General features: G+C 44.6%; 1 protein-coding gene across 2 annotated transcripts; it reads right to left on the reverse strand.

The window, feature by feature from the left end:
• Window positions 1–33,917: 33,917 nt before the first annotated feature.
• On the reverse strand, window positions 33,918–240,382 carry KCNK12 (potassium two pore domain channel subfamily K member 12). Of its 2 annotated transcripts, XM_040351585.1 has the most exons (3): window positions 238,792–240,381; window positions 68,638–69,529; window positions 33,918–34,001 (listed from the first exon to the last, which is right to left on the reverse strand). In XM_040351585.1, the coding sequence occupies exons 1-3, from the start codon at window positions 239,132–239,134 to the stop codon at window positions 33,950–33,952; spliced, it is 1,287 nt and encodes a 428-aa protein (XP_040207519.1). In that variant the 5' UTR covers window positions 239,135–240,381; the 3' UTR covers window positions 33,918–33,949. The 2 variants fall into 2 exon arrangements, with proteins under 2 accessions (XP_040207519.1, XP_040207520.1); XM_040351586.1 differs by lacking the exon at window positions 33,918–34,001 and having other exon boundaries at window positions 68,571–69,529; window positions 238,792–240,382.
• Window positions 240,383–255,812: the final 15,430 nt, after the last annotated feature.

Raw genomic sequence — 255,812 nt, forward strand, 5'->3', positions numbered from 1 at the left:
AGAAAGCCCAGCATTGTGTGCAAGGAAATGTTATGAAATTTGTAAATGTAGCATTTGTTACAAGCAAAGAAAAAGTGTATAAAATAGTTTTCAAAATTGTAAATGTTTAAATAAAATAAAAAAATAAAAAATTGAAGCCGCATTGTTACATTTTCCCGTTTGAATGTATATTTTGTCGCAAAAAAACAAAACCGACTCTTTTCTGTCAGTGGGCATTTAAGACATGATGAAGACATGAAGAGTCCTTCACAGCTGTCATCATTTTCCATTATATTTACAAGACCATCTTTCAGGCCTCAGACGTAACAGAACTTGTATAATAAAGACTTTCATTATCGTAGTCGATCAGCTGTGACTTACATGATCTCCCGTGTAACTGTTTAATAAAAATCCAGAAAAACCCATCGAAGCGTCTTCCCCATGACTCAGGAAATCACATTATATGGCTGAGGAGAGGTAATCCACAGAAGCTCCCTTTTCAGATTCATGATCTCCGAGCATAATAATTGATTAGCGATATTCTTCCCCATTTACCGGAGGTTCCTTTGGATTAGTCAGGCACAAGTATGAACGCAAGTTTCTGTGTTTTGTTAGTTGAAATATCGTTTTATCCATTGGCTCCTCGTTTATGTCTTGGAGGAAAGGATTACAGCGTTTAACTTATTCCAATTCAGTGGAACCTCGGTTTAAGAGTAACTTGGTTTGAGAGCGTTTTGATTTGCGAGCAACTTTTTTTAAACGCTGACTCGGTTTGCGAGTGTTGACTCGCAAGACGAGCAGAATTCGAGCTAAAAAGGCCTGCAGTACCTCATTTGGCCTGAGGTATGGGGGGAACAGGAGCCGAGAAAAGCCGAACATTGGCCCGCAGTACCTCATTTGGCCTGAGGTACAGTGGCGCAGGAGCCTGTGATGGATTAGGTTAAAATGCCTATTTTTGAATTAAGCTAATTCTTTTATTAGAACCACTAAAATGTTTTCTCTGCTTATATTCTTTTAACCACTTGACCACTGGGCACTTAAACCCCCTTCCTAACCAGACCAATTTTCAGCTTTCGGTGCTCTCACAATTTGAATGACAATTACTCAGTCATACAACATTGTGCCCATCTGAAATGTTTGTCCTTTTTCCCCCACAAATAGAGCTTTCTTTTGGTGGTATTTGATCACCTCTGGGTTTTTTATTTTTTGCGCTATAAAAGAAAAAACACTGAAAATTCGGTAAAAAAAAATAAAAAAATAATCTTGTTTCTGTCATATTAGCAGGTATTGCGGCGTATTGGGGGTATTGCAGAGTATTGGGGGGTATAGCAGAGTCTGGGGGGTATAGCAGAGTCTGGGGGGTATAGCAGAGTCTGGGTGGTATTGCAGAGTATGGGGGGTATTGCAGAGTATGGGGGGTATTGCAGAGTATGGGGGGTATTGCAGAGTATTGGTGGTATTGCAGAGTATTGGGGGTATTGCAGAGTATGGGGGGTATTGCAGAGTATGGGGGGTATTGCAGAGTATGGGTGGTATTGCAGAGTATTGGGGTATTGCAGAGTATTGGTGGTATTGCAGAGTATTGGTGGTATTGCAGAGTATTGGTGGTATTGCAGAGTATGGGTGGTATTGCAGAGTATGGGTGGTATTGCAGAGTATGGGTGGTATTGCAGAGTATGGGTGGTATTGCAGAGTATGGGTGGTATTGCAGAGTATGGGGGGTATTGCAGAGTATTGGTGTTATTGCAGAGTATTGGTGGGAGGGATGGCTGGATCTGTGACTGCATTTGTCACAGATCCAGCCCACAGCAGCTGCTGCTGCTTCCGCTCTCCCCCCTCTCCTCTCACACTGTACCGATCGGTACAGAGAGGAGAGGGAGGAACCGGCGTCATCACATGACGCCCTGTTTGTTTACAAGTGATCGCTCCGTCATTTGACAGAGCGATCACATGGTAAACGGCCGCTATCAGCGGCAATTTACCGAGATCTGTGATGCGCCGGGTCTTCTAGACCCGGCGCTCACGGATGATTCCGGGAGCGCGCCCCAGAGGGCGCGCGAGAGGAGGATTCTGGGAGGACGTCTCAGGGACGTCCTTCCAGAACAACTCGACCGCGCTGTAGACGTCTTTTGTCTATGGCGCGGTGGCAAAGAGGTTAATTTCTTTTATATTATTTTGATTTGTTTTTATATTCATTATATATATATGCATGTGTGAAAGATATATGTCACAATAGTGCTTATTTTCCTTGAAAAGATTTGTCAGATATGATATTAAGTTTTAAAAGTTATAAACTCAGCATTGGAAATGAAGGACAAAGGACTGAAGTCGAGAGCAGATGCCATTCTCCCCTCATGTTACAGATGTGTTCAACCTTCCCTCCCCCTTCTCCTCATTTCAATGAAAGAACTTTTTGACCAGAGAACTGTTTCCAAATATGGACTTCCACCCTTTGCTCATTGTCCTCCGGACCCTCCCTTCTACTGCACTCCCATAGCCCCCACCACCGAGTGAAGAAGATGGCCCCTGGACTTTGGAATGTGTGCCATGTGCTATAGTACAGACGTCACAGGGGGGCGGGTAAATGGGAGTGAATGTATAAGATAACCAATCTGAATGCATATGTTTTGTGATGTCATTTGGCAATAAAAGCAGTTGCCCAGACGGCAGCCATCTCTCTTTCACATTGGGAACGAAACAAGCAGGCTGTCTGTCCATTCTTGCTATACAATTTGAGCCAGTAAAGCAGTACAGGTTTCCCTGTCTTGAGTCAGGGCCCTATCCTTATCAAGCAGTGTCCAAGTGTCCTCTGGCCTTTTCGGACGTTTTCAGCCCTCTCTGGTGCCCCCCCCACACACACCTCTGGCCGCATTCCATCCCATTGAAGTCAATGCGGAACAAATTATTTTTGTTTCCATTGACTTCAATGGGAAAACTCGCTTTGAGATGCAAGTACTTTGGATTACGAGCATACTGCTGGAATGGATTATGCTCGTAATCCGAGCTTCAACTGTATATAGATATTCCTGAGCTACCTGAAGAAGAGGTAATAAAGGCTGACTGCTGCAATCACCAAAATGGTCAGTCCGTGGCCAAAAAAAGGAGTAAACAAAATGAATGGTGCTGCGCTGTTAGTAATAAGTGCAATGGTGATAAGTGAAAGGTAAAACTGCACGATTTTGGATAAAATGAGAATCACAATTTTTTTGCTTAGAATAAAGATCATGATTGTCGCGGTGTAACATCTTCTTTCCCATTATACCAAAAAATTGGGCTAACTTTGCTTTTTATAATTTTGTTTACTCATTAACCACTTCAGCCCCGGACCATTTTGCTGGTCAAAGCCCGGGCCACTTTTTACAATTCGGCACTGCGTCACTTTAACTGACAATTGCGCTGTCGTGCGACGTGGCTCCCAAACAAAATTGACTTCCTTTTTTTTCCCACAAATAGAGCTTTCTGTTGGTGCAGTTTTTTTTTTTTTCGCTATAAACAAAAAAAAGCAATAATTTTGAAAAAAAAATCTATATTTTTTACTTTTTGCTATAATAAATATCCCCCAAAAATATATAAAAAAAATAATTTCCTTCTCAGTTTAGGCCGATATGTATTCTCCTACATATTTTTGGTAAAAAAAAAATGCAATAAGCGTATATTGATTGGTTTGCGCAAAAGTTATAGTGTCTACAAAATAGGGGATAGTTTTATAACATTTTTATTAAAATGATCGACAAATTTTTTGCGTGACTGCGACATTATGGCGGACACATTGGACCATTTTTGACGCTATTTTGCGACCATTGTCATTTATACAGCGATCAGTGCTATAACAATTTACATAGGCATCTCCCTGTTCTGCCTCTCTGTGAGACGATCGAGAGCACCCGGCGGACATCGAGTCCGTGGGACCCGCGGGCATGCTCACAGAGCATGCGGCGGGCAGCCGTTCTATTCGCCCAACGTATATATCGGTGTGAGCCGGTCGGCAAGTGGTTAATGGAACTTCTTTGGAGCCAATGTGTATCCTGGGTATCCCCTGGGCATCATTTTAAAGAGTGGCATGCTTGGTATATATTTTTATTTGGTGTAACATAATTATTTAAATATTACCAAAAAAATGGGTTGTATATTGTGTTTTTTTGCATTAAAATGTAAAAAAGTATATTTATTTCCTAAAAATCACATTTGCAAAACCGCTGTGCAAATACCATGTGACATAACAAATTGCAAAACCCACCAAATATATTCTCTAGTGTCTCTGCTTTAAAATAAAGATATAATGTTTGGGGGTAGTTTTCTAACAAAAAAAAAAGCAAACAGATATATAAAAGTGCTAAAAAATGCCTGGCCTTCAAGTGGTTAAAAGTGAAGTACAAGATTAAAAAAATAAACAAACATTTGTACTCATCTAGGTGGATCCAGCTTAGATCCAATGCTCCCACTTGTGCCACACGAGAACTGAACAATCAAAATTCTTGAACACAGAGCAGTGACTGTCAGTCACCCACTGTCTGCTCTGCCCCTCCAGCGCTGAGAGCCTGAGCCAGCTGCCGGTCAGGGATCTGGGCAGAACCTTACTGTAACGCAATGGCCGTGATATCCAGAGATTTTGAAGGATGCAAGGTACTCCTGTGCCAGCTTCACTAATGACTCTTGGGTCGAAGGTCATCCTATGTTCATTAGGGGCATAGGATGACTGAGAACTGAAATCTCGGATTACATGAGATGGGACATTAATCATAATTCATGTATTGCAGGAGATCTTGCAATATTACAGGTTATTTATTCTGACCCCAACAGGTCAATAGGACAGTGATTCATTTAATGTGTAACATAGACTGTTGAGATGCTAATTAAGTCCACCTGGCTGTAGTGATGGGGCTTGCTGTGATTGCATTCTGTTGTCCATTGTGCTAATTACGTCTGCTCCTAAGATCTTTCATTGTGTATGCTAATGACACTGTTTTGTGTGAAAATACTATTAATAATATATGTGGAATGTGACTTGTCAGCTGTAGTAATTAACTCCTCTAGTTTCGGTGCCCGAATGTCTGTCTGGGATATGGATTGAGGGGGAACTCGTTAAGCACCCATTGTGTGATGTTTTGGGTGGAGAGTTTCATTGTCCCTGTGATTACTGTAGCATGCTTGTAACTGTATATAACAAGGCTGAGTTACCATTAAAGCATTCATTCGTTTGAACCAGAGAGAACAGAGCTTGTGTCTTGTCTATTCTGGGGAATGGAATGGGTCCTGCCTGCTGGATTGTGGAGTGTCGGATAAGCTGTCGTGGTTTGTGGAATGGAATATCATAAACGGTGTTAACCCCTGACCGTTACACTTACATTATTGTCAGGATCCCTGAAGAGCCTGGACCAACTCTACGATATCAGCTGACAGCTTTAGCCCGCTGTCAGCTGAATCTGGGTCACAGGAGAGCAGAAATAAGTGCCTTCCTGTGACCCACAAGAGTAGTATGGTCGAAAGAGCTTTGGTCATACTTCTCCTTTAATACAAAATGGATTTATATATTTTGTGGGTATTGCAAAATATATGTAAATTACATTTTCTGTGGTTGGATTCTACTTTAAATGTTATTTATTTTTTGCTTTGCAATTCATGCCTCCGAAAGATCTAGTCTGTACAGCTGACATCAGTGACATATGCTGCTGTTTGGTGCTTTTATTATTTTTATTGATCCTCTAGGTGTCTGTAGGGCTTAGCAAAGTGATTGCCTTTGACACTTAAATGCCAGTCAGATATCTATGGCTGCTGTAACGGGTCAGGGCATATTGACACTTTTTACAATGAAGAACAGGTCCTTTGTCTTTATTGCTGATGGCTTAAGCAGTTTTAGACCTAATTGGCTGCAGCCTGTGGCATCAATAGGTTATGAAGTGTCTCCATTCCAAATGAAAGCATAATATATAACCCCAGTCACTAACATCTCTAATAAGTTTTAACAAACTGGCTTTTTGAATGGGGATACCAAGCCGCAAAAAGGGGATCAACATTCGCAGTGTGTCCCCTTTTACTTGAATATGCCGCGTTTGGGGGGCAGTACCGCCGCTGAACGTGACCTATTCAACTGAATGCGGTTGTGCTCCAACGGCAAGCCAAACACTAGTCAGAGATCATTTTTGCTGCACCGTGAAGCAAAGTATCACATCCACGGCATATAACGTTTTTTTAGGTGTATAACATGCACTTTCTCCCTCTTAAAATAGGGGAAACATCATATGTTCGATATGGGGCTGCTTCGGAGGGGAAGGAGGGAACGAGCGCCCCTGAAATACAGAGCCGCGATCTCCTGTGTACTCGGCTCTCCTCGCAGTCACACCCAGTCCTGCTCCCTGGATGGCTTCTAGCATTGATGTCCCGACATTGGACCGGTGTTATGTCCATCATAGGAGTCAAGCCAAGGGACGGGACTGGGCGTGACTGCGAGCTGAGCCGAGTACACAGGTGATCCGGCTCTGTCTTTTCTGGCAATGACAAGGCTACAGATGGACATGGATTAGGCTGTAATGATGGGCAAGGCTGTAGATTGGCACTGATTAGGCTGCAATGATGGGCAAGGCTGCAGATGGGCACTGATCAGGTTGCAATGATGGGCACGGCTGCAATGATGGGCAAGGCTGCAGGTGGACACTGATCATGCTGAAATGATTGGCAAGGCTGTAGATTGGCACTGATCAGGCTGTAATGATGGGCAAGGCTAAAAATGGCCACTGATCAGGTTGCAATGATGGGCACGGCTGCAATGATGGTCAAGGCTGCAGGTGGACACTGATCAGGCTGTAATGATGGGCAAGGCTGCAAATGGGCACTGATTAGGCAGCAACGATTGGCAAGGCTGCATATGGACACTGATCAGGCTGCAATCATGGGCAAGGCTGTAGATTGCCATTGATTCGTTTAGCGCCACCCCCGCAGGAGCCGCTGATTTGTTTTTGGGATCGGCATATTGAGTTACCTTAATGTGGCGTATGGGTGCAGTTGGAGAACAAAGCAGTGAGCGAAGGTCCAGACAGTGAATAAAGGGTTTTCCAATGCTTTATTTCCTGGCCAACACGGCCAACATCAACTTCAAATAGGAAGAAAAGGTTGATGAGGAGAAAGGGAGAACCTTGCGATATCAGGCCTGGATATGAACAGAGCAGTCCTGCTCTCAGTAGTATCAACTTGCGATTCGTCGCCACTCTTTCTGAGTGGGTAGTGCCCCCGGACAGACCCCTCTCACAAGCCTGGCAGCCGAGGTGTCACTTTAGATTTGCTGGGAGGAACAGATCTCTCTCACAGACCCGGCTCTAGGGCCTCTGCCACAGGCCAATTACTTTAGGTGAGCTAGATGGATACAGTGAGGAAAATAAGTATTTGAACACCCCGCTATTTTGCAAGTTCTCCCACTTGGAAATCATGGAGGGGTCTGAAATTGTCATCGTAGGTGCATGTCCACTGTGAGAGACATAATCAAAAAAAAAAAATCCAGAAATCACAATGTATGATTTTTTTTAACTATTTATTTGTATGATACAGCTGCAAATAAGTATTTGAACACCTGAGAAAATCAATGTTAATATTTGGTACAGTAGCCTTTGTTTGCAATTACAGAGGTCAAACGTTTCTTGTAGTTTTTCACCAGGTTTGCACACACTGGAGGAGGGATTTTGGCCCACTCCTCCACACAGATCTTCTCTAGATCAGTCAGGTTTCTGGGCTGTCGCTGAGAAACACGGAGTTTGAGCTCCCTCCAAAGATTCTCTATTGGGTTTAGGTCTGGAGACTGGCTAGGCCACGCCAGAACCTTGATATGCTTCTTACAGAGCCACTCCTTGGTTATCCTGGCTGTGTGCTTCGGGTCATTGTCATGTTGGAAGACCCAGCCTCGACCCATCTTCAAAGCTCTAACTGAGGGAAGGAGGTTGTTGCCCAAAATCTCGCTATACATGGCCCCGGTCATCCTCTCCTTAATACAGTGCAGTCGCCCTATCCCATGTGCAGAAAAACACCCCCAAGGCATGATGCTACCACCCCCATGCTTCATAGTAGGGATGGTGTTCTTGGGATGGTACTCATCATTCTTCTTCCTCCAAACGCGGTTAGTAGAATTATGACCAAAAAGTTCTATTTTGGTCTCATCTGACCACATGACTTTCTCCCATGACTCCTCTGGATCATCCAAATGGTCATTGGCAAACTTAAGACGGGCCTTGACATGTGCTGGTTTAAGCAAGGGAACCTTCCGTGCCATGCTTGATTTCAAACCATGACGTCTTAGTGTATTACCAACAGTAACCTTGGAAACGGTGGTCCCAGCTCTTTTCAGGTCATTGACCAGCTCCTCCCGTGTAGTCCTGGGCTGATTTCTCACCTTTCTTAGGATCATTGAGACCCCACGAGGTGAGATTTTGCATGGAGCCCCAGTCCGAGGGAGATTGACAGTCATGTTTAGCTTCTTCCATTTTCTAATGATTGCTCCAACAGTGGACCTTTTTTCACCAAGCTGCTTGGCAATTTCCCCGTAGCCCTTTCCAGCCTTGTGGAGGTGTACAATTTTGTCTCTAGTGTCTTTGGACAGCTCTTTGGTCTTGGCCATGTTAGTAGTTGGATTCTTACTGATTGTATGGGGTGGACAGGTGTCTTTATGCAGCTAATGACCTCAAACAGGTGCATCTAATTTAGGATAATAAATGGAGTGGAGGTGGACATTTTAAAGGCAGACTAACAGGTCTTTGAGGGTCAGAATTCTAGCTGATAGACAGGTGTTCAAATACTTATTTGCAGCTGTATCATACAAATAAATAGTTAAAAAATCATAAATTGTGATTTCTGGAATTTTTTTTTTGATTATGTCTCTCACAGTGGACATGCACCTACGATGACAATTTCAGACCCCTCCATGATTTCCAAGTGGGAGAACTTGCAAAATAGCAGGGTGTTCAAATACTTATTTTCCTCACTGTAAATGGAGCGAATCCTCCCAGTAGGTTTTAGCATAGATCACCAGATGACAGCAAAGCGTACCTGTCAGCATTCCGGTCACCAGATCCCCGATTGGTTCGTTCAAGCCCTGTTGGACAACCTGCCTCCGGGTTCCCCTCAAGCCGACCCCCCAATCAAACGGCACCCAGCCTGGGATCCTTTCAATAGAACCGGGGACCCAGTAAGTCACTGGAGTCCCCTTTTACCTCCGGATGAGGTTTTGTGTAGCCTGCAATTCTGGCCTGGTGGGCCGCGCTGGCAGGGTCCATGGATGCGCGCACCCTGAAGGTGGATGCCGCACCTGGAACCAGGACCCTGCGAAAACTTGCCTAGCACAGGACACCTGTCACAGATATACCCTCCCCCAGCATGGCCCACGAGGGAAAAGCTCCTCTAATTGGCTGCTGGGGAAAGTTGCTGCGCCAGAACCCCTCTGGCGCCAACTGCTGGCCAGGGATGGTATTGCATCCCTGGAGCACAGACTGACCCAATGGACGTTTCTGGAGTGACAGAAGTCCCAATTTAGGAAATTGTGAATGGGAGCAAAATAGCTCTCCCATTCCCCACTAACTTTAGCGTAGTGCCCATACTGAAAGTAAGGGGGCGCTACATTAGCTTGCAATGATGGACAAGGCTACAGATGGGCACTGATTAGGCTGCAATGATGGGTACTGATCAGACTGCAGTGATGGGCAATGGCAAGGCTGCAGATGGGCACTGATCAGGCTGCAATGATGGGCACTGACCCTTATTTTGCTTCAAAATTCTTTATTTAAAATGTAAATTCATTTCCTGAAACGTCCCTCTTAATATTGGGCTGTGTGTCATACGCTGATAAATACGGTATATACATGCACTTCGGCTGCCTTTGCAGTGTAAGGTGTAATATGAGCCTAATGGCGCATAGTACCATATGCTTTTGGTAATTCCTCCTATTCTTAGAATGTTTCTGCATTGGCAACACCTATTTTATGTAGAAAAATCGACTTCAAATTGACAGTGAAATTACATCTGATTAAACGGATGAATAAACCGTTTCCTTGTATAAGAGAATGTTTCCATATGTGTACAGTACATAAAATCAGTCAAGAAGACAATTACAAGATAACGACATCAGTCCTGAAGTCATTTCTCCGCATCTGTATTAATTTGATTTGTAAAATGCGTTCATTAGCTGATCTGATTAGTTCAGTGATGTTAGTTCTGTTCTATGGCCCGCACATTTTGCTTTTATAAATGTATTGCCCAACAATGGAGACCAAGGGTAACAATGGACAGAAGCATTTTTATCTTGCTGGAAAACCTTTTGGGTTATTTTATTTTTAACCACTTAAGCCCCGGACCATTATGCAGGTTAAGGACCTTGTCCCTTTTTGCGATTCGGCACTGCGTCGCTTTAACTGACAATTGCGCGGTCGTGCGACGTGGCTCCCAAACAAAATTGGCGTCCTTTTCTTCCCACAAATAGAACTTTCTTTTGGTGGTATTTGATCACCTCTGCGGTTTTTATTTTTTGCACTATAAATTTTTTTTTGAAAAAAATGCAATATTTTTTACTTTTTGCTATAATAGATATCCCCCAAAAATATATAAACAAAAATTGTTTTTTTCCTCAGTTTAGGCCGTTACGTATTCTTCTACATATTTTTGGTAAAAAAAATCGCAATAAGCGTTTATCGGTTGGTTTGCACAAAATTTATAGCGTTTACAAAATAGGGGGTAGTTTTATTGCATTTTTATAATTTTTTTTTTTTTTTTACTACTAATGGCGGCGATCAGCGGTTTTTTTCGTGACTGCGACATTATTGCGGACACTTCGGACAATTTTGACACATTTTTGGGTCCATTGTCATTTTCACAGGAAAAAATGCATTTAAAATGCATTGTTTATTGTGGAAATGACAGTTGCAGTTTGGGAGTTAACCACAGGGGGCGCTGAAGGAGTTAGGGTTCACAACTGTAGGGGGGTGTGGCTGTAGGAGTGATGTCATCGATTGTGTCTCCCTCAGTGAAGCACGGGGAAGCCGTGTTTACACACGGCTCTCCCCGTTCTCCAGCTCCGGAGCCTCGGACCGGGTCGCGGGCGCGCGCCGCGGGCGCGCGCCCACGACCCATGGCTGTTTAGATGTAGAGGACGTACCGGTACGTAGATCTGCCCAGCCGTGCCATTCTGCTGAGGTATATTTGCAGGAGGCGGTCCTTAAAGCGGGAGTTCACCCATTTAAAAAAAAAAAAAAAATCTCCCCTTAGCTTCCTGCTCGTTCGGTCTAGGGGAATCGGCTATTTATATTAAAATAGGTGCAGTACTTACCCGTTTTCGAGCTGCATCTTCTTCCGTCGCTTCCGGGTATGGGTCTTCGGGAGCGGGCGTTCCTTCTTGAGTGACAGCCTTCCGAGAGGCTTCCGACGGTCGCATCCATCGCGTCACTCGTAGCCGAAAGAAGCCGAACGTCGGTGCGGCTCTATACTGCGCCTGCGCACCGACGTTCGGCTTCTTTCGGAAAATCGTGATGCGATGGATGCGACCGTCGGAAGCCTCTCGGAAACCTGTCAATCAAGAAGGACCGCCCATTCCCGAAGCCCATACCCGGAAGCGACGGAGAGGATGCGTCTCGTAAACGGGTAAGTACTGCACATATTTTAAAATAAATTGCCGATTCCCCTAGTAATAACGAGCAGGAATCTAAGGGGGAAAAGTGCCCTCTAAGGGTGAACCCCCGCTTTAAGTGGTTAATGCAGAAGACACAATTCGCAGAACTAGGCAAGGATTCTTATATTCAAAAAGTGAGTGTAGCTTTCAGTTGAGTCCAATGAGGCTTGCAAATGATGATCACATGACTAACCTTATGCTGCGTACACACGACCGGTTAAACCGATGAGAATGGTCTGATGGACCGTTTTCATCGGTCCAAACCGATCGTGTGTGGGCGCCTTTGGTTAAATAACCATCGGTTAAAAAAAAAGCCAACTTGTTTTAAATTTAACCGATGGATTCCTAACCGATGGGAAAAAAACGATCGTTAGTAGGCACGACCATCGGTTAAAAATCCACGCATGCTCAGAATCAAGTCGACGCATGCTTGGAAGCATTGAACTTAATTTTTTTCAGCACGTCGTTGTGTTTTACGTCCCCGCGTTCTGACACGATCGTTTTTTTTTAACCGATGGTGTGTAGGCGCGACGGACCATCAGTCAGCTTCATCGGTTAACCATCCATCGGTCTGTTCTCATCGGATATACCGATCGTGTGTACGCGGCATTAGAGTGTCAGATTCTTTACCTTTCATAACCTTAGAGGATTTAAAGTTTTGTGAATTGAGTCAGTTGAATAACTTTACTGCATCTTTAATGTGTAACATTAGCGCCCACTGTTCTGTAGGTTATGAGCCGTGCACTTGGGAAATTTTCCAAATTGAGTAGGAGTTTCTTTCTTTATTATAATTGCATGGTCAGACCAAATGTTCTAACAAGGAGGGCTGCAACCCTGGCCTCCCATTAAGTGTACATGTTCTTCATTAGTAATTGGACAGTATAATACTTGCAGCAGGCTATGTGTAGAGCGGCAATGACCCAACTGCAGGGAATAAGGACTGAAAATATCCTCTATACAAATTTTATACATTTGCAATGTTTTCAAGAAAATTGTATTCTTTTTTTATTTATTTTTTGCCTGACTGCAGGCAAATTGGCCAGATTAATTATACCATTATTTAAAACCTGCGACTGGTGCTACTAAATGTTATATCTACCAGGAATAAAAGGGGAAACTATGGAAATAAGTCAAAGCACAGTAATCCATATTCATCCAACCTTTTGTTTTGTGTTGTTATATTATTATGCAGCAATATCTTCTTTTTATCTGCACTGTTAGGCTCAGGGGCGTAACTAGAAATCACAGGGCCCCATAGCAAAATGTTGTATGGGGGCCCCCAGAGCCGCCCTAGTGTCAATGCAGCGTGACCTGTGCCCCATACAGCGTGACCGGTTCCCCATACAGCGTGACCTGTGCCCAATGCAGCATGACCTGTGCCCCATACAGCGTGACCTGTGCACCATACAGCGTGACCTGTGCCCCATACAGCGTGACCTGTGCCCCATGCAGCGTGACCTGTGCCCAATGCAGTGTGACCTGTGCCCCATACAGCGTTGCCCGTGCCCAATACAGCCTGGCCTGCCTGTGCCCAATACAGCCTGGCCTGCCTGTGCCCCATACAGCGTGACCTGTGCCCAATACAGCATTGCCTGTGCCCAATGCGGCATGACCTGTGCCCAATACAGCGTTGCTTGTGCCCAATACAGCCTGGCCTGCCTGTGCCCAATACAGTCTGAACTGCCTGTGCCCCATACAGCGTGACCTGTGCCCAATACAGCCTGGCCTGCCTGTGCCCAAAACAGCCTCACCTGTGCAGAGGAAGAGGCAAGCCGGCTGGATCAGCAGAGAGCGGGATTGCCCGCTGTAATAGCTTTCATTGAATTTCCCGTCTTCCGGGGCTCATCGTCACATAGCCCTACCTCTTAGCCCAGCGCCTTTGATGACGTCACATGTCCGACACTGGACCAGCGTTCTGTCGATCAAAGGTGGCGGACCAAGAGGTGGAGCTACTGTATGTGACATGAGCCCCGGGAACACTGGAAGTTCTAATGAAAGTTATTACAGCGGGCAATTCCGCTCTCTGCTGATACGGACAGCTCGCCTCTTCCTCTCCTCTCTCTTCCCCTGGCTGGGAGACCATGCCGGCGATGCTCTTATCCTCACCGGGCCCCCTGATCCTCACTCAGCTGCGGGTCCCATAGCGCCCGCGTGGTTAGGCTTCATTTCCATGGATGTTTTTGGACATTTTTACAGCCACTTTTCTGAGCGTTTTTTGCAGCTTAAAAACGGCTCTCCATGTTAGTCTATGGCCTCATGCCCACCAAGACGTTTTTGAGCTGTAGATGGCTGAGCCGTTTTTAAGCTGCAAAAAAAAAAAACAGGACCAGTGCGTTCTGAAGCTCCAGCCTTAGAGCTGTAAAAACGCCAGACGTTAAAAAACGCTCAAAAACGCTACCGCTGCGTTTTTGAGCTCCAGCTCAAAAAAAATAAAATAAAACATGGACAGGCGTTTTTAAGCTGTAAAAAAGGCTAAAAAGAAGTGGCTGTAAAAACGTCCATGGAAATGAAGCCTTAAAAGTGAAACTTCGGTTCTAAAACAATACATAAAAAAACAAGATTATTCTGAAGATACTAGAGGTAAGCAATGGAGTGATAGTTATTGCTTTTATAAACACATGATCAGGTCCCAACTGTCCCTGAATTCGAGGGACTGTCCCTGATTTCGAGCAATGTCCCTCTTTCCTCCTCATTTGTCCCTCATTTTCGTCGGATCCATATAGTTGCAACTTGTATATAAAATGCACTTTTTATCTTTCAAAACATGTTTCCCAGTGCTAAACCTTTCATCCAATTTCTAAATGGTTGCATTTGTACATTTTAAGAGCCAATATAAAGGAATAGTAGTGGTAAAAAAAAAGTCCTTGTGGATTTAATTAATATTTTTTTTGGTTAATTCTCCTTGGGTGTGTGGCAGGGGGTGTGTCCTATACCTACATACATTCCTATCTCAAAATGTTTGGATGTATGGGTCCAGGAGTCATAATATCACATTCCAAGCATCCCTTTGGATATTTTTATGTATTTTATGTATGTATTTTGTGTGCCAATATTCCATCAAACGATAAACCTTTTTAATATCTATCACTCATCACCGCAGATTAGACAAATCAGGATTATTTTTGGGTTTTCTTGAGACTGTGAGCCAGGCCTTCTCGCCCACATCAATGCCTGACCTCACAAATGTGCTTCTGGAAGAATGGTCAATCATTCCCATAGACACACTCCTAAACCTTGTGGACTGCCTTCCCAGAAGAGTTGAAGCTGTTATAGCTGCAAAGGGCGGGGCCAACTCAATATTGAACCCTACAGACTAAGACTGGGATGCCATTAAAGGGGTTGAAAAAGGCAATTTTTTTTAAAATAACAAACATGTTATACTTACCTCCATTGTGCAGCTCATTTTGCACAGAGTGGCCCTTAACCTGGTCTTCTGGGGTCCCTCGACGGCTGTCTCGGCTCCACCCCGCAAGAACTAACCACCCTTATACGAGCTCTCTCGTTTGGTGGTTAGTTCTTGCGGGCATGCTCCCGTGATACAGCCAGTGGATATAGCCACTCACTGTATCACTCTGCCCTGCCCCCCCTGGCGCTCCGCGTCATTGGATGTGATTGACAGCAGCGTGAGCCAATGGCTGCGCTGCTTTTAATCCATCCACTCTAGCCTATCAACGGCCAGGCTGAGCGGCGAAGAGGACGTTGGGGCGAGCGCAGCAGGTGAACAGGCTCAGGTAAGTAAAATGGGGGGGCCGGTATTGTCAGATGTTTTTTTCACCTTAATGCATAGGATGCATTAAGGTGAAAAACCATGAACCTTTACAATCCCTTTAACCACTTGCTTACTGGCAGTGGCATCTTAAGAGCATTATAGGCCCCCGGGCAATACAGTGCACTGGGGCCCTGTCTACACAATCGTACACGAGAATTTACTGACAAAAATCATGAAATTTACTGGCAGAACCACATTTTTTTTATTGGCACTGCAAAAAAAGTACCTAAAATTACAGTTTTACAAATTTCTTCATTGACATGAAGGTTAGGTTACTATAACCCAGCCTTCTCAGAGTTTACTCTTACATCAGAGTCTGCAGGATTCCCCCTTACAGTGAAAGGGAACTCTTATGTAAAGGGGAACGCTGCAGATCATAATGTAACGGGGGAACTCTGATGTGGAGGGGGACTCTGGTGACCAGAGACAACCTTATATCAGAATTCACCGCTTTCTCTTTATATCAGAGTTCCCACTTACATCAGGGTCCTTGCACTGTAAGGGGGAATCCTGCAGACTCGGATGTAAAGGGGAACACCAGAAACTCTGATGTGTGGGGCACTCTCGTGACCAAAGACCACCTTCCGTAGAGTATATACACTAAGGTAAGGGGGGGTCACTAATATTTTTGTATTCACTCCCCCCTTACATCAGCAACCACCCGCCCCTTAGACTGGCCTGGCGGCGCTATCACTGACCTCCTCTCAGGTGCAACATGCACGGCTCAGTCAGATGGCTCCAGCATGGCTGCTCTGGTTTTATCCTACCGTCTCCTCATGTCTGACTTCTCCCGTGACTCCCATCCCGGAGGCGCTCCCACTCTTGACTCCTCTTTAGACTCTTCCTCAGAGACTGTAGACACGATACAGTTCTACAGTTCTGACCCGCTGCTCTCCACCATTTTTTACTGGGGTTGCTGGCAGCCGATGGGGGGCCCCCCAGGCAAGTGGGGCCCCCGGGCAACTTCCCAGCGTGCCCAATGGAAAAGACAGCCCTGCTTACTGGGTTCATATACCCCCTCCCTGCCCAGGCGAAATTTCAACTTCCGGCACTGCGTCGCTTTAACTGACAATTGCGCGGTCGTGCGATATGGCTCCCAAACAAAATTGACGTCCTTTTTCCCCCCACAAATAGAGCTTTCTTTTGATGGTATTTGATCACCTCTGCGGTTTTTATTTTTTGTGCCATAAACAAAAAAAAAAACGAAAATTTTGAAAAAACACAATATTTTTTACTTTTTGCCATAATTTTTTTTTTCTCAGTTTAGGCCGATACGTATTCTTGTACGTATTTTAGGTAAAAAATAAAATAAAAAAATTGCAAAAAAGCGTATAGTGATTGGTTTGCGCAACAGTTATAGCGCCTACAATATAGGGGACGTAATTATGATTTTTTTTAATTATTTTTTTTTTACTAGTAATGGCGGCGATCTGCGATTTTTATTGGGACTGCGACATTATGGACACATCGGACACTTTTGACACATTTTTAGGACCATTCACATTTATACAGCGATCAGTGCTATAAATATGCACTGATTACTGTATAAATGTGACTGGCAGGGAAGGGGTTAACACTAGGGGGCGAGGAAGGGGTTAAATGTGTTCCCTACTTGTGATTCTAACTGTGGGGGAAGGGGACTGACTGGGGGAGGTGACCGATCTGTGTCCCTATGTACAAGGGACACAGCATCGGTCTCCTCTCCCTGACAAGTCGTGGATATCTGTGTTCACACACAGAGATCCACGGTCCTGCTCAGGTACTGGGCAATCGCGGGTGCCTGGCGGCCATCGTGGCCGCTGGGCAGTGCATCGGGTTCCCAGTAATGCGGCAGGTGCGCGCGCCCCTAGTGGCTCTGCAAGACAAGGACGTCATATGACGTCCTCTCAGAGCAACAGAGCTATCATGCAGCCGTCAATTGATGGTGGCCGGTAGTAAAGTGGTTAAAGTAGATGTGCGAGTAAAGACAGGCGCCCCAATACTTTTGGTAATATAGGGCTGGATTCACAAAGCGTTACGCCGGCGTATCAGTAGATACGCCGACGTAACTCGGAATCTAAGCCCGTCGTAAGTTTAAGTGTATGCTCAAACTGAGATACACTTAAACCTAGCTAAGATACGACGGCCTGCGCCGTCGTATCTTAGGGTGCAATTTTCCCGCTGGCCGCTAGGTGGCGCTTCCGTTGATTTCGGCGTAGAATATGTAAATGACTAGATACGCCGATTCACGAATGTACGCTTGCCCGTCGCAGTAAAGATACGCCGTTTCCGTAAGGCCTCGTACACACGACCGAACATGTCTGCTGAAACTGGTCCGCGGACCAGTTTCAGCGGACTGATCCGACCGTGTGTACAGCCTAGCAGACAGGTTTTTCCAGCAGACAAGTTTTAAAGCATGCTTTAAAACTTGTCGGCTGGAAACCCGTCTGTCCGACATGTCCGCTGGTTAGTACACCTAACCAGCGGACAGATATATCCCGCATGTGTCAAATGGATTCAACGCATGCGTGGAAGTATTTTACTTCCTGGTTTGGTGACGTGGCGGCGTCAACGTCACCGCCACGTCACCGCGCTGTCTGTCCGCGGGGATTTCGGTTTGATGGTGTGTACAGCCATCAAACCGAAATCTCTGGGCGGACATGTCCGATGAAAACGGTCCGGGGACCGTTTTCATCGGACATGTTCGATGGTGTGTACGGGGCCTCAGAGATTCGCAGCGTAAAGATAAAGCTGCCCCCTAGGTGGCGTAGCCAATATTAAGTATGGCCGTCGTTCCCGCGTCGAAATTTCACATCGAAACCAATACGTCCTTGCGGTGTACTTTGGAGCAATGCACACTGGGATATGTACTCGGACGGCGCATGCGTAAAAATACGTCAATCACGTAAGGTCACCAATCATTTACATAAAACACGCCCCCCTCATCCTCATTTGAATTAGGCGCTCTTACGCCGGCCCCATTTACGCTACACCGCCGTAAGTTAGGAGGCAAGTGCTTTGTGAATACAGCACTTGCCTCTCTGACTTAAGGCGGCGTAGCGTAAATACGATACGCTACGCCGCCGTAAAAATGCGCGGAACTACGTGAATCCAGCCCATAGTCTATCTATCTATCGTAAGTGTTTGTACTCGAAGAAGAAGTTGAATGAGGGGCCCAAAAAAGTATTGTAGCACAGGGGTTCTTTGGTGTCTATGACCTCCAGCCCTATGGGCGATGCATTGAAAGAGAAGGTAAACCAATTACATGAGCAGGGGAATGAGGATGTTGTGAAATCCTGACTACAGACCATAGTCTGCTGCCGTAATGCAGTTAGAAAAAAAAGAAATTAAATTTTGCTTCGGCAGCTATAACAAATCATCTACGGCTGTGGAATAAAAGGAATATGTAATTTTAGCGACATCAAATTACAAAGTGGCTTGTATTGCAATTATAGGTAATACCAGTTTTTAACAAAGAAGCCTCACACTTTAATGCTAGCGTTGTCATTGCTGCATGATAGGTATTTTTGAGCCCATCCTGCTGAGCTATAATTTAATACATTTCGGTATGTCTGAACAAAACAAACTTAGAACGTTAATCCCTTTACATACTGTACATCCACCTATAAATCTTCTTTAAAACCGGTAAGGCTGTAATTGTATTCATTCGCTTCCATAATTATTCCAGTGGTGAAGCATTCAGCCCCTGTTTATGCAACAGAGAGACGGAACAAAGGAGCGTCTTTTGGTGAAGTGCACTAATTTCCTGTGTAATGGTTTATCTCAGCATGTCATTTGCTGGCAAGATGTTTCATTACTATGATTATTTCATGAGTGTTTACAGATTTTCTTTCATTGACTTGCAATCCTGATTAGTGTTCGCTCTCTCTCCGAAGATTAGAATGACAACACAACAGGATCACAAAGGCTTTAGGGTGTAATTACATTAAAACTTATGTGGAAAGATCTTTTCCAATATTGCTTTTTGAAATAGTTGCGTTGGGAAAATGTAAAAACATTCTCGGGAGTTCCCTAAGGGTTGAGGGATAGATATGTGTTTCTCTCATCTGTGTCCTTTTTGGACCAGGTGGAGGCTGCAGATGGACTAGGGTGACCACGTGTCCCGGGTTGGCCGGGACAGTCCCGCATTTTGCAGGTCTGTCCCGGACACATTCATTCCAGGACAATACAGTGTCCCGGAATGAAACTGACACAGACACCCCCCCCCCCAGGTCAATCTGATGCCCCCAAAAAAGGCCGCCACATCACCGCTTTACTCACTGACAGTACTTGTCCTGGCCGGGAATGCCCGAAGGAGCACAGTCCCCAACCCCTGCTTGTGATTGGAGAAATCATAAATCCTGCCTCTTGTGTCCAATCACTGTGCTGTGATTGGTTACAGCACAAGCAGATTTTTGGGAAGGGAGGGTGTCCCTGAATGGTAGTTTGGAAATGTGGTCACCCTAAGATAGACATTGTAGTCTATACGCACCACAGAAAGGCTATTTTTAGGACTTGTTAAGTTTGGTCTAAAATTCCACTTTATTCATAGAGGCTTAGTGGTTAGCACTCCTTCCTAAAGTCCTTGGTTAGAATTCCAACCAGGACACTACCTGAATGGAGTTTGCATGTTCTCCCTGTGCTTACATGGGTTTCCTCCTACACTCCAATGACAATCTTGTAAGTTAATCGTCTCTGGTCTAAAATCGTCCCTAGTATGTGTAACCATATATGAAATGTATGTGATATAGGGGCCTTAGGCTGTAAGCACTTTGAGGACAGAGATGGCTGTGAATGCACAATATGTACAGTGCCTTGAAAAAGTATTCATACCCCTAAAATTTTCCAAATTTTGTCCGGTTAAAACCAAAAACATAAATGTATTTTATTGGGATTTTATGTGATAGACCGACACAAAGTGGAACATAATTGTGAAGTGGAAAGAAAATGATAAATGGTTTTCAAAATGTTTTACAAATAAATAGGTGAAAAATGTGATGTGCTTTTGTATTCAGCCCCCCCGGAGTCAATACTTTTCAGAACCATCTTTCATTGCAATTACAGCCCCAAGTCTTGTTGGGAATGTCTCTACCAGCTCTGCACACCTAGAGCGTGACATTGTTGGCCATTCTTCTTTGCAAAATAGCTTAAGTTCTGTCAGATTGGATGGAGAGCGCCTGTGAGCAGTAATTTTTAAGTCTTGCCACAGATTCTCAATTGGATTTAGGTCTGGACTTTGACTGGACCATTATAACACATGAATATGCTTTGATCTAAACCATTCCATTGTAGCTCTGGTTGTATGTTTAGAGTCGTTGTCCTGCTGGAAGGTGAACCTCCACCCAAGTCTCAAGTTTTTTGCAGACTCTAACAGGTTTTCTTCTAAGATTACCCTGTATTTGGCTCCATCCATCTTCCCATCAACTCTTACCAGCTTCCCTGTCCCTTTGAAGAAAAGCATCCCAACAACATTATGCTGCCCCCACCATGTTTCACGGTGTGTTCCGGGAGATGTGCAGTGTTAGTTTTCCGCCACACAGGGTTTTCAGTTGTGCCATACGCTTTCCATTTTCGGATGATGGATTGAACAGTGCTCAGTGAGATGTTCAAAGCTTGGCATATTATTTTATAACCTAACCCTGCTTTAAACTTCTCCACAACTTTATCCCTGACCATTTTGGTGTGTTCCTTGGCCTTAATGATGCTGTTTGTTCACTAAGGTTCTCTAACAAACCACTGAGGGCTTCACAGAATGGCTGTATATATACTAAGAATAAATTACACACAGGTGGACTCTATTTACTAATTAGGTGACTTCTGAAGGCAATTGGTCTCACTAGATTTTAGTTAGGGGTATCACAGTTAAGGGGGCTGAATACAAATGCACGCCATACTTTCCACATATTTATTTGTAAAAAAAAAATGAAAATCATTTATCATTTTCCTTTCCACTTCACAATTATGTGCCACTTTGTGTTGGTCTATCACAGGGGTGCCCAACCTTTTGAAGTGCGAGGGCCACATAAGCGACTTAGTAACCAGTCGTGGGCCACAATGAGCAGAGTGGGCAGATGACAGGTCCATGTCCACTCTGCATATGCAAAGCGGACACAGACACAGCCCACTCTATGGGCCCTCTGATCTGATCAAATGGAAGGGGACGGATTCTGTTTTTTTTAGCAGATCAAATTGTGGGTAAGCGATGTAAAATGGGCACTTGCCAACCCTCCATCCCAGAGCAGGAGGTCGCGGGCCACATCGGAGAGCTCCACGGGCCATATGTGGCCCCCGGGCCAGTGGTTGGGCACCCCTGGTCTATCACATAAAATTCCAATAAATTCCAATAAAATACATTTAAGTTTTTGATTGTAACATGACAAAATGTGAAAAATGTTCTAGGGGTTTGAATACTTTTTTAAGGCACTGTAAAATTTCTGTAAACATGTTCCAATATGCTCATGTTTTTGTGTATTGTTCCCGACTGTTTTGGGCAGTAGGTATTAAATCCTCTAGCACTTTGATGCTCTCAACCTTATTGAGCCACATCGAGATTGAAGGAGGGTTTGGCTCCTTCCAACGTAAATTGATAAAGGCCTTGTGACATGTGTATGTGACTGAGTTCTTATTTCTTATAGATCTTGACAGAGATTTTTGAGCAATGGAGCAGGACGAAGTCAGGATCACCTGGGACTGGAAAGTCCGTAAATTGTTGAGTGAGTCTTTGTACCTCTGTCCAGTAATGGTCTAGTTTGGGGCAAGACCAAAAAACATTCAGTAGCATCCCCTGTTCCTCTTGTCATCTCCAGCACTGATCCGAGGTCCCAGGACAATATTTACGCAGAATTGTCGGGGTGCGAGTCCATGGAGGGTTTCAGAGCAAAGTGTATGATATTTCGTTGCTGGTCGGGCACAAAGGTCCTATTAAGGTCTAGTTCACATTTATTGAGGCTAGGCAGAATAGAGACTCTCATGGGGGGGGGGGGGGATTAGTAGCGAGTACATATTACAGAGGGAACAAGGAAGGGGACCACTGTCCGTGCAGTAAGATTTGAATATCGTCAACGGACGTCCAAGCCCCACGGAAGGTCCTAAAATACAAAGAAAATGATAGAGCTGTAAAAATCTAACCTGTAACGTCCATTCGGCTGCATCAGTGTCTGAGGTCAGAAAATGGGAAGCTTTGAAGCAACCGCCCTTGATGAGGGCCTGCCTCCAGGCCCAGTGGAAAGCCTGGATTTCCCAGGATGGGAAATAACAGAGAGTGTCTAGAGGAAATTTCCAGTTTTTAGCCAGCCAGGGAGCAAAGTTGAGCGTGGGACCTATGGTTGGATGTGTTTTAAGAGTTACAGCCAAAGCTGCATATCACCATGGTGCCCTTTGAAGGGGAATGGCACTGTACTGCCTCTCAATGGATATCCAGAGCTTAAGATCTCCATGTCTGCACCAGCCGATCACCCTTCCCAGATAGGCAGCCTGTGCTGCTATCCCGCCATGTTGCTTGGTTAATGTTAGTAGGCGTCTACAAAGCCTTGGTGGTTTATGAGCCCAAGTGAACTTGGTAAACAGGGCGTTAATTTGGCAAAAAAAGGAAGAGGGGATGTGGATAGGTAGAGTCTGAAAGAGATACAGAAACTTTGGTAAAATACTCATCTTCATGATGTTACAACATCCAAACCATGAGTGTAAACCTTTGTGCCACTTATCCAATTGGTGTTCTCTTTTCAAATCTTTTTCTTACTTTTGTCTGTGTGTGTGTGGGGGGGGGGGGTTGTTGGGCAATTTTTGTGGCTGGGAATTGGGATTGGTTTTCCCTTTGGAGTTGTTTGCCTCCTGAGTTATAATAGTTCATCAGGACAATTTATTAGATTAGAAATGGACAAGTGTAGGGTCCTTCCTACGGTCTAAAGTACTACCATACTGATAGCTATACTCTGCAGTATTCTCCTACTATGGAAAGCATCAGTCCCTCATCAGGATTTGACTTGTTCAGCAGTGCAGGTTTCCCTCTTTTTAACAGTGACACTAGAAGTAACAAAGAAACCCGAAGAAGCTCCCAAACTATGGTGGTCAGTCACAATGGATCCTGTACCATAGCTGAGAAGACCGTATGATATCATTGATTTAATAAAGACAAATAGGCTGTTTTGCTTTGAAAGGGAATTTGCACTGGGGCATGTGATTGGGTATTCTTTGCAAAGTAAAACTTCACCACATTTTACTAAGTCACTGGGCCAGTTCAATTGCAAAGTGCAACTTCCCTTGCAAAGTGAACAACCTATTTGCTTTTAGTAAATCGAACCCTCATGACTTGGCAAAGCAGGAAAGAGTCTACATTGCATCTCCTTGTTGGAATCTGGTTTTACCAAGCATGCCTGTACATCCATGATAAACGAACATATTCGCCAGCACACCTTGGATCGTTGATTACGTCCAAAAATTTTATGCAAAACAAACATCACAATAGTGCAACATTTCAAAGGTCACACAGAACCTCTTGTTCAGGTGAATGATGTTTTGAATCACATTTTTGGACGTAATCGACGATCCAAGGTGTGCTCGCGAATATGTTCGTTTGTTTGATGGTTCCAGTGCCCAGCACCCACCTTTCTTCTATGAGCCGTTTTTCCAGGAACGTGTGCGATTGGAATATTGACTAGACTGTACATCCATGATGACCATTGTTCACTATAGGGGGTGTGTTCACTTGCTGATGCTTGTCAGATCAAAGGGATATACTTAGACTTCAAATGGTAGGGCTAAAAACAAGTCTTGTTAGCCCCAAATATTGTACCAAGTTATGAAAGCATCTCTTGTGCAAACTTTCTAATGCTACCATAATATATTTGCTTTATGCATTTTTAAAAACAGATTCGGATAGAGTAAAAAAGGATGAAACTGATGTCAGTTTTTTTTCCACATGTCCAGTTGAGAAAATTCACCTTCTCTCCCTTGTCTTGTAGGCCAAACGAAAAATCTCTCTCCTCTTCACTGGAACACGTGTCCCAATTCAAAGATTTTCCCTATATTCCTGTTCTGACGACGCTTAATAGTTATGGATTTTCCTCACTTTCATTCAATGGTCTTGGCAATTGGAAGGCAAGAGGGTCTCAAGCACCCCCATACCCTGAAGTTTCGGGCTTTGGCGGGTAAACAGGGTGGTGGGGAATTGGTTGGGAAGGTAGATAATCGCACTGAAGTGCACCTAAAAACTAGTGAACCTGCTCATTTAAAATGTATATACACATTAACGTTGATATAGCAATTCAATTGTACCCTAAAATCTTAATTTAAAAGTATGGTAATGGCTAACTTCTTTACTTGTCTCCTTTTCAGGCGCCCTTTAATTCACCCAACTTGTTCTATTTTGCTCTGTTTACCTTACCAGGCATCAATGGGTGCTTAATGTAGTGATGAATTAATTGCCATGTTGTGTCAGCAGTGGAAGCAGTTGTGCATGGCACATAAATGGTGAAAGGTTGTCACAGTCAGTGTAGAGAACTTTGCAAACATAACACTGCAGCATAACCTATTTTTAGTTGATTATAAATCTTTTGAGGCCGTCTATTCATGCAGAATTTTCCTGTTTCTTAATGAATATGCAATGTCCTTCTGGTTGAATGTGGATGAGTTTTTAGGACCAAGGCAACTTTTAAAAGGAACATTGAACAGATGGTTTCATTTATTCCCCATTTAATGTACTGGTTTATACATATGTTTCTGCATTCTATTAGCATTGGTTCTTGCCTACAAATTTAATGAGGCTTTGGTACGCTTACCATATGTACATATATACTGGGAGTCAACTGATGTTTATTTAGATACAAAAAGGGTTCTAAGCTGCATCTAAAGCTCCCTTTTTACCAGGCATTTCCCTTGTAATAACACAGGTCCTCACCCGTAACTGTGCTTTTGCAAATGTAGCAATATTCTCGTAGGAGACGCAAGAATATTGCCCAGTTCTTCCCTAGATGTTTTGGCTATAATAGGCGTCCTAATTAGAGACTCATGGGTAGATTCAGGTAGGGGCGCCTAAGAATAGGTCGGCGTAGCCTAGCGTGTTTACACTACGCCGCCTTAAGTAAGAGAGGAAAGTACATGATTCAGAAAGCACTTACCTCCTTACTTAGGGCGGCGTAGTGTAAACACGGCGGGCGTAAGGGCGCCTAATTCAAATGGGTTGGGGGGGGCGTGTTTAATGCTAATGAGGCTTGACCTCACGTTTTTTGACGTTTTTTCTTACTGCGAATGCGCCGGGCGCCTACATTTCCCAGGGCGCATTGCGGCTAAGTACGCCGTACGGGCCTATTGATTTCGACGCGGACGTAAACGACGTAACTCCAGATTCGCGGACGACTTACGCAAACGACGTAAAAAATTCGAACCTCGCGGCGGGAACAGAGGCCATACTTTAACATTGTTATTCCACCTCATAGGTGGAATAACTTTAGGCCGCCTAAGGCCTTACGGAAACGACGTTAATTGACTGCGGCGGGCTCGCGTACGTTCGGGAATCGGCGTAAAAGCTCATTTACATAATCTACGCCGGCCGCAATGGAAGCGCCACCTAGCGGCCATCCAAAAAATTGCAAGCTAAGATAGAATGGCGCAAGCTTTGTTTAAGCGTATCTCTGTTTGAGAATACGCTTAAACAAACGCCGGCGTAGATTCAGAGTTAGGCCGGCTTATCTACTGATAAGCTGGCCTAACTGTTTGTGAATCTACCTAATAGGCTCTAATAGGCTTCCAAAAGGGTAAACAGTGGGCGCAATGCTGTGCACTTGCTGTTTACTTAGTGTTGTGTCAAGGAAGCGAATACATCGCTTTCCTGACACTGACCCGCCTCTCAGCCAATCAGGTGCTCAGGTCTGGTTACCTGTCACCTGATTGGCTGAAGCGACAGGCGCTGTGATTGGACACCTATCCGGCGTCCAATCATATCAGAGGACGGGAGAAGACTTTGAGGACTCGGAGCGTGGAGGACAGCGCCGTGACACGAGAGAGGTAAGTGTCGGGCGGGGGATTCACACTGGGGCAACATTTGATGGGGCACAGTAGCGGCAATTGATGGGGCACAGTAGTGGCTGGCAACTGATGGGCACACTGGCCGCAATTGATGGGGCACAGTGGTAGCAATTAATGGGGCACTGTAGCGCCAATTGATGGGCACAGTTGCATCAATTGATGGGCTTAGTTGCAGCAATTCATGGGCACACTGACAGCAATTGATGGGTACAATAGCTGCGTTTGATGGCACAGTGGCGGAAATTTATGGGTACAGTGGCTGAGTTTGATGGCACAGTGGCTGCGTTTGATGGGCACAGTGGCTGCAATTGATGTTTTTTTTTTTCAGTTTGTTTGCGCCCTCCCAAAAATTTTGAGCACCAGCCGCCACTGGGACTTAGCTTTAAAGCAGTAGCAAACACAAACTCCTTCCTTAGAGCTACAAGAGAAGAGCCTCTTTATAGAGGGTTGGGTGGACTAAGCTCTTCAGGACACCAGCTGGTGTCCCCTTTACCCCAAGGACAGCGGGCTGCCTCCTCCCAACTTCCAAGCGATGCCGATCTCCAGTGATGCCAGACCAGACAGCCCCTCCCTCACTCAGTTCCCTGTGGTCTCAACTTCCAGGCCCTCAAGTTGCCCACCCGAGGCTTCTCCACAGCAAACATGTAGCAGCATTGCCCTGGAGGCCCTCCAGGCTGGACTGATCCTGTCCAGGAAAAGACCTCAAACTAATTTTGCTCAGATAATAAATACAGTTACCCAGTATGCCATCAGGGCCCAGCTCCCTGGGATTGGCCAGGGCTGTATAAATATCCATGCTGCTATCTGCATAGCTTAAGGTGACCAGATTTTTAAAATGAAATCCGGGGACATTTTTTTTTTTTTTTACTAGTAATGGCAACAATCAGCAACTCTCTGCCCCCCTGCCTCACCGAATGTCAATCCTTACTCTCGGAGTCCTGGCTATTACTAGGTAGGGAGTGAAGGAAGATCACTCCACCAATGAAGGCAAGGAGATAAGCAGGCAGGCGGCTGGCCGGGACTTGAGCCAAGGCAGAAGAACATGCGAGTGGAGCTGAATGGGCATGCACCCGAAACTGAAGAAATATTTCCTCCGCTCCGACCAGCACATGATCATCAAGGGGCACAGATAATGGAAAAAAATACACCCCCCTATGCTAGTAGGTGCGGTGGAACGGGGGGTTTGATTCAGATTTTTTTTTATTATTATTATTCTGCACTGACTGTCTTTGAAACTCCCCCAGCCCCTGTTCAAATCCAATCCGGGGACAAAACCGGGGACAGACTTGGTCCGGGGACAGTGTCCTCAATCTGGGGACTGTCCCCAGAAACCGGGGATGTCTGGTCACCCTAGCATAGCTCCACACCTATGATCCAGCTTTTCTGGACAGCAGAGGGAGTAAACAGGCTAGCAGCAGCTGCGAACACTGATCAGAACTAGCACAGGTGTGCGCAGCCAATTGCATTAGGGTGTGCACCCAAAAGCTCAAACACACACTACCGATCACTTACAATGTTCATTCAGAAAGGGAAGGAGGCAGTAAATTACATATTTACCAACTCCCTTCCCCAACTCATCCTAAAACATCCTCACAGCAACTGCCGGCGGGAGAGTAGAGGAGGGAAGCCGGTAGGGTTGTGGGGGGAAGGAGGGGGGAACCAGGACAGTAGGGGAAATCTGTGCTGCACAGGGTAATTAGGGTGTGCCTGGGAACTAGTAAATGAAAGCTGCACTAAATACAGTGAGAAACTACAGTGAGAAAGTTACCTAGCACAGCAATTGCAGCAACAATTAAAAACAAGTGTGACAAGCTAAATATACTTATCAAAACACAGTTAGGTAGATTCAAGTACCTATGCCTAAACTTGTGGCGGCGTAGCTTAGTGTGTTTAGGCTACGCCGCCGTAAGTTAGCGAGGCAAGTACATGATTCACAATGTACTTGCCTGCTAAGTTACGGCGGCGTAGCCTAAATCGGCGGGCGTAAGGGCGCCTAATTCAAAAGTGTTTGGGGGGGGGGGGCGTGTTATATGTTAATAGTGCTTGACCTTACGTTTTTTTATGTTTTTTGCGAACTGCGCATGCGCCGGGCGCCTACATTTCCCAGTGTGCATTGCGGCTAAGTACGCCGCACAGGCCTATTGATTTTGACGTGGACGTAAACGACGTAAATCCTGATTCACGGACGACTTACGCAAACGACGTAAAAAAATTGAATTTCGACGCGGGAACGGCGGCCATACTTGACATTACTATTCCAATAGGGCCTAGCTCTAACTTTACGCGGCCTATCTCTTACGTAAACGGCTTAAAAGTACTGCGTCGGCCGGGCGTACGTTCGTGAATCGGCGTATCTCCTCATTTACATATTCTACGCCGACCACAATGGAAGCGCCACCTAGCGGCCATCCAAAATATTGCAATCTAAGATAGGACAGCGCAAGCCGTCGTATCTTAGATGTGTTTAAGCGTATATCTGTTTGAGCATACGCTTAAACATAAGACGGCGTAGATTCTGAGTTAGGTCGGCTTATCTACTGATAAGCCGGCCTAACTCTTTCTGAATCTACCTAAGTGAGCCCACACTAAAACGTTCTATCTAATCCTAGCACCTATCTACAAAGGTGCTACACAAACATCAGGTTTAAGATTTTTTTGTTGTCTGCCTTGGAGAGAAGACTAACTTCTGACCATAAAAAAAAAAAAAAAATTCCATGATGAATCACTGTGTTCTGTGGACTTCTCAATACAAGGGGTGACTATTTAAATTTAGTTTTTCTGGGTGATAAACAGCCAAAGCTGATTTTTATTTCTGCATAAATTAGGTCACTGACAGAGTTGCTGTCAGTAGGTGTCAGTGGTAATTTTGCCAAAGGGGTGCGAGTACTCTTTTTGGCAATATTAGGTAATATTAGGTTATAAATGATCATGTTAGGTTATAAATGATCATGTTACTTCTGGCTATTATTAATAGTCGTGCATGCTTGGGTAGGACATAAAAATATGGGTACTAACCTTGTTGAGGCTCTCTCTCCACCTTGGCTTTGGCCCTGGGGAGGTGTATTGTCTGTAGTCTGAACAGATGGGCCTGTAGTTTGTATTGGAGCCTAACTTTGTGCTAAAGTCTTGAATGAAGCCAAAAGTGATCCATGGAAGCTTCCTGCCTCATAGATGGAGAAGCTGAAGCAAGAAGGAGAACTAGGAAGAAAGACCCTGCTGGTGAAAGTAGCTGGGAATTATCTGGACCCTCGCAGGGGCCTGGTGACTTTCTTGGCTTGATGCAAGGGGGAATCTGTTAGCCAGCTGAAGTTCTGCTATTTACAGTGCCCATTTCAGTTCAAATGCCCTTTACATTGTACAGGCTGTAAGTGCCCCTAACTCCCTCTCCCTGTGGGGATAAGAAAAAATCTTGAAAAACCCAAGAAAGTGTCTGGCAGCCAATGTTTTCTCAAATCCCCATAGACTTCACCTTGGGTTAAATGCTAGCCCACCTGGTACCGAATATGCCCCTGCAGGTCAGGATGGTGCTACACAATATAGACTCACTGAAAGTTCAGTTTTGAACAGAGGTAAGCACGCTTGCCACACTCTCCTGTATGACATGGTGATTGGCTACTGAGTTTCCATTAGTGGCATTATAAGGAGGCAGGGGGATTGTCATGCATTCATTCAAAACACAAGAATTCCTGGATTTCTCAGGGCTTTGGAGCAGGAGGGGGGATGTTGGGTGCAGAGTAGTTACGTTTAAGCACTTTATAGCATTTGCTTTAAAGCTAATCTGTTTCCTTGAATGCAGTTTAATAGTTCAGTGAGGGCTTGCTGATTTAATGCTTGTTAAGAATATGTAAACATTTGACTTGGCTCAGCCACAGGTTGAATGTAAGGCCTCTTTTTCCTGTTAGTATATGCAGCAGGGTATCCAGGGTATCTTTTCTTGGTGAATTGCCACCAGAAACATGATTGCCCTTAGGCTGTTCACAGATGAACAACAGGTATAGCGATATCTGCCCATCTATGCAGGACTCCACCACCCATGTCTCCACCATCTATGCATGACTCCACCCAGACTCAACCACCCATGACTCCACTATCTATGCATGACTCCACCCATGACTCCACCATCTATGCATGACTCCACCCAGACTCCACCACCCATGACTCCACCATCTATGCATGACTCCACCCAGACTCCACCATCTATGCATGACTCCACCATCTATGCATGACTCCACCCAGACTCCACCACCCATGACTCCACCATCTATGCATACCTCCACCCAGACTCCACCACTCATGACGCCACCATCTATGCATGACTCCACCCAGACTCCACCAACCATGACTCCACCATCTATGCATGACTCCACCACCCATGACTCCACCACCCATGACCCCATCATCTATTCATGAGCACCCAGGCACACTGCAAACCTTTCCCAGCTCTTCATGGCACCTTGGATCTCTTATTTTCCCCAAAGAGGAAAAAGATGATCATTTCATTCAAGTTGAGTAAGTCCCTTTGTTCCAGCAAGTTAAAACATCTCCCTGCTCTACAAAGGGACTGACATTTTATAACTGTGTGTATCTCTGCTTGGGGAAATTCACCTTCTCTAATTATATATACTACATATTAAATGTGGAGCTGGCTATCATGATATGTGAATAAATAAAATATATCTATTCGTGCTTAATCAATTCCTCTTATAAATAATACATCATCAATTAAACTTTTTTCTCTTTTCCTCTTTCAGAAAGTATCAATTCATATATTTACATATAATAATTTATATTTAATCAAATTCATACAATGATAAAGTGCAACATTTCAAATGCTCCCAGTAATTGTGCAATATAATTTATCTGACATTAAACTACAAATTAATTAAAACTAAAGTGCAAAAAGCCTCCACACATCTGTGACAATTTGCTAATAAATACTGGGAACACTTTATCATTGTATGAATTTGATGAAACATTATTACATGTACCGTATTTATCGGCTTATAACACACGCCGGTGTATAACACGCACCCCAATTTTAAGAGGGAATTTTCTGGAAAAACACATTTTTTTAATAAACAACTTTGAAGCAATCTAAGCCAGTCTCTGGGGTGTCCCTCAGGCCTCGTACACACGACCGAGTTTCTCGGCAAGAAACTTGCTGGGAGATATTTTTTTGCCAAGGAAACCGGTCGTGTGTACATTTTCGTCAAGGAAACTGTCGAGAAACTCGACGAGCCAAAAAGAGAGCAAGTTCTCTATTTCCTCGACGGGAATGGAGAAACTTGCCTTGTCGAGTTCCTCGACAGCCTGACAAGGAACTCGACGAGGAAAACGATGTGTTTCGCCCGTCGAGTTCCTCGGTCGTGTGTACGAGGCTTCAGACTTTCCTGACAGATATAACATTATAGACCTTAGCTGCCCACAGGGGATATTTGTCCTTCGTGCTGTGGAATACCTTGAGATATTTTTCATAGTTATATTCATAGCTCAACTGCAGCCATAATTAGCTTGTGGACAGTGTCATAGCTAACATAAATTCCTTGCTCTGGAACACTTTTCAAGACAGCCAGGTGGGCTGGTATTTTTTGCAAAGTTTGGGGAGTTTGTGTGTTTCACTGAGGGGACATGGAGCTCCTACAAAGAGAAAGGTTGCTGCTGATCCATTCAATATTATTCAGGAGGGAGTACAGTTCAGGGTCCATTTTTGTGACCTCTACACTTACCTCTAACACATACCTCGGAGGGGAAGGAGGGGGACGAGCGCCCGCCGGAAATCACCAAGCCGTCATCTCCTCTCCACTCGGCTCTCACGTCACACACGCACAGTCCCGCCTCCGCCATCGGCATTGGACCATCTCCTGTGATAGACAGAACACTGGTCCAATGCTGGTGGCGGAGGCGGGACTGTGCGTGTGTGACGTGACAGCAGAGTGAGAGCCGAGAGGAGATGACGGCTCGGTGATTTCCGGCGGGCGCTCGTCCCCTCCTTCACAGGAGATGGTCCAATGCCGATGGCGGAGGCGGGACTGTGCGAGTGTGACGTGAGAGCCGAGAGGAGATGGCGGCTCGGTGATTTCCGGCGGGCGCTCGTCCCCCTCCTTTACAGGAGATGGTCCAATGCCGATGGCGGAGGCGGGACTGTGCGTGTGTGACATGACAGTCGAGTGAGAGCTGAGAGGAGATGACGGCTCTGTGATTTTCGGCAGGCGCCCGTCCCCCTCCTTCCCCTCCGAGGTATGCTATCAGCGTATAACGCGCACCCACGATTTTCTCCTGATTTTATGGGGGAAAAAAGTGCGTGTTATACGCCGATAAATACGGTATATATATGAATTGATATTTTCTGGATGAGGAAAGGAGAAAAATGAGGATGTCCGGTGATAGTTCTTCTTTACATTTTTTCTGTAAAGGTGAGTTGACTCTGCAAGTGCAGTTACTCCAGAGCTTAGCAAAAGAGCAGAAGCTCTGCTGACGTCCATCATCCAATCATGTGCAAGCAAAAATGTTGTTGTTTTTTTTTTCTCCTTGGTTGGATATTCTTTGCAAAATGAAGCTTTACGACATTTATTAAAGGAGTTCTCTAAGCTAAAACGTTTAACCCCCGCTGTGCCCGGGCTGTAAAACTATACAAAATAAACTTTCACTTACCTGCCTACGATCCCCCGTTGTTCTGATATCGCCGTCCCGTTCTCCGGTCCCGGTCTGTTCCACTTCCTGCGGGTCGGTGACTCACAGTGCGCTCACCGACCCGCAGGAAGTGGAAGAGACCGGGACCGGAGAACGGGACGGCGATATCGGAACAACGGGGGATCGTAGGCAGGTAAGTGAAAGTTTATTTTGTATAGTTTTACAGCCCGGGCACAGCGGGGGTTAAACGTTTTAGCTTAGAGAACTCCTTTAAGTCCTGGAGCAACTACACTTTGAAAAATGCGCAGTCTATTTGCTTTTAGTAAATCAACCCCATAATGTCTCATGTTTTTCATGTGCAGTAAGAGAGCATCACAAATGGAACCAGTAAAACAAAAGACTTTTCTATTTTTCTTTTTTTTTTTTTTAGAAATATCATTTTATCTATTTTTTTTCCTTCTTAGCAATTAGCACTTTTACAGCAATATGTTGTAATCATGCATAAATTAATAATCAATAGCTTAAATATATCAGAAAAGCATTCTTTGAGTTGCATATTCATTCCATGAAGCACTTAGTGATCAAGAGACAGAAAAAAAACAATAGACAAATGAGATCTTGTACATAGGCAGTCATTATAAACTCTAATTGACAAAAAAATTAGTAGATGCTTTTAGGGAAAAAAAATGTTATGCAGAAGTTCCATTGATGTCCCATTAAAATTGTAATAATCCCCTTAAAAAAATATACAAAAAGAGCATTGCAGATCTTAAAAATGATATTTTGTGCTTTGACATGCCAGCAGTTAATGAAGGACCTGGAGAGAGAATGTTCATGTCTTCTGTACAGGACTGTAAAAGGTTTATTTTTTATTGTGTGACATCTTTAGTTATAGCAATTAAAAAAAGGAAAAAAAAAAAAAGAATAAAATGCATTCAGTTTCGAGTAGTAGGAAGTCCAAAACACTGGTTCTTGCTGCTTGAATACCTGTCACACACAAAAAAAAAACATGACTGGGATTTAATGGTCAATTTTTATTTAATGCACTGTACTAATTTATTATTTGTTGTGATGGTTTTTATTCTGCATGCATTGTGGAAATGTAATTTGCTGAATGTAGGTTGTTTAGCTCAGGTTAGTTCCTTTTTTATTTTTTACATTTATGATCAAGCTTGATCCTACATTTGATCTACCACCATCATCCACACACATGGGGTTGATACTTAGAAAATTAAATGTGAGTTTTTTATTTTTCAAATTTGGGAACGTGATCAAGATAGAAGACATGATAAAATACTGTATATGCATGAAAAAGTGAATGTGTGAGATGTGATAATGGTAGAATTACAAACATGCCATCCAAGGTAAAGAAGCAACGCTTTGCCTCCTGGGCCAATTCTGACACTTCTCTCATATATATAAAAATCTGTGTTTTTTTTTTTGCTAGAAAATTACTTAGAAATCCCAAACATTTTATATGTATATATATAAATATAAATATATATATATATATATATATATATATATATATATATATATATATATATATATATATATATTAGCAGAGGCCTTAGAGAACAAAATAGTCGTCGTTGCAATTTTTTATGTCATAGCAATTCTTCAAATTACACTTTAATGAAAAACAAAAACAAAACACTATATATAGCCAAATTTTGGTAAAATATGAACAATGATGTTACGCTGAGTAAATAGATACCCAACATGTAACGCTTTAAAATTTTGCATGCTCGCAGAATGGCGCCAAACTATGCCCCATCGGCGAAGCTTTAAAAATTTCTACAAGTTACCAGTTTAGAGTTACAGAGGAGATCTGGTGCTAAAATTATTGCTTTCACTCTGATGTTCGTGACGATACCTCACATGTGTGGTTTGAACACCGTTTACATATGTGGGTGTGGACCCCCAATTAGTAAATAGAGTCCACTTGTGTGTAATTTAATCTCAGTATAAATACAGCTGTTCTGTGAAGCCCTCAGAGGTTTGTTGGATAACCTTAGTGCTTGATTCGTTTGCAATGCCCTTTAGGCAATCAAATACCCGTAATAGCAATGGGCCACATCCCAAATAGTCTGAATTGTTAAGGAATATGAATAATGGGCTTTGAAGGCACGTATAAAAGTAATATATTTTAATAGTCTAGATTAAAAAATTCACAACATCGTACAAACACAATAACATTCTAAGAGATGAGTTGGACTCAATGTGGTTCTCCTGCAGGGTATAATAGGTAATACTTCCTGTGTGACAATAGTTGAAATATGCCCACACAATGTATGCTCCTCTCAGAATGGGTTCCATGTGTCCTCTTAAATATAAAACAATTCTGCTCTACATGTTTTGCGAACCTTGGTGAACAAACAGCATCATGAAGACCAAGAAACACACCAGACAATTTAGAGATAAAGTTGTGGAAAAATTGAAAGCAGGGTTAGGTTATATAAAAAATATTCCAAGCTTTGAACATCTCACAGAGCACTGTTCAATCCATCATCCAAAAATGGAAAGAGTATGGCACAACTGCAAGCCTACCAAGACATGGCCATCCACCTAAATAGACAGGCCGGGCAAGGAGGAGAACATTCATCAGAGAAGCAGCCAAGAGGCCCATGTTAACTCTGGAGGAGCTGCAGAGATCCACAGCTCAGGTGGGAGAATCTGTCCACAGGACAACTATTAGTCGTGCACTCCACAAATCTGACCTTTATAAAAGAGTGGCCAAAAGAAAGCCATTGTTGAAAGATAGACATAAGAAGTCCCACTTGCAGTTTGCGAGAAGCCATGTGGGGGACACAGCAAACATGTGGAAGAAGGTGCTCTGGTCAGATGAGACCAAATTCGAACATTTTAGCCTAAAAGCAAAACGCTATGTGTGGCAGAAACCTAACACCGCACATCACCCTGAACACACCATCCCCACCGTGAAACATGGTGGTGGCAGCATCATGTGGTGGGGATGCTTTTCTTCAGCAGGGACAGGAAAGCTGGTCAGAGTTTAATGCTTTTATTGGTAGCCGGCTTGACTACTGTAATGCGCTATACATGGGGTGTCCAAAAATCCTTCTGCATAAGCTTCAGCTGATCCAAAACGCTGCAGCTAGGTTATTAACTGGTGTGGGTCGTCGGGAGCATATTACACCGTCTCTGAAAGCCCTGCATTGGTTACCGGTTGCTGATCGGGTTTTGTTCAAAGTGGGTTGTATCTTCCACAAAGCTATCCACAAGATAGGCCCAGGGTATCTACAAGAAAAATTTAACTGTTATGTTCCCAACAGAGCGTTGAGATCTGCTAATCAGGTCAATTTGACTGTCCCCAGGTTTAGAAAGACTACATGTGGAGGGAGGACACTGGATGCGCAGGGATCAATATTCTGGAATTCTCTACCTCTATACATAAGATGTGAGACGGATTTATAAAAATTTAGGAAGTTTTTAAAAACTTTTTTATTTTCTCAAGTGTATGGTCCTAATTAGGGTAAGATATTAGAACTTCAGTTTTTAAATGGTTAGTATGTGGTTTTATATAATTATCGTACAGTAATAAGAGACTGTTTGTATTTGTATATGTCGGTTCTATGAGCGCATCGAGGCCTTTTGGGTAATGACTGCGCTCCCAATAAGCATTTTTATAAATAAATAAATAAATAAGAGTTGATGGGAAGATGGATGGAGCCAAACATAGGGCAATCTTAGAAGAAAACTTGTTAGAGTCTGCAAAAGACTTGAGACTGGGGCAGAGGTTCACCTTCCAGCAGGACAACAACCCTAAACATACAGTCAGAGCTACAATGGAATGGTTTAGAGCAAAGCATATTCATGTGTTAGAATGGCCCAGTCAAAGCCCAGACCTAAATCCAATTGAGAATCTGTGACAAGACTTGAAAATTGCTGTTCACAGACGCTCTCCAACCAATTAAATAGCTTGAGCTATTTTGCAAAAAAAAAAGGGCAAAAATGTCCCTCTCTAGATGTGCAAAGCTGGTAGAGACATCCCCAAAAAGACTTGTAGATGTAGTGAAAGGAGGTTCTACAAAGTTTTGACTCTGGGGGGCTGAATACAAATGCCCCCCACACTTTTCAGATTATCATTTTCCTTCCACTTCACAATGATGTGCCACTTTGTGTTGGTCTATCACATAAAATCCCAATACAATACATTTATGTTTTTGGTTGTAGCATGACAAAATGTGGAAAATTTCAAGAGGTATGAATACTTTTTCAAGGCACTGGAAAGGCTCGTACACACGATCCAATTTTATGGCCAAAATTGTCTGATGGAAGTGTTGTGTCAGATAATCCGACTGTGTGTATGCACCATCAGACAATTGTTGGAAGAATTAACGACAACAAATGTTGGCTGTTCACGCTCACCAACTCTCTGGCAATAAATCTGTTATCGTGTGTACGCAAGTCCATCCAACAAAAATCCAAAGTACAAACACACTTGCTCGAAACCAATTCTAAACATCAGACAATAGCAGAAGTTGCCCAAAAGGTGGTGGTAAAGAGCTGAAAAAACACGTGGTTTGGTCAATGTTGGCTGAAAATGTTGTGCCATGTGTATGCAGAACAAGTTCAGGGCCAACGCTCTTCGGACCAAAATCCACGGAAAATTCTGATGGAAGTCCGATCGTGTGTACGAGGCTTTAGTGCTTTCGATTGAGGCTAGTACACACTATAAAGGAATATGTTTTTTTTTTTTTATTTCAAAGGTTTACAACCACTTAAAAGCCTATGTTTTGTCATCAAATTTTAGTCCTCCTGCTCAGCCACATCACTCATTCATTCACAGAGATATATGAATGAATGAACTACGAGTCCTGTCTTCCACCGCAGCAGATGGACTTGTAGTTCTCAATGAATGCCAATACAATAGTGACCACATTTGCAGTTCTTCCTCCAGCTCTTCAACTGAAAGTCCATATCTCGGTACAGACATAGGGCCAGATTCACAGTTGAGATACGCCGGAGTATCTACTGATACTCCGGCGTATTTTCAAATTTGCCGCGTCGTATCTTAATTTGTGATTCACAAACAAGATACGACGGCTTTTGGCTAAGATCCGACAGGCTTACGGCTTCGTACGCCTTCGGATCTTAGGCTGCAATACTTCGGCCGCCGCTGGGTGGAGTTCGCGTCGTTTTCCTGCTTCGGGTATGCAAATGAGCTTTTACGGCGATCCATGACGGTTTTCGCGTTCGTTACGTCGTCGCTAGTAATTTTTTCCCGTCGCAAAGTTAAACCTGCTTTTACATGGCTTAACTTTAGACGAGCCATGTTAAAGTATGGCCGTCGTTCCCGCGTCGAATTAAATTTTTTTTGCGTAAGACGTCCGGGAATACGAAAGTACGTTACGCACGTCGCCGTTCAAAAAAACTGACGTCACTTCGCACAAAACACGGCGGGAATTTCAAAATGGAGCATGCGCAGTACGTCTGGCGCGGGAGCGCGCCTAATTTAAATGGTACACGCCCCATTTGAATTAGGCGGGCTTGCGCCGGACACCTTTACGTTACACCGCCGTAAGTTTACAGGCAAGTGCTTTGTGAATCAAGCACTTACGCTGAAAACTTGCGGAGGTGTAACGTAAACGGGATACGTTACGCCGCGGCGCAGGTACGTGAATCTGGCCTATAGAGCTTAACCACTTAACCCCCGGGCCATATTGCTGGTCAAAGACCAGAGCACTTTTTGCAATTCGGGACTGCGTCGCTTTAACTGACAATTGCGCTGTCAAGCGATGTGGCTCCCAAACAAAATTGGCGTCCTTTTTTCCCCACAAATAGAGCTTTATTTTGGTGGTATTTGATCACCTCTGTGGTTTTTAGTTTTTGCGCTATAAACAAAAATAGAGCGACAATTTGAAAAAAAAATAATATTTTTTACTTTTTGCTATAATAAATATCCCCCAAAAATATATATATAAAAAAAAGAATTTTCCTCAGTTTAGGCCGATACGTATTCTTCTACATATTTTTTGTAAAAAAAAAATCGCAATAAGCATTTATTGATTGGTTTGCGCAAAAGTTATAGCGTTTACAAAATAGGGGGTATTTTTATGGCATTTTTATTAATATTTTTTTTTTTTACTAGTAATGGTGGCGATCAGTGTTTTTTTTTCGGTACTGTGACATTATGGTGGACACTTTTGACACATTTTTGGGACTATTGGCATTTTTATAGCGATCAGTGCTATAAAAATGCATTGGATTACTATAAAAATGCCACTGGCAGTGAAGGGGTTAACACTAGGGGGCGGCAGGGATGGACTGGCCATAGGGACTACAGGGAGTTTCCCGGTGGGCCGATGGCTCAGTGGGCCATTTTTTAAAACAGAGATGCTGCTTGGAGGACTTTTTTTAACGCCCTGGCAGCGCCCCAGTGTGAAAGCACTCAGGCTTTTACACTGGGACTGCAGCGGAAGCATTTTTAAGTCGCTTTACAGGCGCTATTTTTAGCCCAAAAGCGCCTAAAAAACGCCTCAGTGTAAAAAGTGGTCCTACACTCACCCCCTCTCTTTTACACTCACCCCCCTCTCTCACCCCCTTTCCCTCAACCCTCCCTCTCTCTCTCACCCTCTCATGATATACAATAATGGATGTAGGGGCCTTTTGGTGGGCGTGATTTTTCGTTGGGGTGGGGGCAGCATTTTATTGAATTAAAGTGGGCCGGTCTGGATGAAGTCCAGGGCCAAATTTTTGTCCCAGTCCAGCCCTGGGGGGCGGGGAAAGGGTTAAGTATGTTCCCTGGGTGTGTTCTAACTGTAGGGGGGGTGGTCTCACTAGGGATAATAACTGATTGCTGTTCATACATTGTCCCCCTGACAGGACCGGGAACTGTGTGTTTACACACACAGCTTCCGGTGCCCGCTCTGTAACGAGCGATCACGTGTGCCTGGCGGCGATCGCGCCCGCCAGGCACGCGCACGGGAGTCGGGGGCGAGCAGGGGGCCTGCACGTGCCCCTAGTGGCCTGCGCGAGAGCCGACGTTATATTACGTGCTTACGTGCAGGGGAGCTGACCTGCCGCCGTAAAACTGCGGCGGCTGGTCGGCAAGAGGTTAAAGAAGGGTCTGCAGGAATTGCTCCTGGGGTCCACTGGTGGCGGTTGCAATGCTTTTTAGGCTCATTCGCAAAAAAATAATAAATGCAAATTTTTTTTTGTGGCAAATATGGGTGCATTTATTGTTTTTTTTTATGTAAAAGTGGACTAATGCCTTGTACACACAATTTTCACGACGAGAAAACTGCCATTTTTTATATTGGTCGCGAAAACCGGTCGTGTGTATGCTCCCTAGCAGTTTTCTCGACTAAACAACTGCCTGAAAAAAAAATTGAAACCAGCTCTCTTTTTTGCGAAAAACGGTTGTGTGTATGCTTTTCCAAAGGGAAAAAAATGTGAATGCTCAGAATCAAGTATGCTTCCCAAAAGCAGCCCAAAGGGTAGTGCCATTTGAAAGGAACTTCCCCTTTATCGCCCTATCGTACGTGTTGTACATAACCATGCTTTTGTCAGACATTTTTTTGCATGAACGTGTTAATGCAAGTCAGGCTGGAGAGAAATCACGTCGGGAAAAACTTCGCTTTTTTTCCTGACGAGAAAAATGGACATGTGTACAAGGCATTAGCCTTTAAATCTAAGGTTACAATAATAAGCAACACAATATTTTTTTCTTTGGGAAAGAAATTGCTTCTTTTAGTGGTGTAATTTTTTAGAAAGGAAGACCACCGTTTTATGTTTAATAAACCCGTGTGCCTTGAAGAATAAATCAAACAGGTATTCCAGACTGGCAAAATTATCAGAAGAAAGTAGACACCTTCTGCAGAGCAGATGACCTGATCCGCTTGTACTCGGATGGCCCACTGACTGTTAATGATTTTCTGCCGCTGACTTAATCAAAGAGCATTCAATGGAGGCCTCCGATTATAAATCTTTGTGACATGTCACAAGTAAAATTAATTTCCTCTTACATTAGCTGGATCTGAAGCCAGGCATCATTTTCCCTATGTCAACGTTTCTGCTGGCTCATATGCTTCAAATGAATATGTTAATGGAACGCTATGACAGATAAGCCATTTATATAAAAAGTTGACTTTATGGTATTGCTTTCATCCAACCTTTTTTTATATATATATTGAATTTTGAAGAACATAAATCTGTTAGGGGCTTTCAGTCCGTCAAAATAAATTTGGTGTTGTCACTTTCCCCTTCTGTGTATGTTATCGTATCTCTATTAATATTTCTCTATTTTTGAGGATTTCCTCTAGTCCAGGGGTCTCAAACTCAAATTACCTGAGGGCCACAAGACAAGTTTTCATATGCCATGGGGGGCCGCATGCAAACTTTCAAACTTCAAAAACAACAGTACTGGTGTCAGCGAACACATTATTAACCCCCAGCACTGGTGTCAGCGAGCGCATTATTACCACCAGCACTGGTGCAAGTCAGGGTTTGACAAATTTGCTTGGAATCTAGGAGCCAGCTAAAAAAGTTAGGAGCCAGAAAACGCACCCCGTCCCGACGAGCTTGCGCGCAGAAGCAAACACATACGCGAGCAGCGCCCGCATATGTAAACGGTGTTCAAACCACACATGTGAGGTATCGCCGCGATTGGTAGAGTGAGAGCAATAATTCTAGCACTAGACCTCCTCTGTAACTTAAAACATGCAACCTGTAGATTTTTTTAAACGTCGCCTATTAAGATTTTAAAGGGTAAAAAAGTTTGTCGGCATTCCACAAGCGGACGCATATTTGAAGCGTGACATGTTGGGTATGAATTTACTCGGCGTAACATTATCTTTCATAATATTAAAAAAAATGGGGATAACTTTACTGTTCTCTTATTTTTTAATTAAAAAAAGTGTCATTTTTTCCCAAAAAAGTGCGCTTGTAAGACCGCTGCGCAAATACGGCGTAACAAAGTATTGCAACGATCGCCATTTTATTCTCTAGGGTGTTAGGATAAAAAATATATATAATGTTTGGGGGTTCTAATTAGAGGGAAGAAGATGGCAGTGAAAATAGTGTAAAATGACATTAGAATTGCTGTTTAACTTGTAATGCTTAACTTGTAATACCAATGCCACCACCAGATGGCGCCAGCTCACATCTGGTGGAAATAACTTGTAATACCAACGGCGCGCCACCAGATGGCGCCAGCTCTTTGCTTCCCCCACTTCCGCCCTGCCTGCGGGCCATTTATAACTGGTCCGCGGGCCGCAAATGGCCCGCGGGCCGGTACTTTGAGACCACTGCTCTAGTCTCTAGAAAATTGTTAAAACTGAACTCTGGGCAGATATAAGACACGCAATCATTCAGCTCTGTAAACACTATTCAGCTACTGTATGTAACTAAATGTATTTTTAAATGCATATATTGCCAGGACCTTATTTTGACCTGGTATCAGACTCTGTACAGCAGAGCTGAAGTGTGAAGCCTCGTACACACGACCGAGTTACTCCTCGGGCGAAACACATAATTTTCCTCGTCGAGTTCCTTGTTAGGCTTGTCGAGGAACTCGACAAGCTTGCTTTGCGTACACACGGTCAAGACAAAATCTCCTCGTTCTCAAACGCGGTGACTACAACACATAGGACGGCAGGGGAAGTTCGATTCCACTTGCACAACTCTTGGGGCTGCTTTTGCTAATCTCATGTTACTGCGTGTTAAGTAAAAGTTTGGTGAGAGACTATTTGCACTTTTCAGTCTGTTACAGCTTTAAAAATGTGTTCTCTCCATTACAAATGCTACTTTTACTCCCGTCTCATACTTTATTATGAGCAAGCGCGGGTTCCTTAGCATACACACGCTCGAGTTTCTCGTCGGAAACCAGCCCGACGAGGAACTCGACAAGCCAATTTGACTCCCGTCGAGGAAAAAGAGAACTTGCTCTCTTTTTGGCTCGACGAGTTCCTCGACAGTTTCCTCGATGAAAAATGTACACACCACCAGTTTCCTTGGCAAAAAAACTCTCCCACCAAGTTTCTTGATGGATTCTGCCGAGGAAACTGGTCGTGTGTACGAGGCCTCTGAGGAAGAAACAGCACAAAAAGCCAATCAGTTTGATAGGAGGAGAAAGCAGAGTGAAGCCTCGTACACGTGGGCCAGAATCTCATCAGGAAAAAAACGTTGTTTTTCCTGACGAGATTCTTGGCAAGAATCTCTTGCCGCCCGAGTGAACAGACGCTCCTTTCAAAAGAACTGCGGTTCTTTTGGAAGGCAAGAACGCAGTGACGTCATCGCGTCATTCCTATGCCTAGGAAGCTACCGCGCATGCGTCAAAGTCATTTCGAGCATGCGTGGGTTTCCACGGCAGGAAAACTGGCGAGAATCACTGTGAGAAAATAGAGAGCAGGTTCTCTATTTTTCTCAACAATATTTTAGGCTAAGTAACTAAGTATAAAAGAGAAGAGAGGCACCTCTAAGTGTAGCAATATGGTTACATTTAATGAAGGCACAACATTTAGCAATGTATTTCTACACTTAGAGGTGCCTCTCTTCTCTTTTATACCCTGTAAAAAAAAATGCTTTGATATACAAGTGCTTTGGATTACAAGCATGTTTCTGGAACGAATTATGCTCGCAAACCAAATTTTTACTGTAGTGCAGTAATGGTAGATTGTGTTTTATTTTATCTTTGTCTAATGATTAGTTCTCATTATTTTTGGCTAGAATTTAGCTTTACCTACTTGCCACTGTAGCTTTACTGCTACAGTGCAAGCCAGCTGCGCAGAATCACATATATATATATATATATATACGTGATTCTGCTCATGGGGGCAAGGAGCGCGCACACCAGCTGTGCTGTGATTAGTCAAAGCACAAGCCAATCAGCAGGTGCCAGCCAATGTATGACTGCTGGCACCCACTGATCAGCGAGGAGGAAGACAAGGCAGAGCTCTGTCCTGTCAAGGGGGGAATAAAAGCAGGCACGTCCCTTAGTGAAAGAGCCTCACAGTACACACATAGACCAAGTCTTCCTGAAGACGAAACGTTGGGAGGCTGACGTGCTGACGTCACCGCGTATTGAGGACGTACCTTGTTTGTTTGCCGGCCGGCTGTTTCTGTCTCTGCTGTTTTTAAACTTCTTAATCGTAAGTGTTCTACTTGCTCTACTTTTAATAAATCCTGACGGTACTTCACTATGTGAGTTTGTATATCTTTTATTGGGACCTGGCTACCTGATCTCTGGATTGAAAGGACTAGCTTGGAACGCTTCTTTGCTGACAGCTGTAACACACTACCATGCATTAATGATCCCTTGAGGGTCGCTAAGTTCCGGTAAGGGTCAGTGTGTTTCTATGGTGGTGGTGCTTCAGTTTTACTTCACAGTGTCTGTCATTATTAGTCACCGGGAGAAAGCCAGTGTGTCTGTTTGCCATACGATTTTGCACTATTGTTGTTTTTCGTTTTTTTCCTTTTCTACTGGGCTGAGTCCATTGATGTGGGAGCTTCTCAACCGATCTATGTTGGATCTTCAATTGGATACATCACGGATTGCCTAGTTTGATCCCTAAGGATCTATTCTTCTGGTAAGGGTCAGCTTGAACGTGTTTACCCTGATATTGATCCAGCATTAGCTACGGAATTGGATTCGTTTCATACTGAGTGGACAATCTTATATATTTTCACTAATTTTATGTGTTCATATTTTATTGGGACTATTTACACATTTGACCTTTTGGTCATCATTACGAGGTGTTTTTAGCACAATTCCTTTTTATTCTATATGGTCTATTACATATAAGGGTTTCTTAGCGCAACTCCTATTTTTCACTATTCGTTTTTATGTTGTATAACATTTTGAGTTTGCTGCTTCTTTATTGAGTTTATTTTTGGTATGCGCATTTTTTCACTTTTTATACACACATAGACGCTGACTAGGCACACATTTAACCCTATGATTGCCCTAGATGTTTAACCCCTTCCTAGCCAGTGTCAGTACAGTGGCAGTGTATATTGTTAGCACTGATCACTGTATTAGTATCACTGGTTCCCACAATGTGTCAGTTAGTGTCAGAATGCTCACCGTACTATCGCAGTCCCGATATAAGTCGCTGATCGCCGTCATTACTAGTATAAAAAAATATAAATAATTCCAGTATATACTGCATACCAAGGGCGGCCCGTCCATTAAGGGCACACCCTCTCTCCAGCCACCCCCTCTATGTAGAATGGATAGATTCATGCATAAGTGCCGGTCAGACAGCAGGCAGGCAGGGGTCACAGTGGCTGCATTTGATGGGGCACAATGGCGGCATTTGATGAGTCACAGTGGCTGCAATTGACGGCACAGTGGCTGCAATTGACGGCACAGTGGCTGCAATTGACAGCACAGTGGCTGCAATTGATGGCACAGTGGCTACAATTGACGGCACAGTGGCTGCAATTGACGGCAAAGTGGCTGCAATTAACGGCACAGTGGCTGCAATTGACAGCACAGTGGCTACAATTGATGGCACAGAGGCTGCAATTGATGGCACAGTGGCGGCAATTGATGGCACAATGGCTGCAATTGATGGCACAGTGACTACGTTTGATGGCACAGAGGTTTAAATTGATGGAACAGAGGCTGCATGGACTACTGACACCATACAGACCAAAAGGTATGAACAGCATACCTCCCTCATTGATGACAAGTCCTCCATCTACAAAACTTATCAGTTCTGAACTGAAGTGGAGAAAGTGATTTTGCTAGGAGAAGTGAAGACATATGACAACGGGTGCCTGGTGATCAAACCCCTGACAGGATTTTATAAATTCTTTTGAATACTCTGATGCGCCGTCCGCCTACATATCCCAGTGTGCATTGCGGCAAAGTACGCCGCATGGTCCTATTGCTTTCGACGTGGACGTAAATGACGTAAATCCCTATTCACGGACGACTTACGCAAACAACGTACATTTTTCGAATTTCGACACAGGAACGACGGCCATACTTAACATTACTATTCCAGCTATTTGATGGAATAACTTTAGGCCTGATGATGCGTTACTTAAACGGCGTATCTGTACTGCGTCAGCCGGGCGTACGTTCGTGAATAGGCGTATCTAGTGATTTACATATTCTACGCCGACCGCAATGGAAGCGCTACCCAGCGGTCAGCCTAAAAATTACACCTTAGGATACGACGGTGTAAGACACTTACGCCGCTCGTATCTGAGCCTAATTTAAGCGTATCTGGTTTCCAGAATATGCTTAAATTAGCGCCGGTGCAAATTCAGACTTAGACTTGGCCTAAGTCTTTCTGAATCCACCTAATGCTCTTCTTCAGCAGGGACAGGGAAGTTGGTCAGAGTTGATGGGAAGATGGATGAATCCAAATACAGAGCAGATCTTAGAAGAAAACCTGTTTGAGTCTGCAAAATACGAGACTGGGGTGGAGGTTCACCTTCCAACAGGACAACGATCCTAAACATACAGCCAGAGCTACAATGGAATAGTTTAGATCAAAGCATATTTATGTGTTAGAATGGCCCAGTCAAAGTCCAGACCTAAATCCAATTGAGAATCTGTGGCAAGACTTTGGGGAGGGGGTGACCACGCTGACTAACCCCCAGCCAGAACGGCTCGGATGATGGTGGAAAGCTTACGGAGGAGGAACAGGAAGTGAGAAATTCAGACACAGAAAAAAACATTTAGAAGGGAAATCGAAGGAAAAGGTAAGTGAACCAACCTATTTAAAAAATAAAAAACAAACCTTTACAACACCTTTAAGTAATCCTGTTGATTTGCCTTTCACAAGCAAAGCAGGGTTTCACCTAAAGTAAACTAAAATAACTCTGTTGAGGTTTATTTGCTACAACTCATCAACATAAAAAGTATTTTCTCAAGCTGTCACTTCTATTTTAATCACTTAAAATTCTTAATCGTTCTAAATTTTTAAAGCCCCAAAATATTTCACAGTGCTGTATCCTACAATGAAATGCATAAAAAATAAACAAAATAAATCCAATAAGAAAGCCAATACACCCAGGAATATTCATGATGTGTTTTGTAACGCTTATCTCAAAGTTCTCAGTCCTTTTCTCCGGTTATTATTTTCTTACTTCATAAATTCATTTTCAGACTCTGACCTGACAGACATCCATATCCTTGATATATCTGGATGTGATGTAGTGATATGTGCCTAGGAAATAGTATGCAATTCCTGGCCAAATGTATCTCCAAATATCTGCATCTATGGTTTTTCATTTACCAAGGGACACAGGTCACAGCTAAATAGAGGATTTATATTTTTCTGAGAAATCCTCTTCAGATAAGACCTATTGCATGTTTGAGATAAGAGGCATGGCTTCTTTAAAGTGCATCTAAAGCAAAAACACCAAAACCTTTTTTTTTTATCATTTTTTTTTTATAAAGTGATGAGTTTGAAGTTTTGTCTATTTTTATTGCTACCCGTACCAACTTTGGGAGATTAACGCTGGTGACTATTGTCACCAAGAGAAAATTAAAGTGATTGTAAAGGTTCGTATTTTTTCACCTTAATGCATCGTATGCAGGGCCGGACTTACCATTGGGCTTGACTGTGCTTATGCCCATGGGCCCCGCCCAATAGGGGGCCCCTTACGTTTAAGTTTTTTTAATAATATGCCAGTCATTTAAAGTGGTTGTAATGTAAACCCTCGGACACAACGGCCCGGATTCAGATACAATGGTGTATCTATCGGCGGGCGTAACGTATCTCAGATACGTTACGCTGCCGTAAATTAGGGCGCAAGTTCCGTATTCAGAAAGAACTTGCGCCCTAAGTTACGGCGGCGTAACGTATGTGGTCCGGCGTAAGCCCGCCTAATTCAAATGTGGATGATGTGGGCGTGTTTTATAGAAATTAATTGTGACCCCACGTATGCGCCGTTCGTGAAAGAATCCTAGTGCGCATGCTCGAAATTACACCGCAAATCGTCAATGCTTTAGACGTGAACGTAACTTATGTACAGCCCTATTCGCGAACGACTTACGCAAACGACATAAAATGTAAAAAAATTGACGCGGGAACGACGTCCATACTTAACATAGGATATGCCTCATATAGCAGGGGTAACTTTACGCCGGAAAAAGCCTAACGTAAACGACGTAAAAAAATGCGCCGGGCGGACGTACGTTTCTGAATCGGCGTTGTAACGAGACCCTTGCTCGCTCGCTTCCGCTCTCTCGACACTCCTCTGCTACTATTGAGTCAGCTTGCAGATCCCAACGTCTGAGGCCTTGTACACACGAGCAGACATGTCCGATGAAAACGGTCCGCAGACCGTTTTCATCGGACATGTCTGCTGGGATCTTTTGGTCTGATGTGTGTACACACCATCAGACCAAAATCCCCGCGGACAGAGAACGTGGTGACGTAGAAGACACCGACGTTCTCTGACACAGGAGTTCAATGCTTCCACGCATGCATCGAAGCAATTCGACGCATGCGCGGGATTTCGGGCCAGCGGACATGTCCAATGCGTCGTACTAACCATCGGACATGTCCGACGGACAGGCTTCCAGTGGACAAGTTTCTTAGCATGCTAAGAAACTTTTGTCCGCTGGAAACCTGTCCGCTGGGCCGGAAAACTGTCCGGTAGGTCCTACACACGGTCGGACATGTCCGCAAAAACTTGTCCGACGGACCAGTTTCAGCAGACATGTTCAGTCGTGTGTACGAGGCCTGATGGTTCAGTCATCCAAGGCTCCGGGATCCGAACTACAGCTATGTGCCGTTCGGAATCCATTAGAACAAACACCAGGCAGGCTATATGTAAGTTCAAACAGGAAGACCTTTATTGGAAGTACACAACACACTTTTAAACAGAATTTGGAATATCCCGCCCCCAACAACTGCTTTCCTATTGGTCAATTGTAAAGTACATGTAGTCCTCCTTCAGGTCCTCCTTAGCCATGCAAATGAGGACTTGAAAATGAGTCAGCAGGGATTGGTCCGATAGCTTGATTACAAGGACTGTTATGTGTAATGAGACAGAAGCCCCAGGGGGCAATCAATGTACACACTGCCCTGTAGCCAGCGCTTCTGCTGGGGCACCAGATGAGATACTCTGGACTTGCTGCTGATCACCATTTCCCAGCCTTCCAGCACCTGTCTCAACTCCCCTTTCTGAGACCTTCATGCTATTAGCTTGTCTCGCTGCCTGGGGGACCTCCTGTGCGTTCTGGCATTCTAGCGCTCGCAGTGCCCTCTGTATCATCGCCGCTTCTTCCATTGTGGTTAGGACGGGAAAACATAGGGTCACCCCTGGCCCCATTTGCTCCTCATCTTTTTGACTGTCTGCTATTTCTCCCGGACAGTCCCAGGCAACGGGAGCCATGCCAGGCTGCTGATCACCGTCAAACAGCCGCTTGTAGGCAATCTCGAGCTCCCATTCCCTCTCAACCAGGAACTCCAATTCCTCCAGGTCACATGCCTCTTCGGGGAGGTCCAGCACCTCATCTCGGAAGTCCAGGATGTTTTCCAGCCACCACTCCTCATCGCTCCCAAAGTCTGGGTCTCCATACATTTTTTGATAGAGCAGCCCCACGCCGCCGTAGCCAACGCCTTCTGTCGGGCTACCATCTGCTGTACCTGGCCAAAGTTGAGCCGCGAACTATCGGAGGGCTCTGTAGCTGGCGTCCAGCTTCATCTCCTCCTGGACCAATCTTCCAAGCTCCGTCTTCCATTCATCTCGCAGTCGTTCCCTCAGGAACACCTCTCTCGCACAGCGCACAGTACTGCGTCCAGTACATCTCTGAGGAGGAGGGAAGGATCTTCCCCTGATGGTGCCGCTCATGGCTTAGCGCCTCATGCCAGAGTTGCCGGCGGATCACGTCCTCCCAGCCGAGCATGGTGCGCTCTGTCGCTGGTCCCCGATGTTGCTTCCGCATGCCTTGCAGCTTCCTCCCGAACTCCGCTCTCATGCTGCATAGCTGGTCATTCATTGTGGTGGTTTGGAGTGTTACAGTAACTGGAGAGCAAATCCCACCACTGCCAACCAATGTAACGAGACCCTTGCTCGCTCGCTTCCGCTCTCCCGACACTCCTCTGCTACTATTGAGTTAGCTTGCAGATCACAACGTCTGATGGTTCGGTCATCCAAGGCTCCGGGATCCGAACTACAGCTATGTGCTGTTCGGAATCCATTAGAACAAACACCAGGCAGGCTGTATGTAAGGAAGACCTTCATTGGAAGTACACAACACACTTTTAAACAGAATTTGGAATATCCCGCCCCCAACAACCGCTTTCCTATTGGTCAATTGTAAAGTACATGTAGTCCTCCTTCAGGTCCTCCTTAGCCATGCAAATGAGGACTTGAAAATGAGTCAGCAGGGATTGGTCCGATAGCTTGATTACAAGGACTGTTATGTGTAATGAGACAGAAGCCCCAGGGGGCAATCAATGTACACAATAGCCAGACACAGAACAATGGAGCCGTCTGGAGCCTTAAGACAGGGCAGAAGACCCCCCCACTGTGTAACAGATTTCAAGGAGGAACACTTCTGCATTCCAAGGTCCATGACAGGCGTATCTACCTAATTTGCATATTCCTCACGTAAATCTACGGAAGCGCCACCTAGTGGCCAGCGTAAATATGCACTTACACCGGTCGGATCTTAGGGAAATCTATGCGTAACTGATTCTATGAATCAGTCGCATAGATACGACCCCACAACTCAGACTTACGACGGCGTATCCGGAGTAACTGCTCTCTGAATTCGGGCCACAGTATATTACTACTTTTATAATTTAAGCATAAAAAGAATAAAAACAAATGGCTTTGGACTGGTTGCTGTGGGTTACTTCATTTTGCATACTGTTTTTTTTTGCTCTCTCTGAAAGGAAACCATAATGGTTTTGGTAAATTTTGCTTTATTTTTGAAAGTTTCTACAATTTTTACCTAATATTTATTTTTCACTTTTTAAAAAAAATAAACAAACCGATCGTGTGTACTGTACAGGGCTTAAGACATTAAAACGGTGGAAAATGTATTAGAAAAGAAAAGAGAAGGAAAGAAAAAAAAGAAAAGAAAGAAAAGGAAGAAAAAAGTTTCTTTGACTTAATTATATAGGCAATTATATAGGCAAAAGGAATATAATCCGAGTTACTGGCTATCTTCTAAATTGTAAAATTGTAATGTTGTATCTCTATACCCTGAAAAAAAAAAGAAAATAATACATTTTTAAAGATTTGGAAATATAGAAGGACATATATTCATAAAACCTATAAAATAAAGTGTTATGCCCTGTACACACGATCGGTTCGTCTGATGAAAACTGACCGATGGATTTTTTCATCAGATATCCGATGAAGCTGACTTTCTTCAGTCTTGCCTACACACTAGGGTTGTCCCGATACGGATACTAGTATCGGTATCAGGACAGATACTGAGCATTTGCGCAAGTTACTTGCTCCCGATGCTTCCTCCCCCGAGAGTGGGTGGAGAGGGGGCGGAGAGCGGAGCAGAGCAGTCCTTGGGTATGGAGGAGAGCTGCTGCCGCTGCCGCCTAGTCCCCAAAGGGAAAGCCAAGCCCCCCCTCCCCGCTGCCGTCTAGTTGATTAGCGCTTGGGGAACATAACAGCTTTCATTTGAATAGATGTGTGTTCCCCACCGTGCCTCGTCATATATAGCTCCTCCCCTTTGTCCGGGCACTTTGATAGACAGATCACCCGTCCGGTTGATCTGTCTATCAAAGTGCCCGAGCAAGGGGGAGTGTCTATATATAACGAGGCGCAGTGGGGAACACACAGCTATTCAAATGAAAGCTGTAATGTTCCCCGAGCGCTGATCAACTAGACGGCAGCGGGGGGGGGGGGGGGGGATTGGCTTTCTCTTTGGGGACACAAGGCTGCATTTAGGGACATGGCTGCATTTGGGGACACAAGGCTGCATTTGGGGACACAGGGCTGCATTTAGGGACATGGCTGCATTTGGGGACACAAGCCTGCATTTAAAAAAAAAGTATCGGTATCGGCGAGTACATGAAAAAAAGTATCGGTACTTGTACTTGGTCCTAAAAAAGTGGTATCGGGACAACCCTACTACACACCATCGGTTAAAAATCCAATTGTGTCCATAAAACACAACGACGTGCTGCGAAAAATGAAGTTCAATGCTTCTGAGCATGAGTCAAATTGATTCTGAGCATGCGTGGATTTTTGACCAATGGATTTCCCCACAGACGATCGTTTTTTTCGATCGTTTTTTTAACCATACGAAAATTTTAAAACAGGTTCTATTTTTTTTCACCCATGGGAAAAAAACTGATGGGGCCCACACGTGATCGGTTCGTCTGATGAAAACGGTCCATCGGTCTGTTTTGATCAGATGAACCGATCGTGTGTACAGGGCATTACTAAACCCAGGAGCCTGCATTCACTATGTCTCCCACAGTACACAGAACATAGAAATTCAACAATTTTAGTAAATATAAATGGCTAAATACCTTTTCTCATTAGCAGTATATAGCAGTCTTGTGACTTATATCAGTGTCTGGTTAAAGCTTGTAGGAGGAGTTTTCATTCTCCTACGAGGCTGCATGACCCCTAACCCTCTGTCTGGACAGTGCTGATTGGCCCTGTGCCGATCACATGCACCCTCACAAGAAAAAAAAAACTCTCTAGCAATACACACCAAACTGAGCATGTGCAGAGTGACTCCAAAAGCTCTATCTTATTCTGGAGATGGAAAGGTTAATTCATACAATGCAATCAACCTGATTCAACAATCTTATCTTGGAATTTTGTCCTTTATTATTTAATTTTATACTTGTATAGATGGATGTTGAAATACATAGCTGTGTTCAATTAGATGTAACGTTACACTACATAAAATTTCAGATGATAATTATAGTTCTCTTAATTATCATACAGAAGTATATTTTTTTGCTTTTAAACGAAAAAAAAGACTTACAAAGAAAGTTTTCCTTTCATGAGAAATGATAAAGTATCACTCCCTTGGGTTTCATTTCAGCAGCTGCACTGGAAATTATTATTCCTGGCAAAATTAATTACAGAGCTGAGTTATAAAATAAAGAGATTGTGCTGACGTGAACTGTACTTAGTGGATGTGACAAACAAGTCAGAAGCAGTTTGCAAATCTTTTTGTAGGAAGGAGAAAAATAATAATCCAGATAGAAATGCTGGATGAACTCAATATTTATGGTTTGTTTTAATTGCAATTAAACGAGTTACGCAGACACCTGTGCTTAAAATAAAATTGTCACAAATCGGGGCGGTTCAAACTGATAGAATTATAAAAACTTAAACAATGTAAAAAATGTATCTTTAGCTTTACAAGTTTGCAGGTAATTGTAAGAATAGGTTAGAAAATCCCTTTACATTAAGGCCTCATTTCCACTGGCGTTTTTACAGCCACTGTTGTTAGGCTTTTTTACAGCTTAAAAACGCCTGTCCATGTTTATTTTGTAAAAAAAAAAAAAAAAAAAAAAAAAATTTTTTTTGTGAGCTGCAGCTTTAAAAATGCCGCGGTCGCGTTTTTGAGCGTTTTTGCGCGTTTTTGAGCGTTTTTGCGCGTTTTTGAGCGTTTTTTAACGTCTGGCGTTTTTACAGCTCTACTCTGGAGCTTCAGAACGCCCTGGTCCCGCGTTTTTTTTACAGCTCAAAAACGTCTATGCCACTTGCAGCTCAAAAACGCCTATGTGGGAATGAAGCCATAGAATAACATGGACAGGCGTTTTTAAGCTGTAAAAAACGCTCAGAAACGTGGCTGTAAAAACGCCAGTGGAAATGAGGCCTAAAGCTTCATTTTTTTTATAGTGGAGCCAAGTCATCGATTTAACCACTTGTCGACCGACTAACGCCGATATACGTCCGCAGAATAGCAAGGCTGCGCAAAGCAACGTACCTAAATTTGCCGCCGTGCGGGCGCGCACAAGGCGCGCTCCATGACCGCGCACGCGGGACCCGCGGACTCAATGTCCGCCGATGTCCTGCGATAGTGTCACGGAGCTGCAGAACAGGGAGATGCCTATGTAAACAAGGCATCTCCCTGTTCTGCCCAGTGACAGGACAGTGATCTACTGCTCCCTGTCATTGGGAGCAGTGATCAATGTCGTGTCACTTGTAGCCCAGCCCCCCCCCACAGTTAGAATCACTCACTAGGAAACTTCTAAACCCCTTCATGGTCCCCTCGTGTTTAACCCCTTCCCTGCCAGTGTCATTTACACAGTAATCAGTGCGTAAAATAAGGAGACCTAACTAATTAAGACGCCATTGGCTGCTTGAAACCAAATGTTTGTCACCAATTAGGTCAAGGGGAAGGGGGGAAAGGGGATTTTGGGGGGGACTATTCACGGCACTGGTTAAACACAGTATAATAAAAATAACAAGTATTTATTGAACATAAAACAGGTATCATAAAGCAACATTTAAAAACAATCCCCACATTGCACAACAGTAAGTTATACACAAACTATATCTGCATGTAAGGAGTTGATCGCCTCTGAGGCGATCAACTCCTTACATGCAGATATAGTTTGTGTATAACTTACTGTTGTGCAATGTGGGGATTGTTTTTAAATGTTGCTTTATGATACCTGTTTTATGTTCAATAAATACTTGTTATTTTTATTATACTGTGTTTAACCAGTGCCGTGAATAGTCCCCCCCAAAATCCCCTTTCCCCCCTTCCCCTTGACCTAATTGGTGACAAACATTTGGTTTCAAGCAGCCAATGGCGTCTTAATTAGTTAGGTCTCCTTATTTTACATACTAATTGGGATGAAGGCACATATTTACTTCTTATACCTTTAGTATAAAAGAGACCATACTCATCCTTTTTTCTATTACAGTAATCAGTGCATTTTTATAGCACTGATGGCTGTATAAATGACAATGGTCCCAAAATAGCGTCAAAAGTGTCCGATGTGTCCTCCATAATGTCCCAGTCACGATAAAAATCAGATTGCCGCCATTACTAGTAAAAAAAAAAATATTAATAAAAATGACATAAAACTCTCCCCTATTTTGTAGATGCTATAACTTTTGCGCAAACCAATCAATATACGCTTATTGCGATTTTTTTTTTACCAAGAATATGTAGAAGATAATTGACAATGGTCCCAAAATAGTGTCAAAAGTGTCCGATGTGTCCGCCATAATGTCACAGTCACCATAAAAATCGCTGATCGTCACCATTACTAATAAAAAAAATTAGAATACAAAATGCCATAAAACTAAAATCCCCTATTTTGTCGATGCTATAATTTTTGCGCAAAACCAATGAATATATATGCTTGTTCTGATTTATTTTTACCAAAAATATGTAGAAGAATACATATTGGCCTAAACTGAGAAAAAAATAAAACATTTGGGGGATATTTATTATAGCAAAAGGTAAAAAATATTGCTTTTTTTTTCAAAATTGACACTCTTTTATTGTTTATAACGCAAAAAATAAAAACCGCAGAGGTGTTTAAATACCACCAAAAGAAAGCTCTATTTGTGGGGAAAAAAGGATATTAATTTTGTTTGGGTGCAACGGCGCACGACCGTGCAATTGTCAGTTAAAGCGACGCAGTGCCGAATCACAAAAAATGGCCTGTTCATTGGGCAGCCAATTCTTCCCAGGGTTGAAGTGGTTAAAGTGGAACCAAACTCATCGCTTTCAAGTGGTTGTAAACCTCTAATTGTGACTTTTACCTATAGGTAGTGGAAATATCTCCTAAATGTGTGCTGTTTAGGAGATATTTGCTGTACATTGCGCCGATGATGTCATTGACGCATGCGCTGTATAGAAATAGTAAAACATGTTTGTTATAAAAAAAAACAAAAAAACACTTTACAATCACAATCAAGGAACCCCTGCTAAATATTACTATATATACACGACTTATGATACATTAGTGTGATGGTCAGTAGGATGAACACTTATGGAAATAGGGAAGAATTACCCCCCTGAGGCCGCGTACACACGATCGGTCCAAACCGATGAAAACGGACTGAAGTTCAGTTTCATCGGTCCAAACCGCCCGTGTGTACGCCCCATCAGTCTGTTGTCCTTCGGTCCAAAAAAAGAGAACTTGCTTTAAAATCGAACCGATGGACGGCTGACCGATAGGTCAAAACCGATGGTTAGTACGCAAAAGCATCGGTTCAAAACCCGCGCATGCTCAGAATCAAGTCAACGCATGCTTGGAAGCATTAAACTTCGTTTTTTTAAGCACGTCGTGTGTTTTACGTCACCGCGTTCTGACCCGATTGGTTTTGAAAACGATGGTGTGTACGCACATCAGACCATCAGTCTACTTCAGCGGTGAACCGATGAAAACGGTCCGTCGGGCCATTCTCATCGGATGGACTGATCGTGTGTACGCGGCCTTACAGATAGCTAGTAAGATCTTAGTGGGACCTTTTCTGAGAAGGAGAAATTGCTCATTGCTCAGGGAACTCCTATCTACCTCTGCCATTCTGCGTGGCCGTCATATGATGTCCTCTGGCCTCCCGGCCGCTAGGGGGTGTACATGCACCCGTCGCGTCACTCGGGTGTCGATGCGTGCGCCTGGCGGCCTCGATGTCCTGCCAGGTACCCACGATTGGCAGTTACAGTGCCAGGGACATGGATCTCTGTGTGTAAACACAGAGATCCACGTCCTATCAGGGAGAGGAGACCGGTGGTGTGTCCCTTGTACATAGGGACACGGACACCGATCGCTCACCTCCCCCAGTCAGTCCTCTCCCCCTACAGTTAGAATCACTACCTAGGAAACACATTTAACCCCTTGATCGCCCCTAGTGTTAACCCCTTCCCTGCCAGTCACATTTATACAGTAATTAGTGCATATTTATAGCACTGTTCGCTGTATAAATGTGAATGGTCCCAAAATAGTGTCAAAAGTGTCTGTCGGCCGCAATTTCTCAGTCCTGACAAAAAATAAAAACTGCAGATATGATCAAATACCACCAAAAGAAAGCTCTATTTGTGGGGAAAAAAGGGCGTCAATTTTGTTTGGGAGCCACATCGCACAACCGCGCAATTGTCATTCAAAGTGCGACAGTTCTGAAAGCTGAAAATTGGCCTTGGTAGGAAGGGGGTGAAAATGCCCTGTATTGAAGTGGTTATAAACTCTACAACGGGCTAACACAATACTGTGAAAGACTGTTATTACAGCACAGAAGGGGAAGGCAGAAGCAATTGGATACATGAAATCTTACATTTACAAACTATAAAGATGATGGGCGAGGAAGATTGGCAAAAAAGGACCATGCAAACGCACCTTATTCTAATGGTATAATATACATCTAGGGTCGGCAACCTTTCAATTGCGATCAACCTGAACATGTCATAGGAAGGTTATGGTTGACCCTGCTTTTCTGTCAGCTCCTGATCCTGCCTGCCACCCCTAAAAATAAAAAATGACATAAAACTATCCCCTATTTTGTAGATGCTATAACTTTTGCGCAAACCAATCAATATACACGTATTGCACATTTTTTTTTACCAAGAATATGTAGAAGAATACATATCGGGCTAAACTGAGAAATACATTTTTTTTTTATATATTTTTTGGATAAACTTATTATAGCAAAAAGTAAAACATATTGCTTTTTTTTCCGCAAAAAAAATAAAAACCGCAGAGGTGATCAAATAACACCAAAATAAAGCTCTATTTGTGGTAAAAAAGGACGTCAATTTTGTTTGGGTACAGCGTCACATGACTGCGATATTGCCAGTTAAAGCGACGCAGTGCCGAATCGCAAAACGTACTCTGGTCAGGAAGGGGGTAAATTATTCTAGGGCTGAAGAGGTTAATACATGTTTCTTTTAGAATTTTACATGTACAATGGGGATCGTGAAAGTATGATATATTTGAAAATATTGAAAGCAGTCATAAAAGGGCGTGACCACGTGATCTAATCGTCCAATCAGGTGCGCGGGATCCCGGGACTCACGGCAACAGGAGGAGGAATCCCCAGGAGCTGTACAAGTGAGACGCCTGCAAGCCTTACGATTGAGACACAGCGCCATATTTGAATTTTATACTAGTAAGCATAACATTGAAGAGCTCTTGTATCCTGTATAAATAAACGATTTTACACTATGCAGAGTCTCTCTCTTATCCTTGCATGATTATATGAATCTGAGCACCACCAGAGACTATCAAGTGACAGGAGAAGGACGGAGGAGAGATCCAGCTGCAGCTTACTACCCTGCTGAAAGACAGTCAGCGATCCGTGCCTATTGATATCATCTATCTGGTGAGTGAGGTCCCTTAGGGGATCCCTACGAGTCAAATTCTTATAACAGCACAATCATTGCAGAAGTGTTTCGCTACATTGTACTGTGTAGGACTGATGATAGAACCCTGCGTTTTTGTGCATGCTTACATCTGAGACATCCATCATTGTCTATTGATTCCAGAGCAGACTTTATTTGCATTTAGGACTGTTTCTGTTTAGAGCAGAACATTTGCACTGAGGACTCTGTCATATTTTGAAGTTCCACTTAGCTCATTCATGTGGTAGTTCAATTGATATTTGGCATTTGAGACTCCAAATATTTTTTAGCAGGATGTGGTAACACATTATTGATTTAAGCACGAGGGGCTTATATCTAGCGCTGTTAATGTTTATTTTAATTGGTGCACTAGACCATTGATTTTATAGGCATATTTGAATTTGATAAAATTTAATACGTTGAGATAAACTAATAAGCTTAAAATGTTAATACTTTCTATGTCCTTAGGGATAGAATTATGCAAGTCATAATTTAATTTAGTGTATGAGTATACTGATATTTCTTTGTTTCATTTACTATTCACATTTTCCAAACAATACCTTGTCTGTCATATTCATAGAGTGCATAATTATAAACTGGAGCCTAGCTGTTCCACGGTGGTGATGGAGTTATAGAATTCTGAGCATTGGTACCCATGGGCACTAGGTACTGAATGCACACCACGAAACCTTAGCAACAAGGTAAAAGTGAAAAGTTCATCTTCTTTATTAATATAAGGAGCAAAAATGTTCCATAAGACAAGCAACACTAATGCGTTCAAGTCTATCAAGACCTTAATCTTAGCTAGTCAAGTTATCTATGATTAAAGTGTTACTAAACCCAGTAATATGAAAATAGTTAAACTGCCCACAGTGCCGGCAACTTATAAATCTTCTTTCTACCTTATTGCCACTATATACCTTTTTGGCTGATCTGTATACCATGGTCAGTGATAAACTGCAGTTTCTCCAGTGCTGATAGTTCAGGTAGGAGGAGATTTCCACTGAAGCCTGTGTACCTGTCATGTGACCTGGCTAGCTCTGAGAACAAGTAAATGTTCTCTCCAGTATAAAAGACACAACTGAGCATCTGCAAGTCAGCTACCCTGCCTGTGTTAGCTGGCTTTCCCCAGATAGACAGTGCAGGAGAGGAAGGATTTGTCCATACAGGATAAAACAGACATTCACGGGCGATCGTGTACACGATCGGCAGCACGGGGGTTTGTGTGTGTAAACACACAAATCCCTGTGCTGTCAGAGGAGAGAAGACAGATCGTGTGTTTCTACAAAGTAAAAACAGCGATCTGTCATCTCTCCTAGTTAGTCCCATGCCCTCACAGTTAGAACACACAGATATGGAACACAGTTAACCCCTTGATCGTCCCCTAGTTTTAACCCCTTCCCTGCCAGTGACATTTACATAGTAATCAGTGCATATTTATAGAACTGATCGCTCTGTAAATGTGAATGGTCCTAAAAATGTGTCAAAAGTGTCAGATCTGTCTGCCGCAATGTCACAGTCCTGATAAAAATTGCAAATCAACACCATTACTAGTAAAAAAATAAAAAATATAAAAATGCCATATAAATGCTATAAATCTTTCCCATAGTTTGTAAACGCTATAAGTTTTGCGCAAACCAATCAATATACACTCCAAAGACATGCTGGTAGGTTAATTGGCTTCTGTCTAAATTGACCACAGTATATGTATGTGAGTTTGGGACCTTAGATTGTAAGCTCCTTAACCACTTCCCGCCCGGCCTATAGCCGATTTACGTCCGGGAAGTGGTTATGAAATCCTGACAGGACGTTCGAGAACGTCCTGCAGGATTTCATGCCGCGCGCGCCCGTGGGGGCGCGCATCGCGGCGATCGGTGATGCGGGGTGTCAGTCTGACACCCTGCATCTCCGATCTCGGTAAAGAGCCTCCGGCGGAGACTCTTTACCACGTGATCAGCCGTGTCCAATCACGGCTGATCACGATGTAAACAGGAAGAGCCGTTGATGGCTTTTCCTCACTCGCGTCTGACAGACGCGAGTAGAGGAGAGCCGATCGGCGGCTCTCCTGACAGGGGGGGTTCGCGCTGATTGTTTATCAGCGCAGCCCCCCCTCGGATCGCCACACAGGACCACCAGGGATGCCCACCCTGGACCACCAGGATGGGCAAAAAAAAAAAAAGCCAGCAAAAAAAAAAAAAAAGTAAAAAAAAAAAAAAAGCATTAAAAAAAAGATGCCAATCAGTGCCCACAAATGGGCACTGACTGGCAACCTGGCAAAATCAGTGCTGCCCCACAGTGTCCATCAGTGCCACCCCAGTGTCCATCAGTGCTACCCCACAGTGTCCACCAGTGCCACCCCACAGTGCCCATCCATGCCCAGTGCCCACCTATCAGTGCCCATCTGTGCCACCCATAAGTATCCATCAGTGCCGCCCATTAGTGCCCATCTGTGCCGCCTATGAGTGCCAAGTGCCACCCATGAGTGCCCATCAGTGCCGCCTATGTGTGCCAATCAGTGCCGCCTATGTGTGCCCATCAGTGCCGCCTATGTGTGCCCATCAGTGCCGCCTATGTGTGCCCATCAGTGCCACCTATGTGTGCCCATCAGTGCCGCCTATGAGTGCCCATCAGTGTCGCATACCAGCGCCGCCAATCAGTGCCACCTCATCTGTGCCCGTCAGTACTACCTCATCGATGTCCATCAGTGCCATCTTATCGGTGCCCATTAGTGCCACCATATCAGTGCCCGTAATTGAAAGAGAAAGTTTATTTACAAAAAAATGAACAGAAAAAAATAAAAACTTAATTTTTTTTCCAAATTTTCAGTCTTTTTTTAGTTATTGCGCAACAAGAAAAAATCGCAGAGGTGATCAAATACCACCAAAAGAAAGCTCTATTTGTGGGGAAAAAAGGACGCCAATTTTGTTTGGGTACAGTGTAGCATGACCGCGCAATTGCCATTCAAAGTGCGACAGTGCTGAAAGCTGAAAATTGGCTTGGGCGGGAAGCTGCGTAAGTGCCTGGTATGGAAGTGGTTAAGGGTAGGGACTGATGTGAATGTATAATATATATGTAAAGCGCTGCGTAAATTGACAGCGCAATATAAGTACCTGAAATAATAATAAAAAAAAACGCTTATTGCAATTTCCTTTTACCAAAAATATGTAGAAAAATACATATCGGCCTAAACTGAGAATTTTTTTTTTTTTTTTATTGGGATATTTACTATAGCAAAAAGTAAAAGATATTGGGGGTTATTTACAAAAGGCAAACCCACTTTGCACTACAAGTGCAAACTACAAGTGCAAAGTGCACTTGAAATGACTCTGAAAGTTGCTGTAAATCTGAGGGGTAGATCTGAAATGAGGGGAAGCTCTGTTGATTTTGTTATCCAATCATGTGCAAGCTAAAATGCTGTTTTTTATTTTCCTTGCATGTCCCCCTCGGATCTACAGCGACTGCACTTCCAAGTGCACTTTCAGTGCAATTTCAAGTGCCCTTTGCACTCGTAAATAACCCCCAAGGTCCTGACCCCAACTCTACCAAACACGTTTGGGACAAATTGGAACACTAATAGGCTTTCTCACCCAACATTATTGCCTGGACTCACAAATACTCTTTTAATTGAATGAGCACAAATTCCAAATCTTGTGGAAGCATTTTCAAAATAGTGGAGGCTATTGTAATTTTTTTAATGGGGGACAAGCTCATATAGCTGTGATGGTCAGGCTTCCACAACCCTTTGACCTTATAATGTATAATACTAACCACCGTATTTTTCACTCCATAAGATGCACCTGAACATAAGATGCACCTAGGTTTTAGAGGAGGAAAACAAGAAAAAAAATATTCAGAACCAAATGGTGTACTAAAATATTTACCAGTGTCATTGAAATGCAGCCTGACCAGTGCCAATTAAATGCAGCCTTACCGGTGCCATTAAAATTGAGCCTGACGTGTGCCAATTAAATGCAGCTTGACCTGTGCCCAAAAAAAGCAGCCTGACCAGTGCCCATAAAATGCACCTTGATCAGTGCCCATAAAATGCAGCCTGACCAGCACCCATAAAATGCAGCTTGATCAGTGCCCAAAAAATGCAGCCTGACCAGTGCCCATAAGATGCAGCCTGACCAGTGCCCAAAAAATGCAGCCTGACCAGCACCCATAAAATTCAGCTTGATCAGTGCCCATAAAATGCAGCTTGATCAGTGTCCAAAAAATGCAGCCTGATCAGTGTCACCTCCACCTCGCACAGACAGGCATTCCTGAAGCAGACCGAGCGGCCAACGCGGCCATACTCCATTCAGCCGCTCGGGCTTTTCTGTCAGTGGCTGTGTTACAGGCCTAGTGGGAGATCGCCCCGGCACCCACGGGAGATGGCAGTGGCGCCGCCAGCCCGGTATTGTAACATACTGGGAGGGGGCCTGGTTAGTATTCGCTGCATCGAACGCACAGACATTTCCCCCCATTTTTTGGGGGGGAAAAGTGCGTCTTATGGAGCGACAAATACGGTATGTCAATGCAATTGGAGAGGACATAGGTAAAGCTAATTTTAGTTTGTAAGGTATATGTGATAGGAACGTAAAACCTCAGGACATCAGAGGTAAGGGCAATCTAATACTTTTTATGCATTTATTTTATCTATAGTATCTTCGTTGTAAATATTTTTATAAATTGGCTGTAATGTTTTAAATATCTTGCTTCCGGTAAAGCTGAAATTTAGGTATGGCAATTTTTATAACTTGGACCAATGTAAGTGTGCATACCAGTGTTGCCAACCATCAGTATTTGTACTGGCAGCCAGTAAAAAAACAGGCACTTTCCTCCTGTCAGTAAATGTCAGTGACAGGAAAAGGTTGGCAGTGAAAATTATGGCTGTGACACGAGGCTCGGAAACTGTCCAATCTGGAGTCGGCCGAGACCATCCAAGTACCTGCTACAGTGTGTTTGGGTGTGCCATGGGGGGGGGGGGGGGGGGGGGTTGGTCTGGTGGAGGTGGTGCCTGAGCATGTCGTGTGATGTCATGGTGCAAGGGAGCGGAGTGGGTGGAGCCCCGTGTGTGGATCTGCAGGACGTAAGCCAGACGAGCTAAGAGTGGGACTGTTAGTACTTTTTGGACTGGAGTGGACTAAAGGGACCACCTGGCGTGGAGAGAGACTGTGACTGTGACTCAGGAGGGGACGTGTCGTGTCGGTGAGGTGTCATCATCATCTGTGCTGCTGCACACTGTTGTCAGTGTCACTGTTATAGTCAATTTAATGTGTGTGTGTGCCGCCCATTCTAATTTCTTGCCCTCCTGAGTCCTGTCCCTGAGCTACTTACTTACTATATTGAAAATAAAATAAGAAATATGTATTTTGCCTTAATATCTACCTTACATCACATTGCAAACTGTATAAAGTATTGTACTTGTTTGTAGCCTAAATACTGAATATTGCACCTAAAACTGTGATTTTTGTAACTTTTGGAAAAGCCAGTAAAAACTTGGCTGTGCCAGTAAATTGTGGGTGTGATGTCAGTAAATTTCAATCTGGTAGGTTGGCAACAATGGTGCATACCTGTAGAAGCTGGATATCACTGTAGTAGACATCGCTGCTACCAAAGTTATCTCCACTAGCTTCCGGGTCCCATGCGTGCTTGGCATGGGCGCCATTCAAGGCGCACTTTGTATTTTCTTAAGGAATGCAGAGCAGTCTCTAATTGGATGAGGTGGAGAGGTGGGGTAGTGATGTCACAATTTCCACCTCATTAAATCATAGAATTTTGAGAGAATGCAAAGTGTTCTCTGAATGGATTCTGTGCCAAGTAAACAACCCCCTGTGTCCAGCAAGCAGCAGGACAGCTGCTCTGCTTGGGACCCAGAAAGTAGCAGCAATAACTGTAGTAGCGGTGCTTACTGCAATGATTTCCGGGGGTGGGGGGGATTTGGTCCCACAGGTATGGTGCACACCAAGCTGGACCAATATAACCAGGGCTCAAGTCCTGCGGGAACGCGTGGGAACAGAGTTCCTGCACTTTTTTCACAGCAGGAACGCAGTTCCCTTTGCAGGACTAGAGCAGCCGAGCTGCCTGAGCCAATCCTTCACTAAGCGGGGCGATGCCCAGCTCGAGTCACTGTCAGGGGCAGGCGAACCTTAGTAATCTCTTATGTTACTGGCCGCTTCCTGTATATGGATTCATCAGGTAGTGTGCGGGTATTCTGTCTCTTCCTCAATGCCGCAATGTCTCCTGGGAGCTTTTGTCATTGTTCCCAGGAGACATTGCGGAGGTCTTCCTTGAGTTATCGTGGGATTTAGAAAGAACTTGCTTTAAAAAAAACATGCGGTTTAGTAATTATGCATATGAGCGTATCATTTTTTTTTTTGGTGGGGGAGTGGATCTTGGGTGGGAGTTCCCACACTTTTTCCCCCAGGACTTGACCCCTGAATATAACTATGGAAAAATTGCCATACCTATGCTTCAGCTCCATATCTTTCAACTATCTAGGTACACGGGGGGGGGGGGAGGGGCAGCAAATGTGAAGATTATACTTTCTCTGAGTGGCTTATCCTGTAGTTGATTCTCCCACAGCAAACGTGGTATGTAGTGTGTTATTTGACATAAAGATGACCACTAGAAATAAAATATCACACTTTAAAAAGAAAAAAAAAGGGTGTACTTCCAATCAAAAGTTCAGAATAACCAATCACAAAAATACATCCTATTTTAAAACTTTGTTAATTGAATACAGCCTAATGATGGGGCAATATTTTTTTCCACCAATACCAATGATTGGGCACTATTCCTCAAACAGACACCAAAAATGGGGCAATATTCCTCCCACCAATACCAATGATGTGGCACTATTCCTCCCACCAATGCCAATGATGGGGTGTTATTCCTCCTCCTACTAACCACAATCCCTTTGTAATTTGATTTACTCTTACTGACCACCAAGCCTGAGGAATTGTCTACTCCCACTGACACTGGGGTATTCTCTACTTCTACTGGCCACAGTACGGCCCCCCTAAGTTCTGAAGGACAGTACATTTGTCCTTTGCTTAGAAAGTTTGGAGACCCTTGCTTTAAAAAAAACTTTCTCAACCTTTTTTTTTACCATAGAGGAACCCTTGAAATAGTTTTCAGGCTTTGGGGAACCCCTGCTAAAACCAATTTATCGGGGTCGGTGTCATGCATGGCCCTTACATTGGTGGCCAGTGGGAAGAATGACCCCTTACATTGGTGGCCAGTGGAAAGAATGACCCCTTATGCCCTGTACACACAATTGGTTCATCCGATGAAAACGGTCTGATGGATTTTTTCAGATATCCGATGAAGCTGACTTTCATCAGTCTTGCCTACACACCATCAGTTAAAAAAACGATCGTGTCAGAACGTGGTGACGTAAAACACAACGACGTGCTGAGAAAAATGAAGTTCAATGCTTCCGAGCATGCGTCGACTTGATTCTGATCATGCGTTGATTTTTAACCAATGGATTTCCCCACAGACGATTGTTTTTTTCTATCGGTTTTTTAACCATCATGTCATTTTAAAACAGGTTAGTCTGATGAAAACGGGCCATCAGACCGATTTCAGACGAACCGATCGTGTGTGCGCGGCATAACATTTGTGGCCAGTGAGACTAAGGACCCCTTACATTGGAGGCCAGTGGGAAGAATGACCCCTTGCATTGGTGGCCAGTGAGAAGAATGACCCCTTACATTGGTGGCCAGTGGGAAGAATGACCCCTTGCATTGGTGGCCAGTGAGAAGAATGACCCCTTGCATTGGTGGCCAGTGAGAAGAATGACCCCTTACATTGGTGGCCAGTGGGAAGAATGACCCCTTACATTGGAGGCCAGTGGGAAGAATGACTCCTTACAATGGTGGCCAGTGGGAAGAATGACCCCTTACATTGGTGGCCAGTGGGAAGAATGACCCCTTGCATTGGTGGCCAGTGAGAAGAATGACCCCTTGCATTGGTGGCCAGTGAGAAGAATGACCCCTTACATTGGTGGCCAGTGGGAAGAATGACCCCTTGCATTGGTGGCCAGTGAGAAGAATGGCCCCTTAAATTGGTGGCCAGTGGGAAGAATGCCCCCTTACAGTGGTGTTTTTAATGCCACCTTTACAAACAGCTGAAAAGATCATTGGTGTCTGATAGCTAGCCACTGAATTTTGCAGGAACCATCCAATGTGAGGTCAATCAGTCACAGCTCAAGGAACCTCTTCTGGGGGAACTCCAAGTTTCCACGGAACACTGATTGTGAATGACTGGTCTTGAACTTCTGCACTATTGTTTTTGCATAGGGGCATCTACGGATGCCATGGTTGCCTTTTTGTGTCATAACTGTATATAAAGATGGTTGCACAGTATTATCAGTAGTCAGCAATGAAAACTGAATTCCCAGTTGCAATGAGGATCACAGTAGAGCTCTTAGGGGATAGCCAGAGCAAGGCAAAAAAATATATTTTCAGATTTTCTTTCTTTGTGTGGCTTTATTTAAGGCAGCTAAGGTACAGTAAACAGCACTTATTTTTTTTTTTAAGAAACATGATAGGTGAGGCCAATTTTGTTTGCAATAAAACATATCTTTAAATCCCTGTATCCTTTTAAAATCGGCTAAGGTGCACAGATATCTTTAGCTCATATGTTCAGGGCTGGATTTACATCCCAAAAAAAAACCCCAGTAAGACTGACTTTTTGTTCTCAATAAATTATCTGTATTGACCCTGTGTATATCGCACAGCTGGCAATTATTGGTATGAGTCCCAGTACTCTATATATAAGCTGTTGAGTCTCAGAAAGATACAAGTACATTGTGAAACAGTCTTTATTCTGGGAGGGGGCCAAGCCCAAGACACTCTTGGAACCATCACTGCTGGGACAAGGTCATCTAGCGCCCACGGCAAAGATGCCAAACAGCACCCCCACCTAAAATGTATGAGCATTATGTGTCAACAAAAATTCTCTCCTTCCCCCACCCCAAAAAAATGTAAGCACTAATCTTCACACTTATCCCCTATGCATGAATTCCCTTTGCAAGTTAGAATTCTCCCTCCAAAATAATTCCCCCTCTTCTAGTACAAATCCCCCCTCCCAGCTGAAATCCTCTCCCTCCCCAAATCCCCCCTCCTAGCACAATTCCTCTACCCCTCAAATTCTCTCCCCCCTCCAAATCCCCTTTCCTAGCACTAATCCCCCCCCCCCAAATGTCACTTCCTAGCACAAATCCCTTCAATCATCCCCACTCTGAACATAAATCCACTCTCCTAGCACAAATCCTCCCTCCCTCCTAATCCCCCATTCTAGCATAAGCCCTCAAAATCTCCACTGTGCCTAGGGTAGCATCCCCTCTTGCCCACCCCTTGTCTCGGCCCTGGGCACCATAACCACCACAGTAGGCTGTAGTGATTATAGTGCTATTGGAATGATTCTTGTCACATGCTCACCGAAAGTGGGTATGGACAGCAAGGGAGGCTAATATATATAATATACATATAACATGGAGAAATCCATTATAACCAGGCCTCTCTTGCTTTATTTTTTTCTCTGTTCTTCTCACCTTCTCGTCGCCTCTGCCGCAGCACCACGTCACTGTTCATCCTGCATGGCGATTGGCTGTGCTGCTCAGAGCGTTCGCAACAGAGCCCACACCATAATGCCGCTGCATGAAGGTGATGAGGTGGCTCTGGGATCATCGATGCGTTATCGTTAAGGGATGAGGGGCCATTTACAGTAATGGTGGGTGGTCGTGTTGCGTGTTGCTCTGTTTGATACTGTAACCCGCAACCCGTGGCCACAACACAAATCTATGCACCACATATATACATACAAGCGCATTATAACGTCGCACTGCTGCGATATAATACACTTTAATAATATAGATAGATAGACATACAACAGGGAGCAGCCCGAGGTCTGGATAAAAAAAACAACCCTCATATAGACGCCTACAGTGACTACTGGGAAATGCATATGTTTCAACTTACCAATTTAGTTTAGATGAGTTATGTGAATAAATTCAGTGCCCTTTGTCAAAGTTTATGAAAGGAGAACCTTCTGTGTTATTTGGTTGGTGTATAATTCCTTCCAATCAGATCTCAACTGTTATTTTTTCGTTTTTTTTTATCAGCAATCATCTGATTGCTTGCTACGGGCAACACAGATCTTCTTTCCTACACCATAATGTACAAGGTCCTTCATATATTTTCCTGAGAACTATAAAGTGCTTGTTGCATCATACACATGAGATGTGATTACATGCTGATGAAAATGGGATCAGTAGTTGCAATGAGAATCAAATGGGTGGCTTGGTAGATGTTCACATTCAGGAAATTTACTATGAGTTTGACAACCTTTTATTGAAAAAAATTATACTGAAAATATAAGAATTTGAAAAGACTCTACCTAGAATCACTTGTTTCTGCCAACCTATTGTTCATGATGGCTAAAGCTCCAACCCCTCCTGAGAAGCCATTTTGTCGTGTATTGATGCACACAGTTCTAGGGTAACCATTGGCTGTTTCAGATAACTGCTTCTGCAGTATGGCAAGAGAAACCTTATTGGACGCCGTAAGGTCCCTCATTGAGATCATCTCCCCCGACAGCCTTCTGCCTTCCGTATCACTGTCGTAGTTTCCGTCGGTCTCTATCGACAATTGGTTCCTGCGGAAGCGAGCTCCGGGAGTGATGGCATTGCGGCGCCCAAGTCGGGCATTGGATTTATGGCACTTGTTACAGCATCGGCACCTACATTTTTTTAGAATCCAGTTTAAAACTTGCTTGATTACAATCGATATGACGTTAAAAAGAGAGTAAATGCAACAAACTCCCAACAGTATACACATGAAATTTCCAAACCTGTATAATCCCTGATATTTGTACTCTGCGTTTTGGCTGCTTACTAGATCTCCAAATCCAATGGTGCTAAAAGTGACAAAACAGTAATACAAAGAGTCTATGTAGTTCCAACCCTCCACTGGGGTGTACATGGCTGATGCACAGCAAGAGAGAGTGATAGCAAAAATTCCCAGAATTAGCATGACGTGGTAGACAGATGGCTTCCAGCCAACTAGGCTGTCCACTTCGGAGACCGATGACCCCCGACGGACAGTCGGAGGTAGAAGCCCATTTCGTCTTAACTGCCTTTCATGGCAAGATTTCATGACAAAAGCCAAAAGAGATATCATCCTTTCCAAGAAGAGGTTAAAGAACAATATGGTTCCAGCACATCCAAAAAGGCCGTAGAAGATGAGGACCACTTTTCCTGTGATGGTGGCTGGCGTGGTCATTCCGAAACCTGCAAAGAAGATAGGAAACACTTACTGGAAATCAATAAATAGAGCGTTAACATACATATGACTTCTGGGATTTAAAAAGACCTCATCACATCGTACCATTGTTCTCAACAACATAAATTCAGCAGTTTTTGATTTTGTATTATAAAAAGTCGATAACTGTATTAAAAAAACATATGTAAGTTAAAGTTTATTTTAATTAACTTATACGGGTAATTATTTTGATATAACCAGCACTATTATTCAGTTTTAACCCTTTCTGCTGACTACCTTTATTCCAATGCATATATCTCTGTTCGAACTTAGACCACTAGAAGAAGATCCACTAATTTTATAGAGTCAGTTACAGTATTTCATTATTCTGTGTTTCTTTATAATTCTACAGGCTCTCCTTCCGTGCAGGCACAGATTATTGGAACTAAGGAAAGTATTTGTGCCTTAAGTTACACTTTAAAATATCAATTATATGTATGATTTTCAATTAATAAGTTGCGCTCAACTCCCAGATCATTAATACATAAGTATAGTGAAAAAATTGAGAAATTAATATCACAAATAAAAAAAGTGCATTCACAAAAGAATGTATAGAAAATGTATGTGAAACTGACGAACGATGCACCCAAAGAACGTGATAGGAGAAATTTGACTTCCACCGCAACACACACTTCCACTTACCGACTTCCAATGATCTCCTATCATGGGAAATCACAAGCACTTTTGGCTTAATACCCAGTCTGGGCCTTTGGCATACACAGCAAGGGTCACAGAGTCTTCCTGGATTACACCACTCAGAAGGACTTATTGCCACACGATCCCCATAAACAGATAAAGACTTCATAGTGTAAAAACCTAATGGTAATTAAAGTGGTAGTTCAACCTCACTTGCATCATTTTTCCATCGAGACAGGCATTGTAGCGCGAGCTACAGTATGCCTGTCCCGATTTTTTTACCCCCGTACTCACTGTGTACCTGTACGATAAAGATTTCGGCTCCCGCGGGGAATGGGCGTGCCTAGGGAGAGGGAGGATGATTGACGGCCGGCCCTGGCACGTCACTCTCCCCGAAGACAGCCGGAGTAGGTCTCGGGTCTTCACGGCGCCTGCGCACAGGCTATGCGCAGGCGCCGTGAAGAGCCAAGCCTATTTCGGCTATTTCCGGAGAAGCGTGACGCGCCAGAGCCGGCCGTCAATCATCCTCCGTCTCCATAGGCACGCCCATTCCCCGGTATCTTCGATCTACGAGTACAAGGTGAGTACGGGGGTAAAAAAATCGGGACAGGCATACTGTAGCTCGCGCTACAATGCCTGATTTTATGGTACAATAAAAAAAAAAAAATTTTGTCGTTCATAGGGTGAACCCCCGCTTTAAGTATTGCACTTATAATTATGTAAAATGTAGAAAGCATAAAAAACAATGCCCGGCCGGCTCTCCAATGCAGCCCGTCACTCCGGAACCTGTGTGAACGCGGTGACGTCAGCACGTCGCTCCTCCCTACGCTTTTCGTCAGAACTGATGTCGTCCAGGGCACGGGCGGTGTGCTGACTCACCCACCACCTTTTATTCATATCCACATCAAGAAGAAACCACACCTCACTCTGAGCTTTGGGTAGCGGCCTCACTAACTCCTCCATTTTGGAAAAGGGCAAATGCCCATTCTATTAACCCATATTTGTGAATACTTTGACCCAAGGTGTCCCAAACAAACTATTTTCATAAAAAAAAACATGTGGCCGCTGTATGTGCTCTAATATACTGTAGTAGCATTAGCGACATACAAAAGGGAGCATACTGCCAGCATTAAAGAGAGTCAAGTTAAGTGCTGCCATTCAGAAGAAGTCTTGTATTTATCAAGGCTTCCTCTCACTGGCCGAGGTGGAAATCATAGCATTGTCCACCTGTCTCCCCAGGGATGAAAACAATAATGATTGGCTGTCAAAAAGGATTCCAGTTTAATGATTCCTCCCTCAATCATCAGGCTTTAGGCATGACCTATATTATAGTAATATAAAAATGTGCCAACCTAAATGTAAAAGAAAGGATTTGGGGATTGTTCTCTAATATTTGTGGGCATCATTAGCTAATCCCTAACCATTTGTCATTGTTGGAGAGAAATGTTAATATCTATGCCAGCCATTTTCAACCAGGGTTCCATGGAATCCTAGGGTTACTCCAGGGTTGCTAGGTGTTACTTGAGCTGTGACTTACCATCTCCCAACCATCTGATAGTGCCTGCATGGTTCCAAAACCATTGGCATGACTGCAAGGGTGTGATTCTAGCCAACTCTGTATGGGGAGTATTCTTCCCACTTACCACCATCAATGTGAAAGGCATTTTCCCAATGCCCCCCCCCCCCCCCCTCCGATAGTATAATCTTACTAGGGCCTCTCTGAGATCGGAAAATGATTTCAAGGGTTCCTCTGGGGTAAAACTGACTCCAGTGTGCCAATAATTTGTGCCAATAATGTGTTCCAATGGCATGGCATGGCAAGTGTTTCATGAGACTCAAAATTTACAAAATTCCTTCCAGACCCTCAAATTCACTCAGCTCCAAAAAATAGGATCTTATATAAATCTGGCAAGGTTGGGAGCCCCTAGCAAGTAGTCATGAAAAATCAAAAAGTGGAAAAATTAGCAATGGGCTCAAGGCCAAACAATGCATCATAAAAAAAAAACGTTATTATACATATATCACATAGACAAGTATAAAACCGACCATAAACACCATACCACCATATCCATAGTGCACAAATATTTCATATTTTCATTCTTTCTTAAACTTGTAGGATATGTAGAGGCTAATTCCAGATATTGTAATATTAGCTATGAGCAAAAGAGACATAAGAAGTTGATGTGAGCCATTGGAAATACCAGGGATTATTAATGCATGTTCCACTTGTATCAGTAGCTGGAAAGATATATATGGGTGCAGAAGTCCCCTCCAACGGGATTTTATATCTGGTGCATATCCATGTACATATTCCAACTTCTGAGTAGTATAATCAGAAATTAGAGCATATGGGACAGGGTACAAGGTCCTATGCAGGCAGCAATTATTGAAAAGTCCATAAAACTTTTCCTGTTGCGTAGTCTAGAGGAGGACTCCAAACATGAGACTAAAATTGTTCAATCCAACCTCCCTCACACGCTATACAGGGGTTAACGAATAACCTTACTAGGTTACTTTACATGCTTATTTTACATCTTACTTTGCATTAACAGTCCACAGGACTGTTTTTCACATATTGTCAATCGGTGCCATATCATATACTTATTGCCCCCAGACATCTGCCATTGTAAGCCCAAGGATTAAGGTTGGTAGGGGGCATGTAGAATCCTAGAAAAGTTTTATGAGCCTGAAATATATATAGTTACATTCTAAGCTCTCTTAGATTTTTAACTTGCAGAACTTGGGTGTTTGATTACGTTCCTACCAGAGTCACTGCCTATACAGATATTGTAAGCTCTTCCTGCCCTTGCATGAGTTTTCACCAAAGGCTCCAGTTACCTTTCAGTACCCGAAATACTAATGCCGCGTACACACAATAATTTTTCGGGTTTTAAAAAACAATGTTTTTCAGCCTCTAGAAAAAACTAAGGGCCAGATCCTCAAAAGGGATACGCAGGCGTATCTGCTGATACGCCGTCGTATCCCTGTTTCTAACAATGCGGCTGATTCATAGAATCAGTTACGCATAGATATTCCTAAGATCCGGCAGGTGTAATAGTTTTACACTGTCGGATCTTAGGATGCAGTACCGCGGCATTTCTCGTCAGACTCGGGCTCGCCTCGCTGAATCCACAGGCACAAGTTACTTACCTTGTCCCTGGATCCAGCGATGCCGCCGCGCTGTGTGAGCGAGAGGGACCTCGCTCGATTCACACAGTGCCTCTGTGTGCCGCTGATTTCCGTTCCCTGCGACGTTACGACGCACGGGAGCGGAGAATGGCGCCAAATTCAAAAAGGTAAACAAACACATTACATACAGTATACTGTAATCTTATAGATTACAGTACTGTATGTAAAAAATACACACACCCTTTGTCCCTAGTGGTCTGCCCAGTGCCCTACATACTACATACTTTTATATAATAAAAACTGTTCTTTCTGCCTGCAAACTGTAGATTGTCCAAAAGTGTCCCTTTATGTCAAAAATGGTTTTAGAGCAGCTAGAAAACAGCGATAATAAATTATAATCACTTGCAGAATTGTGCGATAGCGATTTGTGGGGAAATTCGTCATAAAAAAATAAAAGTAATGACAGCGACAATTCTCCAACTGAGCAAATTTCAGTGATTTTGAGTTGATTACATTACTGAATAATTTTTATTCTAATTATATTATTATTTGTTATAATTATTTATAATTATTTATTATATTATAATTTATAATTTTGTTTTAAAAAAAATGTCATACCCGGGATGCCTACTAGACTCATTTGGTCAGATTTAAGTGAGTTATTCTTAAGAATTACAGGCCTACAGTATAAAACGCCAAATTTCCTTGCAAATAATGGTACCGCTTTCAGCACCTTTTTTCTGAAATAATCATTCCGCCAGGGAGGTTAAAGCCCACACACGGTAATTTTTTACAACAAATGTCGTTAAAAAATAGAGCATGTTCGATTTTTTTTTTGTCGTTTTTCAGAACCCGAAAAATGCTCTGAAGCCCACACACAATCGTTTTAAATGACATTTTTAAAAAACGTAAATTTTTACAACCCAAAAAATGATCGTGTGTACGCGGCATAAGGCTAAATGACATCCATGCTAACTAGGGTTGTCCCGATACCGATACTAGTATCGGTGCCGATACTGAGCATTTGCTCGAGTACTTGCCTAATCCGATACTTTTGTCAGTGGTGCTTCTGTCCCCCGCCGTGCTCCGCTCCGGTCCCCCTCCATGTAATGCTTGTGTCCCCCGCGTGCTTCGCTCCGGTCCCCCTCCATGTAATGCATGTGTCCCCCGCCGTGCTCCGCTCGTGTCCCCGCCATGCTCAGCTCCAGTCCCCCGCCGTCCTCCGCTCCCATCTGTATTGCTACTGTATTACTGTACCCATGTACTGCTTGTGTCCCCCGCCATGCTCCGCTCGTGGGACACAAGCGGAGCACGGCGGGGGAAACAAGCAGTACATGAAGAGCCATGCTCCGCTCCGGTCCCCCTCCATGTACTGCATGTGTCCCCCGCCGTGCTCTGCTCCAGTCCCCGACGTGCTCCGCTCCGGTCCCCCTCCATGTACTGCATGTGTCCCCCGCCGTGCTCCGCTCGTGTCCCTGCCATGCTCCGCTCCGGTCCCCCCCATCCTCCGCTTCCCTCTGTGTACCGCTCCGGTCCCCCTCCGCGCTCCCCCCTCTGAGCTCCCCTCTGTCTCCGATCTGTCAGGATGGAGAGCGGAGGAAGGAGCCCTTTTTCGAATGAACAGTCAGTGATCTTTTTTTTCTTTTTTTTTTGTCAGTGATCACTGACTGTCCATTCATAAATGAGCATAGTAACTGTGTTACAATGTCTCAGTTTATGAATGGAGAGGAGCCGCTGTTTCCTTTACATTCATCTACAGTGCAGTTGAGCCTGCAGAGAACGGGAATGGGGAATCTGTGTCCCTAGTCCCTTTCTCTGTCTCAAAGAGGAGATGTCAGGGGTTAAGACCCCCAATATCTCACCAAAGCCCCCCCCCCCCAACAGGGCTGATAAAAACAAAAAATAATTTAAAAAATTAATAAAATGTAAAAAAAAAAAAAAAATACACTGACCCCCCCCCAAAAAAAAAGAAAGCATTGTAAAAGAAAAAAACAAATAATAAAGAATAATTAAAAAAAAATAATTGTAAACAATTAAAGGGGGGTTCACTCTATAAAAACAATTCTAGCATTAAATTAAGCATAGTAGCGCGAGCTACAGTATGCCTTTATTTTATTTGTTTGCCCCGTACTCACTGTTTAATCCTATAGTGAAGATTTCGACTCCCTGCGGGGAATGGGCGTTCCTATCCAGAGGGAAGATGATTGACAGCCGGCTCTGGCGTGTCACGCTTCTCCGGAAATACCTGAAATAGGACTTGGCTCTTCACGGCGCCTGCTCATAGTCTGTGCGCAGGTGCCGTGAAGAGCCGAGACCTACTCCGGCTATCTTCGGGGAGCGTGACGTGCCATAGCCGGCCGTCAATCATCTTCCCTCTGGATAGGAACGCCCATTCCCCGCGGGGAGTCGGAATCTTCACTATAGGATTAAACAGTGAGTACAGGGCAAAAAAAATAAATAAAGGCATACTGTAGCTCGCGCTACTATGCTTAATTTAATGCTAGAATGTTGTTATTGAGGGTGAACCACCGCTTTAAATTGTAAAAAAAACGGACAGTCCACGCGTCGTCAGTACTGCATATTAGTGCCACTGTCAAAATCAAATTTAAAAAAAAGTATCGGTAATCGGTATCGGCGAGTACTTGAAAAAAAGTATCGGTACTTGTACTCGGTCTAAAAAAAGTGGTATCGGGACAACCCTAATGCTAACTAAACTAGTATATGATTATCTTAGTGACGCTAGGTTTAAAAGAAGTCATGCTATTGCTCTAATTTTAGGATACAACCTAATTATAATCTTCCCTCTCATTACTTTAGTTACCGCACCAACAGTGGTTTCTCAACTCAACTAATTAAAAAGGTTGAAAAGCCGACGTGTTGGTCAGGCTATCAAAACTTCGTTTTGATTCTAACTGGCTTTTTGACACCTTGGCAAAAAATAGCAAAAAATAGTGTTTTGCGGTTGAGCTTAATAAAGAAAAATGTATTCTAAGTGTGGTATACAAGCTTATATTTTATTCATGCTCTATGGAAGACATTTGTCTGGCCTGTTCTGGAAAAACGGTCAGCTACAAATTTTTATACTTCATTAAGTTACAAAAATATGCTTACTTTACATCTAAATTGTCTTGGCGCTATACATTTTTTACGATTGCAGAGGTGTTACTTTTTTAATTTTAAAATGTAAGAAAAGCTTGTAGACTTATATGAATATAAATTTAGACATTTATAGCCGGATTCAGGTAGAGCGGCGCTTCTTTGTTCCGGCGTAACGCATCTCATATGCGCTACGCCGACGTAACTCTGAGAAGAAGAGCTGTATTCACAAAGCACTTGCTCCCAAAGTTACGTCGGCGTAGCGAAAATGGGCCGGCGTAAGCCCGCGTAATTCAATTTAGGCAGGTAGTGGGCATACTACATGTAAATTAACCGTGGCCCAATGTAAATGAAGGGCCGTTGGTATGGCGCATACGTATCTAGCTCATTTACATATTTGATGCGTAAATCAATGGAAGCGCCCCTAGGTGCATTTTCAGACTTATGACGGCGTATATACTGATACGTCGGCGTAAGTCTCTGTGAATCTGGGCCACAGTGTGTATCTATCTATCTTTTTATATATATATATATATATATATATATATATATATATATATATATATATATATATATATATATATATATATATATATATATATATATATAAAAAGATAGATACATACGATCGGGCTTTAGCCCGGCCCAACTCACATCGGAATTCAGACGGAGTTCCATCGGAGTAAAAGAGAACATGTTCCCTATCGAAACTCCGATGGAATTCCACGGAAAAAAGTCTGATGGGGCATTCACATGGTGGGAATTTCCGATGGAAAAAGTCTGTCTGTCTTTTTCCATCCGAAATTCTGATCGTGTGTACGGGGCATAAGAGGAACTTCCCTGACTTTGGAGATATTTTCTCGTACTCTCTGTTTTATCTACAGGACAAGAAAAAAAAAACCTCACAAATGGGACACAAATTGAAAAGAAATTATGTAAACCTTCCCTACTCTAACCAAAAGAACCTTGTAAAATATTTAATATATATATATATATATATATATATATATATATATATATATATATATATATATATATATATAAAATGTTTGTACTTTAAGAACACCAATATATATTCCCCAACACAAAAGATTCTGGTAACAGGCCATTTTTTTTCCATTTCACGTAAGTAATTTATACTATTTTGCTCCTTTATCATGCTGTTTTTCCCAGGACATCGAATTTCTTATAAATATTTAATTATTCAACGAGACTATGAGATTGCTTAAGGCAAATAAGCAGTTCATAGACCTTCGATCTCAAACAAGAATATAGAAAGTAAACATGAATTGTAAATGATAAAGTTGAATAGAATCAAATAATGTGTCCACAAATAGTCCCATCCACAAGTGCGAAGCAGATAAAAAAAAAAATGAAGCCTCTTCAAAGGCCTTTGTGATATATGATACCACCAACAAGCACCTTCACCCGGAGTGATAGTAGGAATGCGGGCTAACCAACTCCCAATGAGCCCTTACTCAAGGGTGGTCATAAGGCACTTATGCAATTTTCATACACCTCAAGGTCTCCTCCTGGAGCGCTTCTCCACACACCAGGGGCTTCATCTCCTACTGAAGTCACCGAGTTCCAGGAAGTGGACTTCCATACCGGCTGAGTGATTTCTTCTTACATGAACAGTGTTTCGTATGTGAGTGTATTTCCTTATTTAATAAATGTTTTAAAAGATTTTTACACTATGAAGAGGCCTTTGTCTGTTTGCCTTACATGAATAATTTGGTTGGAAATTCTGCTACAATTGTTTGATTGGTGGATCCCCTGGTGGATAGATTAGCTTTCCAGGAGGAGACCTTAAAAAGTACGAAACTTGCTTGCAAAGAATAAAGGTGGTCAAAAAGCGCTTAAACAAGTTTCATACTTTTTAAGGTCTCCTCCTGGAAAGCTTCTCTCTCCACCAGGGGCTCCACCAATCAATTGTAGCAGAAACAGACAAAGGCCTCTTCATAGTGTAAAAATCTGTTAAAACATTTATTAAATAAGGAAATACACTCACATACAAAATACTGCTCATTTCAAGAAGAAATCACTCATCCGGTATGGAAGTTCACTTCCTGGAACTCGATCACTTCAGCAAGAGGCGGTGCCTCTGGGGGATATAGAAGCTTTCCAGAAGGAGACCTTGAGGTGTATGAAAATTGTTTAAAGCGGAATTCCAACCACAATTAGCATTTTTTAAATGTATGTCCTTTCATCCTGCATTTTTATAATATAAATCCGGTCACTTACTATTTTACAATCCGCCACCGATCCGCATAGATATTCAAAAAAGATCGTTTATAAAACTATGTCTACACCGTTGTCATTTTGCTTGTGGGCATTGTGAAGCCAACAAGCACTTAGGGCCAGATTCACAGAAAAAGTACGCCGGAGTATCTGCTGATACTCCGGCGTACTTTCAAATTTGCCGCGTCGTATCTTTATTTGTAATTCACAAACAAAGATACGACGGCATTTGGCTAAGATCCGACAGGCGTACAGCTTCGTACGCCTTCGGATCTTAGGATGCAATACTTCGGCGCCCGCTGGGTGGAGTTTGCGTCGTTTTCCGTGTCGGGTATGCTAATTAGCTGTTTACGGCGATCCACGAAGGTACGCGCGTTCGTCGCATTCTCTTACGTCGTCGCTAGTCGGCTTTTCCCGTCGTAAAGTTGCGATTGCTATTTAGGTGGTGTAAAATTAGACAGCCCATGTTAAAGTATGGCTGTCGTTCCCGCGTCCAATTTTCAAATTTTTTTTTTTTGCGTAAGTCGTCCGGGAATACGAAAGTACGTAACGCACGTCGCCGTTCAAAACATTACGTCAGGTGACGTCATTTCGTGCAAAGCACGGTGGGAAATTTCAAAACGGAGCATGCGCAGTACGTTCGTAATTTAAATGGTACACGCCCCATTTGAATTAGGCGGGCTTGCGCCGGACGGCTTTACGCTACGCTGCCGCAAGTTTACAGGTAAGTGCTTTGTGAATCAAGCACTTGCGCTGAAAACTTGCGGCGGAGTAACGTAAACGGGATACGTTACGCCGCCGTAATTCTGCATGAATCTGGCCCTTACTTCTTGGATGGGGAGTGATAATTGGACAGCGCACTGCATCCTGGGAAATGATGACACACATTTCCCAGGAGCATTAGAGGGAGATGATGTCAGAATCCTAGGTGCTTTCAAAGGCAGATTTTGTGGGACCGCATAGCAACAGGCATTTCCAGATTTTTTTTTTACTTTTTTAGGTCTAATGAGCACAATAATGAAAAAAAATTTTTGGGATGGAAACTCCACTTTAAGCACTTTATGACCACCTTTATTCTTTGCAAAGTGAAATTCCCCCACATTCACTAAGCTTCAGTAATAATTCCCTTGCAAAGTGGAGCTTGCATTGCATAGTGAACAGGCCATTTCACAAATCAACCCCTTTAGTCTAATTGAATGATTATATATTTATCATAACTGCGATGCCCTGGGAAATACAGCATGCTAAAGGAATAAGAAATCTAAGATTTTCAAATTTCTGATCCACTTCAGTATTTGCAAGTATTTGCAAGTGTCTGATGTACTTGGAATTATACAACTCAGGAATCCTGTCAATCATGATTTACAAATTGTATGATCCTGCATAGACTGCAGAAATGTGTCTGCATATATTTAGGTGAATTAAAAAAAAGCTGATTCCTTGAATAACCCTGCTGTTATAACGATATATAATAATCATAAGAAACATTTCATATATCTTTTTTTGGATCACTCAAACAGCATTGCATCAATTATAAGTAATAAAAAAAATCATATTACTAATAAATGTATATTAATAAATACTGTATATGAGTCAGATTCTAATCTTAAAGTGGAACAAAACCTTATGCTGCTAGCATTAGTAAATAGATAGGAAGGTATATTTGATTTACTTGTTTTAAACGTATTATTATATTTTTTCAGTTGCTTCCTGGTTTCTGGCCTAGGCTAAAATAATGTCATACATCCAAGGAGAATTCATGGGCATTTTTTTCTTTCATCTGGATATGGGGAGGAGGGGCTTTCTCAGCTAAGCACACCCCCTGCCTACAAAAAGGAGAAACGTCACCCCAATCCTGGAGGTAAAACCCTCAGGTGGAGTGACAAAGCGGTTATAAAAAGGCAAACAAGGCTTGTCCTATATGGCTTGAAGCATGTGTTTATTATATTATCAAAAATGGCAAAAAAGAGTAAGCCTACGTGCCAAAGTTACTCTATGTTGTAAATACGCATTATATCACACCACAGTCCCATCCAAAAACAATGTCACAAATATGATATCATTAACTATATGTGAAAAATAGTCCAGCGCGGACAACGGACGCATACCTGTATCAATATGGTAGCAAGCTGGAATGTATGGCACATATAGGCCCCAAGGCTCTACAAATATCTCTCTGTAACCTGAGGTACACTGTGATCACTAATTGTAAATACAGTTGTGCTCATAAGTTTACATACCCTGGCAGAATTTATGATTTTTTGACCATTTTTCACGGTATTAAGAACTGGGGCATGTAAACTTTTGATCAGGGTCATTTGGGTAGTTAACAACAAAACCTGGGGAATGCCCAGGGAAAAACCAAGCCTCCTTACCGACCAGCCTGCAGAACAACCAATTAACCAATTAACCTGTCTAATAGTATGCGTTAAAAACAGGGGTCATTTGGGTAGTTTCTGTTGTCATTATGATTTAAAAAACACAGTAAACACAGTTGATTGATAATAAATGGCTTCAGCCAAACACTAAACATGAGTCAGGCCTCGTACACATGACCGAGTAACTCGTCGGGCGAGACACATCGTTTTCCTCAAGGAGTTCCTTGTTAGGCTTGTCGAGGAACTCGACAAGCTTGCTTTGCGTACACACTGTCAAGACAAAATCTCCTCGTTCTCAAACGTGGTGACGTACAACACATACAATGGCAGGGAAAGTTCGATTTCACTGGCACAACCCTTGGGGCTGCTTTTGCTAATCTCATGTTACTGCGTGTTAAGTAAAAGTTTGGTCGGAGACGATTTACACTTTTCAGTCTGTTACAGCGTGAAAAATGTGTTATCTCCATTACAAATGCTACTTTTACTCCCGTCTCATACTTTATTCTGAGCATGCAAGGGTTTCTTAGCATACAGACGTTCGAGTTTCTCGTCGAAAACCAGACCGACGAGGAACACGACGAGGAAATTGGGACTCCTGTCGAGGTAAAAGAGAACTTGTTCTCTTTTTTTCTTGTCGAGTTCCTCAACGGTTTTCTCGATGAAAAATGTACACACGACCAGTTTCCTCGGCAAAAAATCTCTCCCACCAAGTTTCTTGATGGATTCTGTTGAGTTTCTCGGTCGTGTGTACGAGGCCTCAAAGAAATGTTTTTGTGTTATAATTCATATTCTCTAAAAAATCATTAATTCTGCCAGGGTTTGTAAACTTATGAGCACAACTGTAAGTATGGGACTGAGCATTACCTTAAGGTAACATTGATTGGTGGCATTTAGAGCTCAGGAGCGGACTATTCAGCAGTAATAGTAGGACTGCTATTGGAACTAAAGTGGGGTACACACTATAAGAAAGTCGGGCAAAACGATTCTCTGATTTTCCTCGTTTTACAGCAAATCGGAACCACTGAATGAAAATGCCTACGAAAATTCTCGTACGACAAAGGCTTTTTTTGTTGTTGTTTATTGTTTCTGATTATGCGCAGTCTTTCTTTTCTGAAAATCGTACAAAAACAGTACACATTGAATGGAAATGGTACGTTCTCTTCCCATATGAGAAACATTTTGGAGTTTGTCCCTTCGGGAATTTTCGTACGAAAAGTCGGGAACAGCTGTCGAAAGTTGTGTACATACTATACGAAAATCATATGAAAGTTCCTTGGATGAAAATGTTCACCGGATTTTCTTAGTGTGTATGAGCCATAAGATATATAGCCACTGTGGTATCCATTAGCAGGAACATTGGAATCCAAATTCAAAAGACACCATGCCACTGGTAATCCATAGGCCATGCAGTATGGAAGTATTGCAAAAATTCCATATCAAACTGCATTTGTCTCCCAACTTCAACAACAAGTGTGAGGGAAGTAATGTGCCACACAAGTAAAATCACACAGTTTCCCAAATTGACCCGTGTTGCACCTGTTATGGTCAATGTGGGTTATAACAGGTATCAGTATGGCCAATTCAGGGGGAGCGAGATGATCTTACCATACCCATGTGGATCCACCAAAGGTGCTGTCACAACGATCATATCGTCGGCCGGAGATTACCACCAGGTCTGAAATCAGCTTTAGCTCCCACTCCAAGTGCTCACGGATCATACCGCCGGTGACCAGATTAAGTTATGGGGCATGAACGATAGTCTGCGGGAGTTGTGGGATCTCCCTTTATCAGCCAGCTACTGTCTCAAATGTTCACAAGCCGGCCCGCCAGGCATAATATTACGCCATGGATCACATGCAAAGGTTGGTGTAGGCCTCGAGACTTTTCCACTGACAGTGTAGAGCCAAAGGGGGCATAGGCTGCACATGTCACGTGATGCATCTGTGACGTCACATCTCCTGCCTGCATGCCTGAGCTAAGGGCAGATGGATTACCGGAAAGTAAATGCTACACGAATCATCTGCTCTTAAGCCTCGTACACACGACCGAGGAACTCGACGGACGAAACACATCGTTTTCCTCGTCGAGTGCCTTGTTAGGCTTGTCGAGGAACTCGACAAGCCAATTTTCTCCATTCCCGTCAAGGAAATAGAGAACATGCTCTCTTTTTGGCTCGTCGAGTTTCTCAACAGTTTCCTTGACGAAAATGTACACACGACCGGTTTCCTCGGCAAAAAAATATCTCCCAGCAAGTTTCTTGCTGGTTTTTGCCGAGAAACTTGGTCGTGTGTACGAGGCTTAACTCAAGATGGCCATGACTAGGAATTCTAGGAGAGGGGGGTTTTTCAAAGTGAGTTCTCAACAAAATAAAGTATGGAGAGGTGGATGAGTTTACTTTGAATACTAAAATTAAATAAATAGCGTGGTGCTCAGATTTATTTCTCTTTAAATGCTCCTCCTCAGTATGATACTGTCCTCCTTCTTCTCTGCACTCTAGGCAGCGCCCCCTACTGCCCTCTCTTTGGCTCATCTATACACCCCTGGGTGTTGAGATTTTTTTTTTGCTATATGTCTATATGACAATTAATAGGCAATTTCTCATCGTTATATAGTTAGTAAGATAAGAAAAAAAAGTCAATCTTGATTACCCAATAGAAAAAATTAATAAATAACTAGACTAAATAAATAAAAGCCATCATATACAGAATCCTATACCCCCTATAAAGTATGACTGATGATGATAAGAAATAAAATGCTTCCATTACACAGTGTTTGTTCAAAGAACCAATTTCTATAAAAGCCAATAAATTCTTATTGGCCCTTCTGGAGAGTAATTACTTTTACAGTACTAGCTTATTTTGTTAGGCAAAGAACAAAGTGTAGATTACACCAATCCATAGCAATCAATCAGAATTCTTTCTATGATTTCACTCCTGTAAAAATTAGTTCCTAGTAGACTGCGTCAATATGGGTTACATTTGCTTGTACATAATTGCTCTTAGTATAGCCTGTTCATGTAATTTCAAACCACATTATAGCCTTAAGCCCAGTGGTAAGCCCCCATTAAGACTACTACAGTAAAGCACATTCCCATGTGTTGGGGTACCATCAATAGTGCAATGCGGTTACAAAATTTGTGACATGTCTGATTTTCTGGATGTTTTGGTTGGCAGCCTAATCATTTCAATGGGTTGCCTTAGCACACGGCACATTAATGGGCCGCTAAAGTCATATTAAAGCCTTGTTTTTAATACCGTATTAATCGGGGTATTGCGCGCACCCGCGTATGGCGCGCACCCCCAACCTGGAAGGGAAATTCCTTAAAAAAAATAAAAAAAATACTGACAGTTTGAATGCCCCCTCGTCGGTGTCTTGCCCGGCGTCCATCGCCGGCCTTGTCCGGTCCGGCGTCCATCTGCGGCCTCGGTGGTGTCCTCCCGCGCTGTCTCTGAGTCGAATCCCCGCTTCCCGCGCTGTGTTTGAACTCCGCCGCGACATATACCGAGCGCAGTACACTCGGGCACGCTCGGCCACGCTCGGCTTCTCACGCATAAAGGCTAGGAAGCGTCACAAAGCGTGACCGCGAGCGAAGCCGAGCCTGGCCGAATGTACCTGAGTGTACTGCGCTCGGTATATGTCGGCGGCACAGTTCAAACTCAGCGCGGGAAGCGGGTATCGGCGTATATCGCGCACCCACGACTTTCCCCTTATTTTAAGGGGAAAAAAGTGTGCGGTATACGCCGATAAATACGGTAACAAACATGTTATACTTCCCTGCTCTGTGTAATGGTTTTGCACAGAGCAGCCCAGATCCTTCTCTTCTCAGGTCTTCGCTGGCACTCCTGGCCCCTCCCTCCTGCTGAGTGTCCCCACAGAAAGCAGCTTGCTATCGGGGCACCCGAGCTGAGTGTCTGCTCTGTGTGTCAATTCAGACACGGAAGCTGCAGCTCGTTGGATAGAGATTGGGGCTCAAGTAAGTTTTAGGGGGGTTTAGGGGCGCTACTGTACACGGAAACATTTTTTTTTCTTAAAGGAGAGTTCCACCCAAAAATTGAACTTCCACTTCCTCCCTGGGCACCGCGGCACCGGAAGGAAGTTCACCTCTACCCCCTCCCTCTCGGCAATAATCTGGGACACGTTACAGGTCCCAGATGATTGCTTGGCCAATAACGGTGCGCAGCGTGGCTCAGCATTGCAAGGGTGCGTGCCCAGCTGTGAAGCTGATGGGCTGCATTGGTGGGCACTGAGAGGTGGCACTGAAGGACATTGATAGGTGGCACTGGTGGGCACTGAGAATTGGCACTAATATGTGGCATTGATAGGTGGCACTGATAGGTGGCAGTGATGGGCACTGATAGGTGGCAGTGATGCCCACTGATGGGTGGTAATGATGGGCACTGTTAGGTGAGACTGGTAGGCAGCACTGCTAGGTGGCACTGGTGAGGCAATGGTGAGGCACTGACTGGCACCACTGGTGGGCATTGATAGATAACAGTGTTGGGCACTGATAGGTGGTACTGATTGGCACTGACAGGTGGCCCTGGTGGTCACTGGCAGGTGGCACTGGCAGGGAGCACTGGCAGGCAGTACTGGTGTGCACTAATGTGGCTGATGTGCCTCTTCCACTGGGGACCGATGCCCCTCACACAGGAGCCGGTGATCGTTTTTTTTTGTCCTCACGCTCCTCACGCTTTGTTTACATCACGTAATCAGCTACCATTGGCTGACAGCTGATCACGTGGTAAGGGGCCAGGACCGGCCCATTACTCGGATCTGTGATCAACCGAGTCTCAGTGACTCACAGCGCGAGGCCGTCTATTGACATCCTCCCGGCAATTGGGGTCCGCGCTGTAGCCGTCATTCGGCTATAGCGCGGGCCCCTAGTGGTTAAAGTAGATTTTTGGCTATCGATCACCAGGTATTAATGAACGTCTTAATATTTTATGGTCCTGAGTAACCTAATAAAATAATTTTCAGTATTCTGCACACTGAATTCCATTTGTGTTTGCTTACTGACAGCCTTGTACTTCCTCCAGAGGACTTCAAGAACAATTATCTTTCACGCAGTCACCTTCAGGATCAAATGCTAGGTAAAAACTGTAAATTACCACATTGGCGTGGTTTGTTATTTTAAGAAATAAATTGTTTTTGTGAGACACAAAAAGACTTTTCTGAAAATGACTTGAGATTTCTCTCTCTGACACATGAAAATGGCCTATTGGGATTATGACAGGAAAATTAGTGTTATCGAGTTTGGAAATGACACAGACCAAAATGATTCATAATTTAATAAGAACAAAAGTTCATAGAAGCCCTTCAATGATGTTAAATATCGTCCCTGCAGCCTTTAATTAAGGTTTATGTGATTTTTTAACAGACAGTTGGCAGGACTTGTAACAGCCGTTTTTCATGAAGTGTTATTCCTTGCCGAATAGAGGACTTCTTCTGAATGGAGGACGTTTTCATAGTCTATCCTCTGTCTATCCGTGTGTCTACGTCCTCTGCCTTCCCTCATTGACCTCATTAGCTCCTCTCTGCTCTCTCTTTTAACCAATCATATTTTACTTTTTATTTTGAGAAAAATTGAACAAGAATGCTGACTGGTTTTGTTCTCACTTTCTTTTTCCGGTATAAAAGCGGAGGTTCACCCTAAAAACATGTACCGTATTTATCGGCATATACCGCGCACTATTTTGCCCTGAAAATCAGGGCAAAATCGTGGGTGCGCGGTATACGCCGATACCCGCTTTCCCGCCACGAGTTTAAATACTGCGCCGGCATATACCGAGCGCAGTACACTCGTGTATCTTCGGGCAGTCTTGGCGCCTCTCGCGCTGACGTCCTGAGCGTACAGGACGTCAGCGCGAGAGTTGCCGAGACTGCCCGACGATACACGAGTGTACTGCGCTTGGTATATGTCGGCGCAGTATTCAAACTCGGTGCGGGAAACGAGCGGGGAGGACGCGAGGACGCCGCAGAAGGACGCCGGACCTGACGAAGAGGACACCCGAAGCCGCAGACGGACGCCGGACCCGACGAAGAGGACACCCGAAGCCGCAGAAGGACGCCGGACCCGACGAAGAGGACACCTGAAGCCGCAGACGGACGCCGGACCCGACGAGGCCGCCGATGGACGCCGCGCAAGACACCTAAACTGTAAGTACAAAAAAAACTTTTTTTCCACAGGATTCGGGGCAACTTTAGGAGTGCGCGGTATACGCGGGAGCGCGTTATACCGCGATAAATACGGTATATAACATTACATTCTGCATACTTCCAACATTTACAGTATGCTGTTTGTTTTTGTTTTTTTGATGTACATACCGTATTATTGCTATTTTCCACCCGGCTTCCCGCGGGAGTAGGCGTTCCTATGCAGAGGCGCAGTGTCATGTGGGACTTCGCCCAGATGATTGACGTCTTGAGAAAAACTTCCCGGCGCGTCACGAGTTTCCGAAAGTAGCCAAACTGGGAGTCGGCTCTATACGGCGCCTGTGCAGTCAGCTCTACATGGCTCCTAGTCGGTGCGCAGGCGCCGTATAGCGCCGTATAGAGCCAAATCGCAGTTCGGCTACTTTCGGAAACTGGTGACGAGACTTATACCGCCGGGGGGGAAGTTTTTCACAAGACGTCAATCATCTGGGCAAGGTCCCACATGACACTGCGCCTCTGCATAGGAACGCCTACTCCCGCGGGAGTGAGCACCCAGAAGCCGGGTGGAAAAAAACAATATTACGGTATGTACAGCAAAAAAAAACAAAAAAAAACAGCATACTGTAAATGTTGGAAGTATGCAGAATGTAATGTTATATACATGTTTTTAGGGTGAACCTTCGCTTTAACCACTTCAGCCCCAGAGGATTTGGCTGCCCAATTACCGGGCCATTTTTTGCAATTTGGCACTGCGTCGCTTTAACTGACAATTGCACGGTCCTGCGACGTGGCTCCCAAACAAAATTGATGTCCTTTTTTCCCTACAAATAAAGCTTTCTTTTCGAGGTATTTGATCACCTCTTCGGTTTCATTTTTTTTTGCGCTATAAACAAAAAAAAGAGCGACAATTTTGAAAAAAATGCAATATTTTTTACTTTTTGCTATAATTATCCCCAAAAAAGATATACGTTTTTTTTTTTCAGTTTAGGCCAATATGTATTCTTGGCAATAAGCGTATATTGATTGGTTTGCGCAAACTGTTGTGGAACTCGACGAGAAAAAAAGAGAACAACTTCTCTTTTTCCTCGTCAGGGGAGTCTCAATTTCCTCGTCGTGTTTCTCGTTTCTCGCTGGTTTACGACGAGATACACGATCGTGTGTATGCTAAGAAACCTAAGCACCTTCGGGAAAAGTAGCGTTTGTAATGGAGATAGCACATTTGTCACGCTGTAACAGACTGAAAAGTGCAAATCGTCTCTTACCAAACTTTTACTAACACGCAGTAACATGAGATTAGCAAAAGCAGCCCCAAGGGTTGTGCCAGTGGAATCGAACTTCCCCTGCCGTCGTATGTGATGTACGTCACCGCGTTTGAGAACGAGGAGATTTGGTCTTGACAGTGTGTACGCAAAGAAAGCTTGTCAAGATTCTCGACAAGCCTAACAAGGAACTTGTCGAGGAAAACGATGTTTCATTTACGACGAGTTCCTCGATCATGTGTACGAGGCCTGATTCTCTGCTTTTCCTTTTCCTCATCTCTCTCTTTTCCTATGCATCCTTCCCTTTTTCTCTTTACTTTCTCATCTCGTTTTCTGTTTTTCTTTTTCCTATTCTCTCTTTCCAAAGTTTTCCTTCCCAGTCTCTTTTTTTCTCTCTCCCTCTTCTCTTTCCTTGCTCTTTCTTTCCCTTTTCTCTCTCTCTCTTTCCTATACAACTTACACTCTCTCTTTATCTAATTTAAATACAAATAGACTTCACTTGTGTCAATCGTTCTCTTTTTCTTTCTCTATGTAAGGGTGACTCTATTATGGAAGACTGACACATTTTCACTACAAATGGATAACAAAAACCTAACGTTGTATTTAATTATAAATGGTCAAAGAAAAAGCTGATGTTGCAATAAAAATCTTCTGGTTGACCTGAAAATCGAAACCGGCTTCCCTTGTTGTCCACTGCCTACAGAGCTAAGCCAGCCCGGGGTTTTCTGTGTATAAGGCCGAGTACTCACGGCAGGACATGTCCGATGAAAACGGTCTGCAGACCGTTTCCATCGGACATGTCTGGCCGGGGACTGCCCGGGGACTTCTGTTCGATGGCTTTACACACCATCGAACAGAAGCCCGTGCGTAAACATTACGCGGGGCGTGTCCGCGGTGTCGCCGCGACAATGACGCGGCGACGTGGGCGGGCCGCCTTAAAAATGCTTCCACGCATGCGTCGAAGTCATTCGACGCATGCGAGGGATGCGGGCGGCAGGACATGTACGGTAGGTCTGTACAGACGACCGTACATGTCCGGGCGGACAGGTTTCCAGCGGACTGTTTTAAAACAAGTCCGGGAAACAGTTGTCCGCTGGAAACCTGTCCGATCCGTCCCAAAATGGTCCGCTCGGGCCAACACACGGCCAAACATGTCTGCTGAAACTGGTCTGCGGACCAGTTTCAGCAGACATGTTTGGTCGTGAGTACGGGGCCTAAGAAGCTCTCCTTTAAGCAGTCAACAATAGATGTTTAAGGTGAGAAAAAGGGTCTCAATGACTTTACTTGACTGTTCAGAAGTCCTTGGACTTTTTGATCCCAGGCCTGGTAGTACGCAGTCACCTATTAATAGAGATGAACAGATCAATTTACCTAAACCAAGATTTGTTCGGATATTCAATGGCGATGTGCTCAAATCACTGTACACCTTGCCCACAAATAACTGTTACACACTAGGGGCCAGATTCTCGTAGAATCCGCGGCGACGTAGCGTAAGCCATTTACACTAAGCCGCCGCAAATTACTGGAGCAAGTGCCGTATTCTCCAAGAACTTGCTCCGTAATTTGCGGCGGCGTAGTGTAAATGGCCCGGCGTAAGGCCGCGTAATTCAAAGGGGGCGGCTCGTATTTAAATTAAGCGCGCCCCCGCGCCGTTCGAACTGCACATGCACCGGGTGTAAAAATAGCCCAGTGCGCATGCTCCAGCTCACGACGGAAAACGTCAAATACGCCGACGTGAGCGTCATTGACGTAAAGTCCTATTCGCGAACGACTTAGGAAAACGACGCAAACGAAGGAAAAAGACGACGCTGACCCGACGCCATACTTAACATGGCATATGACGGACCTTCGTACACTTGCCCCTCATATAGCGTAATTCAAAGGGGGCGGCTCGTATTTAAATTAAGCACGCCCCCGTGCCGTTCGAACTGCGCATGCACCGGGCGTAAAAATAGCCCAGTGCGCATGCTCCAGCTCACGACGGAAAACGTCAAATACGCTGACGTGAGCGTCATTGACGTAAAGTCCTATTCGCGAACGACTTAGGAAAACGACGCAAACGAAGGAAAAAGACGACGCTGACCCGACGCCATACTTAACATGGCATATGACGGACCTTCGTACACTTGCCCCTCATATAGCAGGGGCAAGTTTACGCTTACGGAAATGTCGTAAATTCACTGCGTCGTCCGCGCGTACGTTCGGGAATCAGCGTAAATAGCTAATTTGCATAGACGACGGGGAAAACGACGAGGCGACACCTTGCGGCGGGAAAAAAAATTGCATTCAAGATCTGACAGCGTAAGAGCCTTACGCCTATCAGATCTAAGGGATATCTATGTGTAACTGATTCTAAGAATCAGTCGCATAGATACGCCGGGCCAGATTAGGACTTACGACAGCGCAAATGGCGTTGCGCCGTCGTAAGCCTTTTAAGAATCTGGTCCTATGAGATTATCGACAATTGATCATCTGTTTTTTTCTTGCATGCTAATCTCATTTCGAAAAGAGAGTTTACTGACATCACGAAAATTCTCGTACAACAGAATAAAAATTCGGAAGTGATATAATATATTGTATTGTATTTGTATTGTATTTTCAAATGACAACTGTACTGATTAAACGAAAATCGTACGATCTGGTATCGTAATAGAAACATTTCCGTGCTTGTCCCATCGGATAATATTGGATGAACTGTCGCGATCGGCTCTCGAAAGCTGTGTACTAACGATCCGGTTATCGTATGAACGCGTCGAAAATTGTGTTTTTCGTTCAATATTCGGATTGTGCGTGAGGGCCATTAGGGTTAAAATATAACTTTTTTTTTCAATACCTTTTCTAAAATGTAAGAAAATATTACAATGCCTGACTACCTACAGGGTGAGGAAAACGTGTTTGAAAGGAGATTAACTAACATCTCCCAAAACTGATCTTTTGCTATAAAATAATGGTTGAATATTTGTAACTTTTTTTCTAATGCTAAAAACCTACAAAATTATGCATTTTTGCTCACCCTAAAAACAACATCAAATAATAAGTGTTAAAAAATTCCCCAAATAGTTCAAAACACAACATGTTTTGCCTTAAAACGGTATTAACCTCCCTGGCGGCGTGATTATGTCAGAATTTTGCATCTCAAAGCGGTACTTTGTTTTGCATGGAAATTTGGCGTTTTATATTATAGGCCTGTAATTCTTAGGAATAGCTCACTTAAATCTGTCCAAACAGGCGTGGTCTGGAGCCGCATGGAGTGAGACGTGCTGAGTGAGAGCTCCGCTCGTGACAAATCCTTGTAACCGAATCCTGGGGTTATTCTACCCACACCTTGACCGTAGACCTACTCACCCCCTTCCTCAACAGCCTGGGATCGAAATGTCGCCTCCCAAGAAGACGGGAGCCCTCGCCAAACTTGATAAAAGCCGACATGGGGATCGTGACTTGGGGGAGGAAGATGGCGCCGCTGCGCTCCCTGATGGCGCGGATCGTCCTTCCGGCGATACTGCCCGAGTCCTGGAAGCCATCGCTGCCTGCCAAACGTCTCTCACCTCCAAGATTGAGGAGGTGAAAGTCGACATCTCACATATCCGTCATGATATGCACAAATTGCGGGAGCGGGTGTTGGAGACGGAGCGCCGGCTCGAACACGTGGAGGATGGCCTGCACCCGCTCCAGGTTACGGTTGAGCACCTGCAGCACCAACTACAAGCGGTTCTCTCCAAGCAGGACGACATGGAGAACCGCCTTCGCAGGTGTAACCTGCGCTTCGTGGGGCTACCGGAGCGATCGGAGGGAGTGGACCCCCCCACTTACCTAGAGAACCTGCTGGTCAAGTCCTTTGGTAGGGAGGCCTTCTCTTCCACGTTCGTTGTGGAGCGCGCCCACCGTCTTGCTGCCAAGCCCCCTCCTGAAGGAGCGCCGCCGAGGACACTCATCGCTAAACTCCTCAACTACCGGGACCGAGACGCCATCCTCAAACTCACCCGTGAGAAAGGCAACATCCCCCTTGGCAACACGACGATTGCTGTATACCCGGACTTTTCCTCGGAGGTCCAGAAGAAGCGAGCGCGCTTCACGGAGGCTAAGCGGCAGCTCCGCGTTCATCACTTGCCATATGCCATGCTCTTCCCTGCGCGACTCAGGGTCGTATGTGACGGCAAAGCACACTTCTATGAGGATCCTCAGGCTGTCCTGTCCTGGCTGGAGCGGCGTGATGGAGCCGGTACGTCTCGGAACTGACATCCCGACTACTGTTATTTCCCCTCCGATTCTTGATGACCCATTGGCAGACTATGCATCCTCCTACGCTATCACTACCAACATTGCTGGACATCGCTAATCGTAAGTTGGAGGCATAGCCTTCGGGCCTTCCCTTCCCCTCCTTTGATTTATGTTTCTCCCCCGCCTGGACCTTGGGGGGGGCTCCCCCTCCATTTCTCCCCCCCTTTTTTGAATACCCCCAGACATTGTTCCATTGCTTTGTGTCACGGGCGGCTCACCCGCACCGGTGTCCCAGTTGAGCGGATACCCCCCTCCACAAGTGTGCGCTCTGCAGTTTGGTCGCCCCCCTGCCTGCGCTGGTTGCCCTGAACTCTGGGCACTGCCATCGCCAATGGCAACCATCGCAAAGCCGAAGTTTCCCTGGCCGGCCCCTGCCCTCAGACATTTGGTGGGAGGTGGGGTGTTATACCTGCTATGTCGGTCCAGTGCTAAAGCAGGTCATGTTTTTTCTGTTAACCAAAATGCCGTTTTTATTTTACAATTGTATTTTATCCTTTTTCTTTTTAATTCAATGTCAGGGTGTCATACGAATGCTTTTATATGTTTTGTTTCGCCACTGTGTGGGGTCTGCGGGCCGTGGTGTGCGGGGTGGGTCTCCCGTCTCCTTGGGTGGGGCATTGATTGTGCCCTCGGGGGATACGTGACCCCCAGCCCGCGCCCCATTACCGTTTCCTATGGGCATCCCCTGGATCTGGTGTCGCCCCCCTGTTCCTTGGGGGGGCGACTCCGCTCCTTTGATCAACATACCTACTCATGGCATCCCTCAAGATTGTAACCTGGAATGTCCGGGGGCTGGGCGACCGTGCTAAACGGGCGGCAGTCCTTTCTCACTTGAAATCCCAACATGCCGATATCTCAATTTTAGTGGAGACACATCTAGCGGGTCAGAAACAACTGTGCCTCAAAAAAGCATGGGTGGGCTGGGTCTATCAGGCCCCTCACACTTCCAATTCCAGGGGAGTTGCGGTGCTTGTAGCAAGGTCGCAACAATTCCAACTTCACACATTACAATCTGACCCTCAGGGTCGCTATCTGTTTTTACATGCCACTGTTGGTGGTCTCGAAGTGCTCCTCCTCGCTTATTATGTCCCCCCCCCCTTTCAGTTTGAGGTGTTGCAGCGAGGAGTGACCTTCATGGCCCTACACCCGTCTGTTCCCGCTATATGGGCGGGTGATTTCAACATGGTCATCTCCCCGTCCCAGGACAGATTGGGTTCGTGTGTCCCAGAGGGTTCCCTACCAAGGATCACTAGGTTTGGTAGGTTTCTGACCGAATTTGCCCTAACCGATACCTGGCGACACAAGCACCCATCACTACTTAAGTTTTCCTGCTTTACTCCTGCTCGGGCCGTGATGTCCCGAATAGACCTTATCTTGGTGACTCCTTCCCTCCTCCCTCACCTTCTCGATGTAGGCTTTGACACTAGGACACTCTCCGATCACTCCCCATACTGGATCAAGATTAGACTTCCGTCGCCCCCTGCGACCCAGAATTGGCGCCTGAACCCATTCTGGCTGAGTGTTCTCCCGGACCTGGACTCTATCGGGTCTGAGTGGGATCGCTTTTTCACCACGAACGATGGTTCAGCCTCGGTGGGGTTGGTGTGGGAGGCGTTCAAGCTACATGTTCGCATGATTATTTCCTCCCGCATCAACAGACACAAGGCCTCCTCGAAACTGCTAATCCGCCAGGCGGAGGAGCGGCTCGATGCCCTTGAGAGTACCTTCCAGGCCGACCCATCGGAGACCAATGCCTCACAACTGCGCCTACAGACCAGGCTGACGGATCACCTACACCTCGAAAAGGCGCGCCAAGGTATTTTCTTTAGTACACAACGCACGTATGAGCATGGTGAGCGGGCTGGGCGGTTGCTTGCCTATATGGCTCACCTTGATCATAAGCCCCCCGTGATTGTATCCCTCCGCTCGGCGTCCGGGGCCTTGCTCTCGGACCCGGATAGTGTGGCAGAGGAGTTTAGGTCCTTTTTCTCTGATCTGTACACGTCAACTGCACGACACTCCATGGAGGAGCTAACCACCCTCCTACGAGATGTATCATTCCCCACGCTATCCCCGGAACAGGTCTCCATGTTGGAGGCCCCCATTACTACTGTTTGCGTGGAGGTGGCTCTGGCGAGCCTCCCCACCTCCAAGACCCCGGGCTCCGACGGGATTCCCCTCGAACTCTACAAACAATTTCAGGGGAACCTTGTTCCCAGGCTCTGTGCACTGTACAACCATGCTTTTGAAACAGGCGCTCTCCCCTCCTCCATGAGCGAGGCCCTTATTGTCCTGATTCCGAAGCCTGGCAAGGACCCCCTGTTGCCTGAATCCTACCGACCCATTTCACTCCTCCAATTAGATGTGAAAATCCTTGCTAAAAACCTCGCGCTGCGTCTTAACAAGGTCATTTCAAGCCTAGTGCACCCCAACCAAACGGGTTTCATGCCCAATAAGAACACAGCCTTTAACCTCCGCAGGCTGCATATGAATCTTCAGACTCAGCACGCGGACGTAGGCTCCAGAGTAGTAGTTAGCCTAGACGCCGCCAAGGCCTTCGACTCTGTCGAATGGACCTACTTATGGGAATGCCTTGGTAGGTTTGGATTCGGTCCCCAATTTGTCAAATGGCTCCAACTCCTTTACCAGGCCCCTACGGCGCGTATTAGAGTCAACGGTAGGACCTCCTCCCCCTTTTCCTTGTCCCGGGGTACTCGTCAGGGCTGCCCAGTCTCGCCTATGCTCTATGCTCTTGCAGTGGAACCATTATGCATAGCTCTGCGTCGCCACCCCGGGATCGCTGGGCTGCGCTGCGGACGGGTTACTGAGCTTCTCAGTCTCTACGCTGACGATATGCTCCTGTACCTCTCGGATGCGGGCCACTCACTCCAGTCGGCTCTCCAGCTCATAACAAAATTTGGGAAATTCTCAGGATTACAAATAAATTGGACCAAGTCCCATATCCTTCCCCTGGACCTAGGCCCCCCTACCGCAGATCAAGCGGCCCTCCCCTTAGTGAGAACGGATGTCATCAAATATCTGGGTGTCTACATTACCAGATCCCCCTCTGACTATTTGCGCCTCAATATCGAGCCCTTGTTCACTACCCTTAAGTCCAAGACACAAACATGGTCCCGGCTACCCCTAGGAGTTATGGGTCGCATAAGTCTTGTTAAGATGATTCTTCTCCCGAAGCTGCTCTATGCCTTTTGGCATGCCCCACTGTACATCCCCCCCGCATTTTTAAAGCCATGGAATCCATCCTCAATTCATTCATATGGGGCCCCTCGCGGCACAAATTGTCCTGGCGGGTGCTAAAATGCCCAACCAGTCAAGGTGGTGCGTCGGTCCCGGACCTTTTTCTCTACTACATTGCGTCCCAACTCTCCCACTTTTATTATTTTCATCACTCCGACAGGGAGCGCTACCTGGCCATGGTGTGCTCTAAGGCCCCCGGCTTGGTCTCACACCCCTTTCAGATTTTGTTCTGCGAGCCTCGCGACTCCCGACGGGCGGGTGACAGACAACAAATGCTTTTCCATCACCGCAAAATTTGGCAAACCGTCATGAATGTCGGCGAAGCACCGTCTCCGCACTCGCACACGCCCCTATGGGACAACCCTCGACTACCCGAGCTGGCCACAATCCCTGACCACGATATCTGGATCAAGAGTGGAGTTATATACCTCACACAGGTTGTTGCCCTTGGCTCGGTTAGGTCCTTCCAATCCCTTAAGGAAACCCACACCCTGGCTAACCACATGCTTTTCCGTTATTTCCAACTTCGCCATGCACTAGTCACACAGTTCAGTTCCAACATCCCTGCGCTCGAGACCCCGTTACCTGTAGATGTCGTAATGGGCTCTGACCCAAAGAAACTCATCTCCCAATTTTACTCCTACCTCCTAGTGCCTTCGGCGACTGCCACTCTCCAGCAGGTGAAGTCCCGTTGGGAGCCTGATCTGGGGGTGGTGTCGGCGGAGGACTGGGACGAGGCCCTTATTAATTGCAGACTGGTGTCTCCCAAGGTCTCAGACCGCCTTACCCAACTATACGTCCTACATCGCTCATACCTGACACCTCATCGAATCGCAAAGTTTAGACCGGGCGGTGACCCCAACTGCCCGGGCTGTGGCTGTTCCAACGCCTCCTTTTATCATCTCCTCTGGGAATGCCCCTGTGTGCGAGGTTTCTGGACGCAGGTGGTCCAGTTCCTTCACGACCGTATGGGGTCACCATTGTCTCTATGCCCCCGCCAATGCTTACTTGGGATTTTTTCACTGTCTGAGGCCGAGAAATACCTCAATATATTTCTACAAGAGACGTTGTTCCTCGCTAGACTTCAGATAGCTAGAACCTGGATGAGAGGACCTCCCCCTACCCTGCAACAGTGGCTTAGAGCTGTTAATGCAACCCTACCCTTTAAGAAACTGCTGTATGTCCACAGGGGTTGTCCCAATAAATATTATAAGGTATGGGACAGGTGGCTGGGGGAGGCCTCAGCCTGCGCTACCCCTGATGAGTAGGGTTCCGTGCTTCTACCCGTTAGCCTACAACTGTGCATTTTTCCGCATGTATTACCCTGCATATGTGGCTCATTATTTTTTTTGTTGTGTCCGTCATGTGTGTATCCCTGACATTGCCTTGTATCCTTGCTTGTGGTGCATGTTGCACCAATTATTAACGTGTCTGTTATCCTTTTTCTTTATGCTCAATAAACCTCGTTTTTGATTTAAAAAAAAAAATCTGTCCAAACAAGAGTCTAGTAGACATCCCGGGTATGATAAAGTTTGAAACACAAAATCATAAATTATAATATGATAAATAACTTTTTTTTTTTCTTTAATTGCATTTACAATCACTGTAATTCATTATGTGATATATGACTTTGAACGGTATAATGTACCAAGCGTTTAAAGACATAAACTCTACATATAAATGATATTTATACAAATGTTAAAGTGGTATTAAACCCAAAACTTAAAATATAATATATTGCAGCTTACCAATCATTAGATGTTAGGTGCGCTTAACGCTTAAGTGTTCATAGGGAAAAATGCAGCTTTAGGTGCGCTTTTAAGGCTGCTTCTCCCGTCAAGAGAAAGGCATTCAGAAGCGCCTAGTGTGTGTAGCACCCTCTAGCTTAGTGTGCTAGTTTAGGGTACATAGCTTTAGTGTAGGTAAATTAGGTTGGATTGAATCTGGGTCAGGATTGAGTGACTCAGGGAGGCTGGAGGACTCAGAAAGCAGCACCTCTGGTACCTCCCCCTACTTGCTGGAACCTTGGAGAAGCTTCCAGAAGAATGGGTGGGAGGTTAGGAGGGGCTACTTGGAGTATTGATGAGGGCCCCAGCCAATCCCCAGCCAATCCCCAGCCAAGTGGGCTAGCAGGGGGCGGGCATGACCTCTTAAATTCTTGAGTCATGCCAGCAGGGGCAGTTGCGTAGAAGATGGAGGAGTCTTGAGGAGGCTGTCGAGGCCTTTGAGGGTAACCCTCTAGTCTGTGAGGTGACTTCAGGCCTGGGGCTCGGGTGCTGGAGGGACCCTCTACAACACACGGAGGAATCCTATCCTGGAGGCACGGGAGGAAGTGAGAGGACAGCGGGAGAGAGTCAGCACATCCAGGAGTTCTCCAGGAGAAGTCAGCCAGGTGGGCTGCTGAGTGTACAGTCTGGGAGGACTGTGAGAAGTAGTCAGGAGGACTAATGAGAGATGCAACTGCAGCCAGGTGGGCTGGCAGTGCTTGAAGAGGTGGTGCTGGGATCAGTAGCCACAAGAGATGTAAGCTGGACTTTGCTGCAAAACCAAAGGGGCCACGGTCTCTGTCTGTAAAGGGCTTTGCGTCAAAATCTGACTGTTGCCTTTTTGTTTGGATTAACTATCAGTGTGGCACCTGGGATACCTGCAAGCAAGTGTGCTGGAGGAAGGAAAAGAGCTGTATATAGACTGTATATATGAGAAGTAGACATGTGTAATTTGTTTTGTTCTAAATTAGTTTTATTATTTTATTATATTATGTTTTTAATATTATTTTGTTATTAATTTGTTACGTTCCATTCGTTTAGATGCGGCATTCGTTATGTCGGATAATACGTAACTTCGGATAATTTCCTTATTCGTTAAGTTCACTAACAGACAAATTTGAAAGGAAATAACCTATAATTTAACCACTTTAACCCCGGACCATTTGGCTGCCCAAAGACCAGAGCACTTTTTGCGATTTGGCACTACGTCTTTTTAACTGACAATTGTGCGGTCCCGCAATGTAGCTCCCAAACAAAATTGTCATCCTTTTTTTCCCACAAATAGAGATTTCTTTTGGTGGTATTTTATCACCTCTGCGGTTTTTATTTTTTGCGCTATAAACAAAAAAAGAGCGACAATTTACTTTTTGCTATAATACATATCCCGAAAAATATATAAAAAAAACATTTTTTTTCCTCAGTTTAGGGCGTATTCTTATACATATTTTTGGTAAAATAAATTGCTATAAGCGTTCATTGATTGGTTTGCGCAAAAGTTATAGCGTCTACAAAATAAGGGAACGTTTTATGGCACTTTTATTAATATTTTTTTTTTACTAGTTATTGGCGGCGATCAGCGATTTTTTATCGTGACTGCGATATTATGGCGGACACATCGGACACTTTTGACACATTTTTGGGACCATTGTCATTTTCACAGCGTTCAGTGCTATAAAAATGCACTGATTACTGTGTAAATGACACTGGCAGTGAAGGGGTTAATCAGTAAGGGGCGCTGAAGGGGTTAAGTGTGTCCTAGGGAGTAATTCTAACTCTAGGGGGGGTGGGCTACGTGTAACACGACACTGATCACCGATCCCGATTACATATACAGTCGGTTGGCAAGTGGTTAATAGTTATTATTAGCTAATTAGTTTGTTATTATTTTGGATTTTTAAATTTTCGGATTTTCCTTCTTTTGAATTTTCAGATCTTTTTTCTTATTTTCGGATTTTCGAATTTTGGGATTGTCGAATTTCAGAATTTTCTAATTTTTTAACTTTGTCTTTCAATATTTTTATTGAAAATGAACAATGTTGCCTCAGACATAGGTAACAAATATGAAAAGAACAATCGAGCTCTATCAGATTATATTATTCATACAAAGAGTCATAAGCCTAAAACCTATAGGCAGCAAAACAAAAAAAAAAATAGAGAGACTCAACATAAAATGCAGTTAGCAGGAAAGCTCGGTAATATATCTATATGACATAAAGATAACCAAGGAAAAAACAACACAATGTTCCCTTTAAATCGTATCCCTCCCCTCTTCCGCTGTGAAATCATTCACTGAGTGGTAATAAAAATAAAAAAACAAAAAAAAGGAAAATACGAATAAAGCTAATGAGCCATATTCTCGACTCCCTAGGGTCCAACTAGTGGTTGTCCCAGGAAGCCAACACTACCCCAGAATCACAAGAATGATTCATACCAGGAGCAAGATGTATATAAAGAACAGAGGAGGAAGAGGAGAAGGAAGAAAAAGGAGGGGAGGGATTGGGAAGGGTAGGGAAAGATAGTAATTCTTGAACTTTGAATTCGAATTTTCAGATTTCCGAATTTACAATTTTTTTGAAGTAACGAATTTGGATCACAACGAATGACCTAAAAAACGAATATTAAACAAACTGAAAAACAAACAAATGTTTTGGCAGTCTAATGAGAAAGTTGTGCCTGAAGAGTTTGCTAAAATCAAATGGGCATCCCATAATACCCATACTCCCCATCCAAGTTTTATTCCTTTAATAAAAATACAAAGACAAGCACTGGACTGTTTTCTGACTCGGTGTGCTTGGCTGTGCAGGGTGGGGTGATTGCAGTTCACCAGCGGCTCCTAGGTGGGGTGCGCCTACGCGTGCATGAAACCAACCTCTTGTAGTTAAATGTTCTTAAAACGGAGGTTCACCCAAATAACATGTATGTAAGATCATATTCTTTTTACTTCCACCATGTACAGTATGCCCTTTTTTTTTTTGCCTCTACATACCTTATTATGGCTATTTTCCACCCGGCTTCCGGGTACTCACTCCCGCGGGAGTAGGCGTTTCTATGCAGAGGCGCAATGTCACCTGGGACTTCGCCCAGATGTTTTACGTCCTTGAGAAAAAGTTCCCCCCCGCGCCCGCCTATTGCGTAGGCGCATCACGAGAGTCACAGAGTTTCCGAAAGTAGCCGAACTGCGAGTCAGTTCTATACGGCGCCTGCGCAGTCAGCTCTACGCGGCTCCTAGTCGGTGCGCAGGCGCCGTGTAGAGCTGATTCGCAGTTCGGCTACTTTCGGAAACTCCCGATGGTTCCCAGGCCCCCCCCCCCCCCCACGTATTTTCTTGCGTCAGGAGAAAAGAGATTACACTTTATTTTTTCGTCAGCACCCCCCCAGCCATTATTCCTTTGTCTACAGTAGGTGTTTGTGATATTGTGCTTTCAGCACGACAGCGTCGCGCTGATACTCGGCGACAGGGTGCCGAGATCTCACACTCACTGGAATAGTGACAGCACATCCCAGCAAGCGCGTCATAGAAGCGACGGGAGATCCGACTTGGATTCCCGCCAATTCTACACGTGTGCGGCGTTTGTTATGAATCCTGAGGGGGAAGTCCCCGCCGGATTTTAAATAAAAATCCGGCATGGGTCCCCCCCTCAGGAGCATACCGGGCCCTTAGGTCTGTTATGGGTTGTAAGGAGAGCCCCCTCTACGCCGAAAAAAACGGCGTAGGGGGTCCCCCTACAATCCATACCAGACCCGTATCCAAAGCACGCTACCCGGCCAGCCAGGAAGGGAGTGGGGACGAGCGAGCGCCCCCCCCCCCCCTCCTGAGCCGTACCAGGCTGCATGCCCTCAACATGGGGGGGTTGGGTGCTCTGGGGCGCACTGCGGCCCCCCCCACCTCAGAGCACCCTGTCCCCATGTTGATGAGGACAGGGCCCCTTCCCGACAACCCTGGCCGTTGGTTGTCGGGGTATGCGGGCGGGAGGCTTATCGGAATCTGGGAGCCCCCTTTAATAAGGGGGCCCCCAGATACCGGCCCCCCACCCTAAGTGAATGAGTATGGGGTACATCGTACCCCTACCCATTCACCTGCAAGAAAAGTGGTAAAAACACAAATAAACCACACAGTGTATTAAAATATTTTACCACGTGGTAGGTATCACATGGGTAGGTACAGAGCATGATGGGACTGTGAGGCCTATATAGGTCCGATGCAAGGCGCGCATCCGTCATTTCAGCGAGGAGGACCGGCGAGTCAACATCGGGAGAAGGAGAGAAGTGAAGAACATGACGTCACAGCACGGAAGAAGAACTCATCACAGCACGGAAGGAGAAGACGTACAGCACGGAAGAAGACACCGGACAGCGAGACGAAGAACCGGGGTGCGCCGAGTCAACAACGGAGAGCGGCGAAGACAGAAGGAGAACCCCGGAGAGTTGAGAAGACCCGTCGGGATAGCGGAAGAAGAAGAGCCCCGCCGAAGACGCCGGAGGAAACCCGCCGGGGGGGTGGGGGCTTTTTTAAAAGCCACCCCCCCCGGCGGTGGAAGAGAACCAGACGGCGGCCCCCACCCACCCGAAGACGTCAAAGAAGAAGCCCCCCCTGGTAAAAGAGCTAATAAAGAAGACAGGGGGCGGCCTCCGGAGCAGAAAAATAAAATATTTTAATACACTGTGTGGTTTATTTGTGTTTTTACCACTTTTCTTGCAGGTGAATGGGTAGGGGTACGATGTACCCCATACTTATTCACTTAGGGTGGGGGGCCGGTATCTGGGGGCCCCCTTATTAAAGGGGGCTCCCAGATTCCGATAAGCCTCCCGCCCGCATACCCCGACAACCAACGGCCAGGGTTGTCGGGAAGGGGCCCTGTCCTCATCAACATGGGGACAGGGTGCTCTGAGGTGGGGGGGGGCCGCAGTGCGCCCCCCTGCCCCAGAGCACCCAACCCCCCCATGTTGAGGGCATGCAGCCTGGTACGGCTCAGGAGGGGGGGGGGGCGCTCGCTCGTCCCCACTCCCTTCCTGGCTGGCCGGGTAGCGTGCTTTGGATACGGGTCTGGTATGGATTGTAGGGGGACCCCCTACGCCGTTTTTTCCGGCGTAGTGGGGCTCTCCTTACAACCCATAACAGACCTAAGGGCCCGGTATGCTCCTGAGGGGGGGACCCATGCCGGATTTTTATTTAAAATCCGGCGGGGACTTCCCCTTCAGGATTCATAACAAACGCCGCACACGTGTAGAATTGGCGGGAATCCAAGTCGGATCTCCCGTCGCTTCTATGACGGCTTTGTCTCCATCGCGGCAAGCCAGCTCTGCGCTGGCTCCCGCGATGGGGCTCGTAGGTGCTCAATCTCGCTGAGAAAGAGAGCGAGATTGACACAAAATCGGGTTCACCTACTGTATGTATTTATCTGGCTGGCTTGAGCCACCCTTTGATAATGACAAATATAGATGGTATTTTCCCTTTAACACAGCGAGAGATATTCGCGGCTCTCTCAGTACGGCACGCGGCATCATACTCAGTGTCAGACATACATGACATCATCTTCTTCATGCAAGAATTGTTCGGGCTCAGGGAGTATAAGCTGCAATTATCAAGGCAGCCAGTATGCATGTCTTATGTAGGCTGTCTTCCATTCATTCCTCCGAGACACAGCCTTGGTTGTATGCTGTAATTTTCTTCTCCAGTATATTTAAATTGCTTATATATTTTTTAATTTTTTTTCCTCCTTAAACTAAGACAGGAAATGCCAAAGTGAGGCGATATGCCAGCTTTATATAGAACACTAATAAGGCTTAAAGCCCACAGGCTCTTGCAGAAACAATATAGGCTTAATAACTCCCTGAAATGCGCAACCATTATGTTTTTCCCAATCCGTGTCCGTATGCACCTAATTCCCCGACTTCCATAAATTCTCAGGTTTATTTCACATGGCCTAATTTGTCCCCTGGCAGAGTTTACTCAGCTTGATCTACAGTACATGGGAAGCATCGGAAGGTTGACCGGCTTCTGAAGGGGAATTGCTTTCTAAATCTGCGGAGATAATGCTAATGTGGGGTTAATGTGATATTCTGTAAATGTGCCGCATACACCCTCCGGGGGGCGCCGGTGAAGTTATTGATTCTGTAACAGGGATTTTCCAAGGAGTCAGGGATCCCTGATTTGGAGTTTCTCCATCGTCATGGAAATGTTTTAGATAAGCAACTTCCATGTCATAATTTTTATTTACCACTTAGGCCCCTTTCACACTGGGGCATTTTTCGGGCGTTATTTGAGCGTTTTTTAACCACTTAAGACCCGGATCTTTCGGCAGCTAAAGGACCTGGCCAGTTTTTGCGATTCGGCACTGCGTCGCTTTAACTGACAATTGAGCGGTCGTGCGACGTGGCTCCCAAACAAAATTGGCGTCCTTTTTTCCCCACAAATAGAGCTTTCTTTTGGTGGTATTTGATCACCTCTGAGGTTTTTATTTTTTGTGCTATATACAAAAATAGAGCGACAATTTTGAAAAAAATTCAATATTTTTTACTTTTTGCTATAATAAATATCCCCCAAATATATGTATTTTTTTTTCCTCAGTTTAGGCCGATACGTATTCTTCTACCTATTTTTGATTAAAAAAATCGCAATAAGCGTTTATCGATTGGCTTGCGCAAAATGTATAGCGTTTACAAAATAGGGGATAGTTTTATTGCATTTTTATAATTTTTTTTTTTTTTTTACTACTAATGGCGGCGATCAGCGATTTTTTTCGTGACTGCGACATTACGGAGGACACTTCGGACAATTTTGACACATTTTTGGGACCATTGTCATTTTCACAACAAAAAATGCATTAAAAATGCATGGTTTACTGTGAAAATGACAATTGCAGTTTGGGAGTTAACCACAAGGGGGCGCTGAAGGGGTTAAGAGTGACCTAATTTGTGTTTCTAACTGTAGGGGGTGTGGCTGTAGGTGTGACGTCATCAATTGTGTTTCCCTATAAAACATAATGACGGCGCCACAGTGAAGAACGGGGCAGCTGTGTTTACACACAGCTCTCCCCGTTCTTCAGCTCCAGGGACCGATCACAGGACTCCAGCGGCGATCGGGTCCACTGGTTCCGAGGTCACGGTGCTTCGGACCAGGTCACGTGCACGCGCCCGCTGCGCACGACCCCACGGCTGGGCTTAAAGGGCAACGTACAGGTACGTTGATGTGCCCAGCCGTGCCATTCTGCCGACATATATCGGCGTGAAGGGGTCCTTAAAGGCGTTGTAAAGACAAAAATATTTTCCTCTTAAATTAAAGTCTGACAGTAGCTGATAAAGTAAAAAGTAATGTTTTGCATTATAACTAGTTTGATACCTGTTGAAATCGAGTTGTTTTATTCACCTCCGTCACTCCTGAATCGTTATTCTCACTGACTTCCTGGTTTGCGGTGCGCATTCATTCTCGCTACATCACGGCCTAATGGGAACTACAGTTCCCATTAGGCTTAGCCTCCATGCCTGTGAGGGATAAGAGAGCATCTTCACGCAGGGCTGTAGTCATAGGGAGGGGGCGAGCACATTCTGCTTTCCACCATGCAAAACGGCTCAGATGCTGGTGGAAAGCAAGAAGAGGAGAGACAGGAAATGGCATTTTCAAACCTGGATTACTGTATTTTGGAGGTCAAAAGGAAAAATGAGGTAAGTGATATTTAATTGCTCTAGCTTACAGCAATCAATTGATCTAATAAAACACAAACCTTTAGTGTTGCTTTAAGTGGTTAAGGCGCTTTGGCATTAAAAAAAGCCTGTAAAGCGCCTGAAAGAAGCCTTTATCTGCAATCACAATGTGATAGCCTGAGTGCCCTTTCACACTGCCAGCGCCCGAAAAACGCTGGTAAAGCACCGCTAAGACCCTAACGTTTTAGGGCGTTTTTGCAGTGCCTCAGTGTGAAAGGGTAAGGCGTTTTTACAGCGCTTTCAATTCATTTCAATGGAGAGGGGCGTTTTTGGAGCGTTTTTTTTCAGTGCCCAAAAGCTGCTCCAAAGATGCTGCTTGCAGGACTCAGTGTGAAAGGGTTCATTGAGATGCATAGAGAGCGTTTTTATGAGTGTTTTAATAGCGCTATTTTTAAACGCTAAAACGCTGTAAAAACGCTTCAGTGTGAAAGGGGTCTTAAAGTGGAGTTCCACCTTGAAAAAAAAATTACACAAAAATGCAGCAAAAAAATTGAAAAAAAATGTTTTTACTCACCAGAAATACTGGTTGCTATGCAGATGTTCCTGATCTTCCTCTTCCTTATCCGCGGTGGGTCTTCTTCCGCATCCTCCTCGCATTGTCTTCTGGCGAATGGGGCGCGCTGCCTTCTGGGAACTGTGTGTAATCCCAGAGAGCAGCCGCCCATTCACAAATCGGCGTGAGACTCGCGCATACGAAGTAGGAAGCGGGCAGTGAAGCCTTAGTGAGGATGGCAGAGCCTAGGACAGGTAAGTGTCCTTATTAAAAGTCAGCAGCTACAATGTTTGTAGCTGCTGACTTTTAAAAAAAATAAAATCCGCTTTAAGGACCAAGCCTCTTTCTGATATTTGTTGTTTACAAGCTAAAAACATTATTTTTTTTTGCTAGAAAATTACTTGGAGCCCCCAAACATTATACATTTTTTTCTAACACCCTAGAGAATAAAATGACGGTCGTTGCAACAATACTTTCTGTCACATGGTATTTGCTCAGCGGTCTTACAAGCGCACTTTTTTGGTAAAAAAATACACGTTTTTATTTATAAAAAAATAAGACAACAGTAAAGTTAGCTCAATTTTTTTTTATATTGTGAAAGATAATGTTATGCCGAGTAAATTGATCCCCAACATGTCACGCTTCAAAGTTGCTCCCGCTCGTGGAATGGCGACAAACTTTTACCCTTAAAAATCTCCATAGGCGACGTTTAAAAAATTCTACAGGTTGCATGTTTTGAGTTACAGAGGAGGTCTAGGACTAAAATTATTGCTCTCGCTCTAACAATACCTCACATGTGCAGTTTAACCACTTAAGCCCCGGACCAATATGCAGCCTAAAGACCCAAGGTGTTTTTACAGTTCGGGACTGCGTCGCTTTAACAGACAATTGCGCGGTCGTGCGACGTGGCTCCCAAACAAAATTGGCGTCCTTTTTTCCCCACAAATAGAGCTTTCTTTTGGTGGTATTTGATCACATCTGCGGTTTTTAGTTTTTGCGCTATAAACAAAAATAGAGCGACAATTTTGAAAAAAAAGCAATATTTTTTACTTTTTGCTGTAATAAATATCCCCCAAAAACATATATAAAAACATTTTTTTTCCTCAGTTTAGGCCGATACGTATTCTTCTACCTATTTTTAGTAAAAAAAATCGCAATAAGCGTTTATCGATTGGTTTGCGCAAAATTTATAGTGTTTACAAAATAGGGGATAGTTTTATTGCATTTTTATTTTTTATTTTTTTTTTACTACTAATGGCGGCGATCAGCAATTTTTTTCGTGACTGCGACATTATGGCGGACACTTCGGACAATTTTGACACATTTTTGGGACCATTGTCATTTTCACAGCAAAAAATGCATTTAAATTGCATTCTTTATTGTGAAAATGACAGTTGCAGTTTGGGAGTTAACCACAGGTGGCGCTGTAGGAGTTAGGGTGCACCTAGTATGTGTTTACAACTGTTTGGGGGTGTGGCTGTAGGAATGACGTCATCGATCGTGTCTTCCCTATAAAGGGAATGACGCGATCGATGCGCCGCCATAGTGAAGGACGGGGAAGCCGTGTTTACACACGGCTCTCCTCGTTCTTCAGCTCCGGGGAGCGATCGCGACGGAGCGGCTATAAACAAATAGCCGCGCCGTGGTCCCGGATCGCTCCCCGAGCGGACCCGACCGCCGCATGTAGCGGGGGGGGTCCCGATCGGACCCCCCACCCGCTAATAGGCGAGGACGTACCCATACGCCCATGTGCCTGTACGTGCCATATTGTGGACGTATATGTACATGGGCTGGTCCTTAAGTGGTTAAACACCGTTTTCATATGCTGGCACTGCTCACGTATGTGTTCGCTTCTGCACGCAAGCTCGGTGGGACAGGGCGCATTTAAAAAATGATTATATTTTTTTCTTATTTATTTTACCTATTAATTTTTATTTTTACACTGTTATTTTTAAAAATAAAAATGTGTCACTTTTATTCCTATTACAAGGAATTTAAAGATCCCTTGAAATAGAAAAAAAGCATGACAGGTCCTCTTAAATATGAGATCTCGCGTCAAAAAGACCTCAGATCTCATATTTACACTAAAATTCATAAACAAAAAATGGTATGGAGATAGTTGGGGGACCTTTTCCTTTCACCCTGTCTCCATACCACACACTGAAGAGGACTGGATTTCCTCCGCGGCTGCTGCTGTCGGCTCCGGTAAGTGGCAGAGGGCACTGGAGAGTGGTGGGAGAGGGGGGCCCTCTCCCGTGACCAATAAAAGTGATTTTGCAGCGAATCCGCCGCATAGACCACTTTTATCTTAAACTGTTATGGCAGCTAGCTTATAACAAAGATATCCCTCTTCAAAATGCCGACGTATATCAACGTGAGCTGGCTTGGAAGTGACTAACAGTTTTAATTTGCAACACTTAAAACAAAAAAATTCAACTTACAATAAAAAAAAAAAGGGGGAGGCCCAATACAGTTATACCATCAATCAATCTATTATTAAATATACTCTTACTTGTATACCATCTATTCCATATTCATATAGATACATAACATAACTACACAAGAAAAATAAAACCCCTATGGTTGTGGAAGAACGCATGTAGCTCTGTTATGATAATACAGTAATATTTATACTTATATCTTGATCTTCTCCCTCTACCCCCCCTAACTTATTTTTCCCACTCTTTCTGTAATTTGGAAAGGATCTACAGTTGTGCTCATAAGTTTACATACCCTGGCAGAATGTATGATTTCTTGCCCATTTTAAAGAGAATATGAATGATAACACAAAAGCGTTTCTTTCACTCATGGTTAGTGTTTGGCTGAAGCCATTTATTATCAATCAACTGTGTTTACTCTTTTAAATCATAATTACAAAAAAAAAATGACCCTGAGCAAAAGTTTTTGGCCTGACAATATGCAAACAAGTTGACACAAAGGGGTTTGAATGGCTATTAAAGGTAACCATCCTCACCTGTGATCTGAGTGCTTGGAATTAGTGTGTGTGTATAAAAGGTCAATGAGTTTCTGGACTCCTGAAGACCCTTGCATCTTTCATCCAGTGCTGCACTGATGTTTCTGGATTCTGAGTTATGGGGAAAGCAAAATAATTGTCAAAGGATCTGCAGGAAAAGGTAGTTGAACTGTATAAAACTTGAAAGGGATATAAAAAGATATCCATGGAATTGAGAATGCCAAAACTCTAATCAAGAAGTGGAAAATTAGGGTTTCTGTTGAAACCAAACCATGGTCAGGTAGACCAACCAAAATTTCAGCCACAACTGCCAGGAAAATTGTTCGGGAGGCAAAGAAAATCCCACAAATAACTTCAGGTGAAATACAGGACTCTCTGAAAACATGTGGTGTGGCTGTTTCCAAGATGCAAAATAAGGAGGCACTTGAAGAAAGATGAGCTGCATGGTCGAGTCGCCAAAAGAAAGCCATTACTACGCAAATGTCACAAAGTATCCCGCTTACAATATGCCAAACAGCACAGAGACAAGCCTCAAACCTTCTGGCACAAAGTCAATTGGAGTGATGAGACCAAAATTTTGCTTTTTGGCCACAACCATAAACGCTACATTTGGAGAGGAGTCAACAAGGCCTATGATGAAAAGTACATCATTCCTACTGTGAAACATGGAGGTGGATCGCCATCGCCGGATTCCAGATAGGGTGACCACATTTCCAAACTACCATTCAGGGACACCCCCCCTTCCCAAAAATCATTTTAATGTCATTAAAAACGATTGTGTGTGTGCTCCAGAGCATTTTTCACGATCTAAAAAATGGCCATTAAAAGTTTCGAACATGCTCTATTTTTTCACAACGTTTTTAAGGTTGTAAAAAATTATCGTGTGTGGGCTTTAGCGACGTGAAAAACCTGCGCATGCTCAGAAGCAAGTTATGAGACGGGAGCGCTCGTTCTGGTAAAACTAACCTTCGTAATGGAGTAAGCACATTCATCACGCTGTAACAGACAGAAAAGCGCGAATCGTCTTTTACTAACACAAAATCAGCTAATGCAGCCCAAAGGGTGGCACCATCCGCATGGAACTTCCCCTTTATAGTGCCGTCGTACGTCACCGCACTTTGCTAGAGCATTTTTTTTTCACGATCGTGTGTAGGCAAGGCCGTTTTAATGATCGGGTTGAAAAAAATTTAGTTTTTTTCTAGACCCTTAAAAACTTTTTTTTTTAGAACCCGAAAAACAGTCGTGTGTACGCGGCATCAGAACATTGGATTAGAAGAGAAAATGGCCCTAAGAACATTCAGTCAGTAGAGAAAATACCCTAAAAACATTGGATCAGAGGAGAAAATACCCCAAGAACATTCGGTCAGAAGAGAAGATACCCTAAGGACAGTGGCGGAACTACCGCCATAGCGACCCACGCGGGCGCTATGGGGCCCGCAGCCGAGTGGGGCCCGGTGAGGATGAAGAGCCCCGCCATGCCGTTCCGCCCGCTCCACTCCCCCTGCATTTAATGTGTGAGTGACATGAATAATCGTAAGCCTTGCCGCCGCGCAGTCCTGTGGAGGAAGAGGAGGCGGTGCTGGGAGGTTGTCACAACCTCGATCATCCAATTGTTTGGTCAGTAGGTGGTGAGCTCCCCCTCCCCTGGCTCCTTCCCTTCCCCCGCGCTCTGCGAATCTCCTACCAAGTACCATGTACAGAGCGCGGGTAATGCTGAGCAGCTCCTTGACTCCAGGATGGACGCCCGTAGTGTGGAAGACCTGCCAGAGCGAAGCGATTATCGGCGAGCCAGTCTCGAGGTACTGTGCATCATCGGTCCGCTGCCCGACACTGACAGCATCCGATTCCCGTGACGTCACTCCCTGAACAAGGGGGCCCGAACATCCCTGCTACCAGCTGCCTGTGATGACCTCACACACAGCCCTAATGCTGTGATGCCACCTACTGTCTCCTGTCATCATCATGCTTCTCGTCATCCTCCTGTTCCTGGCATCCCAGTGGGATGCCAGGAACAGGGGGATGACGAGGAGCACGATGATCCCACCATCCTACCTCTGAGGCCTGTCATACATTTTATCACCCCCTGTCACCTCCATCCTCCCCGTCACCTCCCTATCACCCACCCCTGTCATCTCCATCCTCCCCGTCAGCTTCCTGCACCCACCCCTGTCATCTCCATCCTCCCCGTCATCTTCCTACCACCCACCCCTGTCATTTTCATCCTCCCTCCCTGTCAGCTTCCTGAACCCACCCCTGTCATCTCCATCCTCCCTGTCACCTCCCTATCACCCACCCCTGTCATCTCCATCCTCCCCGTCATCTTCCTACCACCCACCCCTGTCATCTGCATCCTTCCTGTCAGCTTCCTGCACCCACCCCTGTCATCTCCATCCTCCCCGTCACCTCCCTACCACCCACCCCTGTCATCTCCATCCTCCCTGTGAGCTTCCTGCACCCACCCCTGTCATCTCCATCCTCCCCGTCAGCTTCCTGCACCCACCCCTGTCATCTCCATCCTCCCTGTCATCTTCCTGCACCCACCCCTGTCATCTCCATCCTCCCCGTCATCTTCCTACCACCCACCCCTGTCATCTCCATCCTCCCCGTCATCTTCCTGCACCCACCCCTGTCATCTCCATCCTCCCTGTCAGCTTCCTACCACCCACCCCTGTCATCTCCATCCTCCCTGTCAGCTTCCTGCACCCACCCCTGTCATCTCCATCCTCCCCGTCAGCTTCCTGCACCAACCCCTGTCATTTTCATCCTCCCTGTCAGCTTCCTACCACCCACCCCTGTCATTTCCATCCTCCCTGTCAGCTTCCTACCACCCACCCCTGTCATCTCCATCCTCCCTGTCAGCTTCCTGCCACCCACCCCTGTCATCTCCATCCTCCCTGTCAGTTTCCTGCCACCCACCCCTGTCATCTCCCTCCTCCCTGTCAGTTTCCTACCACCCACCCCTGTCATCTCCATCCTCCCTGTCAGCTTCCTACCACCGACCCCTGTCATCTCCATCCTCCCTGTCAGCTTCCTACCACCCACCCCTGTCATCTCCATCCTCCATGTCAGCTTCCTACCACCCACCCCTGTCATCTCCATCCTCCATGTCTTCTTCCTACCACCCACCCCTGTCATCTCCATCCTCCCTGTCAGCTTCCTACCACCCACCCATGTCATCTCCATCCTCCCTGTCAGCTTCCTACCTCCCACCCCTGTCATCTCCATCCTCCCTGTCTTCTTCCTGCCACCCACCTTTGTCAGCTTCCTACCACCCACCCCTGTCATCTTCCTACCACCCCCTGTCATCTTCATACCACCCCATCTCCTTAAATTTACTGGTGCACATTACATATGATGGACGCAGGGACATTTTCTTTGGGGGGGGGGCATGTAGCTGGTCTTGCCTAGGGCGCCAAATTGCCTAGCACCGGCCCTGCCTGCACTGAGGGGCAAATTTCCGCCAGCCCGCTCCACTCCCCGCTGCACTGTGAGACAAATTGCTGCCAACCCGTTCTGCCCGCTCCGCGCTGCACTGTGAGGCAAATTGACGCCAGCCAGCCCGCTCCACCTGTTCTGCCAGCACGCTCCATTCACCTGGGCGTTGCGGGCAGAACAGGAGAACAGTCAGCGAGTGGGACAGTCAGCAGGTGAGCGGGCTTGCTTGCCAATCAGCAGGCGGGGGAGCAGAGAGATGACATCATCTGCATCATTGCAGTTCCGTCCCCACTGTGCGGGCAGCAGAGAGATTACATTATCTCTCTGCTGCCTGCCTTTACTCTGGGACACAGCAAGTGGCAATCCGCAATGTGTGGCAGGTGACGTTGTGGCAAGTGACAATCTGCTACGTGTGGCAGGTGGCGTTGTGGCAAGTGACAATCTGCATTGTGTGGCAGGTGGCAAGTGACAATCCTCAATGTGTGACATCGTGGCAAGTAACAATCTGCAATGTGTGGCAGGTGACAACCCGCATCTGGTGACGCGGCAAGTGACAATCCGCATCTGAAGGCAGGTGACGTTGGCAAGTGACACGCTCGGGGCTCCTACTGATTCTGCAATATGGTGAGTTGAACTATTTTATATAACAATGTAATAATAGAAATTATGCACTTCAAGCATTTTTATTATTATTATTATTTTTTTTTTACTAGTAATGGCAGTGATCTGTTTTTTTTGTTTTGTTTTTTTGTGAGACTGCGACATTGCGGTGGACAGGTCAGAAACTTTTGACACATTTTTGGGACCATTCACATTTATACAGTGATCTGTGCTATTAAAATGCACTGATTAATGTGTAAATGTCACTGTCAGGGAAGGGGTTAAATGTGTTCCCTGGGAGGTGTTTCTAACTGGGGGGGTGGGACTGACTGGAGGAGGATAGAGCCATGACAGGTCCTCTTTATACTCCTATACATGTATAGAGCCATGACAGGTCCTCTTTAGTTATAATGATATCAAATAAAGGATGTGGGGCATTTTGGTGGGCGTGATTTTTTTTTCTGGGGGGGGCCCCATACAACATTTTGCTATGGGGCCCTGTGATTTCTAGTTACGCCCCTGCCTAAGGATATTCAACCAAAAGATTAGATGAGAAGAGAAAATAACCAAAGCACATTTAAAGCGTTCGTAAAGCCCGCTTTGTTATTTTTACCTACAGTAAGCCTATAATACAACAGCCACAGCTTTATACATTGTGTAGGAAATCCGTAAAACTTATGAGCAATTGCTAATTAATTACATGCAGTGTTACTGGATGAATAGACCAATGTTTAGAGGCCTGAAAAATGTAAAAGGTTCACTTCATCTCTGTACATTCTTCTGAGAAAAGCAGAGAACCAATAACACACACATATAATTACATTACTGGCATTCTTGGACCAGTGGTTTTGCTCCCACGGTTACATTTACATTTTTGACAGCTTGGCCAGTAATTAGATGTGTTCAATTATTTTTTCTTTAACCACTTCCTTCCCCGCCCATAGTCCTCAGCTTCCCGGCAGTCACCAAGGAGCCGATGAGCGCGCCCGGCGGGCTGCAATGTCCGCCAGGCACCCGCAAAGGAATATTTACACACACAGATCCACGTCCTGTCAGGGGAGAGGAGACAGATCGTGTGTTCCTGGTATATAGGAACACTGATCGGTCTCCTCCCCTAGTCAGTCCCACCCCCCACAGTTGGAGCCCCCACATTTAACTCCTTGATCGCCCCCTAGTGTTAACTCCAGTGACATTTATACAGTAATCAGTGCATATTTATAGCACTGATTGCTGTATAAATGTCAATGGTCCCAAACAGATGAAGATTTTTTTTAACCACTTCAGCCCCAGAAGAATTTAACCCCTTCCTGACCAGAGCACTTTGCGACGTTGCACCCAAACAAAATTGACGTCTCCCCCCCCCCCCCACAAATAGAGTTCAGTATTTGATCACCTCTGCGTTTTTTATTTTTTGCGCTATAAACAAAAAAAGGGCAACCATTTTGAAAAAAATAAATATTTTTTACTTTGTGCTATAATAAATATTCCCAAAAAAATAAATTATATATATATATATATATATATATATATATATATAAACACATTTCTTTCTCAGTTTAGGCCTATATGTATTATTCTACATATTTTTGGTTAAAAAAAAAATCCCAATAAGCGTATATTGATTGGTTTACGCAAAGTTATAGCGTCTACAAAATAGGGGATAGATTTATAGCAATTTTTTTATTAGTAATGGCGGCAATCTGCGATTTTTATTGTGACTGCGACATTATGGCGAACACATCGGACACATTTGACACTCTTTTGGGACCATTGTCACTTATACAGCGATCAGTGCTATAAAAATGCTCTGTTACTGTGTAAATGACACTGGCAGGGAAGGGGTTTAACACTAAGGGGCGATCAAGGGGGTTAAGTATGTCCTAGGGAGTGATTCTAACTGTGGGGAGGATGGGCTACCACTGACATGACAGCGATCACTGCTCAGGGAGCAGTAGATCCCCTGTCATGTCACTAGGCAGAACAGGGAAATGCCTTGTTTGCATAGGCATCTCCCCGTTCTGCCGCTCCGTGACACGATCGCGGGACATCGGTGGACATTGCATCTGCGAGTCCCACAGGCACGGTCATGGAGCGCGCCCACTAAGCCACGATTTAAAGAGGTTGTAAAGGAAAATAATTTTTTCCCTAAATAGCTTCCTTTACCTTAGTGCAGTCCTCCTTCACTTACCTCATCCTTCCATTTTGCTTTTAAATGACCTTATTTCCTCTGAGAAATCCTCACTTCCTGTTCTTCTGTCTGTAACTCACCACAGTAATGCAAGGCTTTCTCCCTGGTGTGGAGAAAGCCTCTTGAGGGGGGAGGGGGCGAGCAGGAGGGTCAGGACGCCCACTAACACACAGCTCCTTTCTCTATCTGCAAAGTAGAGAGTGTCCTGACCCTCCTGCTCGCCCCCTCCCCCCTCAAGAGGCTTTCTCCACACCAGGGAGAAAGCCTTGCATTACTGTGTGGAGTTACAGACAGAAGAACAGGAAGTGAGGATTTCTCAGAAGAAATAAGGACATTTAAAAGCAAAATGGAAGGATGAGGTAAGTGAAGGAGGACTGCACTAAGGTAAAGGAAGCTATTTAGGGATTTTTTTACCTTTACAACCCCTTTAAAGGGGACGTAGCTGTATGCCCATTTGCCATTGTACCGACGTATATCGTTGCACGCTGGTCGGCAAGCGGGTAAATTGAGGATATTTATTATAGCAAAAAGTAAAAAATATTGGGCTAGATTCAGGTAGGGGGACGTAATTTTGTGAGGGCGTGGTGTATCCTATTTACGCTACGCCTCCGCAACTTAGACGGGCAAGTGCAGTATTCACAAAGCACTTGCTCCGTAAGTTGCGGCGGCGTAGCGTAAATCAGCCGGCGTAAGCACGCCAAATTAAAATTGAGAATAGGGCGTGTTTTATGTAAATAAAACATGACCCCGCGTAAATGACGTCTTTAACGAACGGCGCATGCTCGAAATTCCGCCGCAAATCGTCAATGCTTTCGGTGTGGATGTCATTTACGCAAAGCCCTATTCACGAACGACTTACGCAAACGACGTAAAAAATTTAAAATTCAACGCGGGAACGACGTCCATACTTAACATTGCGTACGCCTCATAGAAGCAGGAGCAACGTTGCACCGGAAAAAGCCTTACGCAAACGACGTAAAAAATTCCGCCGGATGCACGCATATTTCTGAATCGGCGTATCCAGCGCATTTGCATATTCTACACTGAAAGCGACGGAAGCGCCACCTAGCGGCCAGCGTAAATATGCAACTAAGATACGACGGCGTAAGAGATTTACGCCAGTCGGATCTTAGGCAAATTTTGGCGTATCTTGCTTTCTGAATACAGAAAGAAGATACACCGGCGCAGATTTGAATTTACGCGGCGTATCAATAGATACGCCGGCGTAAATTCTCTCTAAATCTAGCCCATTGTGTTTTCTTCAAAATTGTCACTCTTTTTTTGTTTATAGCACAAAAAATAAAAACCGCAGAGGTGATCAAATACCACCAAAAGAAAGCTCTATTTCAGGTTCATTTGGGTACAGTGTTGCATGACTGCGCAATTGTCATTCAAAACGTTACAGCGCTGAAAGCTGAAAATTGGCCTGGGCAGGAGGGGGGGGGGGGTATTGAAGTGGTAAAATGGCCTCGGGGGAATGCCTGACATTATTGCCCTATTGGAATTTAGGGCTTCCCCCGCCAAATATATTAATGCCCCTCCCTCATCGAAATGGGCATTTCCAACCATCCAAAAATTCCCAGGAGAATATATAAACTCTGTGCAGAGCTGAGCCCAAGGCACCAGATATACAATTACATATTTTCTGTATCCGTTTTATTTCACATATTTTTATTTGGGCAGAAGAAATAAATGAGAACGTCAAATGGGCCGTATTTGTGATTGTAATGAGACTTTATGGCGAATCCATCTGAAAGGTTACAGTTGTGACTCATATAAAGGATGAGTGGTGGAGAGAAGGGAAAGGAGGCTGTGCAGGAATGTCATATGTTACCTAATCCAAGAAAAACAGAAGCACGCGATGACAGTGTAACATTTTGTTCTCTTCCATTACTCACTGGCTTTTGGGTGATAACTGATCTTGTGAGAATTTCTAGAACAAAATGTGTGACGGGAATTTGTTCTTCTTGGTGATGTGGATTCATTTAAAAGGAGAACTCCGACTTCTACAATGTTCTTTTCTAATGCCGCAGCAGTGCCAGCAGGGCCGGACTTACCATTGGGCTTGACTGGGCTCAAGCCCATGGGCCCCGCCCAATAGGGGGCCCCCTTTAAAAAAAAAAAAAAAAAAAATTATGGGTCCGGAGGTCCCCAGGGGATATATAATTATTATTATTATTATTATTATTAAAGGGCCCAGAGGTCTCCAAAATTCATTTTTTTTTATATATTTGTTTTTTATTAAAGGGCTCAGAGGTCCCCAGGGCCCCATGTGGCAACCCCCCCCCCTTTTATTTTTTTTTTTTATAAATGTTTATTTTTTTATCTTTGTTTATTTTTTATTAAAAGGCCCAGAGGTCCCCAGGGCCCCGGATGGCAACCTCCCTTTTTTTATGTATTTTTTATAAATGTTTTTTTTTTTATTATTATTAAAGGGCCCATTTCTTTTTATTAAAGGGCCCAGAGGTCCCCAGGGCCCCGGATGGCTACTCCCTTTTTATATATATATATATTTCTTTATTTCTTCTTTTAGGCGGCAGCACCCCCCCCCCCGGTTCTCTGTTCCAGGGGGCCCATGCCTTAAGCTGTGTAAGGACCCCCAAAATTCCTGATGGCGGCCCTGCGCATACCTCCCGCGAATGGGTTAATTTTCCCGCACTGCAAGAGGAGGCATCACGGAAGCAGGAGGAACGGGAGCGGTGTGTGGAGGACTGTGGCTGCTGAAGGGAAGAAAGCCGACAGCCGGGCTAATGACAGTCTGTGGCCCCGGCTGTCGGCACAGGTGAGAGGCACTCCCCCCCGCTCAACAACTGCAAACCCCCCCCCCCCCAGGGGGAAGGGGGAACCGGAGTGGTGTGTGGACGTCTGCTGAAGGGAAGAGAGCCAACACATTCCTTTTTCAAATTCGAAAAGTTTTCCAATTTCCAAATAGACTTGAAAAGAATATACAGTACCAGAAAATAAAAGAGTAGAATATAATAGAGTAAAACAGAAGAAAATAGAATAGAAAATAAAACAGAATAGACTAGAAAACAATCGAAACAAATAGAATAAAATAGAATAACATAGAAAGACTATAACCATCTTCTGAAATTTTGAATTTCAAATAGAATAAATTTGAATACATATAAAAAGAATAGAATAGAAAAAAAATATTAGAATAGACTATAATAGAATAGAAAAATATAATAGAATAGAAGAAAGACTATAACCATCTTCTAAAATTTTGAATTTCAAATAGAAAACATTTGAATTTGAGTATATAAAAAGAATAGAATAGAAACAATAGAATAGACTATAATAGAATCGAAAATAATAGAATAAAAAAAAAAAACAATACAATACAATAGAAAGAATATAACCATTTCCCAAAATTCAAATAGAATCAATTCAAATTCAAATAGAATAGGAAAGTAAAGATTAGAATAGAATAGAAAATAACAGAATAGTATAGAAAAAAAACAATAGAATAGAATAGAATAGTAAGAATGAATCCATCTTCTGAAATTTGAATAGAATAAATTTGAATAGAAAATAATAGAATAGAGAATAAAATAATAGGATAGAAAATAATAGAATTGAATAGAATAAACAAAAAGAGTATAATTAAAAAAAAATACAATAAATTAAAATAGAAAGAATGTAACCATTTCCCAAAATTCAAATAGAATCAATTCAAATAGAATAGAAAATAATAGATTTAAATAGGAAGATTTTATTATTAAAAATAGCCAAAAAACACATTTAACAGAAAAAATTAAGCTGGCAAAAAATAAGGCAGCAGAATTATTTAAAGTTGATAAAAGCCTCGCTAACCCCACCTGCTTAGATACTAAGGAGGAACTTTCTCTGGAACTATGTGAGAATTTAGCAGGATATTTCAAGCAAAAAATCATAGATATAAGAAATAATATACCCGACTCTTGCTATACAGAAAACTCTCCTGTATATGAGGGGGTACGTTTTACTAGTTTCTCTGCGGTCACTAGCGCAGATATTTTGACCATCCCCAAGTCTCTTATGCCGCGTACACACGATAATTTTTCGGCATGAAAAAAAACGTTGTTTTTCAGCATGTTCAAAAAACGAAGTTTTTCGAAGTTTTTCCAACTTCATCATTAAAAACGATGTTGCCCACACACCATCATTTTTGAAAAAAATTATGAACAAAGCGCGGTGACGTACAACACATACGACGGCACTCTAAAGAGGAAGTTCTATTCGCCTTTGGGCTGCTTTTAGCCGATTCCTTGTTAGTAAAAGAAGTTTTGCGCTTTTTTGTCTGTTACAGCGTGATGAATGTGCTTACTCCATTATGAATGGTAGTTTTACCAGAACGAGCGCTCCCATCTCATAACTTGCTTCTGGGCATGCGCGGGTTCAAAATGTTGTTTTTGCCCACACACGATCATTTTTAACAACACGAAAAACTACATTTTAAAAAACGACGTGAACAAATGCAGCATGTTTGAATTTTTTTTTGTCGTTTTTCAGAAGCCGAAAAACGATGTAAAGCCCACACACAATCATTTTAAATGACGTTTTTAAAAAACGTCATTTTTTTTTCATGCCGAAAAATGATCGTGTGTACGCGGCATTAGAGTTTTGTCCTCATCACTGGATCCCTGCATTGCGCAGTTGGTGAAGGACTCCGCTGTTGCCTTGGCACCTATCATAGCAGACATTGTCAGTATGTCCTTTGCTACCGGAATAGTGCCAAGTATTCTGAAGCAGGCGGTAATAATCCCCCTCCTGAAGAAGTCTAACTTGCCAGGATCCGATTTGAGCAATAACCATCCTATTTCCACCTTGCCTTTTTTAGCAAAGATCATGGAGAGAGCCGTTGTGTGGCAACTTCAGCCTCATTTGGAGTGTAATACCATTTTTGATGAGTACCAATCTGGATTCCGCCCTGGTAAGCCCTGTGCACACGATCAGTCCATCCGATGAGAACGGTCCTTCGGACCGTTCTCATCGGTTAACCGATGAAGCTGACTGATGGTCTGATGTGCCTACACACCATCAGTTAAAAAAACGATCGAGTCCAACGCGGTGACGTAAAACACAACGACGTGCAGAGAAAAATTAGGTTCAATGCTTCCAAGAATGTGTCAACTTGATTCTGAGCATGCGCAGGTTTTTAACCAATGCTTTTGCATACTAACCATCGGTTTTGACCTATCGGTTAGGCGTCCATCGGTTGAATTTTAAAGCAAGTCCTACATTTTTGGACCTAAGGATAACTGACCGATGGGACCCACACATGGTCGGTTTGGATCGATGAAAAGGTCCTTCAGTCCATTTCCATCGGTTCTGACGGACCGGGTGTACGCGGCCGTAGAGGTCCAGAGACTACTCTGATTAAAGTTTAGGATGATTGCCTCTGGGCCTTGGACAGTAATGAGGCTTCGGCCATTAGTACTTCTGGACCTGTCGGCTGGATTCGATACCATTGACCAAACTAGACTGTTGGAGAGGTTGGTGTCTGTGGCGGGGCTAGATGATATGGCATTGACATGGGTGGCCTCATTCCTGCAAGGCAGGGTTCAGAGGGTGAAACTGGGGAAGTTTCACTCATCTGATAATTCCCTGTCTTGCGGGGTCCCCCAGGGTTCGGCTTTATCGCCGATCCTGTTTAATATCTATATACGGCCACTGCTGTATATCATCCGGCGCCACAACCTCCGCTTCCACGTCTATGTAGACGACACACAGATTTACTTCAAGCTGCCCAAGAATGAGGAAGTCCAGGTGGATCTGGCTTCCTGCTTAGAGGAAATACAGTCCTGGATAGGAGACAATTACTTAAAACTAAATGGATCCAAAACTGAATGTATCATCTTTACTAATCAGAGCAAAGTCATTTCGACTGACTTTCCCTCTTGGTCGGCTTAGTTTATTCCATCTCCGTCCCCGGCCACCCAGGTTCGGGACTTGGGAATCATCCTAGACTCTAAATTGACACTGAAGGCGCAGGTAAACCAGGTGGTAAGTTCATGTCACTACCAACTTAAACTTCTGCGTTCCACATTCCATTTCATCGAGGAAGCAGATAAAGTCCCCACGGTCAATGCTTTTATCGGCAGTCGGCTGGATTATTGCAATGCTCTGTACATGGGGCTTCCAAAAACCATCTTGCACAAACTCCAGCTTATTCAAAACGCTGCAGCGAGGCTACTAACGGGTGTGGGTCGTAGGGACCACATCACTCCATCCTTGAAAACTCTGCACTGGCTACCCGTTACTGAACAGGTTTTGTTTAACGTGGGTTGTGTTGTGCACAAAGCCATCCATGGGAAAGGCCCAGGGTACCTGCAGGAAAAATGTGCCTACTGCGCTCCTAGCAGATCATTGAGATCTGCTAATCAGGCTAAATTGATCATTCCTGAATTCAAAAAAGTAAAATGCGGAGGGAGGACGTTGAATGTACAAGGATCCACATTTTGGAACTTGAGAATTATCTATTAAAGTTTAGGAAGTTTTTAAAAAAAGTTTTTATTTTCACAAGCTTATGACCCAACATTAGCATCGCTTTTAATTATCTTTTAAATTCTGTTTTTAACTGGTTTATGATTGTTTTACTGTGTACTATGCTAAGAGATCTCTCTCTGTATATGGATATGTTGGTTCTATGAGCACATCGAGGCCCTCGGTTAAAGACTGCGCTCTCAATAAGCATTTTAATAAATAAATAAAAATAAATCACGGTCTCACAGTTATTGTACCAGAGAATGCACCAATGTTCTAACCACTGGAGAACGTAGACTAGTGTAATGTTCGCTCATTGAGCTGCAAAATTTGCCTGAAAAAAAACATCTAGGGGCAGATCCACATACATCGGCGCAGGGCACAGCGTATGTAAGATACGCTACGCCGCTGTAACTTACTTTTCTTTTTTTTTAAATCCTCAACGAATTCGCGCCGTAAGTTACGGCGGCGTAGTGTATCTCTCACGGCGTAAGGGCGCGGAATTCAAATTCGATGGGTAGGGGGCGTGTTTCATTTAAATGAAGCGCGTCCCCGCGCCGAACGAACTGCGCATGCGCCGTCCGTAAAAATTATACACGGGAACGATGGCCATACTTAACATTGAGTACGCCACCATATAGCAGCTTTAACTATACGCCGGAAAAAGCCAAACGGAAACGACGTAAAAAAATGCGACGGCTGGTCGTACGTTCGTGGATCGTCGGAAATAGCTCATTTGCATACTCAACGCGGATTATTATGGAAACGCCACCTAGCGGACGCCGAAAAATTGCATCTTAGATCCGACGGCGTACGAAGACGTACGCCTGTCGGATCTAGCCGAGATGCCGTCGTATCTTTGTTTGAGGATTCAAAACAAAGATACGACGCGGGAATTTTGAAATTACGCCGACGTATCAGTAGATACGTTGGCATAATTTCTTTGTGAATCTACCCCCAAGTCTTTTTTTTAGTTAGAGAGTATATGTAACTTGGCAATGTTTATTTAGTGTTATTTATATTTGTTGGATTTTTATGTTTATTTTTTTATTTAGAGTGAATTTTTAGGGAAATAGAAATTCATTTAGTGTATTTGTCGTATTTTTTTTGTGTATTTGGTAATATAGAGGGGTTACATAGTAGGTAAGGTTGAATAAAGACAATAGTCAACATATGTAGGTGTACATGTGTCACTGTCTATAATTATTTCCCATATCCCTGTATGTTGTGTTCACCACTTAAGGACTGAGCCTGTTTTTCAGACTCGGGGGCAGATCCACAGAGATCTGCACCCGCGCAGCGTATCAGAGATACGCTACGCCGCCGTATCTTACCTGGCTTTAAATCGAATCCTGGAAGAATTTGCGCCGTAAGTTACAGTGGCGTAGTGTATCTCTGGCGGCGGAATTCAAATCGGCGATTAGGGGGCGTGATTCATTTAAATGAAGCGCGTCCCCGCGCCGAATGAACTGCGCATGCTCCGTTTCTAAATTTCCCGCCGTGCATTGCGCTAAATGACGTCGCAACGAAGTAATTTTTTTTAACTTAGAAGTGATTTACGTCCATCCCGATTCACGGACGACTTCCGCAAAAAAAAAAAATTTAAATTTCGACTCGGGAACGACGGCCATACTTAACATGGCAAGTCTAACTATACGCCGCAAAATAGCAGCTTTAACTATACGCCGGAAAAAGCCGACTAGAGACGACGTAAGAGAATGCGACGGCCGCGCGTATGTTCGTGGATCGTCGGAAATAGCTAATTTGCATACCCAACGCGGAAAACGACGTGAACGCCACCCAGCGGACGCCGAAGTATTGCATCTTAGATCCAAAGGCGTACGAGGACGTACACCTGTCGGATCTAATCCAGATGCCGTCGTATCTTGGTTTGAGGATTCAAACCAAAGATACGACGCGGGTAATTTGAAAGTACGCCGGCGTATCAGTAGATACGCCGGCGTACTCGCTCTGTGGATCTGCCCCTCGGTGTTTACAAGTTAAAAACACATTTTTTTTATAGAAAATTACTTAGAACCCCCAAACATTATAATTTTTTTTCTAACACCCTAGAGAATAAAATGGCGGTCATTGCAATACTTTTTGTCACGCCGTATTTGCGCAGCGGTCTTACAAGCGCACTTTTTTTGGAACAAATTCACTTTTTTTAATAAAAAAATAAGACAACAGTAAAGTACACAGTAACAGTAAAGTTAGTCCAATCTTTTTTATATTGTGAAAGATAATGTTACGCCGAGTAAATTGATACCCAACATGTCACGCTTCAAAATGTGCCCGCTCGTGGAATGGCGACAAACCCTTAAAAATCTGAATAGGCCACGTTTAAAAATGTCTACAGGTTACCGGTTTTGAGTTACAGAGGAGGTTTAGTGTTATGCCGCATACACACGATAATTTTTTGGGTTGTAAAAAACAAAGTTTTTCAGCCTTTAGAAAAAACTATGTTTTTTTCAACTTCATCATTAAAACGACGTTGCCCACACACGATAGTGAAAAAAAAGTTTTTTTACAACCCGAAAAATTATCGTGTGTACGCGGCATTAGAATTATTGCTCTTGCTCCATTGTGGCGATACACCGTTTTCATATGCACTTATGTATGCGTTGGCTTCTGCACGTGAGTTTGGCGCTTAAACTTTTTTTTTTTTTTACACTGCCCTTTTAAAAAAAAAAAATATTTGGGTCACTTTTATTCCTATTACAAGGAATGTAAACATCCCTTGTAATAGAAAAAAAGCACGACAGCGCCTCTTAAATGTGGGATCTGGGGTCAAAAACACCTCAGATCTTATATTTACACTAAAATGCAAAAAAAAAAGCCTTTGAGGGGAGGGGACCCGATCGGCTCCGCCATGACCAATGGCTCCGGTAAGCAGCGGAGAGCGGCGGGGGCCCCCTTTCCCTCCCCCGATAGCGGTAATCTCATGGCGAATACGCCACGGAGACCACTTTTATCCAAAAGAGGACCGTTGGCTCTTCAAGAGGATACCAGGGTTATGGCAGCTATCTGCAGTCATAACAACGGTATTCCTCTTCAAACAGCAGACGTACAAAGATGTGGGCGGTCCTTAAGTAGTTAAACCCAACAATGACTGGAGCACTCTGCCCAACGCACACCCCTAATCCTTACACTCTGCCTTACAGACTCCTGCACTATGTACACTACACTGTATACTCTATACTTCTCACCAAAGTGTTCATTGTTTTAAAGTGGTTGTAAAGGCAGAAGTTTTTTTATCTTAATGCATTCTATGTGGGCATGATGGGGCGGTGACGTCACAAAGGGGTGGGGTCTCCGATGCCGTCACCGTATGGCCACGCACCATGGCTATACTTATATATACTTAAATGGCAGACAGCGGGGAGCCCACACAACAGCGGGAGCCAGCGTCGTTGGAAGAAGCGGAGGAAGAAAACAGCGGAGAAAGAAGACAGCAGAGAAAGAAGACAGTGGAGGGAGAAGAACCGGAGGAAGAAGACATCAGCGCAGCAGAAGACCCAGAGGAAGCAGATGCCAGCGGAGGGAGTAGACCAACAGAGGAAGAAGACACGTTGAGGCTATGATGGGGGACATACTTTGTCAAAAAACTGTGTACTGTTTTTATTTTTGACACTTTTGGTTGAGTGAATGAGTAGGGGTGCAATGTACCCCATACTCATTCACATGGGGGAGCTGGGACCTGGGGACCCCCTTGTAAAAGGTGGCTTCCAGATTCCGATAAGCCACCACCTGCAGACCCCCACAACCACTGGCTAGGGTTGTGGGAAAGAGGACCTTGTCCCCATGGACAAGGGCTTCTTTCCTCAACATGGGGACAAGGGGCCAGATCCTCAAAAGAGATACTCCGACTTAAGTGCTGTTCAGTCTGTGTGTAACTTTGGAAACGATCCTCAAAAGGCTTTTTCCAAAGTTACACAGAAGATCCGGCATGTGTAATTGAATTACACTGCCTAATTTTAGGATGCAGTACCGCATCCGCCGCTGGGGGCATTTCGAGTCGAAATGCCGTTGCTAGTATGCAAATTAGCACTTAAGGCGATCCACAAAGCTTTCTAGCTTCTTTTTTGCGCCGTAAGTGTTATTTTGCAAGTGTAAAATTAGGGCTCGTTTTACAAAGTGTAAAGTTAGTAACACCTTGTAAAGGCCCATTGCAGCGACGGCATTTGGTATGCTTTCCCGAGGGAGAACTCCACGTCAATTTGTAAAAAACAAAACCGGCATGGGTTCCCCCCCAGGAGCATACCAGGCCCTTAGGTCTGGTATGGGTTGTAAGGGGACCCCCCCTACGCCGAAAAATTGACGTAGGGGGTCCCCCTACAATCCATACCAGACCCGTATCCAAAGCACGGTACCCGGCCGGCCAGGAAGGGAGTGGGGACGAGCGAACGCCCCCCCCCCTCCTGAGCCGTGCCAGGCCGCGTGCCCTCAACATGGGGGGGTTGGGTGCTCTGGGGCAGGGGGGCGCACTGCGGGCCCCCCCACCCCAGAGCACCCTGTCCCCATGTTGATGAGGACAGGACCTCTTCCCGACAACCCTTGCCATTGGTTGTCGGGGTCTGCGGGCGGAGGCTTATCGGAATCTGGGAGTCCCCTTTAATAAGGGGGCCCCCAGATACCGGCCCCCCACCCTAAGTGAATGGATATGGGGTACATCGTACCCCTATCCATTCACCTGGAGGCAAAAAGTAAAAGTTAATAAACACACAACACAAGGCTTTTTAAAATAGTTTATTATTCTGCTCCGGAGGCCCCCCCTGTCTTCGTTATTAGCTCAATTACCAGGGGGGGCTTCTTCTTCCGCTCTCCGGGGGTCTTCTTCCACTCTCCGGGGGTCTTCCGCTCTCCGGGGGGGCTTCTCCGGACTCCGGGGGGGCTTCTCCGGACTCCGGGGGGCTTCTTCCATCTTCTCCCCTCTTCCGCTCTTGACTCGGCGAACCCCGGTTCTTCTTCAGCTCTCCGGTGCCTTCTTCTTCAGCGCTGGCTGCCTGCTATGTTTGTGTGTTAGCTCGATTTCAAACAGGCAGCCGGCGCGGTCTTCTGTGGCGTCATCTTCTCTTCTGGTCTTCTGTTCTTCCGATGTTGCCTCGTCGCCGGTTGTCGCTGTAATGATGGAAGCGCGCCTTGCATCACATTTATATAGGCATCACCGTCCCATCATGCTCCGGTAGGTACCCACGTGGTGGGTGCACGTGGGTAGGCACCCACCACGTGGGTACCTACCGGAGCATGATGGGACGGCGATGCCTATATAAATGGGATGCAAGGCGCGCTTCCATCATTACAGCGACAACAGGCGACGAGGCAACATCGGAAGAACAGAAGACCAGAAGAGAAGATGACGCCACAGAAGACCGCGCCGGCTGCCTGTTTGAAATCGAGTTAACACACAAACATAGCAGGCAGCCAGCGCTGAAGAAGAAGGCACCGGAGAGCTGAAGAAGAACCGGGGTTCGCCGAGTCAAGAGCGGAAGAGGGGAGAAGATGGAAGAAGCCCCCCGGAGTCCGGAGAAGCCCCCCCGGAGTCCGGAGAAGCCCCCCCGGAGAGCGGAAGACCCCCGGAGAGTGGAAGAAGACCCCCGGAGAGCGGAAGAAGAAGCCCCCCCTGGTAATTGAGCTAATAACGAAGACAGGGGGGGCGTCCGGAGCAGAATAATAAACTATTTTAAAAAGCCTTGTGTTGTGTGTTTATTAACTTTTACTTTTTGCCTCCAGGTGAATGGATAGGGGTACGATGTACCCCATATCCATTCACTTAGGGTGGGGGGCCGGTATCTGGGGGCCCCCTTATTAAAGGGGACTCCCAGATTCCGATAAGCCTCCGCCCGCAGACCCCGACAACCAATGGCAAGGGTTGTCGGGAAGAGGTCCTGTCCTCATCAACATGGGGACAGGGTGCTCTGGGGTGGGGGGGCCCGCAGTGCGCCCCCCTGCCCCAGAGCACCCAACCCCCCCATGTTGAGGGCACGCGGCCTGGCACGGCTCAGGAGGGGGGGGGACGCTCGCTCGTCCCCACTCCCTTCCTGGCCGGCCGGGTACCGTGCTTTGGATACGGGTCTGGTATGGATTGTAGGGGGACCCCCTACGTCAATTTTTCGGCGTGGGGGGGTCTCCTTACAACCCATACCAGACCTAAGGACCTGGTATGCTCCTGGGGGGGGAACCCATGCCGATTTTTTCTTTGAAAATTGGCATGGAGTTCTCCCTCAGGAATGCATGCCGCTGTCATTTTTTTTTTCCCCGACGCAACTTTAAGCCGTCGCGATCCTCAAAACTCGGCGTAACGTAACTTCGCGCATGCGCAGTACGGCCGACGCGCATGCGCAGTACGGCCGGCGCGGGAGCGCGCCTCATTTAAATGGGACTCGCCCCATTTGAATAGGAACGCCTTGCGCCGGCGGAATTTTAGTTACACAGCCTGAATTTTCTAGATAAGTGCTTTGTGGATCAGGCACTTAGGTAGAAACTTTAAGCCAGTGTAACTTAAATTGGATTTTTTAAGTTACGTCAGGTTTTTGTGGATCTGGCCCAAGGTACTTTGGGATGAGGGGCGTAGATCCCCTCCTGCCCCAAAGCACTCCCCCATGTTGAGGGGATGTGGCCTGGTATGGTCCGGGGGGGGCACTTGCTCGCCCCACCCTTTTCCTGAGCTACTGGGGTGTATGCTCGGATAAGGGTCTGGTATGGATTTTGGGGGGTACCCCACACCACACTTGTGTCGGACCAGTTAGGACCACTCTCATAGGGAATCATTGATTTATACACGTCATGCAACATGTGCGCCCAAATTCGGAGCGTATGCCGTTACCAGTGTGAACCGGGCCATAATCAGTAATCTGCCTGACTTTTTAAATAAAAACTCAAAACCGAGTGACAAAATGTGAGCATGACTAGGATTATGAAAGACCCGGGGCACCCTGGGATAAAAACATGCCTAGCATGTCGCGGCGATCAGTTTACATGGCCAGATTTTGCCTAACAGAAGGGCTGAAACAGGGATAATTTAAGTGGTTGTAATAACCTCCATGGGGAACCTGTAGCTATAAGGTAAGCCTAGAATAAGGCTTATCTATAGGTACTGTAAATATCTCCTAGGAGATATTTACTGTGTTGTGCACGATGATGTCATCTGCGCATGCGCATTCACGGGAGTGACATCACGCAGCTCCGGCCAGTCACAGAGCCGGAGTCCACAGCCCCGGAAGGAAGAGGGACGAAGATGTATGCGATGCATACTAGCCCATTATGTTTTTACTTTGCAGGGAACAAAAGAGAAAGTAAAACCCATCAGGGTTTATTTCCTCTTTAAAGAGAATGGGCCAGATTCACAAAGAGATACGACGGTGTATCTACAGATACACCATCGTATCTCTGACTTAGACAGGTCCTATCTATGCGCCTGATTCATAGAAGCAGTTACGCATAGATAGGGCTAAGATCTGACAGGTGTAACTGTGTTACACTGTCGGATCTTTTTTTTTATTTAAAAATGGCGCCGGGGGCGTTCCCGCTGATTTACACCGAATAATATGTAAATCAGCGAGATACGCAAATTCACGAACGTACACGGACCCGATGCTGTGTTCTTACGTCGTTTCCGTAGCGCGGTACCCGTCGTATACTTACCCTTTCTAAAAGCAGGCGCAGCCAATGTTAAGTATGGCCGTCGTTCCCGCGTCGAATTTGATTTTTTTTACGTAGTTTCCGTAAGTCGTTCTCGAATACGGAACTACGTAGTTTACGTACGCGTCGCAACCACTGACGTCCTAGCGACGTCAGTGGGAGCAATGCACGCCGGGAAATTTCGCGGACGGCGCCTGCGCATTTAAATCGGCGCGGGAACGCGCCTGATTTAAATATGACACTCCCCTAGCCGCAGAATTTGAATTCCGCTGGGGGATTTAGGATCCGCCGTCGCAAGTTTGGAGGTAAGTGGTTTGTGAATTAGCCACTTGCCTCCTAAACTTGCGGGAGCGGATCTTAATTCACGTAGATCGAGCGGATCTATAGATCCGCTGAGCTACGTGAATCTGGCCCAATAGCCCGGATTCACAAAGCACTTACGCTAACGTATCTCAAGATACGCCGCGTAAGTGTAACTATGCGCCGTCGTATCTGTGCACCGTGCCCACAATCTGAGATACGCCTAAAAATAGGCTTCCTACGACCGACGTAACTTGCCTACGCCGTCGTATCGTGGGCGCATATTTACGCTGGGCGCATTTGCCGCTCCCATTGATATGCACATATGCAAATGAGGGAGATACGCCGATTCACGAACGTACTTGCACCTGGCGCATAATATACGCGGTTTGCGTAAGTCGTACGTCCGGCGTAAAGTTATTCCCCATATATGAGGCGCAAGTCATGCTAAGGTATAGACCAGGGAACACAGCTGTCGTATTTTACGTTGTTTACGTAGTACGTGAATAGGGCTGGGCGTAGGTTACGTTCATTTCGTAGGCAGTGATCCGTCGTATCTTAGGGAGTAGTTCCGACGTGATTCTGAGCATGCGCACTGGGATGCGGCCACGGGACTGCACATGCGCCGTTCATTTTAAGTACTTCTATGGCGCTTGCCCCATCATTTGCATGGGGTCACGCCTCATTAGCATGGCTCACGCCCACTTCCACCTACGCTGGCTTACGCCGAGGAAACCCAGCGTATTCTTAAGAGCGAGTGGGAGCAAGTGCTTTGTGAATCCAGTGCTTGCCTCTGTGCGCTGCGTCGGCGTAGCATATATTGGATACGCTACGCCGGCATAAATATGCGCCGATGTATGTGAATTCAGGCCAATCTGTATATATTCGCTTTATACGCTGCACACATATATCAGTCCTTGTACCCACAAAATACTTCTAATTACCATACCACAACTGACAGCCTCACAGACACAAATAAACCTCAGGACAAAGGATAATTTTTTTTTAAATATACTTTTAGCTTACTTTTATGCACACAAAAAGTATATAATTTATTCTGTCTGAGCCTACCTTAAAGAAGAACTTCATTAAAACCAGCAACTGTTGAGACAATGAACACCTTGGTCAGGAATATGTAATGTACAACATAATGTATAGAGTTTAGGGGTCAAGATAAGTAACATACAAAGCAACATATAGAGTGCAGCAGTCAGGATGAACCCTCTGTTCACATCAGAGTCCCCCTTACATCAAAGTTCCAAGAGCCCCTCCTTACATCAGAGTCCACAGAGTCCCTCCTTACATGCGAGTCTGCAGAGTTCTCCCTTACATCACAGTTCGAAGCATTCTCCTTTATGTTAGCATCGCCCCTTACATCAGGTTTCACAGAGTTCCCCCTTACACCAGAGTCCACAGAGTTCCCCCTTACACCAGAGTCCACAGAGTTCCCCCTTACATCAAAGTCCACAGAATTTCCCTTTACATCAAACTCCACAGAGTTCCTTCTTACATGAAAGTCTGCAGAGTTTTCCCTTACACCATAGTCTACAGCGTTCCCCATTACATCAGTGCAGGGTTTTTTATAGAAACTGAAAATTCACTGGTATGTGTAAAAATCATGGATTTTAACAAACTGTCCACAAATTTACTGACAGTCGGCAACCCTGGGGAGAATCCTTTTTTTTCCCTCAGCCCGCCAGCTAAAACAACAAAAAAATTGTGTATACCCAGCTTTGCTCCTCCAGGTTGGTTCACTCATACCCATACCTCCCAACATTTTGAGATGGGAATGAGGGACACCTATGGCAAATGTATGTAGGCATAGTACACGCCCCCTGCCACACCCCCTTAAAGGGCAATTAACCAAAAAAAGGTTAATTAAATCCACAAGGGCTTTTTTTTTTACCACTACTGTTCCTTTTTATTGGTTTTTGAAATGTACAAATGCAGCAATTTAGAAATTAGATGAACGGTTTAGCTCTGGGAAACACAGGGGCGTCGTTAGGGGTGGGCTGGGGAGGCTGGATGCCCGAATGGGTCCCTGAAAAGCCCCGAGTCTCAGGCATGCAGTATTTAATTATTAGCCCCGAGCACCGCCGAGCAGGGAGCATTCTTATGCCGAGCACCGCCGAGTGTGGCCGAGAGACATAGCAGGTCCTGTCTTCTGGAGCCTGCAGTGCCTATGATGGACGTCCCACTGGTCCAATGCCAGGATTGCGGGACATGTGACGTCTATCATAGGTGCTGCAAGCTCAGAAGGCGGGAATTACAATGCCACCCGCTGCGCCACGCCACGCCACATCCCGGCTCCCTGCTTGGCGCTCAGTTTGGCGGCTCTCCTCCACTCCTCGGCTCCTCCTCTGGCTGCATATCGACTATGATGGGCACCTTGGGCACGCCGGTGCCGCACGCTGCACACCACGGCTGAGGTAGGTCTCATGTCAGTGTCAGTGTGTGTATGTCAGTGTGTACCGACATACATACACACAAACTGACATACATATACACACACACTGACATACACACACACACACACACTGACATACATACACACACACACACACTGACATACACACACACACTGACATACATACACACACACACTGACATATACACACACTGACATACACACACACTGACATACATACACACACACTGACATACACACACACACTGACATACACACACACACTGACATACACACACACTGACATACATACACACACTGACATACATACACACACACACTGACATACATACACACACTGACATACACTTACACACTGACATACATACATATAGCCAGATTCAGGTAGAGTTACGCCGGCGTATCAGTAGATACGCCATCGTAACTCTGAATCTGCGCCTTCGTATATTTAAGTGTATTCTTAAATTGACATACACTTAAATCTAGCTAAGATACGACCGCTGGCGCCATCGTATCTTAGGTGTCTATTTAGGCCGGCCGATAGGGGCGTGTACGCTGATTTACGCCTAGAATGCGTAAATCAGCGAGATACGCCTATTCATGAACGTACGCTTGCCCGTCACAGTAAGGATACGCCATTTACGTAAGGAGTTTTCAGGCCTAAAGATATTCCACCAAAAAGATGGCGCAGCCAATGTTAAGTATGAACGTCGGAACCGCGTCGAATTTTTAAATTTTTATGTCGTTTGCGTAAGTCGTTCGTGAATGGGGCTGGGCAGAATTTACGTTCACGTCGAAACCAATACGTTTTTGCGGCGTAATTTGGAGCATGCGCACTGGGATACGTCCACGGACGGCGCATGCGCCGTTCGTTCAAAACGTAATTTACGTGGGGTCATGCTTTATTTACATAAATCAGGCCCACCTCTTCCCAATTTGAATTAGGTGCGCTTACGCTGGCACATTTACGCTACGCCGCCGTAACTTAGGACGCAAGTGCTTTGTGAATACAGCACTTGCCTCTCTAACTTACGACGGCGTAGCGTATATGAGATACGCTATGCCTGCCTAACGTTAGGCACGTGTACCTGAATCCAGCTAATACATACATACACACACACCCTGACATACACACACACACACACACACACACTGAAATAAATACATACATACACACACTGACATACACACACACTGACATACACACACACACACTGACATACATACATACATACATACACACACACACACTGATATATATACATACACACACCCACTGACAAACATACATACATACACACACACATACACACACATTGACATACACACACACTGACATACATACACACAAACACACACACTGACATACACACACACACACACACACACACACTGACATACATACACACACATACTGACATGTAGGTCAGTGTATGTAGGTCAGGGTATGTGTGTCAGGCCCCCAACCCCCCTTACCCCCCCCCCCCCCCGGTGCTGGCTGAAGCCCCTGGTCTTTTTGCCACCTAGCCACTCCCCTGAGGAAACACTCTTTGAAAGATAAAAAGGGATTTTTTCTATACAACTATATAGATTCCAGACCAAATGAGGGACAAATGAGTGGGAAAGAGGGACAGAGGGACATTGCTCCAAATCAGGGACAGTCCCTCAAAATCAGGGACAGCTGGGAGCTATGCTCGTACCTACAGTAGACCTAGCAGATGTTGGATCCCTGTTATTTCTCTCACTGCTCTGCCTTGTTTATGTGTTACTTGATGCTCCGAGACTTTTTCTGAAAGCAATAAAAGCACTTAACATCCTTTTTACTCTCACACCGTTCCCATCTTCTACAAATCAAAGTTAATGCGCTGAAATTGGCTTCAAATCAATTTAGGTGCCTGAGTTAACAGGTCTGGCAACCTTGTAGAACAGGATAGCTGATGTGCAAAACAATTTAACTGGCAACCATAAAAGAATACATAGAAACACTGTGCTACTATGTAATTATAGGGCCAGATTCAGATAGGTCAGCGGATCTTTAGATCCGCGTAACCAATCTGATTTACGTTACGCCGCCGCAAGTTTTTGAGGCAAGTGCTTTATTCAGAAAGCACTTGCCTCTAAAGTTGCGGCGGCGTATCGTAAATCCCCCGGCCGAATTCAAATTCCGTGGCTAGGGGGCGTGTAAAATTTAAATCAGGCGCATCCCCGCGCCGAACGAACTGCGCATGCGCCGTCCGCTAAATTTCCCAGCGTGCATTGCTCCAAATGACATCGCTAGGACGTCATTGGTTTCGACGTGAACGTAAATTACGTCCATCCGTATTCGCCAACGACTTACGCAAACTACGTAAAAAATTCAAAATTTGACCCGGGAATGACGGCCATACTTAACATAGGATACGCCGCATATAGCAGGGGTAACTATACGCCGGAAAAAGCCGAACGCAAACGACGTAAAAAAAAATTCGCCGGGCGGTCGGTCGTTTCTGAATCGGCGTAACTCCTCATTTGCATATTCATTGCGTATACAAACGGAAGCGCCACCTAGCGGCCAGCGTGAGATTGCAGCCTAAGATCCGACGGTGTAAGTCACTTACACCTGTCGGATCTTAGGGAGATCTATACGGAACTGATTCTCTGAATCAGGCGCACAGATCCGACCGACGCCACTCAGAGATACGACGGCGTATCAGGAGATACGACGGCGTATCAGGAGATACACCGTCGTATCTCTATCTGAATCTGCCCCATAGTGTATAAAAATACCTTAAAGTGACACTAAAGTAACCCAAAAAATTAACAAATTATTTTCAAGTAGGAATTTCTTAATTAAAAAAATCCTTTCTATTGCTCTCAGCCTCCTCCAAATCTCCAAATTCCTTTTTTTACCTTTGTGATCTGACTTCCCGTTAGAGGATGGCTATGTTCATTTTCCATGGACCCCACTGTATGGTGGAACGTATCCAGCCTCTCTTTCTAGCTCCGGAGATGGACTTATAGCCCGTATACACGATTCGAAAAACGGGCGACAGATCGTCCGACTTTTTTCGTTTAATAGTCACAAGTAGAAATTGAATAGGTTACTAAAGTCACGAAAATCCTGGTACGACAGAAAAAAAAAATCGGAAGTGATGTCATGCGTTGTAATGTATTTGTATTGTATTTTCGGACGACAACTATAGTGACGAACGAAAATCATACGGTCTGGTATCGTACGAGGAAAATTTTCGTGCTTGTGCGATAAAATAATATCGTGATCGGTTCTCGAAAAGCTCTGTACTAACGATCTGATTATTGTACGATCGTTTCGAAAGCGGTATTTTTCGGCCCATAAGGAGGTCAAATTACAAAACTAGTCGAGTAGAAGTGATGTCATCAGCAGGCACACTCAGAAGTGCAATACTGTGATTTTAACCACTTAAGGACCGCCTCCTGCACATATACTTAGGCAGAATGGCACGGCTGGGCACAAGCATGTACAGGTACGTCCTTTTTAAGTGCCCAGCCCTGGGTCGCGGGCGAAGCTCCATGACCGCGGGACCCGCGGACTCGATCGCTGCTGGAGTCCCGCGATCGATCCCCGGAGCTGAAGAACAGGGAGAGCTGTGTGTAAACACAGCTTCCCCGTTCTTCACTGTGGCGCTGTCATTGATCAAGTGTTCCCTTTTATAGGGAAACACAATCAATGACATCAAACCTACAGCCAAACCCCCCTACAGTTAGAAACACAAATGAGGTCACACTTAACCCCTTCAGCGCCCCCTTGTGGTTAACTCCCAAACTGCAATTGTCATTTTTACAGTAAACAATGCATTTTTAATGAATTTTTTGCTGTAAAAATGACAATGGTCCCAAAAATGTGACAAAATTGTCCGAAGTGTCCGCCATAATGTCGCAGTCACGAAAAAAATCGCTGATCGCCGCCATTAGTAGTAAAAAATTTTTTTTTATAAAAATGCAATAAAACTATCCTCTATTTTGTAAGCGCTATAAATTTTGCGCAAACCAATCGATAAACGCTTATTGTGTTTTTTTTTTACCAAAAATAGGTAGAGGAATACGTATCAGCCTAAACTGAGGAAAACATTTTTTTTTAGATATATTTTTGGGGGATATTTATTATAGCAACAAGTAAAAAATATTGAATTTTTTTCTAAATTGTCGCTCTATTTTTGTTTATAGCGCAAAAAATAAAAACCGTAGAGGTTATCAAATACCACCAAAAGAAAGCTCTATTTGTGGGAAAAAAATACGCCAATTTTGTTTGGGAGCCACGTCGCACGACCGCGCAATTGTCAGTTAAAGCGACGCAGTGCCGAATCGCAAAAACTGGCCAGGTCGTTTAGCTGCCTAAAGGTCCGGGTCTTAAGTGGTTAAAGATGATTTGCACATTTATTTTATGTGGATAACATTTTACGAACAAAGCACATTTGGTTTTAAACGTATGAGCATGTTTATTTTTTCATTGCTGGTCCTGCACTACTGTGGAGTCAAAGAGAAGCTGTATCTGGGCCACGACCGAAGGAGTGGAGGATAGGATTTAATGGTTTTCCTTCCTATCTAGTTGAGAGGGGGGGGTGACCTGGCTGCCTTAGAATTGCTCTTTCATGAAAGTCTGGTGAGCATTTTATAATCTATAAGTAACGGGGATCTTTATATTTTAAAGGGCCTGCACAATTTTAGCCTATTGAGATTTATCGTAGTTTGTCGCCACTCCACGAGCATGCGCAATTCCAAAGCATGACATGTTAGGTATCTATTTACTCTGCCTAACATAATATTTCACATTATACCAAAACTTTATTTTTTTATTCATTAACCACTTCAGCCCCGGAAAATTTGACCCCCTTCCTGACCAAAGCACTTTTTACAATTTGGCACTGCGTAATTTTAACTGACAATTGCGCTGTCATGCAATGTTGTACCCAAACGAAATTTGCGTCCTTTTTATCCCACAAATAGAGCTTTTTTTGGTGGTATTTGATCACCTCTGCATTTTTTTTTTATAAACAAAAAAGGATCTATTAAAAAAAAAAAAAAATGTCTTCATCAGTTTAGGCTAATATATTTTCTTCTACATACTTTTGGTAAAAAATTGCAATAACCTTATATTAATTGCTTTGCGCAAAGATTGTAGAGTCTACAAACTATGGGAAAGATTTATGGCATTTTTATTATTTCACTAGTAATGGCGGTGATCTGCTTTTTTTCAGTGGTAATGTGACATTGCGGCAGGCAGATCGGACACTTAACACTTTTTTGGGACCAGTGACATTTATACAGCTATAAAAATGCACTGATTACTGTGTAAATGTCACTGGCAGGGAAGGGATTAACACTAGGGGGTGATCAAGGGGCTAATTGTGTGTTCCCTCAGTGAGTTCTAACTGTATAGGGATAGGATTGACTAGGAGAGGAGACATATCATTTTTCCTACATAGTAGGAACATACGATTTGTCTCCTCTTTCCCGACAGCACAGGGATTTGTGTGCCTGGTACTGGTGCCTGTGCACGTGATCCTGCGTAGCCGGCGGAGATCGTGCCGGAAGGACGTACCCATACAGGGTACCCGTTAAAAATGCGTTTGAAAGACTGTTGCGCAAATACAGTGTGATATAAATATTGCAATGACTGCCATTTTATTCTCTAGGGTCTCTACTAAAATATATATATATATATATATATATATATATATATATATATATATATATATATATAATGCTTGTGGATTCTAATGCCTTGTACACACGACCGGTTTGCACAACGAGAAAACGGCCATTTTTTATATTGGTCGTGGAAACTGGTCGTGTGTATGCTCCCTAGCAATTTTCTCGACGAAAAAACTGCCCGCAAATAAATTGAAACCAGCTCTCTTTTTTCTCATCGTGTTTCCCGCTAGTCTTTTTCTCGTCGTGAAAAACCGTCGTCTGTATGCTTTTCCGAAGGGGAGGAAAACGTGCATGCTCAGAATCAAGTATGCAGTCCAAAAGCAGCCCAAAGCGTGGCATCATTTGAAACGAACTTTCCCTTTATAGTCCCGACGTACGTGTTGTACGTCACGTTGCTTTGGCCGGACGTTTTTTCGCATGAACGTGTGTATGCGAGTCAGGCTGGAGAGGAATCACGTTGGGAATAATGCCGTGTACACACGATGATTTTTCGGCATTAAAAAAAACGATGTTTTTCGGCATGTAGAAAAAACAATGTTTTTCCAACTTCATCATTAAAACGACGTTGCCCACACACCGTCGTTTAAAAAAAATGCTCTAGCAAAGCGCGGTGACGTACAACACGTACAGCGGCACTATAAAGGGGAAGTTCCATTCGGATGGCGCCACCCTTGGGGCTGCTTTAGCTGATTCCGTGTTAGTAAAAGATGATTTGTGCTTTTCTGTCTGTTACAGCGTGATGAATGTGCTTACTCCATTCCGAATGGTAGTTTTACCAGAACGAGCGCTCCCGTCTCATAACTTGCTTCTGAGCATGCGCGGATTTTTAACGTCGTTTTAGCCCACCACGATCATTTTTTACAACCCGAAAAACAACATGGTTTAACCCCTTAACGCCCGCCGCACGACTATATACGTCCGCAAAATGGCACGGACAGGCAGATGGGCGTATATATACGTCCCTGCCTTCTAGTGGGTGGGGGGTCCGATCGGGGCCCCCCCGCTGCGTGCGGCGGGCGGATTCCCTCGGGGAGCGATCCGGGACGACGGCGCGGCTATTCGTTTATAGCCGTTACGTCGCGATCCCTCCCCGGAGCTGAAGAACGGGGAGAGACGTATGTGCTTCACTCCTTTTTATGAGGGAGACTCGATCGATGATGTCAGTCCTACAGCCACACCCCCCTACAGTTGTAAACACACACTAGGTGAACCCTAACTCCTACAGCGCCCCCTGTGGTTAACTCCCAAACTGCAACTGTCATTTTCACAATAAACAATGCAATTTAAATGCATTTTTTGCTGTGAAAATGACAATGGTCCCAAAAATGTGTCAAAATTGTCCGAAGTGTCCGCCATAATGTCGCAGTCACGAAAAAAATCGCTGATCGCCGCCAATAGTAGTAAAAAAAGAAAAATTAATAAAAATGCAATAAAACTATCCCCTATTTTGTAAACGCTATAAATTTTGCGCAAACCAATCGATAAACGCTTATTGCGATTTTTTTTTACCAAAAATAGGTAGAAGAATACGTATCGGCCTAAACTGAGGAAATTTTTTTTTTTTATATATGTTTTTGGGGGATATTTATTACAGCAAAAAGTAAAAAATATTGAATTTTTTTCAAAATTGTCGCTCTATTTTTGTTTATAGCGCAAAAAATAAAAGCTGCAGAGGTGATCAAATACCACCAAAAGAAAGCTCTATTTGTGGGGGAAAAAGGACGCCAATTTTGTTTGGGAGCCACGTCGCACGACCGCGCAATTGTCTGTTAAAGCGACGCAGTGCCGAATCGCAAAACCTGGCCTGGGCATTTAGCTGCAAAATGGTCCGGGGCTTAAGTGGTTAAAACGTCGTTAAAAAATGCAGCATGTTCGAAAAAAAAACGTTTTTTTTTTTTCATGCCGAAAAATTATTGTGTGTACGCGGCATAAGGCGCGGCATTTGGTCTTAAAGTGGTTTTAAATTACTAAATCTTTGCCAAGCAGATGCATTTCTTTGCTTCAGAAAGGGGACAAGTAAAAAGGAGCTGTATAAGGTGACAGGTTCTCACACAGGTCCACTGCTCTGTTCATCCCTTAGGTACTATATTTAACAAGTAAATTGCTGCCTTATAGAGTTTATATGAGTTTGGCTGGGGATACGGGAAAGGGACAGCCACCTCCTGTATTCCTTGTTGTAATTGATCTTTTCTGCCTGTATTGAGAGAAACACTGACTTACAGAGTTCACCTAACAAAGATTTATTGTACACGGGATTGCGATCAATTCTGACCTATGTAACAAACAAGTGGCTGATATAAACACCCTTTACTGGTGTGTCAAGTATCGACCCACAAACACAATAAACAGATAAAACCCAGAGATGTACCTGCAAATTACCGGACGAGCCCCCCTCCAGCTCGGCGACAGACCTCCAAATGTCTCTGCATATAAGAATAATTGGCAGATCCTTCTTTTTACTGGAGACAAGTCAAGATGTTTCATAATGAGACTGCGTGTTCAGTGTAGATAACACATTGTTACTAGTGTCCTGTTTATTCTTTCTTTTTTTCTTTTATAGGTTATCTAACCCGAATGCTTACTTTAACCCCTTCAGCCCCGGAAAGGTTTACCACCCTAATGAGCAGGCCATTTTTTGCAATGTGGCACTGCGTTATTTTAACTGATAATTGCGCGGTCCTGCGGCGATGTACACAAATAAAACTATTGTCCCCTTTTCCCCACAAATAGAGCTTTCTTTTGGTGGTATTTGATCACCTCTGTGTTTTTTTTTTTTCTGCACTAGAAACAAAAAAAGACCAGCAATTTTGAAAAAAACAAAAAAAACAATGGGGCAGATCCACAAAAGAATTACGCCGGCGTATCTATTGATTTTTTTTAATATATATATATATATTTATTTTTTGTGTGTATTTTGTGCGTGTACTCGAGAGAGGAGCCGGACTGCAGGAGTTGGGAGTAGGCAGGCCTCCCCCAGAGGCAATCTGCCACCTTTCTCCATGCCCCGGGTGGCAATGGCGGGTGTGTGAGAGGGTCCTCCCACACAGCCCGCCCTACCTGCTCCGCTTTGAAGCCCAACGGGGCAGAGGGACTCCCTATAAGGGAGTGAGAGGATCTAGCCCGCTCAACCAGCAACGTTAGTCCTTCGCCTCTCTTTTTAGAGACCGCGTGGTCAAAGTGCGTGCATCTTAACCCAATTTCGAGTGCGTGTAAGTGTGGTGTTTTTTTGTGGGAGGGGGGTGGGCGTACTAAGCGCAAGCTTACCTCGCATAGCACACCCACCGGGAGCCGGGCTGAGACCACCAAACTCAATTCACATGTAGCCGAGACCGGGATCCGAACCCCTAGCTGCAGAGGTGAATGGCTTGTCAGCGCAGTGCCAATCGCGTTGAGCCACGGCAGCTCCCCGGCGTATCTATTGATACGCCGGCGTATTTTTAAATTTCCCGCGTCGTATCTTTGTTTTGTATCTTCAAAACAATATACGACGGCATCTCGGGTCGATCCGACAGGCGTACATCTTAGTATGCCGTCGGATCTAAGATGCAATTTTTTCCGCGGCCTCTAGGTGGCGTTTCCGTCGAATTCCGCGCCGAGTATTCAAATTAGCTAGTTACGGCGATCCACGAACGTACGTCCGGCCGGCGCATTTTTTTACGTCGTTTGCGTTCGGCTTTTTCCGGCGTATAGTTAAAGCTACTGTTATGAGGCATACTCAATGTTAAGTATGGCCGTTGTTCCCGCATAGAAATTTGAAATTTTTACGTCGTTTGCGTAAGTCGTTCGCGAATAGGGATTTGCGTTGAATGACGTCACTTTGTTTACGTCGGGTCTCCACGTATTTACATAAAACACGCCCCCATAACAGAGATTTGAATGCCGCGCCATTACGCCGCCAAAGATACACTACGCCGCCGTAACTTACGGCGCGGATTCTTTGTGGATTTGAAAAACAAAAAGTAAGTTACGGCGGCGTAGTGTATCTTAGATACGCTACGCCCCGGCAGAATAATGCGCTGCTGACTGTGGAATGTTTTTATTCTTTCTGCTATAACATATATCCAGTAAAAAAAATTAAAGAATCAAATTTCTTCATCAATTTAGGCCAAAATGTATTCTGCTACATATTTTTGGTAAAAAAATCTCAATAAGCGTACAGTGATTGGTTTGTGCAAAAGTTTTATTGCGCCTACAAACTATGAGATACATTTATGGACTTTTTTTTTTTTTTCACTTTTTACTAGTAATTAGCGATTTTTAGCCGGACAACGACATTGCGGCTGACAAATCGCACACCTAACTCACACTTTTTGGGGAACCTCCACTGTGTCTCCTCTTCTGCCAAAGCGCTAGGCATCCAATAGGATCACCTGACGCTTTGGCCAACTGGGAAACGGGTCTCACAGACCTGCCTCCCAATTGGTGGGGAAAAACTTTAGTGTGATAATAGCGAAAATCCATTCACTATGTTCACACAACTGGGTGGGCTCTGAGCGCAATGCTCTGTGCTCCGAGTCCACCCTTTTTTTAAGCCTATTAGAGTCTCTGGCTCTAATCAGGTGCTTCAAAAAACACCCACTCCACATTAAAATCCATGGTCCAGTGCCACTGATATGTAGATCAGCGGGCCGGATGCATGGATAGGGGAGGCGGCGCCTGTGCGTCGAGGCAAAGAACAGAGGGCCAGATTCACAAAAGAGATACGACGGCGTATCTCCTAATACACCGTCGTATCTCTTGTCGTATCTATGTGGCTGATTCATAGAATCAGTTCCGCATAGAAAACCGTAAGATCCGACAGGTGTAATTGACTTACACCGTCGGATCTTAGGATGCAGTACCTCGGCCGCCGCTGGGTGGAGTTCGCGTAGTTTTCCAGCGTCGGGTATGCAAATTAGCAGTTACGGCGATCCACGAAGGTTTTCGCGTTCGTTACGTCGTCGCTAGTAATTTTTTCCCGTCGCAAAGTTAGTCATGATTTTACATGCCTTAACTTTACACGAGCCATGTTAAAGTATGGCCGTCGTTCCCGCTTCAAATTTCAATTTTTTTTGTTTTTGCGTAAGATGTCTGTGAATACGAAACGCCATAACTCACGTCGCCGTTCAAAAAAATGACGTCACATCGCGCAAAGCACGGTGAGAATTTCAAAACTGAGCATGCGCAGTACGTCCGGCGCGGGAGCGCGCCTAATTTAAATGGTACACGCCCCATTTGAATTGGGCGGGCTTGCGCCGGACGTGTTTACGATACACCGCCGCAAGTTTACAGGTAAGTGCTTTGTGGATCAGGCACTTACACTGAAAACTTGCGGCGGTGTAACGTAAACGGATTACGTCGTGTCGCCGCAATTGTACCAGAATCTGGCCCACAGGACCTATCCTATCCAGTGGCTCTTATGGGGGTAGCCCTTCCCCTTTCCTTTCCCCTGTCCCTGACTTCCACCGATGACCTGAGCCCACTCCCAACCGCCGTTGGAAACCCATGTCAGCTTACAACCTGCAATCTTTGTATCTGAAATCATCTGACTCTACAGTCGTGGTACAGAACCGATTTGTAACATATTAGACCCTGCTGCACATTTCCAAAAACCTCTGCTTAATTAGAGCGTGAGCCCAAACTGTTGAGATGGGGAAACAGTACGACCCTATTGTGTATTTGGAAGACGCTCTTGAATTGCTGTGGAACACAAAGATATGCTTCTGAACATTCTTAATTCTAACATTCAGCTAAGCACTCTGCACACCCCTGGGAACCAAATCTGTGTACTAACTGTACAAAATATGCCATTTAATGTGATTCTTAGGATTGATATTAATTTCTATGATCATGGTAAGCCAATAAAGTAACAGAATTGTTAGTAAAGATTAAAGGGAACCATCACTTTTCTTGTGCCAGATGGATGCCTATTAGCCTAAAATAAGACAACATTAAAAATATAACTGGTGTCAGCAATGTTGTCATCAAACTGGAAGTAAAAAGAGCCGCATGCTCTGTGCCTTTCCCTATAGGACTTATAGTTCCACGCACGCTGCGGAGTCGCCGCATATGCAAATCTGTTGTTTGCAGTTCTGCTGACATCAGTTATGTTTTTAATGGTGTATTTGATTTAAAAAATAAATAAATGATTGTGTACTTTATTGCAAAAAGGAATAGCAATTCAAAACATAAAACATTAAAAAGGCACGTTCTTATCGAAACGCAGGGCTGCTTGCAAAAAAAATGTATTTACCAATGGGGAATACATTAAAGATTTTGTTTAAATGGTCACTAAAGGAAAACATTTTTTTTGCTGAAATGACTGTTTATTGGGTATAGAGACATAAAAGTTAACTGATTCCTTTTAAAAATGATTAAAAATTGAATTTAATCTATCATATAATGTGCCTCTAGTTTCACGTTCGGTTTTAAAGGTACATACATGAAGTTCCGGGTGAGAGGTGAGTCGGGAAGACTCACAGAACAAAAACAAACAAATCCAGGGCAGTGTTTTGTTTTTAAAATGAATCTGATTGGTTCTGAGGAGTTTTAGACACACAGTAATGACAGCTTAGACAACCGTGAAAATCTCCCAGTACCATGGTTATAAGGAAACCGGCAACCAGGAAGTGTGGAGATCAGAGCAGAATTACAGCTACTCCAAAGCAAAAACGAACAATGAGGACATGAAACCAGTACTGCAGTAAGGTAAAGGAAGCTATTTAGCTAAAAAAAAAATTCCTTTAGTGACCCTTTAACTTTAAAGCGGGGGTTCACCCTAAAAAAATCTATATACTGTGATATCCAGCATACTGCTGACATCAACAGTATGCTGGATTTTTTATTTTTTTCGGGCTGTACTTACGTTTTTTCACCCGGCTTCCGGGTTCTCGCTCCCCCGGGGAGTAGGCGTTCCTAAGACGACGCATAGATGATTGACGTGCGGGTAAAGCGCGTCATCGCCTTCCGAAAATATCCGAGGGGGACTCAGCACTTTACGGCGCCTGCGCAGTCAGCTCTACACGACAGGCGCAGGCGCCGTATAGCGCCGTAAAGAGCCGAGTCCCCGTCGGATATTTTCGGAAGGCGATGACGCGCTTTACCCGCACGTCAATCGTCTCCTGGGAGGATCAACACTCACTCCCAGGAGACATTGCGCAGAGCTCCCCGTTGGGGAAAAGGAGCGACACGCCCACTCCCTGCAAGGAAGAAGACCCGGAAGTGCGGCTGAAGACAGGTAAGTGTACACATTGAAAAAAATTGACAACGCTACAAGCCTTTATTAAGGCTGCAGATAGGTTAGCAAAAAAGTAAATTTTGAGGGTGAACCTCCGCTTTAAGCATTAATAAAATCACTGCTCTTGAAAAAACAGTTGTTTTAAAAACTTTTTTTTTTTTTTTTTTTGCATTGAAACATTGAAGCATTTTGCAGGACCCGGGTCCCCATACAATTTTTATGGCAATAACTTGCATATAAGCCTTTACAATTAGGACTTTTGATATTTCATGTTTGTGTCCCATAGACTTTAATAGGGTTCGCATGTTTGCTAAATCCTTTTGCCTGTTCGAGGTGATCTAGTGTGAACCGAACTGGGGGGGGGGGGGTTGGGGGTTTCGGCCCATCCCTAAAGCTAATGCAGAAAGACTTTAGAGAGTTGTTGTCTTTCCCTTTTCATCTCCTGTGCTATCAATTTCTTGTATGAGGTCACCATAGGCGTGCGCAGGCGGTGTGCCAGGTCTGCCTGGGCACACCCTAATCACTGCGTGCAGTGCAGATTCCCCCATTGCTTGGGCTTCACCCGTGTTGCTCCAGAACGGATTGTAGGGAAGGTACACCGTGAAAACACTCACTCGTTGTGTTCATTCATTCATTCATAGCTGAAGCATAGTAAACAATGTTTACTATGCTTCAGTTTGTGAATGAACAGAAAGCCGCTCAGCACAGATCACTTCCCATTCATTCACTGTCCAATGCAGCTGAAGCTGAGGCATGTGTGTTTGAGCTTTGGCGTGCACATCCTAATGCAATAGGCTGCGCACACCTATGGAGGTCACACAACCAGATTCAAGAGAATAATGGGGGAAGGATCACTGCAGTCAGTGCAAGCCTTCAGAGGCTCCCCTTTGAAACTCTTATTTGGCATATCTGAATGCACCTCACTACTTTTCCATTCTCTGCACCTGCTATATATATATATATATATATATATATATATATATATATATAAAAATTGCAGAGCTTTTTACTCAGTGAAATAGCATGCATGTTTGTGTAACACCCTTCTAGGTAGGTGCTAGCATAGTTATATAGCTGTTAGATTGTGTTTTTGATGCAGTGCAGCTGCAATTATTTGGTAGCAAAAGCATACTCTGCTCACTGTACCCAGTGAAGCTGTACTCTGCTAGTTAGGTCTGCTCAGTGTGTGCAGCTGCTGCCAGTCTAGCCTATAGCTTCCTCTGTATCCAGGAGACTTGAGAAGTTTATGGATAATAGGTTTGAAGCTATGCAGATGGCATAGCTTATCACCGGCAATTCTTTTTTTTACATTCAGCAGTCAGTGGGGAAGCCCGCTGACAGCTGATGACTCATTGGTTGTTAAGGCCCACTCCTTAACAACCAGCTAAAATTCACACTGGACATAATGTACTAATGCTCCGCAACCGTTAATAGCCTTTAAAATTTGGGCTTAAAGTGACTGTAAAGCTAAAAGAAAAAATCAAAACAAACGTGTGAGGCCCCGTACACACGTCCGAGAAACTCGACGGGCAAAACACATCGTTTTGCTCGTCGAGTTCCTTGTGAAGCCGCTGAGGATCTCGCCGAGCCAACTTTTCCCATTGACTAACGAGGAAATAGAGAACATGTTCTCTTTTTGGCCCGACGAGATCCTCGTCGGTTTCCTCGGCGAAAAGTGTACACACGACCGGTTTTCTCGGCAGAATACGTCTCCCATCGAGTTTCTGGCTGAATTCTGCCGAGAAACTCGGTCGTGTGTACGGGGCCTTATACCTACTTGCCCTGTGCAACAGTATTGCACAGAGTGGACCAGAACCTCCTCTTCTAAAGAGTCCCTCGCTGGTGCTCTAGGCTCCTCCTCTTCTCCAAGTGCCCCCCATAGCAAGTCACTAGCTAGATCACTCATGCGGGCTTGTTCCCGGGCATCTATTAACACACACAGGGTAGTTCGGCCCTGCTTCTCGCTCCCTTCTTACTGGATTTGACTGACAGCTGCAGAAGCCAATGGCTCCCGCTGCTCCTAGCCAAGCCCATGAATGCAGGAACCTCCTCTTCTGAGGACTCCTGCTGGTGCTCTGAGATCCTCCTCTTCTCCAAGTGCCCCCATAGCAAGTCACTTGTGATGGGGGCACTCGTACTCATACAGGCTCGATCCTGAGGTGGACTATGTGCATCTTTTGACACACACAGCGTGGCTTGGCCCTGCTCCCTACTTATTGGATTTGATTGACAGCAGCAGAAGCCAATGGCTCCAATTGCTCTTAGCCAAGCCTGTGAATGCAGAGAGAGAGAGAGCAGAATGGGGCTGGTAGCGGGTACAGGGCTGGATCGAATGTGGTGTCGGGTAAGTGCTTAGGGAGTGGGGTGGGGAGACACAGACATTGAAAGGTATAAAATGCAATAAAGTAAGAGACATTTTATAACTTAAGATTAAAGTTCAGTCATTTCGAGGATATAAAAAAAAAAAGATCTCCTGTGATTGATCAGGCAATTACATTTAAATAAAACATCAGAAAATGAAAGTATAGCTCGTGTTTAGGAATGTGAAAACGTTTACATTTTTTCATGTTTAAATTTTAATACATTATATTTTAAAGACACCATTTACCAGTGACAGAGGAGCTTCATCTTAAGCGTTGCTGTGTTTTATTTGATTTATTATTTATGATTGCTACTGTTCCGTTCTGATAGGATGTAATCTATGCAAAGCAGAAAATCTCCAAAGGGAGAGGCAATTTGCCTGTGACTGATGATAAATCCACCCCAATTCCGAACATACAAAAAAATAATTGGGAATATTTCTAATAAGGAGGTTTTAAGGGAACAGTGCCAGGTACATGGCGATCACGTATTATTACTTCCTCTATGCATGTACTTGACACGTTTAATTGAATTTTATATTCATGGATCGCTTTTTACTATATTAACATCAACATTTGCCATTTAAATAATACAATATTATAGCCAAAAGGAGCCCACAGATAGGCAGATCTCATGTTAATGAATTATCAAAAAGTGATTTGATCTGAGACTTCTTTCTGACTCCAGCAGTTGGCCCATCTTCAAAGCCAGGGATAATACCCTCAAATAATCCAGTTACAAAGTCACTTAAAGTCAAATTACAAAGCTTATAAACAGTTTTGTGTTGAACTGTGCCGGCACAATTGCAGTGTGCCGGGATGACTGACTCGTGCATCATCCTGTGCCGGCCAACAAAGATGAACAACCATGAGAAGCCAGGAAGAGTTGTGATCATCCAGTGGGAGACTTTTTTTATGTCTTCTGAACATGTCCAATAATCTTTTATAATTAGAATAACATAGGGGGCAAAATCTAAACTATCACCCAAACCTCATTTACTCCCACACCTATAGCCAGATTCAGGTATAGTTACGACGGCGTATCAGTAGATACACCGTCGTAACTCCGAATCCGCGCAGACCATATATTTAAGCGTATGCTCAAACTGAGATACGCTTAAATATTGCTAAGATATGACCGGCGTAAGTCTCATACGCCATCGTATCTTAACTGCATATTTACGCTGGCCGCTAGGGGCGTGTACGCTGATTTACGCCTAGAAAATGTAAATCAGCTAGATCCGCCTATTCACGAACGTACGCCCGGCCTTCGCAGTAAAGATACGCCGTTTCCGTAAGGCGTTTTCAGGCGTAAAGATAAACCACCAAAAAGATGGCGCAGCCAATGTTAAGTATGGACGTCGGACAGCCGTCAAATTTTTCACGTTTTACGTCGTTTGCGTAACTCGTCCGTGAATGGGGCTGGGCGTAAGTTACGTTCACGTCGAAAGCATTGACTTTTTGCAACGTGATTTGGAGCATGCGCACTGGGATACGTCCACGGACGGCGCATGCGCCGTTCGTTCGAAGCGTCATTTACGTGAGGTCACGAATAATTTCCATTAAACACGCCCACCTCTTCCAAATTTGAATTAGGCGGGCTTACGCCGGCCAATTTACGCAATTTACGCTACGCCGCCGCAACTTAAGGAGCAAGTGCTTTGTGAATACTGCACTTGCCTCTCTAACTTGCGGCGGCATAAATAACATACGTTACGCCCGCACAAAGTTAAGCCGCCGTACGTGAATCTACCTCCTAGAATTTGCTTTCTTGGTTGACGAATTGGATCCCACGAATGCTAAATGGACACTTCTTGGCTTCCCATTATTTAGCGCCAGAAAAACCATCACTCTACGTTGAAAAAAACCCTCCCCTCCCTCAGTCCACATCTGGTAGTACTTGGGGGAACTCTCCATTACCAGGACACTTAAAGCAATAGGGGATGCCCAACAAAATTCACTGTCATGTCCTGTCATGTTGACTGAAAGTGGTAGTAAACCCAAGAATTAAACAATCTGCCAAAAGGCAATCTGAGCTGCGCATGTGCAGATCAAACTGCATTTACAGCCTTCTCTCTGTGCCATGATGAAGCGACTCCCATGCGCATGCACTGCAGCCGGGCCGTTTAATCGGCTTGAAGATTCGGAACTCAGAGGGAAGACCAAGTTGACAAGGAAGTGCTGGGGACCAGGGAGAGCAATCACAGCCCAGCGCTGGAGGTCTCTGTTGGTAGATAAATCTCTCGTATTAGTACAAGTCACTGCATACTAGTACAATAATGCCCTGTACACACGACTGGCTTTCCCATCGGAATAAACTCCGAAGTTTTTTCCGACAGAATTCCGCTCAAGCTGTCTTGCATACACACGGTCACACCAAATTCCGACCGTCAAGAACGAGGTGACGTACAACACTACGAGGAGCCGAGAAAAATGAAGTTCAATGCTTCCGAGCATGCGTCCACTGGATTCTGAGCATATCCAGACGAACAGGAATTCTGTTCCGTACATGTTCTCTATCTAATTCCATCAGAATTTCCGACGGAAAAAGTCTGATAAGGCATACACACAGACAGAATATCCGATGAAAAGCTTCCGTCTGACTTTTTCCGTCCGTAATTCCGCTCGTGTGTATAAGGCATAAGACTTAAACCTGCAGTTTTTTAAACTTTATTAAGTGACTTTACTATTGTTTTAAAGAGCCTTCTACAGCTAATATGCCTACTGGCCATTGACACCTTTTGATTACTGCTGTGATAGCCACTCAGTTATGTTTGTTTCCTCTTTCTAGCCAATTTAAAGTGTTTCTAAACCCACAACAGTACAATCAGTCTGCATATGCAGTAAAGTATGCTTGTTTGGTTTTTGCAAAAGTTATAGGCCCGGATTCACAAAGCACTTGCGCCGACGTATCTCGAGATACGCCGCGTAAGTGCAAATATGTGCCCACAAAACTAAGATACGCCTAAAAACAGGCTTCATTTCACCGACGTAACTTGCCTACGCCGGCGTAGAGTGGGCGCATATTTACGCTGGACGCATGTGGCGCTCCCATTGATTTTCTATTCAAATGAGGGAGATACGCCGATTCACGATCGTACTTGCGCCCGACGCAGGCTACGACTGCTGCGCGTAAGTTGTACGTACGGCGTAAAGTTATGCCCCATAAAGGAGGTGTAACTCAGCAGCATCCATGCAAAGGGCTGCACCAGGGAACACAAGCCCGCGTATTTTACGTAGTTTACGTTGGACGTGAATATGACTAGGCGTAGGTTACGTTCACGCCGTAGGCAGTGATCCGGCGTATCTTAGGCAGTTGTTCCAACGTGATTGTGAGCATGCGCACTGAGATGCGCCCACGGGACGGCGCATGCGCGCGGCCCATCATTTGCATGGGGTCACGCCTCATTTGCATGGCTCACGCCCACTTCCACCTACGCCGGCTTACGCCTAGGAAACCCAGCACAGTTTTGGGAGGAAGTGCTTTGTGAATTCCATGCTTGCCTCTCTGCGCTGTGTCGGCGTAGCGTAAAGGAGATACGCTACGGCGGCATTAATTGTGCGCCGCTGTCTGTGAATCCGGGCCATAGCGTCTACAAAATAGGGGATAGATGTATGGCATTTTTATTATTATTTTATTTTTTAGTAGTAATTGCGGTGATCATCGATTTTTATCAGGACAATTTTGACACATTTTTGGGACCAGTGACAATTATACAGCGATCAGTGCTATAAAAATTCACAATGTCACTGGCAGGAAAGGGGTTAACACTAGGGGGCTATCAAGGGGTTACCTGTGTCCCATAATTGTGAACTAACTGTGGGGGGGGGGGGTGGGACTAATTAGGAGGAGAGAGGGATCGGTGTTCATACTTTGCATGAACACACACGATCTGTCTCCTCTCCCCTGAGAGAACCATGAACGGTTCTTGCTCTGTGTCGAGCGATCGTGGGTGACCGGTGGTCATCGCGCCCGCCAGGTACTTGCATCGGCTCTGGCGGCGAGCCGCGGGTGCACCCCCCAGTGGGCAAAAAGCAAAGCGACGTAAGGTAACGTCCTTTCGCCCAGGCGAGCCAACCTGCCACAGTAAAACTGCGGCGGTTGGTTGGGAAGTGGTTCATTAGCTTAATCGAATGTGCCCAAGATGACTGCCTCAATTCCTAAGCACTTTAAAGGGTAACTCCACTTTTGTGGGGTAAAAAAATAGCAAAAAATAAAAAAAATATAGCATATACAATAGCATATACAATAGCGAAACAAGTAATATTGTAATTAAATATTGTTATTAAAAATTAGTAGGGCTGTTACTGATCAAAATATTTCTGTTCGATTAATCGACTAATTTCGATTAATTATAGCGCACATACAGATCCAACTACTATTAGCTGATCTCCTTGCAGGCTGATTCCCAGTGCAGCTACCAACCACTGGAAAAATGGATAGCAGGATACAAAAAACACACAAAGGCAGCGCTCGATGGGAATAGCATTAAAACTTTTATAGTCTTCAAGTAGGTAACAAAATAAATATTGCACTGGAGATAAAATAGATGTAGCTACATAAACTGTAAAAATGGTGCGCATAATACCAAACGGTACCAAAAGCAGTGATAAAAACATGTAGCTAAGTATGATACTGGTATAAAAATGTGTACAACGATACCACTGCTGAATCCAGATGAGGAGAGGTTAACATCAGTCCGTTGGCATGTAGATGTCCCATGAAGGGAACCATCACAACTCCCAGTGGATGGCTGTAGAATCCCAGGTTGATGGAGGGAAGTGATAGAGGGAAGTGTAACAGCCCTTGCGTGTGGCAGATAGTAAGGTCCCGCCGGCATGCAGATATGAAGGCACAGCAAAGGAGCCCTTCAGATGGACACAGCAAGCCCCACCGGTGTCCGTGACGTCACTGGATCTCCGACGGAACTCCCTGAATTCCCAGAAGCCGGCGGAGAGGTGAGTACCAATCAAAAGAATTTTAATCGATCAAAAAGATTTTGATTGATCAAAAAAATTAAAGATTAATCGATTAATTAAAAGTTAATTTGCACAGCCCTAAAAATTACCATTCCTTTTCAATCTGCAGCGCTGTAATTTTCTGTAAAATGCAATATGGTGGAAGGGGGAAGTGTTTACTACTGTTTATTAAAGTGGTTGTATAGTCAAATTTTTCACTTTGACCTACAGGTAAGCCTATAATAAGGCTCACCTGTAGGTGCATGCGCACAGGGAATTCTTGGCTTAAGGCCCGGCAGATGCCAAACCTTGCCGGAATGAAGTCTCCCGCGTGCATGGGTGGGAGTGACGACATCGTGGCTCCAGGCACTCACAGCGCTGGAGCCGCAATACCCGGAAGACACACCGAGGCAACATGTCAGCTACCTCGGCGTGGACCAGGTAAGTTACCGGCGCCTCGTTCTAAGGTAAGTATTTCATAATATATATGTATTCCATTGTAGAATTTATGGTCGCAAATTTTTGTTCCCCCTGAAGAAGACCTCAATCATATAAAAGGTCGAAACGCGTTGGTGCCATGCATCCATAGTAATTATCTTTATTGATGTACTGACGGTTACCGGCCATCTTTTACGCGTATTAGCCTTTGTTTATATGTTCTTTTTGGAGCTCATGTCCTGATTCCTATCAGATAATTTTTTGCATTTGATACCATTTGAATTGTAATAAACTTTATACTTTTCTACAAATTTTCATTATCTGTATTATCTTTACTCATTGCTGCAACTCAAAGCCCCTAGGGGTACCTTTTCCTTTCTCGAGTATTTCATAATGATCTAGTATGCGGTGCATGCTCATTATGGGCCAGATTCACAGAACAAATACGCCGGAGTATCTACTGATACTCCGGCGTATTTTCAAATTTGCCGCGTCGTATCTTAGTTTGTGATTCACAAACAAGATACGACGGCTTTTGGCTAAGATCCGACAGGCTTACGACTTCGTACGCCTTCGGATCTTAGGCTGCAATACTTCGGCCGCCGCTGGGTGGAGTTCGCGTCGTTTTCCAGCGTCGGGTATGCAAATTAGCATTTACGGCGATCCATGAACCTACTCGCGTGCGTTACATCGTTTTTTCCCGTCGCAAAGTTAAGCAATCTTTTTCATTGCTTAACTTTACACCAGCCATGTTAAAGTATGGCCGTCGTTCCCGCTTCGAATTTTAATTATTTTTTTTTTTTGGCGTAAGTACGTTACGCACGTCGCCATTCACAAAAACGTTGGGGCGCCGTAATTTCGCGCAAAGCACGTCGGGAAAATTGCGAACGGAGCATGCGCAGAACGTTCGGCGCGGGAGCGCGCCTAATTTAAATGGTACACGCCCCATTTGAATTAAGCGGGCTTGCGCTGGACGTCTTTACGATACACCGCCGCAAGTTTACAGGTAAATGCTTTGTGAATCAGGCACTTACGCTGAAAACTTGCGGCGGTGTAATGTAAACGGGATACGTTACGCCGCCGCAGTTCTACGAGAATCTGGCCCTATGTCTTTTGCCTTACAGGTGCTTTGCAGGGGTATATGCCCCATTTGACATCTTCATAATTGGACTGTTAAGATTATACGAATAATGCCTTTGTATTTCCTTGAAAACGTAAAAAAAAGTCCTTGGGAAAAAAATTCAAAATGGCTACCTAGAGGTGTACAGAACGCCCCCAAGATATGTCATTTCCTGCTTGTGTGATTGGCTCGCTGATTTTCCCGGAAGTCTGCAGATTTCAGGCATCCCCTGCAACAAAACTGACATTTTTGGTGAGATACTCCCAATAGGAACACGTCTAAAGGGATGCAGGCCCAGCAGCTTTCCTAATTAGAGCTTTGCAGCTGATTGATAATTATGAAACCACTCCCATTAGACTCACTCTAATGGACACAGACAAACGCACAGGGATTTCTTCAGAATAACAAAAGTTAGGAATCTGCAACAAAGTTTGTTACAATCCTTGCAATGTACATAAATCACCCAGAGGGGAATGTGTTTTTTCTCAACAAAAGTGGAGTTACTCTTTAACCACTTAAGGACCCCTTCACGCCGATATACGTCGGCAGAATGGCACGCCTGGGCACATCCACGTACATGTACGTGGCTCTTTAAGCCTAGCCGTGGGGTCGCGCACCGCCGGCGCGTGCACGCGACCCAGTCCGCAGCTCTGTGGCCCCGGGACTCGCAGACCCGATCGCCGCTGGAGCCCCGCGATCGGTCCCCAGGGGTGAAGAACGGGGAGAGGTGTGTGTAAACACAGCTTCCCCGTTCTTCACAGTGGTGCTGTCATCGATCGTGTGTTCCCTTATAGAGAAACACGATCAATGACGTCACACCTACAGTTAGAAACACATATTAGGTCATACATAACCCCTTCAGCGCCCCCTTGTGGTTAACTCCCAAACTGCAATTGTCATTTTCACAGTAAACAATGCAATTTTAATGCATTTTTTGCTGTGAAAATGACAATGGTCCCAAAAATGTGTCAAAATTGTCCGAAGTGTCTGCCATAATGTCGCAGTCACGAAAAAAAAACGCTGATCGCCGCCATTAGTAGTAAAAAATTTTTTTTATAAAAATGCAATAAAACTATCCCCTTTTTTGTAAACGCTATAAATCGATAGACGCTTATTGCGATTTTTTTTTTAACAAAAATAGGTAGAAGAATACGTATCGGCCTAAACTGAGGAAAAAAATTATGTTTTATATATTTTTGGGGGATATTTATTATAGAAAAAAGTAAAAATGTATTTTTGTTTATAGCGCAAAAAATAAAAATCGCAGAGGTGATCAAATACCACCAAAAGAAAGCTCTATTTTTTGGAAAAAAAGGACACCAATTTTGTTTGGAAACCACTTTGCATGACCGCGCAATTGTCAGTTAAAGCAACGCAGTGCCGAATCGCAAAAACTGTCCGGGTCCTTTAGCTGCCTAAAGGTCCAGGTCTTAAGTGGTTAGGTCCCCAGGGAGGAAAGGGCTATAGAACTACAAATGAAAAAAAAAAAGCCTTTTTCTTATTACGACAGGCTCTCCATAAAGAAGAAAAAAAAAAACAATTCCCCTTTAAGTCACATTGGAAAATCTATGCGAGTGACAATGCCTGCCACAACAATCACACATGCTCATTATCATCCTCAAGGGTTATCACAAGCTATGCTTAAATCCATCATACTGCTTCCTAAAATCAGCAGGTGTCTGAGCTCCCTCAGCCTAAGGCATAACAACAGCCCCGGGGGTCTGGAGCGCTACTGTGCAGCTGCAACACGCCATGCGGGATCGTCAAACCATAGATGGAATTTTTTATGGACAGCTCAAAATGTATACTCCATTGTTATGTCATCTGCTAATCATAATAAATACTGCTGGTTATGAAAGTGCTGTCTAATTGTAGGTATTGGTCCTTTATAAGTAATACTGTAATAGCATGATACATGGACGTAGAATTGTTGTGTGTGAACATTGCAATGGGAAGAGATGACATCATAATGTGACAGACAGAGAGCTCCTCACTGTTCTGGAAGCTTGTACATGCCAAACTCAACAGAGGGATCTGGGGTCTAAGTCCCTACATCTCTCTGCCGGCACTGGGAGTGACATCATAACGTCGCGCTCGGCCTCTGAAGGTCATAGAGATGGCCGGGGACCTTCTGGTCCTCGGTCAGCTCTATGGTAAACGGCCGCCGCCAGCCAATTCATTCTTCTTGCCAATCGCACGGGCGAGCCGTTAGAAGCACTGGAGTGTGGCTGGAGGGGGGGACATCCCTAGAGTTGCCACCATTTCTTCAAAACCCAAACCTGAACAGTTTAGAGTAGTAATGCGGTGCGCATAGGGTGCTACAGCGAACAGTGGGTGGGGCAAAATTTCTCTTGCCCACATCATCGCCCAGCCCCCAGTGATGCCCCCCAGTGATGCTGAACCATTCGCTTATCGTCACATAACTGAGTGGGCTTGAAACGCAATGCTCTGCGCCCACCCTTTTTTAAAACCTATAAGGGCTCGTACAGACGACCGGACCTGTCCGATGAAAACGGTCCGTGGACCGTTTTCATTGGACATGTCCGCTGGGATCATTTGGTCTGATGGCTGTACACACCATCAGACCAAATTCCCCGCAGACAGGATACGCGGTGACGTGGTGGCGACGTTGCAGCAACGTGGCGGCAACGATGACGCGGCGACATACGCGACCCCGAAAGTTCAATGCTTCCACACATGCGTCGAATCACTTCGACGCATGCGAGGGATTTCAGCCGAGCAGACATGTCCGATGAGTCGTACTGACCATCGGACAATATCCGACGGACATGGTTCCAGCGGACATGTTTCTTAGCATGCTAAGAAACATTTGTCCGCTGGAAACCTGTCCGCTAGACCGGGAATCCGGTCCGGTCGGCCCTACACACGACCGAACATGTCCGCGGAAACACCTACCCCCCCCCCACATTGCAATCCATGGTCCGGCGCCACTGATATGTAGATCAGGGGGCTGGACGCATGGATAGGGGAGGCGGCGCCCGTACGCCCTTTATGGACGGGCCACCACTGTATCTCCACTCAAAGTCTAGGATGTCATATGACATCCAGCGGCATGGAAGTGGTTAAGTGTAACCAAACATCAAATACCTTATGAGTCTGGACAGCACTGTGATTTTATCTCCGCAGAACCGCTAACATCTGTCCTTATTTGCATACTACAAGATTGCATTGACCCGTATGTATTTATCACCCTCAAAGTCATTTCTGTGTTGTCACTAATGCATTTGAACGTAGTCAGTTTCATTAAGTGTCACTGGGCTCTTCCTTAAATTCTGCCGTACTGCCTGCCAAGATATACATCTTACAAGGGCAACCAGAAAATGCGCTTTTGCTGCCAATTGCAGATGACACATTTATTGACAGATATTTATGTCTACCGCTGGGCAACACTTATTCCGTGGTAAATACTCAGGGCCATATTCTGAGAGAAGTTACGATGGAGTATCTCAGGATACTCCATCGTATCTCTCTTTTTTGGCCCGCGTATCTATGCGACTGATTCTTAGAATCATTTTCGCATAGATACACTTAAGATCCGCCATGTGTAAGTCACTTACACTGTCGGATCTTAAATGTAATTACGCCGCCCGCCGCTAGATGGCATTTACGTGAAGGTCTCATTTGTTTATGCAAATGAGCCTGCTACGCCGATTCCCGAACGATTTCGCGTTGCGTACCCGTCGCTAACGTCGTTTGCGTAAGCGGAAACTTACTCCTGCTATATGAGGAGTAAGTTTCCGCATGTCCCACGTAGGCCATGTTACGGATAGCGTCGGGTCCGCGTCGTGTTTTTCCGTCGGCTACGTCGTTTCCCTAAGTCGTTCTTGAATACGACTTTACGTCAATGACGCACATGTCGGCGTCATTGACGTTTTCCGCCGAGAACTGGAGCATGCGCACTGGGCTTTTTTAAGCCCGGCGCATGCGCAGTTACTTAGAATCGGGGGCGCGCTTAATTTGAATAGAAGCCGCCCCCTTGAAGATACGCGTGGCTACGCCGGGCCATTTACACTCCGCCGCCCCAAACTACGGAGAAAGTGTTTGGGGAATACAGCACTTGCTCCTGTAGTTTGGGGCGGCGGAGTGTAAATGCCTTACGCGCCGCCCGCGGACATTTACAGAGAATACTCAGACTATATTCAGTATACTCTGTGCGTGGTTCAGTGAAAAGCCAGCATGCATTGAAGTCATGTATAAGGTTAGGGTCACATTTGATGCAAAATCGCACGCGCTCCCGCAGAGAACAGAAAATGTACATCTCTTTTACACGCGTGTGGCAGTGCCATTGATTCATAAAGGCACCGCAATGCGCCCTACTAACATCCACACAAAATTGTGCATCCTACCGCATGATAGCAAGTGACATGCATTTTGGTGCAGTGTGGCTTAACCACTTGACCTCCAGAAGATTTACCCTCCATCCACCCCCTTTGTGACCAGGCCATTTTTTGTGATACTGTACTATGTTATTTTAACTGACAATTGTGCGGTCAAACAACCATGTACCCAAATAAAATGTATGTCCTCTTTTCCCAAAAAATAGAGGGGCAGATTCTCAAAGGAGATACGCCGTCGTATCTCTGAGTCTGAGCGGTCGTATCTAAATCACGTCGCAAATAGTCAATCATAGAATCAGTTACGCATAGATTTCTATTAGATCCGACCGGCGTAAGTCTGTTACAGAGAAAATGGGCTTTTTTTTCACAGACAATAGGTGCTGGAACTTAACCCAACCCCCCAAAACCCCTCCCCCTACACACACCCTCCAAATCACATCAAATAGTGGGTGTGGTCAGTCAGATTTCACAAACAGTAGGCGGGTCTTAAAGGCGCATTAAATACCAGGATTGCATTACATACAGAGTGCAGAGTACAGGAGGGTTACGCACAGAGTGCAGAGCTGTCACTTGTAAATACAGAAATCAGACTTATGTGTTTACAAGCGATTGTGGTGAGCAGCCTCCCCCCCCCCCCCAAGGGTCTGAGCCAGGGGTGGTGGAACTGAATTCCACCAAGTTCCCCACTGAAAAAAAGCCCTGTATATTATAAATACCCTTTTTTTTAATAAGTGATCTCTGGGTGCTTTGGGTTGGGCCCAGCACACACTCTATAGAAGGATATGATTTGTTCATTATTCATTTCAGAGGTTTACAACACTTTAATTGACAGGATCATGGATCGATTTATTATATCTTTTGATAGATTCTTGTCTATTTCATGAATATATCACAGATTGTGGGTTTGTAAATTAGGCACCTTGCAGGTTATAATATCCTGAAATATGTTTTTTTTTTTTTTTTTATTGATTTATTTTTGATGAATTTTAAACTATTATTCATAAGCTAGAGGATTTTCTCATTTATTTAAGCACAGCACATAAATAGAGAATGGGTCTTCCTGTTGCTCTGCTGTTTTAAATGCGCTGAGAGTGCAGCTCGACTCTGCTGGTCCTGAACTACTGTAATGTGGAAGACAGAATGAATACTGATTACAGATCAGTTTTCTTTCCAGAGAACAAAGCATCAAATTATTAGACAGACTGTCAAAGGTGAGGTTAGGATCACTCGTGGCGTATATCTCCTAAAACAACATGAAAACTTCTCAAGAAGAATTTTTGCATTTTCCGAAGCCGTTGTGTAATACTTTACATACTTTACATAGCACACTGCTAGAAAACTTCAAAGGACGCACAAATCCCAATCCATTCCATAATCCAGATATACAGCTTTTCCTGACATTGGGGTAAAAAGCAACGGCCCTGATTCACTAAGCGACTGCTTTCATGTTTAAAGTTACTGAAACACTCAGCAGGACGAGTCGCATCCAGGAGTATGGGAATGTAAATGGCATGAATGTATTATGGTCCTTTCACACCGTCTTTCATCCATCCGTTTTCGGATGAAAAACGGACATACATGTATCCCTATGGGATTGCGGATGTCAGCGGATGAACATCCACTGACACCCGATCCCATCATTGTCCGCTATGCTCCGTTTCTGAAGACGGAGGAAAATCCAATTTTCCATCCGTCTGCGGATCGGATAAACACGGACAGACGGTCTGTGTTCATCCGATCCCCCTATAGAGGAGAGCGGAGATCTGACAGGGCAGTCCCTGCACAGTGTGCGGGGACCGCCCTGTCATCTGTCGGCTCAGCGGGGATCAACCTGCTGAGCAAGCGGGTGTCAAAGGAACGGATCCTCACGGGATCCTTACGTGTAAAAGGGCCCTTATACACACAGGCAAAGGAAAGACAACTTATCTCATGGCGTCAATGGTAAGTCACAACATTTGTCACCTTTCTTTATATGCTAATCAGATTTTCAATCTTGGGGCTAAATTTTTGCTTACAGACCGCCCCATGCAGATACACTGTGGCAGGGTGGCCCTGCAGCATGAAAATCACGTACCTGTACCTGATTTCTGTCTCCGGGTCTGGGGCGCGCATGATTGTATGCAGGGCCATCTTAATAGCAACATGATCCTCTGGCAAAGTAATGCTCTGGGGCCCCTACACAGGAGACAGTGCAGGTAAACCGAAATCAAGTAGGGGGTATCTGGGGTGTAGAATGGTCAGAGTGCTGGGGGGGTATCTGGGGTGTAGAAGGGTCAGAGTGCTGGGGGGGTATCTGGGGTGTAGAAGGGTCAGAGTGATGGGGGGTATCTGGGGTGTAGAAAGGTCAGAGTGCTGGGGGGATATCTGGGGTGTAGAGGGGTCAGAGTGCTGAGGGGATATCTGGGGTTTGGAAGGGTCAGAGTGCTGGGGGGAATATTTGGGGTGTAGAGGAGTCAGAGTGCTGGGGGGATATCTGGGGTGTAGAAGGGTCAGTGTGCTGGGGGGATATCTGGGGTGTAGAGGGTTCTGAGTGCTAGGGGGATATCTGGGGTTTGGAGGGGTCAGAGTGCTGAAGGGATATCTGGGGTGTAGAGGGGTCAGAGTGCTGGGGGGATATCTGGGGTTTGGAGGGGTCAGAGTGCTGGGGGGGATATCTGGGGTGTAGAGGGGTCAGAGTGCTAGGGGGATATCTGGGGTGTAGAGGGGTCAGAGTTCTGGTGGGATATCTGGGGTTTGGAGGGGTCAGAGTGCTGGGGGGATATCTGGGGTGTAGAGGGGTCAGAGTGCTAGGGGGATATCTGGGGTGTAGAGGGGTCAGAGTGCTGGGGGGATATGTGGGGTTTGGAGGGGTCAGAGTGCTTGGGAGATATCTGGGATGTAAAGGGGTAGCCCCAATTTCGGGGCAGCCTGGGCTCAAGGACCAGATGCTTTGGGGAAAGGGCAGGGGCCCCCTATGCAGCTGGGGCCCCTGGATTCACATACAGCGGTGCATATTTATGCCGCCGTAGCCTCTCCTTTACACTACGCCGACGCAGCGCAGAGAGGCAAGCACTGTATTCACAAAGCCAGTGCTGCCAAAACTGCGCTGGGTTTCCTAGGCTTAAGCCGGCGTATGTGGAAGTGGGCGTGAGCTTTGCAATTGAGGCGGGACCTCATGCAAATGATGGGCCGAGCGCCAGACAGATACGTATAACGAACGGCGCATGCGCCGTCCCGTGGACACATCCCAGTGCGCATGCTCAGAATCAAGTCAGGACTACTCCCTAAGATACGTCGGATCACTGCCTACGGCGTGAACGTAACCTACTAGTCATTCTGTCAGTAGGTTCATTGATCCTGTGTTTCTGAAAAGCAGGGGCATGGATCAATGCCTTCCCCTAGTAAAAGCACCAACCACACAGTACAAAAACATTGGCTAGGCACACAGTTAACCCTTTGATCGCCCCTGATGTTATCCCCTTCCCAGCCAGTGTTATTAGTACAGTGACAGTGCATATTTTTTAGAACTGTATTAGGCCGCGTACACACGATAGGATCGCCAGAGGAGAATGGTCTGAAGGACCGTTTTTATCAGTCCAAACCGATCGTGTGTGGGCCCCATAGGTTATTTATCCTTCGGTCAAAAAAATGAGAACTTGCTTTAAAATTTAACCGATGGACGCCTAACGTGTTAGTACGCACGACCATCGGTTAAAAATCCACGCATGCTCAGAATCAAGTCGACGCATGCTTGGAAGCATTGAACTTCGTTTTTTTCAGCACGTCGTTGTGTTTTACGTCACCGCATTCTGACACAATCGTTTTTTAACTGATGGTGTGTAGGCGCGACGGACCATCAGTCAATTTCATCGGTTAACTTAAGACAACTGTCCTTCAGACCGTTTTCATCAGATGGACTGATCGTGTGTACGAGGCTTTAGTGTCACTGGTCCCCAAAAAGTGACAAAAGTGTCAGTTAGTGTCCGAATGACCGCCACAATATCGCAGTCCCACTATAAGTCGCTGATCTCTGCCATTACTAGTAAAAAAAAAAAAATCCATAATTCTATCCCATAGGATGCTATTACTTTTGCGCAAACCAATTAATATACGCTTATTGGGCCTAAATTGACATATAAATTAGATTTTTATTTTTTATTTTATTGGATGTGTTTTATAGCAGAAAGTAAAAAATAGGTCAGGGACAAAGTGAATACTTTTTCAAGGCACTGTATTTAATATTATAATGTAATAATATTTAAAAATATATAATATATATAAAATATGTAGTAACTGGTATGAAAAAATGCGCTGACAACTGTTTATTCTTCCAGGGTAGAAATTGGAAGGCGTTCTGCTTTCAAAGTCATTTTCTTTTTACTTTTTAACCACTTCAGCCCCTGAAGAATTTACCCCCTTCCTTAACTACTTGCCGACCAGCCGCCGTCCTTTTACGGCGGCAGGTCGGCTCCCCTGCGCGAGAGCCCGAAGCTCTACGTCGGCTCTCTCGCAGGCCACTAGAGGCGCGCCCCCGACTCCCGTGCGTGTGCCAGGCGGGCGCGATCGCCGCCGGGCACACACGATCGCTCGTTACAGAGCGGGGATCGGGAGCTGTGTGTGTAAAGTAAACACACAGCTCCCGGTCCTGTCAGGAGGGGAAATGCTGATCTTCTGTTCATACAACGTATGAACAGAAGATCAGTGATTTCCCCTAGTGAGACCACCCCCCCTTCAGTTAGAACACACCCAGGGAACATACTTAACCCCTTCCTCGCCCCCTAGTGTTAACCCCTTGCCTGCCAGTGGCATTTTTATAGTAATCCAATGCATTTTTATAGCACTGATTGCTATAAAAATGCCAATGGTCCCAAAAATGTGTCAAAAGTGTCCGCCATAATGTCGCAGTACCGAAAAAAATCACTGATCGCCACCATTACTAGTAAAAAAAAATATTAATAAAAATGCCATAAAAATACCCCCTATTTTGTAAACGCTATAACTTTTGCGCAAACCAATCAATAAACGCCTATTGCGTTTTTTTTTTTTCCGAAAAATATGTAGAGGAATACGTATCGGCCTAAACTGAGGAAAAAAATGTTTTTTATATATTTTTGGGGGATATTTATTATAGCAAAAAGTAAAAAATATAAATTTTTTCCAAAATCTTCGGTCTATTTTTGTTTATAGCGCAAAAACTAAAAACCGCAGAGGTGATCAAATACCACCAAAAGAAAGTTCTATTTGTGGGGAAAAAAGGACGGCAATTTTGTTTGGGAGCCACGTCGCACGCCCGCGCAATTGTCAGTTAAAGCGACGCAGTGCGGAATTGCAAAAAGTGTTCTGGTCTTTGACCAGCAATATGGTCCGGGGGTTAAGTTCCTAACAAAGCACTTTTTGCGATTCGGCACTGCGTCGGAGTGCTGGGGGCCTACTGATCCAGGGATGATCCTGTGTCTCCTTACCTGATGGAAGGGACCGAGCAATTGAGGACTCAATTGGAGGATGCATCCGGATCAAAGTTTACCTCACAGTGCTGCCGGAACGGCTGAGAAATCCAAGCACTGAGAGCTGTGCTCTTTTACTTCTGAAACGAACCCAGTGAGGGGTTGACCTAGTCTGTGGCAGAGACTATTGAGCAAATCCTAAGTTCATCTAGTCTGTGGCAGAGACTAATGAACGAATTCTACTACCAAGTCTGTGGCAGAGACTTTTCTTTGGATCAATGTTCACACCGGCTGCTAGGACAGTGAGAGTGGGCCTATCCGGTGGTTGCCGAGTCCATCGTGGAGACGGCTGTTTCTTCTGGACCTAGGAGAATATTCGTGACCTGCAAGAAAGATACCTGAGTCCTCCCCATCCCTCTATCCCTCTGTTGGAGAGTTTGTTCAATAAAACCCTTGAAAGAGACTTTGTGTTGTGCAGACATTTCTTCCGGATAACTCTTCAAGGAGAACCCCTGAGACGAACGCAAGGAACAGTAAGGTAACAGTAGGCCCAAATCGAAACCAGCAGCTCCTTCGGGGGTAGTGCTACATATACAACTATATACCGTAGATCAGACCAAAATGAGGGACAAATGAGGAGGAAAGAGGGATAGAGGGACTTTGTTCCAAATCAGGGACAGTCCCTCAAAATCAGGGACAGTTGGGAGCTATGCTCTTAGTACCTTCCAGTGTTGTCACATGGAGTGAATTACATGCTTCTCCACTAGGGTGACCACGTGTCCCGGATTGCCCGGGACAGTCCCGTATTCTGCAGGTCTGTCCCGGGTACCTTCATTCCAGGACAATACAGTGTCCCGGAATGAAACTGACACAGGTCCCAGCATGAACCCCTCAGAGCTTAAGATGTGACACCCCCCCAAACTAGTGAAGAACTACAGGTCCCAGCATAGATCTGTGAAATCTATGGGGTCACACCCTTAGATCTCATGGGTTCACGTGGGAAGTTTCAAAATGGGGGGGGGGGTTGGGGTCACATCTTTAGATATCATCGGTTAATGCTGGGATTTGTAGTCCTTTACTTTGGGGGGTGTGACCTCCCCAAAGTTAAGGACTACAGGTCCCAGCATAAACCCCCCCCCCCCCAGAGCTGAAGATGTGAGACCCCCTGCCCCCCAAATAGTGAAGAACTACAGGTCCCAGCATAAACCTGTGAAATCTATGGGATCACACCCTTAGATCTCAGGGGTTTCATGCTGGGTGTTGTAGTCCTTCAAATTGGGGGGGGGGGTCACATCTTTAGATATTAGGAGTTCATGCTGGGACTTGTAGTCCTTCACTTTTCGGGGGAATGTGACCCCCAAAAGTGAAGAACTACAGGTCCCACCATGAACCCCTCAGAGCTGAAGATGCGACCCCCACCCCAACTAGTGAAGAACTACAGGTCCCAGGATGAACCGGTGAAAACCATGGGGTCACAATTTTTTTTTTGAAAAAGTTATATTTTTTTAGAAAGGGGGGGGGGGGTGGTCCCTGAATGGCAGTTTGGAAATGTGGTCACCCTATTCTCCACACCTATAGGGTATACCCCCTCCCCAGTGCTGAGTATAGTATATGCTGCGGGGTAGTTGAATTACAACTACAAAATGATTTCCTCTTCATAAACATATCATGTAACTAATTCGGTCCAGTGATTCTCCAGCTTCATCACTGAGCTATACAAACCACTTCTCTTTGGGGTGCTTTAGTAATATATAGCATTGTAGGCTGAGCAAAAATCTATTAAGGACTGGAAATCGATTTAGTAGAAGTGTGCTGCTAGTACACTAACGGCTGCTCTGGGTACACGGCTTCTAGTAATTCCTACTAGTTATTGTGATTTCAGAAATATCCTCATGAATACAGAGAGCCTTGTTAAAGAAAAGAGCCTCTCAATTCTCCTTTCATTTGTTACATTGTTGTCGCTGCATTTTCAGCTTTCAACTTTACTTGCCGAGCACACTACAAAATACAGGAGTATAAAAGGCAGCTATAATAGGAAGCACCCATAGCATCTCAAAAGTGTCAGCTATATACAAGATATGGGAGCTGCCACTAATGACTTCATTTTTAAAGGTGCAGGCTTTGGGGCTGTTATGCTGATCTTGCCTTCACTAGATAAAGAGTCCTTGATTTGTGACAAGCATGCATGACCCAGGGTGTAGTGATGTAGTAGTTTTGGGTTGAGGATGATTATTTAGTTATTATTATGATGATGTAAGTCATTTTCCGCAGCAACCCGATTCTTCCAGAGAAATGCACTGTATTGACTTCCAACACAGAACAAAGTCCATAAGATACTTGCAACAGATGACACAATCCAACAGAGTAAATATGACAAAGAACAGTAGCCTTCAGAGTTCCATTTTTCCTAGACAATTTCTAGACCTGTGCCTTCATATTCATGGAGAACAGTGTTGCCAACCGTCCGTATTTTTATGGACAGTTCGTAAAAACGGGCACTTTTCCCCCCTGTTTGTAAATGTCCGTGGTTGCGGGAATGTGCCAGTAAAAATAGCCGAGATCGGTACGGCTTGGAACTGCGCATGGAGATTGGAGGCAGGGGGCAATGGAGGCAGGGGGAGATTGGAGGCAGGGGGAGATTGGAGGCAGGGGGTTATGGGAGGCAGGGGGTGTTGGTGGCACCGCAGAGGGTGGGGGATGGAGACAGGGGTTTTTGGTGGCACCGCAGAGGGGGATGGAGGCAGGGGGTGATTGGAGGCAGGGGGCCTGGGGGAGATTGGAGGCAGAGGAAGATTGGAGGCAAGGGGAGATTGGAGGCAAGGGGAGATTGGAGGCAGGAGGAGATTGGAGGCAAGGGGTGATTGGTGGCAGGGGGAAATTGGAGGCAGGGGGTGATTGGAGGCAGGGGGCCTGGGGGAGATTGGAGGCAGAGGGAGATTGGAGGCAGGGCGAGATTGGAGGCAGGGGGTGATTGGTGGCAGGGGGTGATTGGAGGCAGAGGGAGATTGGAGGCAGGGGGAGATTGTGGCACCGCAGAGGGGGGTGAAGGCAGGGGGTGTTGGTGGCAGAGGGGGATGGAGGCAGGGGGTGATGTGAATAAATAATTTGCCCTTATTATATTGAAAATAACAAAAATATGTTTTTTTACCTTTAATATCTACCTTCATTCACATTGCTATTTGCCTAGCGTACTTGTTTGTAGCCTAAATACTGACATTTGCACCTAAAAATGTAATTTAGTAACTTTTGTGAAATGCCAGTAAAAACTTGCCTGCGCCAGTAAATTTCGTGTGTTGTGCCAGTAAATTTCAATCTGGTAGGTTGGCAACTCTGATGGAGAAAGACAAGACTCACTGAATGCCAGCTTGAATGTCCTCTCAAGTACTGGTCTACTAGGAGGGAGTTTCTGCTAGGTCAACCCAAAATACTCATTGATCTTATTGTTACCCCCTCAAGCCTAATTACCATCAATAAATACTTCTTCTATTGTCCTTTATCATCCTAGAGTATGTAAACAATGTACCCTTTGAAATTTTCAATTAGGTTAACGGGTCATACCTCATACACCTAAGCAGACTTGCATAAGATCAACATATCAAAGGGTCATCAGCTCAGCTGTCCCTTGGATATGTTAAAATTGAGTTGGCTCGGCCAACTCAACCATTGTCAACTGAATTCTGGCCTGGTCAATATTGTACTGTATGTGTACATTTATATAATAATATAATACCCCACATAAATTGGCCAACATATTACAACACAGTAAAAATATCAAATATTGCGCCAACCATAAAAAAGTGGTAGCTGCATCTGACCATCATTCCAACTCCATCTTCATATATCCCACCAAAAGAAAACACATTACTCTAAAGTAGAGATAAAATGGCTTTAGCAGCATGTTATTATAAATAACATAAGAAAAAAGTTTACAGGAAAAAATAAAAAATAAAAATAAAACATAAAATGTTAAATCTAATCAGGGTTCAGGTTATTGAAGGCAACATTTAACCCTTTCAAAAACCTTATGTCTGTGGCACAAGTTAGCTATGATATGCCCCAGCCGCAAAACACCTCCTTGGGGACTATCTTAGTTGACCTCAGACACGCACTGGTCTACAACTACCTGGTCACTATAAGTTAAACCTGACCAACTAGGGGACACAATACCAAAGATGGGTTTCCACTGTTTTTCCAAAAAACACCATGCTTAAACCACTTTTAATGACCTCAAATCACTAACTAATCTGCAAACTAAATGCAGACCATCCCGAGCAGATAAGAGAGAGGGCAAGAGAGAGGGATTCACACTCGGTGAGTGTGCTAGTACACTAATTCCTACTAGTTATTATGATTCCAGAAATATCCTCATGAATACGGAGAACCTTGTTAAAGAAAAGAGCCTCTCAATTCTTCTTTCATTTGTTACATTGTTGTCGCTGCATTTTCAGCTTTCAATTTTACTTGCCGAGCACACTACAAAATACAGGAGTATAAAAGGCAGCTATAATAAGAAGCACCCATAGCATCTCAAACGTGTCAGCTATTTACAAGATATGGGAGCTGCCACTAATGACTTCATTTTTAAAGGTGCAGGCTTTGGGCTGTTATCCTGATCTTGCCTTCACTAGCTAAAGAATCCTTGATTTGTGACAAGCATGCATGACCCAGGGTGTAGTGATGTAGTATTTTTGGGATGAGGATGATTATTTAGTTATTATTATGATGATGTAAGTCATTTTCCGTAGCAACCCGATTCTTCCAGAGAGATTCACTTTATTGACTTCCAACACAGAACAAAGTCCATAAGATACTTGCAACAGATGACACAATCCAACAGAGTAAATATGACAAAGAACAGTAGCCTTCAGAGTTCCATTTTTCCTAGACAATTTCTAGACCTGTGCCTTCATACCCATGAAGAAAGAAAAGACTGACTGAATGCCATCTTGAATGTCCTCTCAAGTACTGGTTCAATTAGGTTAACAGGCCATAACTCACACACCTAGGTAGACTTGCATAAGATCAACATATCAAAGGGTCATCAGCTGTCCCTTTGATATTATAAAATTGAGTTGGCTCGGACAACTCAACCATTGTCAACTGAATTCTGGCCTGGTGAATATTTCACTGTATGTGTACATATATATAATAATATAATATCCCACATAAATTGGCCAACATATTACAACACAGGATTGATCAGAGGTCACTTATCAACTCCTATCTGACCCTCATTACAACTCCATCTTCATATAACCCACCAAAAGAAAACACACTACTCTAAAGAAAAGATAAATATGGCTTTAGCAGCATTTTATTATAAATAACATAAAGTTTACAGGAAAAAATAACAAATAAAAATAAAACATAAAATTACAAATCTAATCAGGGTTCAGGTTATTGAAGGCAACATATAACCCTTCCAAAAACCTTATGTCTGTGGCACATGTTAGCTATGATATGCCCCAGCCGCAAAACACCGGCTTGGGTACTATCTCAGTTGACCTCAGACATGCACCGATCTACAACTACCTGGTCACTATAAATTGACCCAACCAACTAGGGGACACCATACCAAAGATGGTTCTCCGCTGTTTTTCCAAAACTGCCTTGGGGATTATCTCAGTTGACCTCAGACATGCATCGGTCTACAACTACCTGGTCACTATAAGTTGACCCCACCAACTTGGGGACACCAAACCAAAGATGGTTCTCCACTGTTTTTCCAAAGAACACCATGTTTAAACCACCTTCAAGGACCTCAAATCACCACCGTCTGCAAACTAAATGCAGACCATCCAGAGCCGATAAGAGAGAGGGCAAGAGAGAGGGATTCTCACTCAGTGACTTCAGATCTCCAAATGGATCTTCCTTATTCCATCTGGATCTAACTTACTTGGGAGCACCTCCCCATCAGCCTGCTTCTTCTCACCAATCCAGTAAGGGCCCACTACTTTACCTTTAGATTTAGATTAATATATTTTTTTAATTATTTGCCACGTTTTTGTGACTCTATTTCAAACAAAGGTCTATTAAACTATATATCAGACAACCAGCTTCCTTTGGGTGACTGCTAAAGTAAACTAAAAAAAACAACAAGCCAACTGTTGATTTTATTGTACTTATTTGAACTATGACTAAGCTACAAAAAATTGCCAACGTAGCCTTCGTAGCTGAGTCATGATACACAATATCGCTATTTAATTGTATAGTTATTAATCTCTTCTCCTTTTTAAACTTCAATGAGACTAGGATATTAATCGCTCATTTAAATGCTTATTTATTAGATAACTGGGAGATATAGATTAATCTCATAAGACTAATTTCCTAACAATTGCCCAACAATCTCCTGCAGTAGATTAAAACAAAATCGATATTTGCACAAGGAGAACGTGTTTAGTCTCCGGGGTTAGAAATCATCAGTGTGGTCCTAGTCTAAGGCCACATTCACACCTGCAAGCTGTTTTTTTGTGTGTTTACACACATCACACATAGGGCAGCCCATTCACTTAAATGGGCTGCCCTATGCATGAACAATGTGCCATAGAAGCTCCAGCACCTTTTTGGGAGTGGAGTGTTGCATGTTTTTTTCAATGCGCATTTTGGTGCATCTGTACTGCGTTTGACACGCAACTGCAGATCAGTTGAAAATTTATAATGCCGCAGTCAATCCCTGAAAGAATCCCAGAACGTGGCTGGGGAGGTGATTCATTTGCAGGAGGCCTGAACAGAGGGTTCTCATTTCCCTCAAGGGAGATTTCCGGTCCTCTTGGGGCTGCTGCCCCTGGAAGCAGCTCCACCAAGACAAGAAGCTTCAGTCTGGGCCTTCGGCAGCTGCTGGACTGGGGAAGCTTGCCAGAGGGTTACATTTGTTGAAGGGCACTGCGCTGAAGCCTGCTAACCACGTTTGGGGTGCTATTAATAACTAACTTCCTTGACCACAGAGCCACAAATTAACATTAACCATTGGCCATGTTACTACACATTGCCGCAGTCACAGTGAGAAAAAATGTATACATAGTGTACATGTATGTCGGCTTTGGCAGGTGAAACCGCTGCCAGATGCGGCCCATTTTAGTGAATGGGACCGTGCTACAATCAAATGCAAAGCATGTAGTTGTGACGGGTTGTCAATGGTTAAAAAAAAGGTATGATATATGTTTACCACATATCATGGTTAAAAGAGTATCTTTCATTAAACAATATAAAAAATTTATTCGACCCCTTGATAACGTCCTATTGGTCAAAAAGTGTTGGAGGTATACTCTGGTGCTGACGTCATGCTGATGCATGGTTCCGGGTCGGCAGTGGCTTTACATGTGCGTTCTTTGCATTTACTGCCCTGTTTTTTTTATGAGAATGTACTTGTATGGTGAATAAACTTATTACACTAGGAGACACTACTTTGGGCTCTTGGTGAGCATCATTTATTCTTAGCTGAATTACCAAAAGGTACTATTGGGAGTGAGTTGCCACACTGATCCCTGTTGGATTCCATATGTACTCAGGTGTTTTTTGCTGCTGTATTGGTAGCCATTAATTCTGGTGAGTTTTGATCTCACATGATGTTGGTGATTGGACATTTGGGTACTGTAATCAGGCCCAGATTTACTCCCTTTGCCGCCCCAAGGCCGGGTCCTTCAATGCCCGCCCCCGCCTGCGCAGTACAGGAGGGACATTATCCGCCGTGGGAATTTTTCGGCAGGACACTGAGAAGCGGGAGGGGGTGCTGCTGCCGAATATGACATTGAAAACCATCTCACCTCCTCTTCCCTCTGTTTTCTCTCCTCTCACCATCCGTGACATGACCTGGGGGGACTCCCGAAATAAAATTGTCCTCTCCTCTCAGCTGCAATGCCGCCCCTGCACCCACTGCCGCCCCGAGGCCTGGCCTTGTTGGCCTTGTCTGGAATCCGGCCCTGACTGTAATAGTAGCCTCTTGTTCTGGGGAGCATTGAATCCAATATATGTTGGTGACTGGTCACTTGAACACTTTTTTGGACTTACATTCATGAGCATTGCAGTTACTGGAACAAGCTTCTCTCGGTCCTATTTTCACTCAACACACTGTGGGACTTTCTTTTTCTTTTTGCAGTCTGCTCGTAATTTGTAATAAAAACATCTTTGCCATTCTGAAGCTTCCCGCCAATCACTTTGTATATTATTTTAAATTATTTTATATTATTTTGAAATCTCCCTCCACAGAGTCTGGCTGCATCCATTTTAACTGTGGGCAGCTGAGGCTGCTGCCTGTTCACTTCCTGGATTTTCACAGACACAGAGAGGCACACCTCCAGCTCTGCAGTCCTGAAGCTCTCATTGGCCCTCTTATGACTCATCCCCCCTCCCTTCCTGGCAAACTCTCACTAGAGTGAGAGAGAGAGAGAGAGAGCTGTGCATGATGTCATAAGCCTAGGCTAATGACCAGACAAGAAACAGGAAGTGGGCTGTATAAGGTATTTACTGGCAGAAAAAAAATGTTTTACTATCCAAAGTTAAAACAACAAGGGCAGAAGATTTAATAGATGGAAAGATGAAAAATGACTGAAGGTCCACTTTAATGTTTTACATCATGATGCTCAGGATCACTTTGTATTATTGCTATGTTTATAATAAGCATTAGTAGATAGCTTTCATTTATATGTAACATACACTTGAGCGCCACTGTTCACTTACAGTGTTAGATTTAAGTGATAAGGTTGAATATAAAATGTATATTTGACAATAAAATGTATATATTTGTAAAAATGTATAAATCTTTTCTCACTCAGTCAAAAAAAAAAACACATATGTTTTCCACTGTCGGGTGCATGCGCAGAGATTCTAATCTTGCCCTCCTGTATGTAATCTCAACAGCAGATAAAACATTATATATTTTTCATTAGAGCAGAGTCCTCCCTGGGAACATAAAGCAAAGTATTTTCCCTGCAGTACGCTAAAACTCTCAATTATACATCTTCTGCTTCTTCCCCGGCTCAGAGGTCCCCGGAGAGTTTACGGTTTTCCAGTCAGTGTTTGACCTTGTTGTTCGGCTCACTCAGATGCAGTTACCTTCTCCTCCCTTTACATTAATGCAAGTTAATTATTACCTATCCTTCAGTAGATGCTCATAACAACCAAAACAGATAAATGAGAACGACTAGAGGGTCTTAGTGCCAACAAAAAGTCATTTGAAAAAGTGTCAGAGTGCCATTAATGGGAAGAGTATGAGCCTGTTGATTTTTAATATAAAGTGATTTTTGAGAATGAGATAGATAGATAGACAGATATACAGATAGATAGATAGAATTAGGACAGATAGACAGACAGACAGACAGACAGACAGACAGACAGACAGACAGACAGATAGATAGATAGATAGATAGATAGATAGATAGATAGATAGATAGATAGATAGATGATAGGCAGACATACAATTATTGTGTATACAGTGCCTTGAAAAAGTATTCATACCCTTTGAAATTTTCCACATTTTGTCATGTTACAACCAAAACCATAAACTTTATTGGGATTTTATGTGATAGACCAACACAAAGTGGCACATAATTGTGAAGTGAAAAGAAAATGATAAATGGTTTTCCAAATTTTTTACAAATAAATATGTGAAAAGTAGACATGTGCATTAGTTTTCGTCCAAATTTCAGGTATTTTCGCTATCGTTTTAACAAATGAAAACGAACGCGCAGAATCCAAAAGATCCGACATAAAAAAATGCTTTATTTTAATTTGCGTTGCTTCAACAGTTGGATATAGATAGAAGATTCGACATGACGCTGACAATAGCAATCGGTGTCCATCGAACCTGCGGTTGAATGTGCCAAACCTTACTCTATTAGTCTGAGATTATTCTACATAGAGAGGAAAGATTCAACATTATAGAGACAGTGTTGGGTAGGCAATTTGACGTGAACGACGAAAGATTCGGCGAAGCAGCGAAAAACATACAAACGTCGAATCTGTCATTGAAGGCTTATGGTGTCTGTTGAATGTTCTAAGAAGATTCGACAAGCAGCTAAACTGTACGAAGCTGCAATCGTACATTTCCGGTCAAATGATCGGCCCATATGCTATAGAAGAATTTGAATTTTAGTTGACTAGTAATAATAATTTATAAATATAATTATTACAATTCTTCTATAGCCTATGGGCCGAACATTCGACCGGAAATGTACGATTGCGGCATCATACAGTTTAGCTGCTTGTCGAATCTTCTTAGAACATTCAACAGACACCATAAGCCTTCAATTGACAGATTCAACCTTAATTAATTCGAACGAATGCATTTTTTAACGAAATTAAATAAATAAAACAAATTTTGGGAGTAACTAAATCAATTTATTTTTCGGACGAAAACAAAATTCCGAAACAAAATATTTCAGTGTGCACATGTCTAGTGAAAAGTGTGATGTGCATTTGTATTCAATACTTTGTAGAACCACCTTTCACTGCAATTAGTTACAGCTGCAAGTTTTTTTGGGGATGTCTCTACCAGCTTTCCACATCTAGAGAGGGACATTTTGTCCAATCTTCTTTTCAAAATAGCTCAAGCTCTGTCAGATTGGATGGAGACGGTCTGTGAACAGCAATTTTCAAGTCTTACCACAGATTCTCAATTGTATTTAGGTCTGGACTTTGACTGGGCCATTCTAGCACATAATTATACTTTGATGTAAACCACTCCATTGTAGCTTTGGCTGTATGTTTAGGGTCGTTGTCCTACAGGAAGGTGAATCTCTGACCCAGTCTTAAGTCTTTTGCAGACTCTAAAGCCCTGTACACATGATCAGTCCATCCGATGAGAACGGTCCGAAGGACCGTTCTCATCAGCTAACCGATGAAGCTGACTGATGTCCCTACACACCATCAGTTAAAAAACAGATAGAGTCCAACGCAGTGACGTAAAACACGACAACGCGCAGAGAAAAATGAAGTTCAATGCTTCCAAGCATGCGTCGACTTGATTCTGAGCATGCGCGGGTTTTTATCCGATGCTTTTGCATACTAACCATCGGTTTTGACCTATCGGTTAGGCGTCCATCTGTTGAATTTAAAGCAAGTTCTAAATTTTTGGACCGAAGGATAACTGACCGATGGGGCCCACACACGGTCGGTTTGGACCGATGAAACGGTCCTTCAGTCCGTTTTCATTGGGTTAGACTGATCGTGTGTACGCGGCCTAACAGTTTTTTTTCTAAGATTGCCCTGTATTTGGCTCAATCCATCTTCCCATCAACTCTGAACAGCTTCCCTGTCCCTTCTGAAGAAATGCATCCCCACAACATAATGCTGCCACCACCATGTTTCACGGTGGGGATGGTGTGTTCAGGATGATGTGCAGTGTTAGTTTTCTGCCACACATAGCATTTTGCTTGTAGACCAAAAGGTAACATTTTGGTCTCATCTGACCAGAGCACCTTCTTCCACATGTTTGCTGTGTCCCTCACATGGCTTCTCACAAACTCCAAATGGGACTTCTTATGGCTTTCTTTCAACAATGGCTTTCTTCTTGCCACTCCTCCATAAAAGCCAGATTTGTGGAGTGCACGACTAATGCCCTGTACACACGATCGGTTCGTCTGATGAAAACGGTCCCATGGTCCGTTTTCATCAGACGAACCGATCGTGTGTGGGCCCCATTGTTTTTTTTCCCATCGTTTTTTTCCCAACCTGTTTTAAAATGTTATGATGGTTAAAAAAACGATAGAAAGAAACGATCGTCTGTGGGGAAATCCATCGAAAAAAAAAATCCACGCATGCTCAGAATCAAGTCGACGCATGCTCGGAAGCATTGAACTTGATTTTTTTCTGCACGTCGTGTTTTACATCACTGAGTTGGACACGATCTGATTTTTAACTACCCACCCCCATTGATAACGTCCTACTAGTGACGAAACGCGTCTGGGAGGTTACGCAGTGACGTCACCACGCTGAGGAGGAGGGCTCCTGTATGCCGGCCGGCAATGTTTTACCTATGCTGTTTACAAGTGCTCGTTTGTGAGTATATTTTATCTTTTTAAATAAAAGTTCAAGTTTACAGAGTTACGCTATGTGCGCCTGTCTTTCTTGTTTTATCTGAACCGATTGGAGCCGTCAGTCATCACGTTCCAGAGATAGGCTGTCCCCATTTGGAAACCTCCAAGGATTGTAAAGGTCGCGGCTGGGTTATAGCCATCTGCCCGTATTGCTTACCTTCTGGTAAGCGGCTCTTTATTCCGGTGGAGGGTGCACTTTTGTGTTTATTTGTCACTTGGTGGTGTGGAACGTAGGAATTATTTCTGCAAGGATTTGATCTGCATACCCCATGGACATAACACTGACAATCTAATCAACTATGGACGTTTTTATCAATCACATATTCAGAGACTGTTGATTTCAATAGACTTTATTTGTGGAGCGGATTTTTTCTTGTTTCTCTTTATCACTGAACTGTCTGGTGTGTCCCTTGGCATTCATGATGCTGTTTGTTCACTAAGGTTCTCTAACAAGGTTCTCTGAGGGCTACACAGAACAGCTCTATTTATACTGAGATTAAATTACACACAGGTGGACTGTATTTACAAATTAGGTGACTTCTGAAGGCAATTGGTTCCACTAAAAGTATAAATGCACGTCACACTTTACACATATTTATTTGTAAAAAAAAAAAGAAAAAACATTTATAATTTTCCTTCCACTTCACAATTATGTGCCACTTTGTGTTGGTCTATCACATAAAATCCCAATAAAATACATTTTCATTTTTGATTATAACATTACAAAATGTGCAAAAATTCAAGCGATATGAATACTTTTTCAAGGCACTGTAAAGGAATTGTAGAGAATGAGAAAGATAGATAGATAGATAGATAGATAGATAGATAGATAGATAGATAGATAGATAGATAGATAGATAGATAGATAGATAGATAGATTTTGCCCATGGACAAAGAAAAACAAACAGCAAATTCTTCAGATTAACCCCCCTGGCGGTATTCCCGAGTCTGGCTCGGGGTAAGATTTCTTTACCAAAAGCGGTATCCCCGAGCCAGACTCACACAGTGTCCCTGTGTGCCGCCGATCTCCGTTCCCTGCGACGTTACGACGCAAGGGGGCGGAGAACGGCGCAAAAATTCAAAAAAGTAAACAAACACATTACATACAGTATACTGTAATCTTATAGATTACAGTACTGTATGTAAAAAATACCCCCCCCCCCCTTGTTCCTAGTGGTCTGCCCAGTGCCCTACATGTTCTTTTATATAATAAAAACTGTTCTTTCTGCCTGCAAACTGTAGATTGTCCATAGCAACCAAAAGTGTCCCTTTATGTCAAAAGTGGTTTTCGAGCAGCTAGAAAACAGCGATAATAAATTATAATCACTTGCAGAATTGTGCGATAGCGATTTGTGGGGAAATTCGTCATAAAAAAATAAAAGTAATGACAGCGACAATTCTGCAACTGAGCAAATTTCAGTGTTTTTGATTTGATTACATTATTTAATAATTTTTATTATATTATATTATAATTTATGATTTTGTTTTTCAAACTTTATCATACCCGGGATGTCTACTAGACTCTTGTTTGGACAGAATTAAGTGAGTTATTCCTAAGAATTACAGGCCTACAATGTAAAACACCAAATTTTCATGCAAAATAAGGGTACCGCTTTCAGCACCTGATTTGTGAGTGTGCCTATAGCCTCATAGCCAGGGGAGGTGCTCGCGCTAGGCAAACTTGGCGAATTTGAGGTGGTGCTCTCCCCCCCCCAAACAGATGAGTGTCTTCAACTTCATGGAGGTGGCTCCCTGCTGGGCTGCACGGTGCTCAAGCTGAGCAAGGGTCGAAGGAGGAGCATGTCCTTGTGGGCAGTGTCATCTTAAGAGCATTATAGGCCCCCGGGCAAAACAGTGCACTGGGGCCCTGTCTACACAATCACGCACGAGAATTACCGACAAAAATCATAAAATTTACTGGCAGAAGCACATTTTTTACTGCCACTGCAAAAAAAGTACCTAAAATTACAGTTTTCAGTGCCCGACAATGCAAATGTCAGTATTTAAACTATAAACATATAGCTAGTGCTATTAGAAATGTGTTTAAGTTAAACAAAAGTACAAAAAAAAAATGTCTTCATTGACATGAAGGTCAGGTTACTATAACCCAGCCAGCACAGAGTTTCCTCTTACATCAGAGTCTGCAGGATTCCCCCTTATAGTGAAAGGGAACTCTTATGTAAAGGTGAACGCTGCAGATCATGATCTAAGGGGGGAACACTGATGTGGAGGGGGGCTATGGTGACCAGAGACAACCTTATATCACAGTCCACTGCTTTCTCTTTCCCACTTACATCAGGGTCCGCAGACTGAGTTCCCCCTTGCATTGTAAGGGGGAATCCTGCAGACTCTGATGTGGGGGGTACTCTGGTGACCAGAGACCACCTTCCTTAGATTAAATACACTAAGGTAAGGGGGGTCACTAATATAGGAGGGGGAACCTTTATATCAGTGCCCCCTTACATTTTTGCATTCACTCCCCCCTTACATCAGCAATCCCCCGCACTCGTGGAGGACCGGATCTTCTCTGTGATTTCCGCGAACTGGGCATGGGCAGTTCTAACCCGTCACTCTCCATAATTTTTTACTGGGGTTGCTGGGCAGCCGGTGGGGCCCCCCAGGCAAGCGGGGCCCCCGGGCAACTGCCCAGCGTGCCCAATGGAAAAGATGGCCCTGCTTGTGGGTGGAATTCATCATGGCCTCCGGCTACCTCTCAGCCAGGAAGATCCACTTCCAGGCCTTGGAAGTGCAGCTACCGGGACGTGATGAAGATGATGATCAACACCAGCGAGGTCTGCCTGTGTATCCGGGAGTACTATGTGGTGCAGATCACCCTGGCCTTCAAGTGCACTGACAACTGGCCCCACAGCGTGGCTCAGTAGCCCCTGCCCCACATCCCTTGGCTGGATCCCAACAGGGGGGCAGAGGTCAAGGCAGAGGGCTTCAACCTGCTCTCCAAAGAGTGCTACACCCTGACCAACAAGCAGAGATGCGCAGAGAGTGACGCCTGGGTGTTCCTGTTCACCTAGAACAGGCTGCTGCTGCTTGGGGGCTGCAAGGAACAAATGTCTGTCTCTCTGTAGATCCTGCAGGACAGACACCTGGAACTGCCTGGGCAGCCTCTCAACAACTACCCTACCAAGCAGCCCCTTCAATGGAGTGGGACATGGGAGGACTTTTCCTTGCACAGGAGTTGTGGGGTGACTCCTCCCTTCCAAACAATGTGAATCAAGTCACACGAGAAGCAATTGGACTTAAAGGGGTTGTAAACCTTTGTGTTTTTTTTACCTTAAAAATGCATCCTATGCATTAAGGTCAAAAAACACCTTGTACTGTTGCATTGTATTGTTGCGGAACATAATTTATAGTCATCATACTAATACATAAATATCAATTATCTAACCGGACCCCACTATATATGATATCACTACATCAATCAAATCAATGATGCGGCGCGCCGGGGGGGCGGGGCTGAGTCATACACTTGCCAGCTATGGCCTCTCCTGTGTGATACATAGCCGCCAAGTGTATCACACAGGAGTGCGCCCGCAAGGTAACCCCCTCGGGAGAACGCTTCCCAGAGGGGGTTAGCTCTTGTGGGGAGGAGCCGTGGGACCCCAGAAGAGGACGATCGGGGCCACTCTATATATATATATATATATATATCTAAGTATAACATGGTTGTTTTTTAAATGAACCCATACAACCCCTTTAAGAAAATCAAGGTACAGTTTCATAATGAAATGTAGCAATTTTCTTGTTATTAGTATTATTTTTTTTTACCTGAATGTTTGTCACAAAGTGAACAAAAAATAATTTAAACTATAGGTACAAATTTTCTCCTTTAAAAGTTTACAAAGGTTAAATGTATCATAGTGCCAACGTCAGCCAGTGCCCAGCAGCTGACACAGTGAAACAACAAAAAGACCAATAAAGATCAAAACAACAACTGTAACTTCAGATGTTTGCCCTCATAAATGAGAACAGAGAATGCATCCCGTGTGTGAGAATGTCAGAGTGCTTTGTGGTGTCTGAAATCATTTTAATAAACCCTGTTTTATTTATTACTCCATTATATTCATCAAACAGAACAAAGCTTAAAAAATGATACAAATGTATACAGAGCTGGATTGGAATTATAGTGTGATAAGTAAAGCAAAACAGGTCTGCGATACCGCTAGAAAAATGCAGATAATTTATATTTGGTTAATTGTGGTTTTGGTTCATATTTAATATTTTTCTACTGTTTTAAAATATGTTGAAGTTTTATTTTTATAAAAAAGGGGGGATGGAGGGGGGAGTGCAAATAGCTAGTCTTGCCTAGGGTGCAAAATAGTCCGAAACTGGGCCTGCACATAGCTGTGCGATATATAAGACACTGCGACACGGACTGTTATGCCGCGTACACACGACCGTTATTCATCTCATGGAAAAAAAACAAATAGGTAGATTCAGGTAGATTGGAATATCTTTAGGGCGGCGTAGCCTAGCCTGTTTAGGCTACACCGCCGTAAATTAGCTAGGCTAGTAGTGATTTTCAATCTACTTACCTGCTAATCTACGGCGGCGTAGCCTCAAACGAGCGGGCGTAAGGGCGCCTAATTCAAATGACTTGGAGGGGGGCGTGTATCATGGTAATGAGGCTTGACCTCACGTTTTTTGAAGTTTTTTTACACTGTGCATGCGCCGTGCGCCTACATATCCCAGGGCGCATTGCGGCTAAGTACGCCGTACGGGCCTATTGATTTCGACGTGGACGTAAACTACGTAACTCCCAATTTGCGAACGACTTACGCAAACGACGTAAAAAATTCGAACCTCGCGGCGGGAACGGCGGCTATACTTTAACATTGTTATTCCACCTCATAGGTGGAATAACTTTAGGCCGCCTAAGGCCTTACGGAAACAACGTAATTCGACTGCGGCGGGCTGGCGTACGTTCGGGAATCGGCGTAGAAGCTCATTTACATAATCTACGCCGGCCGCAATGGAAGCGCCACCTAGCGGCCATCCGAAAAATTGCAAGCTAAGATAGAACGGTGCAAGCCGTCCTATCTTAGCTTTGTTTAAGCGTATCTCTGTTTGAGCATACGCTTAAACATACGGCGGCGTAGATTCGGAGTTAGGCCGGCTTATCTACTAATAAGCCGGCCTAACTATTTATAAATCTACCTAAAAGTTTTTCTCGACGTGATTACTCTCAAGCCTGCCTTGCATACACACGATCATGATAAAAAAATGCTCGAGCAAAGCGTGGTGACATACAACACGTACAAAGGCACTATAAAGAAAAGTTACATTCGAATGGCGCCACCCTTAAGGCTGATTATGCAAATTTCCCTTTTCATAACTTGCTTCTGAGCATGCGCGTTTTTCCCCCCGTCGTTAAAGCCTATACACACGACTTTTTTTCACGGCGAAAAAAACGACGACGTGAAAAACGGCGAGAAAAAATAGAGCAGGTTCTAAATTTTTAATGGCCATTTCTCTCATCGCGAAAAATGCTCTGGAGCCTACACGATCGTTTTTCGTGACCAATTAAAAAAATTGCATTTTGCTCGCATGAAAAACGGTTGTGTGTACAAGGCATTAGTCTCAGCTCAGATTTGGACCTGGTGATCTGGTGATGTCTGTCCTGAAGATCTACTGTTCTGCCCACTGGTATTCCGGAAGGCTCTGCTGTAAGGAAGCAAAGCCCTGCCTCTACCAAGATGCCTTCACCCACAGACACAGAGCAGAACAAGGTATGGTAAGGTGGTAATAGCAAAAGATCAACTCCTGGGACACCACAGGCAATACTGGTGACTAGTCCGCTGCCTGTCTTTTTCGGGCGCAGTTTCCAGAGTTCATTTCCGCTTTAATTTCAACCTTCCTATTGACTCCAATGTATTTTGACAAAATGTTGAAATCTCCGTATTTCCTATGAAATTTTGGAGAATTTAAAACTCTTAATTTTGGTTTTCTTTAGGATTTTTAGTGCTGCCATGGCAGGCACTAAAATAATGGACCGTAAGGGGAGTGGTGATGTCCGTGCCTGGTTTTGTGGCAGTGTTGGGGCCCTAATGTTTAACTGCTAGACCCAATCTTTTGTGGCCACATGATCCCCTATACCCAAAAGCAGTGAGGTAGTAGCAGTGAGGGAGCATTGGCATGGGGAGGGGTTGCTTTACAAAACCACTTTTTCCCTGAATGAACAAGGTGACTATGTCTCCTTAAAGGGGTTGTAAAGGTTTAATAAAAGAAAATATAACAAACATGTCATACTTACCTCCACTGTGCAGTTCATTTTGCACAGAGTGGCCCCTATCCTCGTCTTCTGGGGTCCCTCTGCGTCTGTCTCGGCTCCTCCCCGCAAGAGCTAACCCCCCTCTGGGAAGCTCTCTCCCAAGAGGGTTAGCTTGCGGGCGTGCTCCTGTGTAATACAATCGGCGCCCATAGGCGCTGAGTGTACCACTCGGCCCCTCCCTCCTGTGAACCCCATCATTGATTTGATTGACAGCAGCGGGAGCCAATGGCTGCGCTGCTATCAATCATCCAATGAAGAGCTGGGGGAAAACAATGCAGGATCGCGCCCCTGGAGATTCGGGGCTCAGGTAAGTAAAACGGGGGCTCGGGGGGGGGGGGGCCAGAGAGTGCAAGGTGTTTTTCACCTTAATGCATAGGATGCATTAAGGTGAAAAAACACAAAGCTTTACAACCCCTTTAATGTTGACCTTCACCTTCCTTCTACCCCTCCTCCTTCTTCCACAATTGGATTAAGTTTCCTCTTTCCTATAAAGAATTCTTACCTTTTACCGTATTTATCGGCCTATTGCGCGCACTGGCGTATAGCGTGCACCCCTAATCTGGACGTGAAATTCCTGATTTTTTTTTTTTTATTACTTAGTTTTGGCTTCTTGCCCGGCGGCCTTGTCTGGTCCGGCGTCCATCTGCGGCCTTCGTGGTGTCCTCCCTGCTTCTCCCGCGCTGGTCTCTGAGCCGATCCCCGCTTCCCGCGCTGTGTTTGAACGCCGCCGACATATACCGAGCGCAGTACACTCGGGCACACTCGGCTCCTCTCGCATAACCACGAGGGGAGCCGAGCATGGCCGACTGTACCAGAGTGTACTGCGCTCGCTATATGTCGGCGGCCGCGTTCAAACACAGCGCGGGAAGCGAGTATTGGTGTATATCGCGCACCCACGATTTTGCCCTGATTTTAAGGGCAAAATAGTGCGCGGTATACGCTGATAAATACGGTAAGTGCTGAAGCGCAACACCTCCTACTTTCCCACCTAGGTGGGGATGATGTAATGCCTTCTGCTGCCTCCTGGGATATTCACATCATGCAAATCTACAGATGGGTGCGTGCAAGTCACAGAATTAGGCATTGTGCAGATGTGCCGCTGGTCTTTGGGACTTGGCAGAGACCTGCGGCACCTCTGGGCAAATGCAGGGAATTTGCACTGCAGGTATCAATGAGGTCCTATATACCAGAAAACAGTTGAGATAAATAAAGATGATAGAGCGGAAGTTGAGTGGTTTTAATGGTTGTAAATGTAATGAGGTTGTAAACCTCAGAAACCTCTGTAATGAAAAATTAACAAAGCTTATTCTTCTATAGCAGGGGTGCCCAACCTTTTGAAGCATGAGGGCAACTTAGGCGACTTGGTAACCGGTCGTGGGCCACAATCAGCGGAGCGGGTGGATGGCAGGTCCATGTCCGCTCTGCATATGCAGAGTGGATACGGACACAACCCACTATACTCTTTTTTTTTTCCTTAGCGGATCGGATTGGAGGAAGGACACAAGCCGGTTTACATCTACCACTCCTTAGAGGTGAATGGAGGGTCCAATTAGGTCGAACTGACTGTGTGAAAGGGGCCCAAGGCTGCTTTCACACTGATGCGCTGTGGTTTACCCGCACCGCAGGTGCAATGCAGTGTACTTTTGGCTTTCCTGCACTTTGCAATAGACATCTATTATATTCTGCAGGTTTAGTGCACTTTCAGAAAACTCTCCAAACTCGCAGGTGATAACAGAAGTCTATGGCTCAGTGCAGGTACCCCACAGGTGCATTGCTCTGCATCTGCGGATCAGTTTGAAGGCAGCCCAGTAACCACTGCAGAACAGATATGCCCAAATATACACTTTGGCCAGATTCTCGTACATCCGTGTATCTTCGTGCGGGCGTAACATATCTGATTTACGTTACGCCTCCGCAAATTAGCAGGGCAAGTGCTGTATTCTCAAAGCACTTGCTCCGTAAGTTGCGGCGGCGTAGCGTAAATCGGCCGGCGTAAGCCCGCCTAATTCAAATTTGGAACAGGGGGGCGTGTTTTATGTAAATGTTGTATGACCCGACGTGATTGATGTTTTTCCCGTACGGCGCATGCGCCGTCCTTGGAATTTCCCATTTCTCCAAAGTACGCCGCAAGGACGTCATTGGTTTCAACGAGAACGTAAATGACGTCCAGCCCCATTCACGGACGAATTACGCAAACGACGTAACTTTTTTAAATTTCGACGCGGGAACGACGGCCATACTTAACATTGATACGCCGCACTTACGCCACCATATAGCAGGGGTAACTATACGCCGGGAAAAGCCTAACGTAAACGGCGTAAATGTACTGCGTCGGCCGGGCGTACCTTTGGGAATTTGCGTATCTAGCTAATTTGCATACTGGATGCGGAATTCGACGGAAGCGCCACCTAGCGGCCAGCGTAAATATGCATTTACGATACGACGGTGTAGCACAGTTACGCCAGTCGGATCTACGGGAAATCTATGCGGAACTGATTCTAAGAATCAGGCGCATAGATACGACCGCGCAACTTAAGAGATACGATGGCGTATCTGGAGATACACCGTTGTATCTCGTTTCAGAATCTGGGCCTGTGATTTTTTTGTTCTATTCCATTCCAGAGCAGGAGGTCGCGGGCCACATCAGAGGGCTCCGCGGGCCACCTATGTTCTATAGTGTGTAGTTGCCTTAAGGCTATAACAAACATATATTTCATTTAAAAAGCTCAGCATTGTCCTTATTCAATAGGGCAGCACAAGGGGCGTTGATCCTGCGAACAGCACAATAATCAATCCCAGTACCATAACCTAGAACTGATTGATTATTTCTGATTGATTGCTTTGGGTTACTTCCCCTTGCACATTATTCCTCGCCTTATTACATAAGCCTATGCATGCACTGTTAGTCAAATCCAAAAAAGTCACTGTGCATTATCTTCCCAGATCATATATGTATTTTATTTTAATTGGAGAGAGAAAATGATCCTCACAGAAATGTGCTTCTTGCGGAGCTGATCCTGCAGATAATTCTGCTGGAATTTCTTCCCCCTCATTCCTGTCTGTATTAGATAAGACAAGTGGGAGAGCCTTCTGAAGCGCTGCCAGTATCAGTAGAATGTGTCAATGTTGCAAAGCAACACAGGGAGAAGTCCTCGGGCTAGGCTTCATGTGCCAGAGCTTTGCTTCATCTTAACTGACTAGTGATAGAGCTGGTGGAGAAAACGCGGGGAGCTAAATGCAAAATTCTGCACATCACATGAGCCGACTGCGCACTTGTGGGCACATATAAATGCACACTAAAACATTCTGTTTCCTTAACCACTTCGCCCCCGGCCTATGGCCGATTTACGTCCGGGAAGTGGTTTTGAAATCCTGACTGGACGTCCATGGACGTCCGGCAGGATTTCATGCTGCGCGCGCCGATCGGTGATGCGGGGTGTCAGTCTGACACCCTGCATCTCCGATCTCGGTAAAGAGCCTCCGGCGGAGGCTCTTTACCACGTGATCAGCCGTGTCCAATCACGGCTGATCACGATGTAAACAGGAAGAGCCGTTGATGGCTCTTCCTCACTCACGTTTGACAGACGCGAGTAAAGGAGAGCCGATCAGCGGCTCTCCTGACAGGGGGGGTTCGCGCTGATTGTTTATCAGCGCAGCCCCCCCTCGGATCGCCACACTGGACCACCAGGGAAGCCCACCCTGGACCACCAGGGAAGGGCAAAAAAAAAAAGCCTGAAAAAAAAAGTCTGAAAGAAAAAAAAAAGCATAAAAAAAAGATGCCAATCAGTGCCCACAAATGGGCACTGACTGGCAACATGGGAATCAGTGCTGCCCCACAGTGTCCATCAGTGCCACCCAGTGTCTATCAGTGCCACCCCACAGTGTCCATCAGTGCCACCCCACAGTGCCCATCCATGCCCAGTGCCCACCTATCAGTGCCCATCTGTGCCACCCATAAGTATCCATCAGTGCCACCCATAAGTGCCGCCCATCTGTGCCGCCTATGAGTGCCCAGTGCCGCCCATGAGTGCCCATCAGTGCCGCCTATGAGTGCCCATCAGTGCCGCATACCAGCGCCGCCAATCAGTGCCACCTCATCTGTGCCCGTCAGTACTACCTCATTGATGTCCATCAGTGCCATCTCATCGGTGCCCATCAGTGCCGCCATATCAGTGCCCGTAATTGAAAGAGAAAACTTACTTATTTACAAAAAAATTAACAGAGAAAAATAAAAACGTAATTTTTTTTCAAAATTTTCAGTCTTTTTTTAGTTGTTGCGCAAAAAAAAAAAAAAAAACAGGGGTGATCAAATACCACCAAAAGAAAGCTCTATTTGTGGGTAAAAAAGGACGCCAATTTTGTTTGGGTACAGTGTAGCATGACCGCGCAATTGCCATTCAAAGTGCGACAGTGCTGAAAGCTGAAAATTGGCTTGGGCGGGAAGGTGCGTAAGTGACTGGTATGGAAGTGGTTAACCACTTAAAGCGGAAGGTTCACCCTAATTTTCAACTTTGTCTGACTCATACCACCAGCCATCGTGTATTTAGAATCCATATATATATTTTTTTAATGTCATTGTTTACCTTGTTTTAGCAGCATTTATTGTGGCTTCCGGGTTCCTTTCCCCGCGGGAGTGGGCGTGCCTTTACATTTCCCCGGCTGAGCGCGATGTCTCCTGGGAGTGATGTGTCGAGACTCCCAGGAGACGCGCTGTACTGTAATCACGCGTTATCTCGCGGGTCACGTGACTCTGCAATCGGGTCATGTTATGAGGGCGGATACTAATTCACCATTTTAAGTTAGGGAACTGTGTAGTGTTGACGGCGCCGTCAACACTGCACATGCGCGGGATAGAGCGATGAATGCTGGGACATCAGCATTCACCGTATCCCGGAAAGAAATGCTTGTGGGCTTCAGAGTACCTACAAGCAAGATGGAAACGTCCATCTTAGATTTTTATAAAACATCTTTTTCGGCGCAATGACAATGCTGGCGGCTATAAGATTGGACACATGAGTACCAGATTCACTAAGGTAAGAGCGCAAGAAGCATCTAAAAAAAAAAAACGAATTCCCGCGGAACACCCGCTTTAAGGACCGCCTAACGTCAATATACGTTGGCAGAATGGCGCGGCTGGGCACAATCATGTACCTGTACGTCCTCTTTAAGACCCGGTCCGAAGCTCTGTGACCGCGGCCGCAGGACCCGATCGCTGCCGGAGTCCCGCGATCGGTCACAGGAGCTGAAGAATGGGGAGAGGAGTGTGTAAACACACCTTCCCCGTTCTTCACAGTGGCAGTGACACTGATCGTCTGTCCCTGATATAGGGAAAGACGATCAGTGACGTCACAAGTCCAGTCCCACCCCCCTACAGTTAGAAAAACACATGAGGTCACACTTAACCCCTACAGGGCCCCCCTAGTGGTTAACTCCTAAACTGCAATTGTCAATTTCACAATAATCAATGCATTTTTATAGCACTTTTTGCTGTGAAAATGACAATGGTCCCAAAAATGTGTCAAAATTGTCCAAAGTGTCCGCCATAATGTCGCAGTCACGAAAAAAATTGCTGATCGCCGCCATTAGTAGTAAAAAAAAATTATTAATAAAAATGCCATAAAACTATCCACTATTTTGTAAACGCTATAAATTTTGCGCAAACCAATCGTTAAACGCTTATTGCGTTTTTTTTAATACCAAAAATAGGTAGAAGAATACGTATCGGCCTAAACTGAGGAATAAAAAAGATTTTTTATATCTTTTTTGGAGATATTTATTATAGCAAAAAGTAAAAAATATTGCATTTTTTTCAAAAATGTCGCTCTATTTTTGTTTCTAGCGCAAAAAAAAAAAAAACTGCAGAGGTGATCAAATACCACCAAAAGAAAGCTCTATTTGTGGGAAAATAAGGAATCCAATTTTATTTGGGAGCCACGTCGCACGACCGCGCAATTGCCAGTTAAATTGACGCAGTGCTGAATCGCAAAAAGGGGCCTGGTCCTTTACCTGCATATTGGTCCGGGGCTTAAGTGGTTAAAGAGAGACACCATTAAAAAAACAATTTAAAACTATTGAAATGGTTGTTCTCTGCCTGAAAAAAATATTTAGTTTTTTTTTTTATGTGCGGCCCATGGTTCTGCTAACGTCCCAATGCAATATAGATAAAACTGAAGGACGAGGCATTCTGTTTCTGAGCCTGTGATTACTAACCCATAACAAGGGTAATGTCAAGAAACGAATATAGGGACCTGGCTCTTAGCCAGTATTTCTCTGCCAGGGTGGCAAAGCTCCCCGGAGTGCCTTCTGGGTTCCCCTGGAGCAGGGCCGGTGCAAGGATCTTTGACACCCTAGGCGAATCCTAATTTTGCGCCCCCCCCCCCTCCCCGCTGCGCCCCTGACATCACTTTACTCTGCCCTTGCAACACATGTGACCTATCTGACACCCCCCTTATCTGACACATACACTGACCCCCCTCACCTGACACAATGACCCCCCCTCACCTGACACACTTACCCCCCCTCACCTGACACACTGACCCCTTTACCTGACACATACACAAGAAAGAAAGAAAGAAAGAAAGAAAGAAAGAAAGAAAGAAAGAAAGAAAGAAAGAAAGAAAGAAAGAAAGAAAGAAAGAAATATAGATAGATAATCTGATAGATAGATAGATAGATAGATAGATAGATAGATAGATAGATAGATAATCTGATAGATAGATAGATAGATAGATAGATAGATAGATAGATAGATAGATAGATAGATAGATAGATAGATAGATAGATAGATAATCTGATAGATAGATAGATAGATAGATAGATAGATAGATAGATAGATAGATAGATAGATAGATAATCTGATAGATAGATAGATAGATAGATAGATAGATAGATAGATAGATAGATAGATAGATAGATAGATAGATAGATAGATAGTCTGATAGATAGATAGATAGATAATCTGATAGATAGATAGATAGATAGATAGATAGATAGATAGATAGATAGATAGATAGATAGATAATCTGATAGATAGATAGATAGATAGATAGATAGATAGATAGATAGATAGATAGATAGATAGATAGTCTGATAGATAGATAGATAGATAATCTGATAGATAGATAGATAGATAGATAGATAGATAGATAGATAGATAATCTGATAGATAGATAATCTGATAGATAGATAATCTGATAGATAGATAATCTGATAGATAGATAGATAGATAGTCTGACAGATAGATAGATAGATAGATAGATAGATAGATAGATAGATAGATAGATAGATAGTCTGATAGATAGATAGATAGATAGATAGATAGATAGATAGATAATCTGATAGATAGATAGATAGATAGATAGATAGATAGATAGATAGATAGTCTGATAGATAGATAGATAGATAGATAGATAGATAGATAATCTGATAGATAGATAGATAGATAGATAGATAGATAGATAGATAGATAGATAGTCTGATAGATAGATAGATAGATAATCTGATAGATAGATAGATAGATAGATAGATAGATAGATAGATAGATAGATAATCTGATAGATAGATAGATAGATAGATAGATAGATAGATAGATAGATAGATAGATAGATAGATAGATAGATAGATAGATAGATAGATAGATAATCTGATAGATAGATAGATAGATAGATAGATAGATAGATAGATAGATAGATAGATAGATAGATAATCTGATAGATAGATAGATAGATAGATAGATAGATAGATAGATAGATAGATAGATAGATAGATAGATAGATAGATAGATAGTCTGATAGATAGATAGATAGATAATCTGATAGATAGATAGATAGATAGATAGATAGATAGATAGATAGATAGATAGATAGATAGATAATCTGATAGATAGATAGATAGATAGATAGATAGATAGATAGATAGATAGATAGATAGATAGATAGATAGTCTGATAGATAGATAGATAGATAATCTGATAGATAGATAGATAGATAGATAGATAGATAGATAGATAGATAATCTGATAGATAGATAATCTGATAGATAGATAATCTGATAGATAGATAATCTGATAGATAGATAGATAGATAGTCTGACAGATAGATAGATAGATAGATAGATAGATAGATAGATAGATAGATAGATAGATAGTCTGATAGATAGATAGATAGATAGATAGATAGATAGATAGATAATCTGATAGATAGATAGATAGATAGATAGATAGATAGATAGATAGTCTGATAGATAGATAGATAGATAGATAGATAGATAGATAGATAATCTGATAGATAGATAGATAGATAGATAGATAGATAGATAGATAGATAGTCTGATAGATAGATAGATAGATAATCTGATAGATAGATAGATAGATAGATAGATAGATAGATAGATAGATAGATAATCTGATAGATAGATAGATAGATAATCTGATAGATAGATAGATAGATAGATAGATAGATAGATAGATAGATAGATAGTCTGATAGATAGATAGATAGATAGATAGATAGATAGATAGATAGATAGATAGATAGATAGATAGATAGTCTGATAGATAGATAGATAGATAGATAGATAGATAGATAGATAGATAGATAGATAGATAGATAGATAGATAATCTGATAGATAGATAATCTGATAGATAGATAATCTGATAGATAGATAATCTGATAGATAGATAGATAGATAATCTGACAGATAGATAGATAGATAGATAGATAGATAGATAGATAGATAGATAGATAGATAATCTGACAGATAGATAAACAGATAATAGGGAGAGAGAAAGAAAGAAAGGTGAAGAGAGAGAGAGAGAGAGAGAGAGAGAGAGAGAGAGAGAGAGAGAGAGAAGGGAATGAAGGCCACCCCTACATCAGTGTACAGTGTACTCACTCACTGGATGGATATCACACTCCTCCATCTTTCCCTTCTGTTTGCTGTGCTTAAAAATTCCCGCCCACATCCCCTGTATGCCGAGGAGAATGGGCGGGGCAGACACAAGGAGAGGAGGGGAGGAGTAAAAGCAGCTCCTCTCCTCTAACTGGCTGTGTGGGCAGCAAGGGGAGGGGATAGATGTCAGAGCTGGCTGTGATACGCCCAGCTCATCTCTCTCTCTCTCTGGAGCTCTCAGTGTGCTCCGATCCCCCTGCTGATCTGTCCCACTCGCAGCTGGCGCTTGCGCCCTAGGTGGTAGTGCGCTCCAAGCGGCTGCTTACTTCGCCTAGTGGTAGCGCCGGCCCTGCCCTGGAGTGCCGCAAGCAATGGGCATAGTTTTCCCTGGATCAGTGTCTTGAATTGCTATGTGGACTGGGAAAAATGGAATGCCTTTTGGGTTTTCCAGGAGTGCCACAAGCATAGGACTCAGTCTGACCTGGTTTATAGTTATATAGTTAGGCACCTTTCACATCCCGTGAGGATCTGTACCTTTTTTATCCGCTTGCTCAGTGGGGATCGCTCCGTTGATCCCCGCTGAGCCGGCCGATGACAGGGCGGTCCCTGCACACTGTGAAGGGACCGCCCTGTCAGATCTCTGCTCTCCCCTATGGGGGGATCGGATGAACACGGACCGTCTGTCCGTGTTCACCCGATCCGCAGACAGATGGAAAAATAGGACTTTCCTCCGTCTGCAGAATTGGAGCATAGCGGACACTGATGAGATCAACCGCTGACACCCACTATTCCATAGGGATACATGTATGTCCCTTTTTCATCTGTAAACGAATGGATGAAAAAATGGACATACAGTCTGGTGTGAAAGGGCCCTTAGGCTGGTTGAAAAAAGTCCTTCAAGTTCAAACAAAAGAAGGTGGTCCTTCAGACCGTTGTCCTCTGGCAATCCTATCGTGTGTACGAGGCCTAAGAGTTCCCATCACTGGAACTAAGGGGCCAAACCCAACCCCCGAAAAACAACAACACACCCTAATCCCCCCTCCACCGAATGATTTGGACCAGGGCACAAAGCAAGGTGCACAAGGACATGGGTGAGCGAGTTTGGGGTGGAGGAACTTGACTGGCCTGCATAGAGTCCTGACCTCAACCCGATGAAACACCTTTGGGATGAATTAGAGCCTTCTCTCTAACATCAGTGCCTGACCTTACAGATGCGCTTCTGGAAGAATGGTCAAACATTCCCATATACACACTCCTAAACGTTGTGGACAGCCTTCCCAGAAGAGTTGATGCTGTTATAGCTGGAAAGGGTGCGCTCAATTTTGAACCCTATGGACTAAGACTGGGATGCCAATAAAGTTCATATGTGTGTAAAGGCGGGTGTTCCAATACTTTTGGTAATATAGTGTGTGTGTATATATATATATATATATATTGTGAGGATGGGACCCTGTGCTGTGGGAGAAATGGCTGCTTTACACCAAATTCTGTAGAGAAACACACGTTAATGGGTCAGCTGTGTTTTGGGCTTTTTAAGTCTGACCTGAACAGCATTCAGGGCCCCACCCCACAGACAGGAGGTCTGTGCTAGGAGTCAGGTGACTCCCAAAGCTCTGTGAGAGAAGTCACAGAGTGGATGCATCTCTGCAGGAGGCAGAGGACATTAATATTGGAACAGCAAGACGTAAGCTAGATGTGTGCTTATCTCTAAAACTGGTAGTTCTGAGGAGCAGAACTTGGGGCCTAAGCTAAAGGCGTGAAACAGCCAGATGGCTAGTGTGAAAGCCGGGAGGCTGAACTGTTGATTCTTTTCAAGATACAAGAATGATGGAACCCCCTTGCAAGGGCTACTTTTGTATCTGTGAACTTTGATGTTTTTTAAATAAAAGTGGGCTACCAGGCCCTTAAAAACTCACTTCTGGACTGGCGTACTGACAAAAAAACGCACCTACCATTGGAGTCTGACTCCCAAATCTTACATATGGTGGAGAATGCGGGCATCAGACTCCAATGGTAGGTGCGTTTTTTTTACGACAACGCGTACGACGGCACTATAAAGGGGAAGTTCCATTCGAATGGCGCCACCCTTTGGGACGCTGTTGGCAATTTCTGCGCATGCGCGTTTTTTTTCCCCTCGGAAAAGCCTACACATGAGCGGTTTTCGCGACGAGAAAAAGAACGATGGGAAAAACAACGAGAAAAAATAGAGCAGGTTCTAATTTTTTTTGCGGACAGTTTTCTCGTCGAGAAAACTGCTATGGAGCATACACACAACCGGTTTTCACGGCCAATCTAAAAAATGGCAGTTTTCTCATCATGAAAAACGGTCCTGTACGCGGCATAAGAATTACATTTTGTATAGTGACTAGCATCCAATTTAGTCTACCCTGAAGTTAAATGTTAGCCCACCAAGCCACCTGGGGGTCCTCCATCACTGTCTATGGGTAAGGAGGTCCTACAGAAATAAAGCAGATGCCCTTGGTGACTCTCTTTAAAGTGGAGTTCCACCCATAAATATAACATTACATCAGTAGTTTTAAAAAAATGTCAGTAGTCCTTTAAGAAATTTTTTTTTTTTTTTAGATGCCTTCAAAGTGTTGTTGCTAGGCAAGATAGTTAATCTTCCCTCTTCCTGCACCTAGGTGCTTAAGCTTCCTAACCTACACCGCACAGACTCCTGGGAACGTAGTGGGTGTAACTTTCCAGGAGTCTGTGCACTCCCCAGTCTCGAAGAATCATGTGACTTAGGTTTCAGATCAGGTTTCAGCACCTGTACTGTCCATTACACTGCTTGTGCAGCACTGAGCATGTGCGAGATCTGCAAGGCTGAAATCCAGGAAGTCATACAGTCTGGCTTCATGATGCCCACACTTAAGATGGCCCCAGTCAATTTCTATTTTATAAAGTGTCTAAATGCTGTAACAACCTAACAAAACGGACCTTAGTTTACAGACTAACTTTACTAGAATACATTAAGCTTGTGTATTACAGGGGTATTTATATTTAAAAAGTGAAATTGTGGCCGGAACTCAGCTTTAAATGGTACATATCCAATATCTGATATTCACATGCTTCTTCATGACCAAAGTAGTGAAAGTGGAGTTCCAGGCTTTTTATGTTTATTAAAAGACAGCAGCTACAAAAAGCATAGCTGCTGACTTTTAATAAACAGACACTTACCTGTTCCACGGTCCAGCGATGCGGCCAACCGGAGCTTCGCTCCTCTCCCCCTTCTCCCCGCCGGCGCCACCATTGCCACTCTGGGCACCCGGCCGTGACAGCTTTCGGCTTCATGGTCGGGCACGCACTGCGCATGTGCGAGTCGCGCTGCGCTCTCGGCGTGGACAGGCGATCTTCTGGAACCTGTCACGTGTCCCAGAAGATCGCCTAGAGGGAGGAGCCGCCTAGGGGGAGAGGAGGAGTCGCCTAGGGGGAGAGGAGGAGCCGCCTAGGGGGAGAGGAGGAGTCGCCTAGGCGGCCTGTAGGCAGAAATAGGAAGTGGGACAGGAAGTCCCACTCCAAACAAAGCCCCCCAAATGTGGCATATAAGGGGGCGAGGAGTGCTTAAAGCGGAAGTTCCACTTTTGGGTGGAACTTCGCTTGAAGGAAGGAGGAGGATGGCAGCCCCGGAGATTTTATTTGAAAAATAAGTCAGCAATGGCAGCTTCTGTATTGCTATCCTATCCTCAATAACTGCTGAAGGAGAGTCCCCGTGGCCCTTCGTGTGCCTGCCTGATGGGTGGCCATGGATCCGGCTAATGTCTGTAGATCCATCAAATGGTGACACTTTTATTTGCAAGTGGTTGCCTGTACACCTATGGGGAGTCCAGTATATTTTACGATTGTTGCTTTCTTATTGTTTCATTTGTTCTTTATATCTAGATACCATCTTCTCTGCCCCCAATGAAGATTTCTAATTGACTAATCCAAACACGCTGGGGCTTCCTCGGCAGGATATGATTGTTATAGAAATTCTATGATTGTATATACTATCCTACCCAGGATGTAGAGGTGTCAGAATGTATCACTTTGTAATTGGGTATTATATCAGAGCTCTTTGGCGCTTTTAGGATGTGTTGTTTTTTTTTTACTTTTTTGTCTCAATAAAGTTCTTGTAATTTTAAGACAAACCTTTTTTATTTTGCTGCATTACAATTCCAATGGGGGGAGGGGAGGGACGAACGGATTGGCTAAATTAGGGATGTAGCAGCCTTTTACTCTATATTGAATATACAACCTCATATTACTATCCTGGCAGTCTTCTTTTAACCACCTAAATCCCGGACCATTTTGTTGCTAAAGGACCAGGCCCCTTTTTGCGATTCGGCACTGCATCGCTTTAACTGACAATTACGCGGTCGTGCGACGTGGCTCCCAAACAAAATTGGCGTCCTTCTTTTCTCACAAATAGAGATTTCTTTTGGTGGTCTTCGATCACCTCTGTGTTTTTTTTTTTTTTGCGCTTTAAACAAAAATAGAGCGACAATTTTGAAAAAAATTCAATATTTTTTACTTTTTGCTATAATAAATATCCCCCCAAAAAATATATAATTTTTTTTTCCTCGGTTTAGGCCGATACGTATTCTTCTACATATTTTTGGTATAAAAAAAAAATCGCAATAAGCATTTATTGATTGGTTTGCGCAAAAGTTATAGGGGCAGATCCACATACAATTAGATGGGCACAGCGTATGTAAGATACGCTACACCGCTGTAACTTACTTTTGGCAGCTTTGAATCCACAAAGAATTTGCGCCGTAAGTTATGGCGGCGTAGTCTATCTCTCGCGGCGTAAGGGAGCGGATTTCAAATTGGGCGAGTAGGGGGCGTGTTTCATTTAAATGAAGCGCGTCCCCGCGCCGAACGAACTGCGCATGCGCCATCCCTAAATTTCCCGCCATGCATGGCACGAAATGACGTCGCAAGGACGTCAGTGTTTTGACTTGGACGTAAATTACGTCCATTCCGATTCACGGACGACTTACACAAATGAAAAAATAAAATTCTAATTAAACGCGGGAACGACGGCCATACTTAACATGGCAGGTTTAACTATACGCCGAAAACAGCAGCTTTAACTATACGCTGTAAAAAGCCGACTAGAGACGACGTAAGAGAATGCGACGGCCGCGCGTACGTTCATGGATCGTCGGAAATAGCTAATTTGCATACTTAACGTGGAAAACAACGAGAACTCCACCCAGCGGACGCCAAAGTATTGCATCTAAGATCCAAAGGCGTACGAAGCCGTACGCCTGTCGGATCTAACCCAGAAGCCGTCGTATCTTGGTTTGAGGATTCAAACCAAAGATACGACGCAGGAAATTTGAAAGTACGCCGGCGTATCAGCAGATACGCCGGCGTACTCTCTTTGTGGATCCGCCCCATAGCCTCTACAAAATAGGGGATAGTTTTATGGCATTTTTATTGTTATTTTTTTTACTAGTAATGGCGGCGATCAGCGATTTGTATCGTGACTGCGACATTATGGCGGACACTTTTGACACTATTTGGGACCATTGTAATTTTTACAGAGATCAGTGCTATAAAAATGCACTGATTACTGTGAAAATGACACTGGCAGTGAAGGGGTTAACCTATAGGGGGCACTGAAGTGGTTAAGTGTGCCCTAATGCGCGATTCTTACTGTGTTGGGGCGTGGCTTGGCGTGTGACGTCACTGATCGTCGTTCTCTATGACAGGGAACAGACAATCAGTGACTGTCTCACTAGGAAGCATGGGGAGAGGTTTGTTTACACTTACCTCTCCCCGTTCTTCAGCTCTGTGACCCGATCGCAGGGACACCGGTGGCGATTGGGTCCCGCAGGTGCGGTCATGGAGCTCAGGACCGGGTCATGGAGCTCAGGACGGCTGGGATCTTAAAAGAAACTTACCTGTATGCCCTTGTGCCCAGCCGTGCCATTCTGTCGACGTATACGCGGCTAATGTTCTTACTGCTCTGAACTGAATAGTATGTGGAATATGGATTGCTGAGAGTGTCTGCACTTCACACATCAACACAGCAGAAAGGAGCAATATCAAGAAATGTAGTCACCCAGACAACTAATTAAAATCCGACCAGCCAAGCTTTTAGTAAAGCAGAACTAAACTAATGTAATTAACTGTTTCCCTAAACAGTTATATTCAAGGTATGCCATGAATAATAACTGTCACAGTTGCTTGTGCTCTCAACAGAACTGTCAAGCAATCAAATAGTTGTTGTCATAAATGATCACATACTTTGACAACTTTAGATTAAACAGAGGCTAATGCCCTGTACACACGATCGGTTCATCTGATGAAAACGGACCCATGGACCGTTTTCAATTGACGAACCGATCGTGTGTAGGTCCCATCAGTTTTTTTCCCATCGGTGAAAAAAAATAGAACCTGTTTTAAAATTTTCGTATGGTTAAAAAAACGATAGAAAAAAACGATCGTCTGTGGGTAAATCCATCGGTCAAAAATCCACGCATGCTCAGAATCAAGTCGACGCTTGCTCGGAAGTAGGGTTGTCCCGATACCACTTTTTTAGGACCGAGTACAAGTACCGATACTTTTTTTCAAGTACTCGCCGATACCGAATACCGATACTTTTTTAAAATGTGTCCCCAAATGCAGCCATGTCCCCCCACAAATGCAGCCATGTCCCCCCCATATGCAGCCATGTCCCCCCCATATATGCAGCCATGTCCCCCCCACATCCAGCCATGTCCCCCCCCTATGCAGCCATGTCCCCACACATATGCAGCCATGTCCCCCATATATGCAGCCATGTCCCCCCATATCCCCCATATATGAAGCCATGTCCCCCATATATGCAGCCATGTCCCCCCCCCATATATGCAGCCATGTCCCCCCCATATATGCAGCCATATCCACCATATATGCAGCCATGTCCCCCCCATATATGCAGCCATGTTCCCCATATAAGCAGCCATCTCCCCCCCATATAATCAGCCATGTCCCCCATACCTAGATGCTGCCGCGCCGCCGCTTAGTTAATACGGGTGGGGAACATTACAGCTTTCATTTGAATAGCTGTAGTGTTTCCCGCCGCGCTGAGTATAGACACTCCCCTTGCTCGGGATTGGACAGATCACCCGTCCAATCCCGAGCAAGGGGGAGTGTCTATACGCGGCGTGGCGGGACACACAACAGCTATTCAAATGAAAGCTGTTATGTTCCCCGCCCGTATTAACCAAGCGGCGGTGGCGGTGTTGCGGCACGATGCGGCGTAGCGGCGGCGGCGGGGGGGCTGAGTATTCGGCCAGGCATCGGGGGCATTTGCGGGAGTACAAGTACTTCCGCAAATACTCGGTATCGGTCCCGATACTAGTATCGGTATCGGGACAACCCTACTCGGAAGCATTGAACTTTTCTCTGCACGTCGTTGTGTTTTACGTCACTGTGTTGGACACGATCGGATTTTTAGCTGATGGTGTGTAGGCACGACTGATAAAAATCAGCTTCATCGGATATCTGATGAAAAAATCCAATGGTTCGTTTTCATCAGATGAACCGATCGTGTGGCATAAGATGGCAACTTCCTTGGTTGTAAAGGGTTGGAGGAATTACTTCCACTTTAAAGCCCTTGTTACCCCAACATTTCATATTCCTGATGTGAGCATTTGCATTCATCAGCCAGGAAGCTGCGCATGGGATGTACTTGGACATTCCAACATGACAATGATCCAAAACACAAGGCCAAGTCCACCTGTCATTGGCTACAGCAGAAAAAAAAGTGAAGGTTCTGGAGTGACCATCTCAGTCTCCTGACCTCAATATCATTGAGCCCCTCTGGGGAGATCTCAAACGTGCAGTTCATGCAAGACTGCCCAAAAAGAGTAAACACAGTTGATTGATAATAAATGGCTTCAGCCAAACGCTAACCATGAGTGAAAGAAAAGTTTTTGTGTTATCATTCATATTCTCTGAAAAATGGCCAAGAAATCATAAATTCTACCAGGGTATGAAAACTTATGAGCACAACTGTATACTGTAGGTCAGTGGTGGGGTTCCATAGTTCCTGTTATCTTTACAAGATATGGTACATCCAGAGAACAGTAGACACTCTTAAAGCCCCGTACACACGGGCCGAATGCTGGGCGACATTGGGCGGTTAAATAAATACCATCAGACATTTGGCCCGTGAGTATGGCAGCCGGTCCGACAGAAGCTAGGCATTTGGAAAACCAGCAGCCAATCGGCTCTTGATCAGGGCTGAGAGCCCTGATCAGAGTGTTCTGGTGGGACGCGGGGGGACACAACAGCTTAGAGGGGGAGATCGCTGTAGTAACGTTGGATCGTTAGTACTGCGGCTCTTACTGGACCAGTGGGTTGAATGGAAAAAAACTCATAGGCCCGGATTTGGCACCTTTCAGGGGGGAGAGGGGTGCAGATACCTGTCTAAGACAGGTAAATGCACCCACTTCCGGGAACACAGTGTGCGGTGACCTGCGGGTATTGTGTCACTTCCCAAACCCCCCCCCCCCCCATGTTGTGTTCTGGAAAATAAACCATTTATAATCGGCTCCCAGAACACAGCAGGGGACCAATGAGGACGGCGCAGTGTGTCTTGCACATGCACAATAGGGAATCGGGCACAACGTTTTACTTCCTGATTCCGGTGGGGGCAGCAGATAGATGAGCAATCGCTCGTCTTCTGCTGCCGACGTCGCTGGACTCCAGGACAGGTAAGTGTCCATTTATTAAAAGTCAGCAGCTGCAGTATTTGTAGCTGCTGGCTTTTAATATTTTTTTTTATGGTGGAGCTCCGCTTTAATCTATCCATCATGAAAAGTTTTGGCTTTAGATATACTTTAAATAAAGGTTATAATAAGAATCCTTGTGCACTTCACTATGTTTTGGTCTCTGAAGCCTTGTAAATTGTAAATGTTCCCCCAGGGAAGTCCACAGATGTATTTTCTGGTCATAGTAGAGTTGGTTTGATAGATTGTAATGACGCTTTCTTTCAAGGTTGGGAAGTCGGAAGGTGCACTTTGGTGGAGGATTCAGATTGGAAAACAAAACCACCTTAACGTGAAGACAGAGGAGGAAGAATTAATACTTCCCAATTAGAACAGAAAAAGAACTCACTCAAAACAATTCATTTTCAAGCACACAACGATTACTAGCACCGGATTTCTTTCCTTCAAACTTAGGATATGAATGTACAGATTCTTGGTATTATATTTGTACTTTCTGCCTTGAGGACAGAAAACTGTCCTTCTCCCCTTCCTTCTCTCCCCTTCCTTCTCTCCCCCCTTCCTTCTCTCCCCCCTTCCTTCTCTCCCCCCTTCCTTCTCTCCCCTTCCTTCTCTCCCCTTCCTTCTCTCCCCCTCCTTCTCTCCCCTTCCTTCTCTCCTCCCTTCCTTCTACCCCTCCTTCCTTCTACCCCTCCTTCCTTCTACCCTTCCTTCCTTCTACCCTTCCTTCTACCCTTCCTTCCTTCTCTCCCCCCTTCCTTCTCTCCCCCCTTCCTTCTCTCCCCTTCCTTCTCTCCCCTTCCTTCTCTCCCCCTCCTTCTCTCCCCTTCCTTCTCTCCTCCCTTCCTTCTACCCCTCCTTCCTTCTACCCCTCCTTCCTTCTACCCTTCCTTCCTTCTACCCTTCCTTCTACCCTTCCTTCCTTCTCTCCCCCCTTCCTTCTCTCTCCCCTTCCTTCTCTCCCCTCCTTCATTCTCCCCCCCATCCTGATTCCTCCTCCCATCCTTCTCCCCCTCCTTATTCCCCCCTTCACCCACCCCTTCCTTCTCTCCCCCTCTCCCCTTCTCTCCTCCTTCCTTCTCCCTTCTCTCCCTTCCTTCTCTCCCCCTCCCCTCTCTCTCCACCCTCCTTTTCTCCCCCCTTCCTTCTTTCTCCCCTCTTCCTTCTTCCTCCCCATCCTTATCCCCCTCCTTATCTAGGACTGGCAAGCCCCAGCAATCCGAAGAGGTAGACTGCAGCCCCCAGCATGCCCAGCTAAAGGGGAGGGAGAGAGAGCCAGGATATAGGTGGCCAGTGACACGCTGAATCTGGTGACGGGATGGATGGTAAGTGACACGCTCAATCTGGTGACAGGTGACGATGGCAAATGACACACTGAATCTGGTGGCAGGTGACAATGGCAAGGGCACGCTGAATTTGGTGCCAGGTGACGGTGGCAAATGACACGCTGAATCTGGTGACAGGGGACGGTGGTAAGTGACATGCTGTAAAGTAGAAATATTGTACTTCCATTCTTGAGAATAAGTGCGTAAATTGGGACAACCTTGTAGGGGCCCCATAGCATTACTTTGCCCAGGGGCCCATGATGCTATTAAGATGGCCCTGAGCACGCTGCACCTCTGGACCCCTTTACATTACACAGCACCTTGCACCTCTGGACCCTTTTACATTACACAGCACCCTGCACCTTGCACCTCTGGACCCCTTTACATTACACAGCCCCCACAGTTTGTTACACAGGCACCCCCCTAACAGTTCTGGACCCCTTGCATGTTACACTGGGGGGAGACGTGAAATGTGGCCCGCGGGCCGCGGAGGCCCGTCGTGGGCCACCGGGCATATGCCCGGTATGCCCTATGGCCAGTCCAGGACTGTTTCAATCGTTTAATGGTGTAAGATTAACCCTGTGTCATTTTTAACACTTTACAATAAAGAGGTTAGTCTTACGCTAGTAGACAATAAAAATACAGTTAAAGTGGAAGGAACTGCCTATTTTAATCCTTATGCTGCTGGCATTAAATGGATAGGAAAGTATATCACATTTGTTTGCTTTAAACTTTTTTTTTTTTCACATTTCTTCAGTTACTTCCTGATTTCCAAGCCTAGGCTAATGATGTCATACATCCCAAGAGAATTCATTAGGGGGAGAAGGGGGAGGGGGCTTTCTAACCTAAGCACACCCGAGCTAAGGGCAAGTGGATTCCAGGAAGTAAATGCTACATGAATCACCTGCCCTTACTCAAGATGGCCACGGCCAGAAATGCTACGTTTTTCAAAGTGATTTCTCAACAAAATAAAGCATGGAGACATGGGTGGATGGGCGAATTTGCTTTAAATATTAAAAATGAATTTAATAGAATTTGGGGTTTGTGATGCTCAGATGTAGTCTCGTTCCACTTTAAGTATAGTTAAATTTGAAATTGAAAGTTAAATTCCATAGAACTCCAAGTGCATTAAAACATTGTGGGCCAGATTCAGAAAACTTTAACGCCGGCGTATCTATTGATACGCCGCGTAAGTTAAAAGATGCACCGTCGTATCTATGCGCGGTATTCTGGAACCTAGATACGCCTGAAATCTGGCTTCAGCCGACCGACCTAAGTTGCCGTACGCCGTTGTATCTTGGGTGCATATTTACGCTGGTCGCAAGGGGCGCTTCCGTAGATTTACGCATTGAATATGTAAATGAGCTAGATACGCTGATTCACAAACGTACTTGCGCCCGCTACGCCGTTTACGTAAGGCTTACGTTTGGCGTAACGTTACCCCTGCTATATGAGGTGCAGGTAATGCAAAGTATGGATGTCGGTACAAGCGTATCTTTTTACATTGTTTACGTAAGTCGTACGTGAATGGGGCTGTGCGTAGGTTATGTTCACGTCACAGGCATTGAGCCGGCGTAACTTAGGGAGAAAATTTGACGTGATACTGAGCAAAAGGACATCAATTTTATTCGGGTATAGCGTCACACGACCGCGCAATTGTCAGTTAAAATAACGCAGTGCCGTATCGCAAAAAATTGCCTGGTTAAGGGGGGGGGTAAATCTACCAGAGGTCAAGTGGTTAAAAGAGCCTGCTACCTTGCCCTAAATGGGAGACACCGATTGGGTTGGTCAAGGACTGTCTGCCGAAATAAAGAGGAGACTTTATATACAGTACCTTGGCCACTGTAACTTCTTGATAGAAGCTTTTGCTCTTTTTTGACTAGGGCGTCTTTTACCATAACAGACTTTTCATTAAAGTCTCTAAAATACAAAAGATAGAAGATAGGAAGCTGGGAATTTAAGATTTATTGCTCAATTTGGAGATGGGCAATTGGTAGTCTGAGGAATCATAGAAGAAGATGAATTTGTATTACATTAATAAAATGCACAATTAAGTTTATTCTCAGATGTGTTTTCTGATTAATTAAATGGAAGATAAAGCTGATATCTTCATCTGAGAGAGGATTATGTTGTAAAGCGGAATCCAAGGCTCCCAACTGTCCCTCCTTTTTTTTAACCAAATCCCTCTGTCTGTCCTCCTTCCTTCTCAGTTGTCCCTGTGTTTGGTCTGATGTATAGACTTCTATAAAACAGCACTATTTAATGTGGTGGACCCTGACCCAGGAAAGGGACTTCAACCACTTGACCTCCAGAAGGTTTTACCCCCTTCATGACCAGAAAATGTTTGCTATTCAGCACTGCGCTGTTATAACCACTTGAGAACCGTGCCTCTTTTGGCACTTTTTGTTTAAAAGTAAAAAAATATTTGTTTGCTAGAAAATTACTTAGAACCCCCAAACATTTATATATGGAGAATAAAATGGTGGTTGTTTAAATTTTTTTATGTGACAGGGTATTTACTTTTAATGCCCAAAAACACAATATAATGCCCGCTTGTTTGTTAAAATATAAAACATAATGGGCCAGATTCATCAAGAGATACGACGGCGGATCTCCTGATCCGCCGTCGTATCTCTGAGATCCGACGGTCGGATCTATGCAACTGATTCATAAAAATCAGTTCCGCATAGATCTCCCTTAGATCCGACTGGTGTAAGTGACTTACACCGTCGGATCTTAGGCTGCAATCTCCCGTCGGCCGCTAGGCGTCGCCTCGGTCTTTTACGCGTCGGATATGCAAATGAGGAGAACCGCCGATTCAGAAACGAACGCCCGCCCGTCGCTTTTTTTTTACGTCGTTTGCGTTCGGCTTTTTCCGGCGGATAGTTACCCCTGCTATATGAGGGGTAGCTAATGTTAAGTATGGCCGTCGTTCCCGCGCCGAGTTTCAAATTTTTACGTCGTTATGGAATATGGATGGCCGCATTTGACGTTGCCGCCGAAAACAATGACGTCCTAGCGATGTCATTTGGAGCATGCGCACTAGGAAATTTCACCGGCGGCGCATGCGCAGTTAAATCAGCGCGGGAACGAGCCTGATTTATATTGTACACTCCCCCTAGCCGCGGAATTTGAATTCCGCCGGGGGAGTTACGATCCACCGGTGCAAGTTTCGAGGTAAGTGCTTTGTGAATACTGCACTAGCCTCGCAAAATTGCACCGGCGGATCGTAAATCACATAGATTACGCGGATCTAAAGATCCGCTAATCTATGTGAATCTAGCCCAATATGCAGAGTAAATAGATACCAGACATGTGACGCTTTAAAAATGTGCACCCCCGCAAAATGGCAACAAATCCACATACATTAGGGATGAGCCTTAAACCCCCCTGTTCGGTTCGCACCAGAACATGCAAACAGGCAAAGAATTCAGTTTGAACATGAGAACACCGTTAAAGTCTATATGACACGAACATGAAAAATCAAGTGATAATTTTAAAGGTTAATGTGCAAGTTATTGTCATAAAAAGTGTTGGAGGACCCGGGTCCTGCCCCAGGGGACATGTATCAATGCAAAAAAAAGTTTTAAAAACGGCTGTTTTTTCAGGAGCAGTGATTTTAACAATGCGTAAAGTGAAACAATAAAAGTGAAATATTCATTTAAATTTCGTACCTGGGAGGTGTCTATAGTATGCCTGTAAAGTAGTACATGTTTTTCATGTTTAGAACAGTCCCTGCACAAAATGTCATTTCTAAAGGAAAAAAAGTAATTTAAAACTACTCGCGTCTATAATGAATTGTCGGGTCCCGGCAATACAGATCAATTCATTGAAAAAAAAACGGCAACCCCGAACCAAAAAAAAAACAACAAAAAACGTGGGGGTCCCCACAAATTCCATATCAGGCCCTTCAGGTTTGGTATGTACCAGGCCACAGGCCCTCAACATGGGGAGGATGACCCTGGGGGTTCCCTATGGTAAGGATGGGTGGCCCCGCCCCCTCTTACACATCATGGGGGTTTCGTTCCTGCTGGAGAGTGGAGACTTCAGCATCGCTGGAGACTGGATTATCATTGGACATCGACGGGATTACATCGATGGAATCTATTTTATATTATTTTATTCTTTTAGGCCCCATACTCACGACCAAACATGTCTGCTGAAACTGGTCCGCGGGCCAGTTTCAGCAGACATGTTCGGTCGTGTGTGGGCGCGAGCGGGCCGAATTCCAGCAAACATTTGCCCCGCCGGGCCTTTTCCCAGCAGACAAATATTCCTGGACTTGTTTTAAAACAGTCCGCTGGAATCCTGCCCGCTCGGACATGTACGGTCGTCAGTACAGACCTACCGTACATGTCCAGGCGCCCGCCGTCCCTCGCATGCGTCGAATGGCGTCATTGTCGCGGCGACAACGCGTCATCGACGCGGCGACACCGCGGACACGCCCCGCGTATTGTTTACGCGCGGACTTCTGTACGATGGTGTGTACAACCATCGTACAGAAGCCCTCTGGCAGACATGTATGGTGAAAACGGTCCGACGGAGCGCTTTCACCATACATGTTTGTTCGTGTGTACCCGGCCTTAAATAAAGGACTTGTCCAACTGTGTCTGTGTGTTTTTTTACAAATTTTTACACTTTCTTTGTGAAATGGTAGGGGTACAATGTACAATGGGGGCCGGAATCTGGAGTTCCCCTATATTAAAGGGGGCTTCCAGATTACGATAAGCCTCCCGCCCGCAGACCCCCACAACCACCGGGCAAGGGTTGTGGGGATGAGGCCCTTGTTCCCATCAACATGGGGACATCCTCCCCATGTTGAGGGCATGTGGCCTGGTACGATTCAGGGAAGGGGGCGCTCTCTCGTCCCCCCCCTCTTTTCCTGCGGCCTGTCAGGTTGCGTGCTCAGATAAGGGTCTGGTATGGATTTTTGGGGGGACCCCGCGCCATTTTTTTTTTTGGTTCTTGGTTCCCCTTAATATTCATATCAGACCCAAATGGCCTGATAATGGACTGGGGGGGACCCCTGCTGTTTTTTCAATGACTTTGATCTGTATTGCCGGGACCCGACAATGCTTTATAGCCGCGAGTAGTTTTAAATTACTTTTTTTCCTGACAATTCTAAACACGGGAAACATGCGCTACTTTACAGGCATACTATAGAAACCCTCCCCAGGTACGAAATTTAAAGGAATATTTAATTTTTGTTGTTTCACTGTAAGCATTATTAAAATCACTGCTCCCGAAAAAACGCCTGTTTTTAAAACTTTTTTTTGCATTGATACATGTCCCCTGGGGCAGGACCCGGGTCCCCAAACACTTTTTATGACAATAACTTACATATTAGCCTTTAAAATTAGCACTTTTAATTTCTCCCATAGACTTTTAACGGTGTTCCGCTGCTTTTCGAATTTTCCACGAACACCCCAAATTGTTCGCAGTTCGCCGAGCGGGCGAACAGCCAATGTTCAAGATGAACTCATGTTCGAGACGAAAATAAAGCTCATCCCTAATATACATTTTACTATCCATAGGTGACGCTTAAAAGCCTTCACAGATTACCACTAGTGTTGAGCAGAATACGCCATATTCGATTTCGCGATATATCTCGAATATATAGTCGAATATTCGAGATATATTCGCTAAATTCGAATATTCGTGATATTTTATCGAAATGAAATGATTGCGAATTTTCGCTATTGCGAATGCGAAAATAATTGCGAATTTTCGATAACTGCGGTAGGAGCACTCTGATTGGCTCAGAATATTCGTGATATTTTACAATACAAAATAATTGCGAATATTCGGCAAATGCGGAAGGAGCACTCTGATTGGCTCAGAATATTCTTGATATTTTACAATACAAAATAATTGCGAATATTCGGCAAATGCGGAAGGAGCACTCTGATTGGCTCAGAATATTCTTGATATTTTACAATACAAAATAATTGCGAATATTCGGCAAATGCGGAAGGAGCACTCTGATTGGCTCAGAATATTCGTGATATTTTACAATAGAAAATAAAAAGTGTTTTGCATTGGTGGTGATTCTTTACTCTATCCATCTGTCACAGCCGTTTGTCAATCAAACACCTTGAAGATTGAACACGTTCATGCTGCATGCTTTGGACTTTTTTTCACTTCACATATCAAAGACATTTTTATGAAAGATTATTTTTCTATTATTGGGACTATATTTCTTTATATATTTGTTTCACTGTGTATTTCACAAGTTATTTGCGCTTGCTTATTTTATAATTTGCCCACATGTCTTGTCACTAGACATATTTTTTATTCTTGTAGAGTGACAACATTTTCTGTCTTGTATTAATTTATGTTGTATAACATTTTTGAGTTGCTGCTGTATTCTCCCCTTTTTTTAAGGTATGCGCAATTTTTTCCTTCTTACAAAAAAAAATAATATCAAACATACAAATATTCATAACAGAAACATACACAAAGCCCCCCCCCCTTTTGCATCAGAGACAGAGTTCTCCTACCACAGTTATCGAAAATTCGCAATCATTTCGCATTCGCAATAGCGAAAAATCTCAATTTTTTTTTTTATATTCGGCAACATAAAAGGATCGCCTCAGCTTAGCTACTCGGCCCAGGGTCTCTAATCATACCAGCAATGCTTTTAGACGTCGATAGGATGTGATCTGTTTTAAAAATAAAATTGAAAAAATGCGAATATTCGGAATTGCGAATATTCATTGCGGAATTCGAAATATATCGCGAATACTCGAATATGCCATATTCGAGCCGAATATTCGCAATACGAATATTCGTGAGCAACACTAATTACCACTTTAGTCTAAACCACTTCAGCCCCGGGGGATTTGGCTGCCCAATGACCAGGCCATTTTTTTGCGATTTGGCACTGAGTCATTTTAACTGACAATTGCGCGTTCATGCGACGTGGCTCCCAAACAAAATTGACATAATTTTTTTCCCACAAATAGAGTTTTTTCTTTTGGTGGTATTTGATCACCTCTGCGGTTTTTATTTGTTGCGCTATAAACAAATAAACAAAAAGCGACAATTTTGAAAAAAAAAAGCAATATTTTTTACTTTTTGCTATAATATATTTCCCTAAAAACATATATATATAAAACTAATTTCTTTCTCAGTTTAGGCCGATACGTATTCTTCTACATATTTTTGGTAAAAAAATAAAAACGCAATAAACGTGTATTGATTGGTTTGCGCAAGAGTTATATCGTCTACAAAATAGAGGATCATTTTATGGCATTTTTATTATAGTTAGTTTTTTTTTACTAGTGATGGTGGTGATTTTTAGCGTGACTGCGACATTATGGCGGACACATCGGACACTTTTGACTCTATTTTGGGACCATTGTCATTTATACAGCGACCAGTGCTATAAACATGCACTGATTACTGTGTAAATGACACTGGAAGGGAAGGCGTTAACCAACAGGGGACGAGAAAGGGGTTAGGTGTGTCCTAGGGAGTGATTCTGATGGTGTGGGGGATGGGCTACATGTGACACGACATTGATCACTATTCCCGATGACAGGGAGCAGTAGATCAGTGTCCTGTCACAAGTCAGAACAGGGAAATGCCTTGTTTTTATTTACAAGAGATGGGAAATGCCTTGTTTACACTGGCATCTCCCCGTTCTGCAGCTCCGTGACACGATCGCGGGACACCGGCGGACATCTGATGTAAGGAGAGAACTCTGATGTAAGGGGGAACACTGCGGCCTCCAATATGACAATGACTCTAGAGCACTTGTCAGGACTCTTCCGCGAGCTTCGTGACTGTGCCCAGGGCCAGATTAAGAACATCATGGGCCTGGTGCTGAGGATTTTGGTGGGGCCTTTTAGGCTGCATTCACACCTCCGCGACAAGTAACGCCGCGTACGTGGCGTATTTTGCCGCGAATAGTGTAACTTTTTTTTTACAAATCCTTCCTATTGCTTTGTATGTCCGAACGCCAATGCCGCCTGAAAAAAAGGGGTCCAGGACTTTTTTTCATGCCGCAGGTGTACGGCGTCTATGAGATGTGAACCATCTCATAGACAGCAATGGGAATTCTCCCCTCCAGCGGCACGAGCGGCCGGCGTCGGGCGTTTTGTCGCGGAGGTGTGAATGGGGTGTAATAAATAATAAATAAATGCGTGGGAATGACATGAACGCAGCCCAGCCAAGGCAAGTGACCAAAGGCACAGAACCCAGAAGGAAGACCGGGTGAAGATGGAAGCGCCCGGGCCCCGCCTGATTCATCGCAGCACTGGAGGGCTCAGTCTGAAAATTGAAGTGTACACTAATGTGCTAATATGCTGTGCATACTTGTACGTTGTGGCATAACCTACCCCAGGGCCTCTAAAAAGTAGTAATGTCAGGAAAGTTTACTACCGCTTTATTATCACAGGATCCCAGGAGCCTCTCATGGGGCCCCTACTGACCCGGTGGACGGTGGCCCTTGGGCAGTGCCTAAGTGCACAGTTGCCAACATTTAAAAAATATTTTCAGGGCCACTTTTTTATATAAGTGCTATATTTAGAGTAGCTGAGATCCCCGATGTTCCTCTATACATCATAGTAGTAATCACAAAATTAAATGAGTACTAATAATGGGGCAGAACAAATATGAGAACTGATATTTCCTTTAGTTGAACTAACAAAAGTGTGTCCATTCTAGAGCTGGTAACATTGAGGATATTCAGTATAATTTTAAAGAACTGTTTTTGTGGGTAAGCGACATAGGGGAGGAGTATGGACGGTATATAAGTGGGAAGTATGTGCAGGTGAGGGAGAGGAATGTGGAGGGTCTAACAGTGGGCACTATGTACAGGAGAGGAGTACAAAGGGTACGGAAAAAAGCACTATGTACAGGAGAGGAGTGTGAAGGGTATGACAATGGGCAGTATGTACAGGAAGAGTGAGGGGGTATGACAGAGGGTAGTACGTACCAGAGAGAAGTGTGGAGGGTATGATGGGGCAGTATGTACAGGAGAGGAGTGTGGAGGGTATGACAGTGGGCAGTATGTACAGGAGAGGAATGTAGACGGTATGATAGTGGGCTCTATGTATAGAAGAGGAGTGTGGAGGGTATGACAGTGAACACTATGTATAGGAGAGGAGTGTGGAGGGTATGACAGTGGGCACTATGTATAGGAGAGGAGTGTGGAGGGTATGACAGTGAGCAGTATGTACAGGAGAGGAGTGTGGAGGGTGCGACAGTGGGCACTAAGTACAGGAGAGAAGTGTATGACAGCAGGCACTATGTACAGGAGAGGAGTGTGAAGGGTATGACAGTGGGCGCTATGTATAGGAGAGGAGTGTGGAGGGTATGACAGCAGGCACTATGTACAGGAGAGGAGTGTGTAGGGTATGACAGTGGGTACTATGTATAGGAGAGGAGTGTGGAGAGTATGACAGTGGGCACTATGTACAGGAGAGGAGTGTGGAGAGTATGACAGTGAGCACTATGTACAGGAGTGGAAGGATATTTAGGGACTGAGTAGTGGTTAAGCGGGTCATACATGGATTGAAATTACGCCAATTATGCAGAGACCAGCCATAGTCAATCTATGTATGGGCTAGCTGGTTTTACACAAGTCAATCTATTAATCAACTTGAGTACAACCAGCCTGTTTTTTTTTTCTTAAAACAATCAGTGCTGCCAGCTAAAGTTAGCAACACTGATCATTGTACGCACTGGCAGGACACAATAACACTGCAGGAGTGATTCCCCCATCCACAGGTCAGCAGGTGAGAGGGTGTGTGGGGACAGGCTGGGGAGAGATACTAGTCAGTGGCTGGGTAGGCACTGGTAGTATCAGAGCCAGATACACACAGGTTACATACGCCACGATCGTTAGAGCGAGAACAATAATTCTAGTACTAGACCTCCTCTGTAACTCTAAACATGTAACCTAAAAAAATGTAAAGCATCGCTTAGGATACCAAAAAAAATTGTGCTAACTTAACTAACTAACTGTTTTTTTAATGAATGAAACATTTTTTTCCAAAAAAACATGTTTGAAAAATTGCTGCGCAAATACCGTGCTAGAGCTGCACAATTAATCGTTAAAAAAATTGTGATCTCGATTCAACCCCCCTGACGATCTTCAATGCAGAGTTTGCTGATTCTTTCATATAACAAGAGGAGATACTTTCAGCTGTCAAAAGAAAATATCTGGGCAGTCTGCCAAGTTTTTAACAGGAAACATTGTAACTAACACTTCCTTCTCAGATCAAAGGGATACACTTCTGTGTGTAAAGAACAAATCTGGGCAGTCTGCGAAGTTTGTAAACAAAATGAAACATTGTAACTAACTAACATTGTAACTAAATTTAACCACTTAAAGTCCAACACTTGTTTCTTAAGTTAGAAAGCAATATTATTTGCTAGAAAATTACTTGGAACTGCCAAACATTATATATATTTTAGCAGAGACTCTATGGAATACAATGGCTATTGCTGCAATATTTTATGTCACACTGCATTTTCCCACTTCAATGAATAATAAAAAACATAAAAACAAAACAGTGAAGTTAGCCCATTTTTTTTTTTATGTGAAAGATGATGTTACGCCGCAACAATCGTGAGAGAATCGTGATCTATCTTCTAAGCAAAAAAATTGCAATTCTCATTTTAGCCAGAATCGTCCAGCTCTATACCGTGCAACATAAAAAGTGCAAAGACCACCATAGAGTAATTTTCTAGCAAAAAACAAATGATGATTTTTACATGTAGTAGAGAAGTGTCAGAATTGGCCTGGGTGGCAAGGGGTTAATTACCATGAGTAATATACAAATAATTATTATAAGCACTGTGATCCTATCAGTCTGCTGTAGTGGGTCAGCTTGTATTTATATTGGCCGCTCTGAATGTAGCTTCTGACAGGCTGTGCAAGCAGGCCCGTATCTCCGGAACCATAAATGATAGCCTTCCCATATTTTAACCAGTTGTGGGGTAGCTCTTCCCATGCCTACCCCCAAATGTAGGGTTTCTGTGACCTCTGGTCATCGAGCTACAACCCCCCAAATTCGATCTTAGAAAAAAAAAATTCTTAAAAAAAAAAAAATGGGCCTATCTTGAGAAAGGGGCCTGGAGCTGCAGCTCCATCAGCCCCATTGTTAATCCGGCCCTGACTGTGCCCACAGGACGGAGCTCGCGGGAGGGTCATTGTCATATTGGAAGGTAAACCTTCTTCCCGTTGACAACTTTCTGGCAGAGGGCAGTAGATATTCCGCAAGAATTTGATGGTATTTTGCCCCATCCATCTTTCCTTCTATCCTGACAAGTGCTCCAGTCCCGGCTGCAGAGCAACAAAATGTAATTATTTTAAAGGGGGGAGATTCTTTTCTATACCCGCTGTACATACTTGCATTGATCCAAGCTGGACCCAAAATAAAAATTGCCATCCCTAAATGAAAGTTTGAAATTGTGTTCCAGTGACTATGGTCCTCAGGACATATAGAGAGGGTGAATCTCCCCAGCAGTGACATAGACCTCAATAAAAAACCCGATAGGTAGCTAGATTCAGAAAGAGTTAAGCTGGCGTATAAGTGAATACGCCGTCGTAACTCTGAATCTATGCCGTCGTATCTTTAAGTGTATTCTCAAAATGAGATACACCTAAATTTAGCTAAGATACGACGGCCTGCGCCGTCGTATCTTAGCTTTCTACTTAGGCCGGCCGCTAGGGGCGTGAACGCTGATTTACGCCTAGAATGCGTAAATCAGCAAGATACGCCTATTCACGAACGTACGCTTGCCCATCGCAGTAAAGATACGCCTTTTACGTAAGGCGTTTTCAGGCGTAAATTTAGTCCAACAAAAAGCTGGCTTTGCCAATGTTAAGTATGGACGTCGTTCCTGCGTCGAATTTTGAAAATTGGACGTCGTTTGCGCAAGTCGTCCGTGAATGGGGCTGGACGTAATTTACGTTGAAACCAATAAGTCCTTGCGGCGTACTTTGGAGCAATGCACACTGGGATATGTCCATGGACGGCGCATGCGCCGTTCGTTAAAAACGTCATTTACGTGGGGTCATGGTTTATTTACATAAAACATGCCCACCTCTTCACAATTTGAATTAGGCGCGCTTACGCCGGCCCATTTACGCTACGCCGCCGTAACTTAGGAGGCAAGTGCTTTGTGAATACAGCACTTGCCTCTCTGACTTACAGCGGCATAGCGTAAATACGATACGCTACGCCGGCTGAAACATACGTCGCCCTACGTGAATCCAGCTAAGAGTATCTAACATTGGTGTATCCAAAACCAAATAGAAACGTTTTTATAAATACACCGTAATCCCTAAATCTAAGGATTGCAGATAAGAATGAACAATGCTATAAAGATCTTATTTCATATAACTTCAATTCAAGCGCCATTCTCCAACAAAGGAAGGAAATAAAACTGTCTTCATCCAGTTAGCAAAGACAAAAGATGAAGTCCCCTTTGTTCTGTTGTTACCATTTCACTGTGCTGGCAGACAAGCCCGCGGCAGCGAGGGAATGAGATTAGGTTTAAACCACAGACATGGGGTCAGATGTTGGTCAATGGAGAAATACTTACTCTGTGATTGCGATTCCTGCGCTCATCGTGGATATGTGACTTTTGTCCTCGTGTCTCTAGAACAGGGTGGTCAATCTATGACAATGCTCTGGCTTTAATTGAATTAAAGAGGAACTTCACCCTTTTTAAACAAAAATATATATAAGTTGGCAGCTACAGAACTGCAGCTGCTGACTAACCAGTCCCTGGAGTTCAGTCTGGTTCTTCCTACCAACGTGGGTCCCTGGCACCGCCATCTTGGATTTGGGAGCCGGCTGTGACTTCCTGAGAAATCACAGATGGCTTACCACTGAGAGCGTCTGTGAACAGCAAATTTCAAGTCTTGCCACAGATTCTCAGGATTCTCAGATTTAGGTCTGGACTTTGACTGGGACATTCTAACACATGAATATGCTTTGATCTAAACCAGGGGTGCCCAATCTTTTAGGAGTGAGGGCCACTTAAAGCGGAGGTTCACCCTAAAAAACATTTTTCTAACATTACATTGTGCTCACTTCCAACATTGACAGTATGCTGATTTTTTATTTATTTTTTGCTGTACATACCGTCGTATAGCTATTTCCCCCCCCCCCCCCCCCGGCTTCCGGCTAGTGGCTCCCGCGGGAGTGGTCGTTCCTATGCAGAGGCTAAGTAATAATTTTTATTATTATTATATTATTTGTTGTATTATAAATTATTTATTGTATTGTAATTTATGATTTTGTGTTTAAAATTTTATTTTACCCGGGATGTCTACTAGACTCTTGTTTGGACAGATTTAAGTGAGTTATTTTTAAGAATTACAGGCCTACAATATAAAACGCCAAATTTCCATGAAAAATAATGGTACCGCTTTCACCACCTAAAATCAGAATTTTAGGGAAAAACTATATTTTTATGAATGAGAATTTTGAACAAAGTATTTTATGTTTTTTATAATGTGAAATAAAAAAAAAATAATAATAAAAAAAATAAAATACAGTTGAACCTCGGATTACGAGCATAATCCGTTTCAGGAGAATGCTCGTAATCCAAAGTATATCAAAGCGAGTTTTCCCATTGAAGTCAATGGAAACGATAATAATTAGTTCCGCATTAACTTCAATGGGATGCAATACCGAATGCTGCCAGAGGTGGGGGGTGCCAGAGAGCGCCGAAAACATCCGAAAAAGGCCAGAGGACTCTATTCAGCTCGTTTCCTGCACCCCCGTACCTCAGGCCAAATGAGAGACTGCAGGCCAATGTTCGGCTTTCCTCGGCTCCTGTGCCCCCTGTACCTCAGACCAAATGAGGTACTGCAGGCCAATGTTCGGCTTTTCTCGGCTCATGCGCCCCGTATCTCAGGCCAAATGAGGTACTGCAGGCCTATTTAGCTTAAATTCTGCTCGCCTTGCGAGTCAACACTTGCAGACATCAAAACGCTCTCAAACCAAGTTACTCTTAAACCGAGGTTCCACTGTACCCAATCACATGCAAGGAAAAAAAAAAAAAATTTTTTGCTTGCACATGATTAGATGATGGAAGTCAGTAGAGCTTCTGCTCATTTACTAGACTCTGGAGCAACTGCAAAGTGTACAGTCTATTTGCCTTTAGTAAATCAACCCGTGGGCCGGATTCAAAAATCATTTACGTCAGCGTATCAAGAGATACGTTGCTATTCAGAAAAGAACATACGCCGGCTTTCTCCTAAGATACGAGCGGCGTAATTCGCTTACACCGTCGTATCTTAGTTGCATATTTACGCTGGACGCTAGGTGGCGCTTACGGCGGTTTTCGCGTAAAATATGCAAATTAGCTATTTACGCTGATTCCCGAACGTACTTGCGGCGGCGCGTCGTAGTTTATGTTGTTTGCGTTACCCCTGCTATAGGAGGCGTAGCCAATGTTAAGTATGGACGTCGGGACAGCGTCGAATTGTACGTTGGTTACGTCGTTTGCGTAAATCGTTCGGGAATGGGGCTCGACGTTAATTACGTTCACGTCGCTTACATTGACAAAAAGCGTTGTGATTTTGCGCATGCGCACTGGGAACGTCCACGGACGGCGCATGCGCCGTCCAAAAAAAACGTCAATTACGTGGGGTCATGATTCATTTACATGAATCACGCCCCCACTTCAGCAATTTGAATTGCGCGGCCTTCCGCCGGGCACTTTACGCTACGCCGCCGCATATTATGTATCTGAATCCGGCCCCCTGTGTTTTTCTTATTACAAAGACATGTGTATTTTTTATGCTCCTCATCTCCATCTAGTGGCCATAATTCTATATTTTTACTACTGCCCATAGTAAAAGAACATTCATTCAGTAGAGAAAATAGCCTCATAACATATACTGTATTATTTGCACAAGTCGTATAGAAACAGAACAGATGTACATGCAGATCCACGGGATAAATGCCTATGCAGTTCTGGTTTATAAATAGACCCCTCTAAGTTCTGGCTTTTTTTCTTGTTTATGGATGATCATGCGCGTATAGAGAGCTAGAACTGCTGGAATTGCAGTTTGAGAAACACGGCTGTAATCTAAATTGAATGACTTGGGATTCTGTATGTAAAAGGATGAATTTGATTTGTCTTATGGCGACTTAAATAACTGTGTTCTGTAATGTAATAACATGTTCCATACTTCCACTCTCCTCTCCTGGAATGTAGATAAAAATAGTTTCTAGGTCACGTCAATGAGTAGCAATGGCAAGATAATATGCTTTATTCAAAACAATAATATCATCCATTGCGAAACATTTTCTCCTAAGGGAACCTCAGGAAAAAAACACTATACATTGTACAATGTGGTGGAAAGCCGTTATTTTCTCTTGGGCTGGATACCTGCATACTGCACTCCCTAGAAGAGAGATGGATGATCGGTGCATGCAGACAGCGTGAGCTGTAGATCAATCATAATCTCTCCAGAAACGTTTCACTCATAATGGGCAATTTATCAATCTTTGCTGCCTGAAAGTGTGGAGTTGGCATAATACAAGAATGAGTACCGCAGTAATCAGAAAACAATCTTAGATTTTTAAGGGTATACTCAGGGCTTTTTTTCTTGGAGAATAAGTGCAGGTACTTCCCCCTTTTGAGTCACCATTTTCCTTCGCCCCCTACCCACCTCCAAGCACTGTCCCTTGGTTTCACCACCTACCCACCTCCAAGCACTGTCCCTTGGTTTCACCACCTACCCACCTCCAAGCACTGTCCCTTGGTTTCACCACCTACCCACCTCCAAGCACGGTCCCTTGGTTTCACCACCTACCCACCTCCAAGCACTGTCCCTTGGTTTCACCACCTACCCACCTCCAAGCACTGTCCCTTGGTTTCAACACCTACCCACCTCCAAGCACTGTCCCTTGATTCTACCACCTACCCACCTCCAAGCACTGTCCCTTGGTTTCAACACCTACCCACCTCCAAGCACTGTCCCTAGATTCTACCACCTACCCACCTCCAAGCACTGCCCCTTGATTCTACCACCTACCCACCTCTGAGCAGTGTCCCGTGGCTTCACCACCTACCCACCTCTGAGCAGTGTCCCTTGGTTTCACTACCTACCCACCTCTGAGCAGTGTCCCTTGGTTCCACCGCCTACCAACCTCCAAGCACTGTCCCTTGGTTCCACCACCTACCCACCTCTAAACAGTGTCCCCTGGTTTCACCACCTACCCACCTCTGAGCAGTGTCCCTTGGTTTCACCACCTTCCCACCTCCAAGCACTGTCCCTTGGTTTCACCACCTACCCACCTCTGAGCAGTGTCCTTTGGTTCCACCACCTACCCACCTCCAAGCAATGTCCCTTGGTTCCACCACCTACCCACCTCTGAGCACTGTCCCTTGGTTCCACCACCTACCCACCTCTGAGCACTGTCCCTTGGTTCCACCACCTACCCACCCCCAACCACTGTCCCTTGGTTCCACCACCTACCCACCTCCAAGCACTGTCCCTTGGTTCCACCACCTACCCACCTCTGAGCACTGTCCCTTGGTTCCACTACCTACCCACCCCCAAACACTGTCCCTTGGTTCCACCACCTACCCACCTCCAAGCACTGTCCCTTGGTTCTACCACCTACCCACCTCCAAGCACTGTCTCTTGGTTCCACCAATTACCCACCTCCAAGCACTGTCCCTTGGCTCCACCACCTACCCACCTCTGAGCACTGTCCCTTGGTTCCACCACCTCATATGGGGGGTTCAGTTTAGCTACAAATGTCTAAGGGTGGCTTAAAAAGAGAAAACAAACCCCCCCCCCCCAAAAAAAAATTAAATGTTGCTTTTGCCCCATTTACCCTTCTGCTCTAGCTATTGTCCCATAAGTACCATTAGAATAAATACCGCCATGATTTCTCCATATATGAAGGTGTGCATGTAGCTCCCACAACCCAACTCCAAAAGGTGAATGCCACATGGCCATGTTTTATAGCAAACATTGGTTGGAGAGTACAGAGTAAGAACTTTTTGTATTTTTTTGCTTGTAATCAGGACCATGGGTCCCAGTGGGTCCGTTGGACCCAGGCAGTACTTTCAGAGGGGCAGCATACTGAACCACGGCAGCCATTCCTTCTCTTCTATTTGCCCAGAAAATTGATGACCATGAATTTTTTTCCAGCGGTTTTGTGTGTCATGACGACAACTGCCCCCCTAGCCACTCGGCCTGCATCTATACTGCCTTAAACCACCCCTATACTGATCCAGTCTGTCCATATACTACCATAGCCTGTCCATATGCTACCTTAGCCTGTCTATATACTACTCTAGCCTGTCTATATACTACTCTAGCCTGTCCCTATACTACCCTAGCCTGTCTATATACTACTCTAACCTGTCCCTATACTACTCTAACCTGTCCCTATACTACCCTAGCCTGTCTCTATACTACCCTAGCCTGTCCCTATACTACTCTAACCTGTCCCTATACTAACCTAGCATGTCCCTATACTACTCTAGCCTAGGGTTGCCACCTGTCCAGGATTCACCTGGACAGTTCGGGTTTGGGATCTTGTGTCCGGGTTTCAATCTGCCTGAAACCCGGACACATTATTCAGACTGGGCTGTGGCTCCCCAAGTAACTGAGGTAGTCACACAAAAATCTGTTGCCATTCGGGAGATGCGGGCCGCTGTCTGGGGGCAGGTTTGGCATCACTGAGGGGGAGCCACTATGTCAGCAAGAGCAGTTTGGCCACACCCACTGTTTGCCGCAGCGCGCTGCATTACCACTGTCCTTGAGGCACCCAAAGGTGCCCCAGGTCTTTTATTATCCTATTGTGTATACTACGGAAAAAAAACGTGCCCTGTGCCACTAAAGTGTTCGAGTTTGGCTTGAAGAAAAGGTGGCAACCCTACTCTAGCCTGTCCCTATACTACCCTAGCCTGTCCCTATACTACCCTAGCCTGTCCCTATACTACCCTAGCCTGTCCCTATACTACCCTAGCCTGTCCCTATACTACCCTAGCCTGTCCATATACTACCCTAGCCTGTCCCTATACTACCCTAGCCTGTCCCTATACTACCCTAGCCTGTCCCTATACTACCCTAGCCTGTCCATATACTACCCTAGCCTGTCCCTATACTACTCTAGCCTGCCCATATACTACCCTAGCCTGTCCATATACTACCCTAGCCTGTCCATATACTACCCTAGCCTGTCTATATACTAATCTAGCCTGCCTATATACTACCCTAATGGTATGTCATATAATTTTGCATATAAACAAGGTGCTGTTGCATGTAAATCTGACTTCCTGATAAATGTAATTTTAGTTTTAATTATCATGATATAAAATAATGTGGGGGCTTTTGGGTGGGCATTATTTTGTTTTGGGGGGGGGGGCAGCATTTCATCCTTGGACCCAGGCAGCACAATGTCTTGGGCCAGCCCTGCTTGTACTGTATTAAAAATTTGATTAAACATGTACTGTATTAAACATGCGTAGCCGGATGTGATTAACAAATACTTTTTAGTTTTTTTTTTATTGTTTGTTAGTTTTCTATCTATGGGTACATACATATCTCAATGAAACATTTCCTAAAATATAATACAAGTGACAGAGTTGCTGCCTTGTGTCCATTGAACCATATACCAAATATACAGTAAAGTTAGCTGCAGCAATATTTTTTTATTACCAGAGTAATAAATAATCACTCGTATAATGCACAAAGGGTCATTATTAATACGGAAGGCTATACTGTATCAGATTGTATTGTATTGCTCTTTAATATGATTATATTGTCACATAATCTATTGTTACAGACCATGAACCACACAACGGTCACTCTGTAAAAGTTGCAATCATCTGCACTTTACAGCTCCAGTGATATATGTTTCCCACTAAAGCAATAAGCAGATGATTCTTAATGAGTCTGCTACGTTAAATAGGGTTGAGTGAGAACAGCTGCAGGCATCTCTTAGATAAATATCATTCATGCGGAAAAACCACGACCCCGTGAAAAATGCTTACACAAAAAGGGGCCAATTATTGTGATACAATTTTGTTATCCACACCCAATAGTTGAATAAAGTGTCCAAAAAGGGCAGTTGCCCTGAGCCTACCAGCTTTGGTGGAGGAGGGGTTTCTCGAAGACTCCTGCAAGTAATGGAATATACACTATATTGCCAAAAGTATTGGGACACCTGCCTTTACACGCACATTCACTTTAATGGCATCCCTGTCTTATTTAATAGGGTTCAATATTGAGTTGCCCCCCCTTTGCAGATATAACAGCTTCAACTCTTCTGGGAAGGCTGTCCACAAGGTTTAGGAGTGTCTATGGGAATGTTTGACCATTCTTCCAGAAGTGCATTTGTGAGGTCAGGCACTGCTGTGGACAAGAAGACCTGGCTCACATTCTCCTCTCTAAATCATCCCAAAGGTGTTCTTTTGGGTTGAAGTCAGGACTCTGTGCAGGCCAGTCAAATTGTCCAAAATGTATTGGTATGCCGATGCTTTAATAGTTCCCTTCACTGGAACTAAGGGGCCAATCCATGAAAAACACCCCCACACCATAATCCTCCCTTTCTTCACTTCTTTTTTTTTTTTTCCACCTCAGCTATTACCAAATTCAAGAGACCAGCTCATGATTTGATGCTTCTTACGTCTCTGTTTGTGGTTTGCATCATATGTGGTATATATTCTGATTATTTTTTTTTTTGTTTTGTTTTAAATGTAATCATGTGCACAAAAACATAGGTATCGCCTTCCCGCTAGGGTAATAAGGTCTTGATCGTGCTACTTCATCCTATACCCCCCAACCAGGATGGTCAAGGCACATCGACTATGACCAATTAAAACATTTATCCCCCCCTCCCCTCATGGCTCCCAGGGATCTCTCTCTTTTTACTTAAAAGAATATAACTGTGGAATTTTTACGAAAAGGTATATATTGTATGAATAGGATTTGAAGATGACTATCAAAGTGACCGGCGTTGTTTAGATCTGCTTAAGTATACCCTGTTTCTAGTGACCCCTAACTCTCTCAGCATAGCTCCATGTTTTTTTGTATTCCTTCCATTTTTTCCATTTCTCCCTAAACTCCCTGTGCGTCTCTGAAAGACTATCCTTTAGCTCTTCTAACCTAAACGTTTCCTCCACTGCGTCTATCCAATTCCAGACATGAGGACTTTCAGTCTCCTGCCACTTTTTTGGTATGAGTCTCTTGGCTGCATTTAACAGGTGGGGGAGTAAGGACTGCTTATATTTTTTTACCCCCTCTTGGCTACAATGGAAGAGCACTACCCAGGGGTCTTTCTTTAGCTCCTTGCCCGTGATGACCTTTATTTGACTTAATATTGTGTCCCAATAAGTTTGGATTTTCGGGCATAACCACCATAAATGGGCCATCGTACCTCTTTCTAGGCATCCCCGCCAGCACTCTGCGGTCTGTTCTGCTTTAAATTTGTTTGCTTTATCCGGGGTGATATACCACCCTGAGATACACTTATAATTTGCTTTGGCGGTTCTTATGTCTATTGCTGATGAATGGGTCAGCAATATTGCGGTAAGTGTCAAAAGTGTCCGATCTGTCCACGGCAATGTCGCAGTCCCGATAAAAATTTGCAGATCACCGCAACTACTAGTAAAAAATAAATTAATAATAAAAATGCCATAAATATATCCCCTATTTCGTAGATGCTATAACTTTTGCACCAACCAATAAATGGACACTTTTTTTTTACCAAAAATATGTAGAAGAACATATTGGTCTAAACTGAGGAAGAATTCCTTTTTTTTCTTTTCTTTTTTTAAGTGTATTTTGTGCGTGTACTCGAGAGAGGAGCCGGACTGCAGGAGTTGGGAGTAGGCAGGCCTCCCCCAGAGGCAATCTGCCACCTTTCTCCATGCCCCGGGTGGCAATGGCGGGTGTGTGAGAGGGTCCTCCCACACAGCCCGCCCTACCTGCTCCGCTTTGAAGCCCAACGGAGCAGAGGGACTCCCTATAAGGGAGTGAGAGGATTAGCCCGCTCAACCAGCCCCGTTAGTCCTTCGCCTCTCTTTTTAGAGACCGCGTGGTCAAAGTGCGTGCATGTTAACCCAATTTCGAGTGCGTGTAAGTGTGGTGGTTTTTGTGGGAGGGGGGGTGGGCGTACTAAGCGCAAGCTTACCTCGCATAGCACACCCACCGGGAGCCGGGCTGAGACCACCAAACTCAATTCACATGTAGCTGAGACCGGGAACCGAACCCCTAGCTGCAGAGGTGAATGGCTTGTCAGCGCAGTGCCAATCGCGTTGAGCCACCGCAGCTCAAGAAGAATTCCTTTTTTTTTTTTATTATTATTATTATTATTATTATTATTATTATTATTATTATTATTATTATTATTATTATTTAAATATTTATTATAGCAAAAAGTTAAAAACATTGGGCCAGATTCTCATAGAATCTGGCCATTTACACCACGCCACCGCAACTTACTGGAGCAAGTGCCGTATTCTCCAAGCACTTGCTTCGTAATTTGCGGTGGCGTAGTGTAAATGGCCCAGCGTATGGCCGCGTAATTCAAAGGGGGTGGCTTGCATTCAAATTAAGCGCGCCCCCGCGCAGATCGAACTGCGCATGCGCCGGGTGGAAAAATAGCCCAGTGCGCATGCTCTAGCTCACGACGGAAAACGTCAATGACGTCGACGTGAGCGTCATTGACGTAAAGTCGTATTCGCGGACGACTTAGTATATCGACGTAACCGACGGAAAAAGACGACGTTGACCCGACGCCATACTTAACATGGCATACGGCGGACTGGCGTAAGGTTACCCCTCATATAGCAGGGGTAACCTTAAGCTTACGGAAACGACGTAAATGACGACGACGCGGCGCAAATTCATTCGAGAATCGGCGTATCAGGCTCATTTGCATAGTCAAATGAGAACTGAACGTAAACACCACCTAGCGGCCAGCGTCGAATTACATCTAAGATCCGACGGTGTAAGTGACTTACACCTGTCGGATCTACGCCGTATCTATGCGAAAATGATTCTAGGAATCATACGCATAGATACCCGGGGCCAAAAACAGAGATACGAAGGTGTTTCCTGAGATACACCGTCGTATCTCTTCTGAGAATCTGGCCCATTGTTGTTTTTTTTTCTTCAAAATTGTTGCTTTTTATTTTCTTTATAGCGCAAAAAATAAAAAACGCAGAGGTGATCAAATACCACCAAAAGAAAGCTCTATTTGTGGGGATACAGGGACATCAATTTTGTTTGGGTACAGCATCACACAACCGTGCAATTGTCAGTTACAAGTGACGCAGTGCTGTATTTTGCAAAAAATGGACTGGTCATTAAGGGGCCAAATCTTCCAGGGATTTAGTAGTTAAATTCGTTTTTTTCCAACTGAACAAAATAATAGTATATACTATATAAACTTCATAAAACATACTGTAAAAACCAATACATACTACAGATATGGCTGCTCTATTGCAGTTTCTTCTTGGCCCTTCTATAATGTGTTTGCACTTCATTTTAAAAGGCACATTGAAGTCACATCTACAGTATACAGGCACAGCCTGGAAATCTGCCACCTTTTCCGGAATGTCTGAGATGTGAGATTTTATGGCTGCTCAGTCCTGTTTCCAGAAGAATTCACTGTCCTGTCTATAAATCCATCATTGCCAATACTTTATACAGCCAGCAGACACAATATGAATATTATTATTGTCTCCTTCAGTAAGGCCAGCTATAGAGCTGAACATCAAACATTGGTTCCTGTAGTCCAAAGAATACTTTACTATAAAGCAGAATGAAGCTAAGATTAGCTTAGCCGCTAAGCTGAGTTTTAAGCACCCCCCAACCACCCCCCCCCCCCCAACTGCAAAGACAGTGAATGGGAATTTTTGCATACCGTGGTTGTGATACCACACTTTGCAGCCGATGCTAACATTATCCAACACATCGTCATCAGCAGGCAGCAAGCATTCAAGCTAGGGTTGTCCCGATACCACTTTTTTAGGACAGAGTACAAGTACCGATACTTTTTATCAAGTACTCCCCGATACCGATTACCGATACTTTTTAAATCTCATGTGACAGTGGCACATGTCAGTAGTTTTTTTTTTTTTTTTTACAATTTTACAATATTTTTTTATTTTATTTTCTTTACAATTTTTTACAATGCTTTATATTTAAGGGGGTTGGACAGTTTCAGCGTGTTTTTTATTACATTTTTTACAATTCATTTTTTTATTATTTATTGCAATTCCTTTTTTATTTTATTTTTATCAGCCCTGTTGGGGGGCTTTGGTGAGATATCAGACCCCTGACATCTCCCCTCTGAGAAAAGGAAAGGGACTAGGGACACAGATTCCCCAGTCCCTTTCTCATCAGCTTCTCTCCATTCATAAACTGAAACATCGTAAACAGGTTACAATGTTTCAGTTATATGAATGTACAGAGTCAGTGATCACTGACTCTGTACATTCGGAAAAGGTAGGAGCCGAGTTTACCGGCTGCTACCGCCACTCTCCATCCTGACAGATCGAGGGGGGTGGAGGAGGAGAACGGAGGGGGGACACGGCGGGAGGACACAGCAGCAGGATGGAGGGGGACATGACGGCAGCATGGGGGGACACGGCGCAGCAGGAAGGAGGGAGGACACGGCAGCAGGACGGAGGGAGGACACGGCAGCAGGACAGAGGGGGACATGACGGCAGCATAGGGGGACACGGCGGCAGCACAGAGGGAGGACACGGCAGCAGGAGGGGGGGACACGGCGGGAGCACGGAGAGAGGACACGGCAGCAGGACGGATGGAGGACACAGCAGCAGGACGGAGGGGGACATGACAGCAGCATGGGGGGACACGGCGGTAGCATGGAGGGGAGACACGGCAGCAGCACGGAGGGGGACATAGAGGGGTACAGCAGCAGAATGGAGGGGAATGGAGGAGAATACGAGGACAGTCAGCGGTGATCCGTGCTTGTAACTCCCCTACCGCACTGATCACCCTGACTGTCCAGGTATCGGGTGAAGCATCGGAGCATTTGCCCGAGTACAAGTAATCAGGCAAATGCTCGGTATCTGTCCCGATACCGATACTAGTATCGGTATCGGGACAACCCTAATTCAAGCAAATGGGGAAGTGCCGCAAATGCAACGTACATGGTTGTAGCACATTTGCTTGGTAAAAAAGGATTTAAAACAGGCAGTGGGGAGGCAGTCAATCACCTCTGAACGGTGATCTGAATGTGTATTGTTATTTATTTTTTAATGAACATCAGGTTTAGATGCACATTTAAACCTGGCCTCTGGTCTCCTATTTTTAAAGTACTCCTGCACTTACAGTTTTCCATTAGCCCCCTGCAAAGTCCAATAATTACTTGTAAGCATTCTAGTGAATATAATTTAGAGAAGCTTCCTGTGGCAATGATGCTGCACTGCTACTGAATTCAGAGTAGAGTTGCCACTCTCATGTAGGCTGTGCCTGCTTGCATTACAGTGGGATATAAAGAAGTTGAAGTGGGCACAGCTAACAGAATTGGCACCACTGATTCACAAGCCTGTAGCTTATTAATCAGCCCCTGGCCACACCTAGTCCTGCCCACTGCCTTGATTGACAACACTTCTTCTCTTGCTGGAACTCTTCCACTGTTGGCTGCAGTGTCTAGAATGGGGAGCATGTGAGACACAAATAAAGGAACTCTCAGGGGAGGCTCACTCAGGGGAGGTATTGGAAGTTTTTTAATACTGGTTTGTGTATCACACAGTGTGACAGACCCAACAAGGACAGGACTTTTGGAGGGTACTACAGGGTAGCTCCTTGCCTACTGACTATGGGCACTGGATTTGGGGGAAGGGGGCTCTATTATGTGGGAGGTGTGTGCCTGGGGGATCTTTTCTTTGGATTCAGGTCCATGTCTCCCCGAAACTCACAGACTTTGGGAACCTAGGGCTTGGATACAGATTAGGGGCCTCTGTGCCCAAGCTAGCAATGACTCCTCTGCTCCAACCTCCCCCCTAAATTCAGAGACTCAGAATATATGTTAATATAATCAGCTCAAAACAACCTGATGCTGGTGTCTACTGCTGTTATTAAGGTGACTTTCTCTCATTGTATAATTCCCCATTGTGTGCCTTCTAGGTGTGAATCCCCATTGGTAATTGGGCCACCTATTGTTCTTGTCTGTCTGCTAATTTGTTTGGAGATGTGACTAGCATTGTGCCCACTTTACCTTGTTACTCAAACAAATTGTGGGATGTTTATATGTTTATGTTTATGTTAGTTGTTGTTCATTAGATGTACTGATGTTACTGTTAACAGTTTGCTTTGTTTAGGATAATGTGAGTCAAACTTCCAATAAAGTGAGTTCCAGTTTGCACCTAGTGCAAGCTAGTGACGTCTAGTTCTTGGGTGCAATGCTCAGCTATAATACTTGGTTCCTGGTTCTAGAGTGGAGAAAGCCGCACCTTGACAGAAGCAGAAGCACCTCATCTCACACACGGTAACTGGCTTAAGACCTATTTTGGCTGTTAAATATGAGTCTTTAGATCAGGGTTTCTCAACCAGGGTTCCGTTAAACCCTTGGGTTCCTACAGAGGTTGATAGGGGTTCCTTGAGCAATAAGCAATTTCTGCTTCTCAGATAAGTTCCCTCTGACACTATTGATCATTTTACCTTTCTGTAAGGGGGCAATTGTTATAATGACCACCAGTGTAAAAAGCATTCCTCCCACTGACCATCACACTAATTTATCATGAGTTGTAGATGTAGTATTTTTTTGCAGGTGTTCCTTGAGCCTGGTAAGTTATTTCAAGGGTTCCTCCAAAAGGTTGAGAAAGGGCTGCTTTTATGTACTTGTATTCACCATTTGCAGTTTTACAAAAATGTAAAAATTAAAATGGATAACATTTAGCAGCTTTAGTTACTTTAAAACATAACGACTGTTGAAAAACACACATTATGGAAAAAACTCTTGTCAAAGTGGAGCTTGTATCAGTTGACCAACACATCAAGAGGTACATTTTGGCTTTGATAGTGGGGTACATAAAAACAGAATCAGCATGCTACCCCACATATGCCAACATAGGTCTGCAGTATTTATATGAAAACATTGCTACTTTTTACCTTCAGAGTGGCTATACATGTATTACATGCATATAGAATTAAAGCCTGGTAATGGAATGCATAGATGGGACTCTGTTAAATATTTATTCCCTACTCTTTTAAGGCATTTGTTCCATTTCTACTCCGATACTCTTTAAATTGCGTAATGAACCACCGTACGTTCTTTGGCTCGGATACTGTTTGTGTCTGAGTCATAACCCCATATCTCTGACAGACGGAAGTCTGCCTATTGAATTCTGTAGACGATAGAAAACTTTGAGTCATCTTTTGCCCTCATCAAATGTGTCACTTTAGCTGAAAGAAGCACGGCAACTGAGCATAGGTGGTGCTAGTGATTGGTCTCAAATGGTCAATAGACCAAAAGTACATGGCACAATGAATATAAGTAGACTTACTAATAGCAGTCATGTGTTTTTATGCAAGTATTCTATTATCTGTACCAATGCAGGATTTCTGAAAGAATATCTGTGCAGCTGAAGATAGCCTGTTGTCTCCTGTTAGACAGAGATATGGCATGAGATTTTTGCTGGCTGGTCCAGCCGATAACAATCAGATTGGGGAATAATTATAGTCTATAAGCACTGTGGTACTCCTGCAGACCCCCCACTGGGGAGCAACTTTCAGCAGAAATATTATCCTAAATAGATTTTCAGAGATAAGGTCAGAGACAGGGTGTGAGCTCAATGCAGCCAAAAGGATACGATTTATAAACAGATTAAATATAAGGGTTTCTACAAACATGCACTCCTATACATCCTCACTTGCACATACACACACATATATATATACATATATATATATATACATATATATATATATATATATATATACATACTGTATATATATATATACATACTGTGTGTGTATATATATATATATATATATATATATATATATATATATATATATAATCCAAACCCTTATATGTAGTGTCTCAAAAAAAAAATATATAATATATATATATATATTTGTGTGTATGTGCAAGTGACGATGTATCGGATTGCATGTTTGTAGAAACCCTATATAAAATCCAAACCCTTATATGTAGTGTCTCAAAAAAAAAAAAAAATAATAATAAAAAAAAAAATATATATATATATATATATATATATATAAAAACACACTGGGGCAGATCCACAAAGAGAGTACGCTGGCGTATCTACTGATACGCCGGCGTACTTTCAAATTTCCCGCGTCGTATCTTTGGTTTGAATCCTCAAACCAAGATACTACGGCATCTGGGTTAGATCCGACAGGCGTATGGCTTCGTACGCCTCCCGATCTTAGATGCAATACTTCGGCGTCCGCTGGGTGGAGTTCTCGTCGTTTTCCGCGTCAAGTATGCAAATTAGCTATTTCCGACGATCCACGAACATACACGCGGCCGTCGCATTCTCTTACGTCGTCTCTAGTCGGCTTTTTCCGGCGTATAGTTAAAGCTGCTGTTTTGCGGCGTATAGTTAGACTTGCCATGTTAAGTATGGCCGTCGTTCCCGCGTTTCATTTGAATTTTTTTTTTGCGGAAGTCGTCCGTGAATCGGGATGGACGTAATTCACGTCTATGTTAAAAAAAATTATGTCCTTGCGATGTCATTTAGCGCAATGCACGGCGGGAAATTTAGGGACTGCACATGCGCAGTTCATTCGGCGCAGGGACGTGCTTCATTTAAATGAAACACGCCCCCTAATCGCCGATTTGAATTCAGCCGCCAGAGATACACTACGCCGCCGTAGCTTACGGCGCAAATTCTTTCTGGATTCGAACAAAAAAAAAGTAAGTTACAGCGGCGTAGCGTATCTCCCATACGCTGCGCCGGTGCAGATCTCTGTGAATCTGCCCCATACTGTGTGTGTGTGTGTGTATATATATATATATATATATATATATATATAATCCAAACCCTAAGGCCCCGTACTCACGACCAAACATGTCTGCTGAAACTGGTCCGCAGACCAGTTTCAGCAGACATGTTTGGCCGTGTGTAGGCCCGAGCGGACCATTTTCTGGGGCGGATCGGACAGGTTTCCAGCGGACAACTGTTTCCTGGCATTGCTTTAAAACAGTCCGCTGGAAACCTGTCCGCCCGGACATGTACGGTCGTCTGTACAGACCTACCGTACATGTCCTGCCGCCCGCCATCCCTCGCATGCGTCGAATGACTTCGACGCATGCGTGGAAGCATTTTAAAGGCGGGCCGCCCACGTCGCCGCGTCATTGTCGCGGCGACACCGCGTCATCGACGCGGCGACACCGCGGACACGCCCCGCGTATTGTTTACGCGCGGACTTCTGTTCGATGGTGTGTATAGCCATCGAACAGAAGTCCCCGGGCAGTCCCCGGCCAGACATGTCCGATGGAAACGGTCTGCAGACCGTTTTCATCGGACATGTCCTGCCGTGAGTACAAGGCCTTATATGTAGTGTCTCAATACATACACACACACAGTGTATATGTATATATATATATGTATATATATATATATATATATGTATATATATATATATATATATATATATATATATATATATATATATTTATATATATTTGTGTGTATGTGCAAGCGAGGATGTATATGAGTGCATGTTTGTAGAAACCCTATATTAAATCCAAACCCTTATATGTAATGTCTCAAAAAAAAATATATATATACACTAAATATAAGGGTTTGGATTAGGGTACAAAAATGTATTTTGCTTTGCTATCTCTACATACACGCACAAGTGTGCAAACATATGCATAAACACACACATATATTTTTGCTTTTGCTGCTAATACTTATGATGCTAAATGCTAGAAAAACTGCACTAAACCATGCATGCGGGCTTACTTAAAAATACCTACAGCGGGCCCCCTTGAATTCTTGTATCTATCTAGTTGCCATAACAATATACAGCAAAACATATTACATTTTGTGACAATATTTGTCTGAATTGTAACTTTCAAGATAGTACAAATATTTTCAGGGATAGACCTATAAATCTGTTGATATGTGTTTATGATATTAAACGAGCATAACAAGTGAATTTATTTATAGCAACATTAAAGTTGAACTCCAGGGGGAAACAAAAAATGCCTCCCTGCCGTGGGACTGCCCCTGTACGGCAAAGAAAAAATGCCTGCAAAAAAGTGGTTTAACTTACCTGATCCTTGTCTCCCATAGGCTCCTCCAAGTCGTAAGACTGCTTTTCCTGGCCCCCTAGAACTAATTTTGTTTTTGTTCTCCCCAGGGATAGGCTTTAACCATAGCTCCCAACTGTCCCTGATTTTGAGGGACTGTCCCTGATTTGGAGCAATGTCCCTCTGTCCCTCGGGACCCCCCCCCCCCCGCTACATGCGGCGGTCGGATTCCCGCGGGGAGAGATCCGGGACGACGGCGCGGCTATTTGTTTATAGCCGCTCCGTCGCGATCGCTCCCCGGAGCTGAAGAACGGGGAGAGCCGTATGTAAACACGGCTTCCCCGTGCTTCACTGTGGCTGCGCATCGATCGAGTGATCCCTTTTATAGGGAGACTCGATCGATGATGTCAGTCCTACAGCCACACCCCCCTACAGTTGTAAACACACACTAGGTGAAACCTAACTCCTACAGTGCCCCCTGTGGTTAACTCCCAAACTGCAACTGTCATTTTCACAATAAACAATGCAATTTAAATGCATTTTTGCTGTGAAAATGACAATGGTCCCAAAAATGTGTCAAAATTGTCCGAAGTGTCCGCCATAATGTCGCAGTCACGAAAAAAATCGCTGATCGCCGCCAATAGTAGTAAAAAAAAATAATTAATAAAAATGCAATAAAACTATCCCCTATTTTGTAAACGCTATAAATTTTGCGCAAACCAACAGATAAACGCTTATTGCGATTTTTTTTACCAAAAATAGGTAGAAGAATACGTATCGGCCTAAACTGAGGAAAACATTATTTTATATATGTTTTTGGGGGATATTTATTACAGCAAAAGTAAAAAATATTGATTTTTTTTCAAAATTGTCGCTCTATTTTTGTTTATAGCGCAAAAAATAAAAATCGCAGAGGTGATCAAATACCACCAAAAGAAAGCTCTATTTGTGGGGAAAAAAGTACGCCAATTTTGTTTGGGAGCCACGTCGCACGAGCGGGCAATTGTCTGTTAAAGGGACGCAGTGCCGAATTGTGAAAACGCCTTTGGGCATTTAGCAGCATATTGGTCCGGGGCTTAAGTGGTTAAGGGGGCGTTACAGGGTGTGTGTCCTATGCCTCAATACTTTTTCTAATAGGTGTCCCTCATTCCTATCTCAAAAAGTTGGGGGGTATGCTTTAACACATTTTCGTAGTAATTAGCAGTGAGATAATTAGATTGGCAGGCAGTTCAGATCACACATTCTCAGCTGCACTGGGATGTTTATACAGAAGTTCAGGCTTCAACTAATATGTGGCTACCTGTTCTAAATGCAAGATCAATTGTGCATGGTATTGGCTCTTGCACCAGTCTTGAGAGTCGAATATTGTTTTCTTTTTAAGCAAACCTGAAGTAATATTAAATGTGGTAAGGTATCATTGGGAAATACCGTATTTATCGGCGTATACCACTCACTTTTTTGCCCTGAAAATCAGGGCAAAATTGTGGGTGCGTGGTATACGCCGATACCCGCTTTCCCGCGCCGAGTTTGAATACTGCGCCAACATATACCGAGCGCAGTACACTCGGGTATAGTCGGGCAGTCTCGGCTCCTTCCGCGCTCACGTCCTGGACGTACAGGACGTCAGCGCGAGAGTTGCCGAGCCTGCCCGACATTACACAAGTGTACTGCGCTCTGTATATGTCGGTGCAGTATTCAAACTCGGCGCGGGAAACGAGCGGGGAGGACGCGAGGACGCCGCAGAAGGACGCCGGACCCGACGAAAAGGACACCCGAAGCCGCAGACGGACGCCGGACCCGACGAGGCCGCCGATGGACACCGCACAAGACACCAAAACTGTAAGTACAAAAAACTTTTTTCCACAGGAATCCGCTGCAACTTTAGGGGTGCGCGCTATACGCGGGAGCGCGCTATACCCCAATAAATACAGTAATAAAATATACTTCCAGGTGCCTATTCATTTCAGTCTCCTATAGAGCACCCCAGGAGCCCAAAATCCTAAGAAGCTCTGGTATGCTAATATTGGCTATCTCCCATAGATGAGTTTTTTAAATCCTGAGCATCACTATTGATCAATTGCCTTAATGGATAGTTCCAATGGATAATAGTAAGTCACATGAGGATCAGGGAGAAAGGCAAGTTCAATTTGCATACTTAGCATACCAGAGTGTCCTGGTTTTAGAGCTTGCAGGGTGTACTGTACATTAGGAAAATTGTGCTGATTCACAGGCCCCTGGAGGTTCCAGGTATTAAATACAAGCAGCTCTTTCCTACAGGTACTACTATTTCATGTTTACGTTAAATCGGCAAGGCTGACATCAGTGTAGTATAAGGCACACTATATACTGTATGAGAATTCTTTGAAATTGTTTTTCTGAACCATGGCAAATTAGTTTGATAAAACTAATGGAAATGTCTTATATCCCACGTTTTCTTAATAAATAAAAACAGGGCCTATCATGTATTGGTGGTCCTCTCAATAGGCAGACGAAAGCTCAACTAGAGAAATAAATTGGCGCTCATGGGGGGATCACAAGATCAGAGCTTATGTGAATTTGTGTCAGGAAAGGTTTCACCCGTTGGTGACGATGTCAGTCCTGTGGATCGCAGTACTGGTGTCCACCAGCAGGTGTCTCCTAACAGTCAGGAGCTGTCATGAAAGGTTTCACCTGCTGGTGGCACTGTAAGTTCTTTGGGCCGCAGTACCAATGTCCACCAGCGGGTGTCTCCTGGCAGTGAGGAGCAGACATCTCCTCCTACGATAAGGCGTCACCTGAGACTGATTACAGGTGTGTGTATAAATACCCGGCAAGCTTTCACATGCTTGCCTTGGTATGTTCCTTGTGCCCTTCTCTGTACCTGCTACCTGTGAACCTGATTCTGTAACCTGTGTACCTGATCCTGTTACCCTGTGCATCTGATCCTGATCCTGTCCCTCCTGTTACCTTGCATCCCTGCCCTGAAGCCTGATCCTGTCCACCTTCTCCCTGTCCTGTCCTGTTCCTTGCCTCCATCTGCGGATCTCCTGTGAATGACCCTGGCCTGGCTACGTTTGAGATTGTGGTACTTGCCTTCTATTGTATATAGTTATTTGTTGTTTGTGGGTCACTGTCTGGTTGGTTGTTCACTGTTTGTATTGGAGGTGTTTATATATTGTTATCACTTATCTTTAAATCAACTTAATTATTCACTTATATACGTTTTGGTGTCCTCTGTCGCAGTTCATGCGGTTCTGGTCACACCTGTTCACGACAATTTGTTCTCTGTACCATGGTCAACTAATTTTATAAAACAAATGGAAACATCCTATTTGTGAGTCTTCTTTGTAATTATGAATTAGTTTAATAACCTCCTGCAGCCCCCTAGTAAACAAAAACAGGGCCCACCATGTACTGGTGGCATGGGCATCCACTGAAATGTTTCCAGTGGGGGGGGCACTTCCGCAGTGGCGATACACATTTAACCCTTTCTTCAAATGCTAGCAGGGGTTAAAAGAGCCCTGCTAGCGGCCGAACAGTGCAGCTAAAACGATGGTAAAGCGGCACTTTTTAGCGGCGCTTTACCGATAACGCGGCCAGTTGACAGTGTGAAATAGCTCTTGAGATAATTCAGCTTCACTCCATGCCCATAGTAATATAGCTTAGAGAATGTACAGACCTCCCTTCAGCACAGACCCCCCCCCCCCCTTCAGCACAGACCACTTCATTCAGCACAGACCCCCCATTCTGCACAGACCCCTTCATTCAGCACAGATGGCCCCCCCTTCAACACAGCCCCCCCATTCCGCTCAGACCCCTCCATTCAGCACAGACCCCCCCCCCCCTTCAGCACAGACGGACCTCCCCTCCCCCCATCCCATTCAGTACCTCAGATCAGCCATCAGAACGGCCGGGTCACAGCAGGTTCCCTCCCCCTGTGTACACATAAACACTGGAGGGGGAGGCGGCTTCACTCTGCTCGCTGTGTCTGTGTGACATCCGACCAGGGACCGCTCAGACAGCCCGCGGCCGCGAGACTCTTCAACGCCTTCTCGATTTTACAGGGGGGGTCAATTGCCCCCCCCCCTTGCCCTATGGAGCGGACGCCCATGACTGGTGGTCCTCCCGATAGGAGGACAGGAGCTCAACCAGAGAAATACATTTTCTCCCATAGCAGGTCACAACACAATACCAGAGCTTATGTGGATTTAGTTCTTTGTACCAAGGCAAAATAATTTTATAATACAAATGTAAATATCCAATTTTTGGTCCCCTGTGTAATTATATGGGTGGTTAAACTGTCCATCAGAGGGAGTTACAAGACCAGATCGTATGTGAATGTGGTTCTTTGTACCATGGCACACTGATTTTATAAAACAAATGGAAATGTATATATTATGTGAGGTTCACCACCTACCACAGTCCCTTAGTAAACAAAAACAGGGCCCACCATGTATTGACGGTCCTTTCAATAAGTGGCCTGGAGCTCAAGCCGACATATACATTAGCTCCCATAGCAGTTCACAACACAAAACTAGAGGCAACGTGAATTAGATTTTCTGTACCAATGCAAACTAATTGTATGTCCTCCATCGGGCCTTTAGGAAAAGACTTAAGACCGACCTCCTCTGAAGACACGGGACGACACTGGATGCAAAAAGCGCCTTGAGGTGATTTAGTTTGCATTTGTAGCGCTATACAAGTTACTCACTCACTATGTAATTATATGTGAGGTTCATCATCTCCAACAGCCCTTTAGGAAACAAAAACATAGCGCATCTTGGTGGTACTCTCAATAGACAGATGAGAGCTCAACCAGAGAAATAAACTGTCTCTCATAGAGGGTTACACTGCCAGATCTTATGTGGCCAGGGTTCACCCCACAGCTCTTTGGTAAACAAAAAACTGGGCCCACAATGTACTGGTGCACCTTATACAAGGTGGACTGAGCTCAAAAAGGAAAATACATTGGCTTTCACATGGGGTCACAACACAAGAACAGAATTTACCAGCAGGCAGGGCTTTTTTTCATCAGGAACGTGGGGGAACGCTGTTCCGTCACCTCCAGAAATGAATGTATGTAATGGCAAGGTGTATAGGAGGGTCTATTGATGCTGGCTGCTGGGGGATCTATTGTCACTGGTGAGGATCTATTTTTGCGTGGAGGTCTCGGGTGGGTGGGGGTCAATTGCTGCTGGGAGGGATCTACTGTTGAGGGAGAAATCTATTGTTGCTGCCTCCTGGTGGGTCTATTGATGCAGTCTGTTGGGACATCTTTTGTTGCTTCTGGGGGTCTATTGTTGCTGGAGTGGTATTTTGTTGCCAGGGGGTCTTCAATTGTTGTGTGGAGGCTCTATTATTGCTGGGGTAGGGTCTATTGTTGCTCACTGCAGGGGATCTATTTTACTGTCTCTTTGTTATCATTAAAGCGGAGATCCAGGAAAAAAATAAATAAAAGCCAGCAGCTACACATACTGCAGCTGCTGGCTTTTAATAAATGGATACTTACCATATTTATCGGCGTATACCGCGCACTTTTTTGCCCTGAAAATCAGGGCAAAATCGTGGGTGCGCAGTATACGCCGATACCCGCTTTCCCGCGCCGAGTTTGAATACTGCGCCGACATATACAGAGCGCAGTACACTCGTGTATTGTCGGGCAGTCTCGGCTCCTCTCGCGCTGACGTCCTGGACGTACAGGACGTCAGCGCGGGAGTAGCCGAGCCTGCCCGACAATACACGAGTGTACTGCGCTCTGTATATGTCGGCACAGTATTCAAACTCGGCGCAGGAAACGAGCGGGGAGGACGCAAGGACGCCGCAGAAGGACGCCGGACCCGACGAAGAGGACACCCGAAGCCGCAGACGGATGCCGGACCCGACGAGGCCGCCGATGGATGCCGCGCAAGACACCAAAACTGTAAGTACAAAAAAACTTTTTTCCACAGGAATTCGGGGCAACTTTAGGGGTGAGCGCTATACGCGGGAGCACGCTATACCCCAATAAATACGGTACCTGTCCTGCAGTTCCTCGATGTCGGCACCGGAGCTGATGCTTCCATCAGCTGTCGGGTGCTGCCGCCGCCATTTCGGGTAAGGGAACCCAGCAGTGTAGAAAACAGAAAATTCTGCGCTATCAATAGTAAGCAGCTCATACTACCAATGGACAATGGTGGAATACAAAACAAACATAAAAAGTGTAGTGCATAAAATTAATAGATCACCCAATGAAAGGATGAATGAACAGTGCATCAAACAAATGGTAAAAAAATTATGATGACAATATATCAACCAAAAAAGTGATATGTACAAAGTGGCAGCGGTGGAGTCTCCCGACGCATTTCGCATCAAATAGTGCATCGTCACCCCAGACGATACACTATTTGATGCGAAACGCGCCCGGGAGACTCCACCGCTGCCACTTTGTACATTTGAAAGCGCTGATCACCTTTTATAATGTAAGTGTTTTTACCTACAATAAACATTGGTACCTTTAAGTATTACGCTATGTGCCTTTCTCTTCTTCTCCTTCATCTCTACATATTGGTTTAAATTTTGGCCCACATTGGGTACCCCTGGAAGTGACCTTTTTCCTGATTCGATCCCTGGGTTCATCTCTGATTGACATGCGAGACGTCTCCGTGAGAATTGCAGCCGATGATCCAGGCCTGAGAGTAGTTTATACCCTGCTTTACTGACCCTCTGGGCATATGTCCATTAGGGTACAGTATCTCTGGTAAGCCTTCCTTTCAATGATCGGTGGTGGATTTCTTTACTGCACTTCATTCCGAGGCATTGGGACTATTATCACCAATTTTCATCACATTGGACTTTTTTTTCACATATATGTATGTAGAACCCAGCAGTGCAGCCTTTCGGCTTCAAGCCGGGAACCCTAATGCGCATGCGCCAGGCCCTGCTTCTCTCTCCTATTAGCCTGGCGGTCATGGGAGGAGGAGGGAGCCCTGCTGTGACGTCAATGCCGCGTCACGGCCGTGGCCGGACTTCCGGAAGTGGGAAAGGATACCTGTTAAAGACAGGTATCCTGTCCCTCCTCCACCCCCGAAAGGTGCCAATTGTGGCACCGGAGGGGGGGAGGAATCTGATGAGCAGAAGATCCACTTTAGGGTGGAGCTCTGCCAGGGGCGGACTGACCATTCTGGCACTTGGGCACTGCCCGAGGGTCCAATGCCACTAGGAAGCACCATCAGGGTTGCCAGACTCAGTAAAATCAGGGACAGTATGTAAAAATCTGTGTTTTTTTTTAAATCCCAAGATTATATCTACCCCGCCTCTCCAGTACCTTTTCAGTGTGTGTATGTGTATTCTGTGTGTATGTATACTGTGTGTGTATATTGTGTGTCTGTGTGTGTATACTGTGTATGTATACTGTATGTGTATACTGTGTGGCTCCATAATCTATTGCCTGGGGGCCCTATAATCTCCTATTGCTCAGGGACCCCATAATCTCCTATTGCCCGGGGGCCCCATGAGTTGTCAGTTCGCCCCTGAGCTCCGCTTTTAAAAATTTCGTGCAAATCACTTTGTAGCAAAAATGATACTTGGTTCTGTATGCTCTAAAATGGGTGGAGGTTGGTAGGAGGTGGAACCAAGTAACGGTGCTCAGGGGTGGGTAGAGAGCAGAAACAAGGGTCCCTTTCACATGTACGGATCCCATGAGGATCCGCTTGCTCAGCAGGGATCGCTCCGTTGATCCCCACTGAGCTGGCAGATGACAGGGTGGTCCCTGCACACAGTGCAGGGGCCGCCCTGTCAGATCTCTGCTCTCCCCTATGGGGGAATCGGATGAACACGGACCTTTATGTCCGTGTTCACCCGATCCGCTCTGCAGATGGATGGAAAAATAGGATTTGTAGAATCGGAGCATTTCGGACACCGATGAGATCGGGTTCATCCGCTGACACCCGCTATCTCACTATTAATGTATGTCCCTTTTTCATCCGTAAACGAATGGATGAAAAAGCAGACATACGGTCCGCATGTGTGAAAGGGGCCAAAGGGTGAAGGTCGGAGTTCCTGCACCTATTCTTTGAGAAAAAAAGCCCTGCCAGCAGGTACAATATAACAAAAATGTTTTTCGAAGACTGAGGGACCCTGTTATTTTATTACTTAAAGCGGGGGTTCACCCTAAAAAAAAATCTAACATTACATTAAGCTCCATTCCGACATTGACTGTACGCGGATCTTTTTTTTTTGCCGTACATACCGTTATATCCCCCCCCCCCCCCCCTGGCTTCCGGGTAGTGAATCCCGCGGGAGTGGGCGTTCCTATGCACAGGCTAATTGATTGACGTATGACATAAGCCTCCCCCGGCGCATACGACCGCGTCACGAGTTGCCGAAAGAGGCCGGACTGCGAGTCGGCTCTATACGGCGCTATACGGTGCCTGCGCACTGACGTTCTGCTTCTTTCGGCAACTCGTGACGTGCCCGTATGCGCCAGGGGGAAGCTTATGTCATACGTCAATCAATTAGCCTGTGCATAGGAACGCCCACTCCTGCGGGATTCACTACCCGGAAGCCGGGGGGGGGGGGGAAATAAAGATATAACGGTATGTACGGCACAAAAAAATAAAAAAGATCAGCGTACAGTCAATGTTGGAATGGAGCTCAATGTAATGTTAGAATTTTTTTTTAGGGTGAACCCCCGCTTTAAGGGCCCAAGTCAAATGAAATTTTCAGTATTTCTGGAAACCCCTTTAAGACCTCCAGAATAATGGTGAAGCAAGATTAAAACTTTACACTTTTACATCACAACTCATTAATTAAAACATCATGTCTGCAAAACCCAAGTCCCTGATGTAAAGTAATGTCTTACCTATTGTGGAGACGACAGTCCCTACAAAGTACAGTGCTCCGGTAAAGTCCCACCTTGGTCTGAGGGCATCTGCCCTAATCCCTGCTGCCATGGCTGCTTCATAATCTCGCAGAAAAGACCTGAGCTCCAGGAGGCTGATGTTAAACGACTGGCTGAAGTTCTTTAATATCCTGTCCCATCGGTGGTGGGCCACCAGTTCTGAGGGCCTCTCTATGGTGGAGAACACTGTGGCTCCAGCGATCAGGTAGAGGACAATGAAGATGGCCAGGAGAAGGAATCGCCCGTTGTCTTCGTTGAGTGGCAGTAAGCAGCAGCAGCTTTTAGTTCTCCTGCTAGACATCATCCAAATTTCAGCACCACCGGGCACCTGGACAGCAACCAGCACTTCATTGGATGGAGAGGCATTGGACCACAATCCATAAGCGATGCTCCAGAGAAGGAATCAATTAGCAACTATTAAATAGCCTAATAAAAAAGCTAAAATCTCAGTGCATTTCTCTTTTTAAGACTTTATTTGGAAAGTTTGCACAGAACTGACTGCCAGTTGTGACTATGGGTGACAAATCGCAGCTTTATCCATTGAGTAAGCATGCATATTTCGCTCCTTTTGACCTAATAATTAGATAATAATTAGATATATAAATATTCCTAATCCCCCCTTTTTTTTCCTGTTACATTATATAATCCATCTCATGTGTTTCAGGATAAATCCACCTTTAGCCAGTCACCTTCACATGCCTACTATCCATCCCATCCAGCTCCAATTATAAAGGACATTTGTAGAGATGGCAAACAGCACCCATTGCCTTTATCTTGGTCCAATGACCTTTGCAGATCCCCAAGACTTGTCCGGTCCCATCAGCTGCTCCAGCAACAAAGAATAAGGCTCCTTGGAAACTTTTGTCTCGTGTCATCACCCAAAAAAAAAAAAAAACTTTCACATTTAATAAATTAATTTAAAAGCCACATAAAAAAAAAAAATAGTTGCAGAATTTTCAGCAAGTAAAAAAAAAAAAACGCAGTTGGATAGGAAAGCATAAGCAAGATCTCCAGAATAAAAAAGGACACATGGGATTTTTTTTTTACCTTGCCGCTAATGTGATCTGTGTGAGCATATCCCTTACTGCAGGCAAACAATCCACAGTGTTGGAGGGGAGCTTCTCCAGCAGCAAGGCGTTTTCCTCTGGAATACTTGTGTCTTCATGGAGGCAGAAGCTTGCTCTCTTCCCTCTGTTGCATAATCAGCTCGGTGCGCGTTTCCCCCGTGCGGTTGGCTCTCTTCAGCACCTTGGAGAGCAGCGCTGCGCTGGTTCTCGTTAGGTCAGCAGTCAGCAAAGCCTATGAAGAGGACGGGGGGTGCTGCAGGCGCTGGATCTCCAGGAGCAGCAGCAGCAGCAACAGCAGCACCAGCTCTCCTCTACACACAACGTGCTCTCTCCAATTCAAGGGCTGCTCCTGTTCTGTCCTCAGCCCCATTGTCATAAACGATGCTGATGAGTGACTAGGGACAGTTGCTGCTACTAAAAGCTGAATACAAATCTTTTTTTTTTTTTTGGAACTAATCTATATATTGACTCAATACAGCCAATGATCCTTCAGTGTGAAAACCTGGCATGCTGCAGGACACATGTAGCCTAACACAGCCAGAACTGCGGATTTAATTACTGAAAACCTATACATTTAATCATGTGCAGTACTAGACAATGCTCCCTTATGAGCCTATTAGAAGGAGGCTGCAGGGATTTTTTTTATTATATGCATAATATTTTTATTTATTTTTTAATAGGAGGGGACAGGCAATTCTAAAAACGATCTGTATACCAGCAACTGTAGAAAATAAAAGCAGAATTGGGGAGAGACAGAGAGCTGGCTATGTCACAGTGTTTGTTGTATAGAGACATTGTACACAGCATGCTGACTTCTATGTACACTGCGGGGTTTGTAAAGTCACTGCATGGGTTGGATACAATAGCAGTGGTTTTATTGCACAGCTCCAGGTAAAATGTGGTGGTGAAATAAAGATATTTTGTTGCCTTAAGAATTAAAGTGAAAGGAGACCTGTGTTGATAGCATGTGTGTGCAGAGTATTGCATTAGGGCGTGCACCCCAAAGCTCAAACACACATGTATGTATATATATATATATATATATATATATATATATATAGTAGCGCTGTTACTGATTAAAATTTCCGTGTTCTATAAAAAAAAAGATTAATCGATTAATCGACTAATTTCGATTAATTAATGTTGCTAAATGTAACCATATTGCTACACTTAGAGACAGTTTTATTTTCGTTTATACTGAATGCTTCGTAATTCTGTCTAATTTATTTTCGTTGATTCAAAATTCGTAATTTTGTTAGATAATAATTTTCGTTTAATGGATTTCGTAATTTTGTACTTTCGTAAATACATTGCAACACGCGGCTAATCCATATTAAGATATACTTTCTCTTAAGCCCCGTACACACGGTCTGACTTTTTGCCAACAAACGTCAAAATGAGCGTTTTCCAAAAAATCCGACCGCGTGTACGCTCTATCGGACAAACTTTTTCGGTTTCAAAAGTCCGGCCAACTCCCTTCAGACAAAAGTTTGAAGTCCGATCGTGTGTACGAGGCTTTACACTGTACAATGTGACTCAGCACAAAAGAGATAAGCTGATTGGTTTAGATATTAAAGCGGGAGTTCACCCATTTATTTATTTTTTGCCCTTTTCCCCTTAGATTCCTGCTCGTTTTGTCTAGGGGAATCGGCTAGTTGTTTTAAAATATGATCCGTACTTACCGTTTTCGAGATGCATCTTCTCCGTCGCTTCCGGGTATGGGTCTTCGGGAGCGGGCGTTCCTTCTTGATTGACAGTCTTCCGAGAGGCTTCCGACGGTCGCATCCATCGCGTCACTAGTAGCCGAAAGAAGCCGAACGTCGGTGCGGCTCTATACTGCGCCTGCGCACCGACGTTCGGCTTCTTTCGGAAAATCGTGACGCGATGGATGCGATCGTCGGAAGCCTCTCGGAAGACTGTCAATCAAAATAGGAACGCCCAGTCCCGCAGCCCATACCCAGAAGCGGCGGAGAAGATGCATCTCCTAAACGGTAAGTACGGATCATATTTTAAAACAACTAGCCGATTCCCCTAGACAAAACGAGCATCCATCTAAGGGGAAAAAGTGTTATGTACGGGTGAACCCCCGCTTTAAGCCCCGTACACACGGTCTGACTTTTTGCCAACAAATGTCAAAATGAGCGTTTTCCAAGAAATTCCACCGTGTGTACGCTCTATCGGACAAACTTTTTCGGTTTCAAAAGTCCGCCCAACTCCCTTCAGACAAAAATCCACGGAAAAGTTTGTTTGAAGTCCGATCGTGTGTACGAGGCTTTACACTGTACAATGTGACTTAGCACAAAAGAGATAAGCTGATTGGCTAAGATATTAAGTAAGATACATCCCTCACTAACTACACTGCCCAGCGCCCATTCGAAAGAACGATACGAGTACACAAATTTACAAACTGACAAAGAAACGGATTTACAAAACACACAAATGAAAACACGAACATACGAATGAAAATACGAACAGATAAAGGATTTAAAATACGGAATGCAAATAGTTCGTTATAGATGTCATTTTCGTTCTTTTGCTTTTTCGGTGTTTTGTATTTTAGTAAGATTGTCCAATCATATGTTCGTATTTTCGCTTGTTTGTTATTTTGCTTATTCGTAATTTTCGTATTTTGGTTCTTTCAGCTTTTCGGATGTTCGAATTGATCCGAATGTACGAATACTAACAAATTCGTACGAAAATCCATTTGTTACGAACGGGAACGTACATGTCATTGTTTACACCCACTGGGCACAATCTGGACTCCCTGAAGTCTGAAGGACATTAATCTGGGCCTTTCTTTAGAAAGTTTGGAGAACCCTGCTCTACAGCCAGTTTTGCCTTTAGTTACTCCTTAAGACTCGGTTTACACTGCTGCGACCTGACGGTGCGACCTTACCAGGTGACTTCCCAGTGACTTCATTACTACTTTGATAGATGTATTGAATAGAAGTCATATAGAAGTCATCTTGAAGTAGTACAGGAACCATTTCTAAAGTCAGAGGTCATTCAGAAGTGCTAATTAAGACAGCTCTCTTTGACTACCATGGGATTTCAAATGCCATGCAACTTGGGGTCTCACAAGTCGGATCTCAAGTCACAGCAGTGTGAACCGAGCCTGGCGGAGCTCTCTATATACTGACAGAAAGTGCAGCATGCCCATACCTTCCTATAATGCTAGCTGTCTGTTTCTGGATTGACTAGTTTTTGAGTCACTCCTCCTGATCTTCATACTTCAGTGTCAGGGAAGGAGAGCACTGGAAGTATTGGATTAGCCTGACATTTAATTCATTAGCATTTTTATGAGAAGTCAACAATGACAGCCTAGAATATTTATCCCAGCGCAGGTTTCATTTGAAATAAATCTGTCATAGCACACTGACTAAATCGTGGTATGCAATGTAATGGGAACATGTTCAACCTCTGGCTTTTCTCAATTCAGGAAATTAGAACCAGTTTGAAGGGTTTGTTTTCAGTTGCTGCACTTGGCTTATTGACAATATGGACAGGTTTGCTTTAGTGTTGAATTTTTATGACAATTTTACATAGTTACATTGGTCCAGCTTGGACCAATGTAAGTAGGTACAGTATGTGCCATACAGGTTGGATTCCCAGAGAAGCTGGAAATCATTATCATATGCACCACGCTAGCTAGCTATGGGCATTATTTAAAGTGATTGTTGTAACAGACTTACCTAGGACAGAGGCTTTTGGAGGGGACTGAATGCTGGCCTCTTGCCTTGCGATTATGGGCCCTGGCATTTGGGGGAACGGTGGGCCAGATTCAGGTACAATTGCGGCGGCGCAATGTAACCCGTTTACGTTACACCGCCGCAAGTTTTCAGTGTAAGTGCCTGATCCTCAAAGCACTTACCTGTAAACTTGCGGCGGTGTAACGTAAACCCGTCCGGCGCAAGCCCGCCCAATTGGGGCGTGTACCATTTAAATTAGGCGCGCTCCCGCCGCCAGACGTTCTGCGCATGCTCTGTTCGCAATTTTCCCAACGTGCTTTGCGCGAAATTACGGCGGCTCGACGTGCGTAACGTACTTACGCCGGAAAAAACAAATTCAAAATCGACGCGGGAACGACGGCCATACTTTAACATGGTGGAGCAATTTTACACCATGTTAATAGCACACTTAACTTTGCGATGGGAAAAAAAGACTTGCACCGACGTAACGAACGCGAAAACCTTTGTGGATCGCCGTAACTGCTAATTTGCATACCCGACACTGGAAAACGATGCAAACTCCACCCAGCGGCGGCCGAGGTACTGCGTCCTAAGATCCGACGGTGTAAGTCAATTACACCTGTCGGATCTTAGGGCTATCTATGCGGAACTGATTCTATGAATCAGCCGCATAGATACGACAAGAGATACGACGGTGTATCAGGAGATACTCCGTCGTATCTCTTCTGTGAATCTGGCCCCGTGCTCTTTGTGAGCTGTATGCCTGGGGACCCTTAAGGTGGTGTTACTTTGGATTCAAGCCCATGTCCCCCCAAGACTCACAGACTCTGGGAACCCTGTATATGCCATATTAGAAATAGTGACTGATTCATAATGTTGTGACATATACTGTTAGGAGATGCTGATGTCAACTCCAGCCACCTGTCTGTCTGTTGCCTGTTATAATGTAAATGAGTCTAGTATAACTTCTGAGGGTCCATTGTTGGTTGTGCTAATTAATGCTGCAATTGTATGAAGGAGTTCTGTGTTGATATGTATGATAATGTGTATTGTAGTTAGGGAGTCACATTGCCTGCTTTTAGGGATTAGTTAATTAGCTCATGTTAATTTATGTTTCTGGTTACAGGTGTATTGTTAGAGTAATATGAGCAGGAGGGAGGAACCTCCTCTTTAACTGTATATAAGACGTGTATTCTTGTTCTAATAAACAGTCCATGTTCAGCAAACAAACAAGTATTGTCTTGTTTGTTGTTGATAGCGGTTGGAATATCTGATATCTATATTCAGACTGGGAGGAAGTGGTATATGACCCCCGCATCATTGGATTTGATTGACAGCAGCAGGAGCCAATGGCTGCACTGCTATCAATCTATCCAATCAAGAGCCGCGAACCCTACACCTGTAAGGGGCCCAGTGGTCCCCAGGGCCCGGATGGCATCCCCTCCTTTTTTTTTACAGCACCCCAAGCCCCTCGACCTTAATTCTGTGGATTCTGTCCCCCCAGCTTCTCAATTCGCAGCGGCTCCCCATTTCCCCATTCTCATTTGGTGGCCCCCCCCCGCTTCTCAACTTGCGACACTCCCCCCGCTTCTCAACTTGCGACACTCCCCCCGCTTCTCAATTTGCGGCGGTAGCCCCCACCGGGTTCTCTGTGCTCCATGGGGCCCATGCCTGAAGCTGTGTAAGGGGCCCCAAAATTCCTGATGGCGGCCCTGTGCCCAGGCATGCTGGGCACACCTTGTGTGCACGCCTATGCCCCTGGTCACAGCTGAGCCAAAAACAAAATTTACCTAGCAGCTTAACCAAGTGGGTGCTAAATGATTATATAATGAACACAGCACTGGATTAAACAGCAGCTTGAGAAATATGGGCCAGATTCACAAAAGAGATACGACGGCGTATCTCCTGATACGCCGTCGTATCTCTGAGATAGGATTGTCGTATCTATGCGGCTGATTTATAGAATCAGTTACGCATAGATAGCCCTAAGATCCGACAGGTGTAATTGACTTACACCGTCGGATCTTAGGCTGCAATTCTAGGCCGGCCGCTAGGTGGCGATTCCATTGCGGTCGGCATAGAATATGCAAATGACTAGTTACGCCGATTCACGAACGTCCGCTTTGCCCGTCGCTCTAAATTTATGTCGTTTCCATAGAGATACGCGGCGTAACACTAAGGGTGCCCTCTAGGTGGCCTAGCCAATGTTAAGTATGGCCGTCGTTCCCGCATCGAAATTTAAAATTTCACGTCGTTTGCGTAAGTCATCCGTGAATGGCGCTGGACGCCATTTACGTTAACGTCGAAACCAATGACGTCCTTGCGACGTCATTTAGCACAATGCAGGTCGGGAAATGTTAGGGACGGAGCATGCGCAGTACGTTCGGTTCGCGGGAACGCGTCTAATTTAAATGGTGCCCGCCCCATTTGAATTAGGCGGGCTTGTGCCGAGCGGATTTACGCTACGCCGCCGCAAGTTTACAGGTAAGTGCTTTGTGAATCAGGCGTCGGGTATGCAAATTAGCTATTTCCGACGATCCACAAACGTACGAGCGGCCGGCGCATTTTTTTACGTCGTCTGTAGTCGGCTTTTTCCAGCGTATAGTTAAAGCTGGTATTTCGGCGCGTATAGTTAGATTTGCCATGTTAAGTATGGCCGTCGTTCCCGCGTTTCATTTCAATTTTTTTTGCGTAAGTCGTCCGTGAATCGGGATGGATTTAATTCACGTCTATGTAAAAAAAAATGACGTCCTTGTGACGTCATTTAGCGCAATGCACGTCGGGAAATGTTAGGGACGGAGCATGCGCAGTACGTTCGGCGCGGGAACGCGCCTAATTTAAATGGTGCCCCGCCCCATTTGAATTAGGCGGGCTTGCTGTGAATCAGGCACTTACGCTGTAAACCTGCGGCGGTGTAACGTAAATGGGATACGTTACGCTGCCGCAGCGTAACAGATTTCTACGTGAATCTGCCCCTATGCGCCTAGATATCAGGCGTGCCTAAGCCTATTTCTGTTAACTGAATGCATGGCAAATGCTAGCAATTACGTGTCAGTAAAAACAAGCTTTTTCTTTTTTTTTCTCTCTTCTTTCTGCTTTGACTAGACATGTAAAGTCGTTACAAAGACATTCACAGTTTCCTGTTTCCTTATCAACAAAGTGTGAAATGTATCCTCATGTTGCTCTGTTAGCGGCCATTGACACGATATAATTTTCATGCTGCTTTGCTTCCATTCAATGAAGTGCACAAGGCTGCCTGCCTGCTATGAATGGTCATACTGCATTAAAGGTTTGAATGGATCTACGGCGGATGGGATTTAAATACAATTCACAAGAAATGTTTCCATAGGACCTTCTCTCTATACATGGATTCCCAATTATGTAAACCATGTGATACATTGTTTCTGAGTGTGGAAGACGTAAGTAAAAACTGTATTGATTAACCACTTCAATACCAGGCACTTACACCCCCTTCCTGCCCGGGCCAATTTTCAGCTTTCAGCGCTGTCGCTGTTTAAATGACAATTGCGCAATCGTGCTACACTGTACCCAAACAGAATTTTTATCATTTTGTTCCCACAAATAGAACTTTCTTTTGGTGGCATTTGATCACCTCTGCGGTTTTTATTCTTTGCTAAACAAATAAAAAAAGACCGAAAAGTTTGAAAAAAAAAAAAAAGGTTTTCTTTTGTTTCTGTTATAAAATTTTGCAAATAATTAAGTTTTCTCCTTCACTGATGGGCACTGATAAGGCAGCACCGATGGGCACTAAGGATTGGCACTGGTAGGTGGCACTGATGGGCACTGGTAGGCGGCACTGATGGGTGGCACTGATATGCAGCACTGATGGGCATGGATAGGTGGCACTGATGGGCACTCATGGGCAGGGCTGGACTGGGACAAAAATTTGGCCCTGGACTTCATCCAGACTGGCCCACTTTGACAGGCCTCTTCCAAGCTAGACATTATTTCATTGAATCAGTTCATTGCCCCCCCTTATGGGACAAGATTAGACAGAAGTGAGAAACTCCCAGGCCATAGCTGTTGAGTCAGCTGTCTGTCCCCTCCCCCCATGCTCCTCTGGTCCTCCCCCTGCTCCCCCGGGAAACTACCTGTAGTCCCAATGGTCAGTCCATCCCTGCTCCTCTGGTCCTCCCCCTGCTTCTCTGTTCCCCTCCAGGTGAGCGCTGCGGGGAGCGAGAGAGAGGAGCGGAGGGGACCGGCGGTCCGCTGTCACTGAAGCCGGCCCACTGAGCCATCGGCCCACCGGGAAACTCCCTGTAGTCCCAATGGCCAGTCCATCCCTGCTCATGGGTGGCACTGGTGGGCACTGATAGGCGACACTAATGGACACTGAAAGGCTGCACTGATGGGTACTTATGACAGGCACTGATAGATGGCACTGGTGGGCACTGATACATGGCACTTGTGGGCACTGATTGGCATTGATATGTGGCACTGATAGGCATTACTAATGGCACTGGCAGGCATTGGGGATGGGCACTGATTGGCAGCTGCCTGGGCACTGATTGGCATTTCCCTGGTCCAGGGTGGCATACCTGGTGGTCCAGTGTTGATTTTTTTTTTTAAAAGCGCCCCCTTCCCGCAAGCTCTCGCAACAAAGAAATCGCATACGGAAGATGCGCCCGCATATAAAAACGCTGTTTAAATCACATGTGAGGTATTGCCGCGATCGTCAGAGCGAGAGCAATAATTCTAGCACTAGATCTCCTCTGTAACTTTAACCTGGTAACCGTAAAAAAAGTTTAAAACGTCGCCTATGGAGATTTTTAGGTACTGTAGTTTGTCGCCATTCCACGAGTGAGTGCAATTATAAAGCGTGACATGTTTGGTATCTATTTACTCAGCGTAACATCATCTTTCACATTATACAAAAAATTGGGCTAACTTTACTTTTTCATTTTTTTAAAATTCATGAAAGTTAATTTTTCCCCAAAAATTGCGTTTAAAACACCACTGCACAAATACCGTGTGACATTAAATATTGCAACAATCGCCATTTTATTCTCTAGATTCTCTGCTAAAAAATATATACCGTATTTGGAGCCTGATCTGTGTCCACCTGCAGCCTCAATGGAGCCTGATATGTGTCCATCTGCAGCCTCAATGGAGCCTGATCTGTGTCCATCTGCAGCCTCAATGCAGCCTGATCTGTGTCCATCTGCAGCCTCAATGGAGCCTGATCTGTGTCCATCTGCAGCCTCAATGCAGCCTTATCTGTGCCCATCTGCAGCCTCAATGGAGCCTGATCTGTGCCCATCTGCAGCCTCAATGGAGTCTGATCTGTGTCCATCTGCAGCCTGATCTGTGCCCATCTGCAGCCTCAATGGAGCCTGATCTGTGTCCATCTGCAGCCTCAATGGAGCCTGATCTGTGTCCATCTGCAGCCTCAATGCAGCCTGATCTGTGTCCATCTGCAGCCTCAATGGAGCCTGATCTGTGTCCATCTGCAGCTTCAATGCAGCCTTATCTGTGCCCATCTGCAGCCTCAATGGAGCCTGATCTGTGCCCATCTGCAGCCTCAATGGAGTCTGATCTGTGTCCATCTGCAGCCTGATCTGTGCCCATCTGCAGCCTCAATGGAGCCTGATCTGTGTCCATCTGCAGCCTCAATGGAGCCTGATCTGTGTCCATCTGCAGCCTCAATGGAGCCTGATCTGTGTGCATCTGCAGCTTCAGTGCAGCCTTAAACTTATTCCCATCTGCAGCATTGCTCCTCACTGCAGCTTGATTAGTGCCCATCTGCAGCCTATACATTTACCAAAATGCCCTGCCTGTTCAGTGCCCATCTGCAGTCTCACCTTTCAGTGTCAATTAAATCCCTGCTGTCTCCTAGGGAAGAGGGGGAGCGAGCGCCACTGAATTACATAGATCTCCTTCCTGTGTACTCGGCGCTCCGTCACTCACAGCCACACCTCCTGCCCCTGCTCATATGATAGACAGTACAGTGGTCCAATGCGGGGCCAGGAGGCACGGCTGTGCGTGACGGATTGCCGGATACACAAGAAGGAGATCACGGCTCTATGTAATTCAGCGGCGCTCGCTCTTCTTCCCTCAGACAGCAGGGATCGGCATATAACACGCACACACGATTTCCCCCTGATTTTAAGGGGAAAAAAGTGCGTGTTGTACGCCGATAATTACGGTATATATAATGTTTGGGGGTTCTAGCAAAACAAAAACATGTATTTTCTAGCAAAAAATACAGATTTTTAACTTGTAAACACCAAACATCACAAATAGCCTTAGTCATGAAAGGGTTAAAGTCATGGGCGGACTGACCATTGGGGCACTCGGTCACTGCCCGAGGGCCCCATGCCACTAGGGGGCCCCATCAGGGTTGCCAGCCTCAGTAAAACCAGCGACAGTGTGTAAAAATCTGTGTTTTTTTTTTTACATCTATCCCTAAAATGTCCTTTACCGACTTCCTTTTGGTCTAAAAATCCCAAGATTATAGCTGTCCCGCCTCTCCAGTACCTTTTCAGTGTGTGTGTGTGTGTGTGTATTCTGCACTTGCTTCGTAAGTTGCGGCGGCGTAGCGTAAATAGGCCGGCGTAAGCCCGCCTAATTCAAATGTGGAAGATGTAGGCGTGTTTTATGTAAATTTATTGTGACCCCACGTAAATGACGCTTTTTCCGAACGGCGCATGCGCCGTCCGTGAAAGTATCCCAGTGCGCATGCTCCAAATGACGCCGCAAAGGCTCATTGGTTTCGATGTGAACGTAACTTACGCCCAGCTCCATTCACTGACGACTTACGCAAACTACGTAAAACGTGAAAAATTTTACGCAGTCCCGTCATCCATACTTAACATTGGCTGCGCCTCCTATAGCAGGGGTAACTATACGCCGAAAAAAGCCTAACGTAAACTACGTAAAAAAAATGCGCCGTAACGACGCGTAAATATACGGAAGCGCCACCTAGCGGCCAGCGTAAAATTGCAACTAAGATACGACGACGTAAGAGACTTACGCCGGTCGGATCTTAGTCAAAACTATGCGTAACTGATTCTAAGAATCAGGCGCATAGATACGACGCCGCACACTCAGAGATACGCCGTCGTATCTCCTACCTGAATCTGGCCCTCTGTGTGTATGTATACTGTTTGTGTATATTGTGTATGCATACTGTATGCATGTGTGTGTATACTGTGTGGCCCTATAATCTATTGCCTGGGGGCCCCATAATCTCCTATTGCCCGGGGCCCCATGAGTTGTCAGTCCGCCGCTGGTTAAAGTAGATCTTAACCAATGAACAAGCATGTAATAAAGCTTAGCAGTCCTTAGATCTGGTGGCTGCATTCGTTTTCTTTTGTCAGGCTAAAAAAAAAATCTATAAATACCTGTTGATCCTGACAGAAATCCTGTGCACACAACTGAAATCTCAAGCAAGGTTATCTTTCTCTGATATCTTATGTGAACTACAAATCACCTCCTCGTATTGTAATGGGGATGAGAAGAGCGGAGAGTTATCTGTAGTCTATAAAAAAAATATAAGAGAGAACTAATGCAGCCACCAAGTCTAAGGAATGGTGTGCTGAAATGTATTACATTTTTGCTTTTGGGTTTAGATACACTAAGGAAAACAAACAGCTGGAATCTGACTTCTGTATAAACTAATGATGTTTTTCTTCTATTCTTTTTTCAAAGATCATCCTTTATATTGTAGGATGGATTTCTTTTGAGGTTAGTTTCATCTTGCTAAGGGAAATTGTTTAATTTAATGAAGTAAATTGCAAATGGCTCAGCAGATCGATTCTCCGTTGGGTTACTTACATATGCGAAAATAATTAGATCATATTTTTCATGGAAGCGGACAACATCTCGAATATATATCATTTATAGAAAATATAGCTAGAAAAGTATATAGCTATCAATAATTTAGTCTGAAATGATAATGCAAAGGAGAGTATAAAGTGGCAGCACTTTGTAAAGAAAATGAGATGCATCTGCAAAAACTGATGCAGGGGTTGGAATGTGTAATGTACTGTAGGTATGACATATGTTTAAATGTAACTTACAGTGCCTTGAAAAAGTATTCATACCCCTTGAAATGTTCAACATTTTGTCATGTTACAACCAAAACAACAAATGTAGGGGCAGATCCACAAAAGAATTACGCCGGCGTATCTATTGATACACCGGTGTAATTTAAAATTTCCCGCGTCGTACCTTTGTTTTGTATCTTCAAAACAAGATACGACGGCATCTCGGGTCGATCCGACAGGCGTACATCTTAGTACGCCGTCAGATCTAAGATGCAATTTTTCGGCGGCCGCTAGGTGTCGTTTCCGTCGAATTCCGCATCGAGTATGCAAATTAGCTAGTTACGGCGATCCACGAACGTACGTCCGGCCGGCGCATTTTTTTACGTCGTTTGCGTTCGGCTTTTTCCGGCGTATAGTTAAAGCTACTGTTATGAGGCGTACTCAGTGTTAAGTATGGCCGTCGTTCCCGGGTAGAAATTTGAAATTTTTACGCCGTTTGCGTAAGTCGTTCGCGAATAGGGTTTTGGGTAGAATGACATTACCGTCGGAAGCATTGGCTTGTTCCGGGTTAATTTCGAGCATGCGCACTGGGATACCCCCACGGACGGCGCATGCGCAGTTAAAAAAAAACATTGTTTACGTCGGGTCACGACATATTTACATAAAACACGCCCCCATCACAGAGATTTGATAGCCGCGCCATTACGCAGCCAAAGATACACTACGCCGCCGAAACTTACGGCGCGGATTCTTTGTGGATTTGAAAAAAAAAGGAAGTTACGGCGGCGTAGTGTATCTTAGATACGCTACGCCCGACGCAAAATTACGCCGATGTACGAAGATCTGCCCCGTATTCTTTTGGGATTTTATGTGATAGACCAACACAAAGTGGCACATAATTGTGAAGCGGAAGGAAAATGATAAATGGTTCTCAAATAAAAAATATAAACAAATAGATCTGAAAAGTGTGGCATACATTTGTATTCAGCCCCCTTTACTCTGATACCCCTAACTAAAATCTAGTGCCACCTAATAAGTAAATAGAGTCCACCTGTGTGTAATTTGATCTCAGTATAAATACAGCTGTTCTATGAAGCCCTTGTAGGTTTGTTAGAGAACCTTAGTGAACAAACAGCATCATGAAGGCCAATGAACACACCAGACAGGTTGGGGATAAAGTTGTGGAGAAGTTTAAAGCAGGGTTAGGTTATAAAAAATATTCCACGGGTTGAGCATCTCACGGAGCTCTGTTCAATCCATCATCTGAAAATGGAAAGACTATGGCACAACTGCAAACCTACCAAGAAATGGCCGTCCACCTAAACTGACAGGCCGGGCAAGGGGAGCATTAATCAGAGAAGCAGCCAAGAAGCCCATGGTAACTCTGGAGGAGGTGGGAGAATCTGTCCACAGGACAACTATTAGAGTCTAGAGCAGGGGTGGGCAATTATTTTTTCGATGGGGCCACATGAGAAACTAAAAATATTTTGGAGGGCCGGGCCAAAAGGCTAAACTCAATACTGCATAAAATCAATTGTATTTCTTTATAAAAAGCAGTAAATATCATTGTTGGAAAACTGGTACGAGTACTTGTTATAGACATGGCACAGGAGGGGGACAGAGGCTGGGGACATGACACAGGAGGGGGACAGAGGCTGGGGACATGACACAGGAGGGGGACAGAGGCTGGGGACATGACACAGGAGGGGGACAGAGGCTGGGGACATGACACAGGAGGGGGACAGAGGCTGGGGACATGACACAGGAGGGGGACAGAGGCTGGGGACATGGCACAGGAGGGGGACAGAGGCTGGGGACATGGCACAGGAGGGGGACAGAGGCTGGGGACATGACACAAAAGGGGGACAGAGGCTGGGGACATGACACAAAAGGGGGACAGAGGCTGGGGACATGACACAGGAGGGGGACAGAGGCTGGGGACATGGCACAGGAGGGGGACAGAGGCTGGGGACATGACACAGGAGGGGGACAGACGCTGGGGACATGACACAGGAGGGGGACAGACGCTGGGGACATGACACAGGAGGGGGACAGAGGCTGGGGACAGGCAGCCACTGTTTAATCAATAACAATTGATTAAACAGTGGCTGCATGTGATGGCACAGTGGCTGTGTTTGGGAACAGTGGCAACAATTGATTGCACAGTGGCTGCGTGTGATTGGCACAGTGGCTGCGTTTGATGGGCACAGTGGCTGCGTGTGATTGGCACAGTGGCTGCGTGTGATTGGCACAGTGGCTGCATGTGATTGGCACAGTGGCTGTGTTTGGGAACAGTGGCAACAATTGATTGCACAGTGACTGCGTGTGATTGGCACAGTGGCTGCGTTTGATGGGAACAGTGGCTGCGTGTGATTGGCACAGTGGCTGCGTGTGATTGGCACAGTGGCTGCGTGTGATTGGCACAGTGGCTGCGTTTGATGGGCACAGTGGCTGCGTGTGATTGGCACAGTGGCTGCGTTTGATGGGCACAGTGGCTGCGTGTTATTGGCACAGTGGCTGCGTGTGATTGGCACAGTGGCTGCGTTTGATGGGCACAGTGGCTGCATGTGATTGGCACAGTGGCTGCGTGTGATTGGCACAGTGGCTGCGTGTGATTGGCACAGTGGCTGCATGTGATTGGCACAGTGGCTGTGTTTGGGAACAGTGGCAACAATTTATTGCACAGTGGCTGCGTGTGATGGGCACAGTGGCTGCGTGTGATGGGCACAGTGGCTGCGTGTGATTGGCACAGTGGCTGCGTGTGATTGGCACAGTGGCTGCGTGTGATTGGCACAGTGGCGACAATTTATGGTGGCGAAGTGGCTGCGTGTGTTGGCACAAGTGGCTGCTTGTGTTGGCACAAGTGGCTGCGTGTGATGGGCACAGTGACCCCTCCCGGCCCTGCCTACTGTTATCACCGCGGCGGGGAACATTACAGACAGTGTTCGTTTGAACAGCTGTTTTCCCCGCTGCGCATAGACACTCCCCCTTGACACTCCCTCTGTCCAATCGCGAGCAAGGGGGAGTGTCTATGTGACTCCCCCTTGCTCGCGATTGGACAGATCCGTCCAAGGGGGAGTGTCTATGCCATAGACATTCCCCCTTGGACGGATCTGTCCAATCGCGAGCAAGGGGGAGTGTCTATGTGACTCCCCCTTGCTCGCGATTGGACAGATCCGTCCAAGGGGGAGTGTCTATGCGCGGCGGGGAAAACAGCTGTTCAAACGAACGCTGTCTGTAATGTTCCCCGCCGCGGTGATTAACGTGGCAGCGGCGGCGGCGGCGATTTCGGCGCGGGGGTGGGCCGGATTAAAAGGTCCGCCGGGCCGTATACGGCCCGCGGGCCGTAGTTTGCCCAGGTCTGGTCTAGAGTTTAGATAAAAGCATAATTATGTGTTAGAATGGCCCTGTCAAAGCCCAGACCTAAATCCAATTGAGAATCTGTGGCAAGACTTAAAAATTGCTGTTCACAGACGCTCTCCATCCAATCTGACAGAGCTTGAGATATTTTGCAAAGAAGAATGGGAAAAAATGTCCCTCTCTAGATGTACAAAGCTGGTAGAGACATCCCCAAAAAGACTTGCAGCTGTGATTGCAGCGAAAGGAGGTTCTACAAAGGGGGCGGGGGGGGGGGGGAGGTGAATACAAATGTACCCCACACATTTCACATATTCATTTGTAAAAAAAAATTAAAACAATTTATTATTTTTTTACTTCCACTTCACAATTATGTGCCACAAAATACCAATAAAATCAATTTACGTTTTTGGCAGTAACATGACAAAAGGGTATGAATACTTTTTCAAGGCACTGTATGCATTGTGCACATAGTTTATCTATAGGAATGTATATATCACAAAGATCATCACACTCACCAAACAAATGTGAAGAAAAATGTGAGAAAAAATAAAATAACATTATTTATACTGTATATATTCATCTAGTAATTGTGCACATTTTATGTATTGTTTAATGTTGTTTGTTGTACATACAGGAGATTTTGAGGAATATTGTATTTTGGTGATTTGGCACAGTAGGATCATATTTTTAGGATTTACTTGTTGAGCTTCTGGCGCTCCACACTTTGGAGGGTTATATATTTTATGAGTTGTGGGAACGCATGACTGTAACAAGATGCAAAATATATATATATATATATATATATATATATATATATATATATATATATATATATATATACACAGGGTGGGCCATTT

Source organism: Rana temporaria, chromosome 4 (genome assembly GCF_905171775.1).
Source record: "Rana temporaria chromosome 4, aRanTem1.1, whole genome shotgun sequence".
Classification (NCBI taxonomy): domain Eukaryota; kingdom Metazoa; phylum Chordata; class Amphibia; order Anura; family Ranidae; genus Rana; species Rana temporaria.

Bases quoted from the DNA above. Each gene is read 5' to 3' on its own strand.
- KCNK12 (XM_040351585.1), bottom strand. From the start codon at position 239,134: ATGATGTCTAGCAGGAGAACTAAAAGCTGCTGCTGCTTACTGCCACTC. The intron at 69,530-238,791 runs GTAAGACATTAC...TCTTCTTTGCAG, and splicing joins GACTGTCGTCTCCACAATAG to GTTTCGGAATGACCACGCCA. The intron at 34,002-68,637 runs GTAGAGTCTTTT...TGTGTGTGACAG, and splicing joins GCAGAAACAAGTGATTCTAG to GTATTCAAGCAGCAAGAACC.